Source organism: Bactrocera oleae, chromosome 5, assembly GCF_042242935.1.
Source record: "Bactrocera oleae isolate idBacOlea1 chromosome 5, idBacOlea1, whole genome shotgun sequence".
In the NCBI taxonomy this organism is placed as follows: domain Eukaryota; kingdom Metazoa; phylum Arthropoda; class Insecta; order Diptera; family Tephritidae; genus Bactrocera; species Bactrocera oleae.
This window is the reverse complement of record NC_091539.1, coordinates 43,414,158-43,702,515: the sequence shown is the minus strand read 5'-3', so window position 1 is coordinate 43,702,515 and position 288,358 is coordinate 43,414,158. Positions and strand designations below refer to the sequence as shown.

The following is a 288,358-nucleotide window of genomic DNA, read 5'->3' as shown; positions in this document are numbered from 1 at the left end:
TAAAATTGATGGCAGAAATTATTATGAAACTAAATCACTTTACACATTATTTAATATAAGAGTTGTAGATCTTTTGCAATAACTTTGAAACACATTATATTCTGATACAAAATATTCCGTTGTACAATAAGGGTCCTGAAAATTGCCAGTTAATGTTATGCATCAATTGTACAGAGCATTCATACAAATTCTATGTTGCTCATACGTCATGGTACTGTAGCAATGCTCAGTTACTGAATTACTGTGCCTCTGAGTGCATTTGATGCACTAGATCCGCCGCTTATTTGCGTATACCTTGAACTGCTTATTAAGTGTTAGAAGGCAGTTATAAATTTTGTCAAGAGTCAAATTGGATTCATCGAGATAAAATGGGTCGATTGCTAAAATTGACAACGCTTTTGGGACTTTTATGCGAAAGTTATTGCACTAATATGTACCATATAGAAAGACTTTCCATGAACTGCCGTTTTGCATTGAAATACTGATTGCAGGAAAATTAAATGAGCGGAAGCTCTTCTAAAAACTTATGCAAATTACTTTTCCAAATGTCATATATATATATGCGCTTAAATTTCATACAGTATCTGACTATTAGCTGAAGATTCGCAATGTGAAATATTAGACCGAACTTGCTTCGAAATAATCGCAATCATTGATATTGCTTATTCTTCTTTGTAAACAGCATTTAAATGAAATGCCTTCTGTGAATGAAATGAATTCGGGTCTACGCAATTGAAACGGATCTAGATTTTTATCCGGACCAAACCTATTAGATGAACAGTATTCTTAAAAGTCATTTGGGGAACGGTCCTGTCGCTAAAAACATCAAATAAACATAGCACTCATCCATGGAACAACTGTTGTTAAAAAGACAGCTTTCCATTGACTTACAATATAGTTTCTCTGAACTGCTAACGCTTTTGTGACTATGTCTACTCAAAACTGGTTTCAGTTCTTCAACAGGCTGGTAATAGAACTTACAATCGTGTGTTCAGTTTTTTCATTTCAAATGTTTTGTACAATACTGTATTTACAAAAGAACTATATGGCGCCTATTAAATTTTTGTTTTTTTTTTTGTTTCTATGTGTTATTTTCACCTTTTGTTTTCATGACGAATAAGAATTGAAAATTTGAATAGTCATTGTCATCGATTTCCCATTGCTGATCGGTGTCTTTACGCGCTGCTCTCTCATTAGCAAAAGTTCCTTAAAAGATATTTGCAGATGCAGAGAACCATGGATTCTACTCAAGGCCAAAGAGTTATTAAGATGTTATTTTCGCGTATGTTCGATCCGCAACTGTCTAACGCTTGGGGTATCAAATTTAGCCAATGTTTACCAGCATATTTCGCTGATATTTCCCATTAGTCTGAATTTTAAGGCAACCATATTTAACTTCTAGATGTTTTGTACTTTATTTTCTGAGATTGGGAATTTTAACTAATGTTTTATTGCAATTATGATATATAATAATAGCGCCGATCATTTCGGCTGCTGCCTATTTTATATAATGTTTTTAACTGATAAATAAAAATAAAATAATTTTATATCACAATCTCTTTTTTTCCAGAACGTATATTTTTTGTAAGTTGGCAACACTTTTTCCAAGGACTTTCTTTGAATTTCTGTATTTTCGGACACCTTCATAGTGCCGACATTATCTTTAAATGATTTGCTTACTTGCACCAAATAACGTACACAAATGCGACCGACAGACGTTGTAAGCTGTCGGAAAATACTAGACCGTGGCACAAAAGTAAAGAGTAAACAAATGAAAAAAGAGAAGCGGCGTGCTAAATTATTGCAAATCAATTGCACGTACTGGAAAGTAGCAGGAATGTACAACGATTTGGGAGAGAGTAGTTAGGAGCACGAAGCAGTTAGGCAAACGACCCTTTACAACAATAAGTGTAGCATCTGTTTTCATTTTTACGACGAGCTCAACTTTTTCTTTCATTGTACTCTTTTTGTTGTGCGCCGTTTTTATCGCTTACCAAAATGAAAACACAATAAAAGTGGCAACAAGCAATGTTGCGCCGAGTAGGTGAATGGTTGTGTGCAATGCAAAAATTTTCGTGAGGCTTGTTGCTCATATCGATGGCAAAGGCAGGCAGACACCTACAAATGTTTGTTGGATTGAAATCGTGTAGCTGTGGCAAGGCCTTGCCTTTTACTGCCACGTTTCAGCTTCATTTTTTCCCAATTTAAGTTCCTTATTGCTGTTTTTGTTGTTGTAATTTGTTGCCATTGTTGCTATTCAAGTTACATTGTTTTGCTTTCCCCTGCGCCCATAAAGCAAAGTTTATTGAGTTGTCGAATATGGGTTGCAAGCGGAAACATACACAAAGACCCACACGTTGCAGACAAATGTTGCACGAGTGAGTCAAATTTTCTACAAAAAAACAAAAAAAAACAATATAACGGGTACGAGTATGAGCCTCGCCATATGTGTGTTTGTGTATTATTGCAAGTAAAATTAGCTAGAATGCCAACTTACAGTCAGTAAGGTGCTGCTGCCACTGCCTCAATGCTGCCGCAGTTGTCACTGCTGCCAATGCCAGTGCGCTTGATGATAAAATATTTTTACTGTATTTCCCACGATTCGCCAACAAGCTTGCATACAAGCTAGAGAAAACAAAACTCATTGTTGTTATTGTAAATTCTATTTGCCTATCAGCATTTCACTCGCGCACATATGCCACCCCTTGCTGTTTCTGCATCAGATGTCGCGCGTCGTTGCCTTTTTTGAACCGCTCCCCCGCTTGTTCCCGCCTTGGTATTTTGGGGTATTGAGTAATCGTTTACAGCTGCTAGAATGCGCAAATAATTTGGGGCAAAACACACGCTGTTGCCACAGTTGCAACTATGCTGTAGCTTACACCAACAACAACTATGCTAGTGCAATAACAATATTATGGCTATGAAAAAACACTAAAATTTCATTTACCAGAGGTAATTTGTTTGTATGTATTTAAACCCAGATATGTATGTGTGTGAACTGTGCGTACTCGGCGGTGTTATGGCTGGTCACCATTGTTTTGCCAGCAAGCACAAGAAATCATTACTGACGTAATTATGAGAGAAGAAAGCAAACCTTCATAGAAACAGAAACCACTGATAAAAAAAAAACAAAAACAATAACGCAAGTTATGGCCAGTGAATATTTGCTACAGGAGCGTTTAAGGAACTCTATAACCTTTGCAACCATGAATAAGATGTACTTTTGATCAGGTTGGTAACGAGAGGGAGCAACGAGAGGGAGCTGCATCCTCATGCGGTTTGATATAAAATAACTGGACTTCGCATGAACTCATCTGAGATCATTTTTGTGATTGCAACGTCCTTCGGGCCTAGAGAAGATCGCAAAAGATTCATAAACTATTTATTTCCCAGCAAAGTTAATTTTAAGTTAGTTGTCAGGGTTCTGCCAGTCTTTTCCCGTAATAAAACTATCTACACACTTTTCTCTGAATTTTGCAGTTTTCGCAAGACTTAAGTTGATATATCTTGGATCGAATAAATCTAGTCATCCAAGTGAACTAGTTGGAATCGAAATCAATCACCTCAACAGATTTTTGAAAAACTTAAAGTATTTGTCAATACATGAGGATTCAGATTTATCTCTTGCTGTTTTTGGTATCACAAAGGACCGGTCTACATCTGTCCAAGTTCATAACAGTTGCCAATTTTAGTACCTAACTTACACCATGGTATAACTGTTTTTAGAAGTGTAGGTAAAGACTAGAAATTGAAGGGGTTATGACTCTTTACTTATTTTATGAATTTGAACCCTAATATTATATTGAAAAAATCCTTCTACAGTTGTAATACTACAAGAGCTTGGATGATTATTACATACTCTTTGGAAAGAATTAGAGAGAATTGGAAAGAATGTGTGAGGCAAAGGTTTTTCCGATAAATTTTAAGTTTTATATTAAAAGTTTTAGAAACATCGAAATAGTGCATGAACGTGGGCTAAAAAAGTACCGGAACTTAACTTTAGGCCATGCGATCGGGTCTTTGGTAATATTATATGTGATCTCTCATACCATAAGGCTCCTGGTAGCTCCGTCCAGTCTTATTTAAAGCATTTTTGTCCCTTGGGTAAGGAAGGATTTTTATAAATTTTTGTACGCACCTTGAGGCTCAAAGTTTAGGTCTGCTCCGTACGAAAATTCTTTATAGAGATGTATTTGTTTACGTTAGAATTCCACCAACAACTTTATTTCCTAAGAATTTGCAATCTTGCCTCTTTCATATCTTAAACACAGAAGTCGCCGAGTCATGTAGTAGCACTCAATCCTCAGCTAACCAGCGCCCTTCGTCATAACCCAAAGTTGCCATCAACGGCCGAATACACCCCTGTCTTCGTAATTACCACACTCCAATCATATTCACTTGCCCCGCAATCAATCCCCTGCTGTTAGCCTCAATTTAGACTCATTAGAGTGAAACATGAGAGTCCTTACCCACCGCACCCAAGCACTGCTGGCAGCGAAGTAACAAATGTAATAAACGCGAATGCGTCGACTCCAATACAAACAACGGACGGAGAAGAGATTGTTACACTCGAAGACGGCAGCAGCTGGTGAGGGTGCTTGCATATATTTATGTGGGTGTGTGTTTATTGCACACTTGTCTGCCCGCCTGTCGATGAGTTTGTAATGTTTAAAAAGGGATTTATTTTTTGTTGCCGTTCGTAAGCTTCTAATAATTTACTCGTATTTATTGCTTATGCCGCTATGAGGTACGCAGGCCCCTCAGCTTCATAATGCCTCGACAACCCAGCACAGCTGCCAACTCCTAACATTAGCCAAGATTGTTATTTGTTGCTTTTGTTTGCTCTGAGCGAGTTTTATTTTCCTGCTGCTGTTGTTGAGGCGGCCCGTTGCTACATTACCCTTATATGCCATATGTGCTGTGCGTATATTCCTTTACGTTCTCATACGCACCCATTTGTGTTACGCGGCCATAACTCGTGTTTTCACTTTCTCATTATTCCCCCTCCCGCGTCGCTACTATCATTTTGCCCTATTGTTAGCTCGTCCTAATGAAATAATTTCACCCACGCAAAGTCCATTGCTCTCGTTGGCTTTAATTTGTAAATAATTACGCACGCATTTTAAATTTCGCCCGGTGATTTGTGAGGGAGCGCAAATGCGAGAAGAAGAATCACCAATTCGCCAAACTCCGGCAAACTTGAATATAGTTTTTGGCAGTTGCTCGCATTTTCGCATAGCTTTCGGTGCTGCAACTTTTAAGTGGCAAGGTTGTGTCCTGTCAAAGTTTTCCTCTGGCAGCGGTGTGCTCTTTTTTTAGCAGAATCTAACACCTTTTCCATTTTTCTTTCTGCTTTTTGCAACGAAATTTGTGCGTTTGTTACGTGACAAAAATATGTCAGTTTTCGCATTACGACTGCAATCGTTGCTGATAAAAAGTACTTCGAAGGTGTTACTTCTGGCACTACAAGTAAGTATAAGCATAAGTCTCGTATAAACTTAGACTACTATGAAAGCTAGCAAATTCATAGCTAACTTTCAAGCGAATTAACATTTAATTTCGAAGTGGTGCACTAAAACTGTTTTTGTTGTTCATTTTAAGTTAAACTGACAAATATTGTGAGGATTGTTAAACATTTCCATCAAATGTGGTTTCAGCACACTGGTCTATATAATGAAATTATATAAGAAAATTTTGCTTCAAATTGAATTATGTTGTCACGATTAAATCTATTAAGAAACTTCCAGACACAGAGAGAGTCGAGAATGTAATTGAGTTAGAAAAAATTAAAAGTCTTTATAAAAGAAAAAAACGCAAAAAAACCTGCTCACAAGGTGTTTTAATAATGACAAAATTCGAAGAAATAAAGTACGAATTGCTTGAGCATCCACCGGAAAGAATTTTTCGTCGAATGAAGAAGCTATTACAGCCGTAGACGGGTACCTGCAGAGAGCAGGGCAAGTCATTATAGGGATGGCATAAAATTATTGGAGGATCATTGGAATAAGTGTATTGAAATTAACGGATAGTCTCCGTTGAATAAAATAATATATTTCGTATCAAAAACTTTTCAACCAACCTGTACAGACGGACCGACACACAGAGATAAAGCGATTTAGTTTGTCACGCTGATAAAATATATTTTCACTTTGTAGAGTCTCGGACGTTTTATTTTGGGTGTTACAAACTTAATATACCCTGTTCAAGGTATAAAATACGGGTTCTAATTATGACCAAAGACTTGGTATTGGACGAATAAAAAACAAAAAGTGAGAATTATATTTTTGGCAGACGTTTTTACAAAAAAAATGTAAATTTTGCTGAAAATTTCTCGACGTTTTTTATTTTTTAAATAGTCGTAATTAAACAAAAAGGGTCCTCGGTTCAAGAGATTATAAATTATTTCGAATACCTTTGTTAAATTTAAAATGTCGGTTGAGTAGTTCGCGAGAATTGTAGGCAACCTACTACCTACCTACAAAAACCACGTTTAAAATTTTAAGTGACTATATAGCTGACCTCGAGTGCGAAACTTTTCATGGCCGTATATCCAAAACTGTTGCTCGGGTCAATTTGAGATTTTAAGATAAGCTAAAAAGATTTTTTTTAAAAAGTGATTAGATATATCGCTTAATACAATAAAAAAAGTTCATCGTGATAGGAGCAAGTAGTATTTATAAATGTGTCAACATTTGTATTGTTCAACGCCTTGAGAAGTGTTTGGCTAAGAAAAAAACACACATTTTTTCAAAGAAGTGTTAAGCACCTCGAAAACGTGCATGGATGCTGCTCTGTTCATGGATTTGGAGTTTTGTGGTGATTCACCGAAAACTATAACGCCGTTAGAATGATAAAATTATATAAAGAGTATTTACTAAAGTCAGCTGAAATGCTTTACGGTAAAAATTACCGTGATTCGATAATGCAAGAAGACAATGATCTGAAACATAGGAGCAGACTCTGTACTCAATGGAAAAAAGAAAGCCATGTTGTTACTTAAGACGCCAATCGAATAGAGAATGTTTGGGCTTTAATAAAAGCCAAAATATCAAAAAAACACTTAGCGTCAACAAAAAATTTCAATTGACTACTCGAACATACCTAAAGGTCGCTTTCTGTGGAATATGCGAAAAATTTAATAGCAAGTTGTCATGAAAGATTTTAGGCTCTAGTAGACAACGCGGGAAATTTGAGAAACGTCAATAACAATATTATCCCAATATACGCTGCCTACACTTTGAAAAACGAAAACGTTATTTTTTAAACGCACTGTACTTTACAAAAGTTATAACGCTAGGTGGTGCCAGATTCGAGTTATTATCAAGAATCTTGGATACGATCTGAAAATATGTACTTAAAATATTAACTGATTTGCATTTAAAAAGGTTTGATATTCGATTTAGTGGAACTGCTAACGGTTAGTTTTCTAAATTTTTAAGCAAGCACAGAAGCCTGTCAGGCATTTTATCTTTCAAACATATGCATATGCATATTTTTTGTGATGAAAATAAGTATAATAGATGCCGACTTTGTTTAAAATGCAAAATATTAATACAATATTAACTCATGTGAACCAGAAGCGCTTCAAAGATTACTTCAGTCGAAACGAATAGTACAATTATTGATCGCAATTCAGTACAACAGTTACTGAGCGTTCACTGTTGTACAGCAAATAAAACTAAATTAGAACGTTTCTAATAGTACGGCTATGCTTTGTAATCTTAACATTTTTTATTCCTTTATTATTTTATTTAATCCGCTCTGATTTCCCAAACAAGAAAGGTATGTGGTTTCGTGAAAAAAGTTTCATTTATAGAGCTTCCTTATAGGAACTAAAATAAAAAGACACTAAATTTCTTTCCACTAAATACTAGCTTCAGCTGAATGCAGTTCTTAGACTCGGAAAATACTGTAATCTTCAATGAATTGTTTTTGTGTATTCAAAACATACAAATACTTGTAAGTCAATTGACTTTGCCCTGAACCAACAAGTAGATGAACCGGGGCACGGCTATGTGTTGATTATATCCGATGATATTGCCACTTGACTTGATTCTGGTTAATAATATTTATTTTATTTGACTATAATTCCATTTCACTTTTTAAATGAAATTTAATCTACTCAAGCCTGTATGCCGCTCTTAGGTCAATAATATCAACATTTGCGCCAATATTGACAAACGAAAGCCGAATGCAATTCCGATCTCTAATAGACATGTAAACACGAATGCTGCACTTAAACTGCATACTACACCGCAACGGTCAATGTTGCAAGAACATGGCGCGTCATGTTGTTATTACAATATGCGCTCATACAATTTTGCACTGCTATATACCTAAGTGTGCAGCACACATTTGTGGCATGCAACACACAATTGGAAAATGCACGAATGGTGACCCAGAGCAGCTAGTATTTAGCTGGAGTGCCACCAAAATATTAAACAGCAGTGAAAGCAGTGGCAGTCGCATCAACAGCATCGGCAACAAAACAACAGCGACAGCAGTAAAAATACATGACCAGAAACAACAGTTGTTTTGCTGTCCTTATGCACATATAAACAGCACAGACTTACGTTGCAGGTATGTATATAGGAAAATGGAAATGTTGCAAGGCCATGAACGCGAAGCAGTAGGCAGCTTGTTTACGCCAAAGTGCTGTGCAGGTTGCTGAAAACTGAGGTAGTGCGAGTGTAGTGTTGCACCAACAGATTGAGCTGTTCGCCTTGCCACAGTGTAGCTACATATACTTTGTGTGTATGTGTGTGTGTGGCGTATTGAACAATTAAATAACAGCTGCTACCTGTGCACATTGTTGATAAATATCCAAGCAACTGTGTCTGTGTGTGTGTAGTTGTTAACATGCCACAGCGGCAATGTGGCCAACCAGTGTGCCGTGACGATAATTCACCCATTTTGCCGGTGGCAACGCTACCGGTCGAGTAGCTCTCGTGGCGCTGAGCTCACTACTTGTGTGTGCCGTTGTGTTGCCGCTGTTGGCTGCCACACCAAATGGCGCTGATAAAGTAAATTAAATGCAACACACTGCTGAATGACCCAGGCTCCTTTAACCGCTGCCATTGTTTTAATTTTTTTTCTTTGCTTATTGGCCATTTGAGTTTTTTGCTTTGGTATACCCGATTTTCTCACTTCCTGCTGCAACGGGTTTTGTACCCAACACAAAAACCTATTAAGGGGTTCTTATACAATGAAACAGTATCCAGTAAGCTGCAAGAATATCGAAATATACTTGTAAATGAAGGGACGCGTCAAGTGTATTGTTTAAAAGTGTTATACAAAACGTGCAATAACTCCCTGATTACTACTGGATGATATATTAGTTCTTATTCGCTTTTATTGTATTACGAAAAATGGTAAGTAAAAATTAATATTTCTTTATCTTTACATTTAGTACTTCTACTTCCTTTCTTGTTTTCGTGTCCGTTGCGAAACTATCTTAACATTGATCAGTTTCTTTAAGAAAAATCAAGAGCAGTACAGACTTCTTTTAGAAATAATGCATTTCTTATAAAAAGGCAATACTTTTTATGAAAATAAGTTTTTTTATATTGTTTCAATTCTTTGTCGGTGGGTTGGTTCTAGAATCCTTGAGTTGTAGTTGTTTTTTCCGATTCGTCGTAGTACGTTACGTCTCACACATCGTCATGATCGGATAGAGTGCTAAGAACTCCATGATTTCTAGTTCACCATCTTTTCTGCAATGGGTGATCGAATCCGTGGACTGCCTCTTGTAATTTCAACTTCCGCTGGTTAGTTGTTAATTTATCTGGCTGAAATACAGTACAACATTTCGTAGTCTTTCTGTTACTAAAAATCTGATTGAAAATGAATACTCTTTTATGAAGCAGGTGTGATATTTGTCACAAGTTTCGATGATATTTTTCTTTTGTCCCATACATGGTATTTTTTCCGCGACGTTAATGTCAGACTTTGTCTTCTCATATACAATTACGAGACGAACAATTGAACGTTGGTAATTCTCACCTTCAAAAACTAAGTCTCATCCGAGACATTAGTATATAATTGAGATGGTGAGTTGGGTGTAAAAAGTTCGATTTCTCTCGAACTTGATATTTTACATCTTTATTGTTAACACGTTCAGCTTTCGCCGATTACCGGCACTCTGACGGCATGGCACTTTGCCGTAGCTGCCATACCACTACAGGCTTCGCGCAAATCAAAGGATAAAAACAGGAGTGTCGGATGAAGTCTATTAAATAATCGAGTGCACCGGTACAGCGTTCTACCAACAGTTGTTGTTTTTGGTAGTGCTATTTTTGTTCCTTGTGTACGTTGTCGTTGTTTTTGTTGTATAAATTAAATAATTCCGCACAACAGGCATTTCAGCAGGTTTCTCTCCTCAACCTGCCCGCACAGCCGACAGCCCTTCGTTCGCTATGAAATATGCTCGTGTTATTGTTTACTACTCGTTCCATTCACTTTACTCCTCCGTTTTGTTTATTCACTCCATGTAATTCGATTGTTTGTTTTGTTTGTGTGTTTCCTTCTTACACCTTCTTTTTACAATCGCACTGCTGTGCACGCCGTTCAGTTCTGCGGTCATGTTTCAACGGTAATTCGTGGTGGCTATTTGTTTGCTCTTTATCCACCTCTAACTTCATCACCCATGCTTCCTTTTTTCGCTTTTAAAATGAAAATTCCCCGCATTAATTTAATGCGTGAGAGTTTTCCGACACTAAGTGGCCACATTAGGGTAAAGTGTGAAAGAATCTCCTCGAGCTTTGCCTTACTTTAGCGCTTACACTTGAGGGTTTAGTAAATAATTTTGGTTAATCCAGTTCAGCAAACCGCTGTGTGCGGAAGTGTGGAATTAAACACTGCTCTAACTGTTTTTTGTTCGCTCTTACTTGCTTACTGCTGTTTATTGCTTTTGTTGTTCAAAATGCTAAGCTCACGATATACTTTACAGCTTTTCAGTTAGCTTTCACCGCTAAGTAGCGCTAAATAAGCGAAAGTTGAAGCTAATGAAATTGTTCTGGCGTATTTGATGTGATTTGCGCTATTACAGTTAATTATGTACATACCTAGACACCTTTGCATATACTTGTAGTACATACATGCGAGTGCATATGAAACCTTAACATATGCTCGTGCTTATCTACCAGATTTTGACCCATGCAATGAATTCGATTTTATTTATTTAATTACCGTTCCTAAATATTTCAGATAGATTAAGCTAGGGATAACAAATTTATGCAGTTGAAGGCCGGTCCTTTTTATCGCCGTAAGATTTTGTAATACCGTTAAGACTAAAGACTTATAAAAATGTTCACATATCGACGAAGTTGTGTCAACCAAAGTCGATGGCATATTTCGTTTTACCATCGTATTTCGCACCAGTGTTTCAAAATACAAAAATTCTGCTTTCTTCTTTTTTGGCCCTACAATCGTGGATTGGTTTGGGCTGAAAACCAGCTGCTTCTATCCTTTGCGAAGTCACGCAAGTTGAACATTCCAAGTACAGACCCTTTTTTGGGTGCGTGAGCGCGCTTGTTTCCTATGTCCAACCATTGGTTTCGAATCAAAGAAACTTTTTGCTGGAGCATCATCTTCCCCACGAACGACATGGCCTAACCAGTGCATTCGTTGGACTTATATGCGCTTAACTATATTCATTTCGCCATAGAGCTCATGCAGTTCGTGGTTCCATCTTCCTTCGATAATCACCGCTCACGCGAACAGCTCCAAAGACCTTGCGGAGAACGGTTCGTCATGGTTTCCTTCTCAAAGTTGGCTCCTTCATTGAAGCAAAAAATACAGGTTCAAATAATAATTTCCTAATCTTTATGTAAGTTCTAATAAAAATAAATCCTTAATTTTTCTCGTAGATGAATTTAGTAATATGCATCCTGCGTTGTATGTTTCATGCAACTTCTCAGGCAGTTTTTTGATTGCATTACTCAGTATTGTTTGAGCACACGTCAAAGATGAAGACCATCAAAGAAAATATACGCCACATTTAACGCCAATTGTCAATAGTGTTTATGGTCCTGATATTGTAGCAGCTAATTACGGGCAATTTTGGTTTCCTTAATGCAGTTTCGGTAATTCGATGTCAAAGATGCGGCACGCTCTGAAAGAGAAATTTCTCAAACATCGATAAAATAAAGAAAATCGTTGAGTCCGACCATCATATGAGCATTGTTTTGATTGCCCAGAAGCTTATTGCACAAAAATCCGTTCGAAACCATTTAAACAAGGCTGGATACAAAAAGTAGTTCGATGTATAAGCGCTAAAGGAATCAACGCAAAAAGGCCTCGGGGAACAAATTTCCATCTAATCGCCGCTGATGCGCAAGAACATTGATTAGTTTCTGAAGCGCATGGTTACTGGTGTTGAAAAGTGAGTCACTTATGACAAAGTTACATTAAAATGGTATGGTGGGATCGGGGTGAGTCGGCGCAATCGGTGGTCATGCCAGAATTGACGATTAGAAAGCTTTTGTGTTTGGTGGAGATGCAGGGTATCATTTACTATAAGCTGCTCCTCTTCTTTCAGAGTTAAATCAGATTTTTATGGTCAACATTTGCACCAGCTGAAGAAATCAATCCCTTAGAACCGGTCAGCTTTGTCAATAGGAAATGAATTGCGTTCGAACAATTTACGCCAGTCCAAACACATAGCAGTGCCTCACCAATGACTTGGTTGAGAGGTTCTTGTTGCATGCACCGCGAAGTCCAAACCTACCACTAAGGGATTAATAACTGCTTCTGTCTATTGGGAATGATGGCTAATGAAAAATTCATGAAAATCAACAGCCCCATTTTTTGCCAACAGTGATATGGATTTCAATATTTAAATTGTAACTTAAAGGTTTTTCTGAGACATGTGGTATTCAAGAAGATTATAATTTAATGTTTTGTTCAAGAATTTAGCGTTATTATAAAGATAAAGGTATGCCATAATATTTTAAAAATGATTTCGGGCAAGTGAGCGCCGCGGTTCGAATATACTCCAGGCAAAATACCCAAATTTCGACCACTTTTTGCCGCGATAAGGGCCGTATATCTGCAAGAACGCGCTGAATATTCCAAAGTGCCAATCGTCTCGGGCTTATCTGTGTAGACAAGCGACTTCACAAAATCTCACAAAAAAGAGTCCAGCGGTATAAACACACAATTTTGAGGGTCTCGCCACAGGCCCACCACGCGAGATAATGCTTGTGTATAATCATCTCTCCAAATGCGAGAATTTTGTTTTTTAATGAACCCATTCAACCAAAAGTGAGCTTCATCACTGAAGAAAATTTTTTTGTGAAAATCGGGATCAGTGGCCATCTTGTTTTGGGCCCATTCACCGAAAATGCGAAGCGCTTGATAATCGTTCGGCTTAAATTCTTGTACAAATGGATTTTGTAAGCTTGTTTATTATAACATGTCAAGCCAATCTGAGTATAAGTCGAGTAATAGCTGACAAACAGATCAACTTCGAAAAAAGTATTGTCTCACAGGGAAACTCACGTCTAAAAAGAACATCCTTATATGCTACAGGTGTCCGACATTGGCAAATAAGCAGCTTCTTCGCAACAAAGAACCTGTTTACAACCTAAGTATATATAAAAAAACATTTCCATTAAACTGAAATATAATATTTAAGTAAATTAAAAGTCAAATTTTAGAACATAGTTTTATATTTACATACACAATTACGAAATTTCATGCATACTCTCCCATCAACGGACGACTTAAGTTTAAGCGCCGCTATTTCACTAGCTCAAACTGCAATCCGTCAAAAGAATAACTACAGTTGTTCACTGTGCACATTTGAAGCAACAAATTATTGAAGCAAAGCAGAGAGCACATGTTGCAACAACATACAAGCGAACATGCAGATAGCAAACAAAACTCCCTGAATATCTAGTTGCAGCCACGCACACGAATGCATTAAAAGTGTGCAGGATAAAGGGATGCGAGTATGCATAAAAACTTTAAAATTGCTGTGGCATGCTACGAATATGCGAAATTCCCTGAAGAGTAACCAACAGGACAGATTGTTGTGTGGCAAGCACGGTAGCACAGTCAAGACTGATGTAACGGCAAGCAGGTACAAATGCACAGAAAAGTGGAAACATTAAAAAAATTTGCAACAAAAATTATTTGTGGCAAGGTGTCAACCACCTGCCATTTGGCATACTGTGTAGCCACTTGACGTGCAGCAACAACAAAAAAGCAAGGCTTGAAAATAACTAAGCGGCTGTTGAAAAAGCTGTGGAAGCCCTGCGGTGCAGAGAGGGAGTGGAAGAAGGAAATGTCGTTTGTTGACAATAACGGCAATAACAAAAACTAACAATAAAAGTAGTGAATGGCAATAGAGATGCCAAGATGAATGAATAAAACGACGTGCGCGTCCGTAGCGGCGACTTGAAAGGATAACGCTACAAACTAAAAAATGCGACAATGACAAAAAACAACGCTTTACCAAGCAGGCGGTGCAAAGCGGAGTGTTGGCGCATTGAGTCAGTGATGTGGTCTTATCAGCATTTCCTGTTGAAAGTTTTCATATTTTCACACTAAGCGCACTTACATATTTACTCATATCCAAGCCACAGCCACTTCCGTTTCGTGTTTTTTTTTGTTCTGCTTTTTTTTGCCAAATAACGACGTACGACGTGGCGTATGAGCAACAATGGCTGCTGCTACAACAGGTTGTCGGGTGAAAGTGTTGCGATTTTTCTTGCCGTTTTTGCCTGTCACAATTTTTTCAAAATCAACTGGGTGTGAGCGAAAAATATTGTTGCTTTTCATTGCTGCTACCTTAACGTCTCTGTGTGTAGGGATGTGTGGCGTTGGCATGTGCGGCAGCACAATAATAGAGCGGAAATATTTAAATATTTTTCTTGTTGATCTGAATGGCGCAGGGAATGACTCTATCTGTGTTTTTAACGTGCGCTTTTTGTTATTGGCAGTGATTTTCTGTTGAAGATATTTTGCAAAGCTAAATACAGATTTTTTGTTGACACAGAGAAGGGTCTGTAAACACAATCTGGTAGAGCTTTTGTCAATATTATGACACAATATTATTTACTGTATTTATTTTTAAACATAAATATAAAGAAAAAGGCTCGCATTGCAATTTTAAAATAAATGAGAAGACAAAATTGAACAGAACACTGAAGTCCCGCTCGTAAGCACATAAGTAGCTTTCGTAAGTCTTACTATGGAATAAGTGATTAAAATTTTCTTTAATTTTTAGTTTGAAATTATTGATGTTACTTAAAGAGAGTACATGGAATTGTGTAAAATAAAACTTTGAATAACGGTCGTGAGATCATAATAAACTTCCGCTTCTAGGTTTTTCAACGACCTCTGTTAAGCTGAAACACCAGGCTTTTCAATCTGTTGCCTTGCACCACTTTTCAACATAAGAGGATGGATAAAGAATGAAAGTCAAGCGCCAGAAAATCCTGTTATGGATATTCTTAAAATCAATGAAATCGAATAATGGTAGCAAACTGTGCATAAAATTATCAAGATATCATCAGAAAGACTTTTTCGTCATTCGTTCAGCACGTGGAAGATGCAAAAGTTATTTTCTTTGTTGTTAGTGAGTGTTCCGATGATTATATCACGAAACAACCAATTCAGATTTTCGATATAGTTGACCTAGCCATGCTCCAACTGCTTTAACCCATCCTTTCAATTCAAATTACATTGTCTCGATAACCTCCTAATTTTAACGGGCAGTGACTTTTTCAAGTCCGAAAACAAAGAAGTCGCACTGTCTTTCGGCTGTTTCTTAGTCTCTTTGGTCCAACTAAACCCACATTTTATATCTAAGCAGTGTGATTGATTTTATAATAGCGGAAGAATATATATTGATGATTTAATATTAGATGGGTTCGAGATGAGGTTATTTTGATATTTCTGGAGTGCGACAAAATATTTGAACTTTCTCTAAATTTTGTCAGATTTTCATGAGTAGTTTTTCTTGTCGGAAATATATACTTATATACTTATATATATATATTTTTCAAAATTAGAAACAAACTTGTGTTATAAATATCATTGTTATATTTTTATACTCTGGCAACCTTTTACTACAGAATATAATCAAATTTGACATATCACAGACTAATTGACATATGGAGATCAAACTTCACATGAACATAAGAAAAGGTTATACTAATCTAGAAAAAATATTAACGGAATGAATATTATTGCGTCCGCAGTTTATATGGATCAGTCAGGGTCAAACTTGATATTGTGTGTATAATAGTTTTGTATCAGCTATAATTTTTCCAGATTTGTACATATACACATAAATGCTTAGGATGACGAAACGAGTTGAATTCCGGGTATCTGTTTGTCCGTCCGTTCGTCGGTACAAGCGATAATTTAAGTAAACGTATAATTTTGAATATAGCTTCATAATACAGCTTCCAAAAATTTGTAAAATTGATCCACGAATTACTTCGACTTCCATATGCTATTTCGCTATTCAAGCAGACCGAATATGTCGGTAAATATGTGAGTTATTCTCATAAAATTGCTTGGAAACAATTTGTCAAGTATACTTTAGTATTAGCAAAAGTTAATGCAACCAGTCCAGAATTTACGCGAGTCTACGACCTATAATATAAAAAAGTTAATAAGAAGCCGTATTTTATTGTAATCGTTTTTTTTTTTTTTAACAACATTTTTTAAAAGTTTTTGAAAATTGTGAACAAAACTAGTTAAGCTATAATTTTTGTTTAACAAAATTACAAACAATTGCAATAAAATGGAAAAACAATTAATTGTACACAAAAATTGTCCTCGAAATGGCATTTCACATGTGGCACTGATGTAAACGTAGACCTGCAATAAAACATTTGTTAATGGTTGGACAACAACAACGAGTTTCGCATTTGCGGTTCATGTTCCATGGCGGCCTCCAACCATATTTCGTTGTACGAGTATTTGGAAGTTTGTTGCACGTTTGAAATTAAAATCACCCCATAATGTAAGTTCACAACGGCAGCGTTTTGAAACTATACCCAGCACAAATGTTGTAACAACAACAATTCTCTCTAAAATTGTCACCAAACTCATGCGCAGCCGATATCGGTAGTATGGGTGAGGAATAAGAGCCACCAGGTTTCATTAATTGAAACGTTCACATGCCTAAGTGTGGGTGCGTGTGGATATATGATATATATATATTTATTCGACAATTCAAAGTTGCCTATATCACCGCGCGCGAGTATGTGTTGTTGTTGCTTTCAGTTGTTGTATGTGACAAACTGTGTAATCGCTTTTCGTTGGCGGAGGAAAATCAAATCACCCATATGCGTGGCAAATACGTGAAGCAAACAGAGTTGTGACGGTCTTTTGGTGTCACTGTGAACACAAATTTCATCGTTTTTCAATGGCACTGCCAATTAAACATGTCCTGCAGGTAAAAGTGATTTTTAAAGCAAAGCAAAGGTTTTCAAGTATTTAAATATTTTCAGTTTCTTTTTAATCCAGTTACTTTTTATTTCAAAATCAAGGTTAGGCAGATAATACTCTTTAATAACTATATACCCATATTCTGCTTGGGTCAGCTTCAGTTAAAGTGTCCACCATAATACCGTATAGGACCTCTTCAGGTCATAACTGTTAAAGAATACTATCCTTTTTAATACACCGTTTGTACTCCTTAGACTACATCGCTTTATTGAGAAAAACAGATTTTATGCTAATAAAATGTTTTAAACTGACAATAATTGTAAATGAAAGGGACGAAAAGTATAAAAGTCTTCACGAAAAATATTTTCAAAATAGAGTTCAAAAGAATTCTCGAAATAAAATGTTTTAAGGGGTGGTAATAAAAAACATCGATTGGAACGGAATTTATTTGCGGAAAAAAATCCGTCAGCTTAAAATTTATCAGGTTGCCACTTGTATAGAAAAAGTTATTATAGGGAAGGGAGGGAGTTGAGTAAGGTTAATTCGTACAAAAAAGGCAGGATTTTGTGAATTTTTTGTTAATAATAAAAATTGTTATCAAGGTGCCTTAATAATTTCATAGTTGTATTGTAAATCAATTTGAAAGAGTGCTGCCACCTTTTAACGATCGTGAATGCATTACAATATATAACTAAACAAAGAATTGAAATTTAATTTCGCAGCATGAACCAAGATAGCTCACATATAAAAATATTACAAAAAGGGGTTGCCACATTTTCAAAAAAATGTATGAAATAAAATTTAAAAAACATATGAAATACAAGAATGTCAACCGGTTTAAGATGAAATTTTGTCGGAGATAATTTGCAGCAAAGATGCCATTTGTTCAAAATTTTTTACTCAACAAAATTTATTAAATGAACTAATTACTAAGATATGAATTACAAGTCAAAATGAGTGTAGAAAGCCAACATTTATGTACATATGTTTCTGAGAAGGGTTGCCACCTGTTCAACTTTTATTTATTTAAGTCACCAATTGAAAAAATTAATTAATTCAAAATATTATAAAGTGTACACCAAATGAAAGATATTTACGAAACTTTTGACTAGCAAACATAAGATTTGATGGGGTCATAAATACTGGTAATCAAGTGCAGAATCAGTGCAAAAATATAACACTTAAAAAATATAACTCGATATTTTTCAGAGATCTTTTTTTTTGTATTTGCTTGCTGCAACACTTCACACAGTACATTAAGGTGCAACAAATGAAATATGTAGATACATTTCTCCCTATTTAGAGTATGTTGTAAACAGCGAAATTTTAACTTCCTTCCTATGAATGCATGAAAGTGCATACGTATGTTTACCAGGCAACAAATTGCAAGGAGTGTGTGTGTGCACATGTAAATTGAACATGAGTTTAGAAACAAACTTCATCGTTACCGCTCAACACCTTCGTTCACACCCTTGTGCAATATCTAAAGTTATACTCGCACAATGCTTACTTCCTTTCCATTGTTTGTCTGTTCCTTTGCCGCCTGCTCGATTTTGTTCTTCAACTTTCGCGATGTTCTTGAGCAGCTGCGGTTACACTTTTCTCTTATAGAGACAAATTCAAATGTGAGCAATAGTTAGCGGTAAAGGCTATGGAAAATTCTATAAAGGGATTAGTAGCAAAAGAAATATTAATAAGAGTAGTACTATTTTTTTGGGACTAAGTAAGCTCGGCACCTTCATCAGGTAAAAAAATTCATTTGATGAATCTTAAATAAATCTGGATGTATTTTAGTTTTTTTGATTACTTTTTAATATTATTCGTAATTTTTATAAAATATAATTATTGATTAACGATTTAATAACCAAACTTGAATTCAAACAAGAAAAAAACCTTAATTTTATCTTCACTGAAGCTATCTATTATACCTATATCTATATATATAAATATTTATTCTAATTTAATCGATCAGTTTGCATAAAAGCTACGAAGGCTTAAATTTTTGAATAATAAAATCCAATCCAATCCTTGGCTAATAATATCCGCCAAATTTATTGAAGATGCTTCGTCAAATGAAAAAGTTTTCCATACGAGCCCCTGATTGCGATCTTTCAGTATTTCAAAAACTGAGAGAGCAGTTCGCGTATATACAGACAGACAGATAGACGGCTAAAACGACTCAGCTTGTCATACTGATCGTTAATATAATATATATATTTTGTAGGGTAACGTTCCCTAGTTTGGGTGTTACTAGCATCGTGACAAATTTAATATACTTAGATTTCAATATAGGTAAACTATATTCTTACCAAAAAAAAAACCTGACGAAACGCCAATTTTATGAATGAGTAATAATATACAACCGCAGTTTACTACAGGGTTTTAACAAGCTACTATTCTTATATCCACCTCACACATGAAGCTGAGAAGAACTGCACATTGCTAGAAGCCCTTCTTTAGTCGTCATATGCTAATTGCATCCTCGAGTTTGCCAAACTTTTACTTAACACCAATTTTATTCTTGATGATGGCTGCCTCTTCCACTTTCCCATCTCTTCTTCATTCTCTACTGTTGCTTATTCCTCAAATAGCTAGCTATTAATCAGTTTAACACTTCCTATTTAGAACGCGCATAAATTACATTTCACTACTTAGTGCTTTTCTATTTTATTTAAATGTCTTATATATTCCTATTTACATATGTCAACCTTTTATTCACTGTGTGACCCAGCGTAAGCTTAATTAATATTGAATTAGAATTTTCTACATCTATAAAGTTATAATTATGATGTGAATGATACGTGAAACGATTATATACAAATTATAGCTCGGAATTAAAATTAAATGTAAATATACGAAATAGGAAATATGTATCGCATTTTATTAGTTGTACGTATTCTTTATTATATAAATAATATACATACATACATATACAGCACCCATATATGGCGGCAATAACTTCATTTTTATACTTCCTCAACATGTTGCACAGAATATAATAGCCTTGTTTACCTATCGATTGGTTGCAAATCGACTAATTTCAACCAACTTTGGTGCATAACATTGTCCCGACATTCTTATGTTACATTGTGAAAATGGGTCTTAAATCGCGCCTTTTTCCCATATATCACAATTTTAAATTCCATATGTCTCTTTCACTTTACAATATACACATTAAAAAGCAATAAAGAAGTCGATACAAAGCTTTGCGGGAATAGTAACATATATTTATTATCTCACGACTAAAAATTTTCGAAATTAGACTATAACTTTTCTAGGCCCAAGCACAAAATATGTGGATCCCAGAATATATCGATGACTTTATACCAATAATATTTTTTAATAATAGTATGCCCTTTTTTAAAAATCAATAGTCAATGTTCCCACCAGCCCCCATTCATCTAATATAAAGATTTATCGTTCGTATGCTATAATTAGATTCCGACTTTCCACCCATTTTTTAACTGATTATATTGGTAAAAAAAACAATATTAATAAAATCGGTCTAGACCATTGCCGAAAACCCTTGTACCTAATATATTGAGTTTTCTGTAACCTCAGTTTCGAAATTCGAAGTAAAATATTTCGATTTTGTAGGCCAACTACGAAAGTCGGAGGAATTACTTTTTTACTTTGGACACAATCTCTCGAAAAAAATTGGGTTGCCCCCACACCGAGCCGACTGCTACAGTGTTCTTGATAGAAGTGAAGAGGATCAAGAATAAAAGCTCTTGAGTTTAATAATTATAACAATTGATGATCTGAACTAAGCAGAAATTAAGAAATGGACTTTCAGCTCCTTGAAGTAGAGATGAGTGCCCCATTATTGGGTGACTAGTGACGAAAACGAATATAAGTTGTGTTTTTTGACGTTTGGAAACAGGGTAACATGTGATTTATATAATGTGTTAAAGTTCATCCTCTCCCGTAATAGTTCTGCTTAAAGCATATGCTTTTAAAATTTATAAATGTCATCTCTAATTATGATGTTTCTAGTGGTAGTCGTTGTAACATTAGTTTTTTTATGAAACAGTTTCTTCCACTTGTTCCGGTACAATACTTATTACATCAGTGATCACAGTTTCACAATTGGAAAACTTAGATTAGAACTACAATTATTAGACAATTTTTCAACTGTAAAATTCCTTCTAACTAGTAGACAAAAACTGTGCTTTACAAAAGAAATTCGACTGTTAAACTCCATTGAACAAGTTATTCTCTTCATTTTTAAATATCTTGTCGAGACAAATCCCTTCATAGTTTGAAAGATTTCAGTTCCTAAATATGTTAAAGTAGATACGAACTTTGTGTAGGCTAAATATGTATTTATATAGAATATATAAATGAATAATCTCGACTATCCGTGTCAAGTGGATAAGCCAATATCTTACGTAAAACTGACTAAAGTACAAGCAGAAGTGTCGCGGTTGAAAAATTCTCAATCGCCTGGTTTAGATAATATTAGTGCATAGACAATCAAACAGTTGCCAAAGAAATATCTCCTATTGTTAATACTAATCTTTCACTGTAGTTTTAGACGTAATAGAAACGCGTCGAAATTATTACGATTCCGAAGCCAAGCAGACAAAAGAAAGAAATATCCTCTTACATACCAATTAGTTGGCTAAATATATTCTCCAAAATATTCAAAAGATTACACTGGTCTGCAAAAAAAAAAAATTTTTTTCTCCTTCTGGTTTTCATGCATGAATTCTTTATATTTTGTGCTCTAAACACGGAATTTGACATACAAATAAGTACCACACGTAGATTTTTCATAAATTATTTATTTAATTAAAAAACAGAATTATTAAGGTATCAATTATTATTATAAGAAAATGAAAAAATATTACGGTCCAAGTTTTACAGTGAAAAATCTTAAAGTATGATTTTATGATGATAAAATGATGTTATTTTGTAGTTTTTTTCCTTTTCATTGTTTCCATTGGAGTTTCTCGGCGAAGTGACCAACAGAAATCAGCAAGCATTGCTGCTGACCATATCCCATTGTAGCGTTTTTCAATCTGCATTATATCTTGATGAAACCTTTCACCATGCTCATCTGATACGGCTCCAAGATTTTCAGGAAAGAAATCCAAATGTGAGTCCAAAAAATGAATCTTGAGTGACATATTGCATCCTAAAGATTTATAAGCAGAAAGAAGCTCCCGAATGATTTGTCGGTAGTTGTCAACTTTGGTATTCCCAAGAAAATTATGACACACTTTCACAAACGCCACCCAAGCTCTTTTTTCTGTTTTGCTCAACTTCGATTCAAAAGCTTCATCTTTCATTAGCTCACGTATCTGCGGACCTACAAAAATCCCTTCCTTCAATTTTGCGTCACTGATTCGAGGAAATTTGGTTTTTAAATATTGAAAACCTGCACCATCTTTATTCATCACTTTCACAAAGGTTTTCATAAGTCCCAACTTTATGTGAAGTGGTGGCAGAAAAATTTTCTCACTTGGGACTAAAGGTTTCTGAGATACATTTTTAAGCCCAGGAGTTAAACTTTTTCTCAGAGGCCAAGATTTTTGTTTATAATGTTTTTCTCTTGCGCGACTGTCCCATTCACAAAGAAAACAGCAAAACTTTGTGTATCCTCCTTGTAATCCAGTAAGTATGGCGACGACTTTTAAATCAGCACAAATATTCCATAGGTATTGAGAATATTGAATTTTTTCAAGTAATACCTCTAGGTTTGCATAATTTTCCTTCATGTTTGTAGCATGTGCAACGGGTACAGATGGGTATATGTTACTATTATGGAGTAGAACGGCTTTTAAGCTTATTTTCGAAGCATCAATAAAAAGTCTCCATTCACTTGAATCTCCTGGAAAACTCAGTTCTTCAAGAAGTCCTGCAGCATCATTACAATATATCAAATCATCTTCTTTGGAGAAGTAACTTGTAAAGTCTTCTTGCCTCGTACGAAAATATGAAACTCTGGTACTTTTGTCCAACAGGTTCCACTGTTTTAATCTTGATCCAAGTAATTGCGCCTTAGATTTTGAAAGTTTTTGAAATATAAAAAAAAAAATCATATAAAAAAATCTAGACGTGATGGAGAAAATCGGCCAAGGGGGATCGATTCAGGACATTTGAATCGTCATATTTATGACCAAATTTTTTAAAGGAGGATTTCATTGCAGACCAGTGTTATTTTTTGGACGATTATTGCCAGTTCTGGAATTCCTATCTTTTATCTTAGACCAACAATTTGGATTCAGGCAACTACATGGAGCCCCTGAACAGTGCCAAAGAATTGTTAACACCATACTAAAATGTCTGGAAAAGAACAGTACTGTTGAGCAGTTTTATTAGACATTCAACAAGCTTTTGACAGAGTCTGCATGCCGAGCTGTTATTTAATATGATATTAAAATATATTATATATAAAAAATGGTACTGCCAGCTTCACTCTATTTGTTTCTTATTCGACATATACGTAGTCAAAGCAAGTGTTCCGCAAGGCAGTGTGATTGGCCTAACACTATGTACGATTTTCACTTTCGACATGCCAATAATAAAAGACACTTACTCCGCAAAAGAAACTTCTGAAACAGCGCAGTGGCACCCTGGTTTTGATAATGGAACATAAAACAAACATAAAGGCAACAAAATCAGCACATGTTACCTTCATCATGAAAACTGGAAATTGCCCTAGCAATCTCAATCTCAATCAAACAACCATTTTAAAGTACAATAGCGCTAAGTATTTCGGCATGCACTTAGACAGAAGACTGTCTTGGCAGCAATACATTAAAACCAAACGAGATCAGCTTAAAATCAAGACCAGAAAAATGTACTCGTTACTGGGCCCTAAATGAAAAGTAAGTCTTTAAAATAAGGTGATCTTATATAAACGTATTTTAAACAAGTAGGGAAGGGCTAAGTTCGGATGTAACCAAACATTTTATACTCTCGCAAAGTCAATACTCGTTTGAGATTACTTTGTGGATTGACCGATATTATCGGTAGAAGGTCAACTATAGTCACTGGGGTCTACATATTTAGTACCTAGGGGCTTGAACAGGTTTGGTTCAATTTAGATAATTTTTGGTTACAAGGTGGCATACTTTAAACGTATTATTCACATGAAGTTTTACGCCGATATATTCATTGTTGCTTGATTTGCATAGTGGAAAGTTAGAGAATCAGAAGGAATTTAAAATGGTGTTTTATGGGAAATAGGCGTGGTTGTAATCCGATTTCGTTCATTTTCGTACTATTATATAGAAATATGAGAAGCACATCCCAAGATATGGGTTTTCACCTAAAAGTGGGCGGTGTCACGCCCACTATCTAATTTTGAAAGTGGTTTCTATAAAGTCATCTCATAACATCCCAGAAATAAAATTTAATGTCTCTGGCTTATTTAGTGCTTAATTCATCGCATTTTTAGTAGTTTTTAACAGTACCGTTATGTGGGGAGTGGGCGGGGATGACATCCGTTTTCACACTGTCGATAGAGGTGCTAAAAACATTTGTTCTCAGAGAATTTTGTTCTTATAGCTTCAGTGGTATAAGAGATATGCACATTGAACCTATTAGGAGGCGGGACCACGCCCACTTAAAATTTTTTTTATAACTGCGGATGCCTCTCCCTAGTGTGATCCTGTATACTAAATAAGAGTCTTGTATCTTGTTGTGGATCATTAGTTATGGCAATTTATTTGTTTTTGAATTGTGGACGTGGCAGTGGTCCGATTACGCCCATCTGCAATACCAAACGTCTTACGGTATCAAGAAACATGTGTATTAAGTTTCATAAAGATATCTCAATTTTTACTCAAGTTACAGCTTGCACAGGCGGACGGACGTCTCTTCATCCTGATCACCTATATATAGGTATACAACACTATATCTAACACGATTAGTTTTAGTTGATACAGTTAACCATTAGGTGAACAAAACTATAATAATTTGTAGCAACTTGTTGCGAGAGTATAAAAAGATTTGATTTTCCAAATTCGGCGAACTGCAAGTAAATCGTAAGTAAAAATAATTCAAAGATATCAGTCGAAAACCCTCGTGTTGATCGCAAACGCTCCGTGGTACATCAAAAATGTTAATATATACAAAGACGCGAAATAAATACGGTAAAGTGCAAGATTCAGCTTAGACTTAAGTTTAACTGCTCTGATTAATATATAGCTTAAGGCAAATTGTGATATAGTGATAGGTTAAACCTTATCCTTAAAATACCCTAATGTATTATATTTAGTGGATAAATAGCAATTTCAGAATCAGTGCCAATCTGTAGATCAAAATTTATTTGATTACTGTCCCACGACAGACTGTAAATAATATGAAAATAATATAAAAAATCAGTGTAACGTACAGAAACGACTTAGCTATGTCCCTCTGTATACATGCCAACTTGTTCCTTAGTGTTTGAAATATGGATCTAAAATTTTGCACACGTCCTTTGTTTCTCAGGAACATGATTATTTGCTGGAACCGCTGATATTAGACAACTGGGGGATATTACTGTCATACAAACTGATCGATAACAATCAAATCCTTGTATCGAAAGCTTTTTTATTTGAAAAAATATCGATGCGAAATGTGAAGTTCCTCTTCTTATGTTTTCAGATTTAGTTTTTCATATAGTTGCTATAGGAAATGTACCCGTGAGGGGCATTATAACTTCTGTGCAGCAGATTCGATCTACTTACAGTGCAAAAGAAGTAGTGAAATTCGGTTTATCCCTATTATTAGTCATGCTAATTTAACATAATCAGGAAGGCAGAAAAAGGAGGCAGATATATTTGGTGAATTGAGAAAAACAAACCCAGATGGGTAACTCTGAAGACCTCGGATCTATTAACGATAAAACAGCAACGGAATACGGAATTGCAAAGAAATTTGGCAACTGGCATCAAAATCATTGGAACGAATTTGCCATTACCTTACTAAAAATAATAATAATTGGCATAATAGTAACGATCTGAAAAGTGGTCAATGATAGCATGCCATTTTGAGGTGGTCGAGACAAATATTTAGGGTATGATTCATGGTAACGGCTAAGGAACCTTATAATAAAGCACAGAAGCTTCGTTGACTTGAATATCTGGTTCGAATTGGCGTAAACTCTCCAACTCTCATGAGGTTTTCAACATTTCTATCAGGTTATAGCAAGGAAAGAGGGATGTTCTTACGTTTTAGATTAACTTTGTTTAGGTAATTCGTTAATAGGTAATCAGTGTATTTCTGCCATCAAAACTCCACGAATTTTCAAGAGTCGATTAAATATTATGAAGAAATACATCACAAAAAGATGGTGAAATTCAGTCAAACGTCGAGCAAAGTATGCGCCGTTTCAAAGTCCACATACGCAAACATACCTATAATCTTTTAATTACACTACTTTGGCCAATTAATATAGCTAACAATTTGCAGATAGCTCCCATCCCACATCCTACTATCAGCATACACACTGGTATTTGGCACTTTGTTGACAGCTGTAATCAGCGACTAGACGGAGAGTTAGAGTTTGACAGTGTAAATGTTTCGAGTAGCCAATACCCATAATACGTATGTACATATGTGGCCTTCGCAACAACAAAGCGTTGTTGCATTTTTGACAAGTGGTAAAAATTTGATATAATTTAATTTAGTTTTGGAGGTTTGTGTGCTTCGAGGTCATTGGATATAAATGTAGATAAGTAAGGTCAATTAAGTCTACATCTTAAATTCTTTAATTTACTTGGCCATATTAAGTTGAAAAAAGAGAGCTGAAATCCCTCATATATAGTTATATGAGCTAGGTAAGAAATAAATTTTTGAGTTCTGGTAAAATCTGCGTTTTTGCAAATTTATGTGGTTGCTTATACGCACCGTGTTACCCAAACGATTTATATATAGAGAAGGTTTAATACTCAGAGATGCTAATTTTCGTTACCCACTCTCGTGAATGTGTTACAACTTTTATTATAATATTGTTGTAGGGAAATAAATCTCACTGGTACCGACCACCGCTTTAACATTGGGATCTACATACTTTCGCTGCCATTTTTCAACCACTAAAGTCATCATCAAGCATTTGATGTGAACAGACCCGTCAGCAAGCTAGAATATTTGCCGCACACAAATCTACACACACGCAACCGCAAACGTATACCCATACCAACACAAATAAATATTGAAGGTATGATATGTTGCCACCCACTCTTGCCACATCAGCAGCATTACAGCCACAACCTTAGCATGAATATACCCACCATGCATTCGCCTCGAACACCGACTAAGTCCCCCTGCCAGGCATACCATCATTGTCGGACTCCAAAAGCATAAGCCACCAAATGCCACCACAGCTTGTAGCAGTTGTCATACCATTTGTCAAAACAGCCGCTTATACTCCTCCTTCATGGTGGCAATGCGCATGTGCTGCACTGCTGTTCACATTTAAAATTACATTTTTGCTGCCCTATTGCAAATTAGCAGAAAAAATAAAGTCCACCATGTGCTAAATAAGCTGTTTGCCACGCAACACGTGGTGGAATGTATTAAGCCGCCAAATCGTGGTCTCCCAAAATATCTTCCACAAATTTCGAACTTCGAAGAGTATTAGTTGTATCAACGAGGTTTGCGTTACGCTGTACATTCGGCGCTCACTTTTTTAACTCTCGTCAGTAACTGTGTACGAACCGAATAGCGGGCCGAAGTGTTAACCAACACATCGTGCAGCATTCGAATTGGTCCAGTCACTGCTGCTGGGCCAATGCGAATCGGATTAGGAAGCTGTGACTTTAGTTTCTGTGCAACGCTGCTGTAAATTGGACGCGTGGAAAGGCCAATTCGGGCGTGAGAATCAAGGCTTATTGGCACATTGTGAGATTTCAAGTAACAATAAGTTTAAAAAAATTTAAAAAGTGATTAACACTAGTGTGCAAAATATTAGTAAAAAATAATATTACATTAAATATATAAATAAATTAATAAATAATTATAAAAACATACGAATTGAAAGTGAATACCTAAAATGCTAGTAAGATCGCAAAATTACTTGCCGCATTTTATTACTCGAGTTTTTGAAAACAAATCTCAAGCAGTATTGGGAAAGCTCTGTGTTCAAAAATCATGTACAATGTTGTGTTGAAATAAATATTGCACAAAATAAATAACGCAACTTGATTGAAGTGTTCAATGACGGCACCTAAAACAGTGAAATAAATATTTAAAAGGAAAAACAAAAATATTAAAATGAAACTTTTTTTAAATTCTCATACATTTTACTTTCTCACACGGTTAATCTGTTATAATGAGAAAATGACGATCGTTCTATTGTTGATAATTTCGCTAATCCGAGGTAAATACTTAATGCTGTAGTTAAAAAAAAATATTTTAAAATACTCTCAAAGTTTGAAGCCAACTTCATTTACTGAATATATGTGAGTCAAAAAAAAATTTTTGTCCAGATCAAGTGTTGCACTGACTATTTTTGGACAAGCTCTCTAGACTTTTATAATTTTAAATCGCACCCAAGCTGGAATACCCTTCGCAAATAACGAAGTTTCCATACAAGAACTAGATTTTGATTCAAGATATAATACAGTATTCCGTTCTAGAAAATCCAGATATTCTAGCGTTGTTTTAGAAAATAATCTATACCAAATTTCGTAAAGATATCTCGTCAAATACAAAAGTTTTCCATACAAGGATTTGATTCCGATCGTTCAGTTTGTATGTCAGCATATGCTATAACGATCCCATCTGAACAATTTCCTCGGAGAATCCACTGAATTTTTGCGTAATAATCTATACCAAATTTTGTGAAAATGTCTCATCAAAAACAAATTTTTTCCATACAAGCACTTAATTGCGATCGTTCAGTTACTATGAAAGCTATATGCTATAGTGGACCATTTACAACAGTTTCTTCGAACATTGCACAGCTGCCTTTAATAATAATCTGTGATCAATTTCGTGAAGATACCCAATACTCAAACAAAAAAGTCTCCAATACAAGGATTTGATTCCGATCGTTCAGCAATGAGCAACTTCTTGGGGTGAAAAGGACTAGTGTAAATTTTCAGGTCGATATATAAAAAATTGAGGAACTATTTTACGTATATACAGACAGGCCGATAGACGGTCGGACATGGTTAAATCGACTCAGCTCGTCACGCTGTTAATTTATAGATACACTCTGTAGGATCTCCGACGTTTCCTTTTGGGTGTTGCAAACTTTGTGGAAAACTTAATATACCCTCTTCAGGGTATAAAAACATTTATTGCATATGTTCTTTGCTGTCTCATACCGAAGAAATTGCTCCGATCGAGTCACTATGGCATACATACCTGCCAAACAAACTGACCGATCAGAATCAAAATCCAGAATCAGATGCTAAGGAGTATTGTAAAGGCTCCGTAGTGTATCAAAAGTGCTGATATTCATCGTGACCTAAATGTAAAAACAGACGCCGAAGAAATAAGTTTTCAGGGAGGGGCCCACTAAAAAAGACTTAATGAACATGTGAATGGGGAAGCGAGAAATTTCCTCTTCTACGGATGTCTCTCTAGTCGCTTATGTCGAAAAAACCCAAATAATTTAGTTGGTAGTTAGGAGTTTTAGGAATTACGAATTTTTGTTACCTTTGTAAGCTATTAAAATCAAACTGTTCGGAAGTTTACAAAACAAATTGTAGTGCTATCAAAATTTGCTATCGTTATAAAAATGTTTGTAATAAAAACAAAAAAAAAATCTTGTAAAGAATCTTTTGTATTTGTGAAGGGTATTATTACTATATTACAATTTCACCAACCTCGCACACTCTAGATATATCACCTGAAAAACGTGCACTTTGAGAACTTGACATGGAATGTTTTAAGATTAAGAGCATTTATTTCTAAAAAAACTGGCAGCCTTCACCGTGGTTGAAAACAAAAAAAAAAACAAGAAAAAACATTAACTTCGATTTAATTTCGTGAATCGGCAATAAAAAATAAAAATTTTTTCCATGCAGGCACTTTACGATCGGAACGGCTGTTCAGTTTATATGATAGCTGTATGACATAGCAATTTGATCTAAACAATTTTTTCGGAGATTATATTCTTGCCAAATTTCGTCAATATACCTCGTCAAATGAAAAAGTTTTCCATACAAGCACTTGATTCCGATCGTTCAGTCTGTATAGAAGCTATATGCTATAGTCATCCGATCTGTTCAAGTTTTTCGGAGATTACGTTGTTGCCTTAAATAATAATCCATGCCAAATTTCGGAAAGATACCTCGTCAAATGAAAGAGTTTTCCATACAAGGACTTTACTCCGATCGTTCAGTTAATATGACAGCTATTAGCTATAGTCATCCGATTAAAACAATTTCTTCAGGAACTACATTGTTACCTTAGAAAATAACTCATGCCAAATATCGTGAAGATATTACGTCAAATAAAAAAGTTTCCCATACAAGGACTTGCTTCCGATTGTTCAGTTTGTATGGCAACTATATGCTACAGTGGTCCGATATCGGCCGTTCCGACAAATGAGCAGCTTCTTAGTGAGAAAAGGGCAGGTACAAAATTTCAGATCGATAGCTTAAAAACTGAAGGACTAGTTTGCATATATACAGACGGACGGACGGACGGACAGACGGACATGGCTAAATCAACTCAGCTCATCATGCTGATCAGTTATATATATATTTTTTAGGGTCTTCAACGTTTCCTTCTGGGTGTTACAAACTTCGTGGCAAACTTAATATACCCTATTCAGGGTATAAAAAAAAGGAAGTTCTTAGTTCGGGTGTAACCGAACATATCATACTCTCACAACTTGCAAGGAACAAAGCGCGAGAAATTACTTTAGGTCTTTGCAACATTTGATATTAAAGGAAGTATTGATCCGATTTAAACCATTTTTGACACAAAAACATACTACTATCGAGAGTTTCATTTATATAATTCATTATATGAATTTCAATTATATATCTCACACTGGGGTCCACATTTTCAGTACCTAGGGGCTGGAGCAGTTTTGGTTCGATTTAGACAATTTTTTGTGACAAGGTGGCATAATTTAAACGCATTATTCACGCTAAGTGTTACTGCGGTACAATGCTTAATTTGCATAGTGGAAAGTTAAAGAATCAGATTTAATTTAAAATGGTGTTATTTGGGAAATCGGCGTGGTTGTCACGCTGTCGATAGAGGTGGAAAAAGCGTTTGTTCTCAGTGAATTTTGTTATTATAGCTTAAACGACTTAGGAGAAATGTACATTAAACCTATTAGGGGGCGATACCACGCTTACTTTTTAAAAAAAATTTAAACTGCAATTGCCCCTCCTTGATGTGATGCTGTGTACCAAATAACAGCCTTGTATCTTATTGTGGAGCTTAGTTATGGCATTTTATTTGCTTTTGATTAATGGTGATAAAGCAACATGTTGGGAGAATATAAAAATGAAATAAGTATTTATCATATATAGTAATAGGGGTATTTGTTTTCAATTTACAGCTGCAGCCAATTTGAAAAATGCAATTTTCAGAAAAACGGGTTTAACGATAAACTGATAGACCCGATTGAACTAAGCAGTTACAATTCAAAATAATGTAATTTCAAAAATATATGAAATATTCAAATACAATTTTATTGTTTTATTTTGAAATATACACACTATCCAAATACATATGCCACAAAATTCATATTTTTTTCGAATATTAACACTAGAGGGCACTCTTAAACCATTATTTGGGAATTTAATATACAAAATATATACTATTAACAAAGAAACAAATTTTACTTCAGTTCACTTTGACTTTGACGAAGAGTCTGTGAGACTCAACTTGATTCACTTTATTTCAAAAAGACTATTTTTGTATTTTTAATCGAAGGGAAGAAATTTAAATAAAATACAAAAATGTAGACACTTTTGAAGATCTGTAATAATGAAATGTATTAAAACAGCGTAATAATGGAGCGGCCAATTATAAACGTGAAATGTAACAATAATGATATTGTCGACATCAGAAAAGAACTAACTTTTTCTGCCAAAAAATATTAAGAAACAACTCTGTGAACCAGCATCACCAGTATTGTCTTGTACAATAATCCATATCAAATTGTGTTTAGATATGCTGTCAAATAAAAATAGTTTCCATACAAATGAGCAGATTTTTGAAGAGAAAAGCACGTGTGCAAAACTTCCGACCAATACCTTAAAAATCGAGTATATATATACAGGCAGACAGACAGATGGGCATGGCTAAATTGGTTAAGCTCGTCGGGCAGATTATTTATGTCTATAACTTATGGGGTTTCCGAATCTAAGGATCAATGGAATAACTGTTAACAATTGAGGAATTTTTTTGCAGTAATATAAGTTACGTACTCGTACCAACATAATTTCGGCACTTTCTTCAACATGAAACCTGAAACATGCATAATACTCTACCTCTATATCAACATAAAAATAATTATTGGACTTATGCTAATTACTATGTAGAATTAAAAGTCAAATTCTAAAGAAAAAGTTGGATTACGTAATTAATTATACTAAACAAATCTGAGGCGTTTTTTTTAACTTTTCGATAAAAAAAAATAATACAAGAGATTACGCTAAGTTTCCCACGTAGTTTGTAACATCTAGAAGGAGATCCTATAAAAATCGTTCTTACAAAGAATATTTTTTTGTGAATCGGCGAAACCGAGGTAACGTTTTTTCTTGTTTTTTGAAAACTTTGTTTTTAAATAGAATTTCTACTTATATACAAAAGATGAGTGAAACGATATTATTTCCATAGCTACTTCAGAAACATACCAGCTGCTATTAAGCCGAAATATACCTGTACTTAAAATAATTAAACTTAAAAAAATCATAAAAATATTAATTTCCCTTAATTATTGAATTTAATTTCATCGAAAGCGCTCTCATGAATATTTGCATCAAATTCCATAAAATTATTTTTACAAGAGCAGTTCAAATAAAATAAACATCATTAAAGTGTTTGCATTAAATAACTTATTAAAAGCCACACAGCGTTAAAGCAGCGAATTGTTGTTGTTGTTAAATAGTTAAAATTTGTGAAATTGATACGCAAACACTTGAGCATATTTCACATGTATTGCCAATAAATAAATTCTCGATTATCTGCTTGTGGATTTGCACTTGCGCATGTATGGTATGTGAGTACCTATGCATGAATGAGTAGATGTGAGTGTGCGTTGATTATCGCCGATCGGCTGTGCTATGGCGGCTGCGGTTTGACGGCTGCACACGCTGTGGCGACGCCGCAGTTTGCACGTGGCAAGTTGCAAATTGGCGTGCACTTGAAACACGCTCACACCGTGGCATGTATTCGGGTATGCGGAGGTGTGAGATAAATAAATAATATGCATGCTTATGAAAGCAATTGTATGCACACGCACACATATGTACATATTAATGATGCAAATTATTTTATTGCGGCTTAATTGACTGCCATTTAAAATTTTAATACTTTTGTTTATTTATTGAAGTCAAGCGCTTACACGCGCACACACACGCACACACACAAGCAAACCTGTTGGCCGGTCCACTGTTCACACATTGTTTTTATTGTTTTTGGTGCTTTTTTTCGAAACGATAATTGTTTATAAAAGCCAAGTATTTGATTATACTGATTTTTCATAGCAATAAATTTGATATTTAATTATGCCGATTATTTATATTTTTGTTTCTGTGCAATTTTTATAAATTATGGAAATTTCACAAGCCATTTCTACTCAGACGTGTATGTTTTCATGCCTAACGGTATTTACATTGGCGAGTATTTATTGCGTTTATTTGTTGTTGTCGTCTTTTTGAAGCGCAATATGCGGTAACTTAAACAGCGATTAAATATTTAAACTTTCAACAAATAATTGACAATTTGTTATCGTTAATTACTCGGTTTGAAATTTCTGAATTTAAATTCCAAACTTTATGAAATAAATAAGTATTGTTGCTGCTATAATTACCCGCTTAAATAATCCTACTTATACGATTCAAAAGCGGCAAGTATGCTATTGATATACTTATATCCATTATTGTTATTATATATGCTATTATTTTAGGAATTATGTGCTATGGCATCAAAAAAAGCCTTATTTTCTAACTAAGGTTAGGCTTTTCGATTGATTATAAATCAGATTACTATTCGGCATTTTCAAAAATTTCCAATTGTGTTTCGAATGCTTATGGTATATATTTGAAAATATTTTCCGAAAATTTGAAGTTAGTCCGGCATATAGTTTCATATGTAGTCAATGAGGAAAATTTCTCAGAAATGGCTTCAAATTTTCACACGGACTTTCTTAGATATATTTGTCAGTTAATGTTGGAAAGAAAAGTAGTTTTGGCGATAATATCGATTTTTAAGTCACTCTGAAGTTCGACTTCTCCTTCGATCATTTCCTGTATTCAGTAGAAATAAAGTCTTTTGGTTTTTCGATTTGAGATAATTTTAAGCAGTAAAATCTACCGCATCGCCAGATAATATTTTTCGGATTTCATCCTATAGATCGGCTATGGGATCAAGGGAATCCAAAGTTTGTCAAAATAAATCGCCGATTATTAAAGTGCATTAAATTCTATAAATGCATCTTTTATATACTTATTACTTATTAAATAAAATGTCTCTTCAAAATAAATTCACAACAAATGGCGCTGACTTGCAAGTCGATATAACCCTTTAAGAGACAGTAGATGTTTCTATCTTAGGCCCGCAAAAGCTTCTTGATCGCCCGTAGAAGTTCCGAGCTCGCCATAATTTAGTTTTAGAGATAGATGTATTCGACTGAGCTCAAGACAAGATGGACTGTCGATTATGTCGCTTAGGTGCGTCCAATTGTTAAGGAGTAAACTGGAACTGAAATCGTGTATCCCATATACTCCCAGTCCGTAAACGGTAAAAGGAGAATGCCCTTTCAAATTCCAGCAAACTTTTCCATTGAGTCTTGAAACTTTTTCAGTTGCAGCGCTTTAATATCTTTCACGAATATGAAAGCAGAGAACATGTCCCCAGAAACCAGCTTGGCGACGCAATGGTCTGACTAATCAAATAGAATAATTTCAGATACTTAGAGCAGCACTCAGTTTCCCTGAATATGTTAACAAAACTTAAGCCGATAATAGCCGCTGGATTGAAGCTTAGCGTTCCTATAAAGCAATTTGGTCCCAATTTATTTGGTCGTTAATAAGCATCAACACTCACTTATAATTTAAAGGATAACGTCTATAGGACTGTGTTTCGCTCAATTTTATTTGTTTGAAAATTTAGATTTTATTTAGTTATTCTTTATTAAAAAAAAAAAATAGAATTTATTTGCGAACAGATTTAATGAGTATTCAATAATAGGTATAAAAATATTTCAGGGCGATATCAAATGTGAACGAATAATTATGCAAATGACGTGAGGGATTGTGTTGATCGAGTAAGCTCTCAGAATTGCTATTATCGATTAAGAAATGAAATAGATGTGTCGCACAGGATAGTTGTCTAAACGAATAAGAGGCTCGTGATCGTTGATCCAGTCCTTTGCGGTGGTTGTATGTGTAGGATGTATCTTGTATGGCGGTATCCTGTTTGCTGTGGTCGTGTATAATGATTATCCTGTGTGGTGCCCATGTGAGTTGTGCTCTCAACTGTGGTGTATTGTACTAAGGTGCGACAGTATTGTGCCTGTTAGAGTGGTGTATATATGTGGTGATGTAATGTACTACGAGGCGAGGAAGGCTTAACTCATTTAGCCAATGAATGTTATAAACAAGGGTTATAAAAGTATAATGATATTAACAGTAACTATATTGGATTATTTAAATATTGTTTCTTTAATAATATTAATATTTTCTGTTATATACCAAACAAATGTCTTTTTTTTGAAGATCACATATAATATTTGCAGAATTAATTTTATGATATTCGAAACGAATACGTTTCTAGTAAGATCGGATTTATTAGATATTAAATGAATGTCTCATGATTCAAGCTTTTGATATAATTTTTTATTATTACAGCTTTAATTCCTTTAAACTTGGAAGCTAAATGCGATTTCGACAAATGAGCAGCTTCTTGAAGAAAAAAAGACGTGTGCAAAATTTCAGATCAATATTTCAAAAACTGAAAGACCAGTTCGCGTGTATACAGACTGACGGACAGACAGAACCACATGGCCAAGGCGACTCAAATCAAAAAAAAATAAAATGTTGCCGCCATAAACTAATAGTTGTAAAGGCTTTCAGCTTTCGATTTTTCAAAAAATATATATTCCTTTGATCACAAATAATTTCCTTCAATATAGTTATAAATAAATATTAAAATAATATTTTCAAGAAAAAAGTTCTGAAATCAAATTTTATTTTTCTAGTGATCATTAAATTATGGTGTTAGGTTAGGTTAGGTTAGAGGGTCGATCCTAAGAAGGATCACACTTGGACAGCTTAAACGCCGGTCCGTTGTGGTACCCAAAACTCCTATGAGCCGGATCAATAGACCCTTACATGTCGACAAAGCGCTTTGTGCCTATGACAAACTTGTTGAGACGGCCAATATCTGTTTCGGCCAAATCTTCTGGTCCGCCAAAAGTATGATTGCCGAGATGTTTCATTCTCAACCAGCGTCTGCTGAGCGCATGCGAGGTCCAATGGTCCAGAGCCAGAATGCAAGACGCTTTGCTTCAGGCTACCGAAACCTTGATCGCGGCCACTTCCGCTTGAAAAACGCTACAGTGGTCCGGTAGCCTGAAGCAAAGATTGACGGAGAGCTCTTTACAGAAAACCCCCCCTCCAACTTTCCCTCCTAGCTTCGACCCATCCGTGAAAAAGCTCAACAGCTATGGTGTTAGAACGAATGAAACCGAAATTTTATGACAACAGATATTCCAGAAGAGAATTGTTATTATTTTCCACTAGACAATGATAACCCTAAACATTTTCTTTGATATTGCTACCAAAATTTCACAATTTATTTATTAACGCACCAATCAACACTAAAAACTTGTTAATGTAGAGTTAAAGTTCTTAAAAACTGAGCCGCTATTTGAATTAATTAAAAATGCTAAGCAAATACATATATTTTAATAGCGATTGCGCCAACGTTTTAAAGGCTCATTAAATCTAGCGGCACTAATTTCGCACATTCATTAGCCACTGGCAATGCGCCACAATGCAAACCGCCACCACATCATAAAATAAACTGGGCTCATTAAAAATTTAACTGCCCTATGCGGTAAACGGGAATTTTTCACACAAATTTTTTTCTTTTGATTTTTTTTCTTCGGCTTTTCCTCGGCAAGGTAGGTAGGAAGAGGTGAACAATATGTGGACTGCAATCTACGCATGCAAGCGTAAATATTTAATTACAAAACAGCAATATATTGCGAATCACAGCTGAGGCATTATCTAGAATATAGAAGAGATAAAAGACTAGGTAACTCGAAAATAACACTGGCACAAGAATATATATCTGAATAAAAGTATATATTTATTATATAATAAATGTGTGTGTGTGTGTGTGGTCTTGCTATTCAATCAAGGTCTAATAACTTTTAAAGCGGCTTTCGGCCAACCTCTAAAACACACCAACACATGCAAGCATCATCATTTGGCTATGGTTACGTCAACAAGCGGTTAATGGTTAGCAACAGACCAGCATTGCATACTTTTGTGCGCAATGCGGGATTTACAAGCACCTACACATTGATAACTGTACTGCCTCATTTGTAGGCATATTTGCAGTTTTTGCAAATGACAACACGCCGACAAAGCGCATATCCACTCTGTGGTTGCTAAATCTGCGCGATCCGCTAACAACGGTTAACAGCCGTCAGCATAACTGTACAATTATATGTGTGTTGATATATAGCAATTATAAATGCACGAATACTTTTAATCGTGAAAAATTCACCAAAAAGCTTTTAATGGTGGCCTTAAACTTGCACATAAATGGTGGTAAATGTACCGCTATTGCGAATTTTTATAGCGCCGTTATGTATGCCCAATTCAATTTCTATACAATTTAATCATCAATTTGAAAAAAATTGCACACATCTTTACATAATTCATACAAACACACACACAAACAATTAAGCATTTAATCGAATTCGCAACAAAAGTGCCAAATTAACGCTTAATTATACAAACTACGTAACTATTTAGTCATAATTCATTTCACACATACATACATGTATAAATGTATGTATAAACAAATTTGTTTGAAATTATCACAGCTTAATTATTAGTGATAATATTTGTCATAATTGAAAATTATTACATTTCAAACTCTTTTCACATACACACACACATATATTTTCGTTAGATCTGTAATTATGTGTCCAAATATGTTTTAAAATATTGAATACTCCGCTTAACATGCATTTGTTCAAATTCCCATTTGAATGGTGGCCTAATGAATGATGCGCCAGTGCAAACGCGGCGGCATTTATTCGACCGCTTAATTTATCTAGTCGTGCTTTTGTTGTTGCTTCTCTATGCATTTCAATGCATTTGCTGCTTTTAATAACTTTGATGAAATATTTACTATTTTTCTAAATAATAACGTTTTCCCAAGTGTAGCGACATACTAAATAATGTGAGCGAAAACTATAATTTCACAAAATAATTTGTTTGCATTTCAATTATGTAAAGTGCCGTTAGTAGGAGATTTTCCGTAAATATCTTGCAGTCAGATAATTAAATTACTGGCTACTTTTCAACTAGTGTCACATGAACCAGAAATCGAACTAGTCTGTTGGCAGTCCTTTTTCCATAGAAACAACTTGTATTTATTTTTGTTGATGTCCCATGAGGTAGCAGTTGCCAGATAAAATACTGAAGGATTACAAAGCGAAACCAAGGGAAAAGTTGACTCATCTGTAAATACTTCATTACTCCAATCATGTTCAAGATTTCAAATAGTTTTCATAGTTTAGTCAGAATCGTGCCAATACCTAAAAAACACAATTTTTGGGAAACTGATTGAGCAACGTGAATAGTCTGCGCAGAACCGGCTTGAAGCTCAATTGATCGTAAATCAATACACGTTCCATCAAATATATTTGAAGGTTATGTTTTTAGTTATATCTACATCCAAAATATGTAGAAAAAAACGATTTTTTCAAGAGCAAATGGGTCTGTAGATGATAATATGAAACAGCGTCTAAAATGATTTAAATCAGTCATTTTATTTTACTTATTTTTTTAATATATAGAGTGATAACTTTTCCTTAAGTTAGTGTGCGTACAACTATCTCTAAGTTGTGCAACATTATGAAAAGTGGACAGAATCCTGGATTATGGACCATTAACGAACGGGAAACACCATATATAAGATATTAGAATAACTAACTTTTGCGACATAAAAATCTGGCACCTTTACAAAGTAATTTGAAAAATAAAGCATATTTTTAGTTTTCAAAATGCCTGAGCTTTTTTAAAAACGACTGTAACTCTTTCAGAACTTCCTGCAATAAAACAAGCTTCTGAATTCACCAAAACAGGAAGTGCTTTAAAAGGGAAAGAAAATCTGAAGCAAAAAAAAAAACATTTTACGCAAATTGAAAATAACACAGAAATTAATTGTGTGTCATTTGTTAGAAAAAAAAACAATGTAAAATTGAATGAAATTTGTGTGCGCGCCACAAATGGCAAACGGCGAACGCCAAATGGCGAATGGTGTAAAGCAAATGTTGCACGACTGTCTAACGGCTGCAAGCAAGCATTACCATAAGGATTTCGGGCGCGAATAATTTGTAAAGAGGGGTGACGGCAGCTGCGCTTGATGCCTTCCGGCGGTTCAACGCGGCGATAGTCAATAGTAATGTGGGGAATTATTCTCCCTCTCTTTCGCTTTATATATCGTATGTATGTATGTATGGTTGTGTGTACGCCGAAATTTAAATTATATTGTCTTACAATTCTCTAACTCTTGCTACCATATCTACACTTTCAAAGATTTTTGTCCGCGCCGAAAGTCATTTGCCACAGTTGCTGTCTGCTGCCACAATCTACAAATGACTTCACAGTTTCGCTATCTTAAGGCCACGCGGTTGCTTAAAATAAAAAATAAAAAAAGAGAAATCAAGTTCAGTTTGCACTCTACTCATTTGCGCAAATCATTGCCGACAAGCTTTTTACCTCAGTATTTATGGTGTTCTTGCAGACATCTTCATTTGTGCTTATAGACTCTTCATGGTGTGGTTCATCTTGTATCAAATTTAGAGTATTTCACGAAACCATCTCGCTGTAAGCTCTTAGTAGCTTTGCAGGTCTAGCTTACTCTCTCAGCTTTGCAAATTTTTCTATTATCACATATCATTGCGGATTTGCACTGCGCACCAACTCCAACTGCTGCGACTCCCAACCTCTAATCCACAGCTCACATCTCTCCAGGCTTCACACGTCTACACTTCGCTGGTGCCACAAATTTCACCTCATCTGATATTTATCACCATAAAAAGGTGTCATGCAGATTTGTATCTTCAACTTACTTATGACCTTACCAAATAAACCACCACCTCCACCTTTTATTCTGCGCACTGTTTTTCCTCCTTCTTAGGGACCATTTTACTGCTGTGTCTTATTTTCCTTTTTTATTAGCTACCAGTGCAAAGTCTTGTTTTAACCTCGACATTTACTGCCTATTTCTTTCACTCGCAGATAAATTTCATTTTCCAAATCCCTCTTGTCATTCTGTGATTTAAAGTTTGATTCGCTCTTCCACTACACTGTGTTATTTTTGTAAGTCGTATTTGTATACAGCTTGTTATTTTTCTTTGTTTGTAGTACTTAGAATTTGACTCCGCTATGATAATTTGCTAAAAAAATTGGCATTGGCCTTAAGCAACGAATAAAAAGCCCAAAGGTGCTCAGGATTTGAAATTATTGAAATATTCTTTGGACTTTGGTAAGAAAACTGAAAGATATGCGTTTAATATTACTTTAGCCGCATAATGTTTTGAGGTGATGAAAATAAGAAAAGATGTTGGCTTATATAGAATAAAGACCCAGATCTTAACTTGCTCATTTTAATTTTAAAATACCCTATTACAAAGAGAACCAATTAGCGAATCGAAGCTTGAAATCTCAGTGCAAAGATTACTCTCACACCAAAGTCGTAAAGTAAACGCATTTTTCAACACAAAGTAAGTTGATCTTCAGACGATAATTACATGTACCCCTTTTTCTAAAGTAACATGTCGAAAAAATTTGGTTCTAGAGATTCCAACGACTAATGCTTGTTGGGAAAAGCTGATATTATATTTAAATTTATGATAATTTTTTGACGATAAAACCAAAAATAATTCTAAATATTCATATTGTATTCTTATTACACAATAAAGAGATCACAATAACAAATAACAGCATAAAAAAGTTCCTAAATGGAAACCCTAAAAATGCGACATGTGCAGATTGAGTGTGCAATCAGTTTCAAAGAAGCAAGTGACTCATGGCACTTCTGATCTCTTTATATGTAATGAACTGCCCTTAATCTTCGAGCATGTTCTATGAAGAAACTAATTGTAGTCTTTTATATCCGACAAAACAGAAAACAACAAAAGCAATCTGCCTTCCAAACATGGTATACATCAAAAGTTTTCGACTTGTCACTTATTGTAGAACGGCTAATCGAATATACCTACAACTGGTATAATCAAATACCTTATATAGGTGTAGTGATCTGATCGATGAAAATCAATTCCTTGTATGATAGCGCAATAATTTCCGAAGAAATTGTGCAGAACGGTCCACAAATCATACTTGTGTAGCTGCCATTCAAAGTGACTGATTAAAATCAAGAAAAATATATTTATAAAACCAAAAATAAGCAAAACGTTTTCAGTTGGCCATTTACGTTTTCAGATTAATTTAAACATGTAGTTATTGTATACGATATTATAGCTTCGATGGAGCCGTAGATAACGTTTTTTCTTGTTATAACCTGAACAGGGTATATAGTATTAGTTTTGTATATATATATATAAATAATCAGCATGATGAGCTGAGTCTTTTTACCCATGTCCGTCTGTTCACCGTCCATCCGTCGATCTGAAATTTTACGTCTATGAAGCTACTAATCTGTCTAAACAACCGATATCGGATGACTATAACATATGGCTGCCATGCATACTGACTGATCGGAATCAAATGCTGGTTTAGATAACCTTTTTATATGACGAGATATTTTTTTATGAAATTTGGCATGGGTTGTTGTTGTCAACGACAATGGTGTAACCTCCGAAATGGTCAAATCGGATTACTACAGGTTGGTTGAATAATTTCTGCTCTTGAAATGAAAAAATACTGTTTTGGTGTATATTTGAAATATATTTTTTTATCCAATATAATCCCCTATAACTTCAATACACTTATTAGAATAATCCTCCAATAATTTTATGCCATCCCTATCACGACTTTCCGGAAGCTCTGCAAAATACCCGCCTACGGCTCTAATAGCTTCTTTATTCGATGAAAAACGCTTTTCACGAAGAAATTGTTTCAGGTTTCTGAAGAGGTGGTAATCGCTGGGAGCCAAATCTGGTGAAAACTTTGGATGCTCAAGCAATTTGTACTTTAATTCTTGGATTTTTGTCATTGTTAAAACACCTTTGTGAGCAGATGCATTGTCCTGATGAAAAATTATTATCTTATGCTGCAAACCAGGTCTTTTCTCACGAGTTTCTTTCATCCAGCTGATCCAAAAGGCTGCAATAATATTCAAAGTAGATGGTTTTACCTTTTTGCAGATAATTAATCAACAAACTTCCTTTTGCATCCCAAAAAACTGATGCCATAACCTTCTTTGCTGATCGTTGTGACTTCACCTGCTTCGGAGCTGAACAAACCAGCTCCTGTCCACTGTAAATGTTTCAATTTAGAATCATGGTGATAGATCCAAGTCTCACCCATAGTTATGAAACTACACAAAATATTGGTTTTATTCTGACTAAAACGCTATAAATTATGCTAAAATTGGTTTTCGATCCAGTTTTTGTTGAATTGTTAACGTGTCCGGCACTAACTTTCCAAAAAGCTTTTTCATATAATATATAATTCTTCATTTTAGATATGAATTACTCGCTCGTCTGAGATGCCTAACATTAGGAATTTAGCATTAGCAATTTCACGATTAGTCAAAATTGGATCTTCACTAACAATATTATGAGCTTGCTCAATGATTTGTGGTTGTGTGTTGTGGTTGCGGTTTTTGGTCGTCCTTCGCGTGGATCGTCTTCACGTCTAGTACGACTACGTTTAACTTCACCAGCCCAAAATTCAAAGTGTGGTGAAGACTCTTAAAACTCATAAATTTCCTTTGCTTTTAAACCTTTCAAAACAAAGAATCTAATCACTGCGTGAAATTAAATTTTATCATATTAAAAAAATACTTTAACACGTGAACTTCAACTGGCTTGTAAACAAAGAATCAATTGTAACGTGTAACTTTGCATGTGTTCTCACGAGAGCTGTACCAACTTGAGAAAAAAAAATTGAAACTAGTAGTTAGTATAATACTTCATTGTGAAAATAGAGACTTTTCAACCTACCTGTCCAACTTTTTTATATGACGAGATATCTTCATAAAATGGGAATTGATTATTGCAATTATTGACAACGTTACAATCTCCGTTCTGTATTGGATTACTATAGCATACGGCTGTCATACAAACTGGCCGTTAAATATTAAGTTATTAAAGAATATTTTGTATTTGTGAAGGGCGTTAAAGCTTCGGTGCAACCGAAGTTAACGTTTTTTTTTATTTTTATTTTAAATAAGCAAAGGGGTTTTTGTGAATTATAACTACATTTAATGACGGGACATCTTTCTTTTTACTGGATCTAGTTGATTTAATTTTTCTAACTTATTTAAGGCTTTTCACATATTGTTAGTAAAATTTAAACCGACTTTCCACCAATTTTTAACTACTAAAGTTATTTCTAGCACTGAAACTAGACAACGATTTAAGTTAATTTTCCCCAGAAACGATTTTATCATTAAAATTAATGTGAATCTCGCCAACAAATAGTTCACAAAGAACACATACATATTTACTTTCACCACTCACATATACATTCAGATTATTACACCAAAACCCCTGTGGGTCATTGCCAGAAGTTGAGAACCCGTCGAAATAAAAGGAACTGTTGCCGGCTAGTATTTATGGCAAAAAGTTGGCAGTCGTACTTCCACAAATAGTTTGCATACCCAAAACACAAACATATACAAATATTTTCATACAGGCGCACATGTGTTAACTCGAAGACATAAATAATTGAGTGAATCAACGAAATCAACACAATCAACGAGGCGGCACTTCATTTGCAAATGCTGCCGGAGATGAAGCAAAAACTCCGATAGAAAATAGAGTCGAAAACCGTAAATTTTCCCACTTTTTTGCTGAAATGCCTTTCATTGCCGCGGCGGCGAGGAGTGCAAAAAGGCAGAAAAAATAGCAAAGAATTATACAAATTTGCACAGCAACTAAAAAAGCTTTGAAATATAGCAAAAAAAAGCAAAAAATAATATGAAAACGAACAAAAAGCAGTGATGATATGCGAATCGATTTCATTGGCAACGCATGAATAAAATATATGCGCAGACAACTTTCGCTGGCGCTTCCACCGGCTGCCGCTCGCCTGGTGCACGAAGTTCAATATTTAAATATTTATACAACTCCATGCAAGTTTACATTCGGCAAAACTGAAAAGCGTCGTAACTAAAAACAGGAAAAAAGCGAAAAAAATTACTTCTTCGGTAAGCAAATGTTGAACGCAAATACGCAGCTGATGGCGGAAAAAGTTAAGAATGCAGAAAGGAGTAGAGCAGAGTGTTTAAAACTGTCGGCGTTTATAAGTAATTGTTATGAGAAATACACATGAATACGTACGTATGTTAACATGCGTAAGTGCTGAGAGGCGAGAAGCGAGAGGATATTGATGAAATAGTGCAAAAACGCGCTGAATCGACACAATCGACCGAGAATATGATTTATTGTAAATTTTTGTGCGCCTTAAGTGCAGGCGCCGACATCGCAGAAGACCTACAAGAAGTAGCAGACCTCTCATTCGCCGAAACCAACCGTAATTTTAAAGCGACTGAGTAAGATCTTGGTTAGCGTAGTGGAAGTTTCGAAACTTAATGGGCGCCACCAATAAAATAAAACAATCGGATGTCTATATTTTTAGTTCACATGTGTGTTAAAGTAAATATATTTGTGAGCATTAATATAATTATTTAATAAATACCATATATACATGTATGTATATTAGTGAGAACTAACACTTTCAGGAGTTCTAGAGCAAATATGTGCAGGAAGAATTAAGTATAGACGGAATTGAAAATTCGTTTCCAACGACCATTCTCTTGAAGTCTGAGAACAGAAAACAGTCGCTGCTGTTCATTGCCGAATTCAGGCAAATTATCCACCGTTCTCATTGGTTTGTAAGCGTGCTGGTGTTCCATTTGTACTGAGCTTTCTTTCTCTTATTCTTTATTTGCCAATTCGTATTCGAATATTTTTGATCAAGCAACACTTTTCAATAAATTTTTATGCAATAAAAGTATTTAAAATAATAATAATAACGAGTATTTTTTTAGACGTGTGATTTTCAATCAGAAAATACTTCTTTCGGTGTTGATGTATTTGACATTTGTTACTTGCCACACGCGCAAACGACCCTAACTGTTCGGCATTCCGACTAATGGAGATCACACCGCTAACCTCTAAACGTCCGTCAGAAATCCCCATACCTCCAAGAACCATAATGTCCGAGTACTTAGGGCACTCCGCGATCACATGAACTCAGTCTTCTAACCGTGCCCCACACAAAAACTTCGATGATCATACAAGTGCCTCTGATGCAAAAATGCATTCAGACGCCCATGACCCGTAAGCAAGGAATTCAGATTTAGACAGTGCGCAACGACGACGATATTGCTGCTGTGGAGCAAAATATCGAAGAAGACCCGAATTCGTCCATCAACTTTATGGATTATTGTGTGGAAGAATCTTTGTTTTTGGGCTTACAAAATAGAACGCGTGCAACAATTGAAGCCGAACGACCATCAAGTCATCAGACAAACCCGAGACGATTGACGCCAAAAAGTGGTGGAAAGTTGGACCTATTGACTGAAACTTATTCTAGCCTGCGGCGGTGGCCACTAGCTCGAAATCAATTTTTATTGGGTATCGGATCATATGAAAATCAGCATAAAATGCGCCAATACAAAAATATCTATTCAGACGTGGCCAATACTGCTATGTAAAGGTATCCCCAGGCTTGAAGGAAAACGAAATAAGCTCAATCAGCCAGTTGAATTACACAAGCTAACAGTAATAATGCAGACAGTAGCCAGAAGAATTGCAGAACATGAAATTTAAATTTAACGAATCTGAATCTTATATCACAATCCCTTCTAAATGATTGCAATACGGTGTAAGACTCGCCGGTTCTTAGTGCTAATATAATGAATTTGAAAGAGAAATAACATACTCTATTTTTGCTTACGAACTTCTTTCAACTTATCTTTAAACCTTACGTAGTACTGTTACGCATACGAAAGCAAAAGTGAGTTGAAAATAACGAAAACAGAAATGTCATATTTCTTACGAATTTATCACATCGCAGCTATAAGAATTACTCAACGAATTTCCGGAAATAATTATTGACTTTAAGCGTTCACGAACGTTAATATGCATTTACATACATAAATATGTAGTTACGTGTGTATATGCAAGTGATGATCAGCGTATGCTAGTGTGCGTAAGTGACCATCAACAAGTTCGTGAGTGGGCAATGCATTTCAAGGATCTGGTCGGTACGGCCACTGTCATGCGGATGGAGAGAAATTACAAACAGATTGGAGGCCGTGGCCGCCGGCTGGCAGCAGCAGCTGTATCAACATAGGCAGCTACGATGGCCAAGTGCGAGCAAAAACACACACAAATGCATTTATTTATTTTATGCCATATGTGTTGTGTGCGTGTGAAAGTGAATATTAAAATTAATGTGGTCAGATGTGCGAATCTTTTTGTATACATTCATGAATGTTTGTGGCTACAATTAATATTGTCGACATGTTTTTCGAGTTGCTCATGTCTGTATTAACATATGTGTCTTTATTTTTATATGCATTTACATATGTAACAATTTGTGCATTGACTTCGGCTTTTGGTACGTAAAAATTGTGAATCGTCTACAAAATTTCACTAAGTTATTGAGTTCTTAAATTTTATTATTCCATTTTTAATATAAATAGATTATCTTATTTATTCCTAAATAAATTCCCACGAGCTTAATAAATATACATACCGATTGGCGGAATTCTGCCTTTGTTTATTGATAATATGACTCGTTGTAAAGTTTTCATTTAATTGAAAGCATGAAAAATCGCAATTTTACAGACACTTCCGATCCATTATATTTCTATGACAACTCTAAAACAATACCTTATACACAAGTCAGCTGGTCGGTGAATTGAAACTGTTTCGACTGTAAAATAAGTGTATAAAGATGTGTCAGATTTTACATTGGTGTGGAAACATTGATCTGTACTAATCGATTTAATTTGGGAAGCAAATAATTTTCAGCCCAATGGCTCATATTAAAGGTTTTGGGAAACAACTTATTCAGTTTATGTTCTGTCTTAAAAAAAAATTCGCTGATTTATTTAGAGGACTAGTAAAATTGACTGACAACCCACATCTGAGTTTCTGTTGACTTATTTTTGTGTGATAATTTGCGATACAAATAATCGCAATATCATTAAAAAAGGTCCAAAAAGTAATTAAAAACCTATTAAAAATTGGTTACTTTAATAGAGTTAAAATAGGCAGCCACCTGATTGATGTTGCGTTCAGCTAACAGCACACATTGATTATTATTATTAGGGTAGGGGGTATTCTAGTATAGAGGCAAGAATTTCAGGTAATTTTTAAGGTGTCGAAAACAAAGGCAATTAATATTTTTCATATTCATTTTTTAAAAGTTGTTTATTAGCATTACGAGAATACAAGAAAACAATCAAAAAGTAAAAATATCAAAAATTAGCAGCTGATACTTATCAGCTCAAAAGTGACTCTTTTAGCAACCTGAAAAAAATAAATATGGTTCTACGGGTCAGTAAAAAATCTATATATATATATCCGAAAATAATTTGAATTTCGAAAAGTCCTCTTATAGAAAAGTCCTCTTATATGAACCGATAATGGCAGTTCCGACAAATGAGCAGCTCCTTGAAGAGAAACAGGCGTGTGCACAATTACAAATCGATATCTCAAAAACTGAGGGACTGTTTCGCATATATACAGACAGACGGATGGATAGACGATTATGGCTAAAGCGACTCAGCCCGTCATTCTCATCATTTATATATATATCTTATAGACTCTCCAACGGTCCTTCTGACTGTTACAAACTTTGGGGCGAGTTTAATTGGCTCTGTTCAAGGTATAAATATACCTCGCATATTACCAGAAAATTGTGAACTGCTTTATATAAGAAATACTAACTAACACACCGTTTATAGATTTTAATGTTTTTTTTATAACTCATACGCCCTGTAGGCGAAACCTCATTTTAAATGCCGCTTAAAATTTTTTTCGTAATTAATTTAGCTCCATTTGAATTATGTAAACATGCATGCATAAAGCATGTGCAAGTAAGCACTTGTATATTTGTTGTTTGCGGCCATGTTTGCATTGTTTGGCCTGCTGACGTCATTCGTCGACACTGTTCCTGTGCGCTTCGCATCATTCAAACGCACTTCCTTTGCCACACGCTTCCGCTACTGAATTACTTGAGGTATGTTTCTTGTTATTGCTGTTTTGCACTCCATTGTTTAGTTTGCTTGTTATGGCTGCGTTGCTTGCCGCAACCTTACTCATCGTCCTGCCAACTGACCTCTCGTCCTCTTTACCCCAGCTGAGGTTGAGACTTGTTTGTCAATCTGTTTATCCACTTGCCATAATCCGTAGCTCAACACTTGTGGCACTTTCAGCAGGAGTTGTAGTCGCAATTGCTACTTGCAACGTCTGTCGCAGCATAACTTGCAACAAACTTAAATGCATATATTTGTTCATACATACATACATACATAAATACACAAATTGCATGCGAATATGCGCGTAGCTTTGCGGTCTCTGTGTTGCAGCTGAGTAAATGATGTGAGGTCGTCGCTGCTGACACGAGCTGTTGCAACGTCGCTCAAACATCGCTTTCTCTGCTGCAGCTCGAGCAATTTCTGCCATTTTATTGCCGGCTACTGTTTATTTACTTAGGAGTTGTCGGCAGTAATAAGGACTTGCAAGTGTGCGAGGCAGGGCAGCGTGAGTTTAGAGGAAAAGTAAAACTCACTTATTCGAGTTCGGTTTAATTTTTATCTCTTAATTATTCTTTTTTTTTTAATACAAATAAACCTAACGATTATCCTTCCAACCGGCACGAGCAGCAACCGGCAATCCGCAGAACGCGTGAAATTCGCCGAGTCTACAAATGCAAGAGAGTTCGTAAAACGTTCGTCAAAATTAAACATAAAATATCATCGCGAAAGAGCATATTTTTCTACGCCAAATTAATCCGTTTTTTCTGCAATTCGTCATGTAGCCTAATGAATCAGCATATTAGAGAAATTTGGCGGTTTTGGTCAGTTAGATCACACCCTATGAGTCTAAAATAACTGTCATAACATCTCCGACGGTAGGAGATTCCTCGCTTTCTTCGAAGCGGGTTTGCTGGATGAAGTCTGCCGTTTTGTACTGTCTCTTTACTTTCTACTGAGTACCAGTAAATTAATTTTTCGACAGCGGTCACAAAGCAATGCATAAACTCTTTAGAATTGCGCTTAAACACCGTCAAACACTGCTGTAAAGTGTGCCCACGCTTGCACTTGTTGTTCGGAATGAACGAACGTAGTACCCATCGCGCCGACAACGTTTTTATTCAAAATATTTTGTGCAGTATATAATCCTCGCGGTTTTTGAAATGCTCCCTCTTCTTCGGGATTCGGCCGAAAACACACAGTTCTGTCGAATGCTTTAGTAAACTCAGTGTAGATATCATTAGACATATTATTCCGAAAACTTCAGTCTCCCCTCCTAAAATCCGGGCTGAGGATAAAATATTAATTCAGAAACCGAAAAAGTTTTATGATTTCTTACACCAACATAGATTCTTGTTCGAAGTATTTATTGCATTCTTCATCTATTTATTATTTTATTTATTTAATAATTATTTATAAAGTAAACGAGTGAATATGAATTAAACATGTTACACAAATAAACATGATAAAACTAAAATAAATATTAAAGCAGGAACGTTCCAACATTACCTTATTTACCAAGCAGCAAATCCTCTTATTGGCGATACAATAAACACACCATTTTGCGAATATTATTGTACAATCATATACAAACCAACACAGCAAACTGCAGTCTCAGCTGCTCCCTATTCACTTAGTCGAAATAATGGGTAAACAAATAGATCGCCGATGAGCATGCAAGAAGGGAACACTTACCAAAATCTCATCATGATGGGAACGAGGAGATGTTCATCGTCTTCGTACATTCGGATCTATGAATATCGCGCAAGCTCAGCAAGCGTGGGTCGATAACACATGTGGAGTTGGTGAAGCCTTCTAGCCTTAAGTTGAACGTAAATAGTCCATTAAGCTACTAGCTCTTAGCAAAGTTCACATGACAGTAATGATACTAGGTGTTCCAACATTGGCACTAACGCGATGAGTCTAAGGATTTTGGAGAACGCAGCTTGTCAAAGTTACAGGGAGTAAGAGTCATTATTCTTTACTGTCCAGATTTAGCCAGACTAAGGTTGAAGCTTATCAGTGGCCATATTTTCTATGATATCGGTAAATTAGCTGGAATTGATATTGGTTCCCTTAATAATTTTGTGGTAAGCTCTATGCGCTTTGTCGATATGTCACGGTCTTTTTCATCCATAACCAGGAATTCAAAAGCATCACAACAGACAGAGATCTCTAATTGTAATCAGTCTTTACCTAACCTGACTTTGTATATTTTTTTGTCTAAGAAAAATACCTCGTACCTCTAATCTCGTGTACTGATCGATATACAATCTACTAGAAAGATGGAAAACTATTTCTTAGGCATATCGGGAATTCATTTGTTATCTATTTTTAGGACAAATTATTAGTTAAAGAGCTTACAATGAATATCTTGAGTTCAGTAGGTGTGGTTGTGGTTGTGGTTGCAAAGTGGTTTTGAAGGTATGAACTACCATCCGAAGTCCCATTTTTATATTGTATGTTTTATCACATTTGTATATTTTACATTCCAACTATTATTTGTTAGATAGCTATACCAATTTCTACTTTTATTTCAACTTGCAACGTTGTGTTGAAAGGCTTCCTCTTATTTGTAGAAAACATATCACTGCTAGCCCATAAATAGAGTGTTCTACAGATTTTAGATCGCTTGCAAACATTTAATGGAATTTCAATAAAAAGTCTGGTTTTAACCATTTCGATCTTTCATAATGTATCTCATATATGATTTGCCGAAATTTTTTATACACCATTGAGATAAGAGGAGAAGGTAGTAAAAGTATAAATGATCTTTGGAAATAAGCACAATTATGAACAATGAAGACAATTATTTTGATTTGGGAGTCTAACTTCCAAAAACGGAGATATTATTTTTTTTACTTATGACTCCATTTCTCCAAAAAGTTGAGTTAGTCCTAAACCCAGTGTTGTAAAATGTAATATAAAACGGATTTCAATAAAGCTTCATTATATATAAAAATTAAATATATAATATCCAGTGATTCGTGACACATTCATATATAAATAATTATGCATTTAATGTTTTTAAATCTGTATTTTGTTTGCTACCCTGCAGAAACTCTCACTTTTCAACCGGAATTTGTGGAAAGTATATCGAATGTGTCAGTTGCTGTGGGCCGGGATGCTACATTCACATGTCACGTGCGGCATTTGGGTGGTTATAGAGTAAGTATTTGACCACAAAACTGTATATTTATATACTTTCGGTATAATATACCTTTACCAGCATTATAATGTACGAAAAATTAGTGCTCACATTCATTAGCATTGCTAACTCTACTTTAACACAAAACAGAGCATATAAAATTATCAATTAACTTTAATTATTATTTCAAAATTTATTCTTTACGTATTTTTTATCTTGTGATATGCTAGATTCTTTCAGCGAGAACTTTATAAATCCACTACAGTTGAACATATGTATATCATACATTTTTATGTATACACCAAAAAATCAATTTTTTGACTTTGTTTCATGGTCTTTTATTCTCTCTATTTTTCTTTATTTGGCCACCCACTCCACACCGTCACATCACCTCTGATCGACCTGTGGTCATCACAACCATTATTAAACAACTGCAATCGTTGTCGACTGCTAATATTGCCCACTTTCCCGCTATTTTCGCTGTCATTTCGACTATCAACACTGTTGCCGGTACTAACTGACGGCACTTGTCGCCGCGACACCACTATCAGGTTGGCTGGCTAAAAGCGGATACAAAAGCCATTCAGGCGATACACGAGAATGTCATCACACACAATCCACGTGTCAGTGTTAGTCACTTGGATCAAAATACATGGAATTTACATATAAAAGCAGTGTCGGAAGAGGATCGCGGCGGTTATATGTGTCAGCTCAATACGGATCCAATGAAAAGTCAGGTGAGTGCATGGAAGTGCTGAGAATGAAATGAAATTCGAATGCAATTAAATTTTGTTGAGAACAGTGGACAATGCATAGGAATTTAAAGTGTAAAATTTCCTTAACTAAAATGTTAAATCGATTAACTATTTATGGTTTAAACGCACAACTAAATATAAAAAAGCTTTTCTAGTATAAATGTCTACTTATTCGACAATATTTAACAAAAAAGTATAAATTAAGTCATATATTTTTTTATATATTAATTAAATCAACATATCAAATGATACTTTTAATTAACGTTGCATGACAGATATAGGAATACCCAAATATTATAAATACTGTAGTAAAATTAACAAGCTATAAGCTGCTTTACAGCTAGAATGAATCCCAAGCACTATTCATCAGCCTACTGTTCTCTTCTCGTATAAACAACTTACATTAACATACTTACGTACTTTTTTAACTTCTTTGATGTTCTATTCCATAGTATATATTACCAGATTTAGGTTAGAAACCTGACCAGTTTATACCAGTACCAAGGTGCGCCATCCTTTTTAATAGTCCACTACAATCTACTGATATACTACTGTGATCAAGAAGTAAGATAAAATTGTCATTTAAAACTCTCGGGCAACAGGAAGACAGGGAATTTTTATTTTTAGGTTGGTAGAACTGTCTATAATATTGTCTAAGTGTCAAAAGGTTTAATTATCTCCGAGTCCGAGCTTTTGTAAACACCCAAATATTACTTTTGATTTTTACTATGGCGGACACATCACATCAAATGTTGTTTGCGGACACATTGAAAATGTTGCTGAAGGTATTTGGTGATCGAATATGACACAAAAAACGTTTACACCGGAAAAATAAATACTATTCTGACTATTTCGAAAACTAGAAGAAGCGTTGGCAAAAGGTCGTTTTATGGGACGGAGTGAGCGTATGAAATTGATTTGAAAGAACTAATAATGAACTAATATTTTATACACAAATTCACCTTACTTTTCGGTCACATTGGTCCATTCGTATTGGTACTACATACAGCTGCATATCTTGTTATATATACCTATATTAAAATATTTTCCCTATTATAGTCTTGTTATATCTCAGTTTGTATGTCTTGAACAAGTTACATTGAGTTTGCTACGAAACTTGTAACGCCCAAAAGTAATGTCGGAGTTATGCCCTTCTGTCTGGCCGTCAGTATGCTCGAATACATGAACAAGGCACTCAGTTTTTGAGATATCGATATAAAATTTTGCACAAGTCGTTTTCCCACTAAGTAACTGTTAATTTGTCGGAACGGTTGATATCGGACCACTATAGAATATAGCTGCTATACAAACTGATCGATCAAATTCAAAGTTTTGGTATGGAAAACTTTTTGATGAAATTATGACTACCTCAGCATATAACTGCAACTGCAAACCTACGGATCAAAATTAAGAGGGGGGTAGGATTTCAAGGCAAAAAAAGGCTTTTTTTGCGAATTTTTTTCTTAAATATGGATTAAGTAATTTTATTCGGACTTTTGAACATTATTGAGCATACTTTCGATAATATAGGGTAATTTTTTCATGCAGGAATATTAAAGCATAAGCCGATAACAGAGCTTCCCTACTTTTCCACTAATAATTTCGCTATATAGGGGGTGGAAAACACCTTTAATGTAAAAAAAAAATTATGTATATAAATAGGGGGCGGTATTTTATGTGTCGAAAATGTGTATGTTTAAAATGAATCGGTCAAGTAGTTTTGAAATGACAGTGAACACGGACTTCGAAAAAGTAGTTTTGAGAAAAACACGTCTAAAGTTTATGAACTATTGGTTGGAGCGCTAAAGGCCAGGAGATTAATAAGACAATAACTTTAAGAATATTGCTTCTATCGACCTAAAATTTTAAGGACATATTCTTGAAATGTTAAACAATAGGATAAAAGAAAAAAATCGATTTTTCGAAAGTAAAACCCCTGCCCCTCCCTTAAGGTAAAGATATTTTTATACCCTTTTATGAAAGAAACGCACCTGCAAAGTTAAAGATTTTTTATAACTATTAGTCGATTATATATACGGAAACTATTTCTAGTATTCTATTATAGGGAATTATATAGATTTATGTAAAATGAAAGCTACAACATCGGCCGGAAGTAGGCCACTATTTCGAAACAATATAAGATGATCGCCAGAAATATGTTCTATTACTTTTGGGATTTGATAAATCTGAAATTATGACTGGAGTGTGCTTTGGTTTAAACATTTTAAATTTTTTCTTGTGAATAAGCTTATAAGGTAAGAGATATACATTTGGTTTTTTGACATGTGATATCTGATATATTATGAGTAAAGACTCAAAACAGCTGATGCATTGGAGTGTGACTTACTTGGTTAGACTGAATATGTGATATTAAAATGTGTGCACAACAACTCTTGAAATTTCGACACGAATGCTTGTAGTTTATATCCGTTAAACTGCGAATATCTTGATCAATACTTCGAATTCTGCTAAATTTTTTTTTTACTGATTTTCCTTAGTAAAAAAATCCTTGTATATAAATAAATATTAAAAAATAACACTGTTTATACGAGGTGTGTTCAAAATATAACGGGAATTTTAAAATTAAATTTCGCGTACAGTAAAATTGTCATCTGTATATATTGCTTACATTGTCTAAGATTAAACATGTGTTTGTGAGCTTAGCGATTTTTGTTTGATAAAAGAAATTTATATAAAAATTTATTCGTAAAGTCTTGGACAAAAACAATGCCCATTCCTTTAGATAGGCCACATATGGCTCCGTGCAACGTGTCATCTTATATTTCCAAAAATAAAGAGAACCTTAATTTCCCTCCTAAGTCCTCGTTTCACAAGCATAGGTGACATTAAATGCGCACCGCTAAAAGAGCTTAAGGATATTCCAAAAATCGAGTTTGAGATATGTTTAGACAATTGGAAGAACGGCTGGTATAAGTGCATAATATCGAGTGGGAACTATTTTGAAGGTGACAACATAAATGACAAAAGAAAAACTATTTTTTTCCAAATATGAAAATTTTTCGTATATGCATACATCTATTTCTACAACTTTTTGGACTGCTTACAAATATGAATTTTTTATTTGTATAATTTTCATGCATTTACAATTCCGTATATACCTACATGGCGTATGAATAATTTTCCGTTCTTATAAAACTTACACTCTAAAATATCGCTCATACGCCACTTAGATATCCATATTTTAAACAGTTTTACTTTGTAATAGCACGAAAGAGTTTGATATTATAGCAATTTGTAAAGTGTCGAACTCTGTGTGTACACACCACAAACACAATAAACCAATATTGTCATTCAACTGAATATTGCGGTGGCATCGAACTGAAAACCTTTAAATGCATAAGAAAGACCAACTTAACAGACGAACACACTTTAGTGTGTGCACAAACGACAGAGTTCGCGGTACACACACACACACACACACACAAATAAGGAGAGTAAGCAAACAAATACTAAAACAATGAGTATTATAGAGCTTGTGGTTTCTGGTTGGGGTTAAGTAGTAGTAATGTTTGCAAGAACAGGCAAACGCTCGCCTGAAGCTTGCTGCCACCTCCCGAGTGCTAACCTGCCCAACTAGGCAGCGCACACTTCAATGTCCAACCAAGTGAAGTTTATGGCGCCAATAAAATGTATTTCATGCTTCCTTAATTTTTATTTTACTTCTTCGTCTGCGCTTTTACCGCGCGGTGGCTCGCTTGCTTGGTTGTTACGAAATGTTGCATGAATTTTCGTATTTTCACATTTTTGTGGCTGGACATGAGGCGAAAATGCACGACTGAATGGATTCCTTTAGGTGTTTGTATTTTATTTTATTTCTTTTTTGTATTTTTTTTAATGACATTGTGCAGCTATACAAACAAATACTGGCTGGTTAAGTATATGAGGTTGTTGCCAGTAGAAATTCGCACAAACTATTGTAAAATATTGCTACAACAAATAAACCAGAATAGGTTTTCATATATGTAAATAAGTAAGTGTATGTGCTGAGTAAATATATACTTGTAATAATCTCTGTCAATACTTGGAGCTGTGCGCCACAATAAAGTAGCCGGCCTCTATCTCTTTGCCAGCTGTGAACATTTGCCCATTTTATCATGAGTCGGTCGTAAATTCCTGTTCTACATTCCCGTTTATGGGTTCTTCGTTCATTTGTTGTTGCTTATTTATGTGGTCATAAGTTGTTGTTGTTGGCTGTCTTTGCTGTTTATTAAAAGGTGATTTTTATGCGCACATCAAGGTGTTCGGCGTATGAGATTTTTTATAACCATTGCTGGGCTACTTTGACAGTTCTGACAGGAAGTTAGCGTCCAGACACGAAAGTCCGACGTGGCGGCGTTGTTGACAGCTTTGATTATAATAAAACTACAAATGCACAGAATTCACTTAGCACAATTAAGTTAATTGAGATTAAAGTACACATATTGTTAGTAGTAAATATATGTGTAGATTTCTGTGCGATTGTGCCTGTTGAGTGTATTTCTGAGATTTTTGTCTAAGAGCAACTTGAAGTCTTCATTTGTTATCTTCTGTGTCTCACTAACGCGTCATATATTTATAAACTTACTATGGCTATACGAGAAAAATTGGCCACAAGAAAATATAGCAGACCTACGTATAAAGTCGTATAAAAATTAACATCAAACACAGCAAATCCTGTGGCAATATAAGAAATTATCAACAAATTTTCAGAAAAGATTGAGGTGTTTCCGTAGAAATTGTGCTAGCTATAATCCTGAGGGAAGCGTCTTTAAATCATCGTTTCTCGTAGTCTAAATCTGAAAGAAATTTTTTCCTTCCATATGTCTATTCTTCTAAATGGTTGCATAAATTAGCAACGATAAAGCAACAGCCGAATCTGAATTGCAACGAGAGAAATATTTTATTTACTTTTCTAATACCATATTCTAACTGAAAATTATAATTATTTAAATTTTTCATACGAAAACATTATTCTAATATCTAATAGTCGCAATAATGCTAATTTTCTATTAAAGAGTTTTTTAACTTTTGTAGTCATCGGCGAATGTTGCCTTGCCTACGAATTTTTCACAAACTTTCAGTTGAAAATTTAATGTTTAAATTTTTGTTTTAAAACTAATTATAAACTTTTAAACAAGACACGAGTAGGGTAAGGATGAATTTTCTGAAATATGCACACTAGGGTGGAGCGAAATTTTATTTTTTATTTTTTTGCTTAGCCCGGGGGTATAATCTGTAGATTATAAAAAAGGAAAATTTTTAGACAAAAAAAATTTTAACATCTAGAGGCTCAGTTTTAAAGTAAATTTTGAGTAAACATTTTTTTTGGACAAGTAAAAATTATTTTAGGTTTAAACTTTTTACATTATATAAAAATTACCGAATGTGACGGTTTTTGACTCACAATTTACTTTAACGCTAAAGAAAAGCATGTTGTCGTTTAAGACTTTTTTTTTTAAACTCCAATAATGACCACAAAAATTCCTTTTTGAGTTGATAACTTTTAATTGGCCAGAAACAAGACTCCCTACAGCTTCTAGAACACTTATCAAAAATTGTTTACGAACTAAAATTTTTAACTCGAAATTTTACTCTAAAACTAAGTACGCCGCCTCTAGATGTTAAAAAAAAAATTATGTCCAAAAATTTTCTTTTTTTTATAATCTACAGATTTTACCCCCAGGCTAAGCAAAAAAAAAATTGTTTTCGCTACACCCTAATGCACACTAATATTGCATTGAATAGATAAAAAACTACAACGGGATCAAAAATAATTAGTTTCTTTAAACTTTAAAGTTATATGAAAAAAATATAAACTTCCTTTGCCTTTTCTCTCTTTATAGATTGGCTTTCTGGATGTAGTCATACCACCAGACTTTGTAGCGGAGGATACCTCTTCTGATGTGATTGTGCCGGAAGGCAGTTCGGTCAAATTAACATGTCGGTGAGTATATTCGAAAATACGTATGGTAAATAAAACTTACAAAGTACTTTATAATACTGTTACTTTAAGAGTTTAGTTGGAAAATAAAGTATGAATGAATCTAAAGCGAGATCAAAATGATCAAGATTACGAGACGAGCAAATTTCCAGATGTCTCTCTGTTTACCTTAGACAAACTTAGTAAATTTTAATAGAAATCCAAATACCTTGCTGAACTTGGTACACTTATTCGAAGGGACTCTTAGGAGGTTGATATTGTGTATATTCGTAGAGAAAACAGAACACAGTCTACAATTAAACATAAATACTAAATTTTCGAAATTAAGTTTATCAGTGCTTCCGATAGAATGTTTATCGAATACATCGCTTAATGTGTGATATATCCAGATGATATAAAGTGAAGTTGTTTCTGTAATTACAATATACTTCGATGCAAAAATTTAAATCGGCTGTTCACCTAACACCACATTCATTATTATGATTTCGTTCTTTTGTTTGGCATAAGCATGTGTTATCTGAGTACGTTTAAACGGCATTAAATAATAATTTGGTTGGATGTCTAAAATGAATACGATTTTTGTACAGCGTTTTCTCTTAAAATTAAGAATTTCGTCCCTTTAGTTTTATATCGCACACATCGGTGTGAAAGCAAGATATCTCAATAACATTAAGTTAGCATACTCTTCTATCCACTATTTTATTCTTTTATCCGGTTCTAAACATTAGTGATATCGGTATGTACCTTTTCACAACACTAACATGGTAGATAAAGTGATTTACAGTAGTAAGGTATAAATATTTCGTAATAAAACAAGTTGTACAGATGAAACAATTCAGCGCTATTTCTCAGCGCATTACCTAGGTATTAGGTTATTTGGTACCAGCGGTTGATAATTTTATCTAAAACTGAATATTTAATTCAAATTAGACTTTTTCCATAATATAGTACATTCAAAAATACCATATTTCTCGCGTTATAAACATTTTAAGACTTTAACTGTTATCTAATACTCTTATATATTTTTAAATTAATAAAAAAAAAAAACTGTTCCTTCCTAAAGAAAAATTGAATATGTATCTAATTATTTAATTTCTCTCAGAATGTATCATTAAAATCTACTATAACCCTAAAACCCACCAGCGGTTACGACAAAAGCTGCGCACACTGCGCCGAAAACTGGCTCAAAGTCATTTGTGATAATTTTTGGCCAATAAAAAATTACTTTGCTCAACAGTAATAAAACCACAACAAATAATTCAACCAAATCTTGCTGCCCCCTCGTTTAGGGCATGTGTGTCCACCGCCATTAAGTAATAATGTCAACAAATTAAGCGACACTTCATTCTTCTTGATTTAGTGGACAGAACTTTACCATTTCGCTGGCCGCCTCACTTGTCCTCTGTCAGACAGCTCCTCTGCTTGACTCAGAATAGTTACTAAACGTACCACAAAGTAGCAAAATTTCTACCACATTTGCCACAATAATGAATGGCTGAATGTTGCAGCAAAGTAGAGAGAACACAACAAAAGAGAATAGACATATGGAACGAAACCGGGCAAAGTGGCGATGTGGAGAGGACTCAAAGTATTTGGTCAGTTTGTATTTTCTGCTTACTTTGTTGGTGATTTATTGACCCGTCGCGCACACATACGCACATATGCATGTACGTGTGCATATAAGCAAAGAAAGAGAGTCATGAGGCGAGTGAATTTCACTTAATATTTAACTTAAGTACATTGCTAAATTCCAATTTTGTTGGGATTCTAAAATTTTCGCAAAATATGATTTATCTCTTACTCAATTTTTCCAACACCCAGCCTCGTCTTGTTAGACATTGAACTTAAATGGAATGCTAAATAATTTCCGACCGACAAATGAATTAATTAATGCACTGCACTTTATGATGCTGCCACTGCACAACTTTTCGTCGAAAGTTTTCAACACTGCTGCAGCGTTTTTATTATTTATTTTTGTTGCTTTACTTCGGTTTGTTAGCCTGTTTTCGCTCACTAGCCGGCAGCTTGTTCACACTTATGTTTAAACGCCCAAAAGTATGCAAACATGCTTTGAAAGTCTAAGCCAGTCACTGACACTGTGTAAATGGACTTAACCGAGTTGGCTGCAGTTAGGGCATCGCCATTGTTTACACTTCTGCAGCTGCCGGCTTTTGTTCGGTAGACATTTGCCTGCAAGTAATGCAATCATCAAAAGTGTTGCATACATTACGGGTGCACGCTAAACAAAGCCAGTGTCTCGGTGTGAGTTGGAGACGCTTTCATACTGCTGGCTTATTTTTCTGGGAGTGTAAGTTTTTATTTATATATAAAATTTTGTGTGTGTTGATGCTTGAGGGTCTAAAGAAATTTAAGTACTCTGGCAATGACATCTGCTTTTCTGCGATAAGAAACAATAAATAGTTGGTAGAATTTAAAAATTATAATAGTGACAAATTTAATGCGATTTTTAGTCCACATTTCACTATTTTATTTAAGTTTATATATTATGAAAATACACACACAAATACAAATACAAAGGCCCCTTACAAGAACTTGATTCCGAACGTTCAATTTGTATGGCAGCTATATGATTTAGTGATCTGATCTGACCAATTTCTGCAGAGAATAATTGTTGCTTTAAGTGATAACTCGTGCCTAATTTTGTGAAGATACCTCGTCAAATAAACAAATATTCCATACAAGCACTTTACTTAGATCCTTCAGTTAATATGACAGCTATATGCTATAGTCATTCGATCTATACAATTTCTTCGGCGATTAGATTATTGCCTTAAATAACAATCCGTGCCAAATTTCGTGAAATACCTCGTCAAATGAAAGAGTTTTCCATGCAAGCACTTCATTCCGATTGTTCAAATAAGCAGTTTCTTTGTGAGAAAAGGACAGGTGCAAAATTTCAGATCGATAGCTTAAAAACTGAGGGACTAGTTTGTATATATACAGACAGGGCTAAATCAACTCAGCTCATCATGCTGATCATTTATGTATATATTTTATAAGGTCTCCAACATTTCTTTCTGGGTGTTACAAACTTCGTGGCATTAAGTACTTAGATGAATACATAATGTTTCATGAATTCAATGTTCTAATTTCCATTGTAGCAAAATTACGAGTATTTTTATACCTGTTTTATGAGCGTTTTTCATCCGTTTTTTTAGACTTCAAAAGTCCTGCTTTCTCCGCATCGCACGTTTTCAAAGTCGGTGCTCCTCTTAGCCTCAAGAGAAGAAGGTTAAGAATCTTACCAGAGGCCAGTTGTAAAAGCTGTTTGGAAGATGGCGAGGTAGAAAAATATCAACACATCCTTCTTGACTGAAGGCCTACGCAAGATCATGGCTCAAACTCCAGGGAGTTCACGCTGTCAGGCCTCAAAACGCTTTGTAGACTTATAAGGTCTGATTTTAGTATATAGGTGTCCATTGCGATCCCCATCTTGAGGATCAGTCATTCCCTCACCTAAATCAAGATACAGCTATGATATTTAGAAAAAGCAATTAGTTTTAGCTGTGCCCAATTAATTAATTTCATTCATTAATATTTCACATTCGGTAACCTTACATTTTATTATTTTATTTATCCATATTATGTTTATACATACATATTTTAAAGCTGGTAATTTTACTACGAACTGTTCGATGAAATATAGATCAAAAACTAATATTTAGCAAAACCTTCTATAAATGAAAATGAGTAAAATATTTTTTATCAGAAAAAAAAATTAAAATATTAACCTAAATTATAGAAACTATACTTTCAAACTATTCAACTAAAGAAATTAAATTATATTATTAATAGAAATATTAATGAATAATATTATTTGCTTTTAGGGCTCGCGGCTATCCTGAACCAATCGTGACATGGCGGCGGGAGGACGGCAACGAAATCGTGCTCAAAGACAACATCGGCACAAAGACCATGGGTGAGCAAATATTGACTACAAATTTCTTAAAACTAGTTCTCAAAAAAAAAAAAAAAAGGATTCAACATTGTCTATTTCTTAACTATCTTTCTGCTCTGTCTTCCACACAGTATCCTCATTTCGCGGCGAAGTGTTAAAGCTGACGAAAATCTCACGCAACGAAATGGGCTCATACCTCTGCATTGCATCAAACGGTGTACCGCCGTCAGTTTCAAAGCGCATCTCGCTCAACATACATTGTAAGTATTTAGGCACCAGCATACATCGTTGCATCTATATTTAGCATATACATATGTACACATGGCAAATTTGCATAAAAAGGTGCAGGTGAGTGTGTCACACCGGTTTGCCTAAAATAAAAGAACACATTGTCGGTTGTCAGCGCAGCTGCTCATTAATTACCGCAGTCTCATGTTGCAACAGTTCTCCTACTCCAACTCGTAGCGCTCATTGACTTCAAAAAGGTACTCTGTCGGCTAGTTTACCACACAAACCACCCATCATTGTGCAAAGCTCTTTTTTTTTGCGTTTTTTGCTCTTCGGCAACTTATCATCGAGCTGCAGCTCGTCGGCGCACAAGTGGCGCTTTTTGGCAAGTTGCCTTTTGGTGGCAGTCAAAAGTGTGAATACAAAGGTATACCTGCAGCTTAACGTACTATGCCCAACGACCAACTGACCAGCACAATCTCCATTATGGCTCACACGTGAAGCGCCTGTGGCTTTAGCCTGTAGCATATACTTTTTACCTATCTTCTCGCCAATTTCGTTCGTTTTACTTTCGAAACCACTGTTTTGTCTTTATTTGTTTGGGCACTTTTTGTACCTTTGGCATTCCTTAAAACGTGTTATCCCGTATTTAGTCATCACTACAAACTTCACTTTGTCAAGTAGAAGGGTGGAGTTTTTTAGAAAACCTTTAGTTAACCAGTTAACCTCGTTCTTTCTTGATACTTTTTCTCCTTTCTGTCTTATTTGATTTTTTGTTATTTAGTTCATTTTCTGTTGGCCATTGGCTTAAGTTTTTTGTCAAAATGTCGCCAGCACGTGCTCTATTCAGTGCGCTCAACTGCATCCACCAACAGTTCACTCAATCAAGTGGCATGCAGCAGCAGCGCAAATTTTCTCGTCATCTTATGTGGATTCACGAACGATTCTCAGTTTGCGAGACAACACGAATCACTGCAGCTATAAAGCTGGCATGTGGAGCAAATTTCACTAAACGACGTGCTTCACTTAACTGGGGGATTCTCTTTTTTTATCACGTGGACTGTGCGCGCACTTCATTTGTTTGAATTCATAAATAGTACTTTGTCGTACTTTTGCGCATATAAGATACCTGGGATATTAACAAAATTTCACATAGAACAATATAGAAAGACTAGCGGTCCAAAATGTCATTCCTTGAAAATCAATATTAGCTATATTCGCAATATTGAGCAAAATAGCTTACTGCCGGATCCACTTTGAAGTCAACTGTGGAGGCTATTATAGACAGATTTATATTCAATTTGGGTAGTGCATTCGATTCAGATCAGATCTGTGAAAAGATGTAAGGAAGCTTTTCCAGATATTTACGCGCAGAGATCGTACAGTAAATTAAAAAATTGCTAGTAAGTCGTATATGACGAGTCTTCTTCCTCGACGGCCACTGCTACAAATAAGTTAAGGGGTTTCAACGTGGTCGCACGTCGGTTTTTGGTGAGCTACTCCCCGAGTGTAGACGCGCAAGATCACTGTCGATCATATACTGCATGATATATAGGCCGAACTTCTTGTGAAGAAGATGAAAACTGTCCTAACGGCCGAAAAGGCGATGGACACCGTTTTCTTTTCACATAGTATTCATAAGGTGTGATCCATATCGACTACTTGGTGAATGATAAAACCAACTTGGCCAATTTGGTTGAACTACTACTAGCTACGAACAGACACCCCACCCACTCTATACGTTAGAATTGGCACCGTGCAACATCTTATTGATTTCAAATGTGAAAGTCACTCCTCGGACATTAAGTGAGGTCAAGAAGTTATCTCCCGCAGGGAACGACTGCCTCCACGTCGCTGGGTCAAGGTATCGAGCTAACAGGGGCTTGTGTTGAGAAAGAAATCGTAATTTTAGAGTTAACGTTTAGTTTCACTTTATTTGGTTTAAATATACATTTTTTAAAACGGTTGGGCATGTATTTTTGTATTTTATTCTATCATGTCAGGGGAGTTGTTATATAATTCTATTCCGTTATTGCGAACATCGCCAAATTGTGGTTCAACCTGTTGGAAAATCGAATTCGTTCATATTGTTCAATTTGTTATTGAGCAAAGTGACAGTTTGGAGTTCACGGAAGCTTTTAATAGAAATAAGTACGTCTAGTAAAAAAAAACAAATATAAAATTGTTTATCTAAAACACATATCAATAAAAAATTTGGACTATGCGCTGGAAATATTTCTACTATACAAGGTCTCTATGGTGGTAAAAACCAGATCCAGAGGACAAACCTCCTCTTAGTATTTCGTTATGAGAGGTGCAAGTACATACTTGTATAGTTTCATCAAATACTTACATACAATCCTTGATATTAAACAACTACAATCAAGACGTACTTAATTTCTCTAGTAGCTCTGATATGATAACATTGCTTCCATGCAAAAGCAATTCTTTTCTTTTTAGGCAGCATCGCTTGAAATTAATATTTTCACGTATTTATGAGGTTTTATTAGTTGGTAAAAGGTTAGGTTAGATTAGGTTATACTGATTGGCTGTCGCGCATACATATACATAGACATACAGGTTATTTGTTATGCAAGAAGGAGATTCAGTTTAATACGAGCGGAAGTCGCGCAGAACGTCAACGATTTTTTTTAAATTTTAAGAGCGGCTTGATATCTACTTTTGATACTCCATCTAGTCTTTTGAACTGAAACCGAGTTCTAGATATGGCTGGACAGAAAGAAGCACATTAATAATTCCAGCGTCTCCCTCATGCCTAGTTTCCTGCAATTTCTACATGCTGTGATGCCAGTAAGTTGAGACCTGTGACTAGGCCAACAACCATCCTGCAGTGTTTCGAGAGTCTTTCTTTTCGTCTGAGTAAAAAGCATGCGTGTTTTCCTTCTATTTCCTTTGCACATGATCTTGGCGATCCTGCTTGCCTTTAAGGCGTTATGTTTCCTATCGCCCTGATCCCTCCGTCAATCCTTTCGGAAATTTCGATATGTATTCGTTTTTAGCGACTTGCGTATTTCCTGAACTGGCTCAGTAGCCAAGCGGATGGCACTTTTGGCAATCTTATCGGCTTTTTCGTTTCCCGAAATGTCCTTGTGGTCTGGAACCCAGTATATGTGCAACCGAGTTCCGACAGCCACTATATCTACAGCCTTCCTGCTTCCAAAGATGTTCTCTGACGCGGTGCGATGTGAGATTATTACTTTAATTGCCGCTGATGGTATTATAGCTTCAATGAAACCGAAGTTAACGTTTTTTCTTGTTTTTATTACCAAATGTAGGTTTTATTTCTTTTTTGTAAAAGGCAAGCGTTACCACTTCGTTTTCGAAAAGCCTAGTTATTTTCACTTTTTCCACTTTTCAGTGCACTTCTTGGACTCACTGGCACAATGCATCTATGCAGGTAATACTGAAAGTAGCGCTAATAAAAACCGTTACAATTTCCATTGCGCTTTCGCCCTTGCTGCAAAGGACTTTCTCTTGTTCCAGTGCGGCATTGCCAGGATTTGCATGCAAATAAGACTGATTAATTGCGGCATGCGAGCATGTAATGCATTTCCGGCTGCCATTTATGCCTGCACAATGCAAAAGTGCATATGAGCTTTCCACATACGCAAACTTGATGTTGTGTGCAACCCATGAAGTGAGAATATAAATTAAGAAATATGTAAATAATTTTTTTTTTCCTTAAATAAACACACTTACAGCCGGCCAGCTTGCAGGCTGTGTTGCAAGATTTTGTGGCATTTATTTTACTTTGTAAAGAAATTTTCCGAGCGCAGGTGGATAATGCATTTCCGTCTAGGCATTTTGCGAAGGAAATAATTAAGAGAATTTTCTTGCAAAACCACAATGCTACATGCAATTTGCCGCATTAAATTTATTTCAAAAATCTTCTCCGACACGCTGTGCTAAAAGTAAGCTGCCCTACAATGATAAATGCCAACGCAAAGCTTTGGCTTAGACATCCGATTTACTAACACAGACATCGGCTTTGCAGGATGTGTAAATATAAACAACAACAATGATAAACCAAATACACATGCATGTATGTGTATGGGATGTGAGTGCATTTATAAACGCTCACTGCGAGCGAATGTCACGCAAATCATGAAAAATCACGTAGCAAGTGGAAGTAAAAATACGTTTCACATTCATTATGTCGGTTACTATTTGACATTTCGTCAATGTGCAAAAACTTAACTGCTCATATAGTTGCACAGTGTTGTACATACTCGTATGTACGTATGTGATTGAGAGCTAACTGGAATAGCTCTATAAGAAAATTAATACTAAGCATCATATCTAAACTGCTACAAAATGTACACAAAAGAAATATGTAGTAGTCGACATTAATTTCAGAAACACCACTTCTGTTACAATAGCGTTGTTTCTTCAACTTTAAGGTAAGGTTAAGTTATGGAAAAATTAATATTTCTAGATAACAAAAATGTGTGCGACAATTTCGCAGTAGTTATGGGCGGTGCTCATATTGAGCTCATGAGAGTTTAATTAAGAAATATCTGTCAAAAAACATTTATATTAGTAATTTATGTTTATTATAATTCAAGGTCGAACAATGATTCGAAACTGTTTGGTTTTCCAAGTCAATATCTTTTAAGTGCTAAATGGGACCATAAAGAATGTACTTTAATCTCATGTAATTTGTCTCCGTTAACAGTTTTTTGACCAGCTTAAATCTTGAAAATCTCTCAAATCAGCGATTGGCGTTTTATTGCGAATTAATCCGGCTGAGTAGAAAAAGTCGAAATTCATAAGTTGGATCTATAGGATACTTTATTTAATGTTATTTTGAAATATGGCTGTTATGACTTTTTATTCGAACGCTCCTCAAAGCGTCTCTTGTATGACGGTTTAATTAAAATCTCCGTTATATATATTTAGGGAATATAAATACCTCTTTCTGTTCGTTGTGAGGGTATTATTGAAGTGACAAATTTTGTTTCAAGAATGTCCAAATGGTTAAAAAGATATTTTTCTGTTGTAACGTTTTTCCTTTCGGCGATCAATTATTAACACATTTTCATATGAGATCACTAACGGGTACAATTCGGTCACATCTACCGTGATTGGATCAATTTAATATTTACAGGTGAGTCAACTTTTGTTTTGTTCAACCCTTTGAGACGTGTGTGGCTAAGAAAAGGACAATCGTTTATATAGGAGAGACAATACTGTGAACTACAAAAAACAATTTTTTTTCAAAAACCTTATGTTAGTTCTTTTCAGTTGCGGTGTTTGAGCCTTCAAGTCGAAATAAGATTATTTAATAAAGAAATAAGATATAGTATGAAGAAGTTTGATTGACAAACTTGAATGGCAGCTATACGCTATAGTGAACATATAGGCGATCAGAACAATTTCTTCGGATATAACCCGTGCCAAATTTCGTGAAGATATTTTGTCAATTTAAAATGTTTTTCAAACAAGAACTTGATTTTGATTGGTCTGTTTGAAAACAGTTATACGGTATAGTGATCCGATATCGGCGGTTCTGCCAAATTACAAAGTGTTCAAAACAATGTCCTAGTGTTACTCTGCATTTATTCGTATATTTATTCGGAACGCACGATTACAACAACCAACTCTACTGGACAGTACCCATCTAGCAATTGTAGAACAATAAAATGACGCAACGCGCAAAATGCGGCCATGAAATATGCCCAACTTCTCACACATGCACCTAAAAAATAAGTATTTTATTTGGTACAAATATAGGTACATACAAGTTTATATGTATGTAAGTAAGCAACATGCTACTCACTATCCTGATTAATGTTGCAACACTCCAACCGGCAATGAGCTATACTCAGTAAACACTTCCCCATCATACACACACTCTCACGCGCACTCATACCAATCTAGAGTAGACATAAGGCTCTATGTTGACCAGCATTCAGCATTGTCAACGTTTGCCAGTGCAGTAATCACTGGTCCTGCCTGTGCCTAATACATATCTAAATACTCTCTATGCCTCACATCATTTCCATCATCGGCACAAGCGGCACAGCAGCTTCATCAATGTCCAGAATACAGCAGCAAAACTCTAACACACACGCATATGGAGACAGTTGGTTATGTTGCAGTTTAATTTTTGCAAACGCCGCTCACGTTCGGCCCGACTCCGCTCGCACTATTCACACTCCATGTGTCACCAAGGTTATACGTGTATGGACATACTTAACGCGACTTTTATTTGTAATCAACTTAGCTAGCAGGTAGGCACGACCGTTGCCTTAATATGTATGCGACTCTGTGCGTATTGCAGTTAGGGCTCACCGCCTCTGACTGACCTAGGACTCCATCCCTACCTCCTCACATATGTATTTCAATACGCTTTTGTTGGTCAACTGCAAATGTTGAATTTCGCATTGCCACTGCATTAGTTCGTGTGATCATGAAAATGTGTCAGTCTGCGGCATAGAATTTGTGGCTCTTTTAAATTTCTCCAAATTTTTCTTGCTCTTGGTTTGTAAAGCCTGGGCTGTGTGTTATTATACTGATATAAGTATGCCTTCCTATTTCCATATTTTGCAATGAATTCAGCCGACAAAGTCGACCGCAAAGCTTTTTGGGTTGGCTAGTGGACCCATTCAAAATTGCCATTTACTATCATGGGTTAAAACTGTGTCGGTATTTAGACTCACTTTAGCTATCACTTTGAATATTGATAAATAATGCGTCTATAATCGCAAATGTAAATTAAAATACCCTTGCAATGAGAGTATCTTGGTACCAAACAAAATTCAAGATTTCAAATAAAAACCCACTGGAATCAGTCCTACCTTCATCAACCCTTTATACACCCAATTTACTGATTTTAAATTCTTAAATTGAGTCTATACCGCATATATATATCAGTCAATTGATCTTGATAAAACAGCAGTTTGTTCAAATATTTGAATGCTGTTATATACCTGTCTCTAGAATTATAAAAATATTGACGACATAACTTTGTCGGCCGACTCTGGAGCGTAATTTTAACCAAATTATAAAATATCGATGACGAAGTTCAGATTCATTACAGCTACAAAGATTGCTCAAAGTCATTATTTCGGTGCTCATGAACGACTTGTTCAACATATTTCTTTGATGTTGCCGTACTTGTTCGTAACAGTTCATTTTGGACACACACTGTCTAGCCTGTTCCAGACCTCTGATGATATCCATTAAATAATTTTTCCGTATCAGCACTATTTTTTCATAATAAAATTCTTTTTCGAAAATTTTGTTCAAATTGCGTCATTTAAATTATCATGTCTGGCAAATCAATCAACCGACAGTTATGAAATCTATACACATCTCTTTTGAGGATTAGGTCTAAAGGTCAACCCGCCGGATATTTAGAGTTTCGTTCTTTTTTATATCAAGCATAATCGTTCTCTGTTATCCGGTAAAACGGAGTAATTACTTTTCTACTTCGGGAAAGTTGAAAATTATTAAGAATATTGAAAGTTGATCGAAATTATCAAATCTTTCACCACGAAATTTCACCCGAACTGGTTTACAAGTATTTAAATTGCGCAGAAAAATTTTGCAGATGTTTTTTGTGAGTAGTCTACTTTACCACGAACAAAAGCAATTGAGTGGCATAAAATTAATGAACCAGTTCTTGAAAATCGTTGTTTTGGCATCAGGGAGATAGCAGAGGATCTCAAGATTCCTTATGGATCGACTCAACACATTTTGGTTAATGTTTTGGGTATGAAGCCTATCAATGCTAGAATGCTACCAAAAGGTCTGCATCTTTTGCAAGAATAACGTCGCTTAGAGTTTGCAGAAGTGATGCTAGACAACGCAGCTGAGAACTCTATTATACATTGATAAAACACATCATTACTGGTGCCGAAACGGGGATTTATGAATATGACTAGCGAATGGTGATCCAAAAATGAGTCGTAACCGAAAAAACCAAAATACACTTAAAGCCATTCCAGCCGCGACTTATAATAAATGCATGGGAAATTTGTTTAAAAATTATTGTGCTTCTTTTGGCTAAAAAGCCGTTTTTGAACGGTAATAAAGATTTGTATTAAAATAACTGAAAATGTAGTTTTTTCGTTGGTGCTGGTCTAATACAGATTAGATGACATTACTAAAATTTCCTACACACATGAAATAAAATCTGAAATTTCCTGCATGGCTTTTTCTATATTCCTGATTACTCGAAATATGCGCTCCATCCCATTCAATCTCTTACTAATGAGCGAATATGGCTGCGGTCTAAAAAATAGTATAAACTTTAGTGCTGCATAACCTTGCAGTGTATCACTCTGTATTTAGTGTCAAGTTAACCACAAATATTTTTGCTTTCACGCCCACTAAACTTTTGCAGTATATCTTTTAAATGCATGTGTTAATTTGATTTAACATTTTTACACTCTTTAAGAGCAGATTTCCTTTTCACCAAGGTTGCAAAGCAGAAAGTTATACATTACATGCAACACTGTTGGCTGCAATCATCGCACAATAAGAATTGTTGCTTTGTTTTTGCTAACAATAAACACATGCAAATTTTTGTGAATGTATGTCAACATATTTGTAATATTCTCAAAACTACCGAAGCAAATTCAATTTTAAATTTAAAATAGCTTTTAAGAATTGCTTCCTTTGGAATTTCAATTAAATCGACTTCAATAGATTATCACCTAATAGCATATACGCACATAAGCAAGTACATACTTGTATGTATGTATATGCATATTGTTGCATGTATTATCTGTACACCTTTGGAGACACGTTTCGCCTGCTGCAATATCGTCAACTGCCACTTTTCAGCCGCAAGTGGCACGCATTCTTGTGCGAAAATCAATTAAAATCTGAAAATCTGCAAATCAATGTGAAAATGCATACATACACCAACACATATGTACGTACTCGAACAAAGCTTGTCCAAAAATTGAGACATCTACACAAAGGCTCAGCACTAATAGCTGAAGTGCTTATGCATGCTTGTATATGTACAAGGTTTTACATTAATTGTGTATACTCATGTTGCATGCAACATATGCACATTTTTATATGTGTGTTGGTCTGCAATCAACTGTCATTTTGACTTTGCCCTGGCGAGCGTGGCTGACCACAATTTCCAAAGTTTTTATCTCTACTCCTGCTCTATTTGCATGGTCTTAGTACTGTTGCGAATTTTTGTTGTTGCTAGCACAAAAAATGAATATTGTAAAGCTTTTATACTCTTGCAACATGTTGCATACAGTATAAAAATGTATCCTTATATAGATCAACATTTTTCAAGGACATTTTGTATTGTAAAATAGTTTTGCAAACATTCGGATTTCTGTTTTTGAAAAGTGGACCTCGGTTTAGTTCATAATATATCCGTAAATCATATTTCGAATTTTGGCGAAAATATTTTTCCCATTACCTTGATATCTTCAAAGCCCGAGTCAGCGTTTGTTATCGTTAGAGGAAAGAAGTTTTACCGTTGTCGTTAAAGTAGAACGCTCAGCCTGAAATGAACCGTGAAAAGATAAAAGAATTTTAATAGGTTTTTTGAATAATTCAACGCATAATATATAAAAATTCCTAAATCAGCGCAGCAGAAAGTTCTTGACTCAAAGTACTACAATACTTGTATTAATTCTTTCCATACCAAGAAAAACTCAATGGGTTCTAAGTTTCCATCAGGGTATTTAACAATACTGGCAGCATTTTACCGGTCGAAACCTATAACGTTTGTATACTAAATTTTAAAAATAAAAAATAAAAACCAGTGAGTATTTGCTAAAGAGTTTAATAACTAAGAGTGTATAGATTTCCAGAAAAATTACAAATATATTATATGATATTTCATTAAAAATCTTATTAATTAATTATAATCACGCTTGCGTCAAATAACATAATTGGTTTGTATTTTGAATGAAATCGGCTGCATTTTATAAAATCACTAGAATTTTTAAAGATCCCATTTGTAATGAAAGTATTTTTATGTCCATATAATTTAGAGGTTTGAAATGCCTTGGATATGTTTATTTAAATAAGCCTATTATCGCTAGCTTTTGACTTTACGGAGTTTCTGCTTTTTAGAGTTATGAGATATTTTTTTAAATTACTGCATCATAGTTTTCGCTTTATTGTATCAATTTTACTAGTTCAGGTGATTTCATTTTTATTAACGATTTTTTCTCCGCTTTCTAATGAGATAAATGTTGAATTTTTTCGATTTGGTTTTATAAACAAATAATATTTTATGCAATTTGGAACTAGTTTTACTTAGTTTTTTTTTTAATGAAAAATGTACATTAGGCTCTTTACTTACTAATTTATAAATTTGGAAGGAATATTCACAACTCCAAAATGTTTCATATTGCATGACTCATATATATATATGATCAGAAGAATAAGAAGTTAAGCACCCTGTGTACCCTTAACCAACAGCTTGTCTCATCAACCTGAATATTTTGCTATAAGCTATATTGTGCAGCCTTCACTATGTCAAATCCAATGACAAAAAGTTATCTAAATGAGTAAAAGTAATACTTGAATGGACTTGTACTGCCATTATCGAGAATTATTAATCAAATGACAATTTTATCTATTGGACTAACACCCATTGATTTGACTTTTACTAAACCATATGTACTACTACGTTGCCAAGTTGTCACAAATATATGAAACTACTATCACAATAAAATGGCAACCATTTTCACTACTTTGACATAGACTTTCATTGAATTTGACGTAGTGAAAATAGTACATAACGCCATTAGTCACTATGATTAATAAAATTTTTGCGGGATTACTACTCTTATTATAATTTTTCTTTAAAATCAAGTGTTGTTTCAAGTAGTGAAAGACGAGAAAGCACAGTCCTGCAAACTTCGTATAATAAGATTTTATTGTATGTCTCTATTTTTTTAATGCCTACTTTTTTTATTAGAAAATAATTATAAAACCGAATTAACAAATTTTTGATTTTTGGAATATTTTTCATATATTTTAAATAAAGTTTTATTTAACGTAAGAAGTATGAAAATTTTTTTTTTATTTGAACAAAGAAAACAAAATTATGTATGTATAGAATTCCGAAGAACACACATTTATGCAAAAACTTTTAGTTGTTTTACAAAGTGCTTCACGCATCAAAATTCATCAATACCGAAACATCTGAATAGTCTTAAAAGCTACACTTGCCCATGTATGAATATATTCGATGTGATGATAAGCTTTGTACAAGTATGCTGTCTGAATGGTCTTTGCAGATTCTTCTTCTGCGAATTGCATGCAACTTTCAACTCGCTTTGATTGCTGTTGCATATTGAACGACCCACCACACCACTTTACTTTCCACCGCCTTTGCTTAGAAACACACCCACGTACATATTTTAATATATATATGTGAGTGCACCAACACATATGCAATGCTCTGGCTATTCTTCATTGGAATAATAACAAAATGTCACTCGCTTCGGTTGCTCTGTGGTTTCTGCTTCACTTCAGCATTTTACAACAAAATATTTTCCAAATTGCATTGACTTCAATACCTTTTGAACTGAACTCGAACTCGAGCTCAAATTGATGAACTGATTTTTAATGTTTTTCTTGTTTTTGTTGTTATTTGTTCTTGATTTCAGCATTTGTATCAGCGTATCAGTATACTTGCATGCCAGACCATTGCTGATTTACCCTTTCAACCAACACAGCTTTGTTGTTGTTGCAATTGCTAAAATGTCCAACAAAACCACACAATTCGGTAGTTCGGTAGTTGCAGAGAGCCGCAATCGATTTAGATACAAAAAGTGCTGGCTTCACTACCACTGCTCCGACTATTTGCATATGAGTTAGTTAGCAACTTTAAATGTTGTCTCTGGTCACTTCGTGATTTGCCTAGAAGCACGTAAAGTTTTCCTAATCAATAGGTGTTGCATGTTTCACCATTGAATGTTGATTTACAACGAAGCTGCATGAGGCAAGCATGCTTCGTTGCAGCACCTTTTGGGTGAGGAGAAGCAAAATTATTTGGAAATACTGAAAATTTCATATGATTTATTGGGCTACTTAAGAGAATCGTACATGCAAGTTAGATCACGTTTTGAGGCAGCAATCTTTTGATAATTTATACAAACTATTTAGTTTTTAAAATACTTTTTCTCGAACACCTCCAAAAAATTACTACATATGTATGTAGTTGACAATATACTATCATTAACGAAATTTTCTACAACGTCGCAATTACGACTGACAAATCCCCTAACGTTAATCTAAATAAATCTATCGACAAGATTTCTTTCAATATCGAACTTCAATTGTTATCGAATGCCTCGTGGAGCTCCTTCCGTATTTTAAGTACTTAGTCTTGCCATAAATTCCGTTACAAAGTTAAACATACACCGATGACAATTCGCAGAAAACAGTGCCGTTCTTTTAATATGCAGTGTCTACTTATATATAATAATCAGTTTCATGTTTGCATTCACTCATTAACAAAGGAGTGGGGAGTTAAAGAAAATCATATTGCTCTGATTGCTTGATAAACGTATATGTACTATATAGTACGTGTGGGTTGGCGCAAGTGAGTATTATAAGCTTTTCTCGAAACGTCTACAGTTGATGAGTCAAGAAAGGATCCTTTTTACAGGGGAAATAGTTTTCACAGTTTAAGGTTAAAACTGTGACAAAAATGAACCAGCAAAATGTCTTAGAAGACGTATTAAAGCAGATAAGCAATACTCCCTTCGGAGAGTATTTGATTTTCCTGCTAAATTCCGCTCCATTACACAAAGTAAAATTCACCCATGTTTCAAAGCTGCAAATGATTGACTGTCGGTAAGTCCAGTTTCGAATCTATTGGACTACGGTTTATGGTCAGAGTTGGAGAACGTAGCCGGTCGAATACCCCACAGAAGTTTAGAGAGTCTCAAGAAGTCTTTAGTTCGAGCCAATAGAAACAGGAACTGTGCGTGCTGCTATTAATCAATTGCCGACTCCTTTGAGGGAATGTGTACAAGCAAAACATAACTGAATCAATATGACACAGTCATAAAAAGTGTAATGTGGATGCGCTGTAATCGATTTCTCAACCTAATCATAATAGAGATGACTTTTTTCTGATGCAATATACGGACAGCAGAATTATACAATTGTCAGTTTAGTTAACTTTTTTGTCAATACATTTGACATATTGAATACCTCGCATTAGAATACATATAAAAATAGTTTAACAGCTGTGGTTGGTCGTACGTCAGTTTTATTGGGTTCAGAGTATTGTATTCGAATAAAATATTCGAACTTTAAGTAAAATGAAAATGAATCTAGTATAAAGACGTGTCTTTGATTTGTCAAATTTTACTCTCCAGTGAACCGAACAAACTATACAGATGCTCAAACAAACGGACAGTGCTTATGGTGCAATCCTACTCTAACATGTCTTCTGAGGCATACGCAATATTATTATGATAGTATGAGAGATACGTAAGAAAACGTTGTTGCAGCCCTTTATTTTAGTTTTCTATGAACTACTACCATTGATTTGAAGTCTTATGTTTTAGAAATATAGAAAAAAGTATTTTATATTTTCATTTGTCATTTGAAGAATTCATAATGAATTCAACTAGATAACTTTGTTGTTGCTTTTGCATGTACATTTTTTTTGCAACCGAGCAGTAGAGAGTAGAGAAATGGTGAATCGAAGACATCTTATGATTGCTTTCAGAAAAAATGTATTCAATAAATTTATGGAAAATTTTGAAAAGTGCTACTAACTGCTAAAGCGTTATTCGGTAGGTCGAGGATACTAACATCAGAAACGTCAAATAGAACAGTTAGAGAACTTTCGGTAAAAGAAGGATAAAATTTTAAGATTATAGCAACACTTTACGGAAATTTGCCACGTAAATATTAATGGAATAGTATTATTTAAAATTTTGTTAACATTTAGAAAAATTAAGCTTACTAAATGGTGTATCCTTCATGACATAATCAAATGTGACACACTTTTAAAACGATCGCTGGTAGTCATTACTCACAGATACTTTTTTTCTTCACAAACCACAAATTTATCCTCAAAGGCGGCACACTTTGTAAGCGCATAAATATGTTAGTTGCTCACATGTATTCATTTGCCAAGCTCGAGCGCCAAACTTTAAAAATTACCATAAAATTACAGCAGTCAAGTAGCCCTTAATTGACCTAACCACATATGTTGCTCGTACCAACACTAACAACACCACCACCACCAGCACCGGCAGCAACATGAAAATATACCAACTACATGCACATTGTAGGTAATTTACTACTGCTGCTTCCCCACCACCACATAGACTAACACTTTGTTGGCATTCTTTTTGATTTATGGTCTTTGTCTTTGCAGTTCATCCTGTCATTCAAGTACCGAATCAATTAGTTGGCGCACCGCTTGGCACTGATGTGCAGATCGAGTGTCACGTCGAGGCCTCACCAAAATCAATTAACTACTGGATTAAGGACACTGGTAAGTTTGTTAGAATACTCTACTGTTATAAACGTATGTGTGTTTGTATGCGTTTGTATGTAAATGCCTACCGGATATGATGTAGTGTGATACGGTGTGTGGCATTATGGCCACTACGCTGCTAGCACACAGTGGGTAATGGTGAGTCATTATTTTTGCATTTTATAGACATTTCGTACACATGCTGCCCTTACATAATGACACTGCCACATATGCATACAAATGTGCCTATGTAGGTACGCACATTAGTACTGGCCCAATTAAACAGTTAATGGCTATAAAGTCAACTATTGAACCGAGCTAAGGTCAAATTGCCAACAAACGAGAGTTGAACTGACCAAGGGTCATAGGCAGTTGGATGAATGATTCAATACATAGTGCTTGCACCTCTGAAGGTAAAGGGTGCTTTTTTAGACATGTGGTTCAAGACGAAATATAACTCATACAATTTATGTATTTGATGTTCTGGCTAAGAATTTAGGTTTATTAAACAGATAAAGGTTTGCCATTATGTTTTACATATGTCAGCAATACACGCCGAATATTATTTTTAGGCTTATCTGCGTAGGTAAGCGACTTTATATAACCCCTCTCAAAATATTGTAGTACAGCGGTGTTAAATCGCCCGATCTTAGAGGTTACGGTGACGCACGATATATAAGAATATAATAAATGTTAGTTAGTTAGTTAAAGCTTGGGTTGCTAAAGACAAACTTCTTTGATGCTAAAATAGCACCTGAAAATGAATAAAAGCCCTCATGTAGATCCTTACATTATACCTTATTACGCAAAAGCGGAACCACCAAGATTGAAGTGCAGAGAAGTTCCAGAGAAGTCCTCTTCCACAAATTTTCAAAATTTGCATCCCGAAATATGTCTACCCTCACAATAGAAACGTCCATTGGACAGTGCTCGGTTATAACTTTCTTACGCCTTGTGGAGAATGAGTGGTCCACTAAATCTTTCACAAAAGTTGTTCAGTAGTAGCTCATAGGATGTCAACGGCACTCTCCAGAATCACGACGCAGATCAACTCTTTAACAACACATACGAATAATGATCGTGTTTGTCATACAATACGGTTAACTCTAATATGCCTTTAAGCTTTACTCTGCACAAAAATCGAATATTGTATTCGAAATTTAATCGGCGATTTCTAGCCTGTGCATTGTTGAATGAAATCGTAATTGAAAGGTATTAAGGACAACTTAACAATAAGTAAACAACATATGTTGTATATATAACCAACTAGATTATTTATATGTACATATAGAAAGGTTAATGCTTTTTAAATGAAAACTAAACAGAATGAAAGCAATAGGAAGAAAACAAGCAAATATTGTAGACGAATTGGTAATACACTTTCTCCATACACTGGGATGTCTCCCAAATAGAGTACTTGCTGTTGTTGCTGTTAAGACGAGTATGACATATTATTTCAAGTAAATAATGTTTATTTATTTTATTTTACAATGTGTTGCTAAAATTAGTACATATGTATAACATATAATATTGTCTACTTAGAATCCAATTTCAGAAGTTCATTGCTGGAATTGTGGAAAGTGGATGTGAGGTTCCATTGTATGAAAATTAATTAAATTTTGAATAGGAATTGCCATAAAATAAAAGCACTTAAACTTTTTTTTGTTAGTTTTAACACGATATTAGTAAGAAAAACTCGTCGCTAGAGTTTTGTTGTGCTCTATCTGAAAATATATAAGTTATCTGATGAAACAGAAGAAGCGCCAGCCGAATGGCTAATGACTTCCTAACTACATATGTGAAATTAATGATTTACATTAATCGCGAGATACAACTGCCGTTAGGAAAAATATGCCAAGTGGATATTTTAGTGTATTCTGTAATTTTAGAAGGCCTTAAAGTTCATACGTAGACTTGACTATAGTAATAATGAATCTCCGAATATTAAAAGCATGATAAAAGAAAAAGTTTATTTTAAAAAATTCGAAACTCCGAGTGGTTTTGGCAGATCATTCAAATTGGAATAACAACTGTAATAATAACAACTATTGACAGATTTATATTTTGATATATAGGAAATATTTCTGTCAGACATATTTTTGAGAAAAGATCAGGTTTCGGCATAAGAAAACATGATAACATACAAAATCCTTAAAATATTAGTTGAAAATGATATAAAATTTTTCTTTATTATTTCCATTTATTCAACTTAAAGTTCAATTAATAACATATCACGATCCGTATCATGTTACCACATAAATATATAGCTTCAAGAAATATTTTAAATCATGCCTAATGTTAACATAACTTTTACTCCAACCGAATTGTTTCACTGAAAGAGTGTTTGGGACACCTTTTTTCATTTAGTTTGAAAGATATTTGAAAGCCCTTTGAACACTGTTAAAAGTTTTAGGTACTTTCCGAAAATGGTGTGGAACTACCTCTCTTCTACATATTCTTAACATAATTAAGTTTATATCCAAATCACTTAACTATTGCTTATTTTATACCAATATTTTTAAATGTTATTAATGAATAATTTGACTATTTGCCAATATTTATGGTGTTTGAGCGTACTAGAACTATTAACCAGAACCAGTACTAAAATTACGCCCCGAATCTGTGATAATATAATTACTACCTGGGAATGCTGGTACCAATAATTCAACAGCCATAAGCAAAACTTGAGGATATTCATGTTTATTTTTACAAGAAAAAAATCAATTTGAATACGAAGCGGTATTGTTGGCCTTTAATATGGATGACCAATACAATTGTGTTAGTTATTATACCCACAAAGTTTGTACACACAAAAGGAAACGTCGGATACAATATAAAATATACATATATACCTACATAAATGGTCATTGTGGCGAGTTGAGTTGATTTAGTCATTTCGTCTGTCTGACTGTCTATCTTCACATATCCTCTTGCGATATCTATATGAAATTTCCATACATCCTGAAGAAGCTGCTCATTCGTAGGAAACGCCGATATCGGAGCACTATACGATATAGCTGCCATACAAACTAAACGAACAAAACCAAAAAAGCCCTTGTATGGTATTTTTTTATTTGGCAAGATATCTTCAAGATATTTTGTGTTTATTCATTGCTTAGGTTGGACCATTATAGCATATAGCTCCTTACATTTATACCAGAACTTGATTTTGATCGTTTGAATTAAGTTCGGATAAATTTTTCAGGGTTTTTCTCCCTTTTTCTCAATATAGATACAAAATTTTTTAAAAAATTGCCTCATCCGAACTGCTGACCAACACGGGTCAAATGTCAACTACCCTGCTGGTCTACTAATTCTGAGCTTTTTCAGTTAGTAGTTGATTTGAATTCGTATAGTTGGGCTGAATATACATAAATAGAATAGAAGAATTTTTCGAGAAATCTAGTTGATTTTTGGATACACTGAATTTTGACTAAAAAAATAAAATAATTTTCTACAAAATTTTAAGCCAATCTCTTATCTTTGACAGTATTCTTAGCCTAATTCATCCAATTTTTTTTTGTTTTTTAAATCGCTATCGTCAAATGTAATACTTTACTAAAGTATTATAAAGGATTATACATACTTTCACAAAGCATCACTTTTTTCATATACAGATTAGATGACAAAATCCTCTTGACGTACTCTAATGCTAAGACCTGCATCTCTAACCATCTTTCATGTTCAACTACGATTTGCATTAAACTTTTTTACAAATACTTAGTAATCAAATTACACACAGAGTACTGTTATTTTGATAAGGCTTAAATTGTATATGGTGTTTATATATTATATAATAAATATGAATCCAAGGACAGAGTTATTAACTTGATTTTCTTACAACAGGTGAAATGATTGTGTCCTCACTGAAGTATCATGTACAGGAATCCTCTAAATCCCTATACGAAACAAAGATGACAATGATTGTGCGTAAATTCCAAAAGGACGACGTTGGCTCTTATCGCTGTATAGCGAAGAACTCTCTTGGTGAGGTGGACAGTAGCATAAGACTTTATGGTGAGTTTAAAATGCACTTTTCCGTCATTACTCGTTGTTTTTACTCGCTGCCTTTGAGCATTAACAGTTATTTTCTCAACATGTAGCGTATCTTTATTTGCTTTTTATTATTATTATTATTGTATTTCTTTCCGTTTTTTTCCGTTGTCTTCATCTTTATTTCAATTACGTTGAGCAATTTGCTGCCAACACTGATGGCCATAAAATTGAGCGCCAAAGCTGGACCTGGCCTCGGTCTCTGATTAACATGTGCGGAATTTTACTCACTTTTGCTTTTACGCGTTGTTTTGTTTTTTCCTGTCTTTCATTTCATTTTCTCATTTTCCATCGTAGCTTTTATTTACAATTTTATTTATATATGTACATGTTTGGTCTCACCACAGAAATACCCGGTCCAAATCGTAAAAACCCAGCCGGCAAACACGGCGTTGGCGGCAACAACGACGCGGACACCAATGACGTACTGAAAATGAAACAAGTCAAAGTCACATATCAGCCAGACGACGAGGACCTATACGGCTCAGCAGAGGATTTCGATGACAGCGAATTGCCCTTGCCACCATTAACGCCGAACATCTATTACACTAACGGTCAGAAACAGCCGACGCATAGACCGGCCATGTCCGGCGCTGGTATAGGCGGCAGCAATGGTGGCACAAATGGTGTTGGTAATGGTGGTGGTGCCTCTGATGGTCGCCATCATCACCACAACTCAGCTGGCGGCACTGGTGGTGGTGGCATTGGTGGCGGTGTCGGCGGTATTGGCAACCTGGATTTTGGTAACTTGGACGCCACCAGTGGCGGCCTCAGTATTGTTAGTGGTTTCGCGGTAACTCTTTTTCGTGGCATAACGCGCGAGCCTACATTTCAACGCGGCACTACTGACACATTTGGCGGCGCAACCAAAGTATCCAACGTTATGGACAATAAGGAGCTGAAAGCGCCCACCACGGATACACAACATGGGCGCTTTGCGTCACTTTGGTCGTGGTGGTGGTGGTGGCAACAGCAGCTGGACAGCAGCTATTACCGTTGGCGTGGCCATTGGCAGCAAGCGCTGCTCATTTTGCTCGTTCCCAGTTTAATCACTTCGTTCTGCTGGCATTTATTATAATACGCGGTTGTCGTTAAATGCCAATGCGTGGCTCCAACGCGGCGTGCCAATACACCAGTAAAATCGCGCGTCAGCGCCAACCGTGAAGAGGAGGTTGGCAATGCGGCGCGCGTAGTGAACGACGCGCAAGTGCGGCAATGCTCGGCGGATGCTGTCAATGTGTCGAAAATGTCGAAGTCGGATGTGGCGTCTCCTGTTGCGGTTACCAGTTGAATTTTGCGTTGCGTTGTGTTGCGTTCAAACTGAATTTAGACAGGTAAGTATGAAAACATAAAATCCAAAAATCTAAAAAAAAATTTAATTAAAATAAATCAAATAATGAGAGACATACATACGAATAGTATTTACAAAAATCCTAAAACGCATTAGTTTAGTTAAACCAAAACTATAAAATACTAGTCTAATTGAAAATTAAAGTTTATAATATAAAGAACAGAGTCAGTTAATAACCGATTTTTCATTCGCTATATAAAATATTATTGTGTACTGAAAAAGCCACAAAAATGTTAAGCTGTTGAATAAGTTATCTAGAAATTGAAGTTGGCAAAAGTTAAATGTTATAAAGGTGAAAAATAAGGTTATATTATAATTAAATAGGATTTTGTACATACTAGTTTATATACATACTTATATATACATATATATAATCATTAACTATGGTTGGAGTTATATAACTCTCACTTTAAATATTTAAGTTAGTGAGTAAGGCAAGCAATCATGTAATGATTAAGCTATTCGGAAAAAAATATATAGTAAATTTTTATGTTTGTAAATATTAGTATCGATGTAAAATAAGTGTAGTATAAATTTGTATACCTTTATTATTATATAATCGCTCAGCAGTTTTTTTTTACATAAAAGTCCTTATTAAAAGTCATACAGCCGAATTTATTATATACAAATATAATTGTTTTTTAACTTTAATAGCAAAATTGTGTCCAAATTTGAAAATGTAACGGCGCACAATGGCAATTTTTGGTAACAATAGGCGCGACTTGGAAAGCCACTTAATGGCATCTTAAAGCTATTAATATGAATCAGAAGGGCGAAAAGGCTGTTGCTTGGACCAGAGCTTACACATTTTTCAAATATGGAAAAGTAGAGAGTGGGTCAAGGCTCTTAACACTTTTGAAACGATGGCTCAAAAAAATTGAAAAAGTAGATACAAGCTTTTATTAGGGATATCCTTTACTTCTTTACTTTTGCTTAGACACTGCTATAATCCGGAGATTTGTAAAGAAAGCTTGACAGGTGTTTCGTGAAATGTTCGGCATTTCATCACGTGTATAGCATGTTAATTTTATATAATATCACTGAGCTGCTATTTGAAACCTTAATGTTGAGATATCTTCTTAAGAAAAGTACAATGAGGGCAAGTCTCGATAGAAGTTGTGTAAGCAATTAGGCTTCATTTCTATGTCATATCTCGCGCAACATTTTGCGTATTTCAACAATGTTGTTGAAACATGTTGCCATTCTTGTTGAAACCGCGATGGTTGTTTAAAATCATTTGCTTGAAATTGTTGTTCAAAACTGGCAATAGAGAAGTGAAGGAACTCTGAATAAAATTCTTTTTTTTTAAATTCAAACTGCAGTGTAATTTTTTTCCATTTATTTTTTGAATCCTGTACAAATTTCGTTTTAAACATAAGAATTATTTATATATTAGAAATAAAAGAAGTATATATAATTTTGGTTGGTAACGAACATACACCTCTATGATCGCTTGAAATTCTAAGAAGTCCGGACTGTCGAAACTTTGATCACATATAATTTTCGTTCCAATAACTCGATGAAATTTCATACCGGATTTTCTAATGCAAACTTTGGGACTTTCGTCAAAGTACTATATTCTTGATCCGCTAGCACACATCTAAGCATTTTCTTGGACTTTCATCAAATAATCCTTGGTCTGATCAAATTTGATTCGGACTGACAAATAAAAACATGATTTCCACGTATTTTAATACAAATCTTTATTTTCGTCTTCAAAATTTACTACTTTTGAGGCAAATACAAGCACGCCAACGCTTAATTCAATTTCCATGCAGTTGTTATAAGCTTCGGATGAAAATTCTACGAATGACTAGTAATGTCCTCAAAGGACTCATGGCCCGTTCCCCGAAGCGGATTTTTCAGTTTCGAAATAAGAAAAAAAGTTATAATTATATTTACGAAATTTGTTAACATATTCCACTAGTCGAATAAGGCCATAAAAAGTGATTGTAAAAGGTGGTTTTTAAGACATCAAATAAATTCCAGCCGAGAGGCCCAGTTTTCGACCACTTTTTGCAGCAATTGGGTCGAAGTACAGTTCTAAAAAGAGTTTAAATTATTTCAAGAACAAAAAAATTACTTAAATTCGGGAGCATTTATTAATTGACCTTGAAATGTCTTTTGAAATTCGTTTGTTGAATACCACTGTGCCATGTATGAAGGGATACAAATGTGTGTCCCCTCTACAGGGTTCATAAACTAGTTGGGAAAATGTTAGTTAGGAGAATCACAAAATTTATGTAAATAATATGTATTTAATAATTTTAATATTTTAATGAGCATGATTATACTACATACATAAGTTTGGTTTGGTTGTTTCTACGAACCGTACACCGTATACAAAACAAACCCCACTTACTTGGTGGCGTGTCAAAACACACAAGCACAAATGTTGCAACGCCAATTGACGAGGGATCACAATTTCGTATCAATGGCTAGGGTTAGAAGGCAAAAGTAATTCAAATGAAATTAATGAAAACCTTTGACAGCAACACAGGAAATTTCACTTTTTTTAACTGTTTAAAATATTTGTTGTTTTTTATATTACTCTTTTCATTTTCAGAAATTACATCTATCTTTTCGAACTTTGATTAATAATCAGTTTTTTTTTGTGCGTTACTATTTCGACGTTTTTGTGTCCATTGAAATGGGTTAATGAGGTTATTCGATTGTTATTAACGCCTGAGCGCAGAAATATTTCATTTGTTTGCAGAATTTGTACCTTTTCGCCAGAGTTACCGCTTCTTCCTCTTCTTTTACTTTCTCTTTCGATCAACAATATTTTTTTAATGCGTTGCCAATCATAGAGCATTATTTTTTTTATGTTAATTTGTTTTTTTTTTTGTGGAACTTTTTAGCAACCTTTCTTAGATGAAATTTATTTAAAGTTTTTGACTGCTTTTATTTCCTACCAAAAGACCTTTATTATATACCTTTTCGTAATTAAAAACTAAAGTCAATTTTTCTCCCAGCAATTGTAACTTTATTGAGCAAGTTTTTGTGTTTTGCAACCAAAAAGAATATATATTCAACGTGTAACTTTTAGTAAGCAATTTAAATTACTTCGACAGTTGTTGCCAGGCCCCTCCTGTCTTGTGGCCACAGCGCTTCCAACATTAAAGAACAAGTAAGCGCAGCTGTCAAAAATACGACGAAATGTCAAAAAATTTATAATTTATGCAAATTAAATGTTACTCACTAATACAATAACATGCAACGCGTTTTGCACACATGCATACAAAAACACATATATACGGATACGTTGCTTGATTCGTGTATATAAATACGTATTTACTTCTGTGTGGAGCACACTTGTCATTCAACTTGACATTTCAATGCACAACATCGTTACACGCACACTTACGCACAGTTGTTCCGCCACAGAACTTAATAAAGCACACGCTGGCATATAGACACACATACATATAAATATACTTACTCGTATATGTTAAATTGATTGTGCTTGCCACCATTTACGGTACGACTGCCAGTCGCTCAAGTTGCACATTTTTCATGCAACATGACAACATGCTGAAGGATACTCAAAGTAAGCAAGATCTACGTAAGACTGCGCGCTGCAAATGTTTTTACTCAAGCGTGTGGCACAACAAGCAGCGCTGATAAAACTTCTTCCTTGCACTGCCAAAAAGGTTAAAAACTTAAGCATGCACTTCATCATATTCTCTCGACAACAACAACAGCAACAATTATAAGTAACGATGTAAGTAGCAGGAGAACAACACCCTCGGTGGCTATGCTGACAGCTCAAATACAAATAAATGCAAGTTGAATAACCGTGGTCAGAAATATTTGAGGAAATGTTTAGGTAGCATCTTAAACTTTACGTTTGTTATATTACCAACAACAATTTTTTTAAATTTTAGCCAAATATATACCTAATTAAACACCAAAATGTTCATATCGAAGAGTTTCTACCAAATTTTTGCAGGTCATTTTAGGCTGCTTAACACTTGGATAAATATCAGTCTCATTTACATATAAACCATTGTTAGGGTCTTCGTAGCTGAAGCCTTGCCGAACCTTTCGCTGACTCGCATTAGAAATATATCAAACAGTATCAAGCTGCATTATCTCCGACTTGATAAAACAGTTTCCTATCTCTGAGAATCCTCTTGCAATATCTCATTCAATTGATGGATATTTTACGGATGAAAAACTTTATTAAATGTTTTATTTAAAACGGTACGTTTTTTATAGCATAATACAATATTCTCCACTTATAATCGCTCTAGACAAACCGTGCTCAGCAAGCTCATTTGGTTCTCTCTGGCTGTCAGCAATATCACTGAGTCTCTACTCGGTTATAGTCCTCTATTAAGCTGTTTAATACATTTTGATTACCAAACGCAGGATATGACATAGATATCTGGTGAACTTTGATTTCTATGCTGCGTGACATTTTAAATTTTTCCTACTCTCTACTCTCTTTCCCTCTTTTCTCTCATTGTGGCTATTGTGATATCTCAATTGGACGTTTTCATTGACGATAATTCACATTTGCGTACTCTCACAGAAAATTAAAACAGTTGCCTTTTGATGCTTTGTGTGAAGTAGGATCGTATAACTACGGCTCTGTTTCACAGCATTGTTTGTCATTGTAGTGCTGTGCATAACTGTGCCCAGAAGCAAAATTGGAAGTTAGCTGTTTCAGCCAAATCATCAGTGCAACTGAGTAATCTTACCCAAAAAATGTTCTCTATTATGAATATTTCATATTCGATTATAATTAAAACTCCAGTAGTATTCTCGAAGTAGTAATAGGAACTATGAATAGAATATTGAAACTACTGTGTGCTGTACTTGACTCTGCGTTGCTCACCCTTAATCTGATCTCAACTTACCTTAACACTGTTATAATTGATAATTATTTCGAGAGGAATTTCAAAGTAAACCTTCAAGGAGTAGAAGTACTGAGAAAATAAAAAAAAATATTAAAATTGCACAAAGTTTGTTTAGGCGCATGACACGAAATATCTTTATTAGTACATAAAAGAGAATACAAAACTGCGGAGTAACTTTAACGTATTGTAGGCAAACAAAAATGGGTCGATACTGTCTAGTTTTATCGGTTTTTTTTGTACTGAAGAACACTATTTATGGAAGAAAACTAAACAAATATTTTGTTATACACTATATCTGATACAATATTGGTGTTATTTATGCGATTTGAGGAATTTTAAAAATTTTTAGATAAACGCTTTTGCCGAATTTTCATTTTCACAACTCTATCTCTCTAAATGTATCCCCATATCCTCTGAGTGAGGAAATTAACACCCAGCATGAAACTAATTATTTTATAATGATAATAATACACTCTCAGATACATCATACATACATATATTGTACATATACAAGTATATGCTGAAACTCTAAACTAAATGATAGCGAAGTGGCTGTGGAGGACTGTCGGTTTAAGTTACAAATGGAGTGCTGATAATCTACCCAAACGAAAGTTTATTCTCTTAATCAACTTAACGCAGTGTCTTTATGTTTATGCTTGTTGTAAATTTGTTGCTTGTAAATTACTAGAACATAAAATTGGTGAAGTGCAATAATTTATATAGAGAATTCCTTTAAAATCGCCCGTGTTGTTTTTGGTGCTACTAATAGGTATAATTCTACATATCTTCAAAGGGAGGGAATCGAAATTTATCTCGAAACTCAAAAAAGTTAAAATTGTCTACGTTTAATAAAGTGTGTAAACAAATTTTAATACGAAATGTGTATATTATAAATGTATAAGTATATACTGATACGCAAATTTATATTCCAAAAAATATGTTCCTTTTTGTTTCGTTTCATCTTTAAATTTGATAATAATCTCTAATTGATGATAAACATTGCGCCGCTCGAAAATGACAAGTCTATTTTGATAATGGTTGTTTTTTTGATAATATATTATTAAGGAGTTTATTACAATATAGTCTTCTTTGGAGGATATTTTCGCAGTGTCTATGGTTGGGTATGCTAATGCTCTTTGTAAAATGTATGCCGCATGAGCTTCTAATCGAAATAATGCAAGGTATCGCAATCAATAAAAACGATAGCAAAATTTAATGAACTGGGCTTGGAATTGCTTTCGAATCCATCATATTTTCCAAATACGTCGCATGGCGACATTTTTCTCTTCTCAGACCTCAAGAAAATGTTTGCTGAAAGGAAATTAAGCCACAATGAAGAGATAATCGCCGAAACTTTCAATTAAAACTGGTCAATTTAAAGCAATAGACAAATGGTTTTACAAAAATATTTTTAACAACTTGTTTGCATATCTGTTCATATAACATTGGGCCACGAATTGTAAAAAAAAATATTTGCTATTGCCCATTTAATTAATAAGGATCTTTAATATTTCACTGATATGAGGTTTTTTAGAGTATTCCCTGTTTTAATAGTTCCGTTATTCTCATAATATGTACCATATACAATACCGAAAAACCTCTACTTGATCTCTTTTTTTCATACATCTTTACACGTTTTTTCTTGCACTTTGTCTCGTTTTGATGTAGGACATCATTTCGATTAGGAGTCCATTATGCTGCTTCTAGACACCGTTAGGTGAAAAATCTCAATTTGCTTATGTGCAAACTACATGTTTCGAAGTTGAATTTATTTGGTTATAAAGAGACTGACAAACGAAAACGAAATCCAATAACAAAATAATATTATTAAGGTGTTTAATACACCGGGATTATAAACTTACAACTGCACTTAAAACTATAAACAAAATATAAAAACTTAATGCCTTGAACCATATAAATTTCGGCCAGCAAACAAAATGAAATACAACTACAAAAACAAGAACATACTCTGAAAACTCCACTAATAACAGCAGCGCCAAGGAAGTTGTAATGCTTCCGCACACATGTCTACATACACGTTTATAAAATAAATTTACCATATACATGTAGTGGCACCACATCCTCACCGAAAGCACCAAATTGACGGCACACGCCCACCAAAATTTCTAACAAAGCATGGCATAAATGAAACAAACAAAAAGATGCCGCATAATGATGATGAAAAGGCAATGCTGATAATGATGCTGTTGACAGTAGAATACAAGACCAATAGAAGTACCATACTCTATGGAAGAACGTATGCAGCTTCCGCAGCAGCAGCGTAAAACAAGTAACGAAGAAAAATGTTGAACAATAGACAAAATTACTCAAAAATATTCACAAAGCAACGCAATCCTACATAGGTGTTTGTATGTACGTAGATATGTGCTTGGCTACTCATTCAAACTACTACCGCTAACAAGTACAAATTACAAATTACTACAACAAAAAACGTACAGCGCATAAAAGCAACAACAACAGGAACGTCACAAGTGTTTTCAATTACAACATGGCCATTGCTGCGCCGCAAAGTGTGCTACGCTGTTTTACATACGCAGGCGCATATATCTATCTGCCAAAAGCGCTACTCAGCAAGCGAGTTTCTCACAAACTCAGCAATGATACGCCTTCCAAGGGGCATGCGAGCACGTGCCACATGTGTAAGGATATGTTATCGTTTCTGTCTTCCATATTCCTCTGACAAACTTCTTGAAAACTCTGGAGTTGTTCGAAGAGTAATGCGCCTGTGAAAGACAATTTTAAAAAATCTCCAAAATTCATGAGTTTTCTTATAAAATTTGGACAATTATTTAAACTGATTGTATTAAAATAAATTTTCCTGGGGTTTTAAGTTCAGAAAATAAGCCCAAACTCAGAACGGGACAAAATTTAAATTTCCAGAATAAGATTTTTTGAAAGCAGTTGACTCCACATGAGCAAAACTCTTATTTTGTATTTGTTCCTACTAATCATCCGTTTCAATTTGTGGTTCCAAAACTTACTGGAAAGATTACCATTTGAATGGTAAATAAGCTGAATATAAAAACCGGAAAACAGTGGATGCTTCCTATTTTGTTTAGTTCCTGATTAAAGAAATATCTTGGATGTCAAAGGCAGAGGCTTCGAAGTTTTTTTAAACCAACTCAAGTAAATTAAATAAATTTATAATCGGAATATTTTTTATTTAGTCTAAATTGTTCGTGTTCTATTTACTGATAAAATGATTCCACCGCATTGCTTTTCATAGATTGGTCGTGATTATATGAAGTGGTCCTTTGTTGGCCGTAGTCATTAACTACCACCATTAGTCTCAGCGGCGCCTCCTTAGAATTTTAACCTCCAACCTCTAAGTTAGTCTAAAGTTAATGGAGTTGAATCAAAAAGCGAGACGATAGCATGTAGCTGCAAAGAGAGCATGATCAGAGAACTTATAAATTGTTCTTATATGTTCTCTAGAATAACTTCCTACTACTATATTACTACTAGATAACTTCAATTATAACTCATGAAAGTTCGATTGCTGTTGTGATAATTTAACTTGGTTTTGTTGTAAACGGAGTTAGGTTGGGTTCGATGGGTGATCCCGAGATCGCACTTGCAGTTCTTTGTGAAAGCATTAAAGCAGCAACTTCTGTACAATACAAAATTGCTCAGCCGTTTTTTTCTTTTCCAACCAGCTTGGTGGTATATCTGAAAGTGTGAGCTCCTATGTGTTTAAGCCTTGATCTCACAAACGCGAGACAATTAAAAAGAAAGTCTTGAGATGCTCGTTTTCCTCCATCTGCCACTGGCGTCCGTGGCAATGGCTTGTTTGAAGCTCCAAAATCAGGGACAGGCTAGCCTTACTTAGGTCAATGAGCCCACTGGATCTTGTACGATCGATCTTGGACCAAAATAATTTTGCGACAGTGCATGAATCGATGGGAGCCCAGTGCTGGCCAAGCTCCCGGGCTTCCTAGCTCTCCAGTGGTAAAAAAGCTGAGTTAACTCGAACAAGAATTTTATTTACCTTTCCGTTGAAGGCTGCTACCAGACCACATATTTCAAAACTGAAACCTTAACTTAACCCTCATATATTTTTTTATGTTTCCTCGAAATTCCATCGAAAAGGATTTATATACTTTTTCAACAGATTGAGTTTTCAATATTCTTTCATTATTGTTATTTAGAGCATCAATTTAGATGCAGGTATACTGCTCTGAGGGACGGATTCCTTTAGAAGTCGCTAATTGTGGGCTCAAAACTAGTCAAAAACAGTAAATTCTCATCGGGAGATCTACTCGGGACAAGGAGGCTTATAAAAGTTTATACATTCTGTGTTGCTCATACGACATGGTGTAATATATAAATACAGTACATTTGATACATAGATTTAACTGCGCGTAACTTTTGAAGCAATATTTTTATGAAAAAAAATTATAGAGACTTTTTTGTATTAGAATATTAGTTTTTCAAGGTTATATGTTTACTTCTTTAATGCAAAATATCAAAAAATTCTATGTTAAATATGTACGTGGTAAATGATTAGACGGGTTTAAATTGAAAATATAAACCTTGCTTACATTGGATCCTTTCTTTTACGGCAAAAATTGAAACTAGGGGCGTTTGCAAAAACATCAATTTGGAAAATAACGGACACCCTAATGTATATGCATATTATATTCACATGTTAAGTATTTGTATATATTGTTGAATAACCTCACAGCATAAGCACAACCTTCTCATTCCCTTTTCCAAAATATGAGAAACTTTCTGAAATACATTGCAAATGCTCGTATGCACGTGTGTATATGCATATGTATGTGTGTATGTGTTATGTACTTAAGTAGGCACTCGTTATTCCTTTCGTTTAACGGCTCATTCCAATTGGGTATCCTGTAATTATTATGGTTATTGTTATTGGCATTGTTGTTATTACACTTAAACTTGTTGTTGTTGTTGTCATAATGATTGCGGTTGTTGTTAGCGCCGTAATTGTTTTGTGCTACTTTCCCGTTTAAAATGCAAGATGTATGATTACATGCCAGCGGAGGTAGATATTACATACACCGCTTGTGTATGTATAGGTATGTCTGTAAGTGTGGTGTTTCATACTTGAAGAGAAACAAGTAAATTAAACAAGTGGCATGCAAGTTATTATGTAGACATATTTATTAAATGAAAAAGAAGCCAGATTTGTTGCTGGCCCTTTCCACAAAATTATTTTTGTACCTATGTTGCACATACAAAAATAGACAAATGCCCCATTGACAGGTATGTTCGGGTTTCCTAACGCTTGCACTTAGTAGAATTTCTTGCAACATTAAAGTTCTTCATTGCGACGCAGAATTGCCTACTTCCTACTTTTCAACAGCTGTTGATGTTACTGTAAATACTGTGTATCCGGAGATTTTTTATGTTGCGCGTAAGAAGTTTCTCGAGCTTGGGTTTGAGTAGTTCCCCTGGCTGTAGTGAGTAGATACTCGTATTTGTGCATGTTTGTGGCAAATGTTTCAAAGTAAGCTGAGTATTTGCCAACGTCTGTGGTGAAACTTGTTTTCAATTTAAATTTGGTGTTGGTGTTGCTGTTGTGTGGCAACATGTTTGCTTTATCGCCACAAGGCAAGGCGGCAATTGCGCTTCAGTACTTATGCAAGGCAATTGAATTCAATTGGTTGTTTAAATTTTTGTTTTTGGATGGTGCGGAAATGCGGGAAGCGGAAATGTTGGAAGAGGTTAAATTTACAAATTTTTCGTGTTTAGTATGATATGTAAACTTTCGGGCAGTTTTTTGCACAGCTTTCTCTCATACAAAGATTTGTCTGGGATCTCTCCGGTATTATGTTTTAATCGTTCGATTTAATCTACAATTACAAGGCAGTTGTACCTCACCCCACTCTCAATATTTCCAAGCATTTGTTTTTTCTACCCAATGCTATGATAATCTCGATAAACTCTATCTAACGCGATTTACTAGATCCTTCCAATTAGTATTTTCAAAACAGAATAAGCTTATTTGTACTCTCCTTGTCATTGTCCACATTTCCAGGTACTTTGCTTCTTTACACAATCCAAACTCGCATTTTTTTGATCAAGAATGATTCTATTTTCAATTCCAATATATCTTTAAATCAGGGAAAATTCAAGGAATAAATAGTTGAGTAGAGAGTTTTTATATTTATTATTTCTTTTCATGCTGTCAAAAGTACATTTAGAGTCGGCAAAGATATAATAGGTACAGATTATTTTTCAAAATTAATCATGTGCTGTAAAACTGATTAAATTAGTAGTTCGAAAACTATTCCAGTAAATATGTAAGTTTTTATGGGTTTTCAGAGTATGTGGTTTAATCGCCCATGAAACATACAGAGAGTCAAATTATGTTCTTGACATAGTTTGTACTTAGTCATAAAATAGGCGGACTGAAAATAATAAAAATTAATATCTTTATTCACAAAATATTATAATTATACAATATATCATTAAATATTTGGTCTATCTTATATTGATTTGGTACAACCACTGTGGGTGGCATGACATTTTACAACAAAACGTTATTTGCAAGATTTCTTATAGAGCACCTATATCGCAGCATAAATGTCACGACAGGAAATGAGAAGCTGTTTCGCAGCCGCATAAATCCGCAGTTGAAGCTTAACTTCAGAGTCAAAATATTTTTAAGAGAAACTGCCCTTGTAGGAAGGCAATTAATATTTTTATAAAGAATTTTGTGAATATCTCGATTGGGAATATCTCAAAATACTCCGTTATAATCCATTTTCAACAACCTGAAAAAAGAATATTGAGTTTGCCACAAAGTTTGGAACACAGAAGAAAAAGTCAAAGACTCTATCAAAAATATATATAAATGACTAGCGTGACGATCGCAGGCGATTTAGTAGTTTTTGAAGTATTGATCTGAAATTGTGCACTCGTCCTTTTCTCCCCAAATTGTTCATTTATCGAAACCATCGATATCAGGCCATACGACTTCCATACAAACTGCACAATCAAAACCAAAAAATCACTTGTATGAAAAACTTTTTTATTTGACAACATTTCTTTACAAAATTTGGCATGGATTCATTGCTCGATGTAACGGTAAAATCTCGAAACAAATTATTTAGATCGGAATACTATGGTATAGCATATAGTAGTCATACAAACTAATCGATCACAATTGAGTTTTTGTATAGACTCAAGGTCACTCTTACCAGTGAATTTAATTTTCAAACCACATATGTGCTTCTCCTTAATCATTTTGTGGGCGTAGTCGTGATGATATTGTACACTTTCCAATATGTTGCGATAGTATATCAAATATTATTTTGATATTTTTGAATAATTTAAATTAAATTAATTTTATTTATTTTAGTTGGCTTTTATAAAAGCTAAACAGGTTTTCTTCGAAATATGTCACCGACATTTATTTGAGCATTTAATTTCATGACATTTTTCTTGTATCTTACATATACAATTCAATTTACTTATTTGACATATTTATATACATAGAAATACAAAGTAATAAAACAATTTCAAAGCTGCCGCACATTTGGGTCGCTCACCTGCGAAATGTAAAATGTCCAATTTACCATTTAAGCTATTACTAATTCAATGATATAACAATAAATCAAATAAAATTAAATCACCACATAAATGACCACAAATTAATTTTATAGAGCGACACGCTTCACTCGCTACACAACAGTCAAAATTAAATATCGTCCTTCTTCAACTCAACTCAAATGCATGGATGCAACCCTGCGCAATCCAGAAATTGCAAAGACAATGTCGTGATGAAGTTTTCAATGAATCGTATTTGATTTTAAATGTGTGCGAAATATGCAATTGCTTAATCTATCATCAATCACAAAACTGCTATCCTCCACCTATTTGCTGTTGTTGTTGTTATATGGCAGTTGCTGTTCTCGTTACCGCCCTTCCATTAGTATTGTTGTCGCGTAATTTCTTGTATCCGTTTTCATGTTGTATTCATATAATGAGTTTAATTGCAAAACGTTATACACACATACATATGACATATAAATATTTCGTATTGAAGCAATAATATTGTATTACATCTGTGCAGCCATCGCCGGAGTATGCTACAGGGTTGCCATTTCATTGAAATTGAAAGAAGGTCAGATATTTAAATACACTTTTCCTTTTGTTATATATGTTCGTAACCTATGGGCTAAAGGTCCATTTTTTAAAACGGCACATTTTTTAAGGCAAAATTCGATTTTTTTATTCGCCATCGAGTGCACTACATCGTTTACGACGATCTTCCAATTTCGCGACATCATTATATCTTGAACAGGGAATATTAAGTTTTCCACGAAGTTTTTAACACCCAAAAGGAAACGTTGGAGACCCTATTAAATATATACATACATAAATGATCAGCATGACGAAATGATTTGGACATGGCTACCGCATATCGTAAAACAAGCCCCTACGTTTTTGAGATATCGCTCCGAAATTTTACACAAGTGCTTTTCTCCCCATCAAACGACTGTAGGTTAAAGCTGCCATACAAACGGAACGATAAAAATCAAGTTCGCGTATGGTAAACCGTTTCACTTGACGAGTTATCGTCAAGAAATTTGAAATGGATTATTGTCTAAGACAAATTAAGATTATTTTATTTGTGAAGAGCTAGCTTTGGTGCAAACGAAGCTAACGGTTTTACTTGCTTTTTAATAAGATTGGTATTTCGCTTCAAAATTGGACTCAGTTTCGGCGATTTCGTCTTCAATGTTATTAATTCTTTTCCAGTGACCATTCTTTTGAAGCCTGAGAACAAGAAAAAACCATTGGGTGCTAAGCCGGTATATTGACATCTACATATTTAGACCATAATGCTACTATCTATAGGAACTTCAAGATATATAAGAATTATGGATCCTGCAAGTTTAAATCATCTCCAAACAGAAGTTGACAATATTAATGCGTTTCACTGAACCGCTAGGAATTTTATCATTTTCCGGCGATGTGCGGGTTTAGAAAAACCGTTTACTATTATTTAAAATTGTAGTTCAGATTCAAGCCTACACTAGCCCCTGTATTCGGCAATTATCGTTATAAAAAGTTGGTACTACTATTTTATTACCAAAATTGTCGACAGATGTCTAACAGCAGTAGTTACGATCACAACCCAAGGCTAGTAAACGTATATTTTGAACTCGAAATTGCAGGATTTGAGTTAACAAAAGGGCTTCTTTGATCTATTTTTTTATAAATTATAAACTTATTATGATTTTAATTGTACATAAGTAGATACGTGTAAATATCAATTGCCAACTCTTAATTTTCATAATCAAATATCATTTTATTACTTTTCAACTTCACAATTTTTAGTCTTATGGCAACTCTGACTCACTATTCTCGCACTTTCAGGCGCTGTCAACACATTTTCACCTTCGTCTTCAATGCGACAAGCAAGAGTGAATGCATTTAATTCAAATTGATATGCACTTATTCATTTCGCTTTTACATTCAACTTGTTGTAGTTGTAAATACATATTTAATCCTTACAGAATTGCTTTGAATTTACATGTTGTCCATACAATTCATTTCGTCTCACTTCGCCTTATTTCAATTTGCTCCTCATTTGCCTTTCAGTTCGCTTGTGTGGCATTAAGGTATGTCTTATCCTTTTAAGTACTTTGTCCTGCTATAATTTATACATGGTTTTTTTTGTAATTTAACAATTGTTTATTTTTTCTTACTTCGTCTTTTGTAGTGCGGACAATTTAGTTTGAGTGAGCGTTTTATAATTGCAGTTGGTGTTTTAATTGTATCTTAAACTTTCTGGGACATTTATCTATGATTAAGAACTATTACAAAATTAAATTGGCAGCAAGTGGCATTCGCAGTGATGTCCTGCTATAGAGCAAGACGTATAAGATTTTTGTAGCTCTAGTTCATAAGTCGAAGAATTTTCAGACATCTATAAAAATATGATTTCACACAAAGAATATGTTTACGTAACAGTAAACTTATCAAACTTAGATAGATACATCGTTCTTTCCACAACGCTTTTCGAGCTATCAAAAAAAAAACAACAATCCAAATTCAAAAATCCAAATCGTTTTAGATTCTCCATTTTAAAACTTTTAATTTTTATTTATCCTCTGAATTGAAGAATATAAACGAACATGGATTCACTCACTTTATATGATATCAAACATTACTTTGGTATGAGAAGAATTTATCTTTTACTTCTCAATAAGTAAATTTTGCATATGAAAACGTTGTTGAAAGAACGATCGGAATAAATAGTTTAAGGTTGACTTCCAGAGATGAGTTGTTCGACGATATTGTTCAATCCTTTACTTATTATAAATAACTTTTCTTATATAAAACCCTTCCTTTAGTAATACTAGCTATTGTAACGTGACCAAATATACCACGGTACGTTTGAGTAAGGAGGTTGATTTCGTCTCAGCTAATTGCAGGAATTGTGGTGACGTTTTCGCTTGAGTGTTCTGATTTACATTATATAGCGTTCACTTCGGACTCTTGAAAGAATGCTTCACTTTTGGTCAACTTTTCAAAAATCAGCTCTGTTTTACCACGAAAACCATTTGTTTGCCTCGCTGTAGTTATTATCAACACTTTTATTATAACATTGATATGGCATGGTTAGTATCGATTCCTTATGTCGATGCCTAATGATTTGGATAAGTTTGAAGAGAAGGAAACTATCTACTCATCCAGATCACAGTCCATTTTCAACACTTTAATAGAAAGTATATTGAGATAATATCTTCATTCCTCTTAGTATCTTTCATTCTTGTCATGTCTTGAGAGAAACCTTACCTAACAGCATCTGTTGAAGCCTAACCTCAAGAAGATAAAGGGAAACCTCACATTAAAGCATATTCTAAGGTCTAAGCTCACATGAATAAAATTATTCGGACTTGTAACATATTTGATATGGCAATAATATGATCAAATTGATTATGACTCCATAATCTTAACACCCTTATTGGGATTGCCAGTGCTTGGCGAATATGGATATCTATGAACAAATGGATTTTAATTAAATTTGGCATACTATCTATAATATAAAAACCCGGCGACTGCTCTGAATAACCAATAACTATACAAAAAATATACACAACATTAATAAATTATAGAACAGTTTAATTTAAAGCTCCAACTTTTGCTAACGATTTTTTCAATAATAAGCCACATACCATAGATCTTCTTCATTCTTTTTTCAATGTCTTCTTCCAATTTAGCTAAGTATCAATCTACGTGGCAATATTTTAGTGTTTATAATTTGAGGAACGAGAGCAGCTAAACTATGATATCTAAAAACCTTAACTTTCAAGCTACTTAAGTTTTATTTGTTTGTATAGTATATGTTTAGGTATCTGGTATTATTATTTCATAACTAAAAATGCAATATAGTAACAATTATCGTATTTTATATGTATCTCTAGGTAAGTTGTATGCAAAAAAGGACAAACTAAAGAAATGTTGGAATACAATAAAAATATGTGCCATTATTAGAAAAATCAAATTGCTACATAAATATATAATGCATATATAGAAATAAATAAAAACACAACTAAAGATTTAAAGCAATTATAATGAAGATAAATATTAGTACAGAGATGTTAGTGCATCTCATCATACAAATAACGGCATACAGCAAAGCAGTGCAATGCAGTCAAGCAAAATATAAACAATAATACATTGTCAATCGTTGAATATGATGAATTTTTACCAAATGCATACATATTCTAAAATACTTATATGGAAAAATAAAAATATGTAAATTATTATTGTAATTTGGTCAAAAGTTTGTTAAGATGTTTATAACAGAAACAAATGTCAATGGAAACCTGAAAAATAAGAAAAAAATTAAATAAAAGTTAATATTCAAAGAAAATATGTATGTATGTATTTAGATTAAGAGAATAAAATTTTGAAAATAATTTTTGATTTTTAAATATAACATAATTTTTGGTTCTAATTATAAAAATAAATTATAAACTTGATCTATGATTAACAAGGGTAAACTTATAACAACTTTTATTTATTAATGTTTTCAATTAATACTTTCAAAATTACATATACAGAGTGCACCCGCATTTAAGGAGTTATATTCGCTCACAAGTCAGTTAGGCCCCTTTTTTTCGTTGTGTATTTATAATAAATAAAAAATGTACATTTACAGTTTAATATGTAATCGGCAATTCGTTTCGAAAAGTTTTGGACTTCATTGATTCGATCTTCAAGAACACCTCGGAAAAAAGGTTTGTGTCAATGAAGAAGATATTTCTACTTAAAATTATCCCAAATTTAAAAATCATAAAAAAAAATCTTATTATATATGATTACAGATAATAATGGAACGACTAGTCAAAATTTGGATGCTTGACAAAATGGCAGCACCCCAAAAAAGAAATGAAAAAACTTACTCTTTAGAGTAGTTAAAAAGTTTCTATATACGATATGTCGGCAAAAAATTCGATTTTTTTAAGTTCGCAAGTCGATATAAGCCCTTAAGTCGGTGTATAAACACTTAATAACTTTGAAATTCATGAATCGATTTAGTTGATTAGCCTCAAATTAGTTGAGTTTTGACCATGGTAAGTTTTACGTTGACAATGTATTTTATTAGCGAGAAGAACGATGACATAAGAAACATTTAACTAAATTTCGATACATAGGGCAGAGAAAATTCATAACCGCCATTATGTACACCATCAAATACGTGAGAAAGTTATTGACGCCTACACGTCTACAAAACGTCGCGATATGCCAAAATAAATAAAAGCATCTCGAATACATAAAATACTTGTATATTTTCAAAGGGCACAGCCTGTAAACCACCACCAGTTAAATAGTATTTGCAGCCTCATATTGTATATAATTGTATTGTGTAATCTTTTGATTGATAAATTTTGTTCAAGGAATTCTTTTTAAGAAATAAATCAAAAATGTTATATAATATAATTAAAAATAGATTAGATATATAATATAAATGTATATAAAATAATACTGTAAGTAAACGAAAAATAAGAGTATATACAATCACATTTTATTTACTTATTATTTTTATCGCATTTTCATTACTGAAAAAAAAAATATTTATAAACAGCTTGTTAGATTTTCGTACTATTTTTTTTAATCACAATACCATCAAGATAAAACAAGAATTATTATGTATAGTTAAGAAAAGGTGTTTTAAAGGTTTGTTTTAATTTTTTTTTTTATTAAAGGAAAGTTCGAATAATTTGGTTTGCAAATTGCTGTTACTTTTATTATAGCTTTATACTTTTTTTCTATACAACAAAATGAGGGGACCCTTTAATTCATAAACCATGCGTTATATACGTATAGAATATAAAAAAAAGTATTAATTATATATACATAAGTAAGCATATACGACTAAATCGAACTTTATATATCAAAAAATATATATACAATACAATGAAATATATAAAAAAGCATTTGAATCAGTATAATATTATATACTGTTCGAAATATATATTTAATAAACATATAAATAATGATACAAATAAAGGATAATATTAAAAAAAAAAAAAAAAAAAATCATATTTAAATACATTTAACTCAAAAAAGAATGTCATGTAAGTAAGAAACAACGTACTAAATAGACATACATCTTGTGTACGACCTGTTTACCTTATTTATTTATCCATAATAGGGATAGCACAGCTAATAACGTAGTTATTTATACCAGAGGCAACGGTCTACATAATCTCTTATAAAATACTATACCTGCGTACTTTACTTTTACTCCTAAAATTTAGTGATCCAGATCAAAGACAAGACACGGTAATTAGTCGCCTTCTCTGAAACAAAGATAAATAAATATCCGCATTTTGGTAAACTGAAAATCAATTATAACTTGTTGATTTTGTGGATTTGGGCTCATTGCCTTCTCTACGTGTTTTCCTGATGTCTCAGTTCAACGTGTTAAAGAACTAGTCTGTGAATTTAATGTATTTTGGGCTTCAGGTACTAAGATTTCTTTAAAATGTATAAAGAAATATAAAGAGCGTAGTCGTACACCAGAGTGTTTTGTTGCGTCCTCAGTATCAACGTATCAGTTTCTTAGGGCTAAAAAATTGTATCCCAATTTTTAACACATCATCTGGCTCTATGCTTTGTACGTTGTTAAGTAATCTTGAAACCGGATGGATAACGATATACAAGTATAAGGTCATGGCAGAATTAAACATGGGCAGAAGGTAATGAAATTATGTACTCACCACAGCAAGTCAATGCGATTTCCAATAATATACCTTTAACTCATAGTCTCACTTATTGTAGTTTGTAGTGGTAGTAATTGAAAACCGATTAAGATTTTATATAAGGTAGATGTATGGCTCTGCATAACAAACTAACAACAAGTAAAGGAAGTTCGGGTGCAACCGAACATTTTATACTCTTGCAAAGACCAACGCCGGGATAATACCTTTAGTTGTTGGCAAAACTTTATATTAAGAAATTCAGCGAAAGAATTCAACATTCATGGCAAAACGAAATCGTGAATGGATTACAATCATTTTTGGTATCATATTATCTTATTTTGAATGTCATAGGCTTACTTAGTTTTATTACTATATTTTCCTTTCCTTCAAATTATACTTAAATCATCCTCAAATGAAATATATGTGACATAAACTCAACCGAAAAAGCTAATTTTAATATAGTGAATTGATGTAAATAACGTCAACCAGAGGATCGGAATTCATTATATTAGGGATATAAGGTTTAGACTCTGTGGAAGTTGTACTAATGCTAAGCCCATCAAATTTTTTTTTGTTCGTTCGATAATGTTAACGAAAGCGGACCTTTTAACAATATTACATATAAGCACAGACGTGCATGTTTATAATGGTTACACAAAACACTTTTACCATATGTGGCTGTCGGTCTGTCTGTCTATTAAAAATAAATCTGACTTAATCAATTTGCCTTTTCTTCCGATTATACCATAAAAACAGGTTTGTGTATGTTTGTATATACAATATGTCGAATATTGACATTGTTGATATTCGCAACGGCCACTATTTACACTATTTTATTAAAGTATTTTTAATTTTCGATATGTGTCTGTTCAATCTTCAGCTAAAAACTAATAAAGTGAAAACTTTTTCGAATTGCTTATTCCATGAAAAAATTTAAAACAAAAAAAACATGAAAATATTAAATATGAAGAATTAATGCAATAAAAACAGTATTGCCTAACGGTCGGCAAAGCGAAATTTGCTGCTTAATTGAAACAATTCTCAAACATTTTCAACGCCGCGTTATTAATTTCAATTAAAGCAGTTAACCAGCCACATAACGCACTTAATGACCTTCCCCAACCATAGACATGCAAATCGCGGAGAAACCCCAACAATTTCAGCCACAAACCGCTGGCAACAACTACAAGCCAACTGCGCGTGCAGCTTTCTAACTCCGGCCGCTAAATAACTGTTTCATCGAATGGTGTAGGAAGGTATGAATGTAGGTAAAACAGACAGTTGATTGACGAACTGCAGATATTTCCAAAATAACTGGCGGACTGACATACTGCGGGAAGTGATTAGCGGCGGTTGGAAGAATAACTTATTAAGCTGGATATTCTTATGTTATGCTTAGCATATTAGACTGTAATATAGCTAGAAGTATTAATTTAACCACGAAGGCTATCGGCCTGACCAGTAACTAAACTAGCTGTTGCCAAATTTGTTATGAAGTCTAAATATTGTTTTAGAACCCCACAAAAATTGTGGTACGTAATATATAAGCCATCATCGATTCGCCATTTCTCAGTGAAGTATCTAAAAAGCCCAAGCAAAGTTGACGAGTTGAAAGGAGTTCATGAAATATGCGAGTCCCTCATTTAAGCGGTAGAGATGTTTTTTTAGACATGTGGTTTTCAAGAAGAAATAAAACGCATATAATTTAATGTAATAGGCACGATTGGCTCAAATAAATTCCGGTCGAGAGGCCAAATTTCCGACCACTTTTTGCAACAATTGTGGCCAAAATGCTAGCAATAACGCGCCGAATGGTATTATAAAAGTTTGGTTTAATTTTTTCAATATTGTATTATTTTCAAATAACTATCTTTAAATTGCTCAAATCATGTAAATACGCTTCCATTCTCTCAATGTTTTAGCAAACTAAACAAATTTAATAGTGAACTATTATTAAATTAATCTATGTGTTGAAATCTAGCTTATCAGTTTCACTTTCAGATTTCATAATTTTAAATTTATTTTAATTCTGCCTTGTATAAATTACATATTAACCGCATCAATTCCCGTTTCTAGCGCTTCAATAGCTTCACTTGGCATAAATTAAATTATATTAAGAAGGTTTAACGCCGCTCACTATGCTGAGTTCCCCACCTCTCTGTTGTTTCAGAGACTATGCGTTGTTGTAACCAAAAGGGTGGCAAAAGCCAACAGCAACATAAGGTTGTAAGCAGTCAGCCGTTACGCATTTCATTAAATGTTTCGAAATTTCTGATTTTTCACCGGGTCAATTCAACACTTTCACTACAATTGCCCGCTTGATCCACAAAAAGACAGCACCGCTATTGTTTATCTTTGTATTTTCCAACGCTGCCTATTGTATTTGCATTTTGGTAATTTTATGTATGAATTTTGATTAAATTCTCAAGACTTGATTTGAGTTAAGCAGTTTTTAATTGCTTCCAAATTAGTTCAAAAATTTAATTTTAAGAATTTAATGTGAATTTGGAAATTGCCTATTTCATGCCTAGAACGCTGCGTGCAATTTAAGCGCCAGTACAAAGCGTCAATTAACTGCAGCATAATTTAATTCGAGCCAATGGCACGCCCACTGACCCACTCTGGCATATAACGGCATATCTGTTCTGGTGGCACGCGGCCAACAACGAACGGAATTCCAGGCATTTAAAGCTTAACGACTAACATTGACCGGCCAAGCCAGCCAGTCAACAAGCCAAGCAGTGAGGCAGCCAAAGCGCCAGCGTCGCTAAATGAAGTTAATTAAATCTGCTGCAGGTTGATTCATTTATTAAGCTGTAAAATGCAAAATAAAATAAAAATTTAACACAGCAGTGTTAAAAAAATAATAAAAGCAAAATATGGTGCCAAGAAATAGCTGGAATTGCAATGGAGATACTCCACATGTTCCATCTTCCCGCATCTCTGCACCATCACCTTCACTAGAAACGCCAAGCCAGCGGAAGAGATTATGAAGCGGAGTAATTTTTGAAGTTTCACCCAAAGGCGCTAAGGGAGCTGCGGCGTATTGTCGAAATTATTATGAAATATGATAAAACAAGCAAACTCGGAAATTTGCCAGAAATACTCGCTTAATTTTCGCTTTGATAACTCTCAGTTTGGTGGCCAAGAATTATGCTAGTCTTAATGAGTGGTTTGGGTAGGTGAATTAGTGCAGCTTTCATTAGTGGTAATAGATTGTAAAGTAAATTGGCTTAAAGTATTGCCACATGTACAATTTGAAAGTGTTAAAAAGTTTTTTAGGAATGGTTACAACTAATTTTGATTTCATTTAATATAATACTTTTCCAAAAGATCAGACATTCAAACAGCTATTGCGTATCAGTTATCATTTTCTCAATTTATCCCTCACTTTAAACAATAAGCAGGAGCGTGGACTATAATCCCTCGTACTTCCCGGAATGTTCACAAGAAATACCTGAAGTAAACTGAATTTGTACTTTATCGTGCTAAAAATTTTCCATGTACCTATTTTCATTTCCAGACAGACATTACTCCTAAGCTAGATTCTTTTCTAACTAGAAAAGAGCGAATTTATATGCCTCTGGCTACTTGTACCCGCCATTTCGTACAAACGATTTTCAATGTATTAGAAAATGTTTAAAGCATAACATAAAAATCTCTATTTTAGGAATGAACATGGAAATAATGGAACAGCCGCTTCAACTTAAGGAGCAGTGTGTGTGACCTAGTGGGAAATTTGGAAAAAATCGATTTGTTCTACAATTCGGTAATTTATACCTTTCAAAACATCATACTAAAACTTCAAATCGATATCTCAAATAGTTTTTGAGTTAAAGCCATTTAAAATGTAGCCGCCTAGATCAATCGGCAACGTCAGTTTATATTTAAACGCGTTTTTCTCGAAACTTCATTTTTCGAGTTTGCTGAAATGATTACTCGAAGAAAATTATCCGATAATTTTTCTGTCTGTTCTATATATAATTCTGCATACAATTACCTAGAGGTCTGATCAAAAATCGAATTTTCGCAGGTCAAGAACGAACACAATTTGGAGTCAAATTCAATTTTTTTTTTAAACGGCGCCATTTTGTCAATTTTCGATGTTTTGTTTTTGATGGTTTCATTTGTACGGAGAATATCTTTAGTTTAACAAGAATTTTTTAGTTTTAGGTTTCATTCTCAGAGAAGGCCGATATCACTGCCGCAATGGACGGTCTTTGTTTTTAGCGCCGTCGGACATCTCGTATATGTATGTGGTTTTCAAACAGTCGATACAATACATTTTTTTTAATTCCCAAAATTCGACGTTTTTTAGGCTGTCACACCCGGTGCGTGACTTTTCAATATATCCACTACTTGAATTGTATGTATTTTCAGAAGTAATATTCGTTTTCTACTCAGAGCTCCTTCGTATTACAGACACAGTATATTGCTGGTAAAATGATAATAATTCTGGAACATATTTCATATATCAAGAAGTTTTATTATTGTTTCATCTCAGAACGGGGCATTAATATATAGAAAATTTAAGAAATCTCTAAAAAGTACAAGACAAGTCTGCAATATCAATTCTTGTTGTCATTTCCTATTGTGTTTTAAAAACAATCTTACTTTAATGTGAGCAAAACGATGCACACTTTTTCTTGGTTATCTGGTTTGCCATCACAAACCGCAGCAAATGGGAATTCACAGTCAGGCACGAAAGCAAAATCTGTTTACATGCCACATTCGCCCAAGACAACCGAAGGACCGCGTAGCAGCGGCAATGGCATTGGCAAAGGAGCAACTTTAAGTCGGCGCAGTCAGGCGGTTGTTTAAAAATACAAAATTATATATATGCATATACAAATGGCAAATGCATCGACTAAGGCAAAAAAAAATTGCGACATAAAGTATATGCTTCAGCTGTTTGCGCAGTAATATGTATATGTAAATTCCGGTTTCGTATTCTTTATATAAAATATTATATAGTTCATATAATTATTTTCACTCATGCATCTTATTAAACATGTTTTTCTGTAGTGAAGGATAATGATATTACAAAAATACTAAGAAATATAATTAAGATGAAAAAATTATAACTAAAGATATCAATATAGCTACATGCTATAATGGTCCGATATTGCTAGTTCTGACAAATTAGTAGCTTCTTGGAATGAAACGACGTGTGCCAGATTTAAGATTGGTATCTCACACACTAAGGAACTAGTTCGCGTTTATACAGACAATAGGCCAGGCAGGTGAACAATGCGAAATCAACTCAGCTCGTCATGCTGATCATTTATTTATATATAATATTTTGTAAAACAAATGCAAACAACTCCGTTCATCTCAGCCCTTATCACTGGAACCACTTAAATTGATTAAACAAGTTATTTCTTAATTTAGCCCAAAATGTTTTTCTGTCGATTTTTACTACGGAAAAAAATTTAACAACTAGTTTTCCAAAAATGTTTGTCTATGGTATAATGGAATCACGGCTACGGATCGTTGAAAACCCCCATCGTCAACACCCAAATAAAACGATTTTCGACATATTTTTCAGATATCTACAATTTTCCATATGCTATCTCTTTCACGAACGGTCCTCCGAAGTTCAAAAGTAAGAAATAACTGTAAACCTTGTCACCCTGTGAACAAAACGCAGTTACCTGCACTGCCTGACTGATCAAACATTCAACGTATTCCACAAACAAATAATTGTCACTACGCGTCGAACAGCTGTGTTTGTTTATTAAAAAACTAGACAACTTCTTGGTTACCAGTTTTGTTTACTCACTTTTTACTTCCACAAACAATAGAACAAATGTCAGGTAGATTAATTTTTCTTTTGAAAAAGATTTTTGAAGCCTCGAAAAAATTCATAAAAATATGATAAGTTATTGATAAATAAAAAGCAGAAATAACTGGTTTAAGAAAGATATTTGCGAAATATTTGACAACTAAATTAGCAATCTAAAATTTAAAACAATTTGCGAAAAGACATCACCCGTTAAACGAAGATAGAGCAAAAGCACAAATCTCAAAGACAAAATAAAGTAAAGTCGCTAACAGCAAGAATCAGAAGAAGGAGTCCGAAAAAGTTTCAATACAATGGTAAGTAGACATTTATTTATAATTTTATATATGTTATGTATGTGTATGTCGCATTCGGTAGTATTAAGCTTTATTTTTGATCTCTGAACTTAAACATTTATTGAATATTGGATTATTGAAATATTGTTCTGCAAAAACTAGAGTATTAAGTAAACTTAGCTAATCTACTACATATCACTTATCACATTACTATTGGGTCTATAGCTATATTCGTTAGGTACATTTCACAACTTTAGCGTTTAAAAAATATGAACAATAGTATTAATAGTGTTATAAAAAGTATTGTCCAACACAATCTATAACATTTTCTCATCTTTCTGGCAATTTGTGAATACCAAAAGAACTGTACTAGCTTGGCAGCCATGCCAATTTTTTATATCCTTTTCTGGTGTGAACCGATTTCCAGTGAGGACGTTCTGCATCGACCGCAACAAACGGTGTTCAAAAGGAGAAAGGTCTAGGCTATAAGGCAGAGGAGGCAAAACTTCCCAGTCGCTGTGTTCCAAACAGTTTTCAACCGATATTGCAACATGAGGCCGAGCTTTGTTATGGCGGCATTCCCTATTGATGGTTTACAATACCGTACACACTTCTGATCCCACTAAATACAGAGCATTACCCAGGGGTCATGGATCTTTGACTTTGCCGTTGATTTAACTCGTTGGTCAGGTCTTACATATCGTTGATTTTGCATATACAATTTTCTTAATGAAGCCACTTTTCATCACCAGTCACAGTCTGGCTGCTTGTGAACGTTTTGAAATGGCTACTTGATTGACTACCAAAGACTCTGTGAGCTCTTTTTGTGTTTGGCAACTATTTCCATCAAGTAATGCTTCCAGTTCGTCTTTTTCAAAATTTTTTAGCCGTCCAAGACCTTATTCGTCTTCCAAGCCAAAGTCACCACATTTAAAACGCGTAAGCCGCTATTGGTATGATCGCTCAGCTAGAGCGTGATCAGCATAAACTTCCACCAAAACACAATAAATTTCGGCTGAGGTTTTCTTTATATAATATTAAAGTAATGAAGAAGGACTCCTCGCAAAAACATTTTTTCAGGTGAAAAGTTCGACATATTTGAGTGAAAAAAGTTGGAAGTGTTGTAATGCTGTATCAAATAACTGATAACGCAAAATGTCTCTGAGTCCAATTTCTTAGAAGGGAATACCCTTAATATAAAAGTTACTGATAATAAGCTTGGCAACGACTGGTCTTACTTCAAACCCAGGTTTTAAGCCACATTGACAAGATTTCATGCAGAGAGCAGACCACCTACTATTACAGCGCATCCATTTTATACTTGTGGAACTTTTTTTATTTGCATCGATCAAATATACTTATATGGTATACATATTTACATAGATCTAACTTTTTAGTTGTCACCCAAGCTTCCTTTCTCAGCAGAGGACTACTTTCCAGCCGGGTTTACGTGGCTGTAGATTAACATACGTTGGGTAAATATTTAAATGCGATTATCTGCAATAACAATGCATCATTAGTGCAACAACAACCACATCAACGACAGCAACAATTCGCGAAGAGATGGTGCACGCGTGAAGCCAGGATTTCAACGATGAGCAACATACAACGCAGCAATGCGACGATATATCGGTCGTCACTTTATCATCCGACTGCATCCTGTCGCGCTGCATAAGGCGCTCCCCGGCAATTGTAGCGATTTTTCAACAGCAGCCGCCTTTGCTGCTAAATGCACAAGCATTTCTGTGTGTTCGTAAATATGAATTCTCGTATAACAACTTAAGCGAAAATGACGCCGAGGCATAACCGACGTTGCATGCATCGAATGCGTCACAACAACACAGGCAACAACAAAATTTATAACCAAAAATATGGAAATATTTATGAAATCAAGCCAACAAGTGCAAACACAACCGAACGCCTTGCTGGCATTGTTGTCATTACGGATTTGTTGCTATTTTATTTATGAAATTTTCACTGCTTTCGCCGTTATTCTCACCAACTATCGGAAACAGCTCGCCCGCTAGTGGCGCACAGTTTTGTGAAAAGGAAAGGATTGTAGGAATAAGGTTGTTGTTGGGCTTGCTGGCCCAAGTCAGTGTGGCGCTCGGACGCGGGTTTTTGAATAATTTGCATTCATAAAATATGCAATAAGCCAACAGCTGTTGTGATATTGTTTTGAAAGCCGCGTCATCATATTATTTAAACACTGGCTGCACGCGAACGCAAAAAGCGCAGAAAACACCAATTTCACGATTACTTATTTGGTTGAAGTTGTGTTTCCTTTTCTGCTTTAAATTGAATTTAAAGTAATTATTGTACAAATACTACATTACAAGTATTATGGAAGTGTATCATGAGCCAGATCAATTCGAAAGTGGCTTTTGATACTCTTAAAAACGCATATTTCTCTGTTAGAGAAAAATAATGAAAACTCTTTCACTTGTTTACTTTTTTGTCACCCACCAGAAAGTTCCAGATAAATATATATATATATATATATGTCAAATCAATAAAACGAAATCGGGTTATTTACACCATTTTTAATTTAAGAACCATTGACCGATTTTAATTATCTCTCATCATGATGGTCCGTAACCGTTGAAACGTCCTTAGTTCTTAGTATTAGTCAGAGTAAACACTAATTATATACCTATGTATGTATCTGATGAGATATATCATACCATGTATTATCAAAAGTTTTCACAGGTCTAAACTTAGACAGAAAGGCAACAATCAATTGGTTGACTTTCGTCTTGAATCACGTTCTTTAGAACTTTAAATAAGATCAATGGAAATTTATTTAAAATGTTGATTTTCCAGTTATAATTTATTGTTCCGATTATAAATCACAGACTCCTTCAGCTGTCCTATACATTTTGCCAGAGTGTTTAATTCACCAAACCTTTGTTTGTAACAACTAAATGTAATCAAGATACAAGTAGACTTATATCAGGTCTAGTAAAAAGAAATCCACCGTTTTTGCTATAAATTAAAGGTTTTACTTAGCATAATTAAAACGATCGATTTAGGTCAAATATGCACTGTATGCCACTCTCATGGGAACCCTCGTCCCTATTTAAAAAACTCGAACAGTCTTTTTTCACAAGATTCTCTTGAGCCAAATTTTTTTACCAGCAAAATCATTCAGCTTAGACAGACACAGATTGGACCCAGGTTTGGACTCTAAGTAGGTACAAAAGTACCTACCAACCAAGCTCCTGAAGTTTCTGGTGATAGATGTGTGGCTATAGATGTGTGGCCTGGCTATGTCCTGATAGGCCACAATTTCTCTCCGATTGTTCAAAGCTGGTAGCTTTTGAGCGAATGTTTCCTTCAGACAGTTCATTTGGTGAAAATAATGGCCCGAATTAAGAGTTTGGAAACAGCCGTAGAGAAACACCTCAGACTAGATGTAGTAGCTCACCCACCAAACACATAGCAAAACCTTGCTGACGATCAACTTTGATTTGGCCACCGGCACACTGCGATTTGAGAGCCCAATTTTCATCACCCGTTAACCATCCACTTCAGAAATGGATCGTTTTGTGTCGGTTCAGCAGCGACTCGCAAGTATACATTCCAAGTGGTGTTTTGCTATAAATCGCGTAACACCCATACATCGAGCTTTTTTGTATCAAGCCCTATTTAAATGGTTTCGGAATCGACGAAACCGAAATTGTGGCACCTGTCTTATATCTTATACCATATATGAGGACCGCAGTGCGTTTGGCTGACGTAATACTGAAAGTATTGCCTAATTTGCAAGATGTCTTATAGAAACAATATGGACATCTTTTTCTTATAACAATGTAGACTGGTGCTAAAAATCGAAATATCTCATCTTCTTATAATCATTTTCATTCAACTTGTTGACTTTACAACGTTTTTATCGGTCAATATGAGTAATATTTTTTTTGAATGTCTGGCGTCGAAAAAAATTGGTCCAGACCTTACTATATCTCATCATGATTTTTGCCCCTCTGGAATTGACAATCAAGGCTACATACATATTACACTTTGATTTTGTTGTAAAACTCTAACCTAGCAACCGGCTTAATATACGTACTCCTTCCGAAAATAAATTATTATTAACTCATGTAAAAATGTTGTCTTGTCCATATATGTGATACTTTACCATATTTGGTCTTCTACAAGACAAAGAAGGTCAACACGTCGATTCTTAAGACGCTTTAATAATGACTGAATAATTCAGTGTTGTCTTTTCCATAGTTTTCTCGTTTATTTTTCTACTTAACAGCTTAAATCTACTTACATACATATTTACTACTTCGTTTCCCGCACTTTTGTCGATTTCTCTTCACTTTGCCAGTCGCTTAATGCTTTCCACATCTCTTTCGTATACATATATGTATACTGGTAAATGCATATGATTTATAAGATTTAAAGCGCAGACTTACACGTGCAAACATAAATACAAATGTACACGAACGCGTGTAAGCGCGAGTCGGCGTTCTTCTCAGAAATCCTGTCAGTTCAGTGCACTTGATAAACGAAAATGCGAACACGAACGCCAATCTGCTTTAGCGGTTCGCCTGCTGCATTTCAATTATTATATTTTTATAATCGATGGTTGGTGAAAATTTCCATTCTCACTTGCGCTTGTGTGCATGTGTTCGCCGTTAAATATCTTGTTGTGTCATTATGGAATTGGCGCTGCAAGGATTGTTATTCGTTACAGTGCCATAGAGTAAGATATGAATGTATGTATGCATGTATGTTCGTACGCTTCTTTACACACACATATGTACGTATACACGAGAAAAGAAAATATTAAATTTGTCGTTGATGATTTTGAAAACAAAAACAACAACAACGGATATAAAAACAGTTATTATAATTAACACGATCCCTTGTTGCTTCGCTCCTCGCTCTATTTGGCTCAACAAATTGAAAAACGTATCACTTTGTGCGTATGTATAAGTGTATATTAAAACAAGAAAACGTGTCAGTTGCTTTAAAGCTATAATACCCTTCACAAATACTAAAGATTTCTTACAAGAACTTTATTTTGATTGACCAGCTTGTAGCAGCTATATGCTTTAGTGATCCGATCTGAACAACTTCTTCGAAGATTGCACCGTTGTCTTGGACAATAGTCCTTGCTCAATTTCGTGAAGATGTCTCGCCAAATGTATAAGTTTTCCATACAAGCACTGATTCCAATTGTTCAGTTTATATGGTATGAGAGACATCAATTGAATTAAAGACATCAATTGAATTTAAAGAATTAAATCGTAAATACTTTGATATGCATTTACCTATAACAATATAAAAGGTGTATTTGTAGATACTGCAAATAAAATATTAAAATGTTAATGCAATTGTCAATATTTTGGATTCAAAAATTTTATGAAATTTTCTCTTTGAATAAAAATTTAGGTATGTGTACAAGTATATGAGTGCGTTAGTAGAAGACTAGTTTGAAGATAAATTTTCTGTTTTACACCACTTTTGTCACACCACTTCGCCTGATTTATCCCAACAACAAAGCGTTACAATTTGGTTTCCAACTGGTAAATTATAGCAGATTTAACATCGTAGATCATTTACTTGATGTACTCTCACAAAAAATAGTTTAACGAAGTCAAATCACTTGCCCTAAAAAACCAAACAACAGGTATATTTCTTGAAATGATTGGGAATATTGATAGGAACGCTTATTCCATTTCACACTTTCAAAGGGGATGCTGAAAATATTTGTTTTAAGCAAGTTTTATTGGTTTTACTTAAGTGGTTTAGGAGATATGTATATTTAACATATTAAGGGGCGGGGTCACGCCCGCTTTTTAAAGATTTTCAAACCACAATTGCCCCTAACCACTATAATACTCTGCGCCAAATACAAGTTTTTAGCTTAATTTGGAGCTTAGTTATAGCAGTTAAGTTTTCGATAAATAGTGTTTAAAGCTGAGACATATTCTAAATTTTTTATATTTTTTCTAAATTGCGTTAATTAACACAGGTCTGCAATGCAATCTTCCTTATGAAAATTAGGTCATATATACCCAAATTTTACCAGATCCAGATCTTTCAATATGATATCGTCTGAAATTTTCTCGTCCTTTAGTTGCAATATTAATGGTTCGAAAAGTGCCCGGATTCAAATTGTGGGTGAATTAAAAATTTATAGTTGGATATCTTGTCTACTATTACCAACGTGCTGGCGATTTTACCAACCTCAATCGAATCATTTTCAAAAAATTTAAGCGCAATCTATAAAAAACCTCAAATATAAAACACGTAAAAATATTTTTAATACATGCATTTTTTTTTTTTTTTGATTTCAGCCGCCAAAAAAGGGAAAAGGAAAGAAGGGCAAGAAGGCGCCAAGTAAGTTACTTTGTCTACTCAATTAAGCTTATTTCTTATTTTTTTTTTCGTTTCGCATTCTGCTTAAAGTGAATACTAAAATTATTTGACGAAAGTCTTCGATTGTACTTTTTATATGAATGTGTCACCCTCTTCAAGGTTTAAATCGACAAAAAATATATACTTGTACAGACAGCAGTCAATAGCAAAGGGATAGCCTCGACTCTGGCGACAAGCGCTTGCAATGCATCCCTTTTGCATAATAAATTAAATATTGCAATAAATATGAAAAAAATGCTTTATAGCTAAAACAGTGCTGTCTGACATGCAGCAATGGCATTGCAGCAACGGCGGCATTGACACTCAAAGCTGCAAATGGATATGAAGGGGACAGGCTCAAATAATGCTGCATGCTTTTCGGTGCTTAAATGCATTTATATGCAAGAAATAAAATTATTTCGAATGCGCTGCTTACCATGGAGGATGCAGTAATATGGCAATACAAACACGCTTCGTAGGAAATTCCGAAACTGGTGTCAGAGAGACAATTGCAGTGCGCCTAAAAGCGCGCTATCAAAAGCATACAATGGTTTCGTGTAATTTACGAGCAAATTTTGAGGCGTCGCGACACGAACAAAAGCCGCACTTTTGGTTATTTTAGTTCGCACCAAATGAAATGCACTTCCGGCTGACGAAGAAGTCAATTGTGTGCGATTTAGTCGTGCTTAGAGCACCGCATAGTTGCAACAAAAACAATAGAGGGGACAATGGCTTATTGACACTTTTAGTGGCAAAAAAGTCAATGGCTGATAAGCGTTAATGCGGATCAGCAGAATTTCGCGATTTTTATGCCATCAAGCGACAACAATTCGTTTCACTAAAAAAAATCACATTCATCATGAATACGATATAAATTCGTTATATTGGCGGGCAATAATGCCGCCACATAGTTTCATGTGCTTCGTGCAACATTTTGAATTGGCGACAATGTATGCACATTAAACGTACAACAAAGTGCTGCAACGTACTCGTATTTATGTGGTGGCACATATTGCTACAATTGGTGCACTCGCCGTATAATGCAAGGCAATAAAAGAAATACTCACGCGCTATATAGGTTTGTAGTCGAGCAAACATAAGCCCATGCAGTATGCTTCCCGGTCATTTTGCTTGCCAATTAAACGCACTGCGACACAGAACAGATACCACTTTTACATGCGTGTCTATGTATTCATATTTATTTAAACGTATGAGCACGGCAGTTGTGGCAAATGTTGCATGCAACATGGTCGCTATGAAAATTAAAGCAGAGACGAAGTTATAACTGTCGCTGATATTACTTAATTGTTGGTCACTGTCGTAAGCCATTGACTGCTGACCAGTTATGGGCTGGTACATATACATATACATATGTACATACATATATAAACATTAGGGTGTTCGTTATTTTCCAAATTTATTTTTTTATTGTAAACGTCCCATAAATTTTCAGTTGTTGTCCCAAAAAGGGTTTTAACGTAAATAAGCTCTTTCTTTTTAACTTAAATTCTGCCTAAATCATTATCCTTTCCCCATGAATATAACATGCAATTTTTTGATATTTTGCATTAAGGAAATATATATAAAACTTTGAAAAAGTTATAACTTAATAACAAAATTTTTTGCTCTACAAAAAAGCTCTTAATTATATTTATTACAAAAACATTGCTTCAAAAGTTATACGCAGTTAAACTTATACAACAAATATTTTGACCATCCATACAAGTGAAATATAAACTGTGTTGCTCATACGACATGGTGTACTATATGAATGCAGTACATTTGATCCAAAATTTGGATTGCGTACAGCTTTTAAAGTAATGCTTTTATGAAAAATATATGTAGGACCTTTTTTGTAGAGCGGAAATTTTTGTATTATAATATAATTTTTCCAAAGTTTTCGGCTTATTTACTTTGATGATAAGAAATTTATTGGAAGAGATTAAAAAAGGTGATAAGAAATATATGTAACGGTACAAATATGTTCCCCGATTTAATTATTAGCGACATTTATTATACTATAGTGCTACCAATGGAGTTGCTTCACTTTTATATTGAAAGATATGATAAATTGTTAGCCCACTACGAAAAAGAAGTCAATTTTTATATATTTATATCACATTTACATGGACCGACGCAAATATCATACCGATATCTCAAAGACTGAATGAATGGTTACATATATACAGACGAAGAGACGGACGAACATGGCTAAATCGACTCAGCTCTTTATGCTGATCATTTATATATATATTTTATAGGATCGCCAACGATACCTTCTATGTGTTCTACGCTAGAAAATAACGAACACCTTATATAAATAACGTAATCATATTCTTTAGACAGCAAAGAGAAAAAACGTTATAATATTTTATTTAGATAAATTTTAGCAATAAACTAAGGTCATGAAAAAATGCTGGCAGTGTAAGAGAAAAAAGTTTATACTTAGAAGTTCCTAAATTTACTTGCAGATGTGCATCGTATTTATGTTCGTATAGGCTTTAATGGGATCTCCTTTGTTTGTTTGTACTAGCGCCCTGCACTTAGAGTCGCGAGTCAAGTGCGGTTGCAGTGCAGCTGTTGTCTCCTTACTTAATTTTCACAACCGAGCAGATAATTGCTTTTACCACAAGCGACTCGGCGTCAGTCGGATTCTTGGTCACTCATGCGCCCCGTCAGCCTAAATATCCATCATAAATTTGCTTTAGTGAAAGACTGTATTTAGACTAAAAGGCGAAAAATGTCGTTCACACTTATATTTTAATAAACCGATATTGTGTGCATTTACTATAAATTATTGAATACAAATCACTTTTACTCATATAAAGTAGAAGAAAACGAGAAGGTATAAAAGACAATATTAGTAGACCAACAACTTAATTAATCATCAAAAATCTTATATCTAAACGGTATGTACGAGTATATAGGTATAACTATAATTATTTATTCTCCAAAGGAATTGAAGCGAAGCGGGAATAGATATGTATAATATTACACAAATGTCTCAATCTAATTAGGGGAAAACTAAGTTGATACTCTACGCTAGAGTTTGAAGTTTTATTGTATTTTTATTGAAATTACCATCTGAATCACAGAAAACCCTTACCACTACTAATTATGAAGCCACGATTGTTAAGATTAGATCAAAAAATTATTAAAATTATTTTGAGCTCTTAAAAATTATAATTTTTATATTATAAAAAGGATATGAATCCTTACATATTAAAAACACCAAAATTGAATAGACTTCAAAACTACGTGACGGATTTGAAAAATTCTTTCACCGTTGAGAAGCTACACTCCCTCCGGTGAACATAGGCTATATATTATATTTGCAAAAAAGTTAGGGATCTTTACTAAAACGCCAATAATTTAACCGAGAGTGTAAAAAATTACCTACAAAATTCCTATCATAGCGTGGGCTGCAAATACTATTGATTACAGAACAAAATAATGTACTACGACTTTGCAGAACATTAAAAATGTCGCGACAGCAAGCGTCTAACTGATATAGTTACGTCACAACAAGTTTTTATTTAAAAAATAATAATTAAAATGACGCGTCTGTAAAGCTCTTTATTTATACCTTAATATTAACGCTTATCAAAATTAATTACTTCAAATTCAAGACTGATTCAATATCTTTATATAACTTTTTTAAATTAAACGATTCGAACATTCCATTCGAAAGATATCACGACTTTCGCGTGATGAGCGGCGACCCGCTCGGCTAGGTTGCAACATATATTTTCGGTGCAGGCGTCATTGGGCCACGGGCGGAGAGTCAATGTCATAAAATAAAGTGCAGCGCGGCTCACTCGCCTAGTTGGCTTCCTACGAAGCGGTTGTGTGCGGAATTGAATATAAATAATATTAAAAGTTCGATGTTTACATCTCATCGTCTACATATATGTATTCGGTCCTCTTTACCCAAGTGAGATGACATATGGAGTGATCTGTACGTCTCCTTTTCATTTCCCTTTTAGCCTTTTAATCAGTAGTAGCCATTATTTAACCATATGTATTTGAGGTTTTTGGAATATAAAATATAATATAATAGATGAAATAAATTAATATCACCTCCCGCTATCACGTATTCCATTTAAGAGGTTATATACTTAGTTATAAACGTTTTCAAAAGTTGTCTCTTAAATCAAATATTCACCAATTTTTTGCAGTTTTTTTCGACGTATATGTTGGTCGGTTTTCAAGCACACTTCACTCTTTAAAATATCTCTATTTGAGTCCCATTTAAGCAACAGTTGCGATTAATAAGGAAACAACTCAGTAAATTTTTTGAGATTCAAATTTTTTTTCATAGGAGTCTAAAAAGATAGAGAGTGATTCATAAGCAAAACGAAGTATCGAACTTTCATTATAACTGCAACAAGTTCCTCTTTTACGTTCATGACGTCGCGAAATAAAATATTTTTTTTTGTAAAACGAACCTCAAAAAACTTAACGTGACGAAGTTTTTGTAACCTCCTTTTCTTTCATTATTTGGTAGGATGGATAATAGCGTGTAGTCTTCAGTATCCAAAGGTATAAACTAAGATTAAGTCTTGTAAGCTAACCTGAAACTATCTTCATCTTACAGCGATTTGCTGTCATTATACAATAAGCAGTTATACATTTTTGCTTTTGCTCACTGGGCAACTAAATGCTTCGTCAACTTCCTCAATTTTACAAATTCCTGTGTGTCCCATATGACCTCCTCTGCCCCACAACCAAAATAATTGCCTAAATGCACATTTCGCGACGAGACGCACTCAACTCCACTTTGCGGTGCCGACTTCACCAGTAAGGTATATATGTATGTAAGTGCTTGCTGGTCAACTACAGCCGAGCACTGACGTTCCGCACCGCAAAAGCTATACCGCCCACCCACACGGTACATTAGCAACTTAGTTACTAAATGCCGTCTCTCGAGGGTGAAGCTACGCAATAATAGCACGGCAACTCATATGTGAAAAAAGAAGCAGCAACCAAAAAAAAAGTAAACTTAGCAAACTGGAGAAAAGAAAAAAATAAAAATAGAAAATAATTGCGAAAATAGAAAACCACATGAAATCATTGCCGCCGCTGGTGTAAGCCACAACAAGTGAAGCGCGTTCAGCGATTGTCCAGCCACATTCGGCACAGAGTCCAAACAGTCCAAGGCCAATTGCATCGCTATGTCGAGAAGTTGATTATGCAATAAGTAACAATTAAAAAGCTACACTCCGGTTTTTAAATTTTTATGACAATAAGGTAGCTTTTGTGATGCAAGACATTCTTAAATATGCACCAAAAGATCCTCATGTATCGATGAACCGGTTTAGGCCTATCGCCAAGCTGTTGAAGCGGCTAATATTGATCCCAGCAATTTTGTTCAACAAAGATATGACTCGCATGTAGCGAAAACTGGATAGTCGAGCATCTCGGAATGTTTCTACCTTGCTGCAGGACTACTTTCACAATTGAGGTCCGCAAAATGTTTAAGACTTTTTTTTTCGCCATACATAATTTCTAATTCCAGTATAGTATAGAGAATAATACTGCTCTCTTACAAGCCTCATCCTACACTCACCTTACTTACCTGCGTACCGTCTATCTAAGTTCGATTTCTAGATGTAAGTACTTTAGCTTTCGTATACAGATATCAGCGATCGTGATTGCGAATTTTTTTATTACAAATTTGTCAAAAAAAAATTTAAGGTTTATTCCGAAATTGGAATTTAAAATTGGAAATTAGATTTTCATCTTAAATCAACATGAAAAATGTATATAAAATATGTTTAGTTTAAAAATTGTAGGAACCAAAAAAAAATCTATTTTTCAAATCCAAAGCTGAAATGGAAGGGATAAAACTATTTCGACCTTGGCGGAAAATGGTAAAAGCAGGTTGTATCTTAAAACTTTTTTTCCTGGAAAGCGTTCTAAGATGTAATTTAGTATGTCCCTAAAACACTAGTTTTATTTCTTCGTATTTAAAATTTCCAAAAATATGGATTTTCTCGCTAATTACTTTTTAAGATATGGATAAGTATATATTCAAACCCCAAGGGAAGCTTGTCAGTATAGCTTTTCCCACGCAATGAAGACATTCTTTTGCTATGTTAACTCAATATAACGTTCTATTTTATGCGAAATTTGTTGTTTAAACTGAGGAAAAGGCGTGGAACTTTATCTGGAACACTCACTGGACCAACTCATTGCTTACGCTTTTGAATCATATATTAGAACATTAAAAAAAAGAAAATCTTATAAAATTTGACTTCTGTCCGTTGAGAGAGGGCTTAACTGCTCAATTTTCCACTGTCCAAAGAACCATACAAATTTCGTTTTTGTACTGGATATTGTTTTCTGAGATAGGCGAAATAAGTAACATAACCAATGTTATAACTGTCAACAGGAACGTTTTAACCATAAATCGAGTTCTGTAACTGCTATTTTGTTACAGTAAATATTTCCTAATACCTAAACCTCATTTGATATGGAGGAGCTTGGAGATGTTCCTCCCAATCCAAATGAACTTCCAGTGTTGCTCAATGCCATTTTGCGAGCCTCATAGGTAACTGCTTATTCTAAAACTAATCTATATTAGTTTATACACCCTCTTTACTACTTGTCAAGACCATGAAAATATGAAAGCCCTTAGTACATTGTTACAACAACGACCATTTCAATTAAAACTCATTTATTGGTAATTATTAAGTGATATCATTTACTTTGAATGGCAGTAATAAAGTCATGATTTATAACGATTTCGCTTAATAGCATTCATAGTTATGGTCACACCAACAGCGCTTACTCTCATTTATGGTGTCACACACATACTTCCAAATAAGCGCATAGTTCCTGTCCTGCTGAGAAATTAGTTGCAGCACGAAATGGTATTTATAATGCTCCCAAACCCAGTGCACTCAAAGCATTCGAGTATAGAAAACAACTTCAACACATACTTAACCTAATTCGACAAGCTTAAATGAATTTCAAATCATCATGATTCGATTTCGATTAGCTGCAATTGAATTCGCTTTCTATGCTTTCAGTGTTAATTGATGGCGTGGACACGTCCACCATGACGCGAGACCAGCTGGAGCAGTTCGCGTTGAAACTGAAGGAGGAGATGGAGCGTGAACGTGAAGAGCGAAATTTCTTTCAATTGGAACGCGACAAAATACGCACATTCTGGGAGATCACTAGGGGACAGTTGGGTATGCCAGCAATCATGACAATTAACAGGGATGATTAAAACGCTTTCTAATTCGTATGCATTTCCAATATTTGCTGTAATTTAATGTAGAGGAAACCCGCTATGAGGTTCGTCACAAGGATCACGAAGTGGAGATGGCACAAGAGCTGGCTGATGTCGACACAAAACATATTATGCAACAAATGAAGCATCTACAGTATGAAAACCAAAACAAAATTGGCGAAATACGTGCCGAGGCCATGACACAGCTCAAGCTAGCACAAGAGGATCATGTGGCACAGGAGCAGGAGTTGCTGAAAGATAAGCGCGATTTGCGACGTCTATTGCGGGAGCACGATGAAACGCATGAACTGCAAATTCAGCAGCTGAAGATGAAACATAACGATGAGATGGCGTAAGTAAATATTTCATCAATTTTTACCCTTTAAGCTCCAACGAGTCAAACCGAACGCAGCATTATGCACTCTCTACTCAGTATCTTTTATATTTATAGTTATGCAAGATAATTAACCAATCGTAAAATCCTCTTTGACAAACACTTTAGAAAAACCCATGTAATATTCTGATCAAATTTAATTCGGACTGGCAAACCAAATCAATAAAAATAAATTTTCCTAGATTGGTACAATATTTTTTATGTTCTTGATGTCAACGAAAACTTGCCTTATGCGAAACATCCATCTCAGAGGTAGAATGGCGATATCATAGAAAAAAAAATGCTTTAACATCTTCGTGTTTACAACAGAGAGATTCCAGAGGATTTCATCATCTCTTATGAATCGAATCAACGCATTTTTGTTAGTGGTTCGGCTGTGAAGCGTGACTCGTACCGAAAAACCTGAACCTTTAGCAAAAACGATGTCGAGTAGAGGTCACAAAAGAAATGCTTGACAACGTAGCTGAGGAGCCTTATTAAAATGCTTCGTTAGTGTTGACGAGACATGGACTTATGAAAAATCGCTGGAGGCCATTCCACCCGTGGCTTAAAACAAGTGTATGAAAAATTCGATTAGGGGTTGGCATGCTTCTACTGGCGTCAGGAACCTATTTTGAAGCAGATAATGAATATTAAAAAAATAAACAAAGTACGAAAATATGTTGGTTTTTTGACAGTCCGGGTCAAATTTGATCGGATTATATGGATCTAGTAAAACTGACTAAATCTTTCCACCATATCCTTATACTCATAATGTAAACTGACAATGTAAATTTAATTTCTTTTCGCTTTCAGCGAAGCGCGCATACAATTCCAACGAGAAGCAAAAGATATGGAACTACTACATGAAGAGAAAATGAAGGCGCTGAAAAACGAAGTCGAACTGGTGTACCGCATGCAAATGTTTGAGGTTGAGGAACGTAAAAACACACAAATTCAACGTTTGATTGAAAGTCACGACACCGCCTTCAATGACATGAAGAACTACTACAATGACATTACGCTGAACAATCTGGGTCTCATCAGTAGTTTGAAAGAACAACTTGAAGCGTTGCGTAAACAGTCCGAACGCAGTGACCGTACAGCCGCTGAAATGCTTGCTGAAAATCGCAAGCTAAAAGAACCGCTCGAGGCAGCTCAAACAGAACTTTCCGATTTGCGTCGGAAGATGGAGCATTTCGAGCGCGATCGCAATCAACTGGCGCGTCTCAAAGCACGCAATACTTATATAGAAAAGCAGTTGAAGGCGCTGACATGGGAGACCGAAACGCTGCTATTGCGTAACGACACGCTCAAAAAGGAGCGCGAAGAACTCAAATTGAAATTCGACGATGTCGTTATGGAGCTGCAACAGAAGACAGGCTTAAAGAATGTGCTGCTTGAGCGCAAGATATCCATGATGGAGCGTGAGGGTGAGAAGCGCGATTTATTGCTCAAACAAACACAGATGATCTGCGGCGCTTCCGGCGATGTTACACAAAATATGCAGAAACAAATTAATATGTCGTTGGATGAGAAGAATAAATTAATTGACGAGCTGCGCTACGAGCTGGTGCGCGTCAGCAAAGCGCACGATGATCTACTCGCCACGTACGAATCCAAGTTGACGCAGTTCGGCATACCACAGGATGAATTGGGCTTCGAACCGCTGCGCCTGTCAGAGAAGCATCGTTATTTATGCGGACCAGCTGGCCTGGTGACCAAAAATCAATGAAGAACTCCTGCCAATATGTCAACGATGCAGACACGCTTGTCGGTTTGGCATGTTTCTTATTTTCGTTCTTTTTTTTTTTTGTTTTGTTCGTGCACTTTGTATACGCTTTAAGCTGGCATTAACGCGAGAGGCTAATGGACTGAATGGAAGGTAGTATTTTGTTAACTTTTGAAACATACAAGCAAGCATATTTTTTAAAATATACATACTACAAATATACGAGTCTGTGTGCGTAGCTGTGTGCCATACTTTTATATGTTGCTGACTTTTTTCACATTTTGTTTTCTGCCTCTGTTCAATGGATGAATGGAACTTTCGCTTTATGTGCGATGATTTACTGGCACACTGATGCGGCTGCAGGCATACTCGTTGTTGTACTGCAACAACACTGATAACATGTGGAGTCGATGGCGGATGGTGAGGTGGCATGTCGGCGTCAGTTGCATGCCAGCAAGTACATTATTCAAAAATTCCGCTATGCACTAGATGTGGTAATGGTGTTGACGTTAACGGTGTTTTGGCTGCAGCAGATCTTGGCCATTGGCCAACAAAACGGTGCAGTGGAGTGTACTGAACAAATAAACGCTCTTGCGGCAGCGGCAACGCCAGTTGAACTTGAAAATGACACAGCAGAAACATGATAAATTGTAAGTTGAGGGAAAAGATAAGAAGATGTGTTTTTAGGACGAAGAGGGTTTGAAAATTATTTCTTCAGGTGGGATTTTTTGGTGCCTAAGGAACTTCGGTAGAAAATATTCGTAAGCTTTTTTTTGTCAGGTTTTCTCTACCCGGTTGAACACAGACAATGAGCAGAAGATTTTTACGCAACGAAACCGCGATTCGGAGGTCAATTTTCTAGGCAATCCATTTTACTAATGTTTCCTTTGGTGTCACACAATATTTACATCTTTCTCAACTGACTTTGTTTCTGTGTAGAGTAGAGCTAGAGTCTACACTCTAGACTAGTAGACTCTAATCGAACTCCAACATCCAAGCCTAACTTAATGGCGGAAGTAATACTTTAACCTTTATGAAAAATGGACTAGCTGTTGGATCACAGAAATTTCTTTCGGAAGCTCTAGTAGAAATGCTTAGCATGTATTGGAATCAAAACTCTATCTGGATCACCGGGTTTAATATTTCTTACTGTTTGATGAGACCTGGAAAAAAATCACTTAAGGACAAAAATCAAAGATCGGGTATTAATTTGTCAAAGGACTGGGTTTTTCGTAATTTTGTTTACTTTCCGAATAGATTAATATTCCAATTGTGTAAGACTACTGGATTATAGTTGCCGGTATACTTCAGTCCGCTACTATAACAGGACTCTGCTTTGCGGATGGCTTCTGCAGTCAACAGACTTGTAAACGAATGACTAGGTAACGTGGAATAAAAAAGCCACAAATAAAGATACTAAACGGTCCGTTCCCACGACAGTCGGGTCTACGTAACCTGAACGGATCCGGATTTTTAGCCGACCAAGGACTGTCAACTCGGCGGAATTCTTACCCCCATTTAATGGTTATGTTTAAAACTATTGAAAGTACTAACTAAATAAATACTTTAGAAGCATGAAATTTTACTGCCAAGATGGTACGGAAATCAGTGTAAACATTTGGCAATGGGAGTGGCACCGCCCATCTTTAGGTGAAATCTTCTAACGAGCTTCGACTACAATCACGGCTACTGCGCATATAACACAATTTTAAATTTCATCTGGCTCTTTCACATTACAGTGTATAAATCAAGTATCAATGAAGGCATCTGGATAAAACTCAAATAGTACCTTCAAGATATGCCATCTCGAATCAAAGGAAAACATTCCTAGATTCGGGCCCACCCTAATATTATATTTAATTACTATGTTTATTTTACAGTTGTATGTTTCAATTCCAATTTCTTTATATGCTCTTGAATTGTCTCGCATTCCATTTAAGTACATACATTTCCCGCTATACAGTTTCTGTTTCCTTGTTTGTGCGATTTATATGTTTGCCATTCACCCTTTGCATAAACAGGTAGGCACAAACTACATTTGTTAAGTTATCTACATGCTTGTTGTTTGTAAACTGTAGTGTGCAGTTCCCCTATTCTCCTGTGCTGATCTGTACGGTAAATGACAATATTTGCGCATATAAGTTCTGGCAAATCATATTCGAGCTTTGTCATCGATCAGCCAGCCAGGAAGGTGGAAGGACACACTGCGGTAAGTGAAATATATTATAATTCTTTGTAAGTGCATAATTTAAATGATTGTGTATTTAGAAATAAACCATAAACCAAATATACCAAAAACCCAGCCAGAGTAGTAATGCATCCGCTGCCAATGTATCCAGTGATTTACCAGCCGCTCCTACAGCCACCGAGGCCATCACTCGAGGATCATCAGCTGCCTTCGCACGTCAAGAAAATGTTATTTCTGCTTTACAGAAACGCATTGCCATGCTAGAGAGTAGTTTGTGTGATATTAGGGAGCACCAATCGCGTGGTGAAGCGTCTAATTTGGATACATCTATCAACAATGTTGCTGCCGAGCTTCCATTATCGCAAACATCGACGACAACAGTACAATTGGGAACCGTTCAATTAACAAAAACATTCGCCGGCTATAGTGAACTGTACAGTACCGTTGTCGCAGCCTACCGATTCCCGTTACACTCCGCCAAACTTTGGAATAGGTACAGCTGCTACAAACCACATGTACAGTACAACTCATTTGGGGATGGATACACCTTCGATCCAGTCTAATTCAACGACAATGCCTACATTCGCCAATATAAGTTCTACAGCCGCTCAGTCATCGAGTTTGGCCAGGAAATTGCAGGATTTGCCAGACTTTTCTAGACAGCCGGAAGATTGGCCCATATTTTATACGGCTTTCATCGAGTGAACCGCGATTTATGGGTACTGCAACTACGAAAATAACCAACGGTATATCGATCGATAGTATAATTGAGTTGGTAAAATTTAGATTTGGGCGCCCGGAGCAGTTGATCCATTTGCAACAATTTACACATGGTGGGAAATTACATTTGTCAAACCCTACATTACTCGACGAACTTGTGTCAAAATTGCCTATGAGCGAACGCGTTGAGTGGGCAAGTTTCGCAGCGCCTATACAGTGTGGACACTTACGCACTCCTGGACGAAGGTTCATCCATCGCAATGATAGACAGTGTTCGAGACTTGGGGATGCGTGGATGTGAGCAGCATTTGAATGTTCAGTGGTTTGGAGGACATGCCGCGCAGGAGTCAACGTTTGTGGTAGACTTGCTTATTAGTGGTGCCGGTATGCAAAAACAACACAACCTCCGCAATGTGTATGCTGTACCAAACTTGCAGCTTCCTCTACAGAGTTTAAGCAAGGACGATTTGGATCACAACTTTAAACATGTAAGCCGGCTTTCAGTACAACCTTATGCCCAGGTCAGGCCCAGACTCTTGATTGGTCTTGATCATTGCCATTTAAGATTGCCATCGACAACTATGAAGGTAAACCCGCATGGTCCATTTATTGCCAATACGGAGTTGGGATGGGTGGTGTTTGGTCCAACTTCAACTACGCTACCATCTCCAGCATCGTGTTTGTTTACGAACCGCCAAGCTGATCAGTCTTTCCACAATATGGTAGCTGACTTCTTCAAGACCGTGAATTTCGGTGTCAGAGCCGCACCCATGGACATCATGAAGGCCATCATGAACGCCTACGTCAGAAAGAAATATGCTCGTAAATTGTCACCAGTAGAAGCAGCTATATCTACCCCTAAGACTTGGTATTTGCCGCACTTTGCCATTTCCAATCCCAACAAACCCGAAAAGCTATGCATGGTATTTGACGCCGCTGCTGAGGTAAGAAGGGTCCACAAAAATATCGGCCTTTGCCGTCGATATTATTCCACTTTCTTGAAGGCGTGATCGCCGTATGTGGAGACATAAAGGAGATGTTCCACCAAGTCCTTATACGAAAAGACGATAGATGCGCACAGCGGTTTCTCTGGCATGGTGGTGGCGCCTCTCATCCCCCGAACGTTTACGAAATGTGCGTGATGACATGTGGTGCTGCCTGTTCACCATGTGCCGCAGATTATGTCAAAAAAGTAAACGCATTGGAGCACCAAGATGATCGCAGCACCACTGCCCGTGCGGTTAAAGCGATATTGGACCACCACTATGTCGATGACTTCGTTGATAGCTTCTGCTCGGAAGAGGAGGCCATCTCTATATCCCAAGAGGTCCGAGCGAGTCATACGGATGCTGGTTTTGAGCTTTGCAATTTTACATCCAATGCATCGAAAGTAGTTGACGCACTCAACGGTACTGCTGTCTCACGTCCAATTGATAATAAAGAAGGTTTCGTTGGAGAGCGGGTACTTGGTTTGTTTCGGTAGTCATCGTCAGTATGCGTTAAATTCACCCCACCTCATCGGTGACAGTCGCTAATTAAGATATATTGAAAAGTTAAGTGATCGTTTAATATTAGATATACTACAAGTATAGTGTGGTGCCGAAAATGGTTAAACTAGGTTCAGCAATTAACCCAGATCTCATACAATGATAATCATAAACATAATGATTTTCGTTATTTAGCAGACTTGTTTGAGTTGTTGTAGCGGGAGAAAACATCCCTGAAGTAATTTGGAGGAATGCTGCTGGGTTGACAATCCTTTGTCGGAGAAAAATTTGAGTCCGTTTACCCAACTGTCGACGGAACGGTGAGTCTTTATGCCCAATATATCGGTCAATGTGTAAATTGTCTTTATAAAATTGCATGTAAACATATTCTTGAGTGTACTTAAGTAATGCCAAAAGTTATTTCAATCTGTTTAGACCTCACTCTAGCCTCAATATACCCGCTTAGTGATTTCCAACTTTACAGCTCACTTTATGATTTCACTGTTAAGGGTATAAAAAAAAATGCTGAAATTATTAGGAATATATGGTTTTCTACGAAATATTAAAAATATTTTGTAATATAATAAATAATTTTATTTTGCTCTATTCTATGTTTAAATATAAAGTACATATAAAATATATATGAATAACTTAAAAAAAGTTTCTTGCCTAAAAATCATTAGAAAATTACGTAAATAAAAGTGGTTGACCCCCAAAAAGTGCATTTTACTTTCTATTACATAAAATTAAGTTACGCGCTAAGTGAAACAACTCGGTAAGTTGAGTGAGTGTTTTTATGTTAAATTAAAACTATCTGTATGTGTAATCTATGATTCATATATACGTAATGGGTATCCTATACCAATTATAAAAATATTAAGAATTATGAACATGGTTTAAAATTTCCATTTTCAAACTCTCCTGCACTTCCTCTGATTTCTTTTGCAGAAGTTCGTCCAAAAAAGTTAAAAATGCCTTATTTTTGGACTCCTCTTTAGCAGAGATCACTCTCTCGATAGTTCCACAAAGGCAAATGAAACGTTCGTGTGCACCCTTGCTTTCCTGCACTTCCTCTGATTTTTTCTGCAGAAGTTCGTCCAACATGGCTAAAACTGCCTTATTCTTGAACTCCTCCTTCTTAGAGAACACCGTCTCAACATTACTACAAGGATGACTAAAAGGTTCGAGTGTCTCCTCGTACAGCCGCTGACGTTTCGACCGCTTTTTGGATCTCGGTGCCTCGATGCTGCTTTCGCTCTCATTTAGTCCACTTTCGTCCTGCAGCGTTTCTACCCACTGGCAATCAGTGGTTTGATACGAGTCGCTCTGTGGTGTTTCGGGTGAATTACTGTAATTTAGCTGGTCGTCGATGGACCATTGTGCATTGCCTTTCGTTCTGCAAATAAGAATAGAATAACACTAATATACATAGATAGTTAGATACATTAATGTATTTGTAATTTACTTTCTAGGATTAACGTGTTTTGTTAAAAAACGCATTGACTCGAAATAGCTCCACTCATTCTTCTCCTCCGCAGCATCCTCCGACTTCGATTGCTGCGCCACCACCTCCCGCACAAATCGGTCACGTAGCGACTTCCAGCGCTGTTTACAATGTTCAACTAATGAAATAGAGAAATATAATAACATTTTTACTAGCAATTATAAAAATAATAAATACTAACTTGAGGCTCCCGTTGCAATTGACGCTGTCTGCCACGCTTGCTCCTTCAACGTTTTGTCCCGAAAAAGAAGCGAGCTTTTATCGAAGAGACACGGGTGCAATTTAACTGTCTCGATTAACTTCTCCTCCATTGTTTTCTCCTCCATTATTTTCTCTGAATATTATAAAATACTATTGTATCTAAAATTTATTGTTAATTTATTTTATTTACGTTTTTTGTTTTGTGCGGTACGAATTAAGAGAATTGGAAAACAAAAGAAAAGAAATAACAACAGCTGATTTTCAACGCATTAAAAGATGAGGGTTGGCCAGCATTTTGCTTCGCTTTGCTTCGTCTCGCATACTTGTATGCGAACATACACAGACAAAAACATACCCAGCAGCCACCTATCGGTTAAATAACTTGAAAACTAGTCAAGAGCGCACACATACATTTTTGGTAAAGTTTCTGAGTTTAATAAGGCCGAATTGACAAATCTAACCGAAACTGTTGTGTACGTATGAAAGAATATTAGCAAGAAAACTAACTCATACACATATATCGACTCACTTACCCCATGTTTAAGAAAGCAATAACCGATCAGACGTACACTAGTTTCGGTTAGTTTTGTCGGCTGGGTTTTAGAATAGCATCTCCCGAAACCGGACTTAAAATTGATATGAGCGGATAGAGAAAACTCTTCAGATGTATCTTTCATATATATATTATATATTGTATATATATGATACTTATAAATTTCCATATATTAAGTTTAAAGTATGCAATATTTCGGTTTATATTGCAATTTACACTTATATTGTTCACAGTTATATCCACTAAAAAGTAAAAGAAGATGACTCTAGCTGTCCAGAATGCACAAACTAGCTGTTTCCCTTATTATTGTTGTATCAGTGCTTGAATTGTTTTTAATAAATATTCATACCTTTACGATCCAAAAGTGATATACTTGTATAAAAACACTCCACAATGTCAATTTTTTTTGCGTGAGAAACATTGGACCAATAATTAAAACACCTTTTGGTTTTTGCTTTTCAGCTGTTCGGATGTGTATTTTTTAAGTCGGATTTTTTAAATTTTTTGAACAATATTCAAATAAATGTTAGATTGAAAATTATTTCACACGATTTAAATAAACTTAAACTTTCCTGATGAAATCATTACAATAGCAGTAAAAAAATTTTCTTTGTGAAAAAAATTAAATATGGTAACTTCATAAACTTATTTGCAGTGTAAAAAATTCACCAAATTATGTAATGTAACAAATAAATTAAAAAATAAATTCGTACTTTTTAATTAATTTCCAGCAAATAAATCACTTTTGTGCACATATTAAACATAAGTAGAATTCATAATTTACAACAAAAAATATAAAACTTATATATCAAAAAAGTTAATACAACTCGAATTTTTGTATATAAAATTATTCAGGCTGTTTTTTTGTTTTTCTCGAGAAAATTCATGTCATGTATGTATGTATGAGTTTTGGCTTTCGTTTTCTTTTAATTGTAATTTTTTTTCTTAAATGTTCATTAAGTTCGTTTTGTTAAATGCTAATATCTATGCAGATAGAATATTTTTAACTTTAAGAAAATTTTATGCTTTATAATTAGCAAGTCCTTTTCGTATTTAAACGTATTTTTTTTTTTTTTTTTTTTTGTAAATTACTCGCTTAGTAATTTTTTTCTTATGTTTACATCGAGAATTCGAATATATGTATACTTATATGTGTATGTATTTCTGATGTAGCCTTATAAATTAATCACTTTTAAACTTTGCTTCTAAACTAAATACTCTCACTTTTGCGACTGCGCGCCCGTGAAAACATTAATTCCTCACACTTTCAACTATATACTTATGTATGTATATGTAAATACTTAAACAAGTTTTCAGTGTGAATATTAGGAGTTTACAAAGTTGCAAAATTAAATGTTTTCGTTTTAAAGTTGCTAATATAAGGATAAAAACTATTTTTTCTGACAATAAAATCACGTTCGGCATTATGACGTTATACTAAAAATGTTTTCATTCATACACATTATTTAAATTAAATTAAATTAAATTACAAATTTAAATTGTTTTCTGGTGTACAGTTTGATATTTGCCTTTGCTACTTTTTACTTAATTTATTTTAAATACTCTTACAATGATTTTGAAAAATATCACACAGTTTTCAACGTTCAACGGTTCTATTTTTTAATATGTTCCTTTTGCTCTTTGCCTTTTTGCGCATAACTGTGGGTGTGATGACTTTTTTAGTCCCTTTATGTGTGCTTTTATGTGTGGTGTCTGTCTGCTGCAACAATTAAACACTTTTTCGCGTGTAACAATTTCATCGTTATTTTCTTATTTGTTTTAGTTTATAAAGCAATAATAGCAGAAAAATATTACTTTTTAATTGTTTGCATGCATAATTTAGTTGTAAAATGAAAGCAAAGTACGATTTTTTAGATTTGTTCTTAATTCTTTAAACTGCTATTTCATTTGTTTCTTGTTGTCCTTGTTTTTGTTTCGTTTATGTGCTTTGCGTAAATTTTGAGGATTTATCGGATTTTTGAAAGGTACTTTTCGGTTTGCGCTTGATTTGTTAACACTTTTGCCTAATATTGAATATTTTTGTTTTTAATTGTTTTATTTCCATGTAATTTCTTATATTATTGTTATTGCAAATTCATTCGATTCGGTAACACAAGACACGGCAATCTTTGCTTGCCAGCTATTTATTTTAGTTTTGCTTTTTCGTTTTGGTATAAATTCTATTTAGTTTCGTTTTAATACTTTTAAATTTACTTTTATATCGTTCGTTAAACGTTTAATTTTTGCTTTAAATTTCTTAGCGATCACAACGGTTTGTTTCACAGATGAGTGTTTTTTTTTTTTGGAAATTTTTTGGAAATTTCTATGTTTACTTAAATCAATATAACAATAAAATCATATACATAGACATGTATGTGGTGTTTATATTGTAATTTTTAACTATAATTAGCAATACCATTTTCTTCAAATAAGTAGTTCGGTAGCAACAGTTTGTTAGTTATAATAAATTATAGGTTAGGTTGAAATAATAATATTAATTCAGTTTTATTGTTCTTTGTTAATTAATTTACAACAATACAACTTGGCGGTTTGCTTATTTTAGCCGAACAGTGTTTAATCGTTTTGTTATTACTATACAGTCTGATTTTTCATATGCAAATTTTGTTCGGTAATTTTTCTTTCTGAAATGGCACGTTACCTCCAAAAAATTTCGTTTACTTATGCATGTATTTGATTTATCGAATAACTGTTTCTATATATTTTCTATTATGTTGCTATATAACCAGTTTTTGTTTAAAGGCAGTCGAAGATTCAGTTGCTTGTCAATACAAAAATTTCACTATTTTATCAGATAATTAAATTTATTTAGTTTATTGTTCCTCCAGTTGCAGTTGCGTATGTTACGAAAATGCTTTCGTCTAATACCAAGTACTAACTTCCCAATGCACTTGCAGTGTGTGGCTGTGTAGTCTGTGTGTCTGGTCTATATATTGCATGTTACAATTGGAATTTGGCAGCATTTTTCTGATATAAATTTGTATTTCTTCATTTCAAATTTCTTAACTATGTCTATATGGAATTTATTATTGCGCAAACTTTGCTATGATTATGTATTCAAGTTTAAAATAAATATATGAGATTCTTCACTTCATTCTTTTTTTTTAATGTAACTAACTGGAATTCAAAATAAAATATTATACAATTTACATTAAGGCTATTAGGTAATTGTAAAAACAAAATATAAATTTAATTACAAATGAGTTGCAAAGAAATTTCATTTATTATATATATTCTATATTCCGTTGATTTTGTGTAGCAAATTTCTCATGTTGTTTGAAGTGTGTTTTTAAGTGTCTAATGATGTTATGTTAACATGCATAAATTTTTATGTAGCAATAATTTATAATCACTTGTAAATATTAAACAAATTTCGAGTTTGTCAGTACAGTTTACTATTTACTATTTCGAATCAGTTCAGTTTCAATATCAGTTTTTTACGCGTATTTGTTTCCATAAAACATTTGAATTTCATACAAACATATATTTGTAAATATATATACATACATTTTATGTATGCGTGATTATGTGTCGTGCGTGTATATGTGCCAATAATACACGCTTCGCTTAAAATACCATTAGCATAATGCTCCTCATTTCATACAAAGTATAATTAAATTTACAATAATTTAGTTTAATTAGGTTTAACTTAATTGGTAGTTTGCATTTCGAATTGTTTGCGATTTTGCAGTTTAAGGCATTTCAGTTTAGCATCCATATTGGTACGTTACGTCTATGATTTCGTTCAATTTTGATTGATTGTATCCATTCAATGGTATTGTGTTCAAAATTTTCAATTGTATGGTTTCTTTGCGTTTGTTTGTTTGGCTTTATTTTAAACATTATTAATTTAAAGCACGTTTTGAACGGTTGCACATTAACTAGTATTATATAACAGAAAATGATTGAAACAATTGAGACAAGCATATATTTTAATTACATTGTAATTAATGATAATTCTAATATAAAGCGTAACGCCTAATAATGTTATCGCAAAGAGGAGGTATGTGTGTGTTTGTAGAAAGAAAATTAACAGCATTAATTGAAATGAAATAAACAGAAAAATTAGGAATTGGAAAACAAAAAACACTTACTCAAAGCCCTAGTAGAAAGAAAGAAACTTCACTACAATTATCTTTCATATATGTATGTATATGTATGCGCACTACAAGCTATGATATTAATTACGTAATTAGTTATACATGGCTTATTGCATGTAAGTAGAACATTTAAATGTTATCGTTAGTATAAGTAAGTATGTATGTATGCACTAAGCAACTGGATTAATTATAATGCACTCGTAATACTACATACAACTTATGTGTGGGTGTGTTTAGATTCAAATCACGTCCACTACCACCAAACTTATCAAGTGAAATCATTTATTACGCTTACCGCTAAACAAAATGCGAAAAAAGTATGTTTAATATATTTCACGCACACCTTTTTTTCACTATGCCTAATGCGGATACCGTTTTCAATTTGCTGCGTTCTGCCGTCAAAATTATTTCGGAGCTTGTCTTTAACCGAAACGATTCAAAGCGAAATTGTTTATCAAATTCGTAGTGTGCTCGTCTAAACCGCAAATTTCAAGCATGTTTTCGTTGCGTGTTTCTGAATAACGCATCGACTTGCGGAATTTCAATAAGTCCAATATAACGAACCTATGAAATAAAATAACTTAGTTAATTGCCAAATTTTGGAAAAGTATGCGCAATTAAAAATAAAAATAAATATTGCAACTAAAAATATATAAACATTGCAACGAAACTAAATTCACATACTTTTCCTACAAGCTACAAGAAAAATACACTTATATACTCACTTTGCCTTTGGGTTCTTCTTTTCGCGATATTTGTCTAAAAATTTGCAAAGCAAGTCGGAATTATTTTTTGGATTACCGCGCCCAGCTGTTGGTACAATAACGAGAAATACATCATACACCTGCTTACGTTCCATAGCACGCAAAACGGGGGTTATAAGACGTTGGCTGGTTTTTGTAATCTACATTCAAATAATTAAGTATGAAATTTTCGCAAAATTAAAGCAATTATAGTGCCTAAAACTTACATCCAACAAATCACAATAGTCAATCGCATCTTCTACAGTTATACCATCCTCCCAGGGCATCTGACCCAAAGCAAGCTTATCACCGATCCAGTAGAACACATTGACTTCCTTTTCTCTTTTATAGTAACCGAAAGCCAAAGCTATTGCAGCTTCGAGAAATCCCAATTTTTTGTGATTCTTCAAAGTTTCTGAAAATATGCATTAAATTTGGCAATTTTTCGTGTATATATATAAACAATAAAACACTCACTTTTCCTATAATTTTTTTGTATATTTATTGTGATGTGCATACGCAAGCCGGTGCTCTGATTGTTGCCAAATGACTGCTGGTATAGCTGCTTGAATAGCGGCATTTTCAGAGCTTCAACTCGCTTGGGTGCCAACTAGTTAATTTAATATAATTACTCTTGTGTTTTAAATCTCGCCATTGCAGTTATACTTACTTTTGCTATATCCTCACGCATACCCATGTCACGCATTTGCATCAGGAACACAATCGGATGAATATTGTCCTTACGCAATAGTTTCTTATTTTCGAATAGTGTCTGGCACAATTTCATTATTTTTGGATTATCAAAATGATATCGTGCCAAATTGCGCCAACTCTTCAACAGTTGCAAATATGACATAGTTGGTATTAACGCTTCCATAATTGGGCCGAAACGCAGTAAATGATTGGGCACTTGATGGTAGCGTAATTTGAATTTGCGTATAATTTTCAATGCCTCTGTTTTATTCTTGGTTGTACGTAATTTGCTGACGGACAAGATGACGGACGATGGCAATTCCGTGTTACTTTGTGTTTTTTCTACATCTGTGGTGACTGCCTTTTCAATTTGCTGCATTTCATCCACATGTGGCTTAGCGTCTGAGTGATTTTCAATAGTTGCGGTTTCCTCACTTGATTCAGAAGATTTAAGTAATTCTGTACATGTTTTGAAAAATGGTGTAACAGTACCCACAGCACCGATCGTTTCGTCGTTAATATGACATAACTTAATAAGCGTTTTGTGCGTAAATCCATGTGCACCGCGATGCGTAAGCCACATTTGACGTAACTCTTCGGGTGATTGATCTTCATACCAAGCTGTAATGGCTTTCCGTGTCGTATTAGTGAAGCCTTTATGTTTCAATTCCCGCTGAATGAGCATTGCGTATTTGCAAAACATAAAAAGGTCTTCATCATTTAGTATTAACGCCGGTAAGGCTTTACGCACTGATGTTTTCCATTTTATGTCAACGTCACTAGCTAAATAAGCTGCGTATACGAAAAGCGGCTATTTGAGAGGTTATAAAACAACAACAACAAAATTACAGTAAGTGTGGAATAGAGAAATTTTTCATATTCACCTCATCGCGTCGCACGAGTGTAGTTTCCTGTAGTGCTTGTCGCAAAATTAGAAGCATTGCTACGTCATCCAGCGATTTGCAGAGCACTTCTAATTGCGGCCAGTACTGCCCAACATTGATCGAGCCTCGCAGATGTACATATACGGGTTCAAACCTGCCAAGATAGCAGAAGCGCCGTATCTTATCTTTTCCATCCAAATCCATCAGTTAGCTTTTTAAAACGCAGTATTTTACACACAGCTGCATTGTGATGACGAAAAAACAAATAGTATAAAGAATTCTTTAAACGTACATGGAGCCACTTACAATGCCAAAGCCTTCCAAGTTATCGAAACCGCCCGCTTTCACTGTCTACTCTTTGCTTTCCTGATGTCTACGGCCACAGCCCAAATTGAGGCACGCAAAACCTAATTCTTATCTCGAAGCGAGCCTAATTCACCGGTTACAGGCTTTGTCGTAAATATTATCGTACTTGTTTAAGATTTTAAAATGTAAAAATGGTAAAACTCAAGAATAAAATGAAGAAATGTACAAACAGCACAAAACGTAGTGAAATGCAAATTGCAATAGCTTTACTTTATTTTGGGATGACAAAGGTTCGTCAGAACTAATCGATAAACGCAAAGGGGAACCAAAGACAATTTCGATAATTGTGTTGTTGTAAACACATGGACAAATTGTAGTTCAAATTTCGAAGAACTACAATACTTGCAGTAATATTTAGGAATAAAGAACTGTTTACGAAAATCGAGTTGGTTGCAATTAATTTTTAGTCCCCCAGCTGTGTAAAAATACTATTTTTTATTAATTGGTTATCGATTTTAGATATGACAAGTAAATTATGATGTTCGTTCTTTGCACATTCCCATTTAGAAACAGATGACATATAAAATTATACAAAACAGAAGCTAAGAAATTTCCTATGAAAACAAATAACGGAAAATAGAAAGAGAGGAATCTTGAATGGTGGAATATTTGTGGAATGATAATAGCCAGATTAGATAACTTTGCAACCTTCATTATATTCAACTAATTAATAGTAATAAAAAACATGGTGAATTTTAAACACATAGTGAATTGTTAATAGTTTGTTTTTATCAAATAAACTCGTTATCTGATAACAGTCTCCTCCAAGTGTTATTAAAGTTTTGAAGCCTCTGAGCAGAAGTGCTTAAATTTGGTAGCACTTGTGCGTCGTATATGAAAACCGTTACAGAAATGTTTCATTCAAGTAGTGTATGTGTAAATTTTACATGTGAAACTAATATGTGTACTTCGATTTTATCAGAGTTAATTATTAACACTTTACAATCAAGTTGCGTCTATTTGCTTCATTAAAATCCTTAATATGCGCGTAAGTATTTGCATATATGTAAGTTTGATATTCAATGAAATGACATCTTCTCGTAGATTTTACGCTCTCAATATTTGAAATTAAAGTCCGCACACAGCCTTGACGACACAACTGCAACAAAAACTACAACAGTAAGTACCTTAGTTGTTTAATAATTTCCAACTAGTGCCGTAATTTTACAACCTTAATATTATTCCTTCTGAACATATATTCATATGTCCTTAGCTGACTGCAGTTCACGATGAAACGCCAATGCGACGTACGAGAATGACATCGAAGGCCATACAAGATGTAAAATCCATACAAACCGTTACTCAAGCTACACGTACTAGATTGCGACACAACAGTGTAATTACAAGTAATGCCCAAATATTACAAGATGCTTTATTGTACGCTAAAAACAATCTCAACAAGATTTGTCCTAGCACACCGGTAGGACAATCGCCTATACAAAAGCGTCGTCAAACACTAGCTTGTGTTGATGACGATTTGCTAAAACAACAGATTTTGGATGCATTAAAAATTAAATTAATAAATACACCGATCGATCAATATACGCGCATCAATGTGGTAGTACGGTTCTATGACGAAGGCACGATGTGGTATACGCGTTTCTATCGTAGCTATGAGGATGTGTTGTGGTTAAAAATACCGCGCGGAGGTAAAACCGCCAAAACAAAATGGCATTTCAAATGTGAGGTCTGTCAGAAAAAACTATGCTCTTTCAGAACACTAAAATCTCATCTTAATATACATATGGGGTTTTTTCCATATCGCTGCGAAGATTGCCCAAATCAGTACCCTGCTAGAGGCACTTACGTGCGTCATAGAAAGTCAAAACACTAAAGCAAGCTTATAAAATCATTGATTTAAGACGACAAAACCTATGCATAGACATGGTAGTCGTAATTACTTAATAGTGTTTAATAAACAATAATTGAATTGGTTGTTTTAGTTTTGGTTTTTAAGTAGAAAAATGTGTTAACCCAGTGAAAAAGTTTGACCTTTATACAATATTTTTTTTTATTAATATTTACTAACGCAAATTGTAAAATTAATGTATATATCTTAAGAAATAAATATAAACTCGTTGTTCACATTTATACATATATATATTTAGTTTTTACTTATGGATTTGTGCTCGTCTGGCAAAATTGAAATCGTTTAAGAATGACACTGTGTAATTTTTCAATTATAAAAATATTGGTTGAAGGCAGTGTTGAAAATTTGTCCATTTTTCAGTCCAAGCATCTTAGATTATAATTTAAAACTGATTTTGAGATTAAAATTTTGATTTTTCTGGGATTACATATTGAATCGCAAACGCGAAAAAATGTCAATTCTAAATAATTTTTTTTATTTGGGATAAATACAATAATTAAAAATAAATTTAATCCGGTTGTTGTAATTAAACTTTTTTTGTTTATTTTTTAATCCCGTATTTGGTATTAAATTTTTGTAAATTAAATTTTAAATTTAAATTTTTCAGTATGGTATTTGGGATTAAAAATTCGTTTCAATTAAAATTTTCGGGATTTCAAAAAAAAAAAAAAGTTCAAATGTTAATTTATTATTCGATGCATTATTTGCAACCCTGTTTGGAAGATAAACTCAGAATTTGTTTAAAAATATATTGGTTCAAAACGACGCATAAATTCCGTTTTATATCCGCCCCAAAGAACTGTCAACTCTTTTGCATATTATATGGTGAATGTTTTTAACCGCTGGAAGAGCAACATTACCACATAAATTTAAATGTAATCATTACCATTCTTTGAGGTAACATAACACCTGGCGATACATAATAATAATAAAAACCCCCTCCTCCCGCCCCACCGACGAGAGGGGCGCAATCCGCGTACAAGCGGAATTAGCCGAATCAGAAAAGCAAGAGAGTTTTTTATGTGTTGAAATCTAAAACTGCTCAGCTACAGAAACCAAAATTTTCAACAGCTAAGATTTATAGTTACGATATAATAATTTGTTACATTTTTATTTATTAAGAGAAAACAATAGTCTTTTTTAATTTTGAAAAGTGAGTCACACAAGTCAAATGTGCTGGAATGAGAATTAAAATCATGACATATACGGCGGAATGGTTCGTTTAGTTCGAAATTTGATCTACAGGATTTTAACAGTAAAGGGCTAAACTACCTCGAAAAGCGAACCGGGATATTAAATTTAATTTCAGACAGGAGAAAAGAACTGCAAACTGTTACATTCAAGATTTTCACTAAGAATATTATGCCAAGCAATTCCCTACGACTAGAAAGTGTATGTAGATTTATAAGTTTTAAACGACTAGTGTGTAGAGGTAGACTTACCCTAGAAACCCATCGGAAATGTCCTAAGGCGAAAAGTAAAAATTGTTTTTGAACAGACTTGTCAGAATGGATTTGGTAGCTAGGGTTCCATGCAACAGAGCCGTATTCCAATATGGTTCTAACCAAAATTGTAAAAAGTGTTTTAGTAGTATACGGATCTCTAAGTTCTTTGGACCAAATTTAACAAAACGGAGGACAGCTTTTGCTTTCAAGACCATGACATCTATATGAGGACTAAAATTAAGCTCAGGGTCCACATTAACTCCCAAATCGTAACTTCCATAGTTAAAAACTTACTCTAGACTATGGTATTTTATTACATAAGGAGAGGGGTGCACAGATCTACGGGAAAAGCACATCGTCTTACATTTATGTAGATTTTCGCTAAGAATATTACTAAGCAACCATATTGTTTAAATCTGTTTGCAACAGACACCTTTCCTCAATTAAAGTGTATGCTTTAAAAAGCTTTACGTCGTCAGCATATAATAAAATTTTCGAGAATTCTATTACAGAAGAGATATCGTTAAGAACCGAATCGGGTCAAAATGACTACCACGCGGAACACCATTAATTGTATCAGAAAGAGTATCCTCAAATATCACTCGTTGTGTTCTATTATAGAGATAAGAAACTACCCATTAAAAAAATCTTGGCTGAACGCCCAGCAGATCCAGTTTATGTATGAGAATCGAGAGATTTACTCTATCGAAAGCTTTGCTAAAGTCTGTGTATATAACATCCTTGTGCTTATGTTCCCTAAAACCCAATAATACATGGTTTACAAATTCAAGCAAGTTTGTTAGAGTCGACTTCTCATTACGAAATCCATGCAGAGAGGAGGAAATTAACGGAGAAATCTAAAAGGTTATGTGGTCAGCGATGTTAGCTTCAAAAAGTCTAGGTATAACTGGTAGTTTTGCGATACCTCTATAGTTTTCAATGTTGGATCTAAATCCACTTTTATGCAAAGGAATTATAAATGACTGTTTCCATATTGAAGGAAATATACCATGTTTAAGAGATAAATTAAATATCCTTGTCAAAGCCAAGTAAATATATTTGGCACTATTTTTTAAGAAGCATGAGGGTATCATGTCTGGGCCGTAACTAAAAGATGGTTTTAACTTATTTAAATTAAGTAGGACGTCTTCTTCAGAAACAATTGGAATGTTAATTAAAGTATTCGGACTCAGTATGTGCTGATAGGAAAAAGTCTTAGCAGAATTATTAAAGTAGTTTGACTTGAAAAATTCTGCAAACATATTGGATATAACATCATTGTCACTTGAAATGATAGATTTGTATTTCATTGTGGACGGAAATTTGGAAATTCTGCGTTTGGAGTTAACGAAATCATAAAACGATTTTGATAGTCGACAAATGAACCGGTTTTATTAAAATGTGTAAAGGCTCGAGTTTTTCTGTTTTTCAATTTATATAACTCTTTCGAAAACCACGGTTAAACTAAGTACAGAGGCTAGAAGTTTGATGATTACTATCCCGTACATTGCCTATAATTTCGACAGATATTTCCAAAGCAGGATGATACGAGTCCTCGGGTAGAACAAGAGGTTTACTCTGAATAACGAAACACTTTTAAGACACTTTAAGAACACTCAATAAATACTACATCTAAGTATTTACCAAATTTATTCGGAATCAAATTATCGTATATAAAATTCATTAAAACATGACCGATTGCAAATCGGTGCGATATAATCATCGAAAGCTTTCCACGTGGCACACGCTAAATTAATATCTCCTAAAACGATTATTGAATCTGCATTATTTACCATCAAGGTAGCACTATTTATTAAAGAGGAAGCTGCATGAATACAGATAAGTCCGAATGTGGAAGTATATAAGATAGGGTTAAATAAACGAAGCAACTATTAACGTAGAATCTAATACATTTAAATTCAAATGAGATGGTTCCTGGAACGAAAACATCTTCAGATGGGAGAGAAGAATATACAGCAAATAGAACACTTTCACATCTAAATATTTTAGATTCGATTTTTTAAATCTTATTATCAAAAATGTGGATGAGCATTTACCGATTCTATAAGCTCGGCGTTATGATTATTGAACAACTAGAAACTCATTGTGAATTTTTCGTAGTTCGTTGTTTTTTTACTGTTAAAGTTACGTTAAAGTACCACAACCAAAGATCAGATATTTTGTCGTACTTAAGAGTGAATGGCACTTAAAAGAATTCCGCTAAGGTACCATATGGTACTTACATTATGTTTTTTTTTTTTTAATATCCATTAAAAATATAAAGATGTAGCCTTTTTTGAATAAAGCTTTATTTAATTAAAACAAAAATATGCGATCGTGTTGCTTACAAAGTAAATTTTGATTAACTTAGGTAAACATTGCATGTATTTCAATAAAAAATAACGTAAAGGTTTTCGAAGTGGTACCGAGTGTGGTACTTAAGCGAATGGTACTGAAAAGAGCAATTTCTATGTATTTAAAAAAAGGCGTGATATGCAGTAAGACACAGGGAAATAAGAGGGATTGACACTTAATCGTGGTGGTACTTAACCGGGTTTGACTATAACTATAACACACCAAATGCTATTCTACAGTTTTTCTACCATAAATAAATTTTGATTTTAAAGTGAAAGATAATAATATTATTATTAATATTCAATTATTTTGCTTGGTATTATGTTTTTGTTTATGTATTCATTATAAATACTTAAATCTCTGTGTATTACATGTATATTCGGTCCTTATTACTCCCTTTACAGTAGTAAATTAGCTAAGTAGCTGTTAATTAAAATCGATGAAATAAAAACAAGAAAAAACGTTAACTTCGGTTACACAGAAGTGATAATACCCTTCACAGTTGCATTTCTTGTAGCATAAAGGAGTGTAATAATGAGTTTATCTTGATTTTAATTCAGTTGTATGACACCTTCGGATACTGTAACATATGGTTTTCTTGAATAATAACTCTTGTCAAATTTCGTCAGGATATCTCGTCAAATAAAAAAGTTGTCCATACAAGCAGTTAAATCCGATCGTTTAGTGTATATGGCAGTTATATGCTATAGTGATCCGATATCGACGGTTCCGAAAAATGAGCAGCTTATTGGAGAGAAAGAGACGTGTGTAAGATTTTAGATCGATCTCTCGAAAATTTAGGATCGTGAAGTAGTATATACAGACAGACCGATATACAGATGGAAATCATCTCATCTCGTCATGCTGATATTTTATATGCATATATTTTTTATAGGATCTTCGACGTTTCCTTCGGGATGTTGCAAACTTCGTTGCAAACTTAATAAGTATACCGTTCGGGTTATAGAAATGTGAAACTAACATATATGTAGGTACATACGCGTATACGAGTAGAAATCAAGCTGTAAGAAGTAAGACGAAAAGTGGCGCAAATCTCTTATGTTTTAAAGCTTTCTCTAATACTCTACACTAACTTAAATATTAACTATAATTCAACAATTTCTTTACTTACGTTGTTCGCTTAATTTTTTGCGTCGCTCTGCATTTTTCATTGCGTCGTAACCGTTTTCCTTTGTGCTTTGAATTTTTATTTTACATAACGAAATTTATAAGGTAAACAGTACCCGATACATTTTAGTGTGAAGTTACCATGAATTGCTTTCTATTTCATTTTTTGAATTTGTATAAGCTAAAAATTTTGGCAAAATGTTAAAGAAATTTTGATATTTCTATTTGCTGGATGTATTATATTTTTTTACGGCCTATAGCTATATTTATTGCCACCACGAATAAGAAAATATTATTTTGTTGTTGTTGTTGTTTTATGATTTTTATTTTATTGTTAATTATAATAATCTTATACGCGGCTAAACAATTTGATGAGAATAATTTTAAAACTGGCATATATTCCTACTGTTATTATTTGCGATAACGCTTCTCCTCTCAAATTTAACAGTTCCGTTTTTTGTTTTTTTCATTGTCGAATAGGCAAATATTTAATGACGCAAGTATTTTTCTTTAGATTTTTATTTATTAATTTATTTAGATTTTTATTATGTTTCGCTCATCTAACATGTGGCACTTGCATAAATTTCAAATTTTAAATTTCATCGCTTAACCACCTTATTATTTAAGTGTTGCACTTAATTAAATTTAAATACACTACTATTAATTCAAAGACTTAAGCTTCGTATTGCACTTATATTATAAAGTAAAATGTAATGCTTTGCATTGGTTTTCTAGATCTCAATATTTAGTTTAATTTCATTTTTATTGTTTAAACTGTAAGTTTATATGTATTAGTGAAGTGTAAGTTGAAAAATTGCTTTTAATTTAGAAATCTTTTAGTTATTTCGTTTCGCTACGTTTTTTCTTTAGCGTATTTAAATTTAAATGTTGCTTTACGGTGTTCCGCCTTGGAGAACTACAAATGTGTACATATGTGACATATATATGTATGTATGTGTTATGTATGGAAACTGGTTTCAAAAATGTGTTATTTATTGTTCAATATTGCCTCAAATGTTGCTAGATTCGGTACTATTTACATTTCTTCTCCGTTTGCAAATTGTTTGTGTAATATTTTGTATATGTACATAAGTATATGTATATTTTGCCAATGTGACAATATTTTTTTTTTAAATCAAGCGTTAGTAAAGAAAAAAGCGTTTATGCATGTGTTAAACAGTAATGCAAGTCCACCATACTATCGTAAAATCTGCGAGAAATTACTGAGCAAAACCAATTTTCATTTTCGAAAAATCTTTCAAAACAAATTTTTAGCCTTAGTCAACTGTATTTTATTATCTATTATTATAATTTAATATTGCCACATAATTTAATATATTTAGTTCGATATTTTTCTATGAAGACCAAGAGACAAATTATTCAAAAATATTATTTTCAACCGCTTCGGCCATAAGTTTCGAAATTTTGACTAATAAATAACTTGCATAAGGCTGCTGCTAATATAAAATATAACTCGTAATGTTTGCATTAGTCTCATTTTCAAAGCAATCATATTATTATATATTTGTAGGTTTAGCAACGTTGAAAACTATCTTCTTCACAAATTCCAGATAAAATAAACAAACCAAAAAACAATTTTGTAGAGTTTTGTAATTACATAAGTATATGTATTTAATTCATTTAATTATAATTATATTTACTTTTTCATTTCATAGATGGCGAAGTACATTGTAAATTACGAAAATGTAGTAAAATATTTAAATATTTCATATACATATAATACTTCAAAAATATTTAAAAGTAATTAAGTAATAAAAAAAAATAAAAAATTAGAAATAAAATTCTAGGTTCATAAACCAATAATCTAAAGGTGTGAGCAATGCAGTCGCGTAAACGGTAAGCAACAGCTTGTAATAAGCAGATGTAAGTTAATTGTTTTTTTGGGAATACACCTGAAGTTTCAGTTTTTGCCCGAAAAATATAAGGATATAACACAAATACTTTTGAAATTAAAGCGTGCGTAAAAAACAACAAACAAACCAAATTTTTTTTTTAAATAAAAAATTTCGTTTAAAAATAAAAATGATTAAAAATAAAGTTTTAGGTCAAACGACCTGAGCATTCATAAAAGTGATTTGCAACATTACTATGTGTTGCTTATACGACATGGTGAGCTGTATGAATGCATTTTGCATTTGCAATACATTTGATGCTCAAATATAACTGCGGATAAGTGTTCAAGGAATGTTTTTATGAAAAAAATCAGCATGACCTTTTTGGTAGAGCAAAAAGTTTTTTTTTCAAAGTTGTAAGTTTATTTGCTTTGGAGGTAAGAATTTTATTGCAAAAATTCAAAACATCCCAGATAAAATATATTGAAAATGTAAATGACTCATTATGCACGGTTTAAATTGAAAATAAATAGCTTGTATATGTTGGAACCTTTATTAAGTACAAAAATTTTAACCTTATTTTGCGTTTGAAAAAAAAAACAACAACTTGGAAAATAACGGGCATAAAAATGTTTATGCAATTTCATATTCAAACTCGAGAAAAATTGATCAATATTGTTCCTGCTCAACCATAGATGACTTATATTTGTTTTCTTTGCTTATGGTATGGCCAAGTTTCTTCCGCTATATTTTCACTCGATCACGGTAGGCACCTAATAGATAAGAGGAGTGAAATAATTTCATCTAGCGTATGTAAGCATCGAGTCTTTTTCTATGGTTTTGAGTTTACATTAAATTTTTAATTTTTAATTCTGAGGGCCAAAAATTAAATTTTCAATCTTGGATTAAAAGATCAGTTTTCATCTTCTAATACTGATTCTGTCTAAGATGGCATGAAAAACTAAAAATAAAATTTAATAATAAAAATTTAATATTGAAAACTTTATTTTTAATCTCAAATCTCTTGGATTAAAAATTAAGAAAATATTTATAATTTATAAAAAAAAGTAAAAATAATAATTTTCAAATTAAAAGGTATAAAAACGGAAAGATTTACATATTTCTAAGTGAAACACTATAGTTAAAATTTTAATAAATGGTAAATAAGCGAAGAAGAGCTAAACTACGTTAATATTTTATTAAAAATAAGTTTTCCTTTTCAAAACACAACCAAAATGGTAGAAAACAAAGTACTCAACCACTTTTAATGTAAGTTTTGCATTACAATTTTTTTTCATTCCGATATTTGGTATTAAAAATTACTTAAAATTATGATTTACGTGAATACGAAACATAAAAAACGTTAACCAAATTATTTTTTCGAGGTTATCTAAAGCCTGTTTCTAGATACCCAAGAAAGTCCAGGACATGAAAAAAATGATAAGTTTTATTCCTAGTCTCCGAGTATAAGTTTTATTCCTGGTTCCATATGGGGTCTCAAATTAATTGAGAATAACGTCGGAAAAGTTTAAGTAAGAATGCCTTAGATCTGGTTGGAGAGAGCACAGAGTGTGAACTATAAGCCGACTTGAACAATTTTCTTTGTTGGATGGTGCAAAAGATTGAAAACATATAAACTCAAGATTAATTACCCAACAGCGCTACTAGAGATTTCTGTACAAGTTTTTATGAGTTAAGGCCGAATTGAGCATTCTAACTGAAACTCTTGTGTACGTGTGATCGTTCATCCCTTTCTTACGCAAAGGCCTTATAAGTTGAAGAAATATACTTTGAACAGAGTTCCCATCTGTTAAATTAAACCAGTGAGGGTAATACTATACACAAATTCTTTGGAAAATAGTCTGGAACTTAAAAGGTTTGAAGAAAATTTTTAGCAAATATGTTTTTAACAAGGGACGCCACCACATACTTGTATGAAGATATTATATAAATTTAATACTAACAAATTTGTAGTAAATAGATTCAAGTACCAACCTCTAAGCAACATTTCCCAAAACTATTTAAGGAATATTTTATGATACAAAAAACAACAAGAACATAAGTGAATTAATAATTTCAGAACAAACCAAACCCAAGTTGAATAAACTATAACAAAACAGAAAGCAAATATTCGTAATACGTTTCATTCGCTTGAAGCCTCAGGACGGAGTTTTACCAATAAACAAGCAACACTTCACAAGTAAGTGGAAGTTTTACTACATCTTCTTATGTATTTATGAGAAATTTTGATTGCGCTTAATTTTTAAATTCTTTTGCTTTTATTTTGAATTTTTAATAATCACTACATTTGTTAAGTATAAGGCAAACGCAACTAAAATATTTAATATTAATATTAATAATATTTTTCATGAATTTCATTAATTGAACAACATTACTGCTTTAACGTTAGCTGATATCATTCGCTTACCTAACGACAATTTTCAATATTGCTAATGTTAAAGTTTATAATAACAATTTTAACACTAGAGTAAATGTTTTAGGCGCTCCGTTTAATTATTCAAAAATAGTGTGAGTCAATAATTATTTTTCGTACACACTGTACTTGCGCAGTTTAATCAAATTATTTGTTTAAAATCAAAAATGTCTGTTTTTTTTTAAATTTTTTTCAACCATTATTCGTATATAATTTTTTCTATTAATTAATTATTCGGCTTTCGTATTTGTTTGTTAGTGTATGCGCTAATATTCAACTGTTATTATTTTACATGAAATCACAGTCCGTATGTGAGAAAGAACGTGTAAATGTTTATGCATAGCTTTGCATATATTATATAATATAATACGAGCTAATTAAATTTTAATTTATTTTTTATTTTTAAGCATTAATTATTTAATAACCTTGTTGAATTTGCAATATTTTTAGTGTTAACAATTTGAATGAAAAAACTAATTTGCTCTTAATTTATATGCCGTTATGTTGTGTGTATGCTTTCATGCTATTGAAATGCTATGTATTTCGTAAATTAGTTATTTACTTGCACTTTTATTCTTATGTATGTAAAAATTTTTGTGGTCATCACAACTTTTTAAAATTTTTAGTTTTAAAATTACAGTTTGTTTTTTATTTATAATTTATGTCTGTCTCTATTTAGACTGTTCATGGGACCAAGAATTTTTGCTTATAAAGTTTTGAAATTGTAATTTATTTTTTGATTTGAAGTTGCAAATGGTTTGAAAAGCAAAAAATTTTAAAGTGAGGTTAGAAAGCAAAATATTTGCGTTGTTATTGTGATTTCGTTATATGATATGATGAAAAATGACAGAATGATCAATGAAACAGGAAAAAGTTTTGGGATCGCAGTCTAATCATATGTATATACTTTGTAGATTATACTGTATGTTTCAATTATTTTTTATTATTAATAAATAGTTAGTATTAAATATTTGGCTTGGTTTCGCTTGTGTGTATTTTTAGTTGGAGTATTTTATAACAAAATTCAGTTTTAGTGTCTGTTCAATATGTTTTAATAAATATAAGTACATATGAAAGTATTCATGCTTTATTTTCATTTCATGAGCAATATTTACCAAATAGTTAGTAGTATTTATTATTATATTGTCTTCGAAGCAGTTATAAATGTATGTTTATAGGAAATGGAAAAAAATCGTGTTTTGTTGGGTGAACTGAAAAGTAAGCGATTTGAAATTATAAGCTTAAAAACATCCATTGTTCAAATGTCAGACTCTTTCACTTCTTACCTTTAGCATCTTCAGTGTCTTGAGCAATACAGTTTCTTTGGTAGTGATTTGATAAATATAAATATTAAATTGACTTAAAGAAAGCATTAAACCTTTACAAACATCACAAATAAACAGATTGGAAGTTAAAAAAAAAATATTTTCAGCGCTCATTCACAATAGCTCAGCTATATTTTCGTGTACCAATGTTGTGTTAAATGTAAGGTCAAATTGGTCTCCGATAACCGGAAAATATTGAGAAGAACAACAAGTTTCTCACTTAGAAGTGTTTTTTGATACGAACCAAACCTTTGGGACCATACTTTTTTCCTTTTCTGAAAAGCAAACTAATTTTTAACGAGTTGACCATTTTTTATTAACTTATACAAAAGAGTGGTTATCAGATTGCAGCGGTTATGTGTTTTCGATAATAAATAAAATAATAAGTGTCAGCAATTTTTATTGTAGAAATTAAGTTAATTTATTATCATGAACAATTTTTGTGAGAAGAATGTTTTTGCATGCAATTTTATTTGTCAGCGAGTGTAATTGAACTGTGTGTTTTTTGTATTGATATAATTTTTAAATTTTATTTATTTTTATTGTATTAAATTTTCGCATTAATATTTATTTTTGAATAATTTATTTGATAAGTTAAGCTTTAATTTTTATTTAATAAATATTTAAGCTATTTTATAATTATAAATACTTGACTAGTTATATGTTACGATAATTTTAAATTTTTTCTAATTAAATTTTAAAAATTCATAAGCACTTAATTGCATAACGATGTAGAGCATCATGAATACACATGACTCGACAAAGTGCGCTTGAAATCGCATAGAAATATTCGACTACCTTTTACTTTTATTTAAACACACTTTGTCATTTATTATTGCAAAGTACAATATACGGTTTCATTTTAAAATGCCATACTCGTACGCCGTCCTCCGCCGCCACCCGCACCTATACGGGGTCCACCACGCGGCAGTCCACTATGCGAAACGCTGCGGCCCATTCGCGCCTCGCTACCGCGCCGTTCACGCGCCTTCCGCAACAGATCGCTCGTGCTCGGCCGACGGCTATCACTCGCGCTGGATGTACCGCTGCGCTTGCACGACATAATGTCCGACGTCGAGGAGCGTCGTATATTGTCCGAATCGATGGCATATGGTGACAGGTAGTACGGGGAAGGCGAACTGGCCTGCGACCGCGAACACATGTCGTAACGGTTGATGTGCAACAGCTGTGAACTGGAACGATTGTCGTCTTCGTGTGAGCTATTGCGACGCGAAGAGTACGGCGATTGTGGGTAATCGAGCAGTAGATTCTCCGCTTCCTCAGCATCGACCGATTCGATCTTGAGATAGGGCGGCATGCGATTATTGATGGCTGTGCCGCCACGGCCACCGATCGGTGTGACGGCGTCCAGTAAACCGCTACCATTCGCATTGTCGGTTCTACCCTCACCGTCAGCAGCGCTACTGCCGCTTTTGCTGCCACCTACACAACCACCCAGCGAAGACGATTGGGAGTGCGAGTGTTTGTTGCCATTCCGCAAACCAGAATATAGAGATTTGATGTGAAAATCGAACGATTTGAAGTTGAGCAATGAGCGACGCTTTTGAGTTTTCGGTTCCGACTCGGTTGCATCGCTGGTTGGTATCATCACGCAGCCGTTATTGTTGGTTGGTGTGGTGGCGGTTGTGATGGCGTTGGTTGTGGCACTTAAACTAGTTGTGTTGTTGTTTAAGGAATCTATTTGTATAATTGCGGTTGCACTATCTAAGCGTGTTGTAGTTGTTGTTGTTGTGATGCTAGCCGACGGTGTTGCAGCAGTTACAGATGCTGTTGTCAGCGTTGCGGTCGCAGCGTCTAAATCGTAAATATTTGTGGTGTTGTCGACTAAACTACTAACGGTATTATTAATTAATAAACTTTTATTGGTTGTAGATTTTAATAAGTGTGAAGAATGGTGTTGCTTTTGTAAATTTGCTTGTTGCTGTTGGTCTGTGTAATGCACATGTAGCGGTTGCTGCGCATGCTCCGGCTGATGTAGTAGTAACAATTGTTGCTGTTGTTGTTGTTGTTGCTGCTGCAACTGCTGTTGTAGTTGTAAGTCATGTTTGCTTATTGTTGTTGTCATTGTTGTACTACTTAAACTAGTTTTACTACTAATCGCTTTCAAAAATTTATTATCGTTATCTAAAGACCCCTTTTGTCACTGAATAACACAGAAACCCTGCTTTGACGCATCCTTCGCATCGGCCTCTTCGCAGAACGCCTCTTCCTCATTTTTCGGTGACTCTGCCCCACAAGGGCCGCCGCCACTGAGGCTAGGCGGCCCCTGAGGGCAGGCTGATTGTCACCGAAGTGCGAGTGTCGATATCATTGGCGGCCGCACCGGTTTATTCTCTAATATGCGCTCCAACTCCATTAAGACGCTGGTTGAGAGGCGTGGCAGTAGCTGCATGAAAAAATAATTGTCGCAAGTTTAGAAAACAAACAATTAAAGCTTAGTAAAATGGCTAACCTGCAAGGATTGCAAACTCTGATGCAATTGTTCCGCCGAGGTTGCACCTAGAAGCAGACATTGCACCGGCTCATGCTTGAGTGACCAAGCAATGGAGAGCTGCGTTGGACTGCAACCCAATTTCTCGGCCAGTGCTGCCAAATCGCGCAAGCGATCACAATGTCGACGCCCCTCGTCCACTCGATCTTTACCCCAGCTGCCTTGTGGCGATAAGGCCGCCTAAAAACAATACATAGTCGACAGAAAAATACAGTTAATATGAAAGGAAATCTTTTAAAATGAGACAAAACTCTTAGAACTATTTATTGGATATAAAAATCTGACTTTAGCTCATTTTTTTTACATCTTTTTATACTTACATTTCGGTTAATTTCATCCTCTGTCCATGAATAACTTTGACTTTTCGTTTTGAATGATCCCTTTGGCAAAAAGAGTTTTTCGCCATTTTGCGTATCGGCCAATGCCATTGAAAGCGGTCCCCAAGCCATTAGGCCCACACCAATCTTATTGTACATTTCTGGCAAATAGAGCTCGCATTTCTCGCGACAAAACATGTGGTACTCTGATTGTTCGACTATTGGTGTAATGCAATTGAACTGCCGGCAGTTAGTGTAGGCTTCCATGATCTCGACATGTGACCAACGTGCTGTGCCCCAGTACATTGCCCAGCCCTGCTGGATGACATAGTTCATGGCACGTACAACTTCTGTGCGAAATAGTAGAAAGCAATTAGGAAAACGTGTTAAACATTTGATCCGAAAACTAATAATATAATATTATTCACCTTCCATGGGGCACATAGCGTCCGCCTTGTGTATAATCACAATATCGATATATTGCAATTGCAAACGTTGCAAACTTGCTTTGACACACTCGATGATGTGCTTGCGTGAAAGGCCACGTTCTTCGGATCTGCAGAAGAAGTTGAAAATAAAAGATGTTATAAAATATACAAGGTTGTAAAAGTATAAAAATGGAATTTCTTTGTCACAAACGGTAACAGTCTAATGGACCTTATACTTTCATTACAATGGTTCCGAATAGCGACTCTACCTTAAGTAATTCCGATCTCTATTTTGGTCTTAAAGTGTAAGATTTTAAGGAGATTTGCTCATTAGGAACAGTGGGTTTAGCTGACGACCATACACTTTTATCACAACTTGATCAACAGAGATTTATTTGAAGAGAAGTATGTCGTTCGTTTACTTAATCCATTCTCTCCCAGTCATGAATGTCTTACAATGTTCTCGTAGTATAAAGTGTGATAGTAGTAACAAAGAATTAGAAGATTATTCTAGAGAAAAACTATTACAGAGAACAAAAATTACTTTTCACTGATAATCAAACGACACTTCAATAAATCTCGTCCGTTGAAATCAAATCAAAATGGTAAGCTAAGCGGAGGAGCCAGTTCGAAAAGACTGGAACCGTTGTTCGCTGTAAGCCCTCTCAATTTACGAGAGAAGCTACGGAAAGAGTAAAGGGCCAGTAGAAAATCACTGACAACAAGTGCTTGTACTTCGATAGGCGAGGCTGTTTCTGAAAGAGTTCCTTACGAAATATATCAGACAGACGGACATAGCTTAATCGACTGAGATCGTCATGTTGAGCATTTGTATATATATTTTATAGAGTCTCCGACGTTTCCTTCTGAGTATTACAAACTTCGTGGCAAACTTAACATACCCTGTTCAACACCTATTCAGCACCTATCAAAAAACTTTCTCATCGATAAACTCATACGTGTGTTCACCTCAGACCCATATGTACTGTATAATTTATTTATTACTCACTTGGTGCTCCAGTAGACCTTTGTAGTAATTACATATGCTGTTCGCTTCCACCCAGTGCGCTGCAAAATTTTTCCGATTTCCGTCTCTGAATGCGCCTCTGAGATATCAAACAAATTAATGCCACTCTCGATGGCCAAACGCAATATGGCTTCGGCTTGTTCGTCACTAACGCCGGGCGAGAAAACAGGCCACGTGCCCAAGCCGACATTGGAGACGCGCAAGCCGCTCTTGCCAAGATTCTTGTAGCGCAAACCGGGCGTCGGTGTGGAGCCATGCCGTAACGGTAGTGCCGGATTCGAACCCAAACTTATCGAACGGCCTTCACAACGCGTGCAGAGTGACACAAAAAGAAGAGAATATTAGTCAACAAAATGGTTCAGCTAAAGCCATGAATAGCTAATTTGATTCAACTAAGCGATATTGACGTGCAAACGTATGAGATAGCGACCAATTGCTACGAGCAGCGTGTACAGTAGCGTGCAAATATTAATTCTGATTTCACAAAAACAATAAGAAATAAGAAATATATGGTGTAGAAATCTTGTGCACGAAATATTGGACTTGGTGGTATTATCATATGTTGAAAATAGTTTGAGTGTAAGCAAATTATAATTAGTTGATTGCAAAAAATGGCACTCAGTCGCGATAATAAATTTAATTTGGGTGGACATAGTGATATTGCCATGTGCGTGTTGAGCCGGATGGTGAAATAAAAATTATAACCTCAATTTACAAGTCATATATTTCATATTAATTACAATATTACTGGACAACTTTACCTAGTTTTGCGCTATGTATCTATTTCAACAACAACAATACTGATTAATTGATGTATGAATCGATTAATGTAATTAATGAATGAATTATAAATGTAACTGTTATTATGTAGACACAAATGTACAAAAATTTTTTAAAACACAAAAACGTAAAAACAAAATTTCTTCGAATATCGTTTTTGTAGTCTACAAAACCGTAAATAATGAAATATTATTTTTGAACTTTTGAAATACTTGAACAAACACGAGTACACACGAAAACATGAGAAAGAAATGAGAACACTAATAATTAGAACACGAGTACAAGCGGCAGAAATTGGTAGTGAGAAATTTGATACCGAAATCAAGATGACCTCCCGTACCACTGAACTCCTCCATGCAGTCGAGTGACGCAATTGGGGCCCGGCACCTGTAATTAAACAAAATTTCCGAAAAAATTAATATCAATATTAAACATATTTCAGTTAATTCTTCAATTGTTAAGAGTATATATAAATGTTATTTGCGGAAGTGGATAGACCAACAAAAATACCCAATACTTGACCGCCATTCGGTCCCTTGTGTCATATTGACAGCAAGCACCAGGTGCTGTTGGCCTCGCTTTCTATCCAACGGATGGCCGAAATGTCTGCTTGCCACACAGATTGACGTCTCTGTTTCACTTAATGCCAATCATAATTTTTTATTTTTCAACTTTTGACGTTGGACGTTGGACGCCACTCAATTTGGCCTTCACATTACCACTTTCGTTTACTTGCACTGCACAAGCGCTCGTGGGTTCTGCGGAGGCGCTCTCGTTGCGTGGCATAAAAGTGTAATCCTTCGAATGACTTTTTACGCTCGCACTTAAGTGGTTTGCAAATATAATTTTCCCTTGCTTACTCAATATTTAATGTTATTATTGACTGTTCTTATAGGCTTAAACTGACACACTGACCGGTGGCTGAACGCACTGCTCAGTTGATTGGTATTGAGTTAATACAACAAGCAGTCATATTAATCGATACAGAATTTTCGTACTCAAAATTACATAACATTTTTTAAGTACAGTGATTTTTACAATTAAAAAACTATTTTTGTAAAATTGTGTAAGCTCTAGGACAAAATAAATAGCAATCATGAAAGCTACGATCCGAAGTAGACAAGTAAAAGTTGGAAAACAGTTTGCTGTTTGGTTTGCAATTGAGCTGGACACTCACAAAGAAAGTGTGGAAAAATTTTGTTACTCGCTTGAGTTTTAACGCATGTTCTCAAAATGACCAATGCCACCGTTATGGAAGTCTGTGTATACATTTCCTGGACCTATCTAATAAATACTTAGTTTTTTTCTTACCATATTTTGGCCACAAATATTTCGCTATACTGCATTTGGTTATATATTTCCATCTTTTTTGAGCTATTTGTTCAAATTTTGTATTGAGCCTCTTCTTGACCGTTCCTAGCGGGCATGGTATTATCTCTGCCTCGAATTTGTCTAAAGAGGCTCCTGACTAAGCCAACGCGTCAACGAAAAACCTGATGAGATTGCCAAAAGTGCCATCCGTCTCCTTATCAAGCCAGTACAGGAAATACGGAAGTCACTAAAAGCGATATACAAGGTAATTTCCGAAAGACGGAGCATGGCGAGATGGAATGCCTTAAGGCCACGTAGGATCACCGTGATCATGTGCAAGAGCACCGAAGAAAAATACGCATTATTTTTACACATACGGAATCGGAAGGAATCCTGCAGGACGGTTGTTAGCCTAATGACAGGTCACAATATACTGGCATCACATGAGCCGGATGGGTATAAGTAACGACGACACATGCAGAAAGTGTAGGCGATTGGGCATTAGAGAGATGTTGAAACACCTTCTATGCTTCTGTTCAGCTTTATCTAGAACTCGTCTTAGAATACCTAGAAGATTCTCTGTTAAAGAGGGGGTTCACGACGTAGAATTCAGCTCGTATTAAACTGAATCTCCATTTGGCATTACTAAGGACCAGTAGGACTATGTACGGCGTGACGGTCTTCCAGTATCACCTAACCTAACCTCGAAATTTTCGATACTATTTTTGTCATACGATTTCTTTTTTTGAAATTAGGTCCAGGTAGCCATATCTTGAGGCATGAGGGATGCAGCTCATGATTTCGTGGATTTTATTGGTGTTCTCGTTCGCAACGGCCTTTTTCGGACGTCAACTACGTTCATCGTATTCGGTGTTCATATGGCCGGTATGGAGTTAAGTAAACTTGCAAATAGCTGCCTCGCTGTGCATAAAACTCAAACACGTAATTTCATTAACAAATTAAATTCCATTTAGTTTTTATTTATTTAAATCAAACTTGCGTCGCTCAAAATGCTATAACTCGGAACCATTAGCCGGATAGCTGTGAAATTCATACAATTTCTTTTTGAAGATTGGCTTTAACTTATTACAGCGATATGAACTCCTCAGCGTATCTTTTACTTCGTTATAAACCTGAATTATTCTGTACTAATGATTGAGCGTTGATTTCATGCCAAGCTTTTGGTACAGTCCAACGATCGGTCATACCAACTCTGAGCCAAGCTCGTCAAAGAATACCTCAAAAAAGTGAATTTATTGCTGCCTTAATCATTTAAAGTTTCACTTTATAGTTTTAGCTTTAATTTGCTTCTATTCATGCATCACATGACTCTAATTTCCACAAACATAAATAATCCAAGCCCTGGCTGCTTGCACAAAAAAAGAACACTAACTAATTTGACAATTTTGTGGTAAATATGCGCATGTAGCCGTGAACATGTGTGGGTTTATGTGCGTGTTTTTGTAAACTAACGCTCGGGCGGTGCTGAGTGCATATTTGCAACCTCGTTGCTGCCCTAATTTATAGCAAACGTCCATACAGCCGCACACACGCACACATGTGCATGTTCTTAAGTGCAAGGCTTCTGTGTTGGTGATTTAACGAAGCATTAAAATGGTTTCTGTGGCTAAAGCTGATTTTTAAATAATTTAAGTACTTTAAATGCAAGGCAGCAGCATGTGGCAGCTTGCAACTTTAAAGCGCCAACTATATATGTATGTCACACACATGTGTGCGTATATTTGCTGACACAAGCATATTTGCGTGAGTACTTTAAACGATTGCTACTGTTATTGTTATTATTGTTGTTAAGCTGCACTTTTTTTTCTTGTTTGCTGCAACAATTTCGCCTACAGCATGTCCTGTTTCAAAGGCAATTATTGTTATGTGGCTAATTGCACTTGGTTTAATTGCACGCAAACACAAACATGCACTTAATAGCGGTAGATATGCTATCTGTTTATATGTAAGCCAAAGCGAATTGTTGCTGCAATGAGTGGTTTTTCTGCGATTTTTTGCGACTGTCACTACTGTTGTTGTTGTTGTTTAAAAATGTTGCAATTACGGTACAATAGCGCGCACTTACAGCTAGAGTCAATGTCGTTCTCTACAACTTCATTAGCGGCGGTGAACTGTAAGCGTACTGTACGTAAGTTGCTACGTGGTTACGGTAGAAACATCCGCCAGTTGGCTACAGATCCGTGTTAATCTGTAGGCAAATTTTTTCTGCTGTCAGCAAATGTAGTTGCGCATCTCATAACTGTAACAGCGGTGGCCGTGATGGCATCGTTTTAATTTACATTTTAAATTAAAGTCGCAGGCGGCCTAGTGGGTGGCATTCGTGCAATGTGGCTACGTGTTCGCAATTATTACCTTGTGAGTTCTGCCAACAGCACAAAAAGTTACTCATTTTTATTATTATTTTTATTTTTATCTAGAGTTTACTAAAGTTTTAATAGTTCACAAGGGTGTTTAAGTTTTCATGTACATTGCACGAAAGTGTTGTTTTGAAAACAATACATTTTAATGTCAATGTCATATCGAAATTTAAGAATTTTAACCCCCCTATTTTGCATTTTAAGCATACCGATATAGTTATTTCATAACTCTTTGATAAACTCGAACAGCGCTCATTGAGAATATGTACAAACCAACTTTAAAGCTCCCATTAGAATGGTTTATATATGTGACTACCTCGGATAAAAATTGTTAAGAGAAAGTTGAGGTTAGGTTATTTTACGGGGTAACGCTGATCCTCGCGACAGATGTAAGCATATAATCATATTATTATGAATCAAATCAATCGACGAGCTGGTCGAAGCGTGTAATAAATTTGTTGAATCGAATAACATCAATTCTAGCCGCATAACACGATAGGAAAAGTAATCATTCATAGTTAATAATGGCAATATTTAATGTTGCCTATTACTACTTATCTCACTTTCATCTTCAGAATATCTTAAAATAGCTTTTAGGGTGTTAAACCTGTAAGAAAATACCTCTTTTGATATGGAATTCAAAGTTGACTTTCACAATATCAAATAAGTTGAAGTGATTTCTGTGGACCTGGTGTCAGACTTGCTTTGCGGTTTTCAGAATCAAGTTTCTGGTTATTTTTCATTTTTAAAACAACCACGAGGTTGACAGTTTCTTATCTGACATGGTTATTTGTACAAAGTTTGTCAAAACTTTATTTAAAAGCTTCAAATGTAATAAAGCTGCGTAAATATCAACTCAACGATTGAAGTAATAAGTATAATTTAGTTTGCAGGGATCAAAATTTTGCGGATTCTTTTCAAGAAGAAGTTTTGGAGTTTCGGAATACACAAAATACAATGGCAATAAAAACCAAGAAGAAGGATTAAACATTGACTAATAGTGCTTAAATTTTTCTTATAAATCTTTTCTCATACCAACAAGGTATTTCCCCACTGTCTAGGTGTGATACCATATGCCTTTTGAAAGTATTGATATCCACGTATGATATTAATGTCGTTGACATAATTAATAGAAGTTCAGACTTGCAACATTAATTTTAATGATTAATTGTGTTTGGAACATAAGTTAATGTGAGCTTAGGGCTCGTTAGAAAAGATTTTTCATGGAGGAACTGAAACTGAAGTGTATCCAGTTTTCAGAAAAACCATTTCGAAATTTTTAGTGTCCTGAAGATGTAACTATATTCATTGGTAATTATCGATCAGCTAACAACTCACCCTATAGCGGTTGGGAAATGAAACTACTAAAGTCGTTGCTTTGTAAAACCATATAAGACAAGAAAGAATTCCATACAAGATTTTGTTTGAACCATAGTGCATATTATATCAGGAAGGCTGAAAATTTCATATTGGTTCTACAAGTATAAATGAACGTCACTAGAATTGCTTGTTTATGTTTCATACTTGTAGTTAAGACAAACCTTTAAATGAAACGGATATAAATTTCACAGCTGTTGCATGTAGAGGATAAACTTGATTTTCGGAGATGTGTTGCACGACCTTGCAATTCACCGTTGCATCATGTCACAAAAACATTCAAATAATTGCGAACTTCCATGAACGGGACTTCGAATTGCTTCCACACTCACCGTATTCTCCGGTCCCCGGCGACTCTTTATTGTCCTCAGATTTTAAAAGCAATTTCAGCGGTTTTACTCTCTAATTTCTGTTTGCTTCAGAACCGGTTATCGTTTCGATTATAAAATAAAACAAGTAAGGAAGGGCTAAGTTCGGATGTAACCGAACATTTTATACTCTCGCAAAGTCAAATGGTATACTCGTTTGAGATTTCTTTGTGGATTGACTGATATTTTCGGTAGAAGGTCAACTATAGGCACTGGGGTCCACATATTTAGTACTTAGGGGTTTGAACAGTTTTGGTTCGATTTAGACAATTTTTGGCCGCAAGGTGACATACTTTAATTGCATTATTCACGCAAAGTTTTACCTTGATATAATCATTGTTACCTGATTTGCATAGTGGAAAGTGAAAGAATCAGATGGAATTTAAAATGGTGTTATATGGGAAATAGGCGTGGTTGTAGTCCGATTTCACCCATTTTCGCACTATGACATAGAAACATGAAAAGAACGTTATGCACCAAATTTGGTTGAAATCGGTTGAGGAGATCTCAAGATATGGGTTTTCACCTAAAAGTGGGCTGTGCCACGCCCACTGACTAATTTTGAACGCGGTTCCTATAAAGCCAATTTATACCATCTCAGAGATAAAATTTAATGTCTCTGGTGTGTTTAGTGCTTGATTTATCGCGCTTTTAGTAGTTTTTAACAGTACTGTTATATGGGGAGTGGGCGGAGTTGCCACCCGATTTCAACTATTTTCACACCGTCAATAGAAGTGTAAAAAACATTTGCTTCTAGTGAATTTTGTTGTTATAGCATTAGCGGTTTAGGAGATATGCACATTAAACCTATTTGTTTTTGATTAATGGCGTTTTGTGGGCGTGGCAGTGGTCCGATTACGCCCATCTGCAATACCAACCGTCTCACGGTACCAAAAAACATATCTACCAAGTTTCATAAAGATATCTCAATTTTTACTCAAGTTAGAGCTTGCACGGACGGACGGACGGACGGACGGACAGACAGTCACTTAGTTTTAGGTGATACAAACAACCGTTAGGTGAACAAAACTATTATACTCTGTAGCAACAGGTTGCGAGAGTATAAAAACCTACAACTAAGTAATGTATACTTCGTACTTTTGCTTAAATATTATACTAGAATATTGAAAGGATAAGAATTTGATAACTTTTCAATTATTGCAATAACGCAATTACATGCAATAAAATTCAATTGGAATAGGAAATTGTTGCTTTTAATTACCGAAAAAACTCTTACGTTTAATGCGCTCTACGTATGCTGTTTTATACCCCTCAATTACACAACAAAGCAGCGTCATTGCTTTTGTTTTTACTTGCGTGTTTACCTGTAAATTGTCACAGCATTCGATTCTTCGCTTGTATTATCCATATTGTTGTTGTTGTCATTGGTATTGCCCACACCAATGGCACCACCACCAGCACCACCTCTACCGGCACCCGTTGCTGCCGCCACCGCGCCACCAGCCAGCCCACCCATGAAAACGGCTATGGGCGGATTGGCATTGACGGCATTCGCTGTTTGAACGTTCGAGGCAGCGACGGCAGCTATGTTCGAGGGGATAACGGTAATATTGGCGTAGGTAGGCATGCTGTAGTTGTTCGCATTGGCGGCAGCGGCGACGGCGGTGGCACTGGCCATGACAGCGCTCGGTGCATGGCCGTACGTCGCATGCGACGAATGAGCGTGAGCGTGAGCGCTGGCAATGCCAATGCTACCATTTAGTATGCTCAGGTTGCCGCTGCTCAGCGCGGGCGGTGGAGGTGGTGGCGGTTGTAGTGGCGGTAGCGATGAAATGCCGCCACTTAAATTGGCAGCGCTGCTATTATTGAGGTTGGTGGCGGCGGCGTGTGAGTTATTGGCTGTTGCTGTTGCTGTTGTGGTCGTGTTGTGGCTGCTGTTGCTGCTACTGGCATGCGTTGTTGCAGTGTTGTCATCGTGCATGGTCATGGTGTTGTTGGCTGATTGTTGCTGCGAGTTTTGCTTTGTGGCGGTTTTGGTTGCTATTGGCATTTTACGGTATGCCGCGGTGTGGGGGGAAAGGGGGTGTGCGCTCCTTGTTGATTGCTGTGTGTGACTTCGGTCGTTTTATTGCTTTCCGTTATATTGTTTGCGCTCAATTCGAAATTGGTTTTAATGTTTCCTTTTAATCCTATTTGCTATTTTTGTGTGCTGGCGTATGTGTGTGTGTTTTTTTTTTAATTGTAGGTTCACTCGTGTTTTTGTCGTCTTTATTCGGCCATTGTTTACGCATAGGGGCAACCAATAAATTTATTACATGTTTGACTGCTGGTTATTGGACGAGTTTCTTTGGCGAATTGTTGTATTTGTCAGTTTCGTATGTGAGCGGTGTGGGGCGCGGCGCGTAGGTTAAAAAACTGTTTCGTTAGCTGAATAAATTCAATTTTCATTTAAATTATTTATATTTGCTTTATAGTGTTTTTGGGTCATCACATTTTTGCACTCGATTTCCTGCGTAAAAACCATAAAGAACCTAAATAAAATTGTAAAGATATTTGTTTGAAAAATTGTTGATTCACTTTTTTCATTGTATACAACTGTAAAACAACATATTTACATTCACAATTGTTATGTAACATTTGTTCGTGCTATTTGTATGTAAACTTGTTTTTATTATCACTTATTTGTAGAATTTTATTGTATGCCGATTATTTATTTATGTGTTTTATTTATTTTTTTATTTATTTGATATATAATTTTTTTTTCGAGGAGAATTGTAAAACCATTTTTACTATCACAACTTGTAGCTATTGTGTAGCTGAGAATCCTAAGTATTCCCTTTACAGGTGCATTTTATTTTATAGCATGAAAAGGTATAAAAAATCTTTATTGTGATTTTGAACGGTCAGCTTGTATGACAGCTGTTCGATCTGTACAATTTCTTCGCAGATTATACCGTTGCTTTTTTCTCAGCGATATCTCAAAAACCGAGGGATTAGTTCGCTAATCGACTCAGCTAGTCATGCTGATCATTTATGTATGTTCATAAATATTTAACATACATATTTATTTTATATACCCTGTTCAGGGGGTAATAAAATCTTACTAAGTTTACGTGTTTTTTGCAAAAGACAGTGAGCGGTGGGAAGTTATTATCTTGTCTATCTAACCCACCATCAAAAAAACTTATAATTTTTACCTTGGAGAAAAAACTGAACAAAGAGTTTGCTTGAAATTTTGTGTTTCCAATAGAATTACGACTACGGAATCAAAAAAAAATTTTCCAGACGTATTTTGAGGAGTCTACTTCATCGCAAAGACAAGTATTTGAGTGGCACAAAGCATTCAGTGAAGGTCGTGATGTCATGGAAAACTTGTCTCATTCGAATTGTACATTTAGAGGTAGGCAAGGATACCAATATTACTTAAGGACCGACTCAATACATTTTTACTAACGTCTTGGGTATGAAGCATGTCATAGCTAGACTCCTACCAAAAGGCCTGCATCTTTTGCAAAAGAGATTGACAACGTGGCTAAGCACCCAATATGCATCAAAAGCATTATTACTGGTAACGAGACGTGGGTTTATGCATATGACAATGACTAATATTATTATGAAATGAAACATGAGTCGTTTAGATGTTGCTCATTTTCTTTGGTTGCGGTGGTGTGGTTCATCATGAACTCGTTCCACAGGGTCAAACGGGCAATCAAGAATACTAATTGGACGCTTTGAGGCGCCTAAATGAAGCAACGCGTCGTAAATGAACTAAAAGCCATCCCAGCTGAGACTTATAACATGTGTATGGAAAATTCGACTAGGCGTTAGCATGCTTGGATGAGGCTCAGGAGATGTAAGGCGTTAATATATATTTGTATTATAATATGTGAAATGTTGTTTTGTTTCAACTTTCGGTCGAATTCGACCACATAACAGTTTAGCGCATTAAACATTACCGTCTTATTGGAAACCCATATTGGTGTAACATCATAGCTCTTTTCGGAAATATAATAATTAATAAATTACTCCGCCTATCAAGCGGAAAAAATGTTTATATCATTTTGTACAAAAAGCAAAATTGTCTGTGATTTTTTTAACTCCTTTATATTAATTTCACAATTTCACTTAATTTGTAATAAAATTTACTTTTCTTTATTTTAATTCCTTTTTTTTAACTTTATTTTATTTAAATTTATTTTTTATATACAAGATATTTGTTTTTGTTTAGCATATTTTCACTTGAAACTGCATTTAAATTCATTGTATTTTTTCCATAATTTATGCGCTCGCATTGTATTTCATTCATTAAAGAGTATTGAATGGCTCAAATATTCATTTTATTTACCGTTTTAACGTTTTTTGCTAATAAACCATTCATGTGTATGTATGTATATTTACGTAGCTTTAATTTTAGTTGAATTTAATTACTATTTGATCACTTGTTTGCTTTGAAACTGTTTAACCGCAAATATTTATGCTGCTTTGGTACTTAAATATTTTCATAATTTCTCTAATTAGGCATGTTTAAGTGGATACTTGAAATTAACATTATTTCGCTACTCGATGTTGTTGTACTTTAATAGAATACTACGACGATTACTTAGTTAGCATTAAATGTCTAAAAAGTTTCTTGCAAATTTTAAGGCAGTTTCGCTTGATTTTAATCTCTTAATTATTTCCTTATATTATACTTCGGATTTCCTTATGCGATGTACTCTTATATATTTTGTGTGTGTATGTGTGTGTATATAACAGTTGCACTTTGCTTATTTGCTTTTATATTTGTTTTTGTTTTTGTCTGCACGTCTTACGCTCCTGCAAGAGAAGTGGTTAGCTTAGTGTGACTTTCAAAGCAGTCTGTTTGCCGCTTTTCTTTCAACATTAAGCTTTACAAGGTTTATGATTTTTGCTGCTGTGCTTTCTATGCCATTGCTACTGCAGATCGGAGTTTTCTCTTATTTTTTTTTGTGTATTTTTATTTGCTCTTCTGTTGCTAACCAAGTTGTTGGTGTGACTTGGAAATCGCTGGGAAATGAGAAAATATAATTTATGTACTATGTTGCAAGCAGTTTATTGTGCATTTTTATTACTCGTTGCAGTGGTTTCGCTGTTTTGCCAGTGTAGGGCTTAGTAGCTAGCTTCGAAGTAAGTTTGCTAAGCGCTTAATTGTACAAATAACTTTAAATATACGCGTAACTTGGGTAAGAAAAGTTCAAAGTTTCGATATAATAACTTTTTAAACAAAATTTTTTTTTTGCAGTGATACATTTAAGAGATTGAATAAAATGTTGTAATGAATAAATAATTTTTAACATTTTATCCTCAATTATCATAAGCATTTCAACTAGCATTTAGGATAAAATTAATTTTTTTTTAAAGAAGTTTCGGACTCTATAAGAAGAGGTGATAAAATTTGTTGTAGTATTATGGTAATACTATTAGAAATTTGATTGACTAGCTAATGGATTTCCAGTCTATAGTCCATTAAGACGGTATATATATTTATGTGATTTAGGACGCCAATCGTAGTCTTAGTAAATCTTGATTATGATCGTTCAGATGTACGACAGCTGTATGCTATAGTAGTCCGATTTGAACAAAATTTTCGGAGATTTCAGCGTTGCTTCAGAAAATGATCCATGCCAAATTTCGTAAAGATAACTGGTCAAATAAAAAAGTTTTCCACGCAAGAACATAATTTAAATTGTTCAGTTTATATGGCAGCTATATGCTACAGTGTTCCGATATGGGCTGTTTTGCCAACTGAACAGCTTCTTTGAGGAAAAAAGACGCGGGAGATTTTTTAGATCAATACTGAGGGACTAGTTCGCGTATATACAGACAGACAGACTGTTATGGGTAATCGACTCAACTCGTCACGCTGATCATTTATATATACCTATGTAGTTTCCAACGTTTCCTTCTGGATGTTACGAATTTCGTGGCAAATGTAAAATACCCTGTTCAGGATATAAATACCTTAAATATGCCGTTAAAGGCCTAGGGTTAGTGACAGAAAAACAATGCGAATTGCTTCAATGCTTTGACTGACTAATCGTTAGAACTGTATAGTCGATAATTTTTGTTAAGTCAATAGTTGTTTATCAAAAACTATCGACTTTATAAAAAATCGTTTTTTCTGAATAAAATTACAATTAAATTCCATTTTACAAAATCCAAAAACAATATACTTAGTTTGGCAGTTTCAATAATTCACATAAATAAAAAAAAATTTAAATATAAAAGAAAACTTTCAATTTATGAAAGAAAGAGTCCTAAATATGATTAAATTCATTTAATTAGCAATTTTACGCTATTGTTATCACCATAGTCAGACAATTGCGTTCAAAAATTAAATGTTACATTTATCGATTAATTACGCAAACGGATACTGAAATCGATAATTATTTTAAGCGTTTAAATGAATACTTTTCTAAAAAATTCACAATAACATTTACCGATTAATTGCAGAAACGGATACCGAAATCGATAATTATGTGTAGCTTTTAAATGGATACTTTTCTAAAAAGTTTAGTCGCTACACAGATATATGGTTTCTGTATCGTAATCAAAATTTAGTAAACCTTCCGATGGGCATAAATCATTATTTTTCAACCAATTACATTGTGACCAGAAAGTTTCCAGAAATTGTCATTTAAACTTCTCGCGCTGAATATTTTTCAGCACTTATTTTTGTTAAGCTAGCACTGTCCTTAATTATCATGCCAAAAATGAGCGCTATCTGCCAACCAGGTTGTTTGCAGCAGCTGTTGAAATCAGTTGACAATGGAAAAAAATATTGAACAAAGAATTTGCATCAAATTTTGTGTTTCGAACCAAATTTCGTGTGTGGAATGTTGCGTTGCGAATGTTATAAAAGTTATATGGTGAATCTGTTCTAACGAAAACTTAAGTCTACGACTGGTACAAAGCCTTTAAGGATGGTCGAGAAACCGTCTACCACTGACGATAACTGACAAAATAAATATTGATGAAGATTAAAAATTATTCGTTTTATTTACTATTTCAAAATGTGTCAGCAGAAGTGATTAAAGGAAGAGATCGTTTTGGAAAATATCTAAAAAATTACCTAGAAAATTTTTGAGCATATGAAAGCCTATGTGAGCTTTGTGGTCTTTGGTAAAACAGCTTATGCACTTAAAGCTCCATTAGAAAGGAAAGTAGTGTACCGAACATCGGCAATAGAAAAACTTGTCTTAATATATGGAGTATATGCTTTTCAAAAAATAGCACGAACCACGGAATAAGATAATGGCTTTGCTTTTAATTTTAAAACAAGCATAAATTCTCTACTATTATATCAATTTTTAATTACAAATTCCATTTGGCAGCCCCTTAGCACTGTTACTCCTCACTGAGTAGATTAATTTAGGCATTGGTTGGCCAAAAATGTATTTGGGCATTGTATAAAAATAGTTAGAAAACATATAAGAGAGACAGGAAAATTCCCCAAAAGGCCGCTCGTTGCAAAAATATGATATCTAAAAGGGAAAAAGAGTTAAAAATAAATAAAGCAATCGATGCGGGCAGTTGAGCTTTGCGCCACAATTTGTGTGTACGCCTTTGTTGCTGGCCTTACTGACCTAACTAACGTTGGCCCGTTACCGCACCATTTGCCACACCCACTCTGAGCTCAGCTGTGGGGAATTGCAGTGAAAACTACACCAGCAGTTAAAGCCGATAGATATATTTACATATGTACGACATATGTTTTGGTATCTACTTGGCGCATTTCTGTGGGGTGCATTTTATAAAATTTGAAATTTTTGTCAAGGTTTTTGTTGGCTGCATTGCAATAAATATATAAGTAGAATAAATAGAAAGCCGAAGAATGTGTAGTATAAACGTATGCAAAATGACAGTAGTATTTTATACTTAAACAACTGAGATTATTTGGTTTGTTTATGCTGTGTCACATATTTTAGGTTATGCCCTTAAATATTGAGCTGAAAATATTTTGAAGATATTTAATTGAATGAATGGCTTGCATATTCGGTCTTTATAAGTTATTTACAATTCTGACTTATTTATGTACGTTCATTTGTTTAGTTTAAGGCTACTGAGGATTAGCCCTGCATATTTTCTTCCGTCGTGTCTATGTGTGGTTTCACATTTCAATGGCAAAATATTTACTATGCCTGTCAAAACATTCGTTGATTTCATATTTGCGAGTAAATGTTTGGCATATATAGGATGTGCCATTTTTTATATCGGTGCGAAACTTTTGACTGGTTGAGTTGGCTAGAGATGTTTGGGAAACTTAAATTCTGTACAATTCTAACTATGACTCATTTTTTTTGTAAAGAAACGCGCCGAGTTGGTGACGCTTTGCATTGAAAATAGTCGTTGAATTATGTTAACTGAATATGCTTAATGTCAAACCCACTTCATACTTAGGGATCGGCATTAAAGCATAATCTGTTTTAACCATAGATTTTATCAAATCCATCATTAAGATATATTTTTTTCAAATACACCGCAACAGTCGATTACCGTCGTTTATGGTTTCAAGCTGTGTGGCTCGCCAAAATAACTATGACGTCTGTTGTCAAAAATGAACGAGATTAATTGGTCAGCCAAATCTCCATTTTGTAACCACGGTGGGCGCATCTTTATTGATATTGTATACAATATTCTAAAGAGTCGAATTAAATCTAAGAGATCAAACTATATAAAATGTATAAAATACAAAAATTATTTTGTTGTTTTTTACAAAGTTCCTGTCTTAATTCAAAAGGCATTCTTTTAAGCAAAAGAAACGCAGAAAACCGAAGAAACTGAAAAATCAAGTATGGAGCTTTAGCCGAAAAATACAGTATCGTATATGTTTTAGGTGGAATATAAACTCTTGGTTTACAACCCTCCTTAGCAATCCTTCATAAAGATAATATTTACAGCTTACTAACATATTATATATTTATGTACTTTGCAATTTCATGTACTTATTTACACTTTTTGGCATTTCTAAACACATACTAAACCGGATGTGAATTGCAGAATTTAACAAAAGACGAATCAACTATTGGTGCTGATAAGATAACCTGGGCAGCGCTGGAGCTAAATAAGTTTTTGCTAATATTACATTTTGGTGAGAGTATGTAGCATCTTTTGAAGAAGGGACATCCGCTTGACACAAGTTGGTTTTATAGTAGGTACGCTGTAAGCAATTAATTTTGAAGTTATGTGAAAAAAGTCTGTAAACAAAAGTTATATATCTTTTTATTACCTACAACATTGGCATAAAAGTTTTTTCTATAGTATTGTCGGAAATCAAGATAAACTTTTAACCCCTCTTCCTTTTCCCGACCTCAGTTCGCCCGTAAATTATTTGTCGTTTAAGTTTTGTTATTTTACCTTTCGCTCCCGATGGATTTGAACGAAACATTTGATTTTCCCAATATTGAATTTAAATTTTTCTTCTTAGCAATCATATTATAACTTTATAATATTTGCCTGATTGACAGATAATATCTGTGATAATAATAAAATCACTCATATGCCAAAAGGTTATAAATAAATATACATAGTTCATTTAAGTTTCAACTTGGATTTTCCTAAACCACATTACTGAATACCCAGAATTCTTCAAAATTTGTTGCAAATAGCTGGAATAATATTATAGTCACTGATGGACCGCGACCCTCTTTTATCATCTTAGGTAAACAATTTAATGTGTCTCTCCATTTTCACACAGTCTATAGGGGTTCTTAAAGGATTTGTAATAAGCGAATTTGGTTATTGTAGCTTTAGTGGCTTATGAGATATGTACATTAAACCTAATAGAGTGCGGGGTCACGCCCATTTTTTCAACATTTTTAGACCACAGGTGCTCTTTGTTACTGAAATCCCGTGTATAAAATTACAGGTTTATATATATCTCAATTTAGTGCTCGGTTATGGCATTTTATAAGTTTTCGATTAATGGCGTTTTGTGGGTGTGGCAGTGGTCCGTTAAGATATCTTAATTTTTTTCAAGTTATAGCTTGCACAGACGTATAGACGAATAGACGGACAGACTCTATCTCTAAATTTATATCTATCTCGATTATTTTAAGGTGATAAGGTAATCTGTAGCAACATCTTGCAAGAGTATAAAAATTGTTGGTCTGGAAAGCAAATATTGTTCAGACTTTCATATAAAATATATTTACTTAGTTTCCTCAACAAAATATCAACAATTATATTACTTACTAAGTTAAAAAAAGTTGGTTTTGTCATTATGAATTTTGCTGTTAAAAGAAACTTCTCTACAAGTCCTAATTGTTGGTGAAGTGTTTACTATTTCAATTAATCTTGTTTTAAGGCTTTAACCTGATTTTCATTAACATGCTTTGTTCAAAAAGTAATCATTTACTCTTTCTGCCGCGTTTGCTATGTAAGTGTAAACAACTAGATTTGTTCACGTCAATACGAATTTAATCAAAACACATGTTCATTAAACTTTAATGGAAATGTATTTTCTTTTATACCTGGTTATATCCATATTATAACCGAATAATAAATGTATGAATATACATTTGTGAACTTGGCTGTAAATTACTTCTGATACTGTAAACTGCTTGATTGTATTTTCATAAATAAATATGTTTACAAATGCTGACTTTAGAAGTGCATTCATGATTTCAACAACAAAGCGCCTACAATTTCATTGTATTATATTTTACAAAGTAAAGTGGTTCAACGTGACGTATGAGTAATGGTGATGTTGTGCTGACAGTTTGACATATGGATGACGTGCTCTTACATGTGTGTGCGATGTGGTTGCAATGACTTTAAAATGTACGAAATTGAGTTCAACTACAGTTAGAATTATGGTGAAATTTATCGCATCTTTGTGGTTGGCCAAAATTAAATTTTTATAAGCAAAAGTTAGACGTAAAATTAAACTTACTTACGAGTCTTTAATTATTTTAAGCAAATTAACATCATATATTCAATCATTGCGCTGGAGATTTTTATATATTTTTTTATGTTATATGTAGCACGTGAGAAAGGCTTTAAATATCTTCTGCCAATCAGTGCGGCCTCAAAGAGAAACTTTGGCTGACCAAGTTCCGAACTTGCAAACAACCACTTAAAATAAAATTGTGCGAAATAAGAGGAAGCCAGGCAAAACGCGGTCTCATGCCAACACGCAGTTAAAAGTTTCCAAATCTGAAGTAAAAAATCACTGCAGAGAAAGCAGCGCAAAAAATGCTAATCTCAGTTGAGTGTCGAGTTGCGCACAATTGCGAGCTAAGCACAATGGCGAACCCAACACATGCTTTGGCTAAGTAGCAAAAACAGAAAATTAATTTAAGTTTTTGAACTGCACGCTTTAAGAAAATGTAAAAATAAAGAGGTGGAAAAAAATCGAGAGAATGCGAAACACCGACATGTGGCAGCTCTTTAAATGGATGTTTTGCCTCCACTAAAATGCTTTTGTTTCTACTATTTTTCGTTTCTGCTTAATTCTGTGTAATTTCTCAGTAAAAATTCTTGTAGGTTTTCTTTTATGGGATATCTACAAATGCAATGCTACTGTGATCTTATTATTAACAGGGTGATTCTTTAAGATAATCACTCGAATTCAGTAGCATTAAAAAGCTTAAAATAATTATTTGGTATTTTTCATACCCTGAACGGGCAGGAAGTTTGTAATACCCCGAAGGAACCGTCAGATATACTGTAAAATATATAAATACATGACGAGCTGAGTCGATTAAGCCATGAATATACGCGAACTAGTCTCTCAATTTTTGAGATATCGACTTGAAATTTTGAAAAGAAATACCAGTCGCCGACGTCAGTCCTTAATAGCTCATAAATACGCCTTTTTGTTATAATGTGTTTATACATATGTATAACATAAAGTTTATAATACAAACTAAAATGATGGCCGGATGCTCTTATTCAATGCAGTCAGTAAGTTTGTGAAGTAGTCTATTACATTGTCAAAACAACAGAAGTTTATGCAACATATTTCCATAGTCCTTGAGGACTATGTCTAGGGAACATTTTAGTTTTGTTTGTCATAAGATGATGAGATTCCTTAGGATTTTCAATAACTTCAAAAGTCTCTTCAGAACATCACGAACCAAGTAAAAACTTCTCTCAAAATGTTTATTAACCTAACGAGAGTCCTCACCAAATTGGCCAAACCGAGCTAAACGGCGTACCTTTATAAGACTTATACTTTGATCCAAAAATATTCGTTTGTGTCTATACACAAATGTATGTTGCATAATAGAGATTAAAATAGGAAAGCTGTAGGGAAAGCTAAAAAAAACCCGAATGAAAATGACTCGTAGCGAAATGGTGTAAAAATGAGCAAGTAAAAAGGCGACACAGGGCAGAAACGGTTGGAGCGGAAGGAAAGTTGATGAATAGGGCGCAAATGAAAATGAAATGCTTAGCTAAGTATGCGATTCATTCAGACAGACGTACAAAAGCCAAAAAAAAGAGTCATATATATGTTAACCTACAGGGTTGCATGCGAGCTCAACGTAAGTTTTCGCAAACTGACTGCATCATCAACAATGGCGGCAAATGAAATGAAAACGACAGCAAACTTGTAGTTGTTGTAGAGTGAATATTGCATACAAATCTCTCTGAATTTTGTTCGCGCCAACCGTCAGCGACACACGCCTATGTGACGTTACGACAATACGGTAGCCATCCAAGCCAAGTTGAGATCAAAAAGAAAGTTGGAAGCACATACGCGCCGATGCGCTTTCCGTAAGTCAACTGCACTGTAGAGCAAATTCAACATTTTGTAGAAAATACATACATGAAAGTTGCACAACACATCTGCAGCAGACGCAACGACGACAATGGCGGCGCAGTTGGCAGCACACCAGACAAATACTTGGCTGCCGTGGAAACGCGACCAAGCAGTGACAATTTGTAATTTTCCGTAAATGTAAAAAAGTAAAAAAAAACACTGACGCCCTCCCGCCCTGGCTGTCGCTGTAACATTGCCAGAACAAAAGAAGCTGCTTTCGAAAAAGTTCACAAAAGTATAACAGCCGGTTGGGCCGCTCGAAAACAAGTTCGTTGTTGAATTGGGCAAATACACACACACACACATGCACATATATTGGAAAAATAATAAAAAAGAGAATACAAAAGTGGATACTTTTGGACTTTTGCAAGTGAAGCGACAAGGGCGTACATGTAGCGATTACCCTGCTGACCGATTGACTCATAAATTTACTTGACAACTGCATGCAACAATAAAACAAAGTGACAGCAGTAAAAAGAGATGAGTGCCTACTAAAAAAGTGGCAATTATGGATAAAAAGTGTGGGGTGTCAAGCATTTATCACATGCAGTTATTTAACCTCGAAATTGTTAAAAAATATCTGCTGCTTTCATAGAAGATCAATTTTACGAGAGAGCTTGTAATTTGGTGTATTCAGTGATGCATGACAGTTGACATAATAATGATATCAAAAGCTATTGACATATTTGGATAAACTCTAATAAATAAAAATTAAATAATTTTTTAAGTTGCTTCTGCAATCACCCAGTCTTGATTGAATATTGCAACTCAGCATTTTTAGCTGGTTAGAAGATTGCTTGTATCGAAATATAAAATAAATAAGAAAAAACTCACAGCTGCATGGAAGCTAAAACCGTTCACATGTGCATTTTTTATAGTTTTATAGAGTATAAAAGATCTTGATTTTGATAGCTTAGTTCGCATGGTAGCTACATGCTATAACGGTCCGATCTAAACAATATGTTTGGGGAGAGTACCGCCGCCTTAAATAATAAGCTGTGCCAAAGTGAAGTTATATTGTCCCTTAGTTTTTGAGATATCGAGCTGAAATTTCACACACGTTCTTTTTTCAATAAAAAGCTGCTCATTGTTGAAACTGCCGATATCGGATTACTATAACATATAGCTGCGATACAAGCTGTACGATCAAAATCATGTCTCTGTATGAAAAACTCTATTATTTGACAAGCTTCACGAAATTTAGCACGGATTATTACTCAAATCAACGGTATAATTTCGAAATAAATTTTTTAGATCGGAACACTATAGCATTAAGAAGTGAGGTATAGTGGGATCTTTTTTGCATTTCCTGAGAAAGTTTACCATAGAAATGTATATATTTTTTATACCATTAGAAAGTAGAGAAGGCTATTAACTTCTTAAAAAAATTCGATATTTTATTAAAAATTTTGGTTTTTTTCGCTTTTAAGTCTAAATAAGTTTTCTTCCTTGATATTTTAAATAAAAAAATTAGGGGTTATGATAGGAACATAAGTTTACACTAAATTGATAGAAATTACAACAGAAATGTACAATATAAAAATAAAAAAGCCAAAAATTGGATATTTGAAATTTTGAGGTTATGGTGTTGATACAAAAGTTGTAGATCTATTTTTTTACCTATAGTTTAGCTAAAACTATTTTTCCATAGGACTCGGGAATTGAATAAACCCTTTTTAACTCCTCAAAATTTAACCACGTCCTCTTTTAATTTTTGTTATTTAATCTTTCGTTTCCTTTGGGTTTCATTTTACTATAAATTTCATTCACTTTGTAACGTAATGTTATTCTAAGCCATTTTAACTATTTGTCTTTCGAATAGATAATTCAATCATTAAAAGTTGTATCGTAATAAAAGTTGATATATTCCACGGGATCTTAACTTTTAAAAACAAGCTATAGCTATAATATTAAAGCTCAGCTGCTTTAGATATACTTTAATGCTTTTTCAGAATTTGTTTGTCTACTAACTGCAATAGATAACCTATTCAATAAACTTATTTGCTAACGTTCTATCTATAATATTCTTAACTCTTGAAAATCGATTTCAGTTGAATTTATAAGTATAATCTTGCGTTCTGACTTTTGCTTGCAACACCTTCATCTGCCTAATGGTTCAATAAAATATGTTCTCGCTACCCTCGTTCATCATGGCTGCGTTGCCAACCATGATGTCTGTGCCAATAGCAACAGCAAGGAGCGTATGCCATTCAGATTGCAGCAAACTATAAAACGTGTTGCAAAATAGCAAAGTGAAAAACCCATGCACTTAAGCTAAACTTGCGGCAAGAGTGTGGCGACGCCAAATGTCGAGCGCCAACTGCGGGCCGCAAAGCAATGCTGTGGCTAGGGGTCGCATGGTGGGCCAACTAAGCGCGCCTTGAGCGTATTTTTATTCGCTTTATTTTCGGTTTTGCGTTTATTCGTGCATGCAATCGTTTTTAGACTTTTTTATGCGCCAAAAGCTTTGGAACTCATTCGCTTGGCTAACATTTTCTATGGCAGTTAACTGTATAAGTTGGCGCCGCCAACACACTCGTACTGTGGCTTCACTTGTGTGGGTGTGTGTGTAGGTGTGACAGATTGTAGCTGCTTGAATTGCAACTTATTTACAATGCAGCTGCATTACAACAACAACAACAACAATATTACTGTTGACAGCTGTTGGCACTCTCGCTTTTTACGATGCTGCCATCACCTCTCGTTTTCTATCCCAAATTCTGCCGTAAATTTACATTTGACTCGTAACGATTTCAGTCATTTACACGCGCGAATTGTTGTTTTAGTGGAGTGAGAGATCAACGCGCACCAGCGCTAACTTTAGCGTCCTTCATAGCTACTGGCGTGCATTCAACCAGGAGCGTATTGCACAGAATATATTTCTGTTCTGTTTTTTGTCATCTCGTTTCTTGCTTGAATGCAAATTTTTTTTTTCCAAATCACCCGACGCTTGCATTCTAATGCTGCGTCTTTACACGTAAGTGTTTGCCACAGCTAGCTAAAAGCGTATGAGTGCCCATTTCAAGCGCCGGAAAATTGCAAGCAAATTTGCGTGTCGCACAGCAACAGTAGTCAAGCCAAAAAACAACAACAAAAAAGAAACCAACAACTACAAGCAAGCTGCAAACTTTTATTAACGAGCCACTGCTGTCGCATCTTCACTAACACGTTGACATCAGAAGCCACCGAACAAGAGGCAGCTGCAGCAGCCACACGAATTCACACTTGTGAACTAATCGACTTTTTCCACTTTCGCATAAAACGCTCATCCCTCCCAATAGATAGCGCGAATTTATATAATCCGGCAAATTAGACTTGAGCTGCACAGTGAGTAAAGTGATTCCGATGGTGCAATTTTCCGCTTGCAACACACTTGCAGCATGCAAAACATCAATACATATATACATATATAAGTACATATATAAATATACATATATATATATATATATGTACGAGCAGTATGAGGCCTGGGGACTCGAGGTTTTTTCGCATAACTTGCTGCAAAAAACAGTCACTGGCAAAAAAACAGTTTGGCGCCAAGCCAACTGCTCGTTCGGTGGAAGTTCACCAATAAATGCCACTGTTGCATTGGCAATGACAGCTACGGAGATGCAGGAAAAGGCAAAACTAGGTCTCAGCTTGCAAAGAAAGGCATTGAGTGGCATAGACAGTAGAAATATTATTGCTCTAACGAAGATACTTACAGAGATAAGCACGAAAAAATATTTTCTTATTTTCTTGAAATTAAAATACTGTACATTTCTTCTTATTTGTCATGAGGCTTCGATTTTATCATCTCATGATGTGTAGTTCGAAGAAAGTTGGAAATATGATGCCACGTTTTGTTCTTGAAATGAATAACTTTAAATAAGTTTTTATCTGTTGCTTATTAAAATAACTTATTTGAATAACCTTTAACATATATTAATCCGTTACTTATTTAAGGGTATCAATTTCTACAACAAAATATGCAAAGTTGCTTTAATATTATTTTTATTGTTTTCGATCTTCGTTCCTTCATTTATTAAAGAGAGTTTATTGATTTTATGTAAGAGTAGGCGCACTGATTTTATGGTCTCACATCTTATTTCAAATATCTTTGGAAATTTTTCATGTTCAGCAATAGTTTCGAAAATCGGATATCGTATTTTATTAAAAGGAATTCAATAATTTAATACGATGGAAACCATTTATTTAGCTTATATGAGAAAAAATATTTTGGAAGTATCGCTGAATCTGTGAACGCAAAAATCATGCTCAATTATCAATAATCAATAATCTACAATCTATAATATATAATCTAAATATAATCGAAACTCTTAAGTCCAAAATCTAAAATCTACAATCTATAATCTATAATCTATAATCTATAATCTATAATCTATAATCTATAATCTATAATCTATAATCTATAATCTATAATCTATAATCTATAATCTATAATCTATAATCTATAATCTATAATCTATAATCTATAATCTATAATCTATAATCTATAATCTATAATCTATAATCTATAATCTATAATCTATAATCTATAATCTATAATCTATAATCTATAATCTATAATCTATATTCTACCCTGAACTGGGTATATTAAGTTTGCCACGAAGTATGTAACACTCAGAAGGAGACATCGGAGGCCCTATAAATTATGTATATAAATAATCAACGTAACGAGTTTTGTCGATCCATCCGTATATACACGAACTAGCCCGAATTTTGTTTCGAGCTATCGATCTGAAGTTTTGCACACGTCCTTACCTGCCCAAGAAGCTGCTCATTGGCCGGAACCGCCGATATCGCACCACTAGCGATCGGAGTTAAATACTTATATGAAAAGCTTTTTCATTTGAAAAGATTATCTTCGAAATCTGGAATGGATTATTGTCCAAGGCAACGGTACAATCTCCAAAGAAATTGTTCAGAACTATAGCCGCAAACTAACTGCTTTAGCATATGTCTGCCATACAAATTGAAAGATCGGAATAAAGTGCTTGTATGGAAAACTATACTATTTGACAAGATATCTTTTTGAAATTTGGTATGAACTTTTGTCTAAGGCAATAGTGCAATCTATTATTATCTGTTTAGATCGGACCACTATAGCATAAAGCTGCCCTACAATCTGAACTATCGAAGTCATTGTCTTGTAAGTAATCTTTTCTATTTGTAAAGGATATTTCAGCTTCGGTTCAACCGAAGTTAACGTCTTTTATTGTTTAGTGTTTCGTTGATTTTATCAGTTTTATTGACTTAAATTTTAGTCAGCTGACAACTCTACTCAATATTTTCAAACTTCTTGAGTATATGTTTTTTAAACCTTTTATGTTTTTTTTTAAATATATGATGTATGAAACATCGTAAGTTAATAAAATTTCTCCAGCATAGTACTAGTCTCTATATTGAGAACATAACGAAATTTTCTTTACCGTATATTGGTGTCTAAAGTATTTTCACTTCAATTGCCCAATAATTCTTACAAAAATCTTCCTCTTACACTTAAAACCTCCTTATGTAAGTCATCTAGGGAGCTAAGCAATAATTAAATTCTTAAAATTTTTATTTGATCTACTCAAGCAATTTCTCCTCAGGAAATCTTTTAATTTGGTTTTGCGAAAATCTTTTTATAATTTTTTTTTCAAGATCTTAATCGGCAAGAAAAATCGCATAGAAATTAACGAGCCGCTGTCTGCACCTGCTTCAATAAGTGAAAATAGAAAATCCGAGCAAAGGCAGCACCGTTGACTTCGACATGTATATTTACTAGGCTGTCTGTTGAAATGACATTGCCACATAAATTTCGTTTCATACTCAAAAGAAAGCAGAGATATTGGGGCGAAGAGACGCCGCGGCTGTAATGTCGAGAAAAATCAACCAAGGGCGACGTAAGGCATCGATGTAGGCTTTATATACATGTGTAAGTATAAACATGTTTACATATGTATGTAGGTATGAATGTATGTGTGTATTAATACCTTCCACACACGGTAATGAGCCGGGGATTAAACATGTAATGAAATTAAAATTCCTCGAAGTATATCTTTTCACTTATTTTACATTTCTCTTTGCATTTAGAATTTCGTCTTTCGTTTTTTTGCAACTTCGTGTATTTACGAGATATACGTGACATGTCAGCGTATAAATTGTGTGTTCAGTGCCACATACATATAATATATATTTTTAAGTGGAAGTGTGCGTGCTATAGCTTATTTCGATTTGTCTTTTCTTGTTTTGGGGAAGTCTAGCTATGTAAGCCGAAAACAACAAAAAAAAAGTGAATAATATTGAAAAAAATTGAAAAAAAGAAAAAGTTAAATTAAAATTAAAGAATGAAATTAAGTCATAACAAAAAGGTAATTGCCGTTTTTGAGCCCTATTTTGTAGAAAAAGTCAAATCGTTCTTTAAAATTGACATCAAAAAGTGGAAAAATCGCTATAATTGGCGTGTTGCAATAGGTAACTGTAGAAAAATAAATTCAAATTTTGCAATGGCAAAGTGAATTTTTTTGTAAACTTATATGAAAAAGTATAAGAAACAAAGGCCGGTTCCAAAAAGTAAGAGAACACAACTAGTTTGCTCCGACAAAATTGACATACACCAGAGGTCCTGTTTCTCATTTCCTAATGCCACTATTACGGTTTACAACTCAACTTGACTTCAGTTGAAATTTTTTATTTCGATGTTGCCGACTTGTCCATTTACAACTTTTTTGTGGTTTTTCCGCATACAACCTTGTGCTAGTCTGGTTGTCGACGACATCAAAAGCTATCAAATTAATTTTAGCAATTGCTTAAGAGGATTCCTAAATATACAAGTACTTGTTTCGTATTTTATTGAAAGTATACGGGTGTTAGAAATATTGCAATATTAACTAAACTCTCGCCGACATTACTTAATTAGTTTCAGAAACAACAGATGTTTAGTCCTCTCCACCATCAAACAAAACTTCAACTGAAATTAGTTGTAATTCCTTGTGCATAACAGAAATGTTTTAAAGTTGAATTATTTCAATGTTTAATATAACTGACTGACTGATTCCAATTGTAAATCGTAATTAGGACATAAGACTATCTGTGTGACACCAATACAATCTAGGTAACATAAAACACAGAGTTTGTTAAAGAAAATAAAGCGAAAACTACCTAAATTTAATACAGAAATTTAAAAAATTATACTCCTTTGATTTGACAGTAATATCTTAACTAACTAAAGACAACAGATATACACATGTTATTTTAATTAATAACCATTTCATCTCTTTTTATATCCTGAATAGGGTATATTAAGTTTGCCACGAAGTTTGTAACACCCAGAAGGAAACATCGGGGACCCTAAAAAGTATGTGTATAATATAAAGGAACAGCGTGACGGGCCGATTTAGCCATGTTCGTCTTACACTAGCTATTTTTTAGATATTATAGATTGATCGAATTTTGTCCTTTTCTGTCGAAGAAGTTACTCATTTGTCGAAATCGCCAATATCGGACCAATATAGCATAGAGCTGCCATACCAACTGATCCGTCAAAATGAGGCCCTTGTACGGCTAACTTTTTCATTTAAAGAGATATCTAAACAAAATTTGGCGTGAATTATTTTTCAAGGCAGCGTTATTGTTTCCGAACAAATTGTTTTGATCGAAGCACTATAGTATATAGCAGCCATACAAGCTGATCGGTCAAAATAATGCCTTTGTATGGACAACTTCTATATTTGACAAGATATTTTCCCGAAATGTGCCATGAATTATTGTTCAAAGCAGCTATACAACCTCCAAATATATTATTCTGATCGGGCCACAATAGCATATAGCTCTCATACAAACTGAACGATCAAAAAAAAAAAAAGACAATACACTTTTATGATATACACCTGTGAAGTGCATTACAGCTTCGGTGCAGCCGAAGTTAACATTCTTTTCTTGGTTTAGCTTTAAAAAAGCTTTAGTGCGACATTTGCAAAGTAATTTGAAGAATAAACGCAGCTTAACATCGTAAGTTACGCATACGCTATGTACCCCATCAAAGCAACACAGCAGTATTTTGCCTAACTGCTTTGTGATGTGAATAACTTCTTTATTCGTACAATAAACAATATAACAGCGAAAGAGCTAGTATTAAATTTGGTTATATAATAATGGTGTCTTGTCAAAACTTCAATCGCAACGTTGGAAGTGTAAAAAAAGTTCCCACGCTTTTGTTTTGTTGACATCAGTAAGTTAAACAACACGGCGAAGACAAAATGCTATTATGTGCTTGTAAAGTTCTGCTCATCGTAATCGCGTGCTGTCATTGTCATCATCATTATATATATATATATTTATATTTATATAGTATAATGTGACAAATTTCAATCAAAACACAAAAACCTCAGGAATGTAAAGCAGATCCGACTGTCTCAGCTATTTGGCTCGCTTCGCCTCCGCTGCCGCCATTTCAACCAATTGCACGTTTTGAAGGTCAAAGTTAGTAAGTGGCTGTGAGCGAAAGATGACCCCACTTATATATAAATATATATAGTAATGCTTTGCACAAATCTAAAAATGTGTGTGTGTTTGTTTGTGTGAGCTAAATGAAAAGTTTAGGCGAGAGGACTCACTGGCGCCGGATGCCGACACAAATACATACATATATACATAGTGACCGTGAAGTGGCTGCTGATGCACACACCTTTACGGCACACATTTATATAACCAAAATACAGCAAAAGAAACTAGAAAAGTTCATATAATAGCGGTATGCTCAGGCATATGTATGATTATTCATAGCTTAGGCACAACGCAGAGGTAGTACAAGTCTTATACTTATGCTACTAAGCGTATGCGTCATATGTGATTTGCATGTGTTTTACATGGTGTTTGTGGCGTTGGGTGTACATGTTATTTTATGCACGAGCGTTTATCCTGTCACTGCTGTCGTTTTGCGCATCTCTTCTGCCCCCCAGCTTCGTCATGTAGGCTTTTTTCACAATGTGCTCACTGTTGGCATATGTGCAGGTGTGTTTGTTTGTTTAAGAAAAGTATGCAAAGTATTTGCTGGTTGTTTGCACAGACGTACATTTTTGTCGTATGTTTTTAGTGCCGTTACTTTAGCAGTACTCTCTCTCTCTTTCTTTCACGCTCCTTGTCTACTACATCTTACTGAGATTTGTTAAACTTTTTCATCCCCGTGCAACTTCCTCTCTAATGTACATACTTTGCAATCCTAACTACACTGACGTATATTTCTGCTTTGCCAAGTGTACTTGAAATTATTATTATTTTCCGTTATAATTGCCATGGCGTTACTTATAAGTGTTGTTGGCGCGCTGCGTAGCTGACGTGGGTCGCTGAAGGTCGCAGCCACCAAAAATAATTACACTTGTAATTTGAAAGTTCACAATTTTCATCTTAGATTACGGCTCCCTAATGTTGGTTTACTATTTATATTTATTGTTGTTGTGGTTAATGTGCTAATATTATATTACCGTAAAAGCTACTTGATCAAGTGCTTTGAACCAAAGTGCAGACATATTTCATTTTATTGTTGTTGCTGTTATGAGATAAGACACTAAGATATTGAGACAATATTTTCAAGTGGCTGACAATTTTCTTAAGGACTTAAATGGGTGGTAGACGCTTCTTGATAAGTTAAGTGGCTTTGAGAATATGTAATATATAATATTTTGCATAATCGTATTCAAATAAGATTGTGCTCCAAGATATATTTTGTTAGAATTGGAACCAATAGTGGCTTTGAATTGCTTGATAATGATATTGAAAACTATAAATATATTTTAGTAACAATAAAATAAATATGCTTCGTTCTCTTATTTTATACATTTTAATTTTTTTCAGCGAGACCTCTTATTTATGCCGAACAAGAATCAGATTAAGATTTTATATGTATTTTTTACACAATTCTTGTCTTGAATTCTTAACATTTAGCCGTTTTTGACACTCACTTGAATTTGAAAATATTAATTCGACAGAAACAAATTCTTTCTAAATTTCAATAAGATTTCTTACAAATTGACTGATAGTTGCGGTATAAAGTGGCCGATATGTTCGGTAAAAATCTGCGATATATGTATTTAGTGTCTGGGTCCTTGAAAAGTTATAGTCCGATTTCGATATTTTTTGGGCGTAAGATGGATTTTCTGAGGTCACTATTCGTGCAAAGTTTTATTCGATAACTTCTTTGTTCAGACTTGCGGACAGACCGTCCTTCATATTTCATCTCGTCTAGTCATTTATATATACATAACTCTATATCTATCTTGATTAGTTTTAGGTGTTACAAACAACCATTAGGAGAACAAAACTATTATACTCTGTAGCAACATGTTTCGAGAGTATAAATATCTGCCTCACCACCATACATCTTTTTTCGGAGGTCCTTATGGATATCGGCTACGGGATCAAGTAAATTCAATTTTTTTCAAAATGAATCACCGATTATTAAAGTACATTAAATTTTGTAAATGTACTTTATTTCTATTGATTTATTAAAACAAATGTTTCTTCAAAAAAAAAATACACGCAAAAACGCGTTTTAGTGAATATAACCCCTTAAACCTCTTAAGTACAAATTTATTTAGGTAAACTGAAAAAGGTGGTTGCTAATTCTCCTAAAGAAGTATTAGCAACTCAAATTTTTCTTAAACTTTATTTTATTGTTCTTATCAACATTTTAAACTTTTTCTTCATTAAGACACTAAATGTTGTTAGTTACTTTTAAAAAAGCAGCAAGTTGACGCTAGAATGTTTCGAAAACAGTCTTCCTAGCCTTTTTTTAGTAACATATTGGCCGTAAAAATTTATATTTTACCCTGGCTTTAAACTGCACCCCTTTTATCGTTTACTGAAGCCAATCCAATGCGTGGTAGTTCCCTTCTTAATAAATTGCGCCAGTAGATTTCCATATCAAATCTACTGAGACTCATTGCACATACGGGCCTTCATCAGACTAATAAACACGTGGCGTTCAATGTACTGAAAAAGTTTTGCAAAGCTCTGCTACCCTTATGTGTACTCCCAAGCATTAACCGGTTCACAGCCAGCAGCGGACGCGCGTTGCATGCATGAAATCAGAAACGGAACATATGGCTGTGCGGTTCCCGCTGGACGAATGCCACAAATACCAATGCGCGGTAATGATTTCCAATTTGCTGCAAATTTACTGCGAAAAGCGAGCGAATGGTGCGGAAGTGTGGCGAAAAGGCCCTGAATGCAAATTACTTTGCAATGAAAATATGTATTGAACGTGCGTACTCGTATGTATGTCTTATATATAATCGCGATGCTATCACGTGAGTGCGTTTGTTTCGCAGGGCAAACACTTTGCATCTGCGTGTAACCAAAATACTTTGGTTGATATTAATCGGCGTTTGTGGGCTAGGCGGTAGAGTGTATGTTGGTATATTAGGGTGTCCGTTATATTCTAAGCTGATTTTTTAGCTGATGTTTTCTGCGGCTTAAATTATTCGCCTAAAAATGTAAACCGTGTCTAAATTATGCTACTTTACCCACATATATAAATTTGGATCTTTTGCATTAAAAACTAAACCTACAACTTAAAACAAAAAAGGATACTCTACTAGACATGTTTTCTAGATTTTTTTCATAAAAAATTATTTTATTATAATGCACTTGTGTGACCGCTTAGTGAAACTTTGGCAAAACTTAGTGCAGCCGAAGTTGTAATACCCTAATTTCGTGAAAATATCTCGTCAAATGAATAAGCTTTCCAAATAAGCACTTTATTTAGTTGTTTCGATAAGTGAGCAGTTTTTTCAGGTAAAATGTCATTTGCAAAGTTTCAAATCGATATTTCAAAAACTTTTGCGTATGTATGGAAACTTCGTGGCAAACTTAATATACCCTGTTCAGGGTATAAAAATCAAACTAGAAAATACTAGACACCCAAGTGTATGTACGTACTACTATATACTATACATTGGTACCGAGTTGTTTTTAGCATGATACCCGCTAACACTACTTTTTCACACTCTCTCCACTAACTATTTTGTACTTACACTTGCTCATAAGTAATTATTTGCGTGGAATTGAATTAAAGTAGTTAATATAATATATAAACATACCGACTATTGTTATGTCATACAATTAACAGTAATGAATTGTCATGCCGAAAGAATTTGAAATATGAAAATGAGTGCGGCAAACCGCAGCAACCGCGCCAATTAGGCAATCAGCAATCGCATTCATCAGACAGACCAGCTGCAGCAGCAACTGTGGGAAAGTAATTAGCATTGGTAATTGAAATTTTCAAGTTAGTTCTACGTCTGTAGCATACTTTTCGTCGGTGTCAGGCGGCAATTAACTATGCAGCATTGTTGGGGGCTTGACATTGCACACCTTACACTTGTGCGCTGCTCTCTCGGTTTCTGAAATTTGATAAGCATTTTCAAAACTTCGCCGTCGTTTCATGGCAGCAGTTTAATGTTGTAAAAGACAGTTGCTGACTTTTCATATTGCATACATTTGCATTTATTTGGCGATATCTCTAGCAAGGTTGCATATTTAAACAGGTTGGGGAACTAGTGTGAAGATAGGTATTATCGACTTGCTTAGTGCGATATAACGATGCCATATTTTGTGTAAAAATTGAACCACCAAATACCTCAGGCTATACTTCGCATTTTTCCGAATTCATTGTAACCTTTCCTTTAAACATAAGCAAAAATTTACGCTTGTAAGCAACAAAAGCTACAAGCACTTGTTTTCACCTAAGATTTATATAATTTTTAGTTATATAATCAAAATCGCAATAAATACGTAGCTATATTGACAAACTACTTAGTCATTATTGCACTGACAGTTCTCGTGTAAACAATTTATCCTTTATGAAGCAATACATTGACTGTAAACATTGGTAAAAGCGAAAATGAAAGAGGGATGATAAAAATGAGCTGAGTTTTTTATAGAAATTAAAAATAAAAGTGCCAGTGCGAGCAGAAGTGAAACTTTCCTGTTTGTATCGCAAACATTGAATTCAATAATATGATGTAAAATTTGTAGACATTTTCGCATTAAATTTTTTCGACATTAAAAATAGCTTTTATTCAATATTTCAATTTTTGTATTCTTGAAATGATTTAATTTGTAATAGATAAATGAAGTGCAATAAATATTTCTTTATTAGACGGCATGAATATTAGTTCTAGGAAGCGACGCTGCCAATTTACTAATTTTCGCCGAAATAATTATATACCATCTTCATTCATACAGCGCTGCTTTTGGACCGATGGATTAAAAAAAAAAAAAAATCGAGTAATTTAATTAGAAGCTGCGCATGTGCCGGCATCGCCGATATCGGACCACTAAAGCATTAGCTGTCATATAATCTGAACAATCATGTCCTTATATATGTCCTTGGATGGAAAACGTTTTTATATGACGAGATATCTTCACAAAATTTGCATGGCTTATTGCCCAAGACAATAGCATATAGCATATCCAATAAGTTTTCTAAGATATATTCGGTTAGCCCTCGTAATGAGTGTTTCTGTCTGAGTTTTTGAGACTTTAAATGTTGTAACAGCTGGCAACGTTATAACTTTCTAAAATAAACTATACAACATAAAATAAATAGTCAAAAAAGTCCCAAAACTATAGCTCTTCTCTGCGCGGATTTTATGGTATTTACATTATTTGCCGTAAAAATTTTCAGCAGCCCGAGTAAAGAGTGTTTTCTCGGCATTTACATTACATACGTACATGCAACAAGAGTGTTAAATAATTTTTTTTGTATTTGGATGTCTTCACTCAAATAAGCATAATTTCATTTACTATGGATATTCCTGGAAGATCTAATCTGCCTGCGTATTTTTGATTAACTTAATTTATTTATTATAAATTTTAACATTAAAATAAATTAGTAGGATTTAATTAGGATTAACATTTTACAAAACATTAAATTGTTTTTTGATCGAAGTTATTTCCCACAACCACTTAGTTATACACTCAACTATAGATTTTTCTATACTTTAGTACTTCCAGATTTAAGATGTGTGAATACATATTTACACAATATTTTTATATAAATACTCGTATAGTGAAATGAAAATTTGACATATGATACATTACTAATTATGCGCTAATAGTAAAGTTCTTTCATTTCATCTGCATATATAGCACTATTTAATGACTACCTTCCAAAATTTTTGCGTGAAACTCGAAATACAAATTACCAAAAATTGTTAATTATCGAATACCTATTATTACTTAAATAATCATTACAAAGTATTTGATTACTAGTGTGTAATCATGTTATGTTTATTACTATTAGGTTAAGTAATAAACATCGAATTTTAATATAATGTCTATTTAATAATTAAATATGAGAGACAAAATAATTATTTAAGTAATCATTACAAAGTATTTAATTATTATGTATTCATTACAAATTTTGTTCTTTACATTTATGTTAATTTTTATTTTATAAGTAAATAAACGTGTTAAGATAATTAATTAAGTAATCATTACTAAATATTTCATTACTATTAAAGTAATAGTTAAAGTAATAAAGATGGAATTTGATTTTAATGTTTATTTAATGTAAATATGCGTAACAAACTATTTGTTTTGCTTTGAAGTTTTGAAAAAAAGTTGTTGTTTGAGTACAATGGAAATATATGAGAAAGTAATATAAATCGAATTTTAGTAAAAAAATTTTATCACACAAATCGTAGGCCAAATGAACAACGAAATAAGAAGGTATATATGGCCTATGCCAAAATTCACATGCACACTTACATATATTCACGCAACTTACAAATACTACTTCAATTTCGACCAACAATTTCTTTTTACACAAACGCACTTTACATAAAATCGTGTATTTTTTCAGCCTGCATAACAAAAGTTAAATTGCTAAAATCGATTTGAGTGAAATGTAAACCTTCACCGAGCACTTTGCATGTGGCATTTCATAGCCTTAAATAAAGTTTAAGGTTGTATTGTTTGCCAACTTCCAACAACTTCAACAGTCAAATCAAGTAGTAGCAGAAGTAAAAACAAAAAACGCAAAACAAATTGCAAAAAACGCAAAATAAATTTGCATGTCAAGGAAACGGGCGTAGTGAGCCTATAACCGCCACAAGCGGGCTTAGACTCTACCCGAGTATTGTGGCAAGGCTTTGGGGGTTTTTGGCATTTTCCCTATTGATGTATATTGTTGCGCAATGCAAACCAGTTGTGGTTGCTTTCTTTTTTCATGTTTGGTTTTCTTAATTTTTTTGTTTTTAACCGACTGCAGGTGAGCAGAAAAGTCAATAAAGGAAATTATGCCTTGATTTGGCATAAGAAAGCTGATGATGGAAATCAAATGCAAATTTGAATGAAAAACAAAAAAGGAAGAACAAAATTTGGTCAGACCAACTTATTATATTATAAAATATTATAGCTAACTTCGGTTACACCGAAACTATAATACCACAAATACAAAAGATTCCAAACAATTCCTAAGGGCAGATTTTACCAATAACCCATCACAAATTTCGTTGAGATATTTCTTTATGCAAAGTTTCAGATCGATTTCTTGAAAACTATGGGACTATTTCACGAATATACAGAAGGAAAGACGGACAGTCAGACGGACATGGCTAAATCGATTCAGTTCGTCATGCCCATTATTTATATATACATGTATTAAAGGGTCTCCAACGCTGTCTGCTGGGAATTAAAAATTTAGAGCCAAACTTAATGAACGAAATTTTCGGAATAAACGCAGCCAACTGTACCGAGGTTCTCATATTCTGGTTTTAGGGGCTTAAAGAAGCATATATCTTTTATGACTATTTTGAGAGCAGATTTTCTACGGAAACTTTTAATGCTGAGGTTTTAATCCGATGTATTCATTGATGCTTGAATTATTTATTGTAAAGTCAAAAAATCTAAGAAAAATTAAACATTGTTTTATGGGAAGTTACTGTGGTTGTAGTCCGATTTTACATACAAGTATTTTCAAACTTTACCATACAAAAGTCAAGAAAATTTTAATTTTTCCATGTATTATGCAAAACATATAAGATATCTCGATTTTTACTCAACTTATCACTGGCACGGGCAGTAGAATGGACAGGGTGTGGAGATTAATCTTGATAATATGAATATATAAGTAGTAAGTACTAACTAATCTACTCCATAAATAAATGACTGTACATCAAAAATAAAATAAAATATTAAATAAATTATGTAGATATAAAAATCAATTTCACTCAAAGCCAAAAGCGTATTCTTTGTCTCAGCTGAGATTGAGCAAATACTAATATATTTCAAATAAAAACGAAAGTGCAAAAAAGTATTTGGCAACCAAAACGTTGCATGTCAATGCCGACATAACATAAAACTATGTAGCAAGAACTTTCACCAATAAAGCTCCAATTTGCAAAGTGTACGAAAGGAAATTTAAACCGTGTAATTTTCCACTTTCGCCAAACAACATTGACTTTGACTTTCACTACCACCACAATACAAATAAAAGCATAGAAAAGTTAATTTAAGAAAAAAGACTAAGAAAATCGAAGCACAAATGCCAAAATTATAGCAATTTGGCGAATGGCATGCAACAATGCCAAATGTGTTGAGCAAATAATAACAAAAGCATTATTTTGTATTTTTATCAACAACTTCACATGATTACGCCAACAAATATGACAACAATAACATTATTATTTGTGTGTAACCAACTATGAATTTAAGCGTTATGAAAGCTATGAATATGCGGCGTCAGCGTAAATTAAGGATATTGGAACCTTTTCGCCTAAATATGGTTTACTTCAATGGCCTAAATATAGATAGAAATCATAAATGCAGTGCGATAAAAATCATACGTTGGCAAGGCAATATATGGCGAAGGAACCGACGGCTCATATCACTACTCATTCCCAATCGGTTAATAAATAGTGTGAATAGTCAGCACACATTTCATACAATTAAGCCATTCAGGCGCTAAACAAAACGTTTCAGACCGCTGCACATCAAGGTCATCGAAAAACATGGTTAATTTGTTGTAATCTTATTAGGTCATATTATAGCAAGCTGGGTGTTTGGTAAAATGGCAAACATATTTGAGAAAATATGTACATACATATGTATATGAAAATTTGTCTATCTATTACGGTTGTGTATAATATTTGTGCAATTCACTAACTATATTTAGTCATTTTGTGGTCTAGTTAGTTTATTTATTTGAACAGATATAAGGTATTTTCAATTAGACTCCATATTCCTAATATTCCTGATGTACTTCGATGTAAGCACCCTGTATGTGTTGTTATTTATATAGGTTGTTTTTCAAATGCAAAGAATAAAATTTAATTTTTTTTTTTGTGAAATCATTTTCAATGGTGGGACACAATTTTGGTTAAACGGATACGTAAAGAAATCAAAATGTTGTATTAGGAGCACGACGAGAATCCAGAAGAGACTCCCATGCTTCAGAAAAAATTGAGTGCGGTTTAAGTGCTGAACGCATTATTATTCATAGAAACGGGAAAAGTCAGTTAGTCATTTTTGTTAAATGCTACATTAATAATTCATGTAATTGCAGAGCTGTGCAACAAATTTTACAGTGAGTTCTGTTGAATTAATCACATCGAGAAATACGTTGGTCTACGTTATGTTATTTGCATCCCTTGGACAACTTTTTATAGATCTACATTAAGTCAATTGTCTGGGCTGATAAACCAGTTACCCTACCCCTAACGATATTCATAAATGTGGTCTGCTTTCAAGTACAAGAAATGCTTTTTAATAGCAAAAACTATTATGTTAGCAGCTGCTGATTTGGAGAAAGCAAGCACACCTATAAGATCGAATTTATCTTTCGTCAAAAGAAACGTGGAAGCTATATAAAATAAAGCTCGAAATTGTATGTTTTTTCTAGTTGACATCTTCATCGAAAAAATCGTTCAATAATGCATTTTTGGATATGTTTTAACAGCAATTACTGAAAAATTGCTCACAAAATACTTGTTAGTTATTGCTAGTTATTTCTATTCATCAATAATTTTGGGCACAAAGTTTTGTGCTGTTGTAAATACATACATCCGGACGGCCGATGTCTGTCATAGAGCTCTGTGGTCCAAAGTAGATAGCCATATGTATCTTATGACATTCAGTATATTCTTGTATATCTTACCACCTATTTCTTCATTTCCGCTTACTTAAATTAAATTTTTTATTTAAAAGTATTAAGTTGAAGTTGTCGGGTGCGTGAGATTAATATAGATCAGTTTTATGAACTACCCTGAGTTAAAGTGTTGTAACGGACACATTGTCTAGGAGATTTTTATTCTTACTCTATCATATCGCGAATATTTTTTTATTTGGACCATTAATAGTTGAAATGGTAATTTTAATAGCTTCGGACAGTTTTAATCAGAGTCTATAGTTTTGATAATGCAAATATCCAAAACTTAGACTCTGATATATATGATGTTTATTGTCCTCAAACTTGATAACTTCAGATTAAACTCATTTTAAAAACTGTTTTTATATCTTAGTTATAAAATAAATAATCTTCCAATATTTTTTATAAGAAATCTATACAAATATTGCAATTTCGATTAGTAACTTTTTCTATACAAGTAATTTTCTTTACACAGTTCGATTTGAAAAATAATTTTATCAGAATTCCAGTACAAAAAATCTCAATCAGCTAAATTTTACTCCTTCGACCACACTATATAATTTCGTTTATTTTCTGGAACTATTTGGTGAGTATATACATGCGTAGATTGTTCTCAAAAATTTTATTACACAACTACCATAACTTTTATTTAAATTACCAAATTCTGTTTCCTATATACACCTTTACAACTTATACAGCTCTGTTGAACTGCCGGATTTCGAGAAGAAGTCTTTTATCTCCAATAAACACTGAAATATTTCATAGTCTTTACTGAAAAGAACCTCATCAGTAATTTGTATCGAACTTAGGGTAGGCTGAGTGAAATGTACACACTCAAAATATTTGTTTACCATGTTTACCTTCAGCTGATTCAACCAAAAAAGTGTTTACATCAAAATAAAAGTTTGTATGTATCAGAAAATCGTAATATGTACGTCTAACTGGTCCATTAACATATTCTTTGAAACATTAATAAAACCACAAAGTTGTGTAAGCGATTTTTATTTCGAGAAAAGAAGTGGATATTAATGATTTTCTGCCATGAAACGCTTCATAAATGTTGACTACCACAACTGACTGCCGTTCAATAATGATTGATGATATAATACTACATAGCTGTTAACTGCTTGCTGCTAGCTTACAGATTGTTTATTTATTTATTCACATACTTCCATCGATTTATTTGAAAATTATATTAGTTGATGTTTTCGTTACTCTTACTTGAAAAGGAGAAGAGAAATACTCACAAAATATTCAGTAATGAGAAAACTACCATTACAGTGTAATTGCTAAAGTGCGATCTGAGTTAGATTATTCTGATTAAGTATATATACTATAAATAAAAACTGTCGTTGTTACATACAAATATTATGTATTCCTTTTTTGACATGTCGAAATTCCTATAGGTTTTGGAGAAGTCGTTCATACTAACGACCTCGATGTTGACAAGAACAATGTTTTATTTATGCAACTAGATATTATGTAAGGTTGTAGATTTCGTATTTAATGGATTTTCTGATGTTGTCATCATCGTTCGTAGGTATTGTTATTTTCGGTTTATTTTTCTTTCTTTGTTTAGTAGTATTCGGTACTTAAATTGGCCTCTCCGAAATTTAGCAATCCTTTTACAAATTTCTCTCTCGCTTTTCGCAGAGTACGGATAACATGAATCAATCATTCTCTCTCAGCTCTTTTCACCAAATAGTAGTGTTTTACTTACAAAATTCTTTCTTATAATTTTTCTTTTTATAAATTTCCAAACTTTTCTAATTCAAATATCTTATGAACCAATTGTGCGACTGGGAAATTTATTTGCGTATCTTTTGAAAGTTGGGTCTAACTACAAAATATAGCGATGGAATTCTGGTGGTACCCGCTCAAAGAAACTATGGGAATGATTTCACAGACAGTTCAATATAAAAGGTTAAAATTTTCTATACTAAGAGTATATGGATACAATTATGAAATGTCAAGGTTGGATAAATCTACCACCTATTTTATTCTTCGTAGATACATATTTACTCAAACCAACTTAGCGAACATTGGGTTAAGACAAATAAAATGCAGGGCTTTTGATAATGGTAACTACTATTAAATTGAATAGCTCAGGAGGACTTTTTCCGTATGCAGAGTCATCTATTGTTTCAATAATACTTTCATAAATAAGTTAAACGACTTTGGATCAGGTAAAATGATTCGGGTAGTTCTTTGCCTCTATAACCATCACATCACATATCCCAAGTAGAAGTTCAATATAATTTATTCGAGCAAATTTTAGAATAATATTCTGACAGGTTGCATTAGTAAGATCATCTACTTGTACGACGTTTTTAATTAAAACTTTCAATATTAAGGTCACGAGTTCAATTTTTTCGTAACATTAATAGAAGTTATCACCATTAAACTGTGTTGAAATTTTATTCCATCCACAGTTTATAACGATTGGTGGAAATATTTTAGAAATAAATAATTTCTTTTTGAGCTTCGAATTTTGACTTTAAAGGAAAACAGCAAAAACCTTAATGACGTTCCCTTTCTTTAATTCCTCAATTAATGTTTTTTTTTTGCCTTCATATAACCATTTTTACAGAAACTTTGGAGTTTTCTGCAGTTTTAATATCTCCTTAATCTATCCTAATTGCCAATGCGTTAACTACTACATATAATTGCAATTGTCTGCTTTTGTTATTTTACAAATATACACACAATCGCGTGTATGCTTCAACGTTTTTGCTACCAAATATAATTAGACCCAAATTACACACTCTCGTAATCGAGAGAGGCTAATATAAATATTTATTCTTTGTAATGCCACAAATCTAAAGGGTTTGATTAATTCAACACCTCATTGCTACGCTATCGAATTACAATCAGATACTGAGACATAAATAAAACTCAAATCAATTGACGGACAAACAAACAGCTGGTCTTAACATGCAACATTTCGTTGAGTTTGGTTTTAACACGCTCCGATACATTACGAATATTGAAAGAAAATGAATACTGAACGCTACAATAGACGAAAACGCCACAAAATAAATGACAGCGACCTTAATAATACGAAAGCGCAATAGACTGGTTGTTAAGTACACAAAAAGTTGTTGAAATATAAAAAAGTAGCAATGTTCAATGAAGTGAAGCACAAAATTATGCTTTAGGGAACCGGCAAACAAAATAAATAAATTAATGGCGGATAGTGACATAATGTTTGAGGAGGTTATTTCAAAAGCTATGTACTTAATGTATGTAGAAAGAAATCAAGAGTATTATTAATGGAATGGTATTTTTATTTAACATAACTGCCAAAGAACTCTACAATTCACTTACATTTTTAGTTTTTGTTTGACTACAATGTTGACATCTGTCGAAACAGTATATTAATGACCAATACAAACATTAGCGAAAATGTTAAGGAAAAGTGTGTGATATTTTAAAGTTATAGCCAAGATGTTTAAAAAGTGTGCAATAGCCGTGTTCGATTCGACTTCGACACTCTTGTCAATCATATTTGTTGCTTGGAATTCATTAGAAGAGATTGTGTGGATATCTCATTAAAGTGGTATTACCATTTGGTACTCTATTTTATATACCTATTTATCTATTATACTTGTACTGTTTGGATCCACTCTCTAGTGTTAGGAAAATTGAAGGCTGCTAAGGTATACCTTCGAGTACATTAGCCGAAAACTAAAGCAAATCTCCTCATATGGGGAGTAAGTAAATTATGTGATGTACTACCAAAAGTTGTTCTCTATATCCTTAAATTTTTCTTGTTTCGATTTGATAACTCATGAGAAATAAAAGCTAAAGAATTAAGTTAGCTGTGGTTCACTAAGATTTTTTAAAATAAGTTTTTGCTTTAACTTTTTAAAAATATTTGCCCTACGTTGAGATTTTCTGCGTATTATTACGAAAGATATGTCATTGTCATTGAAATAATCGAAGTTTTATGTTTTATGGCTCGCAAGAAGCCATAAGCTCAGCTGTCTTGATAAAGATTTGGTTATACACTAGCTTTTAGCTTTAGAAGAAAGTCGAATGAATACTCCTTTCTTAATTCCTGTTTTAATCTAAAGTGAAGTTGATTATTACCTGACAAATTGGTCTAAAAAGATCGTGTGGGAATTTTAAGTCGAACGGTCCAGCCGTTTCGGAACTATATTCCAGATTAATTTCAAATATATTAATATGTACAATCGATATATTTATATGCAAAACAAAAAATTGTGTTTTTATAATATATAAGTGGATAGAACTCTTAAAGACTTATAATCGGAAAATGGGACTTTTTCTGATCAGATTATTCTAGACTGGAAATCTTATTTTATTTTGAACGATACTATAGAATTGATATTGTAATTTTGCATCATGATGAAAACAAGACCCTAGTCTTTTTTGCAATATGGTTTAACTTATTTTAATATCTTTTCTCAGTTTTACTTCTGATCCCCTGCTTGATTGAGCAAATAAAACAAGTAGAATATTTCTTGCGGACTGTAAGGCACATAGCCACCTAATTGGTCATGGTTAATTACCTGATTCGAGGAAAGAGCTGCCCATCACTATCCAATTTTTTAAATAAAGGTATGGATTGTGCGCAGATCAAATTCAAATAAATCCATAAAACACTAATTCAAAACAGCATACAAGGGATTAAGTACCGGTATAGACACGCCCTTTTAATGCAATAAAATACGCAGATGCCTGCTTGCCACTTCTCAAAACTGGGTCGTCAGACTAATGATAACATTGCCGTATCGAATAGAATAAGTAAATAACTTTATTTGGAGTTGAGAGACCTTTCTTATTTCTGTGTTCCATGTAATACTTCTGATAAGACATTGAGTCACTCACCAGCTTCGTCTGCGTTTGTACTGCTCGAATAAATCAATAACTACTTTTTTATATAATTTGGCGCAGCGAGCGTCTGCTATGAAACACACACGGTGTTTTTTCGTGTTCAAAAGTTTTTCGCGATATCCTCTTATGTTCCATTCGCATGGCATCGATAAATGTTCTCATTCTCATGTAATTGCTTATGTAAGCGATAGCCAAAAAAAAAAAGCAACAAAGAGAGCAATCCTACATAGGACTACATGTACAATCGATTTAACGCACACACATACACCGACCCAAGCTCACAGAGGAATGCGTTTAATCGCTGGGCATAGAGCGCATATCACCTTCTCTGACACCGACCACCCTTATAGCGCCACTAATGCCCACGCACAACTACACAATGAAGGCGTTTAGTATATAAATATTGCAAACATGCATTACAGCGCTAAGCCATACACCACAGAAACGTTTAGGTGCGTGTGTGTGCCTGTACACTGTGTGTTTATGCTTTGATGGCGTTTTAATTTGCCACCGCCAACTGCCGTTATTCCATACAACTATTTACTCAAATTTGTTTGTTTGCTTGTTTATCTGCGCCTTCCGCCTCTGCACATATTTGCTTTATTACTGATTTCAGTTGTTGTTGTTTTGTTTAGTGTTTTTCTTTTCGATCTGATAGCAAATGTGACTAATGGGCCGCCGTCGTTATTATGGCAGCTGTAGCGGCAAATCAGATTGCAGCAAATTTGTTTGTGTACTAATCGATTTTGATCGCATAAATTTTATTTATATTGCCAATTAAATACAAATATCCTTTGGCTCTTGGCAAAATATTTAACGGCTTTGTTATTAAATTTGATGATATTGAATTTCGAACGGGAAGGTGCGATTGAAATAGAAATAATTTACCTAATTAAAGCATATTGATTCATGCCCAAGAGAGGTGTTAGTTGCTTTTAAGCAAATATACTGGAAATTCAAATTGAAATTGATAACACGAATAATGAAAATTAGTGGGTGCGAATAATTTTTGTTACTAAATAATGGAAAAGTTAGATAATAGTCCGCTCAAATTAAACATAAAATAAGAGCGAAGTTGCATAAGTTTACAAAAAGTTGAAAACTAGTGAATATGTTAAAAACTTGATTGAAAATAAAATACTAAAACTCTGTGGAAAAAAATACTCAAGGTCAAAGGTCAAAAAATATGTTTTGACATTTTCATTGAAACGATAAGTTGTATCAAAAAATTACTTTAAACGAAAATTGAAAATCATAAAGTTATCTATAAACAAGTAAGGGGGAGCGAAGTTTGAGTGTAACCGAAAATAGTATACTCCCGCAAGAGAAATAGCTTAAGGTGTTGCAAAACTTTATATTAAATAAAAGATGTTACAAATCAATTCAACATGCATTATTCGAAGAAACTCAATAAATCATAATCAAATTTGGTATCTTGTTAACCTATATTATATGTCATAGACTCACTAAATTTCATTGCTAAATTTTGCTTCATGTCTTAGATATTTATATTAAAATCGACCTAGTTAAGTCTCAACTGAACTCATTATATCATGTGTATGAGGTTTGAACCAAGGTCTAGACAAATTCCCTTTATATTCAGCGCATAATCCACATAGTTTTTAAGAAAGTTTTAACACTTCCTTTCTTAAAAATATCATACATTTTGACGAACATAAACGGTTTAAAGTCAAGTGGAAAGTCGGAAAATAAACTTTACCTTCCCTAGTCTATTATATCGAGTGCGAGTACCTTCGTTCCAGTTATGAGGTAACTATCATTAATATAATATAGATTTGTGTCAAAAATAAATCGGTCTATACCTGTCTTTACACTATATAACCAATATTAAGATTCCAAACCTATGGTTGCCTTTATACCATATATTTGTGAAAAGAACATGTAAATAAGTTTTAGCAACAATTTAGCTACCAAAAGGTATGATATCGGTCTAAACCCTTTCCATCACCATTCGCAATGCGACAATCTCTGATAGATACCAGATCCGCTGAATTTATAAGAAAATATTTTCAATACCAAGTAAGGTATCTTAATAAAGCAAAGTGGGATACGATATCAGTGTGCTTATCAGCCGATCCATAATCTATGTAAATTTTTATTAGGTCAGTGTTGCTTTGCCTTTTAAATAAGAGTAGTTGGTAGTTTCACAATATTCTTTCACACGAGGGAGTTAAATGTTTTATAAGTGAGGAATCTATAAGAAATTTCGTAACCCTTGGTCGATATTGATGCTGGAGGTGCAATGGATATATGTTTGAGATGCCGAGAAAATACAATAGACAGATTTTCATAATAATATATTATTTATATATTTTCTGCAAATAAAAATAAATCAAATTAATATTAGATTAAAACTAAAACATTGCTTCCAACTTGATTTGTCTTCTAAATGCATTTGACCATCTGTACACATTATATAAGTGTGTACGCAAGTATTTATTAAAAAGTATTTTATATTCGTCATTCATTCATGCACATAAAAGTGTGGATATAAAATAGTTATCTTCACGGCACATAATACTCATAACGCTCAAGTGTTAAATGTGCTCGAAAGTGTATTATTTCAATGAATGCAATTCACGACGTAGTAATCCAACCTCATAAGCCAGAACGCAACTTTGCACGTCCAACTACACACACACACACATACAAATAAGACTGTACTTCCTTACGAGTATATGCTCAGCATATAGATAATGTTTGCTGCTGTCGGTCGATATTATAAGTAAGTGAAACTTCCTTGATACTTTGCGCACGCACACACGCACGTACATAATACACACATAGATATATGAAAGTTTCGCCATTGAATGGAAAACATTTTGTGTGCAAAATTTTATGTTTACGGTTGAGTTAATGTTTCCACACATAGGCACACTCACACACTAACATACGAGTGTGTTGCAAATCTTATATCTAAATCGCACAATGGTGCACACATCAATAAGCAAAGTTATATTTACGATGCACTACATATTTTCAAGTTGCGAAAGTCAACATAAAATCGGTCATAAATTGAACAAAGCTGCGAAGAGACAAATTTCAAAGTGAAAACGTCAATTGCGCTTACACTTTGATGAGAGTAATCCCAGCGAGCAAAAATTGAACAGAGCTCTTTTTACGATTTGGGTTTATTGTTTGAAGTTTGAATATGAGGAACTAAAGGAGCCATTTTAAATCGTTTAAAAGCAACCAAATACATTCAGAAGCAAGGAAATTCAGTGTCATAAGAATTGAAGCTCAGCGACTATGAACGACGATTTTTCATGTCAGAAATGCCGCATGAACGTTAGAAAAAGAAGTCGGTTGGTCATCAGTTTGTGACTGGTGATGAAAAAAAATCTAATACGATACCTCAGACGCAAAAAATCATAAGTGAATCCTGGCCAACCGGCCAAATAAATGACAAAGCGGAATAATCATGACACCAAGGTAATACGCTGTATTTGGTGGGATCAAAAGGGCGTGCTGTATTATAAGCTTCTCAAACTGGGTAAAACCATTAACGGGGAACGCTACCGACAACAACTCATCCAATTGGAGCGAACGGTTGCCAAAAAACACCAGGAATTTGCGACTAGACACGAGGCAATAATTTTCGTTTTAAATAATATGTATGATTTAGCAATCAACGTTTATACGAATGATTTGTGGAAGTTTTTCAACTCGGTATACTTTTTGTTTTACAATATTTATTTTAATCTCTTTATTGCTTCTGCGTTATAGGTAACGGTTTAGATATTTAACTGTCCACTGTCAACAGAGGATCTAACACTTAAATTTCCTTAACTCGATTGGTAATTTTTATACCGATAATGCTGCATTTAGATGAAGTCAATGCTTCAAAGTGACCAAGGTATGAAGCAAAATTTTCCGAAATATCATTAAATTGAGGTTTTTCAAAGTTAGAATGCATTGCATTGGTAGTGAAACTGAAGAAATGAATGACATATGCATAATTAAAATAATATTTTAGAATACTAATTAACCAAGGCATTCATAAAAGATGAAAAAGTCAATTAAGACCGCGATATTATTTGCAAAATCAGTAATGATACCTGTTTCTAGCTACCAAAGACTTCAGATTGATTAGTAGACATTTTGAAATAAAAAGGTAAGAGAGAGATTGAGGATGCGAAAGTTAGAGGTTTTTATGAGCATATTTGGAATATTAGAAACATTTTTTATTGAACAAAATTCAGAATTATTTAAAGATGGAGAGAATATTTAGATGTTATGAAACTGACAACTGATTATTATATTTCTGGTAAATAAGTACTAAGTGAATTTTGAAAATAAAATAACGGTTAAATATTTAGCATTATTAGCACTCTCTAACAGGTAATACCGCTCCTAAATGCCCTAAAAAGATTTTGGATTTCAAAAGTTTTAATTAGCTTTACCTTAAACCTAATCTAATCGATTTAAAATCTTTAATCGTCGAGAACATTTTAGAACATCCATGTAAAGTAAAAAGTTGCAAAATAATAACTAAATTAATCTAAAATATTCCTTCGCGATACTTCAGAGTAAGAAATAATGACATAAATGGAAAAGAGATAAACATTTATAAATAATAATTAAAAACTTTTTGTTTAATTTCAAACCATTCAAATAAGAGCTTTAATACTTAGAAAACCGCTCCACAGAACCAATAGAGATCTTAAGACGAAATTTAGAGGGTGTTCTTGTGAGATAGATATAAAATCTCAAAACTCGTTATTAACAATAGTGCAATAAAAGAATGGAATTTTTAACACCCTCTATTTTTCCTTACATTCGTGTAAGCATTTACAAATCTCCATTTCTTCAAGGAACTTAAGTCGGGCATGGCAGCTTGTGTTCACTGGGTGATAATAGTGAAGTTGTACAATCACATTATACTTAATTCAATGTTGGCAGCATGTTAAAGTGCATAAAAACACTAGCGAATGCTCACTTCTATCCAATGCATATAAAATATATTCTATACTTTATCTATCTGCCCATACTTATTCATATGCATTTGCATATGATCCCATGCGTTTTCATGCGTGAAATGTGCATCATACAATCATGACTTGACAAACACATTGGCGTGACAGCGTCACACGACTACAACACTAGAGTGGAAGAGTTCATAGTGTTGCTCTTGTGGCCCGTTAAAAGCAAATGATTGCCACACATCCTCGTCCAGACGCAGTGAATAGCGCATAAATCATATTTACGGTTTTGTTTTTGACATTTGAATTTGTTGGATTGAATTATTTTCCGGCACGCTCAACAACGCGAATGAATGGCGCTGATTCCTCGCAGCCACATTTAAATAATTTGCATGTATATATGTAAATTTTTAGTAGTTGTAGTTGTAATAGTTTTATTCAAATTACTGTGGATATAATGCAAACAAATAAAATTCGCAGCGATAAGTTCGTTTCAAGTGTCGCGTTTAATTAGTGTCACTATTCAAGTTAGTCGAGTGAATGCTATTCGGTTCACTAGAATTATATACTGGTATATACAGATAGATGTGTGAATGTAAATATATACATTTTAAATGTTCTGTAATGCGCAAATATTTAATTAGATATTTTTATCTGAATTATTGAATTTTATGCATTGAAAAGTTTGGGGGATTAAAAGGTGTTGCACTATCGAGGTCACTGCATCGAGTGCAGTTCATTCACATGCATACATTTAGTACTCATGTATATAAAAATATGAATTTAAATTGAACCGGTGTGTGTAAAATATTTAAATTTATTTTGTATATTTATACTGTCATTAAATTTATGCAAATATACAGTTTTATTATATCAGTAAATTGTTCGCTAAGTATTTACTTTTAGGTATGCACTACCCAGTTTTATAACAGTAGCTTTTTGCTCCTTTTTAGTGCAAATTGTTATGCTAATTCAACAAAATACGTTTAAAGCCGAGTTAACACGAGTTTACAAATATAATGGAAAAATGTTTAGCTAAAGTGATAATAGTATATCACTAAAAATGACATAAGTGACAAAAAACTATTATTTTGAATTGTGGGGACATTTCGCACTAACTAGATTGACAAGCACAACTTTTATTTCGTTCTCGCCTGATTTTTGCGACAACTACTTTGGAAAAGTAAATAAAGCCGTATAATATCTGCACATAACGGCGATTAGTTTAAATATTCTGTGTCCAAGTTATATATAGAGAAAACATGTGATTTATTATTAATTTTTTCATTTCAAACTATACAGTTATTTCTAAATAGATCCAAACAACTTTGGAAACTTATAAACTTATTTAGTTAACAATAATAATTTTGACATAAGAAACAATTTTTGTAATAAGCTATTTACTTGTTGGAATGTTATATAAAGCCGAAATTGTGTGGACTGTAATAATAACTGTGGCTTTGTCATGCCAATGCTGATGTACTTACTATTATATACACATGTACACATTCATTATTTTCTACAGGGCGTATACGCAACTTTTTTCTTCTGATGAGTATTTTAAAATTGCTGCATCATGTAAATAGAAGTAAAATGTTAAAAATTAAGAAAATATTGATGCTCTGTGCTATTATACTTCTTTTAGTACAAAAACATTATAATATGTTTTACTAAGCGTCAAATTAAGCAATAACGAATGACCTGCTTTTGGGCCAACAATTGCTCGGCATAGTTTTGGAACAGAGCAAAGGAAGTCAAATGAAAAAGATGTTAATATTTACTACCAATGAAGGTAATATTGGAATTATATGAAAAATATGATCTTCAGTAAATTTCCATAACAGTGGTTTTAGAATATGAAAACCAGTACGCTTAATGTGCTACATTCTACTCTTAAGAAAAACCAATATTTAATATTTACTAATTAATGAATGCATTAAACTGTTGAAATGATATTTGACTTATGGAAATATTTTAGTATCTCCACCACAGAGGCTGCGTGCATAATATCATATGCCAAAATTTTCAAATGAAATTGAGGAACATTGCGTGGTATATGCATAATTTTAAGGCACAATATCAAAATGAATATGCATAAATTAAGGAATCATGCAAGTGAAACATAGTACTTGACTTCTCTGCTATCTTATGCATAATACAGGGGCGTTTGACATGTTTCAGCTGCTTATGCCACAGCAAGCACTTAGGGCAACATTGACAGGTCAAACCGTAAACCAATAAATCATGCATTAACACAACACCAGCACTGACAGCAGCAACAGTTGTTAGAAAGCAAATGACTGCGGAAACACTTTGATAATGGAAAAGCAGTACGCATACACACATGCACTCACGCACTTGTGTTATTATGCGTGTACAAGCGGCATATGTAGGGTAGATACATTGTACATTAATGGGATGTTGCACAAAGCTGATATGGAGGTGGATACGCAGTACACAGCTAACATATTACTGGTGTTGTTGCCTTTGACGCTGCTGCAAACAATTCACAAGCAGCTGAGAGATCTAACGCTGGCAATAAGTGGTTTATCTGCCAGCAAAGTATCAATTATGTTGTGCTCGACAAACAACAAGCATCATACATGAAAAAGCTACAACAAAAAGTCGCAAAACTCGCCTGCGTACATAATGCTGTGTGCAACAGTGAATGGGGCGAATTTGTAGTCAAATCGAGCGCTCAACTGGGGTAAGCACACTTTATCGGCGTTGGAATGCACAGTTATAATGAGCGTACATAGAGGCGCCACAGCGTGGTAATAAGAAGGGTACATAATGTGTGTTTATTGTTAATGTTGCACGTATGCTCACTTTTATTAATTGTAATTACGGTAATTAGTAGAATTCATGTGCGAAGCGACTACAGTAATCGGTAGGCAATGCGTATCTTCTGACTAGTGTGAGTACTTAGGGAAAATAATTATCTTGACAACGTAGTTGTTTTCAAATCAGAATTGGATTTTGTCATAAAATAGTCGGGTTTTTAAAGAAATAATAGAGAAATAATTATAAGTGCAACGATCAACCAACAGTGAAAATTGCTACAAGTATTAAAAACTTAAAAGTATTCAGTATTGTAGTTAATTCAAAAAAGTCATCGCAAAGTTTTGAATAGATAGGTACCTAAATTTTTTTCTAAAAATCTGACATTTTAGTCAAATTCAGAGATCATATTTCTCAAAAAATATTGTGCCTGTGTGTTAGGTTAGGTTAGGTTAAGAGGTCGATAATAGACCCTCGATAAGGCATATGAGCCTATAACAAATTGATGTTTCAACATCAGTCTGGAAAGGGCTGGACAATTGAGGTTAAAGTGCTGGAAGTTTCCACCTGACCCTTGTCCATTCAACTTTAACAATTTCCGTTCGACAAGATTATTAGAATTACCGCATGAATGCCTACTGGACAATGCCCAGTATGAAACCCTTCAATTGCAATAAGATGAACTTTGCTAAAGGCAAGTAGTTCAGTAGATCTCCTGCTTTCTACTTTATTTCAAAGGGATCTTGCAGTCACACAGCAGCGGTTAGTCGACCAGTGATAGAACGCTATTTGTCAATGAAGATCCAACTCGGTCCATTTCGGTGTTGGCGGCCCCTTCCGGCTAGTTCATCGGATGTGCAGTTGCTAGCGATTCCGCTGTGACCAGGCACCCAAACGAATCGGAGAAATAAATAGTTTGATCCTATTTCTAGTGAGAACAGACACTCCTTGACTAGCTTTGAGGGAAAAGTTAGCGAGCTCTGCACTGGTATTACCGCTCTGCTTTCGAAGTGAATGATCAGTCACTTCCGCCTGAAAACACTACAATCGTCCGGTATCCTAAAGCCAAGAATCACGGAGAGCTCAGACATAAAACTTCCGCTTCGACGCACCTGCGCCTCTTCTCCAGCGATTCCGGCCGGAATGAGTAACCTCTCTGATGCAGTGATCCAAGTTATGAGGAATGCAGTTGAAGGAAAAGTGTCCGCGTCAATATTTCCGGTAGCTCTTATTTATCTAATGTAATGATTTTCAAATTTCCACTTGGCTCAATACCTGATATATCAGTCAATATGTTAGATATCTTAGTAAAACTGAGTAAACGTATAACTTATAGCTACTACATACACGCTGCTTGGTTCTCTACATTGAAATATAACATATTTAAATTTGAAATTTGTGATATTATTTATTAAGTGGTTTTCGTATTTGTACTAGTTTCTGATGATTCCCTTATAGGGCGGAACTATCCCTACTTTTAAAAAATTTTAAAAGTACGCATCTAACTTCCAATGTGTCAATATTATGTTTTCCAATTGGTGGTGAAGATAAAAGTTGCCGTTAATTTTGTACTTGTTGCCTAATGTGGCCGAGGTCAGAATTACTTGTTTTTTTGTTAATTGCTTTGTCGGTAGATTGGACTAGCACTCACTTCTTATTTTCAAAGCGGCATTCTCTGAAGGTGCTGTTGTTCAATCGTTTCACAAGTATTTGTTGTTGTTCTTGGCTAATTGGAGAAATGCGTATGACAGCATTGTAATTGGTCACGCGCTTTACCATACATATTTGATACTGTAATTAATTTATTAATTAATAACAAGTAAGGAAGGGCTAAGTTCGGATGTAACCGAACATTTTATACTCTCGCAAAGTCAAATGGTATACTCGTTTGAGATTTCTTTGTGGATTGACTGATATTTTCGGTAGAAGGTCAACTATAGGCAATGGGGTCCACATATTTAGTACTTAGGGGCTTGAACAGTTTTGGTTCGATTTAGACAAGGTGGTTCGATTTAGACAGGGTATTATTCACGCAAAGTTTTACCCCGATATAATCATTGTTGCTTGATGAGCATAGTGGAAAGTGAACGAATCAGATGGAATTGAAAATGGTGTTATATGGGAAATAGGCGTGGTTGTAGTCCGATTCCGCCCATTTTCGCACTATAACATAAAAATATGAAAAGAACGTTACGCACCGAATATGGTTGAAATTGGTTAAGCAGATTTTCACCTAGAAGTGGGCGGTGCCACACCCACTGACTAATTTTGAACGCGATTCCTATAAAGTCATCTCATACCATCCCAGAGATAAAATTTAATATCTCTGGCGTGTTTACTGCTTGATTTATCGCGCTTTTAGTAGTTTTTAACAGTACCGTTATATGGGGAGTGGGCGGAGTTCCCTCCCGATTTCACCCATTTTCACACTGTAGGTAGAGGTTATAAAACCATTTGCTTTCAGTGAATTTTGTTATTATAGCACTAGCGGTTTAGGAGATATGCACATTAAACCTAATAGGGGCGGGACTACGCCCACTTTAAAAAAAATTTTGACTGCAGATGATTCTCCATATTGTGATCCTGTATACCAAATAAGAATCTTGTATCTTGTTGTGGAGCTTAGTTATGGCAATTTATTTGTTTTTGAATAATGGCGTTTTGTGGGCGTGGCAGTGGTCCTTTTACGCCCATCTGCAATACCAACCGTCTCACGGTACTAAGAAACATGGCTACCAAGTTTCATAAAGATATCTCAATTTTTACTCAAGTTAGAGCTTGCACGGACGGACGGACAGACGGACGGACAGACGGACGGACGGACGGACAGACAGTCACCCGGATTTCAACTCGTCTCTTCATCCTGATCATTTATATATACATAACCCTATATCTAACTCGATTAGTTTTAGGTGATACAAACAACCGTTAGGTGAACAAAACTATTATACTCTGTAGCAACAGGTTGCGAGAGTATAATAATTACAAATAAGGAGTACTTTAATAATTTTTATAAATTAGTTTCTATGGCAAAAACTTCGGGAAGAAACAAATCAATCATTAGCAAGTAATTACTTTGTTAATTTATGTTATCTGGAGGCGTTTTTATCAAAGTGAAGGAATGGGCGTAGATCTTCAGTAGTCAAAAAACAATGCTGCTTTTTAATGCAAACTTTCATAAAGTACAAAATTTAGACATTTTTATTACAAAATTATAACTTATACAAATATTAATGAAAATATTCAATATTTTGTAAAAAAAACAAAAAGTTTGCAAGGCAAGAAATATTTTTAAAGAATAATTGTTTTTAATATCATGGCTACTAAATGTTACGCTGGCTTGGCAAGCACACCATCGACGTCATTATTTGATAAAATAAAATTATGTGGGCACCTTTTCTTCTTGCAACCGCCAACAATCATCAAATAACTGTCATTACAAGTTTAGGGACTCGTTTATAAGTTTATTAAAGGTCAGAAGTGTATGACAAAGGGGAAACGGCAACAATTTAGTGTGTAATAAAAAAAATTTTGCTTTAATATGTGTTGATGATTATTTATTTTTGGCTTGTGAAATATAATGTAATGACGGGTAAATTGCTTTGGGTTAGTATGAGCTAGTTTAACATGTAGGACGTTCCTTGTTGACATACAATATATTTGTCTTCCACTATTTATTAAAACATTTTAATAAGTGCGATGGAAGTGTTCTTTCAAGTATCGAAAATTAATACGCAATTGAGAATTGAATTTTAATACGAGAATAATTAATGCGAATAAGAATTTTATTTGATTACTTCAGGAACTCTCATACAAACATATGCTTATTTCCGGATATGCATTACTATATATATATATACGACAAAGAAATTATAAATAAATCTGGAATTTATTATATTTGTTAGAGGCTTGGCCGAGTTTCGTTATTGTGTGGAGTGCGCCCTGGTATTCGACAAGAGAATGTACTTACACATTATACAACGGATACATACAAGCTTTTCATGGCAGAAATAATCGTGATCAAATTTGACCTAGACTGGTCCATATCAACGGCTGCCACGAATCGAATTGATAAATATTTTGTTTAGTTTTAGATTGGTACATCTTGGAAGTTTGATCTCCATATGTCATCTATTAGTGTGTGTTTCACAACAATTTGCTTACAATGCAAACAGTTTGTCTGGCGACTTCTATATATGTGTATATTGGGTCAATGGGCTTCTGTTCGAAAACAAAGCGATGACTCTCGCAACGTGTTTGGCCAAGAAGTCCGGCACGATCACGGCACATTCAGGTATTTTTGTACGAATTTACAATAGCAATAAAACGTTTCATATCCAAAACATTAACGGAATTGGTTGAGTCGATTAATAACAGACGTTGATACCCTCAGTTATCTCTCTGATGACAACGCGACGATTTTCAAACACAGTTTCTTTAACGTTGTCGATGATATCATTAACAGAGATGAATAATATACTCAAAAAAAGGTTATATTTAGAAATATTTATTACACACGTATAATTCATGGCTACATTTCAAATGCAGAACTGCGTATTAGCAGAAGAAAGAAAGAATACCGGACATCTTCAAATACTTTAAAGGAGGAATTTATTAATTTAACCACTATGTTGTTTTACAACCAGTTCATAAATCTATAGGAAAGTGCACTTTATGATTGGCAACTAGTACGGCTGCAAACAAACTTGTATAGTTCTCCAGTGTATATATGTATGCTAAAGAAACTAAAAGGAAAATCGAAACATGTACCCCGACCGTGTTAACTACAAAACAGCGATTTAGTATTAATAGTAGAAAACATAATTTAAAGACAAATATTTTTTATTAACTAAAGACAAATTTCTTGCGTCATACGCTAATATAATAATTATACTAAAAAAAAATTAATTTTAATCTGAATAACTAAACCTTTGACAAAGCCTCTGGATCTACAAACACTTTCTAGCCGAGATTCTCAAAAGAAACATTTTTTCTAAATAGTTAAAACTTACACTTAACTTACACTAAAAATAAATCCATCATATTTGCACAAAATTTAAGATTTTTTTAAAATAGTTAGAGTGGTACGAGCTTAGTCAATTATTCACCGTTATTCGGTTACTCCCTACCTATTGGCAAAACACTGAGACAGTCGCTTTCCGAAGCTTCTGGCGTTGTCCTGATGAAACACAATTTCTTCCTATTGGCCGAAGCTGGCCTCTGGACGATTGCTTCTTTTAATCGGTCCAATTGTTGACAGTAAAAGTCCGACCATCTGGCCGTGGTGGACCAGCTTATAGTAGATGTTGTAACCTAATCGTACATTAACAATGCGAGATACGAATTACTACAGCTATCTTTTGGAAAAATAATGGATTTCACATTACTAGACTAGATATAATCTAATTATTATATAGCGATAAATTAAGTGACATCTCCGCATGTTATTTTAGTTAAGTATCAAATAAAAGTTTAATTTCACGTATTATAAACCGTTATAAATCCTCCTTATAAATATTTGAGATTTTTCATTGCATACGTATCTAGAAACTCAATCATTTAGTATGAGAGAAAATAATATTTTAAAACTTCTGTATGCTTTGTGGAAGATCTCGAATTAACACAGATAATTGGAAGGAGCTGGAAGTCCACAAAACGTATAACTTTTAACTAATCGTCTCTTGAAAAGGTGACCAAAGTCGAAATGGTGAAATATTCTATAGCATTATACCTATAAGCGAAGCGGTAATTTTTGATGCCGACTTTTTGGTAGCAATGGTATGAGAAGGTATCTAAACTAAAGTAATGGGCAATATTTTTCGTACAAGAATATGCTGTCTAACTAATATCTTAAAAGAGGACGGGTAAAACCAAACGCTTTTCTAGATCATCGAAAATATATGGAACAAGTAAGGAAGCGCTAAGTTCGGATGTAACCGAACATTTTATACTCTCGCAAAGTCAAATGGTATACTCGTTTGAGATTTCTTTGTGGATTGGCTGATATTTTCGGTAGAAGGTCAACTATAGGCACTGGGGTCCACATATTTAGTACTTAGGGGCTTGAACAGTTTTGGTTCGATTTAGACAATTTTTGATCACAAGGTGGCATACTTTAAACGTATTATTCACGCAAAGTTTTACCCCGATATAATCATTGTTGCTTGATGTGCATAGTGGAAAGTGAAAGAATCAGATGGATTTAAAATGGTGTTATATCGGAAATAGGCGTGGTTGTAGTCCGATTTCGCCCATTTTCGCACTATAACATAGAAATATGAAAATAACGTTATGCACCGAATTTTGTTGAAATTGGTTGAGAAGATCTCGAGATATGGGTTATCACCTTAAAGTGGGCTGTGCCACACCCACTGTCTAATTTTGAACGCGGTTCCTATAAAGTCATCTCATACCATCCCAGAGATAAAGTTTAATGTCTCTGGCGTGTTTAGTGCTTGATTTATCGCGCTTTTAGTAGTTTTTAACAGTACCGTTATACGGGGAGTGGGCGGAGTTGCCACCCGATTTCAACTATTTTCACACCGTCAATAGAAGTGCTAAAAACATTTGCTTCCAGTGAATATTATAGCATTAGCGGTTTAGGAGATATGCACATTAAACCTATTAGAGGCGGGACCACGCACACAAAAAAATTTTTAACTGCAGATGCCCCTCCCTAATGTGATCCTGTGTATCAAATAACAGTCTTGTATCTTATTGCGGAGCTTAGTTATGGCAATTTATTTGTTTTTGATTAATGGCGTTTTGTGGGCGTGGCAGTGGTCCGATTACGCCCATCTGCAATACCAACCGTCTCACGATACCAAGAAACATGTCTACCAAGTTTCATAAATATATCTCAATTTTTACTCAAGTTAGAGCTTGCACGGACGGACAGACGGACGGACGGACAGACAGTCACCCGGATTCAACTCGTCTCTTCCTCCTGATCATTTATATATATATATAACCCTATATCTAACTCGATTAGTTTTAGGTGATACAAACAACCGTTAGGTGAACAAAACTATTATACTCTGTGGCAACAGGTTGCGAGAGTATAAAAATATATCTTTGCACAACTTCGGAAGAATCCAAATGCTTTGAGCCCTTAGCTCTATTCGGTAGATATACTTTTGATTACCACAGTATTTATAGTTTATGAACCTATGTGTGTGTTCTTTTTAGACATGTGGATTTCAAAAAGAAATAAAATGCATATAAATAAATTTAGCTTTATTATGCAAATAAGATACAATGTTTTAAAAATAACCGCCGCCGCTGGTTCGGATAAATTCTGACCGATAGTTTCAACTTTCAACCATTTTTTGCAACAATCGGCGCTGTACATCAGCAATAACGCGAAAATTCTCTTCCAAGGCGTCAATCGTCTCAGGCGTATCTACGTAGACAAGCAACTTCACATAACCTCACAAAATGTTAAATCAAACGATCTTGAAGGCCACGCCACAGACCCACGATACGAAACCACACGTCTAAAATAACATCCGTTATTTGGGTAAATTAAATATTATTTAGATAATTCGAAAATTTGTTCGCTGAAAATTGTTATTGACTTTTAACCATTTAGGTATATGTTCAAATAAAATTCAAGCATAACCTTTACAGCTGGATCTGAACAGCTTTAATATCTTTACATTTATGGTCCATTTCAAAGAGTTGTAAACGAATAGCTGCTTATGCGTCTGTTTATTATTTCAGCTTGAAAGTATAAATGTCTGTATGTATTTATATATTATATATATTTATATGCATTCATGCAACACCATCGCAATTCATGGAGCGGAAATTGAATTATTATCATTTCATTTTATGCACTTTACAGCAGCTGAGTGTTATTGACAAGCGCGATTTATGCGTTTTTCAATGTGTTTTATAAAAAATATTGCGGCGAAAAAGAAACCGAAAGCCATAAACAGCAACTCGTGCAATATTGAAAAATATATAAAAATGGAAATGGCGTCAATAAGCCACAGCATTAAAGATCAAAATAAACGTGCACAAAGTATGCAACTGCAGGCTAACATATGTACAGATACATAAATATGTATATTTTTACATATGCCATGTAGATATGTATATCCAGTATTTATATAAACAATACACCTTCATCACACATTTTGCATTGAGTTTCTTATGCAAATACAGTATGCTTCCAATTCAATATTTGTAAGCGAGCATTGTTATGTTTACACTTTTACACACACACATACAAACGTTACATTGTGCATAAGTGTGCGTGTGAGTGCGATGGATTTTATGTTCACGCCGACAGCCACAAATGGCTCGCTGAGCATTTGCAATTGCCTTGCTGACAAACACTTGATTATCAAACACACACAAGCATAAATGTATATGTGCGCTTATGTACATATGTTTAAGGTAAATGGTAATTTGAATGCTCAAAACAAAAGTTGCCCGCTCAGTTAGCGTGTCGGTCATTCGTTATTGTCCTTCTCATTGTCAACAGACCACCAAAGCAAACAATGAAAGCCAAATAAAGCATTTTTCCCCACACACACAACCATAGTTGGCTCAGCAATTATGTATGCATGTATGCGTGTGTGTTGGTGAGACAATGCGGGCTTTCACCGCAGCTATTTATTGCCCAGCTTTCGTGGTTTGAGTTGTCAGTATTGAAATATTGACACAAGGTCCATTGCTGCATGAGTGTGGCAAAAGGCAAATATTAATAAAAATTGCATAACGTTAACCACAAATAAATTAAGTTGGCGCGCATAAAAGGCTTGAAATAGCAAATAGTCATAGCACAATTTCATAGTGACAATAAACGAAGCGTGCACTTTCTTAGCTGCAATTATTGAAAGTAGTGTAAATCCATATAGTTGGTGTGAATTATTGCATGACCGAGAGCAATAAATGGCCATTAAGAATATCTAATCAGCGTTGAATCTATTTACTGTTGTTTTTAATATCATTAAAAATGGTTTTTATATCTGGAATTATATAAGAACAGAAGAACACTTATCGCGCTGTAAAAACAGAGACGATAAATAAGTGATAAAAAACAAAGTGTTTATGGTTCCCAGTCTTCTTGGTTAGCATAAGTCGAAACTGGGGAAAAAAGACATGCCAAAAATCTTGTGCGAAAACTCTTGAACAATATCGTTAAATAATAGGGCATGACAAGGGAATAGAAGAAAAACATGGGAACAATATGGGAGAAGAAAATAAGAACGGAATGGGTGAAGAACAGTATTAATAAAATACCAGAAGGTTCGTTTAGAAGGTTTAAAAAAAAAAAAAATTAGAAATCTTTACTAAGGACTTGTAATTTCTTACAAATTCTCTCTGACCACTCTGATTGTTAAAAAATATTTCGAAATTTCCTGAGTCTAAATCATACAAAAGAAAGAGAAGAAATAAATGATAAACTGCAGAGGGACCACAATACGGTTATTGTTGACTAGTACACGGTTTTCCAATAAGAGTGATATTATTTTTTTTTTTAATCAAAAACCCGCAAATTGTTAAGGAAATTCAAATGTTTTTTCATTTCTTATTTAATGTGAAGTATAGTCGATACAATTAATGTCTGAATATAACACAATTCAAATGACCTACATGACTTCTTTTGCAGGAATGAATTCAATGGCACTCAATTTTCGAGTAAATTTCCCACTAAATCAAGTCGTATGTCATGAATTACAAGTTCAATACTGACTTCTAAAGCTTGAAGAGAGTCTGGTTTATTGCTAAAGACCAATGACTTCAAATAACCCCACTAGAAGCAGTCTAATAATGTTATATCACAACTTCTTGGAGGCCATTCAATGGCACAATTTCTTGAAATTATCGAATCTCCAAACTTTTCTCGCAATAATTCAGTTATTGCAGGTGTTGTTGGAATGAGATGTTGTCAAGATCAATTTCTTTTAATTGCGGCCATAAAAAGTTGGTAATCATCTCCATTCCGCTCTCCATAGACAGTAACGGTGTCACCATTTCGAGAGAAGTACGAACCGATGATTCCACCAGACCAAAAACCACACCAAACGGGACAGTTAAAGTTGCAATTGGAACGATTATTACAATAATAAATTTGAATAATTTGTGAACGTTGCTCTTGCGTATAACTTTTCATGATAAAATTGTAAACATTACTGAATACAATGGAAAAAAATTACAGATCATGACATATTAAAATTGGTCGAAACGACACTTAGAAATCATATCAACCCTCTTGGAAAATCCGATATTATATAAGCATAGCCGTGTTAATCAAAAATATCTAAGATTTGAACGCAAAGAATTTTTCTAATTGGAATCAGAATAGTTCTTCCAACATACTTAACTCTGCGCATATCACTGTCTAAGGATTATTCGATATTACTACGTACTACTAAGTTTATGCAACGAGAACAGAAGATTCTTCACCAGAGATGAATGGGTTGGAAGAAACATGAAAAAATGAAGCTCATTGAACTTTTCATCTACGATTTGAAAAAGAGTACTAGTTTTAAGTATTTCTTCTAACGACATCCTATTGTTTCGACCAAGCATCAATCTGCCTGACAACTGCATATTGTTCGAAGATGAGAACTATATCTAATGTAGAAGACAAAGCAATGCGACAAAGACATTCAGATATTTCTAATAGATGACGTTAGATCGAAATTGCACGTTTACTACTATCTTTGAATGACAGCTCATTATTGTAACCTGTACAAGGTATATTAAGATTACTACGATATTTCCAACACCCAAAAGGAAACGTCTGAGGCGCTATAAAGTATATATATATAAATGATCAGCTTGAGGAGCTGAGTTGATTTAGCCACGTTCATCTGTATGTATAGACCTAAAGCAATATTTTGAGACAGCAATTTAAAAAACTGCGCAAGTCCTTCTCTTCTCAAGAAGCTACTCATTTGACGGAACCGTCGATATCGAACCACTAAAACATATATATCTCATGCAAATTGATCGATCAATATTAAGTTCATGTATGAAAAACTTTTTTATTTGAAAAGATATCTTCATCTTGTCATGGATTTTTTTCCAAGGCAAGACTATAATCTCCGAGAAATTTTCCAGATCGGACTAATATAACATATAGCTTTTATACAAACTGAACGATCAAAACCAGGTTCTTCTATAGAAACTTTTTTATTTGAAAAAGTATCTTCGCGAAACTTAGTTAAGACAACGCTATAATATCTCAAAAAATTTTAAGATGGGACCTCCGCACCATAGCTATTGCTATAATAGAAACTGAATGCTCAAAATCAAGTTCTTATCTTTATTTGTGAAGAGTATTCTCACTTTGGTTCGGTCGTGTGCCAGAGAGAGGCGACAATTGTGAGCAAATACAACATTCGGAAAATACTATACTCTTATTATATGTAATAACAGGAGATAGGTAGTTCGGTTGATAAAAAATGTATTTTCAACAAAATTTGTTGGATTCATTAAGCGAAGTTTTAATTGAAATTTAAACTTGGTATATATAATGTTTATACATGCTTCTACTGTCCAGTGCGATTTTATGTATTTTAATAACGAAAACACATAAAGTTTAACATTCAAGAATACCTCAAGACTTTACACATGCCAGCTCACACATAACATATGCTATTATGTTAAACAGAGATAAATAAAAGTCTTGCCAAAGTTTCTCAAAGAAGATATTCTTAAACCATATACTTGTGACTTTTAAAAGAAAACGTACGTATGTATATGCCAACTGTACATCTGTCAGCTATTCATTCACTGTTGCCTGACTACAACTTAATTTACATTTACGCCGAAAGCTTTTGAATGCCTATTGTCTTCTTCTGGCGCATTTTGCTTAGTATGTGTAGAATAACGGTACATGTATGCTCTTATGATCATTGATTAGAATATGTGCAGAAGATTATGCGGGAAAGAATAACTTTCGCATGAATATTCAACGCTTTAAGCACAGAAGTGGGTAAATTTATGTACATATATATATAAGATATGTACATAGTCGTATGTATAACTAGTATATTCATTCAACATACATACAAGTATGTATATGCTATGTCACTTGGGGCGATTTTTTAATTACACAAATATAAATCGAAAAGGAAGAACAAGTTATGATGTTTAAGGATTAACTGACAGCATAATTCTTGGTAAAGTTTTGAAAGCACAGTATTTTTCAAATACAATTAAATGGAATACATTTTTTTTTATTATAAAAACATATATGGTACATATATTTATGATTGATACAATTTAATACTAAATAAAGCGATATCATTTATTTATTTTAATTAAAAAAAACTTTAAACGTTACGATTACCTTTGAAAAATTCTTACCGTCGAAAAAAAAAGATCTAATATATATATATATCTTCTGTGTTCATTTACCATATTTTTATCGATTTTATATTGTTATCGAAATTGTTACAAACTGTCCAATACTTTAAGATTGTATGTATATGAAATATGCTATGTAATATGGGATTGTTTGAAAAATACGGTACCCATGGAATGTATATTTGCGGCTAAGCACACAGCAAACGACATCAGTTGCCATTCAAATGCTGGCACTTTTACACTTTGTAAGTAACGATGTATGTAATTATTGTATAACCTGAACGGAGATTATTTAGTTTGCCAAGAACCTATAAAGTATCTCTCTATTATATATAAAAGTTTTCTGCTGCTGTCGAGAATCAACTAACATAAGAGCGAGCTATTTCGCGCTCGGCGGGGGGCGGACGTAGGCGAGCGAGCGAAGCGAGCGTCCCGGAGCGCAGCGGAGGGCACCTAGTATATATATATAATGAAGAGGCATGACGAGCTGAGTCGCTTTAGCCATGTTCATCTCTATGTCTGTCTGTTTGTCTGTACATATGCCAAATAGTCCCTCAGTTCTCGAGACATCGATCAGAAATTTTTCTCAAAGAAGCTGATCATTAGTCGGAACCGCCGATATCGGACCACTACAGCATATAGCTGTCATACAAACTGATAGTTCAAAATCAAGGTCTTGTATAAAAAACCCTTTCAATTGACTAGATATCTTAACAAATTTCGAATGGGTTTTTATCAAAAGCAACAGTACAATCTCCGAACAAATTGTTCCTATCAGACCATTATAGCGTTTACCTGTTATTCAAACTGACTGACCATTTCGACATTCGATTTTATGCAAACGCGAATTTGTTGATTACAAAGATAATAGTACGAGAGTAAGTAGTAAAACATTACACAGTGAAAACGCGTCCATTAAGGAGCATAACTCGTGGACTTAAAAATGTGTCTCAAAAGCTTTTAGAGCCACCACTTAATATAAAGTTGTGACTAATGAAAACTTTATGAAAGCTATGAACTAAGAGGGTGCAGGCTTCGAGTATCTCCAAACAAAATTTTCTCGAACCAGTGCCCCAAAGTTGAAAGATGTAATTTTTGTAGGTCCGCAAGGACGAGATTATAATATTAGATATTTTGGAGGCTTGTGTAAAAATAAGTCAACTAAAAACTACCAACAAAAGCTTCTTTCTGCTCAGAAAGCTTTAGTATGTCACTTCAAATTCGTATCAAATGAACATGATGAAAGGTTTCATTAGAGTATTGTGCAAATTGAAAAACGATACATTCGGAAATGGTCAGTGGCAGTGCTTGCTGATAGCTGTTAGTCGATTCCCGAAAAACTCAATTTTGAACTCATTTTTTACTGTAAGACTCTAATGGATTTTACTGGGCTTTACTTGTTTATAATTTTTGTTAGTTTTTTGATTAAATTAACTTTTAATTACAATATAATATGAAATTATTTGCTTAGAGCACAGAATAAGATGCAATCATATGTAAAAGAGGAAATAAAGTTTTGAATACAGACCAGTTTCGAATAACTTTTTCTTCAATATTTAATATTTGGAAGAGACTGAAGAAAAACTGAATAACGTTATTACCACATGTTTATTGTACATGTACTCCTTATGTAGTACCTTATGTTGAGATTGTTTTTGCTAAAAGACAGTATAAAATATTAAATGAATTTTTCGGTTAGAAATTGCTCTGTAACAATTTTAGATTCTTACATTGGGCTTAATATATGTATTTATAAAGACATTTTTTAAAAAGTCCGAAAATTTGTTTTCGCCTTCGTCTTCTTACCATTTGAACAAAGAGAACTCTAAGAACTTCATGTAAATATAACGGTGCTGCACTTGCTATTTACCAACAGCTATTCCCATAACTTTCTTTAATTTTTTGCAATTTGAATTGCAAAATAGATATATTGACAACAGAATCCGCTTTCTATGTTTTCTACAATTGTCTTTTGTAAAGTGCAGAATTATGGTGAGAACAAGATTTCATCTCTATTGTTATTAAAATCCTCAATGCTCTTGATACTCTCAGCTTTTATTGTTATTGTTTTATCTTTGCACTTTCGCCATTAGTAAGCGGTTGTTATATATATGTATTTGCCAACGCACATACACACATTTACATACATACATACACATATATATACGTGCAAATTAATGCTGAAATACATTGGCAAATACCGCATAGCTTGCCAGCGCTCGTTTGCGCTCGGTAATAAATTGAAAGTGCTAAACGTAACTAAACAATAACATTGCGGATGCGGTGACAGAAAGACAACATACAACAATAACAACGATAACGACAATAGGAACAATGGCAAAGGATAGCTGAAGATTCGCTTGTCTTCAAATAGTTCGGCAATGTTCACCAGCTTGAGCACATTTCTTACAAGCAGCAAATGTTACCAAATACATAGAACTTTCTGCTTGCCTCCGTTACCCGCTTTGCCCCGATATAATCTATTTTTAGTACAATGCGCTTTTAGTCTGGTCGAAAAGATTCACTGCATCTGCTAACTGGCTAACTGGCTGGCTGACTGGCTGACTACACAGTATGCAACTCTGCCAATAGAACTTTGTGTGTATGTGTATGCATGTGTGTATTTGACTTCTCGAATGACAGCGTAGTTTGTCAGCCTATCGCTAAGCTTCGAATGCTTGCACGTGCCGTACTTGTCATAAGATTTTATGTGTGTATTTGTGCGAGTATTTTTACGAAAAGTTGAAACACATACACAGAACGCTTTCACTTGCTGCCACAGAGAGGATAGTAATTGCTATTAAGCCAATTTCGAATTGTCGGCATGCATATTATATACCACGCTGTATGCACTTAAAAATCAAATATATACGTATGTGTGTGCATATACATATATATTTTCACATTGTGCTTTCCCTGGGCGGCCACTTGACAGCCACTAAAACCGAAAACACAACTTATTTTCTTGAATAACAGCAACGAAGCAGGTCACCCCTTTACTTTCGGTTGCTTTCGTTTGTTGTCCGGCAATTTTGCTGTTGTTCATGGCATGTAAGGCATGTAGTACTTGCAATATGCATACATGTTGTTGTACCTGCATGTATTTGTATCTGCATCTGTGGTGTACATGAATTCCCCATGGTCGACAAGTGATATTGTTCATATCGATATTTTACAAAATATCTTAAATATTCGACAAACCTGCAACTGGGATGTTGTGTATAAAAGCAATTCCTTTCACAAAATGTTCTTTTTAAAAGCAAAACAACAACAAAGCTTTTATTATGCACAATATAAGTAACGTAAATATTTACAGTAAAGCTTGAAAGGCATTTATTGATTAATAAAGTTAAAGTTCAACTAAAATTGTGACACAATCTCATTTTTTGTGGTTACTTGCTTGGCGGTGGCATTTTTCGAAATTTAGAGCCAGAAAAGCTTTCAATCTTCGTTCAAAATCTAACAATCATAATCGTAATAAAGTTCTCATTCTCAAAATCACATTTTCTTACCTTGTATGAATACATTGGCATTGTTGAAGATTTAAACCAAATTTTTTATACAAAAGCTTTAGTTTTCAGTAGTTATACCAGTTGATAAAATATAACCCAGACTGGGTTATTTAAAGTGCGTCTGCAAACCGGATCGATAAATAATTTTTTGACACCCATTTGATATTTTTCATAAACATCCAATCAGTGCCTGAAAACCGCCGTGTTGACATCAGAGAGTTAGCAGAAAATCTCAACTTCTCTTATGGAATGGTTCCACAAAGTTTGGTTAATGTTTTGGGTATGAAGCATGTCAATGATAAATTCGTGCTACAAGATCTGAATTTTGAGATGCTTGACAATGTAGCTGAGGACAATAATTCCTTTTTATCCAAACGCGAAACGAAAGACATCGCTTAGCCAACGTCTCGCCAGATTCGGTTTCTTGTGACTTTTTTCTCTTTTGAAAGTGAATAATCTACCTTAGGAAACGCGACATGAGTCCATTGAAAATATTAAAAGACATTAGCTATTGGCACTAAAGGCCATCCAGCCGAGGCCTAAATAAAGTGTATGAAAAATTGGATTAAGCATTGGCATGCTCGTGTTGGCTTAATAGAAGGCAATTGCAATAATAAAGATTTGTATTAAAATAAGAGAAAAGGTTTTTTTTTCAAAATAATGTTGTATGAGAAAATTATAAATTATTTTCAAATACAGCTCGGTACATCGGGAGGTTGAACGGTTCGTAAAGATTTGAACAGAATATTAAACTATAAATACTTATATATAAAAATATATTTGAGACGAGCCGAAATGAGATCTAAAGTCTGCATTCCAGTAATCTCTCAGTTAATCTCACTTGTCTCTAAAAGAATTTTACTGTGTATTATTTGTTGGTATTCTAAAAATGTATTGAAGCTTCGTTATAAAAACGTGATTCAATATTTTTTGTTCAAGATAGTATTAAGTCACACTTGGTTCCATTTTTGTAGTACCGCATTTATTGTTTTATTTTGTCTACCATTTAAGGGCAATAACATGTGGGCTAGGTAAGATAATCTCGGGTATAAAGTTTTTTGTATCCCGAAAATTTCAAATTAATTTTACAATAACTTTTACACCAGAATTTAATATAGAGAACCACAGAAGTGAGAACGTGTTTTGTTTAAAATTTGATGAACCACACCCCACGTAAATTTGATTTACTTATACACATCTCACAAATTCCTAAAGCTTTGGTAACTAAGCTTGGAATTTTTAGCATTTCTGATAGCAGTCAATAATTAAGTGTATCCACACAACGATTATGTAAAAAAAAACTATAGGTGTGAAAACTGATAATTTGGATTGGAATATATACGTTATATCGCCTTTATCAATAACCCATTTAAACTTGTTGACCAATTCAATCCAATTTTGGTACATAATAACATATTCGCTTTTTTATAACATCAATTTAATTTATTTCAGATCTTTGACATTGTAAAATATATGTAAAATCAAGGGAGTAAACGATTTGAAGTTCTCAGAAGAGACCCATTTCTGGCTTATTGGCTTCGTCAACAAACAAAATTGTCGGTATAGGTGGTGTGCCGTTCAGCAATCGCATCTCCAAAAATGTATTTGGTGTGGATTGTGATATGGCAATATCATCAGGTATTATTTCTTTTGAAATGAGGCAGAAAATGTCGTTACCGTCAATAGCGATAACACGACTTTTTTCCCTGAATTTGATGAAATCGACGTAGATGATCTCTATTTCCAAGAAGACGGTGGCTGCCTCATATTTCACGTCTAAAAATAGACACATTTGCTTAGCGCTCTTTAATTTCGAGAAATGGCCAAGATCATGCGACTTTACGCCTCTAGATTATTTTCTCTGCACGCTCGAGTAACGCTCGAGGAGCTCGAAGACAGAATTCAGTGTGCTAAATCGAGATTCCAGCCGAACTGCTGCAATGGGTCAAATTTACGTAAATAGGTGGAGATATGCAATCGAAGCCGTGGTGGCCATTTGAACGACAGTTGGTTTAAATGGCATAAGATTATTTGCATAACAAGATAGAAAAAAAAACAACGAAACATAACCCATTTTTACCAAGTTTGAGTGTTTCATTTTATTTTAATATCATATCGTTTTTGTTGGTAGACCTTTTATATATTTTTTAAGATCTCCGACGTTTCCTTCTGGGTGTTAAAAATTTTGTGGCAAACTTAATACACCAGTTCAGGGTAAAATAAAATCCTAGATTTTTAAAATTTGCCAGAGTCTGTAATATGCGGTTGCCGCCTAATTAAGCCATTCTTAACTTGTTTTTATTAATTTAATGCAGCTTTTAAAATGTAAACAGAAAAACTAAAGCGAAGGAAAAAAAATGGATGTGCTAATGTACGAGAGCAAATTGATGAAGTAGAGCAAAAAATTAAAATCTCTGCGCTTAATTGCCACAAGCCGCACATTAAATTACTATAAATGTTTAACGTAACTATGGATTTTTATTGTTGTGGTTATTGTTAAAAATGCTTTTTGTATGCGCTGCCTGCGGATATACGTCAACTGGTGTATAGTTCGCAGGCCGGATGCTTTGCAGCCGTTTGCCTGGCACAATTTCAGCAATTCGTAAGCGCAGCACGAAGTGGGGCAAATTTATCTTTTTCCGCAACGAATCGGTTGCATTGATAGCTGCCACATACACGCACACGCACGCGCACACTAAGATGTGTAGCGCTTGCTACTGTAGATATTGTGCGAGTAGTTGGTTATAATGTCTGTTTTAACGGTAAATCGCAACAAAAACCTCGTAATGCCAGCACACTTATACACGCGCTTATGATAAAAATGCGAAAGTTGAACATTACTTGTGTGTGTGCGTGTGTATTTGAACGGGTGCAAAAAATTAAGTGAAACGAGTAGAAAAAGATTTGGCAAGCGCTAAAAATTGTATTGAATCAGAAGCTTCACTACGGCACGGATATGCGGAGCCGTGGTGAGAGAGGCGGAAGCAGCATCAAGTAGGTTTGACAAGATGAATTGCTGTAAGAGCGTTAAGCACGTGTGCGGAGAAAGCGTAACACATTCAATGGCTGACCAGCACTTTTGCCTGATTTCTTTATCTTTTTGCTTTCACTTCACATTTTTATTTTCTGCCAATATTGTTAAACCAATATTCGGTTGGTACACTTTGTATTCAAGTCTCTCCTGTTTTGCGTCCAAAAATAAGAGAAAAAGCAAATAAAAATGCATTCAATTTGTTTGCTTGTCCAAAGGGTTGGTTGGCAAAAAATATACATAGTGAAATCAATGTTTGGCCACTGACGACCAGCACAAGAGACGACTATCTCTGTGACTTGGTACGAGGGCATGTTGTTATGTTGGAAAATTGCGGAGTAGAATGGTGGTATGAGTTAGATTGGGTCTCATCAGAAATGGTCACTATAATATGAAGAGGAATTTCGAATGATAAAAAAATAATCTCAGAAAGTTTCAACTGGAAGCTGCTTACAAGTCAATGAAAAGTTTAGCACTGAACGAGTGGAAATTGGGAATAGCTATGATATTTTCACTCAAAACTTTCTGGTATCAAAAAGTCATTCAAAATCAAACCGCCCTCGTATATACCTCTTCTCCACCTCGCTACCTTGTTGTTGTTTGTCTTCAATGTATGCTGTTTGCTTGTTTGGTTGTTTACTTGTTTGGTTATCTCAACCAGAAGCTGTTAATTGAACGCCTGTCAGTGGGGGCTGCCGCTCAATTGGCGTTACCATGCGCGTATATTTGCTTCGAAATGTTTCTTCTTTGTGTTATTTTTAATCGATTCTGAGTGAAGAGAATTTGCACGATTTCGATTTAGACCAACACATCTGAAAGTTGTAGCGTATAAGTGTGAGTAGGAAAAGTATGGAAGAGAACTAATTCGAGTCCAATTCTTTTTTCACTTAGTTTACAATGTGTACACAAGAAATAAGTAAATAAAAATAAATTCTTCGATCCGAGAATGTAGAGAATGATACAGTAGCAAATATCGTTTGAAATTGATTTATTGGGTGTGTAAGGAAATCTCTTAATCACCATCATAAATTTAGTTAAAGAACTTGAGTCCAGTGAATTTTTTTGTTTTGACCTTATAATTAATCGTATTACGCTTTTTTATCGGTAACATTAGCATTAGCCCATTTTTCTTAATTCTGCGGATAGTAGGTTGTGGATTCCTTCGGTTAGAGATCTCATTTTCTGACGATTTCTTATTTCTATACTAGCACAAGTTTTGTAACATTACATAGTGTTATGATTTAGACGGCTGATATTAGAGCATCCGAATAATTCTCTATTGATTGTAAAAAATAAGAAAGAACGTTAACTTAGGCTGCACCGAAGCTATAATACTATGCACAGGTGCATTTTTTCAGCAATAAGGGTATAAAAAGATATTTATCCAGATTTAGACCGACTAGTTTAAATGACAGCTATAAGTTATAGTAGTCTGATCTGAACAATATGTCCGGAGAATGCTTTGCATAATAATTTGTTACAAATTTCGTTCAGATGCTTTGTCAAAATTGAAAGGTTTTCATACAAGGACTTGAAATTGATCGGTCAGTTTGTATGGCAGCTTTAGGCTTTAGTTGTCCGATATCGGCTGTTCCGAGAAATTAGCAGATTGGTGAGAAAAGGATGTGATACAAATTAGTCAAACTTTCAAATATTTAAGTATGAAAATACCTTTAGCGGGATCTCCAAGTAAACCATCTTTAGCATTAATCCACTCTTTCGCAAATCTAAAATTTATGAAAAATCGGATTATCTTTACCTACACATCAAATATTTCATAAAGCCGCTATACTTAATGAGTTCTGCGGAATGTTTACTTATCTATTTTAAGATCATACCGCCCTAGTTTCGCAAAAATATGTAATATGTGTTTTTTTTTAAACTACGTTATTTTTTTGTTGCATAAACTTTTGACAGCTACAAAAAGTGTTAACCGTTGGCCGTTTGGATCGTCATTCAAACCACCAGACTCACATCACAACTCACTATTCGTTAACGCTTTCGTGCGTTTTTCACACATGTGGTTGGCTATTGCCCACGCTAACCAGTGAAACCAGTGTAATATACTACTTCGATTTGTGCACTGAGGCGTATACGTAACCAAATTCGATTTTCATGCGATTTGGGTTTTGGTGGTTTCCGGTTTTTTCGGTATTTTTTATACAAAATATGTGAATCGATACATAAATTGCTGCATAAAATAAGCCTGAAAACTGTATATAAAAACTAAAATATTTCACTTTATGTGTTTCAGAATTTTATAACCAAACCTGAAATTTTTAACGAGTTTTGGTTCGATGGTTTTGAGAATTCGCGGAAATTATGAATAACGATTGTTAAAATGGTATTTGAAAAAAATCGTATTGCAGCTTATAACCAATTAAAAATGCTAAAGAACTCTAAAGCTTTCAAAATTTTTCTTTAAGAAACCATACTCATTTTTTTGAAAACATTTCACACAAAATTCTCATTAATCAAAGGCAAAAATGCAGCTATTTCATACGCAAAGGCGCACTTAACATACTTAAGTGCGTACATACTTATGTATATACATATACATATACTGCAAATAAATAACTGGCATTTGAGCAACACAATTTATTTCTCGTAAAACGACTCTTATTTACTTCATGCACTGTCAGGATAACCCTGCAGCCAGATGAATAAATTCCAAATGAATACATTTCTTAAATAATGAGCCGCAACTAGCATGCATAGCTCACATTTCTGCTTAGTGCTTGAACCATATTGGTGTGTGTATAGGCGTCTATGTGTCTGTGCGCTTGAAAAGCGGCAGCTGCTGAACCCAACGCACAGTCATCTATTTCTCAATCTCGGCGTTTCATATTTCAAATGAATATCAGCAATGGAACAGTTGACAGTTTCCGCTTGCTAGTTTAAAGTACACATACATACAGCTGTTTGAATTTGCCTCTAATGGAACCTCTTGCATTTGCTAGCAAAGCAAAGTAGAATTCTACAAGTTGCGTATATACATAATTTAGTAGTAGTAGACCACAACTGCAGCAGCACATGAATTGAAGTTGAGCATAAGTAGCAGCTGCATTAAACTTTTGAAATATTTGAATATGTCTTAAATTATATACACGTTTGTAGTGTAACCGAAGCTCTCTGCTTTTTAAAGGAGACTTTATGAAAGCTTTTCCATTTGCACAACTCTAAAAGCATACATATTATTTTAAGTTTTAAAAAATGTTATGATCTGTCATTAAAACGAGGCTAAAAATGTTAATTCATACGCTGACTGAAACACTGACAAGACCTCGCTCGCAAGGCTTTTATCGAATACCAAACTCATAGTCTGAGTTCATGCTAACAGAATCTGGAATTAAAGCCCATTTATTTACTTTTAAACAAATAGACTGCTAAAGTCCTATAACCGAAATTAAAGAAAACTCTGCGTTTCTCATTTCTTTTATCTCTTTTTTATTTATTAAACAAAAGCAACATTCGTTAATCAAACTTTGTTTCAAATCTAAACTAAATCGTTCCATGAATAGGAATTTCACCTTAATTAGTTCGGCTTTTTCCCCTTGCAGAGAGAAACATTTTGATGGTATTTGTGAACTTTTGAAACACCGTGACCACAGCACCACCTGCAAGTGTTCTTCTCATTTCTTTTGTAAAAAATTCTTTGTCTACTCTCAGCGATGAATCCACCAAGTAAACCAGGGTTTTCTAGGAGACTTATGAGTCGAAAAAATGACAAACATCTTAAAGGAAAAGATCTAACTAACCTAAAGTTAAAATTTATTGTTCACTGCCTGTAGAATTTGCTGAAAAATTTTCAACATTTTCGAAATAGTTCAGGTCCACAGTAAATATTATTGTGACAGAAAATATGCTTTTGATAAAACAAATTACTAAATAAACTAGGATCACCAGATTGCCAGGGTGCAAAACCATTCAAACAAAATGAAATCGAAAGATTTTTACAGTTAAATTTCAAACAAAAGTTAGAGTAATTAATGTGCTTTCTCAAAATATATTCCTTTATAATATTACTTAATTATTTATTGCTGTTTTTAACTAATTCCTTATGACAACGCTGTCTTTTATGAACTTCTAAGAATTCTCATTGAAAATTTCGTTTCCTAAGAATTATGTCAACACACAAAGTCTGGCGATAGCTGCCATACTTAGAACGAAATGAGAGGAAAGCCTCTGACAAAACGGCATGACACAATCTTCACTCAACTTATAACTGCGTTTTGACAAGCAAACTGCGAATACGGCCGAGATTCAGCAATGCTGGCTGGCAGCCGGCGCAATCGTATGAGTAGAAATCGCAACACAGCGGAATGGCAATGGAGAAATGAAATGTTCTGTTATGGATCATGGGAAAGGGCAGGCCGAAAGAACTTTGCGGTGTTGAAAAGCGCTTTGAGCAGCATTTGCGGTCGATAGTGCGGTGTGTGTTGTGAGTGTATTGGTGGCGGCTGCAAGCGGCTTATAGCAGCACGCGACATTCAGCACTCTGCGCTCGGCTCATGCTGTGACATTGAGGTCAACAAAATTAAAATCCATGCACGCAAACGGTCATGAAGTTTCGGAAATATACAAAGCACACATGTGTACGTATGTATATACAATATGTATGTATGATATTTATTTGCAGACATAGGCAAGTGTGCTCGCTTGTGTGTATGTATTTGTGTGTGCTTTCAAAAGTGTTAAAATCGCGCATAAGCGAAAAAATCACAACACAACCACTAAATACTGAACTGAAATGAACGCTCGGATGTGGAGCAGTTATACGAAGCGTTGAATGCTGGAAAAAAATTGTAAAAAAGTAAAAATTTCAAAGGCGACTGACCATCAACACTAGCTGACGCCAACGAACCGGAAATGGAGCCTTTCCTCGGTTTCTGTGCCACTGCTTTTGGACGGATGTGTGCTGTGTCAGCAAAAGCACAGAAATATATACATACCTACATACTCATGCATATATAACTAAGGTGGCGGATAGAACGTTTTTTCAGCAGCTTCCACCCGTAGATGTTTCGGACTACTAAGATCAATAATATAAAGATCACTTTTAAAACATTATGTAAATTAGTATCGGCAGATCTATAAGATTAGCGAAACCACAGCCAATTTTGCCAAGTAAAGATATTATTCTGTGTAAAGTTCTTCGAATAATTAATATATAAAATATTTTACAGTGTAACCGACTGAGGGAATGCCGCAACAGCCCTAACAGAGTTACAAAAAAAGAGTAGCAACGCAACATAGAGAAGCCGATCGTGAAGGTTGAGACTAAAAAGCGGAAACCGTTCCCACAATAGCCGGGTCTAGATGACCGGAACATACCCCTATTTTTATCCGAGCAAGGACTGTCAACTCGACAGTATTCTTAAAAATGTTGCCGGGAATGTTTTTTGCCACTACAACAACTAAAAGAACAAACCAAAATGGCAATTGCGCAAGGAAAATTACCAGCTATAAGCGACGGCATTAAGAGTTCAGTGCCTATACGATCTGCTTCGCAAGTTGCGTTTAAAAAATCACAAACTAAAACTATGGTTTTTGCATAGTCACAAACAAATTTCAATATTAAAACAGATGCCACTCCTAATATAATTCGTTTTTGATCGAAAAACATTAAAAAGCAAAATACTTTTAATCAGATGCATGTATTCGTATTTAGCTTAGAAAGATTTAAATGTATAATCCTGGTTTTAGCTTAGTCATAAACCAATTTCAGTATTGTCTATCTAAATTTGTCGAATGAAGCATTTTTAGGTTTGAAAATCTATTATATTTAATATAGAAGACATAGTATATATAGAAGACAGTGAGATTCGATACCAGAGCTGTTTCTTTTATACATAAGTATATAGATTTTGACACAGTTTTTAAACCAAGCCATTTCATACGATGACCGTTTTGTTTTCATTTGATTATGATAGCACTTTCGACCTACCTCTGTTGCATGTTCCATTCACCGCTGAGAATTCAAGATCGGTATAGAACACTATTCATTTGTTTCGTAGTTTCAAAAATAAAAATTAGGCTAGTCATAGATTTAGAATAATTGCGGAGTTTTAGCTCTTTGCTATGCTTAGTTAAACTGATATTATTGTAGCTATCCTCGCACTTATTTTTGATTCACTGAGAATTCTAAGCAGCATTTGACAAAAATTAAATCAAAAAAAAAAATATTTTGTATGTAAACTTGTGAGGGCTCGTGGCTTTAAGTGAATTTTGTTAAAATCATACACCTATCTTGTGAAATAAAAATACGAGCAAAATATGAAATAATATGTCCGATGTTTGTTACATATTTATTACATGACTGACAGTCGAGTGTGGGTAATTGAGTAATTTAGATTCACCGCATAGAGAAAAAGTACTTAATTTCAAATATAGTCGATTACAATTGTGGTAAATTTTTACCCATACTTTTTCTTTAAAACCAAGTTTGAATTTTAAAAATTTTTTTGTTAAAATGGTCGACATACCTCAACTGTTAGTAAATGTGACATTGTGCACACTACGCATAATGATTAACTGCACAAAAATGGTCAGAGAATATTGTTACTTATGATGGTATACGCCGTGATGAAAGTATGACATTATTTCACAATGTATCGAAATATACAGAAAGCGTTGAAAGTAGATGAATTCAAAAGAAATATCGCGGGTTCAAAAATGTTAGAAAAATGTCTGCAATAATGAGCGATTTATGAAGCGACTATAAAAAAGCGATCAAATCCTGCTATTTTGATAAATCCATTATTTTCCAGTAATGTGGAATTGCTTTACAGTTAAGAATACAAAAATGACAACTAAAATCTTATCTAAACTCTTTCAAATGATCATCTCTGTTCATATGTGCGAACACCAAAGACGCTTGACTATTAGTACCAGAATTGGTTACTTTGTTTCTTATAAACCGATTATATCTTCTCAGTGCGTCCTAAAATCCAAAAAGCAGAAGATAACTAACGGTGATTCACTTAACACCCCACTTCCGCACATTAATACGGTATTTTTTACATATGTATATACTAACTGCTTTTTCGCTGGCTGCTTAAAATAGAAATATGTCCTTCCGCTAACACATATGAGCAAAAATAAATATTATGGCACTGGAAGAAACTAAAGCACAATTCAAATGACTGCATGTAAAGACAAAAGAGAAGCTCAAAACGAGACTATGACAATTAAAAGAAAAGAAACAATGCAAAAAGAAGTGACGCCGAAATTCGTCGGTGCAAGAGAGAGAGAGAGAGAGAGAGAGAGAGAGATATTGACTTTCCGTAGTTTCACGTACAGCATACCTATATAAATATATTATTGTATATAAAATATATTATAAGGCGCTTTGTTCTGCATTTCAAATGCGCAAAAATATATATATGAATATATATAATATATACATGTATATATCAAATCTTTCATTGTACGAATTTTGCTGCTGCTCATTGCTGTGCCAACAAATGTTACGTATACGCAGTGGAGCGCCACTTGTGCTGATGAGACATTGAAGTGTTGCAAATACAGCTGCACGTTTTATTTAGTGAGGAAAGTAAATTTTTGCAATTTTACACAAATGCATCTTTTGACGAATTGCTGCTTAATTTTTCCCATAATTCATATTTTAAAGCTTACATTCCTACATTTAGTTTGCTTAGTGAAAGTGTGACAATGTGAGAGCATGAAAAGAAAAGTAAGGAAAAATTTTGCTTCAAAGCAACTTTTAAATATGAGCTGCCATAAAACTGACCGATTGAACTCAATTCCTTATATGGAAGACTTTTTGGTTTGATAGGGTATCTTCACGAAATTAAGCCTTAAATTATTATCCAAGATATCGGTAAAATCGCCGCAGAAATTGCTCAGATCGGACAACTATAGCATATAGCTGCCATACAAACTGGTCGATCGAACTCAAGTCCTTTTATAGCGGACTTTTTTGTTTGACAGGGTATCATCAAAAAATGTGGTATAGCTCGAATAGTAGTAAAAGAGATATATGCCATATAAACTGACCGATCAAAATCAAGATTCAGAAATTTGATATAATTTTATGCTACAAAAATGCACCTGTGAAGGGTATTATAGCTTTTGTGCCGCCGATGTTAACGTTTTTTTTTGTTAACCAGTAAGTCAGTCCAGCAAATTATTTGCGTTCCACAGTTAGGGTTGCGTATACGTAACGAAATCTCCTTCAAAAGTCACGGTAGCTTTTATTACTTGATGAGGTAATATTTCCCGTTCCACTTAACATTTTCCGAGGCAAATTTAGTAAATGAACGCTAACACGCGAATGCAATAAACTTAATCACTGCAGTAAATTTATGATGTCGCCTAAAATCGACAATGAACAATGTGAGTCACTCAAAGAGCGGCTGTAAATGTTCATTTGCTGCTCGTTTTGTCATGCTAAATTAAAAGTCATTGTGCATAAATAAGATACATCTTACAAAAAAATATTTATTTATATATTTATGTACACACATATAAAAAACTTCAATAAAAACAGTGCGTAGAATTAATTATTCAATTACGCTGCGGAAAGAAGGCCAACAGCTGCAAGTAATTGCATCGCCACAAAAGCAAGAAAGATATATAAGACGTGAATATATGTCGTGAATGATTTAAGCAATCGATCTTTGGCTGCCCAGTTGCCTTTGCACCTGCTGTGCGGCGTGTGCGAAATTACGGCAATTTTTCACAGCTGTCTGCGTGTGGAGTTTACGCCCATAACCCTTATGTCGCCCGCCATGGCGGCTAATCAATGTCTTAACGCAGTAACTGTGAAGTTTTTTATAAATATTTGCTTTTATTCACATATATCTTCGCTTTAATTATTTAGTTGGTTCCTTCAAATATGACAAATTGTGACGTGGCAAAGCTGGTGGTGTCGATTGCAGCCCTGAACATGTGAAAAGGCCAAAGAAAATCGTTAAAGCACAAAATTCTTGTTGTCGTTGTTCTTCTTGTTGTCGTTGTTGTGCTGTTTGTGGAAGTGGCAGTTGCTGGCAGAATTGTGGCCTTTCGTGTTGCTTAATATACGTGCATACTTAATTATATACATGCATACATATATACAAACATATGCTTACAGACATACAGACACATTCTTATGTAAGCCCATACAGTTAAAAATTTATACAGCTTTGTTACTCACTGTATTGTATGTGTGGCTCTGTGTTAAAAGAACTGTGGCATGCATGTTTATTGATTTTTTTCTGTAAATTTTGCGCTCCTCACTGATTTTGTGGTGCCTCTTTGTGCGCCCATTGATGTTGACCATCACCTCACTTCACGCTGTGTGCTTTATTTGGCTGTAATAAAATGTTATGTTTGCGAAGACTGAAGTGGTAGCGAGGTTTCATCAATTCAATAAAATATTGCAATATTGGCAATAAATATTCTTTACAACCATTTAACGAGCTGCATTAAACGATTATAAAAGATTTTTATATTGTTTACAACAGTAATATGTTATTAGTACTCAAATTTAGATGCTTGAACACACCTGTAGTAAGATTTTACGTACGAAAGATGGAGTGAAAAATTCTGAACAATATTTTTATCAAACGGCAGAAATTGAGAAAAGAGAATTGTGTACCGAGCTGTCGCTTTGTGATGTTATGAAGTTGCAATATGTGTACTTGTAGTATAATATGAATAATATGTATGTAAAAATTAAAATTTTAGCTTTTCGTTAAACAACTTCAAGTTTTTGAGCTTTTCAAATAGATCCTATTATGTAAGGCGACTAGGCTGAGTATAGTAGCCAGTATATAATCGTACGCCGAAATTTGCATAATGCATGAAATATCAGGTCCAACTAAAAGCCAAATACTTAAATTTTTTACGTTTATAATTAGCAAATAATGTTTGCTTTACAAAGCCTTTAACAACAATAAATTGTAAACTCAAAAAAGTTGTTTCAGTTTTTCAGTATTGTAAGAACAGTAGAAATACGCAATACGAAATACTCTTATGACCAAATGTATCTATTATTATTAAATATTAAATTTTTAATATTTAATATTATTGATATTATAATAATAAATATCATAAAAATTCTTAATTTTTGTTTCAAATCAAGTGGCAACGCCCCAACGTCACACTTTTGTCATATCAGTATTTTCTTTGAGTTATTTTTTGGTTTCTTACAGAATACCTTGTGAAAGGTCTACTAAGGTGGCATTCCTATACCAATTTACTTGTAAGCGTAGGCTGAAAAATGCGAAAAATAACTTAATTTTCTTTCTGATTTACAAAGAGAGTGCTTGCTTATTTATTTTTCCGTAAATAGGGGTTTGCTAAACTTGTATGATGATGAAATTTTTTAATAAGAATTAAAAAAAAAAAAATACTAACTCTTTAAATCTTTTCCAGTTTCACGATAATTGTCTATAGACACTATATGCTGTCATATAACAAACTGTTATTTTTTTAATCCATCCCCATGATAATCTTTACTAACATCACGTTTACAGTAATTATATGACATTTATCAATTTTATTTCAAAAATGGAAACATTTTTATGAGACTTGGCATTTAATGCAAAAGTTGGGAAAGCAGATGCAGATAATATCGAAGAAATCGGGTTCAAACTAAACTGTTTTTTCTTTTGATATTCGCGCTTGATTGTTCGTATACTGTATTTCTTGTCATATCCCGAACAAAATATATTAGGTTTGTAACGTCCACAAGGAAACGTCGCCGACCCGATAAAAATTATATACGAATGATCAGCATGAGGAGCTAAGTTGATTTAACCCTGTCCCTCTGTCTATATATTCACTAATTAGTCCTTAAATTTTCGAGATATCGACATAAAATTTTGCATACGTGATTTTCTTTCCAAGAAGCTGCTCATTTGTCGGAATAGCATATAGCTGCCATAAAAGATGAACGATCGGCATTAAGTGCTTGTATGGACAACTTTTTCATTCAAACAAATATCTTCACGAAACTTGACATGAATTATTACCTAAGGCAATGGTTCAATATTCGAAGAAATTGTTTAGACCGGATTGCTCTAGCATGTAGCTGTCATACGAACTGCATGATCGGACTCTAGTACTTTTATGGAAAACTGTTTCATTTAACAAGATATCTACACCAAATTTGGCATGGCTTATTTTCCAAGACAAGGGCAACCAAAGTTGACGTTTTTTCTTGTTTTGATTTTACTTCATTTTATTCTATTGTTTTTTGTTTTATGTGCTTTGGAAATATGAAATATTACAAACGCTTGAAATAATTGTTGCATGACATGGTGAAGTATAATAAAAGAATATCTACAACGAAAAAAATACACTATAGTATTTGTTCTTATGCCTATCGTGCTTTTGATCTCCCTTTGACCGCCTATGCCCACCTGCTCCAACGCTGGCCTGACATCAAAAGTCAAAATTTAATTAAGAATAAAGCACACAGTGGCGCACTAAGCAGCGGACAATAGCCAAAATAATGAGTGACACGAAACCGTTGGACTATGCCAAAAGAACAACAAACAACGCTATAAAAAATGGCACTACTCGCATTTTAGGCGCCTTAATTGTTAGCAGGTGTGGCCAGCAAGTAAACCATTGTTTCGATGATGCTCTTAGTATTCTCATGTCCTTTGCCTTGCCTCGCGAGCTTGCAACGCTCTGCACAAATTGTTCGAAATGTCGCGAGATTGCGAACATAAAAGTTTGCCATTTGTCATGTGCATTGTCCGCTTTCAGTGCTCTACTTACCGAATGGCAGCAGCGTTCGCGGAAGCACAGATACGAGTGCGCCTATAATGTAGCACTTGATATAGGAAAAGCAAACTTTTGCACGCATTTGCAACACACACGCACACCCTGCCTTAGCAATGTAAATATGCACCAAACACACACACGCAAACATATATATATATATATGTATATGATGGTGTGTTTAAGTAGCCTGCATATGGCGCATTGCAGCCACATCCGTTGTCATTACCGCTAAGGTTGCCATTACCGTTACAACAACAACTACAAACAGCTTTGCTTCACCACTTTTACATTCACATATTTTCTTGTGTGCTATATTTATATTACTTGCATGTATATACATACAAATTCATTGTTTGGCACGTGACTGCGGTTAGCTGACACCAGCCTGTCCGGTTCACATTGCTGCTTCTCAAGCCTACCTTCAGCTACTTTCCCAGGCATCTTACTACGGGTTAGCATTCACATAAAGCGTCGCCTTTGTTTATTCTATCTATTTTTCTTTGACCGTATATTTTTGCTTTGCCTTTTGTTTGTTTATGAGCGCTGTGCTTCTACTTTTGTTTGAGGATATGTGATTTACTTTTTTGTTCAGTAGTTTACTTTGATCGAATGGCAAGTAAATAATGAACAACTTTATATCTTGTCTTGACCTCGTGACCTCTTCATTAATTATGTAATTGAGTTCAACCACTTAATTCTCAAGTAATTCCACAAGGTTTTGAAGTGTCGATTAAAAGGCTATAATTTGTGAAGATATAACTTATATACAGACGCTTGGTCATTCCATAGCTGCTGGAAACTACGAAACTAGTAAATAAGCCAATGTTTTTCTCCCGTTCTCAGAGCAGTGAGGGTGAGCTGCTCAACTGGTATTGAGTCGTAAGAAATTAAACAATTTCTTATGCTCAGCATAAATAGTACGTCGACCACGAGTTATAGGGGTACTTAGGCTAAAAATTTTACCTAATCTTCAGAGTCGAAATATTCTGCAATAGGGTGCGAATAACCTTCTCAGCATTACCTTTTTAACTGGCCAGCTTTTACGATCCAATTTGAAAACACTTTGGAACTTACTTTTTTAGCCATCCAAAGCATCTATCTTATATTCAAATTAGTGGCTTTATCTGTTTTATGATGTGCGCTAGACGCTGACCGTCTCATATCGACATAACGCCTAGCGCCTGCCACAAATTTATTGAGGCGGCTAAAATCAATTCCAGCCAATTTGTTGAGTTTGTAGAAAGTATGGCAACCGAGATGCTTCAACCTTAGTCCGAAGAAAGCTGAACAGTGGAGGAGAAAGTATCTAGATGTATCCACCTCATCTTCCTAGTTGGAACTTTGACAAGTTGTGTGCTCCAAAATCTTTAGATCAATCGAGTGAGTGCCAATGGGACAGTGTCCCGTTAGGACACCTATTATTGCGGTGATGTGAACTATGCTAAGAGCTAGCAGTTCAATAGACCTTTTACGTTCCACTCTATGTCAGAAGACTTTCGAAACTCCACATGTGTTGGTTGCTGACCAACCACCATTAGCAAGTAATTATCAAAACAATGTTGAGTTCTTCAGTATTTACATAAGTAGAAATTTATCTTACTTATTGTCTTTGAATATATTTTCCACAGCCATTCTAGATGGATCGATATAATGGAGTTTCTCCAATAACTACATGGGTATTTTTTCACTGACCTATATAGTCAAATTTGCTCTGAACCCAAAAATAAAAAACACTTTAATCGATCCTTTAAGGTTTTGTGGCTTAATCGCTTCAATTTTCGCGCCTATATACTCGTTGAAAAAACTCAATCATATATTTCGGTTTGTAACCAGTTCCGCTAAATGTATAAAATTTACGCCGAATGACTTGTACAAGTATATTTGTACAGATTTGACAAGTTCTGTTCGATTATCCAATTGTCGATCTATTACGGTTTATAATCGTCTTTTCTGTAATAAAAAGTCTGCTTCGCTTATCTCACGTGCATAATTTTAGAAATTATTTTATTATAGAAAATTATGTCATCATAAGTATTTAATATCTATTTTAAGAAAAAGGTGTTAATTTTGATGCCAAGCAAAAGTATCGTTGCTATTCCAAATAATTTAAAGCTAACATAAGCGGTAAACACATATAAGAGCAAACATGCAATGCAACATTATGTCGCTGCAAAAATTCATATATAAATACTAAACTAACTGTACATTACTTAGCTGCTTATTTATTTTCTCAAGATTGACAATATATTTTGCCCCATCTGCATATCTAAGCGATAGATCAATGTCGCCTGTGTTTAGTGCATATCATTTATCACATGACTTAAAGGGCAACGAGGGCTGTGAACAACAATATACTCGTACAATACATATAAAACTAACAGATATGTTTGTACTCACAAATAATTGTGTATATATTTTACCGTTCAATGCAGATCTTGAGAAGCAATTGTAACTGATAAATCACTAAAGGCAACGGCATTGAAAATAAATCTTGTATCGTTCAAAGACTTTTACTAAAACAAAATAAAAATAAATAAATAAATAAAATACTGAGTATAATAAATTTTTGTGATAAAATAAACATATGTATATTGATGCAGAAAATGTTATAGTTCTTAAATTAAAAATTGAAACCAGGACTTTATTATGTATAATTTATGCATGTGTATACTAGCAGATCAGTCAAAAATTGCTTAGAATCGTTTTAGATTTATATAAGAGATGCTATCCACTGGCAAGTCAGAATTTTGTGGGATTTCTTTTTTTTTTTGAAGAGGCATTTAATTTTATTATTATATAAATATACTGATTTACAGAATTTAATTTACTTTGATAATCGGTGAATTAAATTATAAAATTTTGGATTGATGTGGCGCAGAAGAAGAATTATTTTTGAAATTATTATTTTGAATGAAAAAAGTTTAGCTATTTGTGAAAAATCAAAAAATTATTATCAAAAATTTCATTTCTTTCATCATTATCCAACAAATATATCTAAGAAGGTCATGCGAAAATTTCAAGTTGATCGGTTCAGCAGTTTCATTACCGACAATGAAAACAACCTTTCGAGAAAGAGGCATTTACAGTTTTGGAAGCTGTTTACACTAGTTAAAAAATAGTTAGAAATACGTTGACATTTCGGAAACAGTTTGCCAGATCAACTTAAAATTTCCGCAGAATATACTCAAGTATATGTACGCAAAAAATTTTTTGACATTCTCAAGTGGATATAACCTTTTAAATTAAATTGCAATACATTATAATGGGTATTCATCTCTAAAACACTCTCTCCTTGAGCATTTAAGCTAACTTCAAGAATCAAATCCTTAATAATGCCTAATTTATCAAGATATTGAACTAATTAGCTAGTCTCGTAATTAATTCTTAATTGACAACAAATTTATTACGTGAAAGCGTCAAACAATTTTTTAATCTATTTGTGGAGAGAATAAATCGGTTGTTTAATTAGAAACCGAAACCTTATCAAACGAAAAGGCAACAAACCCAAATTACTCCAGCTTTGTGCAATTTCCAGATCAGCATTATTTTTTTTTATAGAACAAGAAATAAAGGATATTTGCAGAGGAATTATATGCCTTTGAGATGTATTAAAGGATATTGTAGATTATGGTCAAATCTTAATTATATTGTTGTATTTATTATTGTTGCTTATTATACAATAAATAAAAGCGTCGAAATCGAATGCGCGAGTGGTGGAATATTTTTGAAGAAATTTAACATGCTCTGCGATGCAATTAATATGTGAAACTTTACATCAATGATTTATAATGCATAATTTGAGAAATGTTTAAGTCATCATCCTAATTAAGTCAACAGAAATTACTAATTGACGAATTGAACAATTTAAACGCCAATAAAGTAAATTAATTGAAGATGTGAATATATGTCAAAACAGGTAGTTAATGTGGTTTTTAGTTCGAAAAACTTGATTCTAGCGCTAGCTTTATTTTTACGTGGAAGTATTTTCATACAAGTATATTAGGTCTAGTAAAAAAAAAATAATTTTTTTTTCATATAGATAACTTTAGTATTCTGTATCTCGCGTTATAAAGATGCGCTTGGATTATACAATACGGGCTGAGAAAGATAAGAATTTGTAATAGAAAAACACCTCAGAGATATGGCATAACTTACAGTTTTTCATCAATAAAGGCGAAATCGCATGCCTGAAATGTGAGTGGTGTTTATGGTCCTGGTACAATTGTCCAAAATATCAGTAAAACAAGAAAAAACAATAATTTTGTTTAAATCGAAGCTATAATACCCTTCAAAAATACAAAAGATTCCTTGGAATTACTCAGGAAGAGTTTAGGTGTTTGCTGTGTATTTGGTAGGATAGATAGGGTAGTAAACAATCTTCCAACAGTGGCCAGCATTGACCCATAAGTGATAAATTGTGTTCAATCAAGACAACATCAGGCCACACATATTGATAGTAACTTGCCAGAAGCTCCGGGATATTATGCATTCAACTTCTAGTTTGGATCTGACATCACGTGATTACTAATTCTTTCTGACTATGCTTATTAAATATTCCCCTCAAAAAAAGCTTTTGAAAATGCACTGTTCCAGTTTATTCTATTGACAATCGACAAGGGTTTCTGTGTGAGTGATATTATAATTTTGAGCCGTCTATATAACATATACACGAACAAGAAGCTGCTTATTTGTCAGAACCGCCGATATCGGGCTACTATAGTATATAACTGTCATACAACTGACCGATCAAACTCAAGTCCTTGTATGAAAAACTTTTTTATTTGACAATATATCTTCACAAAATTTGGCATAGATTATTACCCAAAGCATCGCTATATAATTTGAATATATTGTATAGATCAGACTACTATATCTTATTACTACCATACTAACTGACTAAAAAACATAATTTTTGTTTTATACCCTTTTATGCTTTAAAAATTCAATCAAATCACTCAATCGTGTGAAAGGAATTATAGCTTCGGTGTAGACGAAGTTAACGGTTTTTTTCTGGTTTTAAGATGATTTCTGTGATGCTGATCTAAGATAATCACCAAAAATTTAATATTGTGATTTTATGTGGTGCGAATTTAGAAAAGGAACAACTTCGGTTATGCAATCGGCAAAATAAAAAAACACAATTTAACACAATATTTTATACACAAATAATAAAAACAGCAGCAACAAAAGCAATAAACGCTATTGATTATGCACGACAGTGTAACCTTTCTGCATAATACAACAGTGCTTAGAACGCAAATTTGTCTATAAAAGCTTCGTTAATATTCTTTTTCGTTTTTTTTGTGTTTTTTGTTGTTGCTGAACTCAACAATGTGTGGTGTGTGGTGTATGAACAACTGGTTACGCCGCATTGCTTTAACAAGGGCCGCTCTTACGTTGTGTTAGGCACATAAATTTGCAAAACAACGTGAGAGGGGAGGAGATCGAAAAATGACGGTTGTTGTTGTTTTTGTGTGATTTAAAACACGGCAATGCGGCGACCAGCAAAGCGTGTGACATACAAAGGACACGCAAAGGCATCAACACACTCGAAACCCCAAACATTTGAGTGTGTGTGTATTTGTTGTTGTCATATATGTTATATTTGGATATGACCGAATCAAGGCTTGTGCTATTTGTTGTTGTTGGCCACTACAAAAGTTCCAGCGAGTTTTTACCATCGTCTGTGACCTCAGTGGCCTAAGCACACAAACCAAAATGTAAACAAAAAAAATAATAATAATTTTCTAAAATAAAAATTAAATGCCGTAAGGACACAGTGGCGTGTATAAACGTTGACACACTTTGGCATGTGTTTAAATGCACGGCGTATGATACAACAAATAAATCAATCCCTGCAAACACATTTTGCCTGCCGCTGCCAGACGCCTAAAATCATGCAACGCATTTTGTTTGCCATGACGATTTGAATTGATTTTCAATTTTTTCATTTTTTGCTAATTTTGCTGCTTTGTTTTACTTGCTCACTTGCTGGTGAGCGTGAAAACGTTGGCAAACTCGTACACGTAGCGCAAAAACAAATGTAATAACTGCCGTATAATGCTGCAGCACTTGGGAGTCAAGTGAGTCACACTTAACGTGCGTGTTTCGTGAATGAGTATAACTGTAAAAAATAATACAAAAAACATAAAAATCGTAACGCTATCTGAAATCTTGTACAAATAAATGCATATAGTATAGAACCAACAACTTTTCGGCGAGACTTTTTTTTTCAGAAGAGCAAACACGCTGGCAATTGGCAGAAAAAGCACACAGAGCCACTGTAGACACTTCAAATGCCATATATTTGCATTTGTTATACTATTTTTTTACCTCTTTTTTTATTTTAATGATTTTCTCATGCGTTGAATGGCGCTTGCTTGACACCGACTGGCGTTTTTGTTGCTATAATTATGTCAAAAAAAGTGTATTTTTGTCTTTGTAATTTACTAATTTTATTTTTGAAGTTTAAAGCGAGTTTTGTAGAAAAGCGTGGCATTAGATAGTATTGCTTATAATTATTTTAATTTTTTATATATATTTTACTAATATATTTATATATGTATATAATTTTATATTTTTTTGTGTATTCTCTAGGCATTACAGCACATTTTTTGTATTTGCCATAAATATTTATAGTCACAATTCACACTTTGATTAGCTAGTTTAACGCTTGATCACAGAGTGCGCTTTATTTATAGTTAATTATTATTTATATTTAATTAAATCACAAAGAAAAACACTGTTTTTGTTGCTGCTGCACGACGCCGCCACAACGTCTAACACACAAAACACGTAACACCGCAATGAGCCAGCGACAAGGCAAGCACCGTTGGCTCGGGCCAGTCCGCCAAACAGTCTCTGCAGAGACAGAGCAGCCGCGGAAGGGCAACACAAACAGAAAAGCGAGAAAGGACGGTGCGAAAGCGAAATTGCAAACAGCAAACGGCGAACGACAAAACACAACACAGCAAACCGCATGCTGACACGCGCCAACACACACACGCACAGTGGACGAAAGTTGGCGTAGTAGCGGCAGTCGGTCACACGGCCACCAATACACGCGTAGCACAAATCAGGCGGTCGCTCGAAAGGCGGCCAAGTTGGCTCCTCAGTCGGTTAGTAGTGTTGGGTGCAACGGCGTGCACGTGCTTCTGCACCTTCTAGTTGTTGTTGCCGTAGAAACTGCGCGCGCGCACACCAGAACAACAGAGACCGTGCGAAATGTTAGAGAGAGAGTGAGCAAAAGTCAAGAAGAAATAAAAGCAAAACAAGTACACGGGCGAGACTAAAGGTGAAAGTGGAAAGAGAAGCAGCGCTGAGCGAAAAGAGAGAGCAAACGTTGTGTGAGGCGCCGCAAATAAAGACTTGACACAAATGTCATTGTGTAGAGTGTTGAAAAAGCAAGCAAAGGCATCTGAAATTCACCACAGCAAAGCATAAAACAATTTTTGTAAAGTCTCCACAGCAACTATGGATAATTTACTAGGTATGTTACGCGGCATATTGCTGGCTGTTAAAAAACTCTTTTGTAGCTTTTATTATTATTAGCACTAAGGAAATGGCAGCGAGAAGTGGGGGGAGTGAAAGCGACAACCAGTATTGCTGCATTACAGATTTGTGCACATACACACACATCTCGGTTGTTTTTGGCGCATTCCGCCACGTGGGAATCGGCTTACATGTCGTCTGTATGCCGGAATAACAAAATAACAACTAAAGGATGACACAAATAGATATATACATATATATATATAATATGTACCATTTACGAACACATTACGGCGTAGCAATGGGGGGTTGTACTAGCGGCAAATGCCATAATGAATGGGCAAGCAAGAACAAAAAGGGTTTAATGTCGTGAGCTGTAAGTTAAACCTTGATTATGAGCATGCTTATTACACCTCACATTAAGTCACTTAGACAACGTTGTAAATATGAAATATACATTATATTAATATAGATTTGTACTTCCATATAAGCATATGTAAAATTGAAGATAACTTTTTTTGTCAAAAATATTTGCTCAATTCGCTCATTAGTTGGGCAATTCCTGCGGGCATTCGCATTGAATTCATCCAAAATTTTTATGTTGCTCATACGCAGTGAGGTTCGTATTAGTTCCAATGCACCAGATATACATACTTGTATATACAAATATATATTATAGGGTATACCCTGTTCAGGGTATAAAAATTAATTGGTAGAGGTAATGAATGTAGTGAAAATATTTACAATTATGTTGAAATTGTTGTGCAAAATTTTGCTGAGTATACTACATACATATATGACTGGTTAATATATTAATCTTTAAGTAAAGCATATTATTCTTTAAAAAGTGTTGAGTTTATGTTTTTTACTTGACTTAAAGGATATATCGACCACCATCTATGATGAAGAACTTTTTATTTGCTAAATTAGTTCCTGTAAAGAAAGCGAAAAGATGTCAAGTGTCACAAATAGTAAGTAAAAATTACCAATATTATTGGTTAAGTATTATGGTATTAAGTTATTGAAATTGAAAAGCCAGTAAAACCATGTTATTCTCCTACAAGCCCATGTCGTTTCTATCAAACAATGTCAAAACTTTTTGGGAAAATTCACATAAAACATCACGATAAAGTCAAAGAACGAAAAGCTATAATTCTAACATAGCTCATCAATTTAGATTTTGAGCTAACCACTTTAATATTGATCAAAATCAGAGAATTACGCACAGTATAAAAAAAGCTTTTGAGGAAAAAATTGTGTTCTAGACACGTGTGTGTGAGACATAAGAAGGTAAGTTTGTATCCAATTTCGTGGAAAAAAAATTGATACCAGATAAAAATACGAAACCAACAAACTTGAATGTTTGAATATTAACATAAATTTTGAGGTTATCTGAAAATGGTGCCAAGACAATAGTTGTACATCTTTTTATAACCTACAACGTTGCCATACTTGTATAACCATAGCACTTGTAGTTTTGCTGGAAATCAAGGTAAGCCGTTTTTAAAACTTAAAATTTCAACCTACCACCGTCTCCTTCCTCTTACTGATCTCATACGCCCGTACACTACTTTTTATTAAATTTTAGTCATTTTATCTTTCTTTTCCAATGGGTTTCATCCCATTATCATTTTTTTGCTTTCCAAACATATCTAACCTGATCAATCTAATTAGATTTCAGTATAAAAATGACATATTTAATGCCTTTAACCCAAAAACAAACTTGGTTGAGAAAATTTTATTTTGAATTTGGATGATAACGCATAAAATAATGCCTATTCAGATATATATAAGTAAATAAGATTTTCAAGTAGAGCAACTCCAAAAAGTAATAAGTGAACGGAATGCTGAAAAAACTTTTATCGCTGAACTTGTCTTAACTAGCATCCTTATTTTATTTGGATAAACTTTGGTACAAGTTGCATCAAATAAATCTAATTTTTGATAACTGATGGTAAAAAAATTGGTTAGAAATTTTACATATCCAATTGAAATAATTTTTCGAATTGAGTATCGATAGAGTTACTATGAGTAACGAAATTTTACAGCTACTTGTAAATAAATCTCATACGGCATGGCATCTCCGAGGACAGTATTTCATATATACATATATTTACTATATTACATCGAAAGTCGTCGTTAAGAAAGCCTTCTTGAATATTTCTAAACAAATTTTAAGTGAATTTTCAATAATTCGTTTAAGAATTCAAATTTTTACCCTTAAAGCTTTTTAAATGCAGCTTAACTAACACACAGCACTATATTCGTCAGCTGCCCAATTGCTTTTAGTACATCTCGAAACTTTTGGCATGCTTGGTAGCAGCAAACTGCATTTTAGTTGGCAAAAGATATTGAGCTTTCTGTAATGCAACAGCAGCTTTTGCGATGCTGCAACTATATTCATTTGCGTAAAGATACAGCTGCTTTCTCTAAACTATTGAAGTAGATAAAAGCTCAATGCATAGCTGTGGTACAGAAGGATGCAATTTTTGTAGCCAAAATAAAATTTGTAATAGTCTGTTAAATGCTCTGCCAATAGGTGGAGATATCATATATAATGTTAGGAACGGAACTTGAAAGGAAATAAAAAATTTTATGAAATAAGGTAACGAATTTTTGCACTAAAATGTTATATTTGCATCTATGTATTGTTCAATTTATTTATTGATTAAATATGTAAACTTTTTTCTTATAATTTTCAATTGTAAATTGTTAAGCTTTATTACCGTTAGAATTCATCATTTCGCCTCATTAAATAATAATGTTGTAGTTGTATAAATATTGACTTCGAATTAAGCTCATGAAAGTGGACAGGTCTATAAGTCGCATCTTGAAATTACAAATTCTATACTTTGAAGTGGAATAACACTTTCACTAAAAGGTGATGTAAATACACTATAGTTGTGTCAAAATGACTTTTCATCTAAATTTAAGTTTACGCTTCGTATAAAAATCAATAAACACATTTTCATTATATATTACATCAAGATATGTGGCTCATACGCATTGACAAACGCTTGTTGCATACGATAAATATTAGCATTTATAGTAGCTGGTGCTTATCCTGAGTTGTCTGAATTGAATTTACTTAGCCCAAAAAAGCCTTAAAAGGTTCATACGTAGATTAAAATAGCTTCCTTTTCATTGTTTCTTTTCGTTGTTAAGTAATAGATTTTTATAAGTCAAACTCTTTTTAATAAAATTTTACTTTTCTGTAAATTTTTGCAAAGGTTTAGCAATATTTTGTGCAAGGAGCAATTAGTTTTCTTTTCAGTGATATATAGCGTTACTATGGAATTATTAAGAATTTTCGTATATATGATTAGATATTGTATTCAATTGTATACCGCAGATGCTGTTAGTGAATTGTAAGGGCATTTTTCGGCAAATCGACGTAACGCTAAGAACGTACCCACTTTTCTAACAACCCTCTGTCCATATATACGCGAACCAGTCCTTCAATTTTTGAGATATCGATCTGATATTTTGCACACGCGTTTTTCTCCCCAAGAAGCTGCCCATTGGTTAGAAGCGTTGATATCGAATCACTATAACATATAGCTGCCATTCAAACTAAAACGTTCGGAATCAATTTATTGTAAGAATGTTTTGTATTTCAATGTGTGCCTCGGTGCAATGGAAGTTAATAATTTTTCTTGTTTTATTCCGCTTCAGACGGCACGAACTCCTATAATTACTGTCGCTCCTAGAGACCCTCTCGAAAAAAGTGATACCGAGGATTGAGCAATGTTGCATCAAAACGTTAATATATTATAACAAGTAAGAAAATTCTAAGTTCAGGTGTAACCGAACATTTTATACTCTCGCAACTTGCAAGGATCGGAGCCCAGGAAATTACTTCAGGTGTTGGCAAAAGTTTATATTAAAGGATGTATTAATCCAATTCAACCAATTTTTGACACAAAGACATACTGTTATCGAGAGTTTCAGGAGGAGATATTCATATTAAAGTTATTAGAAGGTAAACAACGCCCACTTAAAAAAAAAATTATTACTGCAGATGCCCTTCCCTGATGTGATGCCTTATATCAAATAACAGTCTTGTATCTTATTGTGGAGCTTAGTTATGGCAATTTATTTGTTTTTGATTAATGGCGTTTTGTGGGCGTGGCAGTCGTCCGACCGTGTTACGGTACCAAGAAACATGTGTACTAAGTTTCAAAAAGATATCTCAATTTTTACTCAAGTTACAGCTTGCACAGACGGACGGATGGACGAACGGACAGACAGTCCCCCGGATTTCAACTCGTTCTCTTCATCCTGATCATTTATATATACATATCATTATATCTAACTCGATTAGTTTTAGGTGATACAAATGATATAAAGCCACATAGTTGATGTAGCCGTAAAAAAAATTAAAAGATTTCTTCCATCTCTCAATCCATCCCTTTTTGTTTTAATTTCAGTAGAATGTGACAGATTGGGTTCATATTTCTACTAAAAGCACTCTTAGCTGGGACTTTGTCTCCTTCCGAATTTTCTTATCACTATTTGATAAATTAAAATAATTATTACAGAATTGCAACAAGTTAAAACAAATGAATGCCATGTACGCAAATATACGATTAGCTGCTAAATATTACTAAAACTACCCTGACTACGACTAAATAAATATGTATATATGTGCCTGGTAGTATGGTAGCAATGGCTGACGTGGCCAAGCGCATTTGCATGCCATATCCTTGTCTGTCTGAGCAGAAGTGCGATTATAACTGTGTTTTCAGCTGCGCTACATCACACGCGCTGTCGCCCACTTTTTATTGTCGTCTATGATGTTGCTTGATATCTTTTGAATTTTTTTGCATTGCATTTTGCTTTGCAGCTCTGCTGCGCCTTTATATGCGATTTGCTTTTGCTTTTCGAGCATGCCCAGTGGCAGTTGTGAGACATAGTTTCCTCATTTCTCTATTGCGTAAAAATGCAATAAACAAAAGTTGACGCTTATTGTACCAACAACAACAATAACAATCCAACCAGCACTATCTGTGCTTGCAAATTAGAATTAGAACCTTGTTCAGCATTGCTTGGGCGAACGCGAGGCAACATTTTTTGCTTCTCCGCGTCTTTTAATGGTGAAATTATGTTTTAGTTCGTTAACAAGCGCGCCGTGTTCACTCCACACGCTCTTACAGACGAACATAATGTAACGGTGTTGCATGTTGACACACAGAATGCAAAAAAAAACTGTGAAGGAAATGCGAAGTACAAACTATAAGCTGCGGCTGAAAGAACTATCCACAGTCGCGGTTGCTACCGCATTCTTGTTGCAGTGGCAAATGCAAAATAGTTTGTAGGCAGCAAAAGTGCGAGCGACAAACGAAGGTTATTGGGTAAGGCAACAAAGGCAGTATAAAGCCTACGGCCTCCTATGTAACTGTAAAATTCGGGAATGCAAGCAATGCTGCAACCAAACTGCGAACAGCCGAGCTTACATCAGGCATTGTGAGGCGTAGAGTGAAGGAGAGAGGTGGCGTGCGGTACTGGCGTTCATTTGGCGTTTATTCAAGCGGCCGCCTAGCAATGCTGGCATTGCCGCCCTCATTTCCAACAGCTGTTGCCAGAATTTTTGTGTTAATTAGAAAAGTGGCGGCGATGCAAGCACAGTTGGAAGATGATTTATCTCGGCGAATTTGTGCTATATTGTTTATAGAAAAATATTTCATATACTTTATAATGCACGTGATACCTAGTTGATGAACCGACACTTTTTTTACTTTATTTTTAGCATGATTAAAGCCAAAAAGTATGCATTGTCCTTAAAGAGGATAAGTGAGTGGATGTTAGCGACTCTAAAATGAAAGAAAGCACCCCTTATAGCTATTCAAAAATATACGTAAATTTACAGAAGTATGTTGAGGGTTCCTTTATTAGCAATTATTTTTAGCTGACTGTTCCTCTGGAAAGCTCAATATAGAAAAAGTTCAGAAAATTTAGGTTCCTATAAAAAGCGTGCCTTTAATGTAGTATGAAAGAATATAAGCTTTCTTCTTCTCACCTCCTACACTTTTCTGATTAATGTTCGAAGAAGTGGTCTTTGGAGCACAAAAAAGTACATAATTCTTAAACTCCTATTTACTATATTACTTTCGGGTTCCTGTGAATGGTAAAAAGCAAAAGAAAATTGAGGACTATAGTAGGAATCATCACAAGGCTCTTACTCTTGCAGTTTTCCCTTCAGAAGCTAGGTAGGGAAAAATTCGGCGCATGATCTGAAGATGATAAAACGTCATATCTGCCGATGTTGCAAAATATCAATATAAAAGAAATTTAACAACGAGAATATTAGAAACCTTTGCATTTTTTCAGTTCCGGATAGTTTAGTTGGGACTCACTTAGGTTAGGTAAATTATGTTTAGATACGGATATTCATATATCAAACCAAACTCATACTGCGAAACTTCAATAAGAATACGGCAACAGCGAGATAGACGCCAATGGTCACTGAGCTAGAGAAATTTACAATCGTGTAGTACATTTTCCCAAATTCTTACAATCAAAATTGTAATTTTATTTTGAGCGCTGGCGAAACCAGGCGTCTCTGCGAATTTAGCAAAAAAATCGAAATAGAGCAACATCTGTTCACGCTTTGGTGTTGGGAGATGGCCGATTGAAGATGCACCGTACAACTGAGATAATAGGCATACAAAATACCTCGTGGGAAATCCACCATGAAATATTGGACATGAGATTTGAACACTCTAGACAACAAGCGCAGCCCCTGAAACCACTTCACTTCGTTGTGTGCCCGTTTTTAAGCGCAATCCGAAAATGTGTTTATATCGATTCGTCACCGTCAACGACAATTGGATTCATTGATAGACAACAAATATCACTAAGGTGGAAGTGGCCGTTATCGGTAAACCTGCTTAGAGCAAGACGAAGACTCAGTGGTTTGATGTTTAATAGCTGAAAAAATGGTACAATTTGACGTAGAAAATAATGCTTCTATCATGCCAGAGCATCGGCACACAGTTTCTTCGACGTATGCAAAGATTCAGATTGATAAATTGAGGGACTATTTCGCTTATATATATCCTATAGTGTTTCTGAATTTTTCTTCTTCGTGGCAAACTTAATATACCCTTTTCATGGTATAAAATAGATATATTGGTCAAGTGTTGCACATAGTTGACACACGAATGGTGAAGCTCACCGCTGATTAAAATTTCACAATCAAATTAAATCTTTCAGAAAAATTTGATTAAAATGGTTCTCCATTGAGCCAGTTCCAAAGTAGAAACCTCATGTCATAACCAAGTCTTACTTTACACAGCAGCAGATTTTACTTCATAGCACAACACTCAACCACTAGTGTAAGTATCGAAAACAAACTTAATGCATACAGCTTCTCTAAAATATATTAAATGATGTCTAAAAATGCTGGCACATTGAGTTCGTGAGACCATCGATTTATACCACATTGGGTATTTGGGAGTATAATTTGTTGTTTTTGGTTTCCTTAAAGTGCCAACAATGATTTGGCTACAGTTATTGCCTGAAGAGATATCAGATGATGTACCATAACGGCAAATAAAAAAAGCAACAACGCGTATACAGAATTAACTTTCAAGAGCCAAACAACAAGGCTCAATAGTTGATAAAGAACTAATTCCAACCAAAATAGATGTTATTGCGCAAACATTTCAAAGGCACTTTGCCAAAAAGTTCAAGTCACACATACGAGTACTTCGCCTTGCACACATATGCAATCGGATATTGCTACTCGGTAGAGGTCTTGAACTTCCGTTGCACTTTCTTGCGCCCCTTCTCTAGTATTTCATTTGTTTTTGTTAGCTATTGCTCGTTATTCATACTCGTTACTTTCGATACACTTGATAACAATAATGGTAAGTGAGTGTAACTGTTTGTGTATCTACATGCGTGTATTCGTGCGCATTCAAATGTGCAGTTACACGATAATGATTGCCGCTTCATGGTAAAGGTTATTGCTAAAATTGATTCCAGCATGCAAATAAATACAAAATTGTGTGATATTTTCACAGAAATTTCTGTAACTAACCACCAAAGGCAGTGTGAGTGACAGCATACGCAGCGAAAGCAGCTCGCGCCGCCATAGACAGTCTGCCGCTCTTCCATTCTAGTAGGAGCGAGGGGGATCGCAGCCGTGTGCCTTTCATTTTTACTCGCTCGTGACACTTAACTTCACGGTCGGTTGACTGCTACGCTGCACACTAACACACAAGCAGCTACAAGTATGTACATACAAGTGGAAGTATTCTGCTGTTGGCACACGCTGGCGTATACGTAACATCGTGTATTTACATACAATGAATTTTTAATTGATTGAGTTTGCGATCTGTGCGCTCGCAACGCCAACAAGTGTGTTTGTCTAGAAGCAGCGGCACAAGAGAAGTATTATGCGCAAATTTACTGGAGCGTAAACGTTTCGAGTATCGATAATAAAACATCGTTGACATCCACGAATGTGTAGACATACACGTCTGCACGGTTATATTTGCATGTAAATGATATCAAATATGATTAAATTTAAACGAAAAACGCCTCCTTGGCTGGCACGCTAACCAAGTAGAGAGTTCAAGTATGTGCGAACTGATTCAGTTCTGGGATGTTTAGTTCAATTACTAGTTCGAAATTTCATAGGGAGTAATTTTAGTTCGTAGTATATATATGCGACTGTCCTAATTATCCGGTTTTTGTTTAGATCAAATGAACAAGTTTCTGATACTTAAATAAAATTACTGGGTCCAAATTAACCAATATTTAACTGTCATTTTCTAGTAATCATTCGATTCTTTTGAGAGCTACAACTCATTTTTACCGAGGGTGACAATATAACCTTAAGAAATATTAACAATTTTATCCTAATTCTAGATATATTTAGATTTTGAAATTAAAAATTGAAAATTTAATTTATGGTAAAAAATTTAATTTTTTATCCCCAAATCTGAACTAACAAGAACTTGGAAAAAACGTTATATACAAATTATACCCTTCACAAATAGAAAAGATTCCTTACAAGATCTTAATTTTGGTGGTCAGAGTGTAAGGCAGCTATATGCTATAGTAACTCGATCTGAAGAATTTCTTCGGAGATTGTACCGTTGCCGTGGATAGTCCATCTCAAATTTCATAAAGATATCTTATCAAATGAAAAAGCTTCCTATAAAAGCACTTTATTCCTATCATTCAATTTGTATGACAGCTATATGCTGCCGGCCGATATCGGCGGTTCCAACAAATGATTAACTTCTTGGAGAGAGAAGGAGTTGTTAAAAATTTTAGATCAATATCTTAAAAATTGAGCGACTAGTTCGCATATATACAGACGCACAGATGCAGAGATGGACAGACAGGCGGACGGACATGGATAAATCGACACAGTTCATCATGCGGATCATATATACATATATAATTTATAGGGTCTCTAATTTTTAGTTTAAGGTGTTACAAACATCGTGGCAAACTTGAGGTACCCTGTTCAGGGTATAATAAATTTGTAGGTTGTCTTCAAGGACTTTTTATATCAAAACTAACTTTGTATATCTCAAATTGAAAAAAAGCTATTTGTGAAAGAAAACAAGAAATATACTCAAAAGTTTTGGAAGTGAATCGTAATAGATCCTTGTGTGATATCCTGAGCCATAAATAAAGGATTGCTATTTCAAGTAAAGTGATAATAAGAGGATGTTATCGAAAATTTGTTTTGACATTCAATATATTATATTAATTTTCCTTGTCTAAACCAAATACTCCTACTTAAGAACGAGCTGACGAATTACAACATCACCATCCCTCATCAAAAGAGCCACAAAGATAGCGGGCAGAGAAATGGCGAATCTAGTACCGCTAGTATTTTGGCTAGACTGGTTCAAGCAATATATGCTTTATGGCAATATAAATTGTATTTTCTGGATAAATATTCCCTTAATATTGCGCGAACGGTTTCAGTATATCTCAGCTAAGCGGAAACTTAAGAAAAACTTTTTTTTTAAATATGATGGTAATAAAATTTTCAAAATTTTTTGTATTTACCCAAACATATTAATTTATGTAGCCAGAAAAATCATGGTTGTATCTTCAGAAGCACCAAAACCGAAATGGTTTTTACGATGAGTTGGCGACAAAATGTTTGTGCTTTGAACCACTTGTTTGAGAGTAGCTTTTATTTTTAACACTAAGATATTCAATAAATTGGAGTTTCTAATCAAAGGCGCATGTCATAAACATCCACTTTATAGCTTTATTATGGGCAATGGGAAACTCAGAGTGGATTTCTGTTACGAAAAGAGTTTCGATAAGCCCAAACAGCTGCTGGAAATTGGCCTTAAGTTTCTGGTGCTCTCCACTGAGAAAAGAAAAGAACATTTTCAGCATGTGTTACCAGTAATAATTTGAAGTTTGGAAATGTTCGCTTTAAACCCCTATATTAAAATATATGAAAGCTTGTTAAATCAGAAGTACTCGATGTTCGATTTTAATCGGTTTGAAAGGTTTTATGTCACTTTTTTAGTTCAGCAACAACAAAAAAATTTCAAATTATATTAGTAAACTTGCAAAATGTCATAAATAGTTTAGTTGTCTCAATTTCAACACAACTGAGACGAGTTGAAATCCGCAAAAGCGGAAACCTCTCCTTATGTTTAAGGTTTTCTGACATATTCGAGTTATATATGTAACTTAAAAGTTGAGTATATTTAGACATTTGTTTTATTGGTTAAGTAGAAATACCAACTGCAACTATGAAATGTCTTACAAGATAAATAAAGTTTGACGGGAGATGTCCTTATTAAATTCTACGTCGTAATGTACTTGTAACACAACGAGATTAAACAAAGTAATGTACGTAGGTATTTCTAAACCAATTTTATTTTTCGTTTTTAAAATTCAAATGTAAATCATCATAATTGAAGTTACTGTATTTTTAAAAGTTTTGTGCCGCAGTAAAATAAACATAAGTACACAGATGCTATATACCCTTCATAAACAAAAAGTTTCCATACAAGCATTTAATTTTGATCGGTCAGTTTATATGGCAGCTACATGCGTCGTAATCCACTCTGATCAGTTTCTTCGGAGATTGCACCGTTGCCTTGGACAATAATACATGTCAAAGTTTGTGAAGATGTCTTGTCGAATAAAAAAGTTTTCCATACAAGGCCTAGATTCCGATTGTTCTGTTTGTGTGAAAGTGATCCGATATCGGTCGTTCTGATAAATGATCAACTTTTTGATGAGAAAAGGGTATATGTAAAATATCAGATCGATATCTAAACTACTGAGGACTTGTTTGCGTATATACAGACAGACAGGCGAACATGACTTAAACGATTCCGCTCACGTATATCGATCCTCTCATGTTTCCTTCTGAGAAACATAAAATACCCTGTTTAGGGTATAAATATATGCAAGGCTTTAAATAAATTAAGAAACACATTTTCCGCGAAGATCTTGAGTTAAGTCTTCAAATAATGCTTCATTATTTATGTATTCAAAAAAATTATATGGAATATGGCTTAACCCGTTTCAGCTAACTTAATATAGTTCAAGCATAGATTACCTGAGAGCTTACACAAACTAAATCAATTTCGTGGAAATTCCAAACTTTTTTAAAAGTTATTTACCTTAATTAATTTGGAATTAAATTTAGTACTTGCTTGAATTTGAGGCCACCTTCAACGTTTTGACATGCTAAAAACTGGCATAGCAGCTCGTTAATCAGGCTCATCAAGCCAACAGGCAAACACATACATACTCGTATATATTTACATACAAGCTGCCTGCTGATTCAACGCAGAGACCTCTGAGAAGCGAAACTGGTAACAAAGCACAGCCACCGCATTGTATTTCACCAGCATTGTGTCACTTTGGCAAACGGGATGCACAAAGCGTCTCCACTGTAGCAGCACTTAAGCCACATACTACTTGAAGGTAATACATTTTTAATTTTTAATTTGCTGTTTTTAAATATAAATTATGGCAAATGTAATTGCAAGCGCGGCGAGAGCATGCTTGGCTGAACTGCTGAAATAGTAAAAATATTACCTTCAATGTTTTTTAAAGGAAAATTCGCCGAAAGTTGTTTGCTCTGCAGATCTTCCTGTGACCGCGAAGCGTTGCATAAAGCATAAAGAGCGCTGAACTTGCATTTATGGTAATGCCCAGCACAGCTAACCACTGTGAGTGTGTTCTATAGCTGCAGGCGGTGCAAGAAAATCCAATAAAGTCATTAGCGTGAAAAGCGAAATGCAAAAAAGTACACTTAGTTTTAGATTTTTTAGCGAGCGTTGATGCTGCGGAAATCACAATTTCTTAATTATTTTTTTTAATTTTTGCAACTCTACAATTTTTGTTTTTGCTTCACATGCAGTTCACCACTAATGCTAAAGTCTTGTCCAAGCTCAATTTATCACAAAACAAGCACACATTATCACTATCTCAGCAACGGCAATTGTCGGCGCGTCCACACGCCAACGAAATGCGTCCGAAAATGGCGGCGACGCAACTAAATCAACGCCAAACGCTCGATGTGCAGCCAGCGAAATGGAAAATAGTGAAAGCAGAAAGCGAAAATGTAAAAGCAAAAGTTGAAAAGGACACGTGCATTTTGCCTACTACGCTACTGTATCATACATACTACAACTCGACAACTGTGTAGGCGTACATCTCACTCACGAGTAATTGTGTGCACGTGTATGTGTGTGGCTGTTAGTAGTAAAGCGGCGTGCTGTCAGCCGCAAACAGACACCATAAGTTCCTATCAAATGTCAGGCACACCAAAACGTTGCGAAAGCGACAACACATACACATTGAGCACTCATCACACACACACGCACTAACATGAAGCTCTTTTACTTATGTGTACCTATGTGCATGCATGCACCTTTGTTTGGATTTCATTGCAGTTTGCTTTCGTCTTGAAGTTCGCATTTTTATATTTGTTTTCGCATTGAATTGACATTCGTTGGCGCATCCTTTTCATTTATTTTTATTGGACGGCATAACTTGAGTTGACTACTTTGGATGCTTTCAAACAAAAGTAGGGAACTTTCAAGTCACCACATATAAATATATGTGAAACAACTGAGCTGGAATTATTTAATAGGAATTTATCAAAACGTCTGTTTATCAAGTGTTTTATTTTTTTTTAATTGTTGTCATAATTGTTTAGTCCTTTTCACAGTCCTTCCCTTTGTTTTTTGTTCAAGTTTTTACTATCTGTTGATGTCTCTTAATCTGCTTATCCGCTTTCGACATTTTACGTTTGTCAGTTCATGTTATGGGAGAAAGTGCTCAGAAATAAAATCTATGTTATGTTACTCTTTATGTTAAAAAAGCTTTCTGTTAAACTTCTGTAAAGTTGTCAGTTTAGCAATCCTCAGATTTAGGTTAAACTGCTTTCCTGAAAACGGAGGATAGTATTTTACATAATAAAATAACTTTACGTTTTTATATTTTTTTGGCATTGTATTTGATATTAAACTCTATAAAATATTTAGGTCCATTGGGTGTATATTTTAATATGTGAAACTCCATATCTTTAAATACATATATAGCAATATATGTATATTAGGGCGAGCTAACAACTAACCTAGCGTATTCATGGGTTAAAATGAGCCAATATATAGAGTAAACAAGAAAACACGTAAATTTTGGTTGCACCGCAGATATCAAATCAATCACAAATGCCAAAGGCAGCTTCTTTAGCGGTTATATATATATATATATATAGTGTTCTGATCAGAACAATTTCTTTAGAGATTGTAGCCTTGGGTAATAATTCCTGCCAAATTTGGTGAAGAAACCTCGTCAAATAAAAAAGCTTTTCATGCAAGCACTTAATTCCGATCGCTCAGCTTATATTGCAGCTATATGCTATAGTGATCCGATATCGGCGGTTCCGAAAACTGAGCAGCTTCTTGAGGAAAAAAGTGCCCACGCAAAATTTCGGGTCGATATTTCAAAAACTGAGAGACTATTTCGCCTATATACAGACAGACGGTCAGGCAGACATAGCGAAATCGACTCAGCTCGTCATGCTGATCATTTATTTTACCAGAAGAAAATATTTTAAAAATTTAGTTAATTTTTTTTTGAATAGAAGGTTGGCCGTAAATTTAAGTTTTTTACCCTGTAAGGAGTAAAAAAGTTCCACATTACGATACGTTATACCTTTAAAAACAATATACTTAATGCGATATCGATTTAGTTTTTGAGTTACAGACTTCAATATGTGGCTCCATTCAATCAGCTCCACCAATTTATATGTATATAATATATATATATATATATATATATATCAAAGCAAAATTTTTTTTAATTTGCTTAAGTGATTACTCGGAAAGGAATGATCCGTTCACTATCAAATTTTAGGTCATTGTTGCGACACTATCTTCTAGTAGATAATTTGCTTAGGCTTAATCCACGGAGATGACCGGAATCACTGCAGCAATGTGGGAACTTTTTTTAGCGCCGTCGGAACTCGCTTTTATCTCGAAAAATATCTAAATTTTTTTCTCAAAAATTTACCGTGCATCCGTAAAGTATAAATATACCCTCACAGGTTTTAAACAATTGATAAAATTTACTGTTGCAAGACTTTTTTCCAAAAGATTAAAAATTATAATTGTAGTCTAAAACTATTTCAATCAAAATATCGTTGATATTCGATAACAAATTCTGCATATGGTTTTTAAAAGCTTCCTAGAAGCTTTTATACTAACTTTTCTTACTCCTTTCATTCATCTCTTTAACTCTCTAACTTTCTCACTGCTACTGTCGTTACTCCTCATTCCGCATTTTTTCTCTCTGAGTGAAGCTAATATGCAGTGCTGAGCAAAAGTCGAAAACTGTTTATCCAGAGGCATATGAGAGGCTCCGAAACCGCAGCTTGCGCAGCTGCGACGCATAAAAAGCTCAGGCATTCCAAGTTACAAGCTCTTTTACGACATTTTTTAACTTAACAGCCGCATTGACAGAGGAACAGCGTATGCGCCAACTACCACAAGAATTTCTCAAAAAAGCAATATACATAAGAATGTAATGTGAATTTTTATGGGAATTGAGTTGCAACTGACAATTCTTAAACCTGCCAGCTTTCAACTATTTACGCTGCGATGTGAGCCTGATTTTTCCTAATGTCATTATGAGCTTCGATAACACTTTTAATGTTGTCTTTAACTTTTCATTTATCTTAGAAATATGTTAGCCTTTTTAATTTGTATTTTCCTACTCAATTCCATTCTATTATGAATAGTTCGCATTCAAGGCACTTGTAATGTTCGCTTAATGACAGCCCCCGCAAAAGTGAATGAAAACAAAGCGAAGCTCGTTGACAGCGCACAAATGTATGCTACGTCTGTCTGCAATCCAAGTGTATGTATGAGATGTTGAAATGTGTGCGTGTTTGTGCTTGAAATTGCATTTCACCGTTATGCTGCTGAGCTGTGACGTAGTTTGTGACACTGCAACAGCTTTTGTTTACCGCAACTTTGTTGTTTTTCATTTATATGTCAGACTATTGTGTTATTGTTGTTGTGAGTACCAAAAGGAAAACAGGTATGAATAGTGCAGCGAAAACGATGAAAGCAGGGTAAAAGTTGATAAGGTTTGGCCTCAACATGCAAACCATTAACCTTTTACAACACTAATTCCGCACTTTTCCATGTAAAGTTGTATGTTGTTGTGAAAACATTTGTACGCGGATAAAAACAAATTGTGGAATATTTGCTTTAATTTGGAATGAAAAGAAATCATAGAAATATTCAACCATTTTAAGTCTTCTTTTTGTATTGGGAATTGGTTTTTCAATAAAAAAAAAATATATTTTTTAACCTCTTTTAATGTTGATGTAATCACTATTTGATGCTCAATATAAGTCACTAAAATGACTTCAAGGTTATGAGCAACTCTGAATTCGGTCACGGTCGAAAATAATAAATAATATACAAATATGTTGGATATAATCTAGTAAGTATTTTTAATAAACATACGTACATTCTTTTTTTTCCCTAATATGAAATTTCGATTGCTAAGTTCGATTATCGCTTTATTGATTTTCAAATTGTGATATCTGGTGGTTGTTGCTGTTCTTACCACATTAAATATTACTCAACTATTTCTGTCGAATATTGCGGAGCTAATAGTTCTTTTCGGTGGAATGTGGAACCGGCTATCGTGGTATATGGTAAGTTAGTATGTGTTAAGTTCTACATGTTTAATTTAGGTGTGGGGAATTTCGATTTGGTGAGTTCAAGTATGGTAAATTTCAAATACCGAATTTCAGGCGGTGATCTTATAATAGCAAGATTGAATAAAATATTGCTTAACTATTTTTTCTCGATTATTGCGAAGTTGACAGTTCTTTTTCAGGAATTCGCTTTAATTACGTGGAAACGGTTATCGTGGAAACGGTTTCTGGTATGTTAGTATATGGTAAGTTATACAAATTTAATTTAGGTTTAGTGATGTCGTGATTTAGTGTATTTTGATGTGGTGAGTTCAAGCATGGTGAATTACAAATAACTTAATCGGTTGCCTAATAATAGAAATATTTTAAGATAACTATATATTTGTTTGTTAAATTTCTGGAACCATTGTTAACTATGATCTTCACTTTCGTCTATGTCTTAATCATTTTTTATGTGTTAACTATGATCTCCACTTTTATATATATCTTAGCCATTATCTTATGGTGTACCAATCTTTACTTACTATATTAAAATAATGTTTTTTCTAATAGCTGATGCCATTTGGAAGCAAATTTTAAACTTCTGCGTGTAAATCCTTTATCATGTCCCAAATGAAATTGGCCAGGAAGAAAGAACGCAAAATTTTTGGCACGGTATTGGTACTTTATAACTATTAAGATAACAAGTTAACATATACATTAATTATCTTTAAGAAATTAATGTTTTTAAGAAATTTTTATGTAAATTGTTGTCGAAAACAATAGCAAACGCCTAATTACGATGGTGGTCTGATAAGTAATTATATATTTTCTTTCGTGTAGTACATTCTCATGGGCAAATAATAACAAAAATTGAGTCGAATCGAACTCGCAGTTTGCTTTGACCACGTTTGTAAGCAATCTGAAAGTGTTTCTGTGCCATTCTCAGACCTTACACTTAGGTCGTAGTCGATGAAAAATTACGATGACATGTCGCCATAGTTGTTCGAATTTCACATGTATATGATATTCTATTTCAATTTTCCGCTCTACAAAAGAAATTTTAGTGAAAAAGGTCAAAACGTTTTTTCATGAAAACATTACTTTAAATGTTTTAGCTCAAAGGACCTGAGCATTCATACCAGTGATTTATCAATTATGTGTTGCTCATATGACATGGTGTACTTCCTGAATACTGAAAATTTGATGCACTTTAATTAAATTTAACTAATTAAAAGGAAGGTCTTTATGACAAAAAATCATTTTGTAGAGAATATCACATATATTAGAATATCACTTTTTCAAAGCAGTAGGTTTATTTGCTAAGGAGATAAAATGTTTATTGCAAAAGATAAAAAAATTCCAAATTAAATATATGGGAAAAAAAATTATTTATCATGTACCTTTTAAATTGAGAATATATATAGTTTGTTTACGTTGTATCCTCTTTTTAGGGCAGAAACTGAAACTTAAGATGCCGTTAGCACAAAAAAAAAAACAAAAAATCAAATGGGAAATAACGGTCACCCTAATATACATACATCTAGAGACCGAATTATAAATTAACCATTGGCAAAATTGAGGATAGGCATTATTTTATTTGCCATTATTTCTCTCCCCTATCCTAAATTGTTTCACTTAAAGTACGTTGATTGCCTTTTTATAAATATCAAATATTTACATTTTTGATGTTACACATACTCAGATATTTGTGTTATTTACAATAACTTAAAATATTCATCTCGGCCAAAAAATGGAAATTCATCGAACATCGCGATTATTTTTTACAACGTCGATTAACATAGCAACAGTGCATCGATGAACTTAATTAAATTTTTGGCAATGATGCTCCATTCAGGACCAGTGTATATCGATAGTATTGTGAATTCACTCCAAAACGAATTTTGTGAATACTGTCCAAAATCAATCACAAATCGACAACTTTAGAAGATCAGTTGCCATAATCATTTGGGAATTCTCAAGGTATATGTTTATATATATTTCTTTATTAAAAGAAAAACGATTTTACAATATCCGAAGGTCTTCTGTAAGAAACGTTTTTTTCAAGTGCATGCAATTCGTAAAAAGTCCAAGCGAACTAATAAAATTTGTTTGTATTAAGATTAACTGTTGCGTTCCCTATTGAATCATGACAATAATATTATTCTTATCGAATTCTTTTAGAAAGCCAGAGTCGTTGAGAATATAAAATCATAGCAGAAACGAAATAAAAGTCCGCATATACCGTTAAATCAAATTCCGCAATGAGTTCGAGGTGTGAGCTCTTGACATTGTCCTTCACACAAACCAACATGGTAGCAGTATACTAATGGCATAGCGGTAAAAAGCAAATATGCCAACAATAATAAACTGAGTTAAGCGAGTACGCGGCAGCAAAGTGCAAGAGCACATGCAATTCTTATTGCGCTTTACGCTTTTCGTTTTCCACCCAACGACTCGCCATTTGTAACAGGCACTTACGTAAGACTCCGACGCGTAAACTACTCGGTTGGCGGGAAGCGCCTTCCAGCAAAAACCAAACAAATGCATAACTTTCATATGTACATATGTATCTATGTATGTGAACATGTTTGTGTGCAAATATACTTGTGAGTGTGTATGTGAAAGCCCGAATGCTGAAGTGATTTTTTCGCTATGCCAGTAAGTTACGCTTATTTCTGTGTACTCTTGTGTGGGTAACGAAGGGAATCGTAACAGCAACAACAAAATTAACAACAACAACTACAGCAACAGCGAAAAGGCTAACCAAGCAACATAGTATCGTCAAACTAGCAAACCTTTCCCCCAAAATCACTCAACTGTGCTGCGTGCAGTCGAGCAAGCGTTGGTCCTAACGCAAGTCGTCCCACCCTATAACACGATCTGGCAACCTGATTGCATTTAAAATGCAATACAATTTACATTTGCCACATTGCTACTAGCCGTTGGGGTATGCGAGCGCACACAAATGTATGTAAGTGGTTGCGAGTTGCCACCCTTTTTGCCAAACAGCGCCAGTTTCCCTACAATCCAATATATAATTGAAAGAAATGGTAAAATAAAAAATAAAATAGAAGTTTCCGCACGCACACACACTCATTCACAAAATCGATATGCTTGTGCCATTTCTGTTTGCGTGCATATGTGTGTGTTTATGCGTGCTGCACGAAATCAAAAATCGATTATTTCATTAGTTCTGCAATGTTGGCCTCTGGTGGCCACTTCACGCAGCAGTGAGCAGATAATTGCAAAATGTTTCCCTTTTTGACCTCAAATAAGCAAGAGTGGAACGTATTTGTTTCGGTAAATTATACTATACCTACTAACATATACAAGTATTATATATAAATGCGAGCATAAGTGTTTATTTTTATATGTTTTTACAGTTATGAAATAGTACTACAAGTAGATGTACATACAAACAAATAGTATTAATAATACTGACCGACTGAGATGGCATATTATTTTCGAAGAAATTTTGAACTGAAACAAAATTGAGATTGGTAGGTGGCCCTTTTATTTAACAAATCATAAAAAAACCTATAAAGTGCTAGAACTAAGCACCAAATTAAGATATTAAACTATAATTTGTTACGATTAATCGCAACAAGGAAAAGCATTTGTGACTTGAAAAATTTTGAAAAAGTGAGCGTGTCCCTCTAATAGGTTTAATGTTCACATCTCTTAAACCATCCAAGCTATAATAACCAAATTCGCTCAGGATAAATATTTTTGGCATCTCCTCCGACGTTGAAGAAAATGTATGAAATGGGATCATAACCCCCTACTCCTCATGTTACGGTTTTGTTAAAAACTACTAAAAACGCGATAAACCAAAAATTTTCAAAACTGGACTACTATTCTTCAAGCCCTTACTCTCATATACCTAATATAATATACGGTACAAATAATTACTTTCGTTTTTCTGACAAACCTTATACTGAATATGTCGGTCAGTGTATAAGTTATATATTTATAAAATTGCTTCGAAATATGTTCTTCAATATCCTTTAGACCTTTACTACCCCCAATACGCTCTACGTAGACCTTGGTTCACTTCATATCCTTGATATAGAAGGAACTCCCCCTACTTTGATCCTTGCAAGTTGCAAGAGTATGAAATATTCGTTAATACCCGAACTTAGCTCTTCATTTCTTTTTTTTTTGGGGTTTTCTTCCTTTTCCTTTTGTGGCTTTTTTTTTTGTTTTATGTCTATAAAAAATTGCAAAGATATTTGATTTGGTAGCATATGAAACTGCAAACTTAATCAAATTGTAAGAGGTTTAGATAACCGCATATATTCGGATATAAAATTTACTACCTTTATTATCGTATCTTCAGTAACAAACCGAACAACCTGGTTACAGAAAAACCGACATTTTAGGAACTTGATCAAAATGTTACTATAAATATCCACCTTTACTAGATGTGAACTAAACTGAAAATATATAAGGCTAGATACATAGTTTTTTAATCGAAAAGTTTTAATCAAGGGAAACACAAAAAAACGACAAAAACATAAACTTCAATGAAAGAAGTGATTGACCGAAAGTTATCGTAACCACAACACAATCAAAACACATACCACATACACAAACCGCTTAAAAATTGTTTTTATAAATAACAGTTTTAATTGTTTCGAAAGTTTTATTTTAAATATAAGTTGGAATGTGTTGGATTTTTTATTAAGTTCCAAAGTAAAATAAAAAAGTAAATAAATAAAGCGGAGGCTACATAAGGAAGGAGTTTTGCCCTTACGAGATTGCTACCTTTTTAATTATGTTTATTCTGGTATCCATATCTTTATAATTTTCAATATTTATCGCGTAAAAAGTTGATATACATAGCAACCTTTCTCAAATGTTTTTCTATATGTATAAGTCCTTTAATAGCCTTTAGTTGAGTATCCCTATCGCAATAATTTTCTTATTGCTATTTATCTTATCAGTAAAAAGGTATTTATGTTGTAACGCTCCTCTCAAACCATTTACAGTTCTAAGCAGTTTAAAAATAGAATATATTTTAAACGTCGCTCGTAAAATTTGACTTTTTTATTCGTTTTGACGCACCAAATTTAGCACTTTATCTTATGCGTAATTTAAATATAAATCTCTTTAGTAGAATTGAGCGGCTTAATAGCGTATTATGTTTATATATTTCAACAATAAATATTGCTTTGACTATAACTATACTCGTATTTCCTGCGATATTTGTGAATTTCCAAACTTTTTATAATATAATGGTGGACATATTCTCAACGACACATAGTCAAGCAAATTGCACATATGTAGAGATGTATGCTTCTAAGAAGAACTCACAATTTAATGTTTATTTGAAATACTTCACATAATAATTTTCCACAACTTTCTGTCGCATGCATATTTTTAACTTTTTATCCACTTCCGTTAAGGTAATGATTTTTTTTTTTAATTTCCGCATTAAATTCACTTGAATCTCTTTGCAGGAATATATAAAGATAAAACAAAATGCTTTTTTCACTTACATAATGCGATGATACGCATCTGGCTGGGCCTGCGTACACGTCACGGATTGCTCGGATTCCGTGGAGTCATCACGCAAGGTGGCAACTCCAAGCGGTAATATGGGTATTATAGCAGCTGTAGCAGCTGCTGCTGTTGCCGGAGGGCCCGCCACCACCGAATGATGTGTGGCTGGCGGCGGTCCAGTTATAGCCTGCGGTGATGGTGTCGTGCTTACACCCTCCTGCAAGAAATTCGTGCAAAACGGATAATAAGAAAAATATTTAAAAAGCTGAAATAAGCTTAACGAAGATGCGAATTTAACGCAATACGGACACACGATGAAAGGAGAAGAAATTAAATTGAGAAATATATTGTTTTCGCTGTCGAAGCAAATTAAAAAGCAAACGACTGTGATGAGGCGTGAAAGAAGCCGCACGCGAAGGATGAATAAAAACAAAAAACAAGAATACCGCAGTTGACGTTTTAATGAGCTGTCCAAATTGGGCGCTGAACAAACGGAAATAGCAATCACGTTCAAGCAAACGCTTGCACACACATTTACATTATCGCACTCGCACTCACCTTGATTTCGGCTGTTTCCGGTGCCGAATACCTTTTGCGCTCGTAGTGTAGCTCACGCTCGATGGATCGACTGCGAAACGCCGGCGGACACGAACGATCTGGTGGCGTTTGTATGCGAGGCGCTGTGGTCGTGCCGCTACTGCTGCTGCCAGCACCAGTCACGTGCTGTTGTTGTTGCTGTTGCTCTTGCTGCTGCTGCTGCTGTTGTTGCTGCTGTTGTTGCTGTTGTTGTTGTTGTTGCGACTGGCCCGATGTTGTGGGTGGACTCTTCTCGCTCGTGCCTGCCTGTGACTGCTGCTGTTGTTGGTGCAACTGATGTTGTTGCTTATGCTCCTCACGCTTCTGTTGCCGGCGTATTTCCAGGTCGAGCAAACGCGCCTCACGTGCCTCCTTGTCGCGCTGTAAAAGAAAGGCAAGAGAGAAACGAGACTCGTAAATTTTTAGCTATTGATAAGTAAGTCAGTGAGTGCGTATGTGATTTGTGTGCCGTGTCTGTCTATCTGCTGGTGAAAATAAATCATTCATTAAAAACTTAAACTAAAATGAAATTGCGACAGTTGATGTGTCTTTTTTGTACATTTTCTTTCATCTTGTGATTTTGTCTTGCGTTCTGAGTATATTTGTTTGTATACATGGTATATATATATATATATATATGAGTGTGTGTGTGTGGGCTTTACTCACTTTGTAATTGATGGCGTCCTGTTCTTCTTTCTTCGCTTCACGTTCGCTGCGCTGTCGGTCGCGTTGCTTCTCCTCGTCCGTTTGCGATGTTTTGCTGTCTGCAATTCAATTACAATCAAGTTTGTATCGATCAAATTTAACTAAACGAATTTCTAGATTGCATTTTTTTTTTGCTTTTCGCAAACATCATTCACATAATGGAAACGTAAAACGAAATGCTTTTATTTAAAATGTACATGCAAATGCATTCAAGACAAAGGATTGGAAAGTCAGACATGCTTTTTACTTCACAAAAGTTTCAAAATAGGCAAAGATATATTATCGATTTTAAAAAAATCGATTTTATCGTGCGACAAAAAGGTTTATTAATGAAGGTTATTAAATGAACCTTAAAGATTAGTATATTATTTTAAATTTAATATTAATTTAACATAATAAACATACAAGTTTTTATTAAATGCTAAAATAATGGATGAAAAAATCGAAAAAATTAAATATTTTTGTATTAAAAGTCCTATTACTCTATATTTACGCTAGTAGGCGCATAAAATACTTCATACTAAACAGAAATACTTAAAGGTATTTTAAATCACCCCATAATAATGTCATGTGTGGAATGTATAATAATTTCACCCTTAAATTTAAATTAAAAAGCGAAATTAAAACAAAATTGGCAAAAAAAAACATTTTCAATCTTGAACAATAATTTTCGAAAAGTCCAATAATCTTTCTCTATATACATCATATTAACGGGTTCTATGTGAAAAGAGATAAATAGCAAACACGATTTTTTAAGAGTTTTATTCATTCATACTTTATGCAGTAAATTTAGGAAACTTGTACTTTATTTTAAAATGACCAAATTGATTTTGCATTATGAAAATCCACAGGTATTCCAATAAAGTTGCAGTTATTTATATAGATAGTTATGTCTTATGGCCTGACATAAGTTCCCTCGCGGAAGTTCCTTTGAAACGCAATTTTGGGTTAAAAGCCCCTCTCTCTACTCTCTTTGGAAAATTCGGAATTATTTTTTATTCCAACGAATACACATAAAATATATACAAAGTTGTGGAATGGCGAACTCGTAAGTTTTTTATAAAAATTTTACCGAGACAACGCTTCAACTCAAAATTCTTGCGCCACTTAAGGTTCCCAAGTCAATAAATATACCCGTTTGGGGTGTCAGAGCTTCAGAACTCTCGACATAAACCTCAGTGTGGATCGTTTGCTCGAATAAGTTTATTCGAACGAACGAACGTTAATTTGATGTTATCAAAGCGTTGAAAAATGAATTTTGAGCTGAGTGAGATTAAATTAGGGGTTAGCAATTCATGTCGAAATGGGTATATTAAAAAGGATATATAAGTTTAGTTTTACAGATATGTTCGCTAGTCCTAATTACTAAGAACAAAAAAAAACGTTAACTTCAACTTCGCCGAAGCTATATTAACCTTATCAGGTGCATCTTTTATAGCATAAGAGGGTATAAAAAGATCATAACAAAAAGTTTTGCACACAAAGTCTTAAGTTTGTACGGCAGCTTCAGGCAATAGTTGTTCGATATCGGCGACTTCGATAAGTGTACAACAAGATGGTAAGAGACATGCGCAAAATTTGAGATTGATATCTCTAAAATTGAGGGACAAGTTCACGTATACTAACTGTATAGAAAACTTTTTTATTTTTATTATTTCGTTTTTTATTTTCATGTATTATTATCTAAAGCAATAATGCAATATCCGAAGACATTTTTCAGATCTGATCACTATAGCATATAGCTGTCATACAAACTGAACGATCGGAATCAGATATTGTAAGGAAACTTTTGTAATTTTGAAGGGCAATATAGCTTCGGTGCTACAGAAATTAACGTTTTCTCTTGTTTTTGTATAAAAAAGTAGAGCTCACACAAAACTATCAAAAAGGTGGGAACGAAAGAATATAAGTGGTCATACACATATTGTATATAGAATGTATTGAAAATGTATAACTCATAAATTAAAACACAAATTAATCCATTTTGCGAATTGTGAAATCAAGTTTATATTAGTTATAATAATCATATCATCACCCCTTTAACATATTATAATGAGCAGCTCAAAAAGGACCAAATATTTCATTCCCTAATACAGCATGTACTATATATGTAAATGTGTAGTACATCCTCACATAAACTACCGGAAGTTATTCTACATTTGCATTTTGACCGCTATTCGCTACAAATAATTAATTTTGCTTTGATGATAGAATCAATTAGCGTCGGATTAAAAATTAAATCAAATAAATATGAAATAAACGTCAAGAGTTGGACATTCATAAATTATGCCTGAACAAAAGGCAAAAAATATCAACTCGCACACACATACACATACACTGTCATTTACTGTTACCCCAGAGACGTCGCAATTAATTGCATTTAGTTGGCCTCTAGGGTTAGAGCAAGCGTTATAAAGCTTTTTGTATACATACATACAAATAACTCTATGTGTTTTGCTATGCATATGTATGTATATAGTTAAGCCCTAGATATCGTCTATATTTATCGAGCATGCATGCAAATTTTGTGGTCAATCGAACGTGACTGCAGTAAGTTGCAACCCACGCCAGCCTGGAATTTCATACGCTTCTTGATAAAAGAGTAGAGTATAACATATAAGTAGTAATTGCGTAATTAATGGATAATCATTAAAACCTGATCACATGAGGATTTCAAATACATATAACATAGGGTAATACTTGTATTTATATCTGCACGCTTTATTCCAAAAATGAGATTTAAAACTACAAATAAGAGCATAAAACAGGCCGATGTATAATAAACATTATCTTAAATTAGCTTCTATAATTTATGTCACTCTTAAGATTATAATAAATTCATCAATACTTAAATAAGGCAGTCTGTTTGGAATTGAAAAATTTAACACTTTATAAATATCTGTTAATTTTTATAGTCTAGCGGCATGTGGCATACGGTTGCTTGTAACAGCTCAAACTAATCGAGATTGGTATAGAGTTGAGACATGAGAAATGCAAATGATCAGGGATTACGGATCAGTTGAACTCCGGGTCCGTACAACTTTTTAAAACAGGGCGGTCAGAAAAAATCTGCTTTTCTTTTGTATTTTCCTAAAGAATGTATAATACCTTCAATGAAAATTCTAAGTAACTCCGTTTAGTACTTTTTGAGTTATTCGATAATTAGCAAAGGGTTCTCGGGCACTCTGAAACGTAGCAGGTAACAGCAACTGAACTGGTGACCACTGCAGCCCGAAAACAGCTCTACGGATTTCATTGAAATTTATACAGAAACTGCAGTTTGAAACATGAGAAACTAGTGCCAGATCAAAGGTTTTTTGTTTTACTTTCAAATTTTTATAAACAATTAACTGTTGGTTTTTCCCAAAAATCTGGAAAGCATATTCCAGAGACCGCAATTTTACCAATTAAAAAAAAAAGAATCTTCAAGGATTAGTTATGGCCACCGCAAGCAGCTTCGGTTGAAACTGTATCAACACAAACAGCCATTTATTTAAAAATTATGATTTTTTTTTAATTTCTCCCCAGTGAAGTAAAGTAATATAATTTACTGACAAAAAAAAATTTTTTAATTGTAATTTTTTCATGTCTCTGACTACACCAAACTCCTTGCTTTACATATACCAGTAAGGCTATATCAACCAAACTTGCTTAAAAGGGGTTGAAATTAGGTGATAACCCCGCCCACAACTCACTACTAAAAGGGCGATAACTCACTTAAGAAAACACGTCTGAAGCATTAATTTTAATAGAGTTATTAAAACTTTTTATTCAACGGTATGATAAAAATTAGATATAAATATTAATGCTGATATGTGGTGTGGTGTATAACATTATCACTTTTTAAATTAATGACAATCATATTTCGTGTATTATTTAAATTATTTAATATAACTTGATGGGTCATAGCACTAGCTAACACCGAAATAAACCAAATATAGAAATTTTGTGTATAGGTATATAGAGTATTTCTTTTAGACATGTGAACATGTGGTCCCTTAGTGTTTTTGCACACGTTCTTTTCTCCAAAAGAAGCTGATTATATGTCGAAACTGCTGTTATCGGATCACTATAGAATATAGCTGTCATACAAACTGATCGGACAAAATGAAGTCCCTGAATGAACCACTTTTTTATTTTGACAAGATATATTTACGAAATTAGGCTAAGATTATTCGACGAGACAGCGCCATAATCTCTGAATATGTTTTTCAAATCAGCCTAATACTGCATATATCAGCCACACAATCTAACCGATTAAAGTCAAGATAAGAGTATGCTATGCACTTGAGAAAGGTATAATAGCTTCGGTGCAGCCAAAGTTAACTTTTTTTTCTCTTACTTTTAGTTAAGGTATTAAAAATCGAGAGAGTCAGTTCATTCAACTTATTTGTATTAAATTTTTACTAAAACCGTAATATCTTCTCTTAGGCGATTTAATAGCGACCCCGCTACTTACAATCATATATATTGCGTTGTTGATTATGCACTGATTGTTGTTTTTGATATTTATGTTGTTGTTGTTGTTGTGGGTTTGGTGGTGACGGCGGTGTGCCTTGCGGAAATTTACGTTGAGACGAGCGCACATTCATTAGATATTTGGATAAGTTCGGTGGTGGCACCATGTTTCACATCAAATTTTTTTTTTTAATTCTCAAAAATATGTCATACCAAGCACACACACACTAGTGAAAATTGGCACGTGGTCACATTAACCTTTCAGATTTAAAAACACTATTAAAAGGTGAAACAAATATTTTTTATATTTTTACGAGCATTTTGCATGTCACACTCTCAAACACGCACTACAAATATTTATTTTTATCGGTCCCGTTTTGTAAGCACAATTTGTTTCATCAATATTTAACCGTTATTCTAAAACCAAAACATAAAAACAATATAGTTTGTTAGCGGCATGCAGCACGCAGCCTTTACGCGGCAGGAAAGCAAACAAAGTGACCAACAACGCTGACCGTCTTCTATTCTCGCATTCCTCTGTTTGCAATAACTGTAATTATAAACACCGTCACATGCAATTGCAACTATAATGAGCCGTTAGCACAGCCGGCTCTTGTATTTCCCTCGCCGAGTCAGCGCTCAGCTGTCGAGTTGGCGCAAGGCGTGCTTGCAGCCATACAGTCACAACGAAATATAGCGGCTAAAATACGCGACGGCGACGCGCATTCACCACTCTCAGTTAGATAGTGGGACAACACTCGGTCACATACTGGCTTTTTGACCCACTCAGTGTGTCTACTTATGTGCTTGGTTGGCTAGCAGCCGCGTTTGCACACCGTTAAACGAAACGTTCAATCCACCGCATTCGACAGTCGTGACGCTTTTTCGCTAGATTAGCGCCGGTGAATGTGCCGGCATTTCCCGGCAGTGTGTGCTGGCCGCACATGTGTCAATTACTGACCTGTTTGATTAGCTATGCCGAGTATTCTTGCTACGCTATTTTTATCAACCGTTATATTTTTGTGCAAGTGTGCACATATGTATATATGTACATATGTACATAAGTAAATGAGTAGTGGGACGAATGTACTTGTATGTATAAGCACAGTGTGCAATTTCTGTGATTTAATGGCGAAAACTTATAATTTCTAGTATATCGTAGAACATTGCATACAGATTCTGTAAGCTCTTTCCCAGAAAGGTTTTAATAATAACACTTTTTTGTAATGGTGCTTGGTGATTCAAAGACAGATAATGAAAATTAGGTGCTAACAGTCTTCGACTGCGCGATAATGTTCCAGCCATATGAGTGTTAAGGTTTAATCAGAAGTTTCAGACAGCTGATTAGTGAATACCCAGTTTTAAGAAACCTGTATGTAGCACCTATAATACCTAATCCATCATTTACTTGTATTGACTAATTAAATTAACTTAATTGGGCCTTTTACACGGACTTTTAAAGTATGATACAGGGATATTGTTAAGTTTTTTCCCAATATAAAGCTATCGAGGAGTCGAATTTCGATGTTTTTGTGAAATTTCTGTGCTCTGTCTGAAAAGGTTCGGCTGTTTTCATAAAATCTTTAATTACGTCTTCCTTACCACAGCCAATATTATCCGTTAAAGAAAATTGTTGAGGATTTCAAGCCAAACGATCACACTTACAATACGGAATCGCAGCACATGTTCTTGGAAAAACATAGCTTTCAAAGTATGTAGACAGGAGTCCCTTCAGTATATCCATACTCTTGACTCTTTTTAGCAAAAAAAATATTTAACCAAACAGGGTAAACTCAGAAGAAAACGTCGGATACCCCATAAAACATGTATATACAAGTATGTAAGTGATCATCGTGATGAGCTGAGTCGATTTATTCATATCCGTCTACGTACACTAGTCCCTTAATTTTTGAGATATCGATCTGTAATTTTTCACACGTCCTCTCCTTCTCAAGAAGCTGTTCATTTGTCCGAACTGGCGATATGGGACCACTATCACAACTGGACCATTATAATCAACGGTACATTATTCGAAAAAATTGTTCCGATCGGAACACTTTAGTATAAGCTACCATACAAACTGAACCAAACTCAAGTTCTTGTAAGGAAAACTTGAACCTGTTGAGGGTATTATAGCCCCGGTGCAGCCGAAGTTAACGGTTTTCCTTGTTTTCAAAAACAAAAATCAGAAAATTGTTTGGAACTATTAACATTTTTTTAACAGTATTTCTGGCATATGACTACTGTGACTGTGCCTTATGAAGACCATCGAGCCTAATATTGTACCTCTTTTCTTACACAACCGGACAATAATGCGCTGAAAGCTGGTGTTCATCTGGCCAGATGTAGTTTAAAGCGATGGCTTCTAGCAACCCTGAACCTAATTTGCTGATAAAAATTATAATCAACCCTTAATTTTTGCGAACGACGTCAAATCGATACATTTGATTTCCTCTCACATACCTTAAAAACCCACGTGCCCTACTACCTTGCTTAATCTATGGCAAAACCTATCCACAAGCCTTGTAAATATACACTACTGCCTTTATATGCACATTCAAAAATAATTTCCTATATGGCTCTTGCCATATTCAAAGACGGAAATGCACAATAACAGAGTTAGACCTGTGACAGCAGCTGTCAAAATGGTTTGGCTTCGCTTGTTCTCAGAAAAACTTAAGATGGTAGTAAGAAAGGTATGTCACCACACCATAAAATATTTTTTATACAAAAAACATAACCGTTTGAGCTAAGAAATGTTGAAAAGTAGCGCAAGAAATTTCTACGAATAAAAACAATTATATAGCGTATATGTTGCGTATACGCGAGGGCATACCATTTGCACATGAGTTTGTGTATAGAAGCTATTTGCAAATAAATGAAACAACCACTCAGTAGCCACTGCTATGGACAAAAAATAATATGTAAAAAAACTGTATAACGGTATATAGCGTTAGCTGCACCCGCAAATCGGTGTTTTGAAATGTTTACACACCCAAATGCCACAAGCAAACTTACAAGTGCTTTATGTCAGGTTAATACACATATCAACATACCTATATTCGTATGTTTTCAAAAATAATAACTTTTATGACACAAAAGTATATGCACGTTTGCCGTTAAATGTATACTGACAGTGTTAGTTACATATGTACATGTTTTTATAGATGTGGACTTTCCTTTTGTGTCTTTCGCTAGCGATTTAGAAATTTAGACTCAAACGGCAGTGACAGGTTAATAGCTTATGATAGGGCTGTATGTGTGGTTGGAGCTTTTAGAATTTGAAAGAAAAAAAGTATAAATAACAAATAAATTTTTCCGTTCTCAAATAATATGTTAAAGGAAAATCAATATATATTTATGGTTCACAATACGAGGGCCACAGTCACACTTGTGGGCACTTGGACGATAGCAGAATGTGCATATGTGCGAACTAAGGTAAAATTTTGGAATCGATTTTCGATATGCTAAACTGTGTTACATAAAAGGTAGTGTATAATAGTGCAAAAGCATTTTCTTGGTAAAGCTTTACATGCCGGTTTTCAGAAACTACATTTTTTGTGAAAAATAAATGGAGTTTTTACTGTTTCAGCTAATTAATAGAAAATATTTACTGATATAGCCTTACTGCTACGAAACGCTTCACAAGAGAAAATTTTACGTTTTTTAATTCTCTTTTTACAGCAATTATCTATTGCTAAGGCTTTGTAATTGATATATTCACGGATATTATATGGGAGGTCATCATACGCCCATTGATATGTTTTTTGAATAGTGGATATTTAAAAGATTTGTATATTTAGTCACTCCAGTCATATTGATACATCAAATATATTATTATTCTTGACAAAAATTTAAGGGATTAATTATTTAACCTTGTGTTGGTCGGAAACTCGAAAATATTTATACCTTAATATGATGTTTTTCAAAAAGTCCCGTTGCGGTGAGCAAGATTACTTAAGGTCTTTGTGACCTATCGAAATAAATTTTAATTTAAAACGTAAGTTTTTTTTTTGGGTTAAAAACACTGAATTTAGAGACCTTTAAAAATATAACTCTTCAGAAAACTATCACTATTTGTGTAAAAATATTTTTTTCGCCAAATTCTTCGCTCTCGTACAAGTAAGTCATTATGATATAAACTAAACAAAAATGATGTTTTATTTGATTGCAGATAATTCATCGTCTATATAATCTAATATTCCTCTCAAAAATACAAAAAACTTGATTTTTATCGGTCAGTTCGTATGGCAGCTATGTTCTTTGGTTCCAATCTTAACAATATATTTGAAGATTGTAGCGTTGTTTTAAAAAATAATCCACGCCACACCTCATGAAGATATGTAGTGAAATGAAAAAGTTTTCCATACAAGCACTTGATTCCAAACCTTCAGTTTTTATGACAGCTATAAGCTATCGCAATCCGATCTCAATAATAATTTCGGAGATTGCATTGTTGGCTTAGGCAATAACTCATGCCAAATTTCGTGAAGATATCTCAACTGGTATGTTGTGTTCAATTCACTACTCTCCATCACTTGGTGAATTAAACACAGCTAATATTTTTTTCTAATAGCAATCCAACTCACAATTGGGACCATGTTGACCTTGCTGAAGTAATTGTAGTTAAAACTACAGAGCTTCACAAATACGCTTACTATAGTAGAGATCGTATAATTCCGTTTTCTTATAACATGTTAAAATAATCATAGTTATCGATATTGTTTTGTTTTTTTTTTTTTGATGAAAGAGTATTGCTGGAAACTGTCCATCAATTCTAGTTTCAAACTTCTTCAAAGAAGTACCAGCAAAGCATCAATGACGTAGCTTTTCTTCATGACAAAACTTGTATGGGAGCGGAATCTTTAGAAATTTTAAAGCTGATAAGATAACAAGAAAATGAACTAACCCCTTTGTTTTTAAGATATCCTTTTAACCCCAATAAGCTGCTCATTTGTTAGAACCGCCGATATCTGACAACTATAGCATATAGCTACCATACGAATGGATCAAACAATATCATGTCTTTGCATGGAAAACTTTTTTAATTGACGAGATATCTTCAAGAAATTTTGCGTGGATTACTGTACAAAGCAACGGTATAAATTTCGAAGAAACTGTTCGGATTGGATCACTATAGCATGTAGCTGTCATACAAACTTACCGATCAAAATCAGAAAATTTTTTTCACGTTTTGGATTAAGTTACTTTCATATTAATGATCAAGTTCCTTGTTCGAAATAGAAACGATTATTATTATAACGAAATTACGATTTTTTTCTTTCTATCAGGCCAAGCCATTTCCTGATTGCATTATTAAGTTCACATTTCCTACTAATATTTCGGTTCACAAGCACCTCGTATAATGCTATGCAAAATTATTTGCTTTTATTTCAATCCCGATCCGGGTACAATTATTTTGAAGAGTTATAATTGCAATTTAATACATTTTAAAACTTTTTTCCAAAGGAAATAGTAAGCACCTTTAGTCTTCGGATATTTCTTTGAAATGCAGCCGTTTTCATTAATCACAAAATCCTTTTGCAATCTGCGGATTTCACCTTCACCCCTTCATTAGTTTTATACATTTCCAAGTTGCATGAATAATTGTATTTGTGCCACATAAAACGACACTTAAACAACCACTCGCATTTATAACGGTCACCTTTGCAATTACTTGAACTTTTTTGCGAGCTGCTGGAAATTCAGTCGACATTGGTTTTTATATCGTTTACTTCCTACACAAACAACAAAACTTACAGTTGATGTTGCTGTTTTCGGTTGAAGCTTTTAAGAAATGTCAATAGAAGTGGAAATATTGCAAATGACCCTGGAATTGTGCACTCAAGATGCAAAATAGTACCAAATGAAAAGATTGGTTTTAAAATTGGTTAGGATAAAACTAGCATAAGGCAACAAAGTGCTTTGGTTCAAAACAGTATTTCTTATAAGATAATTATATAAGAAGCGCTGGCGTAATTGCATAATATCAAATAGAGATTATTTTGAAGGCAGCAACACTTATGTCAATAAATAAATAAATAATTTTATCAAAGTGATAATTCCCGTTATTTTTTGAACATACAGAAAAACTTAGATAGTGATCTCCAAATAACCACTCACTCGGATTGTACGGAGCGGCTACACTTTAGAAGCCCATAAATCTAAACCTTTTAAAATTTCGATTTGAAATTTTAGTAGATATGTTAATTTTAAAGCTATTATAAATCGCTAAAGAAAAGCAAAAACTTTAATGAAGGTCAATATTTTTAAGCGTTTACATGCTAATTTATATATATATATATATATATATATATATATAATATATACTTATATCTAAACTATTTAAAATTTTGATTTAAATTATTATAAGCTCTTCTCCCAATCGTCGAAACACTTCTGAAACTTGATTTTTGGGGCAGCTTTTAGCTCTTTCAGCGATTTTTATCTATCTTTTAAGACGACGGCCCTTTAGGGTTCTCTTTATTTTTGGAAATAGAAAAAACTCACACGGAGCCATGTCTGGTAAAAATGGGCGCTGGATTATCGTTGCAGTATTGTTTTTGACCAAGAGTTCACGAACAAGCAACGAAATGTGAGCTTTTAACAAACGAAGATCGCCTAGCTCATAAAAGCACGTCTAACCTTAGCGAGCGCTACAGGCAAAGTAAGCTATGAAAAAAGCTGAAAATGTTATCGCACTTAACATATATATATTTAAACATAAATTAGAAACATTTTACAATTGCACACTTCAAACTCATGAAATTTCAAAATTCCCGTTATAGTCTTCTACCTTCCAGTTTTTTATCTGATAAAAAATCGAATTTTGGCGATCAAAAAACGACCAAAAGTTTAGGTCAAATTTAATTCTTTTTTAAACACCAGTTTTTCAATGTTTCAATGTTTTCTTTCGCCTGCAGCTTTTTGTAAGGACAAGTAGAGTTTTAGGCATCATCGAATAAGAAGGCAGGAATCACTGAAGTAGCGGAGGACCTCTCTTTTACGAGTAACACGAAAAATATTTAATTTTTTTCTTTAAAAATGTGACTGTTCTTAAAATAGTATGTGTAAATATATTCTTAATCTCTTAAATTAACACAAATCGTCATTTTTAGGCTTCACCCCAAGTGTGCCCATAAAGAAAGGGAGAAATATTAAATTTAAATAATCAGGGAAAAACAAATCCGCATTCTCTGGTCCGGTGTTACTAATGGAAAATAATATAACTCTACTCTTAATGACCAAGATGAACACTTGGTTATACATAGAACAACTCTTTGAAAATATAATAAACAAACTTTCTTAACAAATATCAGGTTCTGTTATTTTTATAATACAAGAATTAGACGAAACTGTAAAATAAGGCTATGTCCAGTCTTGAGTTTAACAAAATTTAAAACTTAAGTTTTTCTCTCAATAAATTATTATAAATTGCAAACAGTGCAAATAGTTTTGTATTCAATACATATTCATACTCTGAGAACTTTTACTGAATTTCACCAGCAAATGAGTGAAAACTTGAATGCAAATTATTAGATCGAAATAATTGCACTTAAGTCTCCTTGAGTGTAGTTAATATGCATGAAATTGCATTTTATTTGCTGCATAAATTCACTTATACAGACGCTCTCTTCAAACCAACTGACGCATAACGCAGTTAATGTGTTCGCAGTTGAAATACATAAGTTATTTTTGGTTCACACATACATACACTAAAACATAGACATTGGTAGTTTAAAACCAATTGACCTACTTTTGACTTTATTTACTCTCAAGTGCTTTCGATTATTTGCATGTTGGTGCACAAATGCAGCTACGATTTTGTTTCTTCTACAATAAACACTTCGTACGTGTTTACTTTTCTTTCAGGAGCTTAAAATTAGAAAAATTCCTTTTAATTTAGTATCAGGTTGAACCAAAACAAAAAACAGTAATTAATGGGAGAAATTTTCGTCATTCCTCCTTAAAAAAATATATGTAGATTGTAGATTAATAAGCAACATGTTCAAATAACATGATGCTTGCAACATCAGGAAATAATTATTAATTATTTAATAAAGGATTTTCTTTTTTTTCTTTTCCTCTACAAAAATGTTTCCCATCAAACTTTAAATAGAAGATAAGAATCACAGGATTTGCAAAGGCCATATTGCATTAGGTTGTGCAAAAGAGCTTTAAATCTCTAAAAGAAAATTTTGGTTGTTTTTGCCACTTACTACAAATCAGTAAATCAACCTTTAACCAATTTCATAGCTGCGAAATTGCTAAGAAGACAGCAACCAATAGACGTGAAACTAATAGTACATAGCACCACATCTTATAGTGGTAGCAGTGGCTAAACAACTAGATAATCTGAGAAACAAATGCATTAAATGCATAAATGGTCTACGTCAATGGTACTTTTCCGTGAGTTTGGAAGTGGCTGAGCACAAAACAGAAGTTTTGCTCATAAGCACCAGGAAGTTGGAGAAACGATAGGGAAGTGCGATATTACTTCACAACCACAATTGATGGATCTGTGCGTAATATTAGACTCAAGGCTTAAATTCGAAGAACACCTGGCGTGCACGTTATTAAAAGCAAATAAAATAACGCGCAGATGCTGCGTGCGTTCCAAATTCCAGCATCAATCGTAAATCTCTCGTCTGTCAAATAAAAATTTTGTAAAATAATTCCATACAGCAATTTTTGTGTGTTTAGCAGCTGTTGGTTTACGACGCAAAAGGTTTTTCTGCAGAGTTTTACTATGAAAAAAAATTAAAAACCGGTGTGCTTGAAATTCTGTGTTTTCAATGGAATCACTTACAAGAACTTGGTGTATTTCTGTTCTGTGTTGTTACCAATATACGATATATGCTCGGGTATTGCTCATATAAGCATAAATGACGGTCGAAGTTACTCATCGGACATACGAAAAATTACAATATTACAATTTGCTCGGGCTAAATCCAACAATCTACTACGCCGCAGATATCTTGAACGATGCTTCGAAATTTTACTCTGCAGATAAGAGTTCCACAATATTTGCAGTTTCTTAGTCAACGAAGTAAAAGTAGTGGTGTTTTCAGTGATTTGAGCTTCTGCTTAAAAGATTTTGCTTTTTATTAAGATATTTGTAGCAGCAAAAAAGAAAGAGTATTATTATACCTTAAACAAGTATATCCTATATATTAAGTTTTCTACATTGTTTGTAACAACAACAGGTAACGACGGAGACCCCATAACATATATATATAAAAGATGAGATGAGTCGATTTAGCCATGTCCGTCTGTTCGTCATTCGTTCGTTTATTTGGCGAGATATCTTCGCGAAATTCGCCATGGGCGATGATGTAATCTCCGGAGAAATTGTTCAGATCAGATCAGTATAGCATGTAGGTGCGACACAAGCTAACCGATCAAAATCAAGTTCTTGTAAGGAATATTTGGTATTTGTCATTATAGATTCGGTGCGACCGAAGTTAACGTTTTCTTAAATTTTCTAAAAGATTGCTTATAACTTGTGTGAATATAAAATTACGTAATATAGAAAAACTTTCCTTAGTGACTAAAGGTGTTTTATAGCATGCATTTATATTTTATTCGAAGAGCGTAACCGCCTGTCGTGCTTATATCTATAACCCTTAAGTATAGATCGAGTGACAGTTACTATAAGATTAAGTACTTGCTTCCATCTCTTCTGCGCTTTGAAATAATGTGAAAAAGCATATAATTGCAACATAATGAAAATATTAACGAATTTAAAATGTTTTCGATACTAAAAAAAACGATACAATGCCATGAAGTGTTTGATAAATGATTAAAGGACTCATTTAAATATTTATTCAATTTAATTAACGTCACTACTCATAAAAATGTTATACAAAGACTATATGAAAAGACGGTAGCAATCATTAGCAAATGCTTAACAAAATTTTACAAAACAAGAGAAACAAGAAAATGAACGCACTAAAAGTTTTTGTACTTTGCTAGGCAAACAAATAGCAAATAAAAGTCGACGCAAATGTTCGCTAATCAAAAACACAGCAAACTAAGTTGTAAGTAAGACCAAAAATGCTAAACTCAAACAACAAACTAGTTTTGGTTTTGCTATAAATTGCTTACAGTTTTCAAGCCTTACCTCTAAGTTAGTGTTTAAAAATTGTTTGTTCTATGGGTACGATTACGATTACGTGAACGATTACGTTTTTGTTTACGTTAACGTTTAAGTTGTACGGTTACGATTTTGTTTCTTACTGTACACTTTTCAACTTTTCATTCTACACGTGTGTTTGTTTACAATTTTTTACTTGGTGGTTGTGACTTATTGGACTAAGAGTGGAGGAACCCTAAATTGAAAGAACACATATTTAAATACAAAGTACATTAAAATCTTTACTATTAATTATTCAATATTTATATATATATATATATTATATTGTATAAAAGAACAAACAAATATATTCATATTTAAATAGTAAAATAATATATCACAAATATATCCAACTACAAAACACAAAAAAGAAGGAGTTGAAGACTTACATACATGTAGTTACAAGGTAATGAGAGAATGTGATCAAATAAAGTGACCTATTGCTCTTGACTCTGAAATTACAACTAAAATCGTTTTACAATATATTTTGACTTTTAAGAAATAAAGTATGCCTTCTTCCCATAAGCGCAACGTGCTGGAAAATAAATAGTATGCTTGTTGGGTACTTCAACTATGTAGATCGCAAGTGGTCAAGTCGTTTCACCGTTAGTGTGGCTAGACTTTTACTACAATAGTTGTACACACTTGGGTGCTAACACTATCAGATATCTCACTGAGCTGGTGAAAATAGAAATGAAACGTCTAAGCAGATTTATATACGACCCAAGGCGCTTTGTCGACTTAAAAGATCTGATTACATTAGTTATATTTGACGGCTTCATCAAATCACAATTCAATATTGAGGGTTAGTCATCGAACCTAATCTAATCTGGGTATTCCAACATTTCTCTAAACACCTCTAATTTTAAAATAAAACAGTTGGTGACCATCTTCGTAATTTTAACTAAAATATTTTTAAACCAATTGAATTGGTTATCTATATTTTGAAAAGGCGCTTATTTCATAAAATTTGTTGAAACCTGCTTGTATATTTTTGTGTTATAACTATATTATAAATTTCCTTTGTCTTTAAATTTTGTTTAAGAAAAAAAATTGGATAATATTACTTTAACTTTTCAAACAGCTGGCAACCAACACCTCATTTGAAAATATCATTCAAAAAAAATTTTTTTTTTTGACAGTTAGTTTGAAACCTGTATTGTCACGTTTAATTTGTTAAACCACTTTAATTAAAATTTTGTTTAAACAGTTGGCAACTCCTCTATTTTTTAACATTGAGCTCTTTTAATGGGGTTACATGGGCTTCGTCGAGCAAAAAACACCCTACTTTAAATTTTTTTTTTTCATATAAAAATAAAATATTTTATTAAAATTTTTTATTATTCCGAAGATACATATTTGATAAAGATTTTGTGAAGTTTTCAAAGGGAAATATTCAAAATTCGGTCTTACGACGTCATTTCCGGCACTCCCTCGGAAAAAAGGTGCTTTCAGCAGAATTTCTGACAAAAGTAAAAAGGAAAAATATGTGTTTGAACTAAATAAAGTGAAAATTGTATTTTTGGCAGACATTTTTACAAAAACATGCAAATTTTGATAAAAACTTTTCGACGTTTTTGTGTTTTAAATAGTTGTAATTGAACAAAACAAAATCCACCGCGGCAACTTTGCTTAAGCTATATAACAAAGATCTGTGTAAAATTTCATTAAGATCGGTTGAATTATTCGTGAAAAATCTTGACAACCGACTTTGAAAACACAGTTTCTAGAAAACGCATTTAAAGTTTTAAGTGACTATATAGCTGATCTCGAGCGCGCATCTTTTCAAAACTGTATCTTTAAAACTATTACCGGTATTAACTTGAGAACTTAGGCCAATATTCTAGAGCTGTTATTGAATTAAAAAAGGCAATACATTTTTTGAAGCCGTGAAACCAATGTAACCACTTAACGAAAGTTAATAAGTTATAAGAAGTTTTTCGCGCACGAAGTACTTCCAAATGGTTGCCTCTTTTTTTTTGGAAAAAGTGGACATTTTTCTACCGTACCACTTGACCAAAGCCGAACAGTAAATTCTGAGTGGTATAAAACAATTTCTTTACCAGTTGTCTTTCAAAAAATTAGAAAAACCAACTGCAGAAGACGCAACACTTTTCACCACGACAATGCAAGCCCTCACACGTCGTTTCTAACCACCTGAAGAGCGGATGCTGCGTTCTGAACGCATGTTTTGGAGATACCTCAATCAGAGTGACAAAAGTGCTTCGAAAGTATTTTGAAAAACAATAAAGCGATTTTCGATGATTGATATTGTTTTTGTTCTCTAATTCCGAAATATAAAAGGCAACCCTCATATTGCGACTTCACACTCCCTCATTATGTCGTCATAACAACATAGTATGGCCTATGCTGTTATCACATTAAAATGTATGAAATGAAAATGAACTAGAAATGTTTGAATATATAAATATACATACATACATAGAGTAAAATTTACCAAAATATTCAATTAAAAGTTCCAAATAATAAAAAAAAAAATAAAAGTTATAGGTTTGACTATATATATTTAAATAGTTTGTTATTTATTTTGTTTAGTAGTTATGTTTTTCCAATCCATTGCACTTGCACGATAATTTTCACATATCCAAAATCACAAATACAAAATACAAAGACAACACCAATACACGAGTATACGAGTACGAGTACGAGTAGGAGTTATGCAAATACAAATAAAATTCGTTATTTTAACAAAAAATAAACATTTAGTGATTACAACAAATTTTATGCGGCAGTACAACCGAAAAATATATATTATTTTAATATGCACGATCTTTGACAAACAGAAGTTATTTTTATGAGTTTTATGCGTTTTTTTTTTACAAATTTTTTTGTAAACATATGAAATTTGGTACTTATTATTAAAATAACAAGAAAATGTGTAAACGAAAATATGAAATTTTTGTTGTGAACTCACTGGAAGAGCCTCCGCCAGCGCCCGGTGGCGGATATGAGAACCAAAATTGATGTGCCAGTTTGGTGGGGGTGCCCAGGGGGCTATCTGCAATAGAAGAGTAGCTAATAAAAATAGATGCGATAGGAATATTTAGAAAATATAATATTAAATAAAATATATGTATATAATAGAATAATATACTTGTACAATATTTAAAATTTATATAAATAATTTGTATATATTTATCCGTTAGCTTTTTTTAATCTCGAAAATTAATTTGTACTGCCGACCGCAACACAGAAATAAGCGCCTAATCCAACAGATAGTTGTTGTGACACTCAAAATTAAATAATTCATAAACTCTATGTATTTCAAAACACATTTGTATGGATGCCATCTGTAGTGGTCACACTAAAATCGAACAACAAAAACACCTAGAACACCCGAGGTGTTAAGCAGCAACTACAAAATTCACACAATCATCATTGGTCACGTTGAGCCATGCCAAGCAATCACATGGTTTGGTAGTCTTTGTTGTTGTTGTCAGTGGAAATTCATACCTATAGTACACACTCTCGGTTGTCGTTCACTTCACTGAGTGTCAGCCGTTCGCACACATTTTGAACGCTTGCCAAAATTCGATGTTATGAAATTTTCAGTTTCACACCAGTCAAACGAGTCAAACCAAATAAACGAGACGAGATAACGACAGTTTCGAGAGTGGCAGACCAAAGGGGTGCTTTTGAGCAGTTAAGGACCCCTTTTTATGTGTGACTTACGGAAGTGATTGACAGTTTTTGTAGAGGGAAATTTCATGCTAAAAGAGTTATGATTCTTATTTCTTAATTATTCTCACGATGAAAAGTATATCACGATGAATAGAATAAAATAAATATATTGTCTAATGAAATATGAATAATGACAAACAGAATGTTTATGATTTATGTTATGTGCCTCCATGTCAGTAAGTCAAAGCCATTAAGTTCTAAATTGGGTCAATTAGTTTGCGGTTCAATACACCCAATTTAGCTTAGATAATTTATATGTTTCTGTAAATTTTTTCTTAAAAATATTTTTTTATAACTATAATTTATGAAAAATTACTTTCATTTCATAGTCAAAATCTGTAAAAATATTTTGCAAATAAATTTTCCTCAACTCAATATTTTGCCATTTTTAAAAATACATTTTTTTCAAATGGTGTTTTTTTGACTATTCTTATAATTTTGCTACTTGTCAATTTTGTCAGCCATTTCTTTTTCCATTTTCCGTGCTTAGTTTTACCATTACCATTTTTTCACATGACATTTTACTCTTTTTCGAACTCACGCTCTTGTCTCCTCACCGGATAGACTTGACACGGTTGCATATTGAATTTGACACAAATTTATTGGCAATTAGATACTAATTGGCAATTACTTACTATGGGTATATGGTAGGTTTATGTATGGGCGTTAGGCCGCTTACTTCATTAATTGAAAATTAAGGTGGAACGTTGGACATAACAACATACGTACAGACACCCTGTACTGTTAACTTTTTTGTGGCTACGTAAACATTAAAATATTCTAAATAAAACAACAGTTAAGTTAAGTACTCTTCTAGTCATTGGTCTGAGAATTGCTGGCCTATACTTTGCTTTTCAAATAACAAAGTAAAATGTCGAGATCTGTTCTAGTCATCGTCAAGGTTTGACGTTATCTCATCTTTGCAAAATTAATTTTATTTTAAAGTGTTCGGTGAAGGAAACAACTTTTTATAAATATAATATATAAAATATATGGTAGGAATAAGATTTAATGAATTTATAATTACTTGAATTCTTATTTTCCTTTTTTCCACTCTATCAATTGGTCTGAATTTATCAATTCAGAATAAATTAAAAACTTTCACAGACCTTTTTTTCAAACATTAGTCAATTTCCAGGTACTGCTCATATGTAAAAGATCTATCAAAAATATAACTAATATAATTGTGCAAATACTATTTTCTTTATTCTTTTTAAGAAAAGAAAAAATTGAATACCCCACTGTGTGCCTCCGTTTATGACTGCATATATAATATAGACAGCTTTCAACAGCGCTAAACAGCTTTCAACAGCGCTAAACAGCTTCTCACAGCTGAGAGCGACCTGTTACAGTACTAAATATACTATGTACTTTGTGGTGGTATGTTTATTTAGTTTATTTTGCGCTGCCCCTTACCCTTTCCCATGTTGCTTCCCCAGAGAAATTGCTCGGCAGCGACAGTTTTATGACCGCCACCGTTGGCACCTCGAGCAGCCGGGAGCCTCTGTGTATGTGCCAAAAACCACTGGCTTGACACTCCTCCTTTCTGTGCACGCCCCCTTTGGTGTGACTAGCAGCTGTCAAGCAATTGCTGCTGTTGATTGAGCACTTGTGGAATATTGGACCTTTGGTGTAGGCCAGCGGCGTGTTGTTGACTGGCGAAAACGCATACATACGTACACACGTCCATGAAAACTTACTTATATGTACTACATGTATGTACATATTGTATATACATTTCGTAACGTAAATGTCGATATATATATGTGTTTTGCTTTGGTAAATAAACACTATAATTGTGAATATTTGGCATTCTTCTTTAAATTAGCTTGTGTGAAATATTTTTTCTCATCATATTTTATGAAATATTATATTTTTTTAGTAGTAATTTCAATTTATTCCAATAATTTTGGCAAATCGTTCGAGAAGATTTTTGAGAAATGAAATTAAGAATACAGATCAGGTTTGAACTAACCCCATATGACTTTTCTTTACCGTTGTAAAAAAATTAACATTACTGTCGACATCTTTTGGGTAATTAATACCCTCCTTATTAAAGTGAATTTTAAGCAGATCCTACGATGTCAACCTCAGACGATTTCTGAGTAAGTATAAATATATATTAGGTAAAATATTTGGAAAATGTACTTCGAGGTTAAGGTTATTGTATCACGTACGAGTATTTATACTAATTCTTTTTTTTTATTTCCTCGTCGATACATCAATTTTAATTTTATTTTTAATTGAGCTTATACATGTTAAAGAGGCGTTCTGATATTGGACCTATAACTACATTCGTGCTTTTTGCCAAGAGATGGCAACTTTTTTTTCATTGTTTCAATGTTCCGAAAATTCGTTGGAAAGTTACTATCCTTGTGCGTCTTTTTCAGTATGTGTCGAACTTAGTACTATAAGAAATATTTTTGCGGGAGTTCTTCTTTATTACGTTAATATTAAGAAAATCTTGTAAAAAAAATGTAAAAGTGGTGATTTTATCTAAGAACATGAGGAACGTCGTGGGCGGCCAAACAAAAATTTTAAGATGTGGAAATGGAAGCATTACTCGGTGAAGATTAGAAGAAGTCATAGAATCTTTGAGAGCCACTCAGGCAGTAATTTTTAAGCCCTTAAAGGTCAGTGGATGCCTTCAAAAACAAAGAAATTGATTGTCATATCAAGTGAAGAGAAGAAACGTTGAAAGACCATTTTGGATGTAAAAAAATGCTACTTTAAGCAACCAAATAAATTAGTTTTTGCATCGAATTGTAAATGGTAATAAAAAATGAGTCCATTACGATAACCCTAAATGCAAAGATCATATTTTAAATCTGTCTAACCGGAAAAGACATCAAGGTAATGATCTGTATTTGGTGGCAACAGAAAAGCGTATTGTATTATGAGCTTCTAAAACCGGGTAAAGGCATTGGGGAATGCTACCCAACACAGCTCATCAAATTGGAGTGAGCAATTGTTGAAAAAAAGGCCAGAATTTGCGACTAGAAACGAGACAATATTTTCCATCATGACAACGCCCGGCCTCATGTTGCAAGACCGGTTAAAAAGTGTTTAGAAGACAGCGGCGGGGAACTTTTGCCTCACCCACCTTATCGCCTAGACCTTGCTCCTTCCGACTACCATTTTCTCCGGTCAATGCAAAACGCACTTACACTCAAAATATGGTTAACATCAGACAGGATAACAAAATTTTGCTTGTTTGTTATTGCCCAAAGGGCAATACTTTGAGTAATACTAGTATTGCACATATTGGGAAAAAAGCACGAATATACCGAATGTAACTAACATAATTATGAGTTGAAAATGCTCAAAATATACTTTTTTAATATAAAACTTTTAAAATTTAACAAACACTATAAGAATATGACCGTAAAAGTATTCATTGTTCTGATGCGTCCGTCCTCAGTCACTTTGCAGTCCAATTGAGTTTTTAATTAAAAAATATTACTCACAACAAGTCAAAAGTTTTATTAAACTTTGCTCTATGTTCTTTTTTTATTTGCTTTGAAAATATCCGTAGGTTTATTGTGAGATGATTTTATGTTTGTGTGTGCTTTGCTGCTTTTACATTTAAAAATTGTAACAGCACAATTTATTTGTTTACAAACTGTTCGACGAAAATCGTATTAAAAATCATGTTAATTAGGTGTTCGGCTGAAAAACAACAGAACAAACATTGGCAAGTAAACACTAGAAAGGAAAACGCTTGGTCGTGAAATTTGTTGGAAATTTTAAATAAAAAAAAGTAAGGAAGGGCTAAGTTAGTGTAACCGAACATTTCATACTCTTGTAACTTGCAAATTTGATCTAAGGAAAGTAGCGCCGTGATTTCATCCATTTAAGAAAAGACGATACACTGTTATTAGAAAAAGATTCTTTCTGAATTTTATTAAGAGTTCTTACATATTGACCGATAGATGCGGTCTAAAGTGAACCGGAGGTTCGAAAATACATATGTTAGCTATATGGGGGCTAAGGGTGACACTACCTGCTTTTACCCATTTTTACCACAAGTTATAGTGCGATTTCGAAAATTTTTGGACGTAAGATGACATAGTTTGAGGTTTATATTCTGATAACTTTATTGATGTTTGATTTGTATACTGTAAAGTGATATAATCCGACGGAAGTGAAACATTTGTTATATGGGAAGTAAGTGTGGAACGTTTGAGTAACCGCACACACTAAATTTGGTTGAAATCGATCGAGTCGCTTCTGAGATATAGAATTTCACCTAAAGGTGGGCGGCGCCACGTCCAATTTTTACACCAGATCCTTCAAAACCCCTCTCTACCATTTTTTCAGAGAGTTATTGTATAGTACTTTTAATTGTTTTCAACATTACCGTTATATGGGGAGTGGGCGTGGCTATTATCTTACCCGTTTTCACAGAGTTTGAAGAGGTGATAAAATGACTTCTTCTTAGCAAGTTAGGTTGATATATCTTAAGCGATTTGAAAGATATCTACATTAAACCATAGGGGGCGGAGCCACTTTTACAAAATTCTTAGCCCACAGGTGTTCCTGGCTACTGCGATCTCCTGTACCAAATTAAAGTTTTGCATCTTAATTTGCGGCATAGTTATAGCTCTCAAACAATTTATTTCGTTTAATGGCTTGTGGGCGTGGAAATGGTCCGATTCCGCCCATTTGCAATACCAACCTCCCTTGGTTGCCAAGGAGTATATGTACCAAGTTTAACCAAGACACTTCGATTTTTACTCAAGTTATCGCTTGCACGGACAGACAGTCACCCGGATTTCACTCGTCTCGTCATCCTCATCATTTATATATATAAATACATAACACTTTATCTATCTCGATTAATTTTAGGTGGTACAGCAGAGTGTCGTATAATATAGTTACAATAATTATATTCTGGGAAAATAAAAAATATTATCATATCAGGATCTAGGTGATGCAGTTTTTCCTTATAAAAATTATGTTTTAAATTAAAAGGTTCCATATTGTCATTTTGTGCTCAAATTATAACAATCCTTTATATTTTTTACAATTTCCGAACGGTTTATAACAACTCCAAGACATATTTTATAAACCTTTTACCGTTGCAAAAAGTTGTAAGCAACAGGCAACCTTTTTTCAAATTTTTTTGAACTATAGACTTAATCATAGAATAGTGTTGCTATGCATTGTATATATTTGTTTACTTAAAATTTTCCATTAGTTTGGAAAAAATTCGTAAATATATTTCCGAACAAA

General features: G+C 34.2%; 7 protein-coding genes across 12 annotated transcripts; 3 read left to right on the top strand and 4 right to left on the bottom strand.

Moving 5' to 3' along the window:
* The first annotated feature begins 28,474 nt into the window (after positions 1-28,474).
* DIP-alpha (Dpr-interacting protein alpha) lies at positions 28,475-83,104 on the top strand. Its single transcript, XM_014248201.3, has 9 exons — positions 28,475-28,726; positions 52,253-52,362; positions 52,894-53,079; positions 58,941-59,041; positions 62,887-62,978; positions 63,089-63,217; positions 77,548-77,667; positions 81,496-81,666; positions 82,050-83,104. Exons 1-9 carry the CDS (start codon positions 28,621-28,623, stop codon positions 82,778-82,780), a joined length of 1,746 nt encoding a protein of 581 aa, XP_014103676.3. The 5' UTR covers positions 28,475-28,620; the 3' UTR covers positions 82,781-83,104.
* A 24,792-nt stretch (positions 83,105-107,896) lies between these two features.
* Positions 107,897-124,189, top strand: Gas8 (Growth arrest specific protein 8). The gene is made up of 5 exons (XM_014248222.3): positions 107,897-108,236; positions 114,527-114,569; positions 121,622-121,786; positions 121,876-122,179; positions 123,017-124,189. Exons 1-5 carry the CDS (start codon positions 108,234-108,236, stop codon positions 123,933-123,935), a joined length of 1,434 nt encoding a protein of 477 aa, XP_014103697.1. The 5' UTR covers positions 107,897-108,233; the 3' UTR covers positions 123,936-124,189.
* Positions 124,190-128,909: 4,720 nt separating this feature from the next.
* LOC106627923 (uncharacterized) lies at positions 128,910-130,330 on the bottom strand. Its single transcript, XM_036366135.2, has 4 exons — positions 130,223-130,330; positions 130,013-130,165; positions 129,793-129,949; positions 128,910-129,723 (listed from the first exon to the last, which is right to left on the bottom strand). The coding sequence occupies exons 2-4, from the start codon at positions 130,155-130,157 to the stop codon at positions 129,204-129,206; spliced, it is 822 nt and encodes a 273-aa protein (XP_036222028.2). The 5' UTR covers positions 130,158-130,165; positions 130,223-130,330; the 3' UTR covers positions 128,910-129,203.
* Positions 130,331-133,885: 3,555 nt separating this feature from the next.
* Positions 133,886-137,588, bottom strand: LOC106627922 (RNA-binding protein Ro60). Of its 3 annotated transcripts, none has more exons than XR_004977188.2 (8): positions 137,330-137,588; positions 137,024-137,263; positions 136,117-136,950; positions 135,924-136,056; positions 135,674-135,861; positions 135,429-135,607; positions 134,999-135,267; positions 133,886-134,484 (listed from the first exon to the last, which is right to left on the bottom strand). XR_004977188.2 is itself a non-coding variant. In XM_014248247.3 (7 exons), exons 2-7 carry the CDS (start codon positions 137,225-137,227, stop codon positions 135,126-135,128), a joined length of 1,680 nt encoding a protein of 559 aa, XP_014103722.2. In that variant the 5' UTR covers positions 137,228-137,263; positions 137,330-137,588; the 3' UTR covers positions 134,946-135,125. The 3 variants fall into 3 exon arrangements, 1 of the variants encoding a protein (XP_014103722.2); XR_004977189.2 differs by having other exon boundaries at positions 135,047-135,267; XM_014248247.3 differs by lacking the exon at positions 133,886-134,484 and having other exon boundaries at positions 134,946-135,267.
* A 289-nt stretch (positions 137,589-137,877) lies between these two features.
* Positions 137,878-139,488, top strand: LOC106627909 (uncharacterized). Its single transcript, XM_070110841.1, has 3 exons — positions 137,878-138,377; positions 138,434-138,508; positions 138,603-139,488. The coding sequence occupies exons 1-3, from the start codon at positions 138,372-138,374 to the stop codon at positions 139,221-139,223; spliced, it is 702 nt and encodes a 233-aa protein (XP_069966942.1). The 5' UTR covers positions 137,878-138,371; the 3' UTR covers positions 139,224-139,488.
* A 5,800-nt stretch (positions 139,489-145,288) lies between these two features.
* On the bottom strand, positions 145,289-151,885 carry LOC138857625 (probable serine/threonine-protein kinase MARK-A). The gene has a single exon (XM_070110822.1). It carries the CDS (start codon positions 151,883-151,885, stop codon positions 150,662-150,664), a length of 1,224 nt encoding a protein of 407 aa, XP_069966923.1. The 3' UTR covers positions 145,289-150,661.
* Positions 151,886-152,001: 116 nt separating this feature from the next.
* On the bottom strand, positions 152,002-270,162 carry Hk (potassium voltage-gated channel subfamily A regulatory beta subunit hyperkinetic). 4 transcript variants are annotated; one of them, XM_036366138.2, is made up of 10 exons: positions 269,288-270,162; positions 264,790-264,887; positions 264,106-264,504; positions 263,544-263,764; positions 155,180-155,250; positions 154,066-154,384; positions 153,057-153,184; positions 152,632-152,975; positions 152,273-152,491; positions 152,002-152,206 (listed from the first exon to the last, which is right to left on the bottom strand). In XM_036366138.2, the coding sequence occupies exons 1-10, from the start codon at positions 269,451-269,453 to the stop codon at positions 152,105-152,107; spliced, it is 2,067 nt and encodes a 688-aa protein (XP_036222031.1). In that variant the 5' UTR covers positions 269,454-270,162; the 3' UTR covers positions 152,002-152,104. The 4 variants fall into 4 exon arrangements, with proteins under 4 accessions (XP_036222031.1, XP_014103733.2, XP_036222033.2 ...); XM_014248258.3 differs by having other exon boundaries at positions 152,632-152,978; positions 269,288-270,158; XM_036366140.2 differs by lacking the exons at positions 263,544-263,764; positions 264,106-264,504; positions 264,790-264,887; positions 269,288-270,162 and adding exons at positions 161,623-162,789; positions 164,215-164,302 and having other exon boundaries at positions 155,204-155,250.
* Between the last annotated feature and the right edge of the window lie 18,196 nt (positions 270,163-288,358).

Bases quoted from the DNA above. Each gene is read 5' to 3' on its own strand.
- DIP-alpha (XM_014248201.3), top strand. From the start codon at position 28,621: ATGAAACTTTTTTTAAATTCTCATACATTTTACTTTCTCACACGGTTA. The intron at 52,363-52,893 runs GTAAGTATTTGA...CACCACTATCAG, and splicing joins GGCATTTGGGTGGTTATAGA to GTTGGCTGGCTAAAAGCGGA. The intron at 53,080-58,940 runs GTGAGTGCATGG...CTCTCTTTATAG, and splicing joins CGGATCCAATGAAAAGTCAG to ATTGGCTTTCTGGATGTAGT.
- Gas8 (XM_014248222.3), top strand. The intron at 114,570-121,621 runs GTAAGTTACTTT...CTATGCTTTCAG, and splicing joins GAAGGGCAAGAAGGCGCCAA to TGTTAATTGATGGCGTGGAC. The intron at 122,180-123,016 runs GTAAGTAAATAT...TTTCGCTTTCAG, and splicing joins AAACATAACGATGAGATGGC to CGAAGCGCGCATACAATTCC.
- LOC106627909 (XM_070110841.1), top strand. The intron at 138,509-138,602 runs GTAAGTACCTTA...ATATGTCCTTAG, and splicing joins CTGCAACAAAAACTACAACA to CTGACTGCAGTTCACGATGA.
- LOC106627922 (XM_014248247.3), bottom strand. From the start codon at position 137,227: ATGGATTTGGATGGAAAAGATAAGATACGGCGCTTCTGCTATCTTGGC. The intron at 136,951-137,023 runs GTGAATATGAAA...CCTCTCAAATAG, and splicing joins CACTCGTGCGACGCGATGAG to CCGCTTTTCGTATACGCAGC. The intron at 136,057-136,116 runs GTAAGTATAACT...TAAATTAACTAG, and splicing joins TGCGTGAGGATATAGCAAAA to TTGGCACCCAAGCGAGTTGA.
- LOC106627923 (XM_036366135.2), bottom strand. From the start codon at position 130,157: ATGGAGGAGAAAACAATGGAGGAGAAGTTAATCGAGACAGTTAAATTG. The intron at 129,950-130,012 runs GTTAGTATTTAT...CTATTTCATTAG, and splicing joins AATTGCAACGGGAGCCTCAA to TTGAACATTGTAAACAGCGC. The intron at 129,724-129,792 runs GTAAATTACAAA...TCTTATTTGCAG, and splicing joins AAACACGTTAATCCTAGAAA to AACGAAAGGCAATGCACAAT.
- Hk (XM_014248258.3), bottom strand. From the start codon at position 269,453: ATGGTGCCACCACCGAACTTATCCAAATATCTAATGAATGTGCGCTCG. The intron at 263,765-264,105 runs GTGAGTGCGAGT...AATTTCTTGCAG, and splicing joins CGGAAACAGCCGAAATCAAG to GAGGGTGTAAGCACGACACC. The intron at 152,492-152,631 runs GTAAGTATAAAA...TATTGTTTTTAG, and splicing joins AGGATGAAATTAACCGAAAT to GCGGCCTTATCGCCACAAGG.
- LOC138857625 (XM_070110822.1), bottom strand. From the start codon at position 151,885: ATGACAACAACAATAAGCAAACATGACTTACAACTACAACAGCAGTTG.